The sequence below is a fragment of the Anolis sagrei genome, chromosome 1 (assembly GCF_037176765.1).
Source record: "Anolis sagrei isolate rAnoSag1 chromosome 1, rAnoSag1.mat, whole genome shotgun sequence".
NCBI classification, from domain to species: Eukaryota; Metazoa; Chordata; class Lepidosauria; order Squamata; family Dactyloidae; genus Anolis; species Anolis sagrei.
In genome coordinates this window covers 250,366,674-250,655,031 of record NC_090021.1, presented here as the reverse complement: position 1 = coordinate 250,655,031, position 288,358 = coordinate 250,366,674, and the positions used below count along the sequence as shown (strand labels likewise).

Sequence of the window (288,358 nt, the reverse complement as noted above, 5' to 3'; positions counted from 1 at the left end):
GGAATATATATCGCATATTTTCTTCTTTATAGCCTTCAGAAGCCATAATTCCTTGGTCGTCTCCTATCTGAGAACTAACTAGACCAGATATTGTTAAGCTTCTAATATTTGAAGGTATCTAGGCTTATCTTGGGAGCCCCCAGTGGCGCAGTGGGTTAAAGCACTGAGCTGCTGAGCTTGTTGATCGAAAGGTCGCATGTTCAATTCCGGGGAGCGGCGTGAGCTTCCGCTGTCAGCCCTAGCTTCTGCCAACCTAGCAGTTCGAAAACATGCAAATGTGAGTAGATCAATGGGTACCGCTCCGGCGGGAAGCTAACGGCGCTCCATGCAGTCATTCCGTGGGAAAACCTTTACCTGGGCTTATATGTCTTCGGCCCCATCTACACTGCCATATAGTGCAGATTGAACTGGATTGTATGGTCAGTGTAGAGTCACATAATGCAAATTGAACTCAATTATGTGAGTCTACACTGCCATAAAATCCAGTTCAATATGCATTATAATGGCAGTGTAGATGGGGCCTTCCTCTACCTCGGAATATAGACTTATATTATTGCAAATAAAATCCTGCATATCCTAAAATGAAAAGATGGAAGATATATCAATGTCTATTTAGTTAAGCATCTAGTTGCCAAAATAGGCAATCTCTGAACAGCTTGCAAGTGGGGCACAATAGCAAAATTGTGCACACATTTTATGGCAGTAGCCATTCTGGCTAGTGCAGTGGTTCTCAACCTGTGGGTCCCCAGGTGTTTTGGCCTACAACTCATGGGAAATCCCAGCCGGTTTACCAGCTGTTAGGATTTCTGGGAGTTGAAGGCCGAAACATATGGAGACCCACAGGTTGAGAACCACTGGGCTAGAGGATTCTCAAGGTCATAATCCACCCCCTCCCCAAATTGTCCTAGTCTCCCTTGAAGGCTCAAATTACAGTTGCCATACCCAACAACTGTAAACACAACATAGACATGAATTTATCTATTACTTTCAACCAAAGATTTCTAATCCTTTGATTGTTCTGGTGGCCATTTTAGCACAAGCAGATGCATGAAAGTGTGTGGTTCCTATAACTTTAATCATTTTATAAATCAAAAAATTCATCAAGAACAATCAGTGCTCCTTCCACCAAACAATAGAATCACACCTGGGGGAAATTACTATGCCTACAAAGTGAACGTATTTAATGTTAGCATGTACAGAAATTTACATTTGGTATTATCAACAATGCACAGTGAGATAAAAATGTTTATTAAAGAAGTCAATCTCAGGACAGAGAGTAAAATGGAGTCTTCTATTACTGACTACATGAGTATGATAGAAAGAAGTATGTGAGGGGAAGTCAAGCTTGAGAGTATTACTGTATAGATGAGGAAGCAACGAAGAAAGTAAGACAAGAGGAAACACACCAGGGATCCCAAACTACTTTTCTCTACTTCTGTAGGTATGCTCCACTTCCAATAATGAAAGCTTCTTTCACAAAAAATGTAAAAAATAAAGCTCAGAAAGCTCTTCCTCTATTTCATCTGATCATTCTGGACTGTAGAGATGAATCATTGGAATTACTGAAGAAATTCCAATTGCTGAGATGGCTCTAAGAACATAAAACATATATCAAGAACTTGTCCTGTTAGGAAAGATAATTTGTGGAATAGCCTGAGGGAGGGAGAGCAAGTGAAAAACAAGTATTGTTTTGTTCTATATCATGACTTTAGATATTCACCCCACTCTACCTAATGGTAGGGTCAGTCCTCCTTGGGAAGAAAGTCTTCTTAATTATTATTTTTCAATATTCAATAAAAACCCTGATATTTCTTCATCACTTGTTGAGTTCAGGTCTTATAGTAACCTGGATCCAACTGTTGAGTCCAAACTAGAGTAGATACACTGATTCAATTGTTGAAGAAGAAGCCAACCTGTAAGTCAAACACGTTTATTTAGTGAGTCTACTCAAGTTGACAGTAACCATAGAATTCAGGCTAATGTGTTATGTCAGTAGTTACTAACAGTTGATTGGCTGTACTTTTCAGATGTAATTCAGGTGTGGTCTCTATACCATATTTTCCCAAAGGAGAAAATCCAACCAAGTTCAACAGGATGAGCATTGCAAAACAGATGGGTATATGACTATCCACATTAGTCCCTTTGAGAAATACATGTTGAAAAGTACATATATCAATTGAAGATGGATTTAAAGATGGATTTTGCTGAATTGGCATACAGGCCATTCAAATAGTGGAGAATTCTGCCTTGCTGTTGTTTAAGGAAAGCATACAGCTGCCAAATTACACAATGGGCAAGATCTTATATTGGAATGCATGGAATATAACCTCCCACATATAGTTTCATGTAGCACAGCTCGCTCCCAAGGAAGCAATCACACCCTGGGTAGACCTACTGCACAATTCATGGGGGGGGGGGGGGGTTATATGTTTCCAAGCTATGCAAAAGTGGCAAGGTGATGAGTAATGAGATTGCTTTGTTGGGGAATGAGGAGAGAGATAACCTCATCACACAGGCTGGGGAGCGGGGGAGGGGGGTGACGTTGCCCTGCTCTTTAGCCATGGATCCAGACGTATCCCATCAGATGACAAAAGCCATGGTGCTGCCCCATCAGTGGGAGAAATGGCAAAGAAACATTGAAAGAAGCTTCTTCTCCACCATGGTGAGCCTCCCATCCTTTGGCTGTCTCCGATGGAGCTATGTACATTTATAAGCTTTCCGCTATTTGATGGGGAAAGCGTCAATGTGACAACGTGCCTTGACCTGATTCTGCCACCCTTCCCCCATGTGATAGGGGAAGGAGGGAGGGTGCATGGTTCACCATGTGTGCCTTTTGTTTTGCTAATGATTGTCACTGAAACAGGACAATCATTGGCAAAACAGAAGGCACACGTGGTGAACCATGCACCCTCCCTCCTTTCCCTATTACATGGACAGAAGGGGGTGGTCATCAGTGTGATGAGGTCCATCTCTGTTTCTTAGCTGTGACAGTAATGGGACAAGTGTTTCCTTATCATCTCTCCCCCTCCCTCCCTCTCTTCGCACCCAGTAAACAGACACAAAAGTATACTATCTCATGGGACTTCACAGCAGCATTGAAAGGAAAGTTTTGGATGTATTTTGCAAGGAACTAGTGAATATCTGCTGCCCTCCAGTCAAACATATCATGTATGCACATGTAATCCCAAGTTATGCACATCCCTGTCCCCAGCAGGATTTCAGCCACTGGAGGACTTCTTCAACTTCTGACTAGTTCTCATCCTGATCTAATGAATGTTGTTGTTCCAAAACACTGAGTGAGGTAATGGCCCCAGCAGAGGTAAGCTAAGCAGGAAATAAGATATAATTCCTCAAGTGAAAAGAACTATATTGCAATTTTACAGTTTCCTCTGGTGTACTTTATGAGAGTTCCCTAAAAGTAGCCTCATGCTACAATGTCTAGCAGAGCTCAAATCCTCTTTATGACCTGTATGCTAGTACCTGGCAGAAAGGTTTAATAAAATTATATCATTCAGAGGTAAATTGCAGTGTAATTAAAATGCATTTGACACCACAATAAAAACAGCTTCTGCTTCGAAATATGAGACTCTAACAAATGTTCTGCTAGCTCAGCCAAAAACACAACAATCCCATCTGACACAATCTAGATGCAGCTCTATATTTCAACTGAGGCACAATCTAAGAACACCCCTATATTTCAGTAGAGTCATACCAAAATTACTTGCACTGAAGACATGCCCCACGAAGCCAGAGCTCTATATTTAGGTGAAGTCTTGGGGGAGAAACCCCACTTTCTCAATTATAAATCCAGACAGCTTACATTTCTAAGGTATCATATTCTCCCCTCCTTGGCCAATATATTGTTTGTGACTGTTGACTGTTGTCAGCAGTAATTTCTTTACAATTTCTGCAATGACTCCCTTTCACTTCCATCTGCTTTCACTACAAAATGAGGGAGCCCGTTATTTAATCTCCCCAAAGTGCTTCAACTGAGCCAGTTCAAATCTGATGCATTTTTTTGAAAAAGTATTTTTCTCTTAAAATAAATAAATAAACCTTCCTGCTTGTCCTTAAATGAAATGTGCTGCATTTCACATCTCATTAATACTAATTACTTAACAATTCCTGTTTGAATCAGGGCTTGGTTTCTTATTTCCCCCTTCACCCATCCACTCAGTATTTGTGTCATTATGGTTTGATGCCATGGAAATTACACTAACATTACAGGCAGAGAATAATGAATATATTGCTTGAAAATGGTAAAGAGTGGAGATAGATTATGAAAAGGAAAGGTCTCGTTTGAATAATGATACAACTAGGCTGAAAAAGAGAAAGGAGGATCATGATGATACTCAAATTACAGGAAACTTGAATATAATTCTACATATAAATATTAGGTTGATATGTGCCTTTTAGGCAAGGAGGTTTTTTAAAAAATCTTCCTCAAATCTTACATGGAAGAACATTTTAGTAGACAGTGTTCATAGAAAAGCTTAATTCTCGTGGGCTTTAAACAGCAGTATCAATTTCTCAGAATAAAAGCAATTAGAATGGCGTGATTAATGCTAAAATATTAGAGATTACAATTAATAATATAATTAATAATTGTTGATATTAATTAATAGTATTAACATTAAGATAAGCTTTGATTCCAGTGTATCATCCACATATTACACATACATCCAGACCTCTGAAAAAGAAACAAAAAATACATGGCCACCACTGTCACTGCTACTTGGTCATTACTCAATTTTGAACTTCAGATGGATTTGGTTCCTTTTGGAAACAAATTCCACATATGGATCTGGTTCTGTGATTAACAGACTGAGTGGCAGCCAATTCTGCCCATGATGCAGCTTGTTGAAGAAAATGAACATTCAGATACACGGGTGCCAGGCAGTATAAGGTTTTAACAATAGGGACCACTGTCTCAAACGGAGTGTTTAAACCACTGCAGCTAGAAAGGGGCCTTACCACATTGTCACAGAATAGTTTTTTAAAAGGCCTTTCCACCCTCAACTTTATGTCAAGGGATGGTAGCCAGCAACGGTTCTGGCCCAGCTTACCTGTGTGAACACATCTCCCTTTATGAACCATTGAAGACTTTAAGGTTGTCTGGGGAGGCCCTGCTCTCGGTCCCGCCATTGTCACAAGCAAAGTTGGTGGGGACGAGAGACAGGGCCTTCTCAATGGTGGCCCCTTGGCTATAGGATGCCCTTCATAGGGAGATCAGATCAGCTTCTTTGCTCCTAATATTTCAGAAAAAACTCAAGACATGGCTATTTGAGCAAGCATTTGCAAATATTGAGTAACGGACATAAGAAACGGAACAACTACACGATGGGACTGGACAATGTTTTAATGAGAATTTATTGAATTATGTTTTATTGTTGCTGTTATGATTTTATTGATGTTAACATTTTGAGTCGCCAGAAGGCTGAGAGGGGCAGTATACAAATATAGTAAGTAAGTAAATAAATAAATAAATAAATAAATAAATAAACATCCTTAAAAGTGTATCATTTCTGGAAGGAGAGTCATACTCAGTTATGTTTGTCACTTATTAAAAGGAAAGAAGGCAGACAGGCAGGAAGGAAGGAAGGGAAGCAGGCTTTGAGAGGGAATAGGCTGAAAGCCTTCAATGCTAGTGGATCGAACATGTGCGAGAAATAGCACAGAGTGTGTTGAGGTTGGGGAAGAAGCTAAAAGGAACCATAGGAGCCTTCGTCATCTCCTCATGGTCTTTTCAATTTTAAGATTGTTTCTGGTTTTCTAGAATGTTATACTTCCCTAAAAATTAGAAGTTATTCCATGTTCAAGGTAGAATAAATAATGTCAATCAAAGTTATCTCTGCGTTGTTTCTCATATGCAAAAGACAGAAAGACAGATGGAAAAAATACTTAAAGCATTCATGTAAAAGAAGAAGGGAATACATTTTGAATGCACCAAAATATGTCTATAGCAAAGCAAGGAGGTGAATGGAAACTGCAGCTAAAATACCAATCATCAAGGCATGTCTTTGTTGTTACTGTTGTTCAGAAAATTGTATCCATTGGCTGTTTCCTATGAAAATTATCCCATTTATCACCGTTGTTTATTCCTTTGAATTAATTTTAGCTATACACTCTACTTAACCTCTTTTTGAAGGAAAATGATAATGCAATATTTCAATATTGTGGAGGTTTGAATACCATGGTGATGAGTACAATATAAATTCCTAATGAGATGGAATAGATTGACGATAAATAGATTATGCAAAATGGTTGCCTTTTCCAAAAACATTGGTCTGATTTATGGTTTCATCACCAACACTAGGAAATGTCACTTTTTCAAGGCATTATGAGCCCGCTGAACAAACTAAGAATATGCTCCAGTTAATCATGAAACTATTTTAATGCATTGGTCTTTGAGTCTTCTGGTATCTTCATTAACTTCAGATTTTTAAAACCAGGAATAAAGGAGATGCAATAAAAAAGATGTAATAAGAGTGTGACATATCTGAGGGCAAAGAGGAAGAAGCCCAGTTTGCTTTCAGACACCTTTGCTTCAAAGAATAGACTTCATTAAAAGAAAAGTCTGCACTTATTTCTTTGCCACAAAGCCTCAAGGGGTGACAGGCTACCATTAAGTCTTACGACCTCATCAAACAGCCACCGGTGTCTCTCTACTTTGTTGGGGTGCGTGATCACCTGGATCCAGGTGAGGGTGATCATATGGGGGAAGCATGAGTGTGTATGTGGCTTTTCCCCATGGACTCTACGGCAACAGGGAACCTTCCCGTGTTGCCTTGGTGGTGGCATGTGCCACCTTTGCCCTCCTTCACCCACGGAGCCACACCGGCATCATCTAATGGGAACTGACCAGCTCCATGGGTGACCTGGGCTAAAATCGCCGCATGCTGCCAATATTAGCCCTTTGTGTTAAGGTTATTAGTAGACTGATGTTGACCTCTAGGCTTGGTGCATTGCAGTTTGTAATGACTAGTATGGTTTTGTTATAACTTCTGTGGGAACTACAAGGGTCTGCACTACTTATTCATATCAACAATAATATTTCAGCAACCAGAGTGCCAAGATTATGTCTTTAGAAAACTTACTCAGAGAAGGTATGCTGATGGCATCCACCTATAAAGATAGCAATACGCTGATAATTGGGAAATGTGAGAGATAGTAGTAGTTCCCTCAAGCAGAGTGATCAAAGCAGTAAGGCAGAAATAGAATAACAAGCCCCACATCTAGCAGAGAAAAGAAACAAGCCTAGTCTTCTTTGTAACACATATAAAATTTCAATTACTTAAATGCTTATTCAAAATCAAATACTTTTACTTACTTAGGCGATCCCTTGCTTTCCGAGGATGATTGTCTTCCAATATTCTTGTGGGTCCGTATGTGGCTGTGGAGCCCTATTCTTGCTCTGCATCTTCTTCCGCAGTGAGGGCATTGGTTTCCAGGTGGAAGGCGGTCCCGGTCGGGGTTGGCTTGACGCGCCTTCCTCTTGGCGCGCTTCTCCCTTTCGCCCTCCATTCATGCCTCCTCAAATTCTGCAGCACTGCTGGTCACAGCTGACCTCCAGCTGGAGCGCTCAAGGGCCAGGGCTTCCCGGTTCTCAGTGTCTATGCCAGAGTTTTTGAAGTTGGCTTTGAGTCCATCTTTAAATCTCTTTTCCTGTCCACCAACATTCCGTTTTCCGTTCTTGAGTTCGGAGTAGAGCAACTGCTTTGGGAGATGGTGGTCGGGCATCCGGACAATGTGGCCGGTCCAGTGGAGTTGGTGGCGGAGGACCATCGCTTCAATGCTGGTGTCTTTGTTTCTTCCAGCACGCTGACGTTTGTCCGCTTGTCTTCCCAAGAGATTTGCAGGATTTTCTGGAGGCATCGCTGATGGAATCATTCCAGGAGTTGCATGTGACGTCTGTAGACAGTCCATGTCTCACAGGCATATAGCAGAGTTGGGAGGACAATAGCTCTATAAACAAGCACCTTGGTATCCCTACGGATGTCCCGGTCCTCAAACACTCTCTGCTTCATTCGGAAAAATGCTGCGCTCGCAGAGCTCAGGCGGTGTTGCATTTCGGTGTCGATGTTGACTTTGGTGGAGAGGTGGCTGCCAAGGTAGTGGAAATGATCAACATTTTCTAATGTTACACCATTAAGCTGTATCGCTGGCATTGGAGAGGGGTTGGCTGGTGTCTGCTGGAACAGCGCCTTGGTTTTTTCAATGTTCAATGACAGGCCGAGCTTCTTGTATGCTTCTGCAAAGGTGTTTAGAGTGGCTTGTAGATCTTCTTCTGAATGCGCACAGATGACGTTGTCATCAGCATACTGGAGTTCTATAACAGATGTTGTTGTAACCTTGGTTTTGGCTTTCAGTCTGCTGAGGTTGAATAGCTTGCCATCTGTCCGATAGATTATTTCCACTCCGGTGGGAAGCTTCCCATCAACAAGGTGAAGTATCATAGCGATGAAGATGGAGAATAGAGTTGGGGCAATAACGCATCCCTGTTTGACATCAGATTCTGCCTTAAATGGGTCACTTTGGGAGCCATTGCTGTCCAAAACTGTTGCCATCATGTCATCATCAAATCAAAATCATGTCAAAATCAAATAAATAGCTTAATGAATGAGGGAGAGAAGATAACACAAAATAACTGCATGTTAGTGTGGTCTACATGAATTTAAAAAAAATTTAATCCAGTGTTGGTAGTCTTTATTGTACATGGTGAATTCTGGTAAGTAGTAGGACATTTGAGCCCTTAATCTGACTATGCTCCACAAAATTGGGGAGGGGGTATTCAGACAGAGGCCCTTTTGGTCAGTCGCAAGGCCAAACAGGTTATAGGGTTACAGCCTGTGCTGGATAGGGTTACACTCCCCTTGAAGGCACAGGTTCGCAGCTTGGGAGTTCTCCTGAACTCATCGCTGAGCCTGGAGTCCCAGGTTATGGCAGTGGCCAGGGGAGCTTCCGTACATCTAAACTTTGTGCGCCAGCTGCGCCCGTACTTTGGGAAGTCAGACTTGGCCACGATGGTCCACTCTCTCATTACATCCAGGATAAACAACTGCAACATACTCTACATGGGGTTGCTTTTGAAGACTGCTCGGAAGCTTCAAATAGTCCAATGAGACTATTTGATAATAACTGGGGTGGCATACAGGGAGCACACAACTCCCATATTACGCCAGCTCCACTGACTGCCAGTTTGGTACCGGGCACAATTCAAAGTGCTGGTTTTGGCCTATAAAGCTCGATTTACCTGTCCAAACGCATCTCCCCCTATGAACCATTGCAGAGATTAAGATCCTCTGGGGAGGCCCTGCTCTCCGTCCTGGCATTGTCACAGGCACGATTGGTGGGGACGAGAGACAGGGCCTTCTCGGTGATTGCCCCCCGTCTATGGAATTCCCTTCCTGGTGAGATCAGATAGCTCACCTCCCTCCTGTCCTTCAGAGGATGGCAAAAACTTGGTTGTGGGACCAAGCTTTCGGGACAGGGCAATAAGGCAGCAATAGGAAACTTTACCAGGCCAATTTAGATTTAACACAGATAACCAAGATAGTTCTAAACAGTGCATTTTAAACAGTGTATATTAATATTTTGATAAATGTTTTTAATGTTTATGCATATTCATATGAATTCTTCTCCTGGCATTGAATGTTTGCCGTACATATGCTGTTCTCCATTCTGAGTCCCCTTTGGGATGAGAAGGGCAGAATATAAATGTTTTAAATAAATAAATAAACAAATATTCTAAGGTTTGCCAGAAATTTCAAGTATCCTAGGGCTTTACAGTTGGGTCCATTTTGGGGCAATTTGCTGTCCACACATAGCCACCATCACACTTTCCCTGAGTTGATCATTGCAGGAAAAGGATGGGTTGTCCCTGTGTTGTCATTCCTTGCAGGACACGGTACACCCTGTGAGCGCTTGGTCATTGCACTCAGATCTGCTGAGGTCAGAATGGGGCACCCACAGGTTCAGCAGAAGGAGGGGGGTCACTCAACTGCAGTATATGGCAGTGTAGATCCAGCCCTAGTTATCTCCAGAACCCACAACATTGTCCTATTTCAGCTTCACGCATATAAGCAGAACACAAATCTTTATGAACCACACAATCTCATTTTGTACAGAAATAGCAGCTGGATGCTGGTTTTGATTGAGCCCAGAGAAATGGCTCACAGTGAGGTTTAAATCAATTATTCTAACCATTGGATTTGTACTATGGACCTATAGCTGGATTTTTATTTTATTTTTAAAAATCCAAACAAGGCATCCAGGAAGCTGGTTTCATTTTTTGCTCCCAGGCCCCCATAGGGATACATTAGCTCAGAACAATATCAGACCTACTGCTACCTGTATTTGTATCATCTGTGTAAGTCTGTTCCTCCCCAGAATACCCACCCACTCATTCTCCCAATGAAGAAGGAGGGATGGATTTTGGTGTTGTTGGCCTGATCTACACTGACCCAGTTGTTCTGTGGTAAGATGCTCTGAAGCTGCCTCAGTGCAGCTTGGGAGCATCCCCAGAGTCTTCTGGTGTCCAGTAGGCCATCCAGGCCAAGGGTACACTGGGACCACTGCGTCACTGGCCAGAAGTAGTTCCCTTTCAGGGACTTGCTGACAATTTCTCTTCTCCTGGTTACATGGATAAGTATCGTCTTGTGACTTCACCAGAAATGACATCACCAGCAAGCCTCTGGGAGGGAGCTGCTTCTGGTCTGTTGGATATGTGGTGGGCACTGATTTGAGCTGAATCCAGCCCAACCCAGCTGTTGACAGCTCCAAGACCTTGGGATTACTTAGGAGCTTTGTGGAAGCTCCAAAGTAAATCCCGTTTCCTCTTGCACCAGATTAGTGGCTGGATCCAGTGCTTCAGCTGCAAATCCAGACATACATTTTGCTAAATCTCATTTGAATGGGATAGAACACAAATGTATGTGGCTGAGTGACTTCAGGCAAAATAAAAAGTATGAGTATAGGTTTTTGGTTTTTTGTTTTTTTAAAAAAAAACCAGAGCACCTTGGTTATTAATTTTAGCAGAAATGTTATTACAATCAGAATCATTATGATATGTGTATTAATCCTTTTCTAATTATGTGCCCCCTCTACTAACAGGATAGGGAAGCTAGCAAACTGGCAGAAGGAAGATATGAGTCCAAATCCATAAATACAAGTTTGGCTCATGTTTCCGTTAATGCACAATTTAACAGTTGTTTCCCTTTCCCCACTGACTCCACCTGTGAAAACCTGGATCAGATATTTTTCATACATTGATATCTACCTAGTGCATGCTGTTGCTGTAAAGTAGAAAGGGACAACTGTCTTGTGCTGGGGACCACATTGGTTTCAGTCAGGCCTTGGAGACTTATTCTCCACCATGGTGAATAGTTTAAATTGTACTTTTAAAATAGAGCAAAACTGGAATAGCCCTGTTCCTGATAGGGAGAAGGGGTCATTTTCAGATCTATTCTTTGTCCCCTTCTGGACAGTTGGATTGGCTGTTTTATACCACGGGAAGGCCTTTTATAAATCAGAACATAAACTTGAAGTCAAATTTCAGTGAAAGAGGGTCTAGCCTAGCAAACCTTTTGTATCATTACCCCAATACTCCCATGCATATGGGATATATTGAGTATGGTGATCAGATCATGATATGAATAAACATAACAGTTTAAATAATGCACCATTAAGGCCTTTTCGCGAATCACCATGAAAATTTCGGGGGGGGGGGGGGGCTGAAGCCCCTCAAGCCCCCCCCCCCCCCCCCCGCGGCTACATGCCTGTCTCTAACACTTGCTCAGAAGCTGTCCAAAGCCTTCAGATGTCCATTTATCAGGCTGATTTTTGCATGATTCTATTGCCCCAAACCCAGTCAAAAGCCCTACAAAACCCTCACAAATGCAGAGGTTCACTTTCTCCACCCCCTCAAACCTTCCCACCTTTAAAACAACCCAAATATCAGCCCAAATGGTGGTCAGAAGGATGTTTCACCACCCAAACTACATACCCAAACTGCATGGCCACTGGGAAAAGATAATTAATCCCACCTCTTCTGCAGTTGTCCATCCTGGCTCTAAGAGGTATGGGCATATTTTTAGTTTTCTAAGTAAAAGCCCCACCACCAAAAGTGCGGTCCCCACTGGGAGCTCAAAATGGCCTTGGAACTGCATCAACCCACAGACCTCACTTTCTTCAACCCTATGACAAAGGGATTGTATTTCTACATTGCTCTCCCCTCTTTCCTTATGCGGTTTTCCTTTCCATATTAAGAACCTTTGAGGAGAGACAAGTTTTATAGCAGAGGTATACAAGAAGCAAATTAAAATTCCATAAATATATTTTCTTGTGAAAATGCACACATTCCATATTCCTAGGGCATCTAATTAGAAGCAGAGAAGAGAGTCACCCTGGAAAGGATAGGCATTTTGTTCAAATAATTTTTAAAATTGAGCTAAATAATGGTCATTTTATACAGCATGTAATATAATTGTTCTTCTTGTACTGGGGAGTAGTTATAAATTATCTAGGATCCCAGTCGGCCTAGTTGCCATGCAGAGCTCCAAACAATTGTGCATGGAGTTCTTGGCTACGTAAATCCCAGGTTTTCTGACAGCACGACTGTTATTGTAGCTACTAACTAACCTTCTGCATTAAAAAGGAGAGAAGAAATGAAAATCCTGATGAAAGAGAGGGCATTTATCTAAGTGCCGACATTGAAACACTGTGAATAATTCTTAGAATCATTTGTATTATTATGAGGAGAAAATATAATTACTGAAATCAGCCTTGAGTCTGAGGCAGTGTGTGGTTTTTTTAAAAAATGGAGAGTGAGGGAGAATCCAGAACTGAGCACACGAAAATGAACCTTGATAATAGAACAACCTTGAATTCCACTTCATTTATCACACTAATGGATGTCAAGATGACCTCAATCAAACATTTTGTTTTCCTGTTTCCAGTCACAGAAAGGCTTCCCCTTTTTTTCCTGAGGGAAAGTTATTCAAATTGTTTCTTCATAAAATGATCATAGCCATTATATTACAGTAGAAGGTCAATTCTGTTATTGGATAATTTGATGAATGATAGGTGCTAATCAGAAGAGCAGGGGAATCTTGCTTGCCGCTTTTATATACTTTGCTACAAAAGGGATGAGTTTAAACTAGAAAGTGATGTTCACAAGTGACACAAAGTACTTGTATTCTCTATTTGGACACCCGCACCTTAAGGCAACAGCATTGTCAAGAAGCAGCACGTAAATGATCTCATTTCTTCAGCTACACAAATGTATTGACTTGGCATATTCCATAATGAAAGTGGTATTGTCTTTTCCAGAAAACAGAACCATTGCAATTAGTAGCCTCTTGGTATCTGCTGGGGTTTGGTTCCAGGACTCCTCATGGATCCCAAAGGCCTTAGATGTTCAAATCCAATTATATACAATAGCGTAGTATATAATTGTTGCGAAGCCACCCTGAGTCTCCCTCCAGGGGTGAGAAGGATGGGTTCCAAATATGCAAAATAAATAAATAAATAAATAAATAAATAGTAAGCTGGTGGTTCATATATAAAATGGCAAAATGAATGTTTGCTTTTTGGATCCCACCACCCATGGATGGTCGAATCTGTGATACGGAGGGCCAGCTGTACTGTCAGCCCTTCACATTCACTGAGGTTAGGACACAGAAACATAATGAAAGTGAAAAACCACAATTATATATATATATATATATATATATATATATATATATATACCCTTAGGAATCTCTTAAGTCCTCCAGCAAGACTCTGTGGTCATCTTCCTCCAGAAGCTGACCATAGTTTCTCCTTGGAGGACTTAGAAATGCCTGGGGAAACCATTTTAACAAAATCCATAAATAATCAGATCTTGCAAGAGTCAAACCCACAAATACAGAGGGCCAACTGTATTATACCAGGAGCAATGGTAAGAATAAGACTTTGGGATGTAAAATACCCCTCTTTTTCACCAATGAAATTCCTTGTAATTTATGGGCATTTTACTGCAAATAATATGGCAGGCTGGGGGTGGGGGAAGGATTGACTGTTTCAATTCCTACATTTTTTGCCATGTGATGGATGGCAACAAACAGTGGAAAGTACAATGGACAAAAAAGAGGTAAGGAAGATCAGGATTCAACACTATGCCAGTAGAAATGAAATTCTAGAATATGACAATAATGGTTGAATGGAGGAATGGAAATGTTAGATGGCTGGATGAAAAGAGACAAAGAAAGGAGGAAAAAAGAACAGAAGAATATAAAGACTCCAAAGACAGAAAATTTGGTTGAAATGCAGAGTCACTGAGTGGAAGACAGATGATGCAGAGGCCAATAGAGACTGATAGAAATGAACATATGAACATTGATGACAACATCTGGAAGAAGAAGGAGTTTAAATGACATGAGAGGACATCCACTTGCTCAAAACTGACTGCCAGAATATGATACCATCCATCCTTTTTCCTAGACTGAATTGGAAATGTGGTGATCGGAGGTTTTACGTACAAAACATGCTCTGTCTTCCACCTCCAATTATTATCAGTGATATAAGTATACTAACACTTCTGACCCATATTGCAGGATTGCTTTAACAATTACTGCAATGAAATGAAATGAAATGAAATGAAATGAAACTGTATTTATAGCCCATCCTATCTGCCCGAAGGTACTCAGGGCAGCTCTCAACAAAATATACATTGGCAAACGTTCAATGCCAACAGTAATATATAAGCAAATCAATAAACAAATCAAGAACTACTCAATAAATTATAAAACAACATAAATGAACAAGGCATAACGTAATCCACATAATTATGATCATATTAAATCCTTAAAATATCATTTGAAATCTCTACAATTAGCCTAAAATTGTTGGGGGAGAAATGGAAAACAGGTTACCAGGGTGGCTGTACACTCTCTCATTCCCTCTCTCTCATTCCCACCAACCACGCTTGAGATGGGGGTGGGACCGAGAGGAGGCCCCATCCGCCAACCGGAGTGCTCGTGTTGGTTTGTATACAGAGATGCGGACTTTCAAATAGTTTGGGCCCGAACCATTTAGGGCTTTATAGGAAATAACCAGCTCTTTGTATTTAGCCCAGAAGCAGATTAGCAGTCAGTGGAGCTGCTATAACATAGGAGTTGTTCGCTTCCTGTATGGTGCTCCAGTGAGTAACCTGGCTGCTAATCTCTCAACCAGTTGTAACTCCCAAACTATCTTCAAAGGCAGCCCCACATAGAGAGAATTGCAGTAGTCCAAATGGGATGTGACCAAGGCAGGGATTACTGTGGCCAATCTGGCATCTCAGGTTATGGGAGCAGATGGCACACAAGTTTTAACTGTGCAAAGGTGTTCCTGGCCACTGCCGACACCTGGGGTTCCAGGGTCAGCAATGAATCCAGGAACTAAAAAAGAAAATCATACTATCTGTGGCTGTTGCCAAACACTGTTTATCGAGCAGTAATTAATGCTAAGATATGAGGAGGCAGGTGCTAAAATAATATGAAATTATGGGAAAAGGAAGACTTCTGTCTTTGTTGAGATTAATAAATGCTCTCCCTAGGCACATCGTAAGTACTTCAGGTTGGATATGAAAAGACAGACACTGCAGTTAGTATAAAGTCAAGCATTTTTGAATTGAGAGTTCTGTATAAATTGATACTTCTTTGCTTTCTGTCAGTACCTTATTCTCAAACATTAGCAAAGGGGTTGGAAACATTTATGGTGTGTATATGTGTGTATGGTGTGTATGTGTGTGTATGGTGTGTATGGCACACACACACGCACGCACACACACACAATCCTTGTGTGCTTTCTCTCTCTCGCCTGCTCTCTTTCGGCCAAATCATGCAGAAGATGCTGGCAGCTGCAAAGATTCAATTATACACAATGCAAAAAATAATTTAAAAAAATAATGGTACTTGAAAAAAAATGCCTCTCCAGAAATTGCGTGGAACAATAAATCCGTTAATTAGCTAATTAATATTCAATTGGGGTCAGTGGGCTTAATAGAACATTTTTCTGAGACCCAAGAAATTTTCAAATCACAATGTTAAGTCTGCCCACTTCCATTATCATCTAAGCACAGGCAGTCCTTATCTGGCTGCCAGATGTCTTAGAACAATACAGAACCATTATCATCTCATTGCAGTGGGTGAGAATACTACATTTGGATATTGCAGGCTGTGAAGTAAAAATGCTTGAGCATTTAGCGTAATTGATATATGGTTTCTGCTATATTGTTTAGAGCTGTTTGTTTGCTCTACTGGTATTTAAAGCAGCTGAGCATCAGAAGATTGATTTTCATTGGCTCCTTTTTTTTCATCCGCAAAATCAGGGGCAACCTGTCAGTGCCAGATTCTGACCAATAGAATCAATCTAATATTCATGCAGCCTGCCATACCTGGCAAATCAGCCCAGAGAACTGAGAGGCACGAGCAAGAAACTTTTAAAAGAGAGATATAATCTGGCATGGGTGCAAATGTGTTTTGTTAACTGGTGCCAACTGTGCAGTGAAATAGTGAGCAGGGTGGACTTATTCAAAAGTTTAGAGCATGGTGATTGGAGATGGAGGATATTCTGCTGTCAAACTTTTTTTATGAGGAAATTTCCATGCAGATCTGGGCTTGACATAAAGCAACATCAATGACTCTCTTTGAGGGTAATTTTCAGTTACCTTCAGATGTATCATTATGCCCTTGCAAATCTTGAAAGTTGTTTTTAAAGTAATTGGTGCCATTATAATTAATTTTTTTATGTTTACCTTGGGAGAAGGGCTTACAGTAACATGTGAGTTGTCCCCCAAACGTTCACAGGGTTCAGATTAGCCTTTGCAATTGGTCTCCCAGGTTGTAGATGATGCTGGTGTAGAACTGCAACCCAGAATTGCAGTGTAGAACTGCAACCCAGAAAAAGAAGAATTGTATCACAAGACTTGGGACCCTTTGGAAGCAGTCTGCAATTATTCCACCTCATCCACTCTCACAAACTGGTGTCCTATCTTATGGGCTTAATTATATACTTAAAGTTGGATGGCCAAGACAGAAGTTAGGGATTGTTTTCATGTACTATCCTTGCCACTACTCAACAATCTCTCCGCTATCTGAGCTGGTCTCAGCACTAGAGCTGAAGTCCCCTCAGCTTGTGCTTGTGTTGAACCTGCATTGTTTGGAATAGATGAGAACTTTATGGCCACCATGAGCCTGATGTATCTGGTCCCAATCATCCTTCAAAGTAAGTTCTGTTGTATGTGTCAGGTAGAATGATAGTTTTGGTATGGATGAACTTTCTATAGTTCCATGTGTTGTCCATATGTTCCAGTCGTGAATCAACCCAGTGATTCATAGTTGGAATCACTGGGTTGCTGTGAGTTTTCTGAGCTGTATGGCCATGTTCCAGAAAGATTCTCTCCTGACATTTTACTCACATCTATGGCAAGCATGCCTTCCATAGATGTGGGTGAAAGGTCAGGAGAGAATGCTTCTGGAACATGGCTCTACAATTCACAGAAACCCAGTTTCTATAGTTCCATTTACATTGACAGATCATTATATCATTGGATTCTCTGCTTTAAGCCAGATTTAGAGAATTGTTCTATTCTCAGGAAGGCCTTGCCATAGCCCCAATTGTTACTTCTCAGTTTAGCCTCCAATTCAGGCCAATACTGGGCACTGTATCAAGTCCCCTTTCTGATAAGTGAATTTGGAGTCATACAGTCCAGTAAGCCTTTAAGTCAAGTCAGTGAATTCAGGATCACTTCCCCCTGCTGCTGCCCAGTGTACAGGTATACTCAGTGAATAAAAACAGTATACAAGCCTTTCAACCAAACAGATTAAACCCGTTCTAGGTGCAATGAAGGAATGCCCAGTCTAACTCTCTTGTCTTCCTCTTTGGTCATACCCAGGAGATGGGCTTAGAAAATAAAAGTTGATTCTCCTCATATAACTCAGCCCATCTGTATAGCCAACTAGGGGGCTGCCTTTTCCCACCTGTAAAAACAAACATTAGGTGCTTAGGTGCTTTTCTGTTTTTCTTTTATTAAACTTTCACATGACACAATAATGTCACTTTGATACCACTTTAATTGCCATGGGTACATTCTATGCATTCCTGGGATTTGTAGTTTCAGAGGTATTTAGAATACTCACTAAAGTACAGATTCCAGTACTCCATATTGTCATAACAGTTCAAGTGGTCTGAAAGTGTTGAACTTGTGTAATACAAAAGAGAGAAGATCTTAGCTTAGCCTTCATCATTTTCCATTAGTCATAATCTGTCAAAGCTGCAGCATTTAAGTTACCATCAGCTGATGGCCTCCTTAAGTGACAGCTGACAGCTTCCAAGTTTGTGAAACTTGAAATGAATGATCCAAAATGGAGAAAATATTTGGTGGATTATGTTCAGCACCTTGGAGAGCTCCCTCAAAGTCCAGTCTTAAAGCAGAAGACTGGAAATAATAACATACTGCTCTGAAACTAGTAACCACTAATGGTCCAAGCCTAACAGTTGCTAGCTGGGGAGGAGGTGTGGTGGTTCCTGGCAACCCACCATATTCCAACATACATAAATGTGTCATTTTTAATTGTGCCGCTTCAGCAGTTCAGTGTTTATTTTAAAATAACCAGCTGTTAATTTGCACAAAAACCTATTCGTTTAGCACAAAATGTTATTTTCATTATTAAAGGTAGGTAGGAAAGTATTTTAGTACAGATAAGAAGAACCGATTGTAAAATATACATAACTACAAGGACCAGAAAAGTAAAATAAGTACCTAGAGACCTCAAGACCTCAAGAAATATAACAAGTGACCTTTTAAAACATCCAGATTGTTACTGATTCTGTTGTCTTTTTCCTGAAAAATCAAACTCAGAAAGTTGGGAGGAAAAATATTTAATACAAATCTGAAGACTGTTATTACAAACTTTTGGAGTTCACTGAAGTGTACACTGTTGTTTATGGCATTCCACAAAATTTTATAAAATAGTTGTGATCAGAATTAGATTTTTTGTTTAGTTGGCAGTAAATCCTCCAGGTTAGTTTAGGAAGGCCATTTAGGCCCGAGCAGTTTGACGTGGTCTCCTTAAATCACTGTCACAACCCCTTGACATGTAATATACTCTTTTGATGATTAGATTGTAAATGAAAAATACAGTCAGTATTAACACTACCGAAAATGAACAGGATCTACAGTACTCGCCTACATGCCTCTATGGGTCCTTTGCGGGGCCTAATTTTAGCTCAGAATTCTAAATGACAGCCCATTCCTTCTCTCACACACATGTTTGTGTGCTCACGTACACACCCACACCCACCCTTCAGTAAAGCATATCATGCTTTATGATATGCTTTCCAAAACATCTTTCCCTCTGTCTGAAAAAAATAATTTCCAAGACAAACTTTGAAAGAATTGAGATTTTCTGATCCGTTGATTCCTAATGCATAATTTTAGAGTGTCCATATCAAATGTATTGGTTAAATTATTGGAATCTTAATTTGATAAACATATGTTAATATTATTTTATGGAAATTGTTACTATGAGAGGTGCAGATGGATTCTAGCCTTTTGTTGATGTAATCTTTTACATATCCTACAACTGTCCTGGTTTGGCAGGTCCCATTCTCTATTAATCCTCTACTGCCCCACTTTTTCATCCACTTTGTAAATGTCCCAATTCCTCCTGCCACCTCTTATTTTCTCCCTTTGTCCTCAACTTAATTCAATTGTTCCAAAGAAGCTTGCATACAATAAACTCAAAAGAAAGGACAAGATCAGTTTGAATCTTGCCCTTCCCAGTAGGCGTAGGCAAAAAAACAAAAACCAGCTTCAGTGTTTCCTAGCTTCCAAATTATTCATCATTAATTATTTTTGCTATCTTGACCAAACGCTGATGTTGCTTGGCTACATGTGCCAGTTTTCCTCTGTGAAATATTGGACAGTGTGGTTTTACCCAAAACCAGAACTCAAAGCTACTTAAGCTATATCTACACTGCAGGATTTGTGCAGTTTGACATCATTTTAACTATCATGGCTCAGTGCTATGGAATCATGGCAGGTGTAGTTTAACAAGGTCTTTTTAGCTTTCTTCTCTGCCCAAGAATCCTAGAGCCTCACCAAACTACATATTCCAGGATTCCATGGCATTGAGCCATGGCAGTTAAAGTGGGGTCAAATTGCATACATCCTACAGTGTGGATGCATCTTTGGAAGACTGTTAAACCAAACCAACATGTGCAGAAGCAAGAGAGGTTGAGGCCAAAGTACAAGGGATGGTTACATTTCAGAGAATCTTGATGCCATCTGTTTGGCTATTCAAACTGCAGGAAAAGCACATTCCACCTATTTATTTATTTATTTATGAAATTTATCCCCCATCTTTCCCCACTCAAGGGTCCAAGGTGGCTTACAGCCAGTAAAAACATATAATATAAAAATTTAAAAAAACAAGTTTAAACCACAAATATTAGTAAAAGCTATAAACCACTAGTTAAAATCCCCCTAAATTAGATTAAAACAAAAACAAAAAATAAACACGCTAATAAAACATGGTGAATTGAATGTCCTTCCTAATCTTTGGATATCATTCGTTCCCTTCAAAGGCTTCCTTGAAAAGGAAGGTTTTTAGGCTCTTTGTGAAAACCAACAGAGAGGGTGCAAATCTGATCTCCCTTGGGAGGGCATTCCACAAAGAGGAGGTCACTCCTGAGAAGGACCCCTCCCTTGCCATGGATGGAGAGGGTCACAGATTCTAGAGGACTCTAGCAATTCCCCACTTGATCTTAATGCTCTCCCTGGTGTATATCAGATTGAAAACAATTGTCAAACTCCAGATGCGACCCAGTGTCTCGAGTAATCTGGACTGATGCAGTGAAGGGCTTTTAAGGTCAAACCAGCACTTTGAATCAGGCCCGGAAACTAATTGTTAGCCAGTGTGGGCTGTTTCAGGAGTGGAATAGTATGTTCTCTTATATCCACGCCCGTTAAAAGCCTAGCTGCCGTTCTTTGAACAAATTGAAATTTCTGAACTGTTTTCAAAGGCAGCCCCATATAAAGCACATTACAGCAGCCCAGGAGGGATCTAATCAAAGCATGTACCACCTTGGCTAGGTCAGATTTTTCCAGGAACAGTTGCAGTTGGCGCACCAGTTTAAGTTGTGCTAAGGCAATCCTGGTAACCTCCATCACCTGAACTTCCAGGTTTAAAGATGAATCCAGAATCACCCCCAAACTGTGAACTTGAGCTTTCAGGGGGAGTGTAACCCCATCCAACTCCGGTTGTAACCCTATTCCTGGATCCATTCTACTGGAGACCAGTAGTACCTCCATTTTATCTGGATTCAATTTCAATTTGCTTACCCTTATCCAGTCAATGTGCCTCCAGGCATTGGTTCAGGTGCAGTATGGCTTCCTTGGTATTGTCTGGTGGAAAGTAGTAGTAGAGTTGGATGTACAGGTGATACCAGACTCCAAAACTCTGGATGATCTCTCCCTGCTGTTTCATGTAGATGTTAAATAACATCGGGAAAGAGATGAGTCCTGCAGGACCCCACAGTCTAATGGCCATGGGGTCAAGCAAACAACCCCAACACCACCTTCTGGCTGTGAATGAAGAGAAAGGACTGGAACCACTGTAGAACAGTGCCTCACAGCCCCATTCCCATTAGTCACTCCAGAAGGATATAATCGTCAATGTTATAGAATGCCGCTGAGAGATCAAAGAGAACCAAATAGGTCATACACTCCTTATCTAGTTCTCTGCGTAGATGATCCACCAAGGCAACCAAAGCCATCTCTGTTCCATGTCCCAGCCTGAAGCCAGATTGAAATGGGTCTCGAAAATCCACTTTTAAACATTAGATGAAACTTCCCAATGGTAAGAGCTGTTCGGCAGTAGAATATGCTGCCTTCAGAGCATGGAAGAGTCTCCTTCTCTGGAAGTTTTTAAGCAGAGGCTGGATGGCCATCTGTCTGGAGTCATGGCTGAAGTCTGGAGAATATCGAGGTCATGTATACATGGGCCAACTAAAATGAAGCCAGCTCGCAAATCCTGCAGGGAATCCACAGTTTCATACTGCTTCCAGGTATTCATCTAGCACAAGGGGAACCACAATTTACTTTGGTCCTTCCAAAAAAACTCTGGGGTGATCCAAGTGTTTTTGAAGTATGGACAGCTAAATCAGGACAAATCTGGCCTGATCTATTATCCACATACCAGACAGACCTATTGTAGTGTCACAGCTTTGTAGGTGACGTCGCTTTTGCAGAACACATGGCTGGGCACACTGTTTTGACCTCATCAAAAGCGGCATAACTAGCAATCCCCTGCAAGGGATATGTTTTTGGCCTACTCAACCATTTGGACACCAAAAGGGGATGCACCAGGGCAGTTCTGGAGCACAGCATTCCAGATTATTTTGGTAAATATTATTTTGGCAACCCAGGCTGACAAAAGGTAGAAGAGAAAATTTTCCAACAAGAAAAAAGAAGTGAGGGAGAAAGGGAAAAGCCATCTTTGTTCTAAAACAATTACAAGCAGATAGATACTTCTTGGACAAGTAAAAATATGAAAGTAGCTTTAAAAAATGAGAGTAAAATTTGCCGATAATTAGGAACCAAAAAGGATTCACGGAATGGAATAAGGATATTAAAAAATTTGTATGGCAAAAAAAGAAACCCAGGATAAATTTTAAGAATCTAACTGATGAGAAGGAAAGAGGGGGACTAACACTCCCAGATTTGAGAATATATGCAGAGGCATGTGCCCTAGCGTGGGCAGCAGATTGGATTCAATTGAGAAAAGAAAAATTATTAAACTTAGAAAGCCACGACCTGAGAAGGGGATGGCATGCGTACGTATGGTACGATAAGTTAAAAGTAGAAAAAAATTTTGGGAATCATTTTCTAAGGGCGGCAATTATAAGAACATGGAATAAATACAAGAAAAGGATACACGAGAAGACACCTGAATGGGTCTCCTCCCTAGAATCATGCCAAAGGAAGGAATTAGGCTGGACCAAGTGGCCGAAATATAAAGATATAATAAAGACAGACAAGGAAGGAAAGAACTTAAAATCAATGGAGGAAATTAAAGAAACATATAAAAATATAACATGGCTTCAATACTGGCAGATACAAGAATATTTTGGAATTGACAAGAAAACAGGATTTGAGACAAAAGATAACAAATGGAATAAAATATGGGACACAGAAAAGAAGAAAATATCAAAAATATATAGAGAATTATTAAAGTGGAGCACGGAAGAAGAAGAGGTGAAGGACTGTATGGTGAAGTGGGCACAAAATGTAGACAGAACAATAAGACTAGACGATTGGAAAAAAGTATGGAGGAAAAAAAATAAGTACTTAAAAGCGTACGATATGCAGGAAAATTGGGTAAAACTATTTTATAGGTGGTATATGACACCATACAAATTAAATAAGTATTACAAAAACGTTAACCCAAAATGTTGGAAATGCGGTATAGAAGAGGGGACCTTTTTCCACACATGGTGGAACTGCAAAAAGGCAAAAAAATACTGGAGAGAAATACACACCATACTACAAAAAATATTAAAAATCCAAATCCCTTTAAAACCGGAAATCTTCCTGCTAGGAATCATGGATGACAAGATTGAAAGAAATACGGAAAAACTGATATTCCTATCATCAACGGCTGCGCGAATATGCTATGCAAAGGTATGGAGAAATAAGGAGATACCAAAAATCGAGGAGTGGAAAAAGAAAATAATGGAAGTAAAGAACATGGATAGGCTGAGCTATCTTCTTCAAAGAAGTAAAGGAATAGAAGAGACAGAGACAGATTGGGAAAAATTTGAAGAATATCTAAAATAAATATAACGGAAGAACACTACCTAAGACAATTACAAATTAACAAAGAAATAGGAAGTATACAAAAAGAAGAAAAATGGAGAAAGGGAAAAAAGAAAAGGAAGAGACCATCCTCAATGAATCCTGGAAGTCTACTTAAGAAGAAACCATCATCTACATCTTCTCTTAACTTCTCTCAATTTTAATTACCCTTTCCCCCCCCCCTCCCTTCTTTAGATACCTACTACTACTCCACCTGTATATCTCTACTCTTTTCCCCCACTATCCCCTACACGGTCATTATTCTTATTCTTTTTCTTCACACCCCAGCCTTACCAAAATCCCCTTCCTTCTTTTTTTTTTTTTTTCTTGTTCTGCTTTTAACTATTCTGTACTAAGAAAACTAATAAAGATTATATTTAAAAAATGAGAGTAACCATTTATATAAAAAAAATCTGACAACTAGCAGTTTCTATGTATTTCATTTACTTTTTGCCATGAAAAGGAGGAGGGCTATACATATCCTTAGCAAAACTCTTACAGAAACCACCACCCTTAGTTCCCCCCACTGTTACTCCTTGCAAGTTACCAGGCGGCTGTGTTTAATTCAGACATAGCCTCTATGCAGTTGTTCAGATTAGATGCCAATTGCTGCCTCTCTGCTATAAAGCTCAAGCACCCAAAACCTTAACAAGAAAAATGAAAGCTTCGTTTTTTTTACTTCTTTTTTTTCATTTCTATAAACGAAAAAGATATTTTAAGTATTGGGAGACACACTGAAAGAAATTCTGCAGTTTGAAGATACTTCAACTTAACTGCTAATTGCAGGGGACCAGTGGGCGTAATTTTGGCACTATATTAGCTCTGCTACTCCATGAATAATTTGCATACAAAATGCTTTATTTTGGCAATCTGTTAAAGAGCTATACAGTATTTGTGGCTTATCACATTCACGCAGGAAGCGGGATCCCTGGCCGTCTCGTTAAATTCTGTTGATGCATAACAATTTAAAGCATGGCACAAGCTGGTATGACATTTAAAAGATGCCTTCACTTAATTATATTACACAAATATTGGGTTGTTTATCCTTGGGAATAAAGTCTTTTTGAAGTCAGAGTTGGCATGTGTATAAAGGAGTAAATTTTAACTGATCCCTCAAGTGGGCCTCCTAGCTGCAAATTGGGGTGCTTGCATTTTTTAAAATTATTTGTGATAAGAAGCATTACATTTTTTTGAATACAGTCGCTGGAGTTTGGGTGTTTATCCCCCCCCCCTTCTTCTACAGTGGTGAATGTGTTGCTTAACAATAAATCATGTCATGAAAACAGAAAGTGTGGAGTGCGGAGCAGTGGGGGAGAGATTGAAATTTTACAAACAATTCTTTCATGACAGTTGCTTGCTGCAAAAGCGATATAATTAAAATTGTGGAGGTGCATGCTTTTTTTAAAAAAAAACTTTTCTGGAAAAGTAAAATAGCCACTGAAACTTAATTTTAATGTATTTGAAAGGACCCCTCCCCCCTCCCCCCCCCCCCCATGGGAGTATATTTTCCTCTCTAGAGTAGTTTTTTTAAAGGATAGAATGACCCCATCAAGATAAAAATAGATTGCAAAAGTTATTTCTTGGAAATATTGTGTACATAATGCATTGCATCCTAACTTAATTATGATAAGAATATATGTGCTGAAATCAGTAGGACTTAACATCCAGAATGCAGCTGTTCTTCATAATTCCACCTACAACACAACTTAGAAATAGTCCACTTATAGAACGAAAGGAGAAAATCTGAAATTCTGAACACATTAAAACAGAGAAGAATGATGTATGCTTATGGAGCTAACAGATAGTTTGTATGGTCTCCTTCATTTGTGCAAAGGAACTGGTCCCACAATTAGGCAATGGCAGGATAAATGGCTGATTTTAGGAACTTTTAGAGCAAGGGTCCACAAACTTTTTAAACAGAGGGCCAGGTCACAGTCCCTCAAACTGTTGGAGGGCCAGATTATAATTTGAAAAAAAAATTGAATGAATTCCTATGCACACTGCACATATCTTATTTGTCGCACAAAAAACCACTTAAAACAATACAATAATTAAAATGAAGAACAATTTCAACAAACATAAAATTATTAGTATTTCAATGGGAAGTGTGGGCCTCCTTTTGGCTGATGAGATAGGACTGTTTTTATTGTTGTGTGCTTTCAAGTCATTTCAGACTTAGGTTGACCCTGAGCGAGGGCCGGGTAAATGACCTTAGGGGGCCGCATCAGGCCCCCGGGCCTTAGTTTGAGGACCCCTGTTTTAGAGGATACAGTTACATGTACCATACTATGCCTGCTGCCTCCCAGCTGCAGCAAAAAAATATCCCAGCAGCAGGATTGAAACAAGGGCTCCTCCATATGACGAATAGCCCTGATAAAAGTCAGGCTCCTCTGTGCCCCTGTTGTACATTTTGCCACATATCTTCCACCTCTGCATAAAAATAATAATAAAATAATATACTTTATTTATATTCTGCCCTATCTAAGGGCAGAATTACAGTACACATTAACAGGAAACAGTCATTGCTGATTATCCAATTACATAAACAGAGGTAAAGGCTTCCCATCTTTTTCCATCTCCGGCATCTGGAGGCTGTGCTCAACTCTGGCCACTAGGGCAGGGAGGTACTGTCACTTCATCTTCCATGCTGAGGAGCTTTGTTGTCTTTAGATGTTCTCCTGATTGAATTACTGATATGTCTGCATGGGCACCTTTTATTATCTCGCCACCAAAACAGTGCCTATTTATCTACTCACATTACTGTTTCCAAACTGCTAGATGAGCAAAAGCTGGGCTGATGGCTGAGAGCTCACTCCAACCCAGGCTTCAACTGTTGACCATTTGATCTGCAAGATTTTCTGCAGCTGGTGGTTTAACCCACTGTGCTAAAGCCCGGCCCTGCAACCAGTGATCTTGTAAGTACACCAGGTTGTGTTTCTCCTGCAGAACTTGGGGTTAACTGCAATGTCTGCAGGGTTTCTTCTCCTCAATGACTTTCCCCATGCAGCACATCATCAATTCCCTACATTAATTTCAAAATACTCCACAATTATATACATGGATGGCTGAGATAGTGACACCTTAGCTTTCTGATGGTTCAGCATACACAAACTTTATTTCATGCACAACATTATTATAAAATTGCTTTCAGATCATGTGAACAAGGTGTTTTTATGGATCTCACCTCCCAGATATATTTATGTACATAATAATGCAAATACAGATATTCTAAAATCTAAAAATAAAATCCAAAATCCAAAACACTTCTGGTCTCAAGCAGTTGGTATAAGAAGTACTCAAACTTGGGAAGAGGAGAATTCTTTATTACCTTACTGTTGATGAAGTGCACCATTTGAATGGGCTTTATTTTGAAGTTTAAATCACTGTAAGCTGGGTAGATGCGGGGAATGCCATAAGCTGGGTAGATGTGGGGAATGCCGTGGATGTAGCGTACCTGGATTTCAGTAAGGCCTTCGACAAGGTCCCCCATGACCTTCTGGCAAGGAAACTAGTCCAATGTGGGCTAGGCAAAACTACGGTGAGGTGGATCTGTAATTGGTTAAATGGACGAACCCAGAGGGTGCTCACCAATGTTTTCTCTTCATCCTGGAAAGAAGTGACGAGCGGAGTGCCGCAGGATTCCGTCCTGGGCCCGGTCCTGTTCAACATCTTTATTAATGACTTAGATGAAGGGCTAGAAGGCAGGATCATCAAGTTTGCAGACGACACCAAATTGGGAGGGATAGCCAATACTCCAGAGGACAGGAGCAGGATTCAAAATGATCTTGACAGATTAGAGAGATGAATGGCCAAAACTAACAAAATGAAGTTCAACGGGGACAAATGCAAGATACTCCACTTTGGCAGGAAAAACGAAATGCAAAGATCCAGAATGGGGGACGCCTGGCTTGAGAGCAGTACGTGTGAAAAAGATCTTGGAGTCCTCGTGGACAACAAGTTAAACATGAGCCAACAATGTGATGTGGCGGCAAAAAAAGCCAATGGGATTTTGGCCTGCATCAATAGGAGCATAGTGTCTAGATCTAGGGAAGTAATGCTACCCCTCTATTCCGCTTTGGTTAGACCACACCTGGAATATTGTGTCCAATTCTGGGCACCACAATTCAAGAGAGATATTGACAAGCTGGAATGTGTCCAGAGGAGGGCGACTAAAATGATAAAGGGTCTGGAGAGCAAGCCCTATGAGGAGCGGCTTAAGGAGCTGGGCATGTTTAGCCTGAAGAAGAGAAGTCTGAGAGGGGATATGATAGCCATGTATAAATATGTGAGAGGAAGCCAAAGGGAGGAGGAAGCAAGCTTGTTTTCTGCTTCCTTGGAGACTAGGACGCGGAACAATGGCTTCAAATTACAAGAAAGGAGATTCCATCTGAACATGAGGAAGAACTTCCTGACTGTGAGAGCCATTCAGCAGTGGAACTCTCTGCCCCGGAGTGTGGTGGAGGCTCCTTCTTTGGAAGCTTTTAAACTGAGGCTGGATGGCCATCTGTCAGGGGTGATTTGAATGCAATATTCCTGCTTCTTGGCAAGGGGTTGGACTGGATGGCCCATGAGGTCTCTTCCAACTCTTTGATTCTATGATTCTATAATTGTCCTAAACTCCAATTCTACCCCCCCCCAAAAGGGGGGGGGGGAGGATGATATTCCAGGACATTTGATGTGTAACCAAAATTTTACAGAGAAGTATAAACCATATTATACCCTGTTTTCAGACCTTTAACCATCTTGGTCAGCAAATGAAAAGGAACTGAAACTGGAAAGAAACCTGACCATACACTTATGTTACAATATTAGTATAAACCACCATGAATTCAATTTTAGAGAGAGTGATAGGATGCAGTGTGCTTATAATAACCAGGTTTAACTCATTAATCTATATATTGTTCCTCCACCACCACCCCCTTCCTCTCTCCCTCTCCCACACACATTTCCGCAGCCTTTTAGGCATCACCCCCAAAAGATCTACTTCAGAGGACCTTTAGGATTTTAAAATGAGTTGCAACTTTAAAAAAAGTAAGCTTCATCTCCTAATATGAGTTGCTATATAGAACTTAATGGGAAATTTTAGCACTCCATCAACAACATAGACAACATCCTCATGGGATAGTCAGGAAGGATAGGGTATAGCAATTGTTAGTTAAGTCTATGACAGGCTTAAATTTTATTTTCTTAAGGGGATCATTTCCAAACAAATCACATACATTTGCAATTTATACACTGCATTTACCAAATATTGCAGAAAACATAGCTATTACATCCGAAACCATAAAAATTACATATTGATGAAAAATGGGCACACAGACCACATATGTAATATTTCCTCATAACAATAAATGATGTAGCACGCACTGGGTTGTTTTGTTTTCCTTAGTTTTTCATTTATGCTTCTGAGCTTTTTAAAAGGTTTGCTCATTAGTACATCTTGATATTTCAAATGTTCATTGGTGAATTCATACAAACAACTCCCTTGTGATGTTCATAGCTTTCCAGAGCCTTTATGGGAACTGGACGTTTTCTATTTTGTTACCTAGTTTCTGCTGCAATGCCGTGTGTCTATGAGATTGGTTTTGGATTTATTCTAGCTCAAATACATACATAAAACTGTTACATTTAAATAATGTTACGCATCTAAATGTGTCAACCAGGAGGCTTATTTAAAGATGAGCTCATAAGCTGGATAAACAGGAAGCTAGGAAGCAATGGACAACACTGTGGACAGATCTGCTTTGAGGTTTTATCAGGGATACATGACATATGTGCAGACAGCATATCTTCAGCCATGGCAGTTTGCACATCTCCAGAGGTATGATTCAAAGGAATCAGGTGTACACTTCAAGCAGTGTTAAACTCTTCATTAAATCACAGTGATTTAAATGAATGGGAACTAGATGTTGCTCTATCTCTCTTTAAGGCAGGACTTTGGGACAGAGGTCCCAGTCAGCAGAATGATCACTGCACTCCCTGGACAGAACAAATCTGGTATGCCATATTCTGGAATGTAAAATAATACATGAGAGCCAGTGGTTTGAATGGTGGACTGGGACTCCAAAAAAGACCAGGGTTTGAATTTTCACTTGGCCATTGAAATCCATGGGTGACTGTAAGCAACTCACACTGTCAGCCTCTGAGGAAGGCAAAAGCAAATCCCCTCTGAATGAAACTTGTCCTTAAATCCCAAGATAGGTCACCTTAGGATTACGATAAGTGGAAAATGACTCGAAGGCACAGAACAATTACAAAAAAACAAAGTGATACATATTACTATCAGGAGAAGGATGAGCCTGTAAAAAGGGGTACAAATCATCCTGGCCTCTAGTTTTTTCTGAACTGCAACTCACAGCACTCCTTATCAGAGTCTAGATCTGATGGAAATAGAAGTCCAACAACTCTGGAGAGTTGAATAATTCCCACCTCTGTTATAAAACACTGAAGACAAACATTATTACTCCTTAAATGCAGCATTGCTACCTCTTGTAGGAACTGCTGCATCCCTGTAATATAAAGAAGACACTGAGCAAATACACTAGGTGAACAGGTGTGAACCTAAGCAAAGAGACTGTAAAAACATAAACTTGTGGTGGTGGTGCAGGGGTGATGGCAGTAGTCCACCTCCTCTTGTTTCAACTCTGGTCTTCCAGACTTTGGTTCCCAGAATCCTTGCTCATTGGCCAAGGCAGGTAAGGCTTCTGGGAGTTGAAATCCATTTCACTAACCTTGATGAACACTTCCTGATATCCTGTGCTCCCTGAGCTAGACTGCTCTTCTCAGGTGCAATGAAGAAGAGTTCAACTTCTTGTGTTAAATAAGATTGCACATACTCATCTCATGTGGGCTTTGGGCTGCTTGTTGACCTCAAATTTTAATTGTGTTTTTAAAAATTCTGCAGCGTTTAAGTGAAAAGGATTGATAATGTAATTCATTAGCTGTTTACGATAAAAAAAAATTAGTGCACAAAGTAAGATGTGCAATTCCACTGGTTTTGTAACACATGCAGCATGGAAGTCACATTCATATATTTTAAGATGCCTCTAAGTGCTATCCTTATATTCAAAATAAAGTTTGATGAACTCAACAGAATTTATTTGAAGATTAGTGAGTAGGCTAAGGCTGCTGTTCAGTTCTTACAATATGAGGAGCAGTATTTTGAACTGGAAACCCAAATTGTGTGTACAGGGAGGAGAGGGCTTGGAATGTTATTTCTAAAAGTAACTGCTTAAAGTTGGCATGCTGTATCTATGGATTCTGTATCCACATATTCAACCAATCATGGCTTGAAAATTTCCCTGTTCCAAAGAAATTCCACAAAGTATACCTTGATTTTGAAATTTTATATAAGAGGTGCCATGTTGTTACACCATTGTATATAACAAAAACATCCAAGGGGGTTCCTGGAACTAAACCTTACCCCCACAGATACCCATTAAAATGGACATTACTAATACATTTTTTACACAGAAGTAGAGAATGTTCTTTTAAAGTACATTTTAAATGCTCTTGTTGCCTCCCAAAAAGTATCCTTTACAGAACATTACTGATATCGAATGTGCAAAAGAAGAGTTATGATTTCAGTCCCAATGGACTAACAAGATCAGCATTTAGTAACTGGCACAACCATGGTGATAGTTCAAGATTTTTTTTTTTGTCATGTCAGGAGTGACTTGAGAAACTGCAAGTCTCTTCTGGTGTGAGAGAATTGGCCGTCTACAAGGATGTTGCCCAGGGGATGCCCGGATGAATTGATGTTTTTATCATCCTTGTGGGAAGCTTCTCTCATGTCCCCGCATGAGGAGCTGGAGCTGATAGAGGGAGCTCATCCGCCTCTCCCCGGATTTGAACCTGCAACCTGTCGGTCTTCAGTCCTGCCGTCACAGGTGTTTAACCCGCTGCACCACCGGGGGCTCTAGTTCAAGATGAGCCTTCTTTATCAAAAATGCTTGGAACAGAAGATTTTTAGATTTTGAATACCTGTATTTGCATATCCATGGTGAGTGAGCAATATGGAGGAAAAAGGGCTAGTCACACATCCAATGCTCATTGAGCTTTGATGGGTGAAATAGAAAAGGTGAAAGGAGGGAAGACTGTTTGCACAAGGCCCCTTACACAAAGCAAATGACCCAGAGGCTTTCCTAGCTGTCAGCATACTTTCCCTCTTAGCAAAATAGCAGGCGGGAGGGAATCCCTCCCATGAGTCTTTTTCATTCTTCCTCAGCTGCATCCAGGTAGTAATCAATGGAGTTGCTCTGCACATACTCTTGTAACTGTTTCAAGGACATCTGCTCCACTGAGTATCGCAACTGGTCAGGCAGAAGGCAAGTGCAGAAGCATCTGAGTCATCTGATTTTTACAGGAGACTTGTGCAATCCTCCCTTCCTCCATTTTTCTTTCTCAACATGGCTCCTTAAGTAAAAAAAATGTAAAGGGTACTGGACACGTGACCAGCCCTCTTTCCCCAAAGACTAAAGTGGTCTGCTGGTGTTAAAAAGTTCAATTTCTGGAGGTTTTTTTTAGATTTTCAGATAAAGAATACTCAACCTATACTTCAAAAGCTTCTTAGAAGGGTTTCTTCTTGGTGATGCACTTCTTTCTGAAGACTACCTTCTTGCTATCATCCCTCTTAGAAGTCATGTCTCAAATCAACCTCTGGGTAGTTATCTCTAATCATCCACCTGTAAGTTCTTAGAAGAAGTGCGATATCATATACTTACTCTGTAAGTCCACCTGTATTCAACAATTCTCATTTTTCCAGTGAGTAAATAAAGACTATAACGTTCAAATAAAGTTCTTGGGAGCCAAGGAACTGTCCTTTAAATTAATGTAAGCCTGCAGCTCATGGGAAGAGGATGGACAACGTTGTTGTCCAGCATTTTGGTTGAGGTTTTATCATATTGATTTTATCTAGTGTCTGAGCCTGGCTTGCAGCTTGGGGCTGGACCAATCTTGCTGTGGTGATTCTTAGCCCCTAGGGCAGTGGTTCCCAACTTTTGGTCCTACAAGTGTTTTTGGACTTCAATTTCTAACAGATGGTAAGATGGCTGGGATTTCTGGGAGTTGAAGTTCTAAACACCTGGACACTTTGGAAGTGGATTAAAACAAACTGGTTTTGCCCTACAGGGCCTACACATGCACCCCAGGAACTAGTTCAAGGCTGGGAAGCTTCTGACTGTTGTTTGGAACCAGATCTAGAAACCACAGTATCCACAGTTAGACATCACCCAAAAATGTGGGGGGAGGGTGCGAGGGGTGGGGGTCTTAAGCAGATCTTGGGATGTGCTGGTGCCCTCCAGACAATCAGAATATAGCTTAGTTTTAGGTCCTGCATAGGATATACTATGATTGGCTACAGCACATTGTCTGGCTTGTTCTGGATTTTCTGGTGAGTTTTTAAAATGTGCAATTTCTAGCTTGATCCACACTACAGTGTGCATTGGGGGTGTATGTTTGTGTACACCTCGAGCCGGCTTCAAACTGCCTTATAGTGCCTGTGTAGAACTGCCCTCAGAGAAGTATCTATCTAGTTATACTCCCTAGCCTGATGTAGAAATGATATCATCTGCTGAGACCTTTGTGGATGATAATAATTTTTGTTCCCTCTTCACCCCTTGTTTGTGATCCCAGTGAGAGAGGACAATAACAGACTCAGCCCTTTTTGTATGATACAAAGGAGGAGGTAGGGAAAGTATGGTCACATGTAGTCTACAGTATCCCAATTTGCAGTCTTTCAAGCCACCAGTGCCATCAGGCAAAGACAGTCTAATTCTGGGTTTATTTTTTAAAACTTACCCTCTGTTGCTAACCTTCCACTCCCCCATTTATCTTAAAAATGGGGAAAACCACTGAAAAATGGGAGGAAACTGCCCCAAACTGTAAGTGTCCACAAATGTATCTAACCAGCATAATATGTCTAGGTCTGCCCCCCACCCCCATCAACTTTGCTACTAGGACTGAGTATAGTTGACCTTCCACATTTGTGGGTTTGACTTTTGCAGGTTTGATTATTCACATATTTTATTTAAATGTTCTCTCTAGAAATCTCTGGGGGCCCTTCCACACAGCAGAATAAAATCACACATTTTCTGCTTTGAACTGGAATATATGGCAGTGTGGACTCAGATATCCCAGTTCAAAGCAGATATTGTGATATTTTCTGTCTTGATAGTCTGGGTTATATGGCTGTGTGGAGGAGCCCTATGTCCTCCAGTACAACTCTGTGGTCATCATCCAGCTGAAACTGATCTTAGAGTTGTGCTGTGGGGCCTAGAGATTCCTAGCAAATGTTATTTTGGGTAAAAAAAAGATTTTCTTATTTGTGGTTTTTTACTTTCATGGGAGTCCTGCTCCCCTAACCCCAGAAAATGTGGAGGGCTGGCTGTAAAATGTTAGCCCAGGGGGATCCTGGTTAGTCAGGATATTGGATTGTCATCTTATCAGGAACTGTTCACAGCATTCACACATTTTCCAACTCAGCTGTGGAAGTAGCATGATAAACAGGCAGTGGTGAAAACAGGTTGGTCTCTTTCCAACGTGTATCTCTTAACCCATTTCCCAATAACACCTCTCAACTGTACAAAGTGCATTTGTGACTTTCTCAGCCAGCATGCCAATGCCTTAAATCAAGAAATAGTTTTCTAAGATCTACAGAGACACTCACTGGAACACCTCAGAAAGAAAGCATCCAAAAGTGGCAGGCTAAAACCCAGAACCTCAATCCATAGCTGATACCAAATGAGAGACTCCCTCCTGGGCACACAGAAAACTGGGTGACTTGGAAGGCACTGAACAGACTGTGCTCTGGCACCACAAGGTGCAGAGCCAACCTTAAAAATTGGGGCTACAAAGTGGAGTCCATGAGATGCGAGTGTGGAGAAAAGCAAACCACAGACCACCTACTACAATGCAGTCTGCGCCCTGCCACATGCACAATGGAGGACCTTCTCACAGCGACACCAGAAGCACTCCAAGTGGCCAGCTACTGGTCAAAGGACATTTAATATAATGCCAAGTTTTCAAGCTTTGTGTTTTTGTTTGTTTGTTTGTCTTAAATACAATACAAATGTGCCTTTGATTCGCTCCTGATACAATAAATAAATAACCTGAGCATTTTTTCTGAGTCAATTGAGTAGTAAACATTTTCATGAATGTGTCCTTATAAAGGTTTTAATGAAACTGGAGAAAGTTCAGCACAGGTACTGGTGACCACAAAATTATTCTAGTAACCTTTTCTGTGTTTGTATTAACATGAATGGTGGCATCAAAGAAGGCAATAAAGTCTATGGAATAGGTTGGGCATTTTCTAACTGATCTGCTACTTATCCAAGACATTGCATATAAGTGTATGCAAAACCATGGGAAAGCTTTGTGAAATACTAATCAGGCTCAATTTAAACATTAGAAATCTAAGCTTGTACAGAATAGAAAGCAAACAGAATAATTCAGTCTGTCTCATCAACATGTTGCAATCTACTTAGCCATGTATTTTGCATATTTGATGCTTCTGGTGCAGTGCCACACTCCTTATTAGTTTTCAGTACATTTGGCTGACTTTCTAGAAGTTTCAAATGCAGTGCCAGAAGTGTTACGCTAATTCTTCCAGATGGGATTGAATGCTGATTCTTATTTAATTGTTACTGTAAACACTTCTATTGTGTGGTGAAGGACAAGAAAGCACGGGAGACATAGGAGGTGTGACTAAAGTTCCTGACTGGAAGGAATCTTTAGTTCATGTTACTAAGTGCAATTTTAAGGGTGACAGAAATGCCTTTATGGAATAAGTGCTAAAGAATGTACCCAACTTCCATTTGGATGAATTTACATACCCCATGAACCTGTAAGAAAGCAGGAATACTTCAGCATTGCAATGAGTGCTATCATTATTGCTTCTGACAATAATTGAAGAACCATTATCGGATCATCTATCTCTCTTTTAAAAAATCTAGGACCTCCAACACATCAGTGCTTTGCTGGCAAATGAGAGCAGAACACAAATCTTAGAATCAGGTTGTTACTGGTTGCTTTTCTAGATGGATGCTGCCATCTTCTGGAAGCCAGAGGTTTTACTTCCAAATATCTTCTCGTAGTTGCCCAAGGATAGACATTTCACTAAATGTTTCTGCCATTAAATAGACTAGAGAAATAATGGAACTGGTAGAGTTTAGTATCTGAATGTAGTTCATTATATCACCACACCAAATAACCTGATTACTTTGCACAATTTAATACCATGGGTTTGCATTTTCAGAAATAGGAGATGTGTTGTTTTAAATAGATTTTTCAAGCAGTGTCTCCATACCTTTCAACTGTTCCAGTTTTACAAGAACAGTCCCTGTTAAGCCTACATCACCCCACTTTTTCAGTTACTTTGAAAATATCCCAGTTTCTCTTGCCTCCCTCCCAAATGTTCTCCTCAGTTTACTCTGTTATTGTAATCTGAGCTCAGACAAAAGCAAACTGCTCACTTGTGTATTCCCAAATAAACTACTGCAATGCGCTCTACATGGGATTTCCTTTGAAGACTCTTCAGAAGCTTCAAGTGGTCCAATGGGCGGCAACCAGATTCCTCACTGGAGTGGCATCCAAGCAGCATACAACCTTCTTGTTACGTCAGTTCCACTGGCTGCCTGTCTGCTGCCTAGCACAATTCAAAGTGCTGGCTTTAGCCAATAAAGCCCTAAATGGTTCTGGCCCAGCTTTCCTGTCAGAACATATCTCCCTTATGAGGGAGATCTAATTCCCCAGAAGAATTGATCAACCCCCTTCCTCCTGATCTTTACAAAGAAATTTTAAAACATGCCTGTAGGACCAAGCCTTTGGACAATCATTCAGTGTAAGAAGTAGATACAGAATAAGTGCAATTATGACTGGAATGGCTCCTGGACTATGGTTTTGGATTCTGTGATTTTAATTATTGGCTTTAGTGCTTATATGTTTTTGTAATTTTTTGTTTTTATTTTTAATGTATATGTTTTATTTGTATTTCTTTTTATGTGGCCTCGAATTGTTGCCTACTTGCAAGGCCATGAGGTCTCCTCCAAATCTAGGATTCTTTGCTTCTCAGCTGCTTTAAATCCCCTTCAGGATGAGAAGGGCGGGGGATAAATATAGTAAATAAATAAATATTCTTCTTATTAAGAATTTTTGTCACCTTGACCATACTCTGAGGTTTTTTGACCAGGATTTCATTTCGGGGGGGGGGGGGGTGAGTTTTATTCAGGGGGGGTTTCGGGGGGGCTGAGTTTTGGGGGGGGGGCTGAGTCTGAGTGAAAGAGGGTCTACCCTAGCAAACCTTTTGTATCATTACCCCAATACCCTCATGCATATAAGATATACTGAGTATGGTGATCAGATCATGATATGAATAAACATAACAGTTTAAATAATGCACCAGTAAGGCCTTTTGGCGAACCACCATGAGAATTTGGGGGGGGGGGGGCTGAAGCCCCTCAACCCCCCCCCCCCCCCCCCCCCCCCCCCCCGGCTACATGCCTGATGCCCATGAAAAAAAAAACACCACTTTGTAGTCTTTGGAAATATATAGAGAGAAAAAAGTGCACCCAACCATTCCTATTTTGCTGAAATAATCCTATTGATACCAATAATGTAACTTGAGTTAATCAGATCAAGATATATATTGTGTACATTCTAAATAAGAGTGTGAAGACTCACATTTGAGAAATCATTTGAAATGCCATAATTCACCTGTCTGAGTTCTCCCAGGATAGACAGTAGAAGAGTAGAAGGAAATAAAATGTTGGACATTTGGATTTTACAAATGAATGTACAAAACCCATAAGTAATGCAATGCTGCACTTGAATAGAGTGAAAACTGTATGCTCGTCACGCAAATAAGTTTTTAGTTCATTCCTAGGCTGGTGTGCTGCAAGAGTAACAACATGATCCTACCTAAGCATGTTTAATCAGAAGTAAATCCCACTGGCTTCCTTTAGTAAGGATCGCAGTCCCATAACCCCACTGCTGGAGCAAGGGGATGCCCTAACAAAAGTTGATCAGTATGCTGTACTACACTCCGGATGCTTTCCAATAATGGAACAAAATTCTCATGAAACAAGACCAGAGTGACATATTAACACCTAAATATCAGGTGTGACCTCCAGCCTGTTTGAATTTTCTTTAATACATACCCTTGGAATTGTCAAGGGGCTGCAAAATTACAGAATGGTGTACACTCGTCCACTAACAAAAACACCAAGGGGCTCCAGGAAACTCTACAAAAGCAAGGGAGAACTTAACCTGGTTCCATCAGTTATCCAGAGAAGCAGAATCTCTTGCTTTGCCTTTTCCCACCAAAAAGCTTCACCAATTAGAACTTCATAGTAAGCAGCAGGTCCTTGGGCTCACCTCTTTCCACCCAATATTAATTCCTTTTTGTCACATCTTTTCCACTATAAGATTTGAGACTATATCCACATTATAGGATTATAGGGATTTGACTGCACTTTAACTGCCATGGCTCAATGCTATGATATTCTTGGGTTTGCAGTTTTGTGAGATATTACACTTCCCTGTCAAAGATCACTGGTGCCACAACAAAATACAAATCCCAGTATTCAATAGGTTGGAAACATGCCAGTTGAAGTGATGTCAAACTGCAGCTGGATCTATACTGCCCTATATCCCAGAATCTGATCCCAGATGTTCTGCATTGAACTGGATTATATGAATCCCGACTGTCAGATAATCTGGGATAAACAGATAATCTGGGATCAGATCCTGGGATATAGCGCAGTGTAGAAGGGGCTTGACATAACTGCAGTTTGGATGGTCTCTGAGGCTAGATCTACACTGCCATGTCATACAATTTGAACAGCATTGTATGGGCAGTATAAACCCATAAAATGAAGTTCAATGCATTTTATAATGCCATTCAAATGGCATTTGGCAGTGTAGATCCAGCATGAGAGGCAGGAAACATCTTGCCATTATACTTCAGAAGAATAGAAGTACTTCAGATAAATAACTAATATTAAGATTTGAATTGTCTCAATCCCTTCTAACTGATCTTCCCTTCCTTTTCGTGGACACACTTTGTTTTGATATTTGTGCCATGTCTATGGCTTGGAACAAAAAAAAATCCCCAGAGAAAATAAAACACCACTACCACTTCATAAAATTGTGAGAATAAAATGTTATGACAGTCATAATGGTGGCCATATAAATAAACACCTTAGATAAATTTCACCTGTTTGCTTAGGTGCATTTTCTGTTAAGCATAATGAAATGCCTCCAGTTGGTTCCTTTGCCTCATCGGTGTAAGCCATTTCAAGAGAGATTTTGTTGATGCTGCTCATATTCTGCTTCTATTCCTCAATTCTCATTGCTTCTTTCTACAAAGAGGCACCTTTGAGTTTTTGGAATTGTCAGGGCTGTTGTTAAACAAATTGCTGACTGGGGCTAAAAACATAAAGACATTTACTGGGGGATAAACCCGCTGGGCACAGTAAAGTAAACATGCCCTGCATGGCAATGAAACCATTCAAACTGGTGGCTGATTCTTCATCTGTAGAAGTTAATTACAAGAGGTGATCTTTGGCTAGTAGCTGAAAAGTGTTTAAAGAAATGCTTATTAGGATAGGAGTGGGCAGAGTGTAACCTACCCACTGCATGTGACTCTAGGTTTACCAAATAGGAAACCGAAGACAGCTCCTCTAAGGTTATGTGGCAGGGAAATTCAATACAATCATGGGTGTCATATAATTTCCTGTTGTAATCTTTTCCTTTTTCCCCCAGTTTTTTTTTTAAAAAACCCAACCAAAAAAAAAATCTGTGGCAGGTCCCAGGACAAAATTTCAATCCCCACCTCTACCAAAGCAACCTATTTTGAAGAAAGTGTCGTTGTTCCAGCTGAGAACCAGAAATAGTTTGCCATCAGTAGAGACCAAACTGTAAATGTTTAAGTCCTTGCTTTTCTTTCAATCACTAATTGACTTGAACAATTCATCTGAGCTATTAAAGCTGGCATAACTCAATGAACGAATCAACCTTGATTTGACTCAAACTAGCATAGCTAATCATGAGGAACCATGAGAGTTGTCGTCCAAGATATAAAGGGCTGCATCATTTCGATTCCTGGTTTAAAAGAATGAGTGTGAGTTTGTGGTTTAAGTCTTACCTCTTATAGGCATGAAGTTAAAATATTGATCAGCAATACTATCATATTGCAGATGTGATATAGACAAGAAACTCACATCTTTAATACTGTTGGAGTAGAATATACTCATGTCTACGTTCAGTAGTTGCATGGCTCTCCAGCAGTTAAGGTATAGCATGTACTCATTTCCTGTCTGTTGGACTTAGAAATATCCTCTCTCTTCCTGCATCTGTGGGTAGTCTGGAGCCCCATCTACATTGCCATATAATGCAGTGTCAGAATGCAGTTTAACTGCATTAAACTGGATTATATGAATCTATACTGCCATATAATGTGGTTTCATGCTGTTCAGCTACTTTCTGAAATTGCATTATATGGCAGTGTTGGTGGGCCCCGAGTTTGCTAGTCTGGTTTTATAGCTGTTTGAAGAGCTTTTCTCAATGTGATGTTATTAAATATTTAGTATTTGTAAACAAGTATGTTTTTACAAGGCCTTCTATATTTCTCTGTTAGACCCTGTACACAAGAGTGATTTGGGACCAGTTGTTGCTCACCTTCTGCTTATGAGTAACATTATTATTGCTCACAGTCCCCAATAAACATGTAGGTATTCATATAGGTTCTTATGCATGTAAAACACTTTTGGAACAAATAATATAGTTTAAGTGTGAGTTTCAATGGGTTCTCATAGAAAATTGTGACTTAATTGCTGCTGCTACTTGTGTCAACATTCTTCCCAACTTAAAAGCCATGCCTTCAGTTTAAATCAATAACCCATCTAATTATTCAGCTTATAGATGGCTCCCTAGCTACATCTGAAATGAGATTGTACTATATTGTAGAGAAAACCTGTGCATTATACCACACACTACCTTGGTCCCTTTACTAAATGCTTGTTGTGTCTCCATAAAATCAATAGCATCATAAAATTTAAGAACACTTCTATTTCATAATTAACATGGATGTTTTGCCTGCTATGTATAAAACCATAGTTCATCTGGTTCCAAAGGCAATTGGCAGATGGTACGAAGGCTATGTTCTTTAGTTTCTAGAATCCAAAATGCATCCTCCAGCAGAAAGAAAAACAGAGATTATCGAAAAGTCAATTGTCATTCTGTGTCTTTAGAAAAATTCCCATTAAAGATAAAGCCAATTTTAATTAGATTAAGTATCCAATTACTGTAATTACATTTTTTTAAAAATTCACATCATGAGGATGACCCTTTTAAAAAGGGTTACAAGAATAATTAGTGTATTCATATTAACCAAAATGTATTGGATAATATTTATACCCAGAAGGAAAAGTACATTACACATATTTCACCTTTGGGGAAACCTTGTAAATGTTTTGGCAGTAGTATGAATATTTATAGGCAGGAATGTGCTTTAGCAAGATTATGTGAGAAAGCATTTATATGCTCACCATTTTTACCCAAGGGTAAAGTATACATAAAATGTAGTGCAGAGATTATGGATATGCAAAGTACAATTTAAGCAGGAGCATTTTATATCAGTTTGTTTAATTAATTGGAGCAGGCTATTTTCTTTATTTTTTTTTAATCCAAGTGACCCAAGAATCCAAGCGTAACTCCTCTCTTTACTCCATAGTTACCAAGCAAACAAAACTAACTACAGAGCAAAAAAGATACGGCATACGGAACAGACATTAATTCGATGGGAATAGAAGTTATGTCAGCCAGAAAGCTTCCCACAAAAAGAGAACCTGATCTTGCTACAGCATTTACGGAAAAGATGTCAAGGGCCACAGCAGACTGTTATAACTCACTGGGCTACCATGGGCTCATAACTTGGGGCTACTGAGCAAGAAACCTGATTTTGTCCCCAGAGCATACATCACAGTGGTACTAGTAACTATGTTATTTTTAAAAATCAAGTTGTGTGCTATGATGCAAAAACTGTGACTCCCTTTTAACAATTAACATTGGAAAAGTAATCTTGAAAACATACATTTTTATTCAACAACTTAAAGTTCCCATACAGTGGTTACAACTTATTACACAAGACTGTATGTATAATGTTTATATACTTAGACTGAGTGAGCATACTTACATAGAGCAGCTCCCAAAATAGTTGTCTTCTGTCAGGAATCAAGCAGATGCCCTAACATCTAAGCAAAAAAGCAACTAATGGCATGTATGCTATTTGTTAGTCCCACCTAGACTATATCCATTAAATTTATTTATTATTTATTTAAAACATTTATACCCCATCCTTCTCGACCTCCACGGAGGGACTCAGAACGGCTGAGTCCATGTTGAATGGTGGATCATATCCCAGTAATTCAGTGGGTCCTCCCTGTTTGGAACTATCAATAGGATTCAGGCATTTATTTTGAATACAGCAGAACATGGTCTTCTAGATGTTGCTGAACTGCAACTTCCAGCACTCTCCATTGCTTAGTTCATCACCTATAAAGCCCTAAATGGTTCAGGACCTGCCTACCTTTGTGACCACATTTTCCCCTGAGAACTGGCATGATCACAAAGATCTTCTGGGGAGGTTCTTCTCTCACTTCCACCCCCATCGCAGGCTTGGTTGGTGGGGACGAGAGAGAGGGCCTTCTCGTTGGTGCCCCCCCCCCCGGGCCCTGGAATTTCCTCCCCAGGGAGATTAGACTAGCACTCACAATATTCATCTTCTGCAGAGGCCTAAAAGACATGGATATTCTGCTGTGCTTTAGGCTAGACAATTCCTCTGATAACTTGGCCTCAGCTAGGATCCTGCATGTTACTATTGCTCAGTATTTAAAGTTATAATGCTCTTACATTGCTCCCTGTCTTTGCTATCCTTACAATTGATTTGCACCACCTGCCCACCTGTGCCCAGAAACTGATCATTATTGCAGGTTTGTTGGTTGCTGGTTGTCTGCTTTATCGTTATAATGTTGCTTTATTTTGTTTATGTTGTTGATTATGTGTTTTAATGTGTTTTGTTTTAAAAATGTTGATCAAGCTTGTCCCCATGTAAGCCACCCCGAGTCCCCTTGGGGAGATGGAGTCAGGGTACAAAAATAAAGTTATTATATTATTATTAGTTCTTGTGAGTTTTGCAGTACAGCAATATCAGGAGGGCTTCATAGTTCCTACATTTGACCTAGAAGATAGATCAAGAGAATGAAAGAATGGGGAGACAGAACACATAAACATCTGGCTGGAACAAGAAATAGGCCTAGAAAAAGCCTTTCACACATGTTACTTGCATCTAGGGAACTTATACATAGAAGGAGGAATATTTCTGGGCCCACCTGCAGCATCTTCACACTACTCATGAACATCTAAAAATAATATCCTACTAATCAGCAACTGTTTTTGTACAGAATTTCCTCTTCAGATGCTCTCATTCAAGATGTGTGTGGACATCAAGAGGAGGACATAGTTTAGAATAACATTCTTAAATCTTGCTCCAAGGTTGTGCATCCAACCATAATACATGATTATTTGTGTTAAGCAAAAACCCTCTATATCTTCAATTCCAGGGGTAGAAACAGAGCACATATAATACATTTGTAACTTGCGTGCTTTCTCCTTGTTATTTCATCTCTCCCTCTCTCGTTCTCTCAACGTCTATAAAGGAGGTGTTTCTTTAATTTGCCTTTTGCTTTGCCACTTAAATTCCTGCCCCAAATTCATCCATTTGACATAATTTCCTGAGTGTATAAATATATCTCAGAAATAAATTCAGTTTATAAATACACATTTTCTTTGTACATAAAACATGAAAAGGTGGGTGCACTGATTGAATAGAAATTACAGACAGAGCCAGTGTAGTGCTGTGTCATGCAAAGCAATGCAAACTTAAACTGTACTTTGTCAAATTCACATCATTATTTCTTCCCCGTTTTTGTACAGTCAATGCCTGGAGCAGCTGTGTTGATAAGGAGAAATCAACAGAAACTGAATTCAGCCAGGATCAAGTCACAGTCCGTTACCTGGATGACACAGTACAAAATCCATTAATAGATGTGCATGTGCAGACAGGTCTTTCAGTTTTGCTCTGCATGTTTATTCCCAGGCAAGTTAAGAATTGTCAATGAAAATTTAAAATGCCTGAAGTAACACTTGGATGTTTCCACCAATCCTATCGCAAAACATGACTATGACCATTTTATTAGTAGTGTATACAGCAATGTGACCTCACAATGTGGTTGTCTTCAAGATCTCTAATTTTATAAAGGAAACTAAAACAACTGTAGCAAAGCAACAGGTGGAGAACATGCGTGGTGCATGTGCCCGCCAAGGCTTCCTCCCAAACCAAATCTGCTGTGAAATTTTCCTGCTCAAAATGGTTAAAACCATTAAAATAAGCAAGTGATGCTTAGGTTTTCTGCTCCAAATAGTCTTCAAAGGCAACCCCATGTAGAACGTGATGCAATAGTCTACCCTTGATGTAACAAGAGCATGGACAACCATGGCCAAGTCTGACTTCCCAAGGTACAGGTGCAACTGGCACACAAGTTTTAATTGTATGAAAGCTCCCGTGGCCACCGCCAAGACCTGGGGTTCCAGGCTTAACGATGAATCCATGATCACTTCCAAGCTGCGAACCTGCATCTTCAGAGGAAGCGTAACCCCATCCAACATAGGCTGTAACCTTATCAACTGAACAGGTTGGCCTTTCGACTGACCAGGAGGACCTCTGTCTTGTCTGGATTCAACCTATCTTGATCATAACTTGGGAACTGCCTAATACTGAGGCTGCCCTGACAGAGAGGATGTATGATCAGGGGCAGGGGGAAAAAGAACTTCAATAAACTGACTACTTGCCTTCCCTGAGGCCCTATTTGCACTATCCTCAAAAGGACTGTTTTTATATATATTGCCAGGGGAGGGTAAGTGGGCACATAAGCTGCAGCTTATTTGCCCACTTCTTTGAAGTGAAACAAAATGAATCAGGTGGTCTCATTATAAACTTCCTTTAACATGAATCAGTTTGTCTCATTATAAACTTCCACATAAGCATTCAGGTGTCTTTTATTATAAGGGGTGGCCTTTATTTGAGGCTTAGAAAGTATGGCATTTATATAGAACACATGGGGTGCCAAAAAGCCAATATATGGGAATGTAGGTATTTTGGGAAAAGTCCAGGTAAAGTTGCTGGAGCAAATGAGTACGTTTGAAGCTAATTGCTAATGTAGCTAATGATGGTATATTGAAATGGATTCAGGACTCTTGATGCATGCCCCCAAATAAATCACCTATGGATTTTTCATAAAGACAGAAAATTAACTGTTTCTGATTTCGACTGTTCCTTATTGATATTTTGGAAACTTGCAAAACTTATCTACATCCCGTGTTTTCACAAGATTTTGTGAGTTACAACCCAGTTTGTCCATAGAAGAGTTTATGTTAAAATAAACAGGTTCGCCCCAAAAGTACTTACAGCAGGCATGTAGCCGGGGGGGGGGGGGGGGAGGGCTTCAGGGGCTTCAGCCCCCCCCCCCGAAATTCTCATGGTGGTTCGCGAAAAGGCCTTACTGGTGCATTATTTAAACTGTTATGTTTATTCATATCATGATCTGATCTCCATACTCAATATATCCCATATGCATGGGGGTATTGGGGTCATGATACAAAAGGTTTGCTAGGGTAGACCCTCTTTCACTCAGACTCAGCCCCCCCAAAACTCAGCCCCCCCCCAAAAACCCCCCTGAAAAAAACTCAGACCCCCCCCCCCCAATCGAAATCCTGGCTACGGGCCTGACTTACAGGTACAAAGGTGGGGAGATATGCCTCCGAGTGCTTCAAGTATATTATTGTTGTTGTTATTGTTGTTCATTTGTTCAGTCGTTTCCAACTCTTCGTGACCTCATGGACCAGATCATGCCAGAGCTCCCTGTCGGCCATCACCACCCCCAGCTCCTTCAAGGTAAAGCCAGTCACTTCAAGGATGCCATCCATCCATCTTGCCCTTGGTCGGCCCCTCTTCCTTTTTCCTTCCATTTTCCCCAGCATAATTATCTTCTCTAAGTTTTCCTTTCTTCTCATGATGTGGCCAAAGTACTTCATCTTTGCCTCTACTATCCTTCCCTTCGATTACTATTATTATTGCTACTACTATTATTACTAGATACACAAGATTAGTACGCAGCAAACAAGATCACTATGCTGGCTTTTGTATTGGATCAGAGGTTGGACATTTCCCAAGTGTCAAGGACTGTGTGATGTATCAGCGAATAATGCATGCAGATCCAAGTAGGGTGGCCTTTTGCAGCTGACAGATGGTAACTTTGTCAGCGCTGATTGTTTTTAAGTGCAGGCCAAGGTCTTCAGGAACTGCACTCAGTGTGCTGATCACCACTGGGACCACCTTTACTGGCTTGTCTCAGTCTTTACGGTTTGATCTTTAAATCCTTGTATCATGTCAGCTTTTCCAGTTGTTTCTCTTCAATCCTGCTGTCACCTGGGATTGCAACATCGACGATCCCTACTTTGGTTTTTCCCCACAATTGGTGAGGTCAGGAGTATTGTGCTCCAAAACTCTGTCAGTCTGAATTTGGAAGTCCCAGAGTAGTTTGATGTGCTCATTTTCTATAACTTTTTCAAGCTTATTATTATGATTATTACTACTACTACTAGTGCATATACCCAGGTGTCATTGCGACCACTGCCCACCTTTCTTCCTTCTCCAGCTCCAAGAGGGCCTATCTCGCAATGCCTCCATGGTAACACTCTGGCAAAGGTAGGCTCTTTTTGGCTTTTTCCTTCCTTCCTTCATCTCATACACACGCCACCTTTATTTCCCAGTGACATCATAGAGACGCTTTACCTAGCAACAGCCAATCCAGTGATGACATGGATGGCCACTTCACCTTGAAATAGCTTTTGTGGTACAAACAGGCCACCAAACAAACAAACATTCACTTTTATATATACAGTATCTCGATTATAATCATTGCATGAGTTGTCATTTTTTTATGTAAACCTGTTTTTAATGTCGTCCCTGAAGCAGGAATATATAAAATAAAATAAAATGAAAATGAATACCATCTACTTCACTGGTTCTAGGGGCCCTTCCACAGAGCCCTATATCCCAGAATATAAAGGCAGTTCACACTCAGATAATGTGGGATTTCCTGCCTTGATATTCTGGGATATAGAGCTGTGTGGAAGGGCCCTCAACTTATGGGTCCCCATATGTTTTGGCATTCAAGACCCTGAAATCCTAACAGCTGGTAAATTGGCTGGGATTTCTGGGAGTTGTAGGCCAAAACACCTGGGGACCCCCAGGTTGAGAAGCACTGATCTACTTAGCATTGGGTAGCATTGACATATCTCCCCATCCCCACCCGCATCGATTTTGTTGGATGCTTTAGACCAGGGGTCCTCACACTTTTTAAACAGAGGGCCAGGTCGCAGTACCTCAAACTGTTGGAGAACCAGATTATAATTTGAAAAAAACACATGAATGAATTCCAATGCATACTGCACATATCTTATTTGTGCAAAAAAAAAAAACATTTAAAAACAATACAATAATTAAAATGAAGAACAATTTTAACAAATATAAATTTCAATGGGAAGTGTGGGCCTGCTTTTGGCTGATGAGATAGGATTGTTGTTGTTATTGTGTGCTTTCAAGTAGTTTCATACTGAGGTTGACCCTGAGCGAGGGCCGGGTAAATGACCTTGGAGGTTTGAAGACCCCTGCTTTAGACAATATGTGCTTTTTTCTCCCTAAAGCAATGGTTCTCAACCTGTGGCTCTCCCGATGTTTTGGTCTTTAACTCCCAGAAATCCTAACAGCTGGTAAACTGGCTGGGATTTCTGGCAATTGTAGGCCAAAACACTTGGGGACCCACAGGTTGAGAACCACTGCACTAAAGGTATCACACGACCGGGGATGCGCCTACACTAAGAATTAATGCGGTTCGACACCAATTTAGATGCCCAGGGTCAATGTTATGGAACCCTGGGGTGTGTAGTCTTACAAGGCCTTTAGCCTTCTCTAACAAAGAGGGCTGTTGCCTCCACAAAGTGTATTGGAGGAACTGCTGAGAACCCACTCCTCCCAGAAGGAAAGACCAGTCATTCAAACTTCTAGTCCCCGCCCTCGGAGCAAGATCGGCCCAATCACAGCCGACCTCGCATCTCTCGTCCTGCCTTTTAACCAGACAGTGCAAAGTACAGAAGCGGCTTCAGAAATGGTAGTGCGCGTGCGCAAGCCTCTCCCCGCCCAACACGCGAAAGAGGCCGGATGTGACGTAGCGGCGGGAGGAGGCGAAGCGTTGCCAGCCTCCCCGGCTTCCTCTCCGCAGCCATGGCGTACTCGACATTCCGTAAAGTAGCGCTGGCCTCCTGCTTGGTGCTGTGCGTCTCGCTGCTGCTCCCCAAGTTCTTCCTCCCGCGGGGATGGAGGCCGCAGGAGCCCCTCGCCGGGTCGTCCCCGCCTTCCACCGCCTCGCCCGAGGGTAAGAAGGGGCCGCCCGGGGCCTCCTCCCTTCCCTTCTCCTCCCCTTGGAGAGGGGCTCCTCAGGCCCCGAGGCCCTCGCCGCAGAGGGTTGCCATGGTGCAGAAGGAAAGGGGTGGTAAGGAAGGCAGGAAGTGCAACTAGACACAGGAGTCCTCGCCAGTTCCCACTCTGGGTGCATCAACACTTCTAGTCCCCGCTTAAGCGGCTGAGGGGGAAAAGGAGGGGGCCTGAGGCTGTGAGGAATGCTGGGAGTTGAAATCCAAAACACCTGGAAGGCCCAGGTTTGCCCATGCCTGATCTCTATTCTAGAATTAATGCACATTGACACCACTTGAACTGCCATTGCTCAATGCTATTGAGTGATAGTTTTACAAAGTCTTCCGCCTCTTCTGTAAAAAAATACACAAACCACAACTCCCCACTTTCCACAGCATCGAGACAGGGCAGTTAAACTGGGGTCAGACTGTTTAGATGCAGCATTGGCCACTCTGATGGAAGGATAGGTGAGTTCCTGCTGAAGCACCCCATATAGTTGTCCCTCTGTATCCATGGATTCAACCATTCACAGCATGGAAATAAGTAGATTGATTGACCCTACTAGATTTTGGATTTTTTTTTTATCTCCAGTTTTTGGAATACCCGTATTTGCATATCCAAACAAATGGAGATTGGACCCAAGTCTAAACATGGCACTCATTTATTTATTTATTTTATTTACTTTGCTTATATACCACTGTATCTCAAGCCCGAAGGCGACTCACGGCGGTTCACAAACAGTAAAAACAGTAGAAACAGCAGTGGTTCCATACAACATATAACAATTGACTTAACACATTATCCATAAATTACCAATAAGCAATTACAATGCACAATTATTACAAAAAACAACCGTACCCAATCTTCTCATCATCCAAGCGTAGTCCAGGTTCGTCGTCCATTGTTCCATTCCTATGTTCCATTACCAGATTGCACTAAATTACTCAAACGCCTGCACAAACATCCAGGTCTTCACCTTTTTGCGGAATACCATTAGAGATGGTGCTAGTCTAATGTCCGTAGGAAGGGCGTTCCACAGCCGAGGAGCCACCACCGAGAAGGCCCTATCTCTCGTCCCCGCCAGCCGAGCTTGAGAAGCAGGCGGGATCGAGAGCAGGGTCTCCCCAGAAGATCTCAAACTCCTGGTGGGTTCATAGGCAGAGATGCGGTCAGATCATTTAGGTTTCACATGCATCTTCTATCTGAGCTGGAGAGTAATTTTCCACATAGTGTTTTAAATTAAAGTTTGTGTATATCCAACTGTCAGAAAGCAAAGCTTTCACTCTCTTAGCCAGTGTTTCTCAACCTGGGGGTCGGGACCCCTGTGGGGGTCGCCAAAGACCATCAGAAAACACAGCATTTTCTGTTGGTCATGAGGGTTCTGTGTGGGAAGTTTGCCCCAATTCTTTCATTGGTGGGGTTCAGAATGCTCTTTGATTGTAGGTGAACTAAAAATCCCAGAAACTACAACTCCCAAATGTCAAGTCTATTTTCCCCAAATTCCACCAGTGTATACAATTGGGCATATTGAGTATTTGTTTGGTCCAGATCCATCATTGTTTGATTCCACAGTGCTCTCTGGAAATAGGTGAACTACAACTCCCAAGCTCAAGGCCAATGCTCACCTAACCCTTTCATTATTTTTTGCTGGTCACGGGCGTTCTGTGTGCCAAGTTTGGGTCAATTCCATCTCTGGTGGAGTTCAGAATGCTCTTTGATTGTAGGTGAACTATAAATCCTAGCAACCACAACTCCCAAGGTCCAGAGAATGAAAATACATCCTGCCTATCAGATATTTACATGACGATTCATAACAGTAGCAAAATTCCAGTTATGAAGTAGCAATGAAAATAATTTTAGGATTGGGGGTCACCACAACATAAGGAACTGTATTAAGGGGTCGAGACGTTAGAAAGGTTGAGAACCACTGCTCTTAGCCATCTGCATGGACATTTTGGGATTTCAAGATAAGAGATACTCAGTCTTTATGTCTTAAAAAATAATAATTTGGTTAAAGCCAAGACGTCTTAACCACACACATGTGTCCAAGCCTTTTCACAAAGCCACCAGTACCGTTCCCTTTGCTCTGTTTTCTATTTACCTCAATTTGCTTCTGACATGATAAATAAATATTTTTTGGTGGCTGGAGATGATGGGAGTACTAGTGGAAGCTTTTACCATGTGAAAGGTAAAAAGCTTTCACTAGTACTCCCATCATCTCCAGCCACCAAAAGTTATTTATTTATCATGTCAGAAGCGAATTGAGTTATAATGTATAGAAAAACCACAAACAAAGATTAAAATTTGGCATTGTACTAAATTTTCCTTGATCAGAAGCTGGCCACCAAAGGTTTACAGGGTTTTTATCCAGTACATAAGGAACCTATCAGGGAATGGCTGCTCTGGCCCTTGCTGTTCAGATATGCTAGTGATTTTGAAAGGGATGTTTGTTGGAAAGAGGCAGGAAGCTCAGGATTAACGAGGTGAGCTTTGCATAAAATATAACAAACTAATTGTAACAAAATATTGCAAATCCCATTTATCACATTTAGTTTTATAGCCTTTTTAAAAAGATCTATCTCTATCTCTTTTATTAAGTGGAAAGTAAAACTACTTATAATTGAGTCCAGGCAAGGTTTAAAAAAAAACAATCAGGGAGGAGAACTATGTTGAAGATTTAAAATAGTCGGGGGGGGGGGGCTTGGTGCATCTGCTGGGGTTTGGTCCCAGGACCCCACACAGATCCCAGAGCCAGTGTAAGTTCAAATCCCGTTGTATACAATAGCATAGGTTTTTTTTAAAAAAAATGTCGGGAGCAACTTGAAAAACTTCAAGTTGCTTCTGGTGTGAGGGAAATGACCATCTGCAATGACATTGCCCAGGGGATGCCCAGCTGGAGCTGACAGATGGGAGCTCACCCTGCTCCCCGGATTCGAACCAGCAACAGGGTTTAACCCATTGTGTAGTAAAATGGCAAGATCAAAGTTTGTTTTGTTTTGTTTTTTTGGGAAGGTGTGATATTTTCACATTGTGGACAGTTGAATCTGTGAATGCAAAATCCATGGATGTGGAGTACTTTTTAGTTGAACTCTAGCACTGTAAAATTGCAATTTAATGTTATGAATTGTCGCAGTTTACCCATGTCATCTGTGGTTGTATCAACTCAGTGACATTTTGTAAACCACTGAAATGATTGTTTACAATAGTATGTTAGGCTGAACTCTTAAACATACTTATCTAGTAGGCCTGGGTAACAACGCAAAAATTTGTTTCTAAAATCGATTTGTAATTGGGGTTTTTTTTTGTTTCGATATTTAAAATAATTACAAAATTTTCCAAAAAAAAGTTCGGTATTTACGAAATTTCGTAAATATTTACAAAACATTTTGTAAAGATGGCGCCCTTTTTTTTTTCAATATTTTTTCAATATTTTTTTTAAATTTAATTATTAATTTAGTAGAATAGGGAGGAGAAATTAAAATTATTATTAAGGAGGGAAGGCAGGCACTCACTCTGACGGGCCCTTTCGCTCGCCGCTCGCTCGCCCCTCTCGCTCGCCGCTCGCTCGCCCCTCTCGCTCGCCGCTCGCAGAAAACAAGCTTGCTCCCTCCTCCCTGTGGCTTCCTCTCACTAGCTACCATGATTTCCTGGCTTTTGGACATAAAGATTTGAAGGGAGATTTAACAAATCAGCTAAATGTATTAAGAACCCTCTTCACAATTGGAACACATTAGAACATTTACATAAAGCTGCATTACCCATATTCCCAATCATATCCCCAAGTTCGCCCCTCTCCCTTCCAAGGAAAAGTAAAAGCTCGCCCTCTCAGCAAGCATCGGCAGGCGGCCATCTTACGTATTTCCGAAATGGACGGAAATACAAAATTTTTTGGCGCCTGCCCTTTCGATATTTAAAAAAACTTCCAGGTTTAAAAAAAAGTTTTGTAATCGTTTCGTAATTCAAAAATTAACGAATTTTTTTAACGAATTACGAATTAACGAAACGAATTGCCCAGCCCTATTATCTAGGATTAAACACTATTAAATACTATTGCACCTGAGACTCACGGATCTATACACATTTGTAGTATTGCACTGTTAATGTCCTTTTTTTCTTCATGGTTTGTTATCTGATATTGTACGTTTTTCAATCTTAAAGCATCCATTTGCCAGCATCTTACATTCATTATAATCATATTGTGTTTTCTTTCTTTTCTTTTTCTCTTCAAATACATGTTTAAATCTCATGTCCATAATTGTTTTCCCTTGATACAATGTTTGGAAACTGTATAAAATAAAATATACTTTCAACTTTGTGCATTGTGTTCTGTTTATTGCAATTTCATTTTTTAAAATTCCCTTCTTGAGTAATCAACCTTTGTGTCAAACATCCAACAGCCCCGTTCATCCAAACACCATTCCCTTTTCATTCATTTCCAGTGGTGACACCATTCCCTCCTTACTTTCACATTGTACTGCAAAGATGCTGGCAACAGTTGAAAGGAGTAGTCCTTGAGATATACATTGACTCATTCGTGTACATTTGTGTAAACTATTCTTTGAAAAATATTATTTTTGTTTGAAATATATTTTTGTGACAAGATACCTCTTAAGAGTTTTTTAGTTAAAAACTGTAGGTTACAAATTTAGTACTTGGTAAATGTACCAAATAATTGCCTACCCATGCTGTAGTACTAGATATAATGTTTTATCCTTTGCTGCTTCTTAGACAATACTTGATGTGACCACTTTTGCAGAATCAGTAGACAATGAAAACAAAACCATAACTTTGATAGACACGCCAACGAAAAGGGCCCCTTTCACTCCACAAAGTTTATCTCCTGAAGCAAGGTTGCTTGGAGCAAGCCTAGAATGGGAAAGTTTTAAGCTATGTCAAGATGAAACGCTGTAGTTTTATTGCTGGATGTATTCGGGGGAATTAGAGATTAGTAGAAGAATAGGCATACCAGGTGTTGTAGGCTATATTTTCAAGAAAAGATTAGGTATAATCACCTCAGCATTTCCTGCTTTAAAAAATTGAAAACTTCAGGGAATCACCATGAATCAGCAAGCCGCTTGAAGTCACAAATATTCAACCATGGTTATCTGCCAAGAAGCATCTGCGGATCTGATGTAGAGGCTTTCAGAGGCTTCTAAGGCTGTTCAGGGTTGGACACCCCATTTCTGTGGGTTAGGGCATGTGCCAGGAGTGTTGGGGCCCTCCTTTTTGAACTGAAAGGTAAGTGCCAAACCACACTGAAAACAATCCCTTAGCTGCACATTGCATGGAAACCCCAGGAGTGATGAACAAGGTGACACTCAAGTTTTTCCTATATTGCTTTGGCTTGATGGGCTTTTCTAGAACTCCAGGATTTCTGTGAATACGGGTTGGACAATAGATGTGTAAGGAAATGACAGCAACCTAAATATAAATAGATGTTTTGCATTGTCCACATAGTCCTGGGTGATGATATCAACCATGTTTTGTATAAACATTAAATCCCACTGATTTGATTTATAGTGTTACTCTTTGGTGAGAAGGCGTTGTTGCCTGTATCAGAAACAGATTTCTTTATCCAGTTACAAGTAATTTTTAGAATGATATAATGAGTTAACAGTTGATAGACTTATACTTCTTCGGACATCTCATAAATTGTTCCTTGGGATTTTCTGGCATTGTCTTCCAGTGTCACTTTGTCTTCACAGTGTCAGAGATCTTTCAGGACCTTCAGAGTATTTAGGAACCCAGCGGGTTTTCCAAAGTTTCCATTACACTGGCCAACATACATTTTTGTTGCCTCACATGTCAGCTTTGTTTCTAGGCATATCTGACCTGCTGATTCCAAAAATGACACCAGTTTTCCCCTATTAGCTCTAGTTTTTGAGATAAATAACATGCCATCTAACAGTTGCCATCTGCTTGCCTATATAAAATCATGATAACCATTTCTAAGAAACTAGAACTGATGCGGTCTAGTCAATGCAATTTTCTGAATCAGTGCCTTAAATAACTCCAGGAACAGGCCTGAAAATCAAGACACCAAGAAAAAAAATTATAAAGTTTTGTTGGGCTGTGACTTCTTTCAGGTAAAAATGACTTTGTGCCAGAAGATAACCTGGAGATTTTTGTTTTTGTGTTGCCTGACATGTTTCATCCTCTCGTAGGCAAAAAATATTTTTTTAAAGGGTAAGATTAATGACTATGACTTGTGGCTGGATATTTGCGTATTTAAAGGCTAAACAAAAATCACTTGGATAATACAGCATTTTGCATGAAGATGAATTATTTTTGTGCTTGGCTCTCTATTGTAGGTCATTGAGTCAGATTTCAATAGCAAGACCAATTATGCAGTGAAGATTACAGAATTGTGAATAATTACTTCATGTTCATTTGGGTCAATTATGTTAATGGAACTGTAGCTTTAATTAGAAACCATCATTTTGAAGATCAGTACTGTTCTAACATCAGCCAAATAATCCAGATTCAGAGCTTTCAAAGAGAGCCACTGAGGTACTAAAGGGAACTAGGTTTGACCAAAGTAATGTATAACAGGTTTTTAGTCTCAAGAAAAGAAGGCACATTAAATTGCATTCTGCTGGTGACATGCACAGACATCTCTATTATCATAAAAATAAATAAAAACGTGAATACTAATTTGGAATTAAACTGCATTACTGATTTACTGTTGCACTAACCATTAAAAGAGAAAAGACAGTTAAAACAATTCAGCAGCTGATATTGTTTAGCTACCAAGATCAGACAGGATCAGTTGCCTTTAGGGTATTTAGAGCCTTGCAGTAGTCCAAACAGTAGTCCAAACAGGATATATACCACCATAGCCAGATCCAGTGGTGCACAATCAAGTGTACAAAAACATATCTTGCCACAAAGAAAACCTGGGCTTCAAGATTCAAAGCTTACTCCAATAGTACCCCCAAATGGAAACCTCTTTCTTCAGCGGGGGTGTAACTGCATCTAGCACAAAATGAATCCCTATTCCTTGATCTGCTTTTCAATTGACCTTGTCTAATCTGGATTCGGTTTCACTTTGCCCCCATCTAATTCATTACTGATGGCAGACACTTGTATATATTTAGGATAACCTCCTTAGATTGAGGATGAAAGGAATAATAGAACTGAGAAATCTACATATTACACCTCCAAAACTTAGTAGGACCTCTTCCAGTGGTTTCGTGTTTATATTAAATAGCATGAGGAACAAAACAGAACTCTGAAGGACCCCAACTGGCAAATGGGAGAGGAGTTGAGCAGGAGCACTTCCTGGGTTTAGTCCTCCAGTATGGAACAGAGATGCTCTAAAGCAATGCCGTCAAGTCTCATTCCAACAAGGAAGCCCGGAAGGATAGTATCAAAAGCTGCTGATCAGCAAAACAGATGCCTCACATTTAATAGTACATACTTTTCCACACCATTTCTCCTCCTTGGTGGCCACATTTTCCCTGATAAATTGGCTATATATTTTTTCCTAGGCTCATGCCAAATCTCTTTCCTCATGGCTTCAGTGTTCTCAAATACAATTTTCCTTCTTTCAATCTGATCTTCAGTCACTTTTTTGTTAAACATTTTGTCTGATGTCAAGATTATGCAGTCCCAGTTTAGGTAATCTTCATTTCCCTTCTCTTCTGGCAATATATCTTACTGTTCCAGTACATCCAAATCTACACTTTCTGATTCTCCACTACTACTACGTTTACTCCTACATTTACTTCTATATAATCCTGTTTATTCAAAACATATAATGTATTTTCGATCCTCAATCTTCTCTTTAAAAAGACTTCACTGAGGACTTCTTCAATATTCCTCTCAGTTCATAAAGCACTACTTGATAAAATGCTGCTTCTTGGAAGGGGTTGTAGTTTCTTGAGAAACAGACATTTCTCCATATTATCCATCACTGATACACCTGGCCTTATCCGCATTTTAAAATCCTGACCAATTCAATGCCAGTTTTCAATCAAACAAATGCATTTTTCCCTCAAAAACGCCATCTTATAACACAAAATGAATAAATCAAAATTAATTATATCCAAGGTGAAATAATCAATAAATATTTCAGATATTGTTGCTAGCCTTTATGTTCATTGCAACCTTTATTAGTTCAGGTGTAGTACTTTAGTACTTTCAGTTCTGGTTGAACTTTCTGTCCTTATTTCAACAAGAAGGCAGCTTACCAAGGCAGAAATACCACAGGTAGGTTCAAGAATCCTTTAATTCCAGATATTACAAAGCCAAGTCTAAACTGAAGTTGAATAAAGAAAGAGAAGCTTTTGTGTCCAATGCCCATTAGAGACCTGCTTTCCAGCTCTCCGGCTAAGTTGTTAGCTGGAGAGCGTGATGGATTCCCAGATCTCCCAGTTGGTTTCCTTCACCATCATTTCAGTTTTCACAGCTCCGATTGGCTTAAGGAGCCCTCTCAGGCAATTCCTTTAATTTGTCCTTGAAGATAAATTGCCAACCAGAGCTTTTCTCCACCTGATATAATTCTCTGTGGAAGTCCACTAGGGTGAAAGCTACAGCCCATCATCTTTTCCTAGAAGTCCAAGATGCAGACTAGGATGTGGACATAGTTTTGAAAAGAATTTTCTAAGATGAAATTGGAGAGAAATACTGGAGATTGAATACAAAGGAAATGTTAAAGCTATAACAGTGTTCTAAAGATAGACTGCATTTACAGTAATTATGTTAGCAAGCTGCTATTATTAAACATGAGAAAAATTGAACTACTTATCATGATGTAATATGATATATTGACATATATGCCTGACAGAAATATAGAAAGGTAATGATTGATATTTTATGGCTGGAAATTTTAAGTTTGGGGAAAAGGAAAATATTTTCTGCTGTTGAGAAATAATGTGATAGGGGATGGAAATGGTTCGGGTTTTTTATTCAGAGAGACATGAAATAATTTGAGTTGTATATACAGGGTTAGTCAAAATGCATAGGCCAATAAGCCATTCAATTGAATGGCTTATTGGCCTATGCATTTTGACTAACCCTGTACATTTTTAAAAAATATGTTTTATTGCATTTTCAGATAACATAAAAAGAGGGGGAACAAATGGTATAGGAAAGTAGGAAAGTATAGAGCAAAATTCATATATATATGTTTAAAAAAGGAGGGGAAGAGAGAGAAAAGGGGGGTTAGGGTTAAGATGGGGTGTTTGGTTGAGTTCCAATCTTCTTCACCTTGGATAGTTCTTTTCTTTAATCTTTTACTTCTCCTAAGAATTAGACAAGCTTCTTTCTGTAGACTCTCTTAAGAGCAATTCTTATTTAACTTTATCTTATATCTATTATCCATTTCAGGTTTTCTTGTATCATGAAGTTCTTTATAGGTGTCTAGTCTGTTTTGGGTATTTTGTTATTCTGCTTTATGGTCATCCGTTGGGTTAGTTTGTCCATATTCATGATATCTAGTATTTTCATTAACCAGTCTTCTTGATATGGTATTTCTTTCATTCTCCATAATCTAGCATAATTAATTCTGGCTGCCATCACTAGGTAATTAAAGGGTTTGTCCTTATTTAAATCCATTTCAAAATCTATTATTCCTAAAAGAAAATATTCTGGTTTTAATTCCATTTTTATGTCCAATATTTTTTCTATTTTTTCATGCATATTTTCCAATATGATTTGGCAATTTTACAGGTCCACCACATATGATAGGAGGAGCCCGGTTGTTCTTCACACTTCCAGCATTTATCATTAATGTTTGGATAACATTTAGCCAATTTCTAAGGAGTGATGTACCATCTGTACATCATTTTTAACCAGTTTTCTTTTAAGTCAAATGCATATGTGTATTTCATTTTTTATTCCACATTTTCTCCCAGTCTTCTAATTGTATTGCATGTCTGATATTTGCTGCCCATTTAACCATACAGTCTTTTATTAGCTCCGTTTCTGTAGCCAATTCTAATAACTTCTTATATATATTTTGTTATTGTTGTATATACAATTGAAAGGAAGAATTAAATTTACCTCTTTATTCTTTATCTTTTGTGCTTTATCTTTTTCTTTTTTTCTCATTTCTTTTTCCCTTTTTGTTTACTTGTAAAATTTTAGTGGATTTTGAAGTTTTTGATAAAGTATTATATAAAAAAGAGTAAGCAGATGTCCTTAGGACTCAGAAAGAAGTGGATAGAACATTTTTTTTCTTCATTTAGCCATTTTCACTCTAAAATTGTGCTTTTAAGTTTGAAAAAGTGAAGGCTAGATTGAAGAAGGTATGAATAAATAGCTTACTTTAAGCACTACTGCATATTTCATGTATTTGACCATTTTTAAATTTTGGATTGTATCATAAAAAATTTGGAATGTCTCATAAAAGGTTCTATTGTGTAATGCTATGATTCATCAGAAAAGACATGATGCTTGGTAAAGGTGAAGGCAGTAGGAAAAGAGGAGGGCTCCACTGCAGGTGAAGTCATTCAATCAAGGAAGCCATGACCATGAGTTTGCAAGACCTGAGCAAGACAATTGATGACCAGGGCTCTTGGAAGTCTCAGTTATAGAGTCACCACAATTTAAAGCCAACATGATGGCAAATAATAGTACATCTATTTTCAATCCTAAAAGTTGTTTTCATGAACATGCCATTAGTTTCAGAATTTGTTCCTTTTGTATAGAATAATTAAGTTGGATGATACCTTGTGGAACATCCAGTCCAACCCCCTGCCAAGAAGCAGAAAAATCACATTCAAAGCACCCCCGACTGATGGCCATCCAGCCTCTACTTAAAAGCCCCCAAAGAAGAAGCCTCCACCACACTCAAGGGCAGAGAGTTCCACTGCTGAACAGCTCTCACAGTTAGGAAGTTCTTCCTAATGTTCAGGTGGAATCTCCTCTCCTGTAGTTTGAAGCCATTATTCCGCATCCTAGTCTCCAGGGCAGCAGGAAGTCATATGGAGGAGACAGCTTGCTTGCTCCCTCCTCCTTATGACTTCCCCTCATATGATGTCGTTGATGTTCTATGACATCATCGGCACTTCTGTAGCCCACATTCAATACAAAATACCAAAATCAATGAGATTCAGACCTTGTTCATAAAGCATGCCTTGTATGTTGCATCCAACCCAGGCATGTAGCCGGGGGGGGGGGGGCTCGGGGGGCTTCAGCCCCCCCCCCCCCGGAAATTCTCATGGTGGTTCGCAAAAAGGCGTTACTGGTGCATTACTTAAACTGTTATGTTTATTCATATCATGATCTGATCACCATATTCAATATATCCCATATGCATGGGGGTATTGGGGTAATGATACAAAAGGTTTGCTAGGGTAGACCCTCTTTCACTCAGACTCAGCCCCCTCCCCGAAACTCAGCCCCCCCCCAAAAAACCCCCCTGAAAAAAATTCAGCCCCCCCCCCCAACGAAATCCTGGCTACGGGCCTGATCCAACCTGTATGCTATCACTGAATGCTGATCTTAGTTAAAAAGGTACAGTGTATGAGAAATAGTAGCAGTGGGTTCAAGCAAACACCAAGTTTGCAAAAATGAAATACAAATAGAAATAATTTGAGAGGAAACTGAGTTGACCCACAAGTGGCCAAATGACAAATGAGCATTCTTAATGGACACAGAATATTGAATACCTGGGGATGACTGAAAAAAGAGTGAATTCAACCGTAAAGAAGGCAGGTTCTATTTACTTTCCATAAAGAGGCAGGGGTGTTTAATAATTCCACAGAATATTAGCTATTGTGTAGTGTTTTAGCCAAGGAAAGTTCTGGTATCCAAAGTTTTGGATCTTATATTTTAAAGACAATAAAATATAAGGCATTCCAGTTTTAAAGTTATATTCTTTTAATTTATGAAGGTTCGAAACATGTAGGGTGTTGTGGAAAATGTAACTATAAGACTGCCTTATTTAGATTTGCACATTTGTTCCTGTCATGTCAGCTTCAAAGCAGGTCTTTTCTCCCTTAACTTCCAGGAAAGACCAGCTGGTTTCCTCCAACCATGAACCCACAGATATCTCCAGAGGTCAGACCAACTACCCATTTTCCAAGATCTCATCTTGCAGAAGCCATTGCCAAGGCGAAGGGTGGTGGTGGTGGTGGAGGAGGTGGCGGTGGAGGTGGTGGAGGAGGAGGAGGCGGTGGAGGAGGAGGGAGTGGAAGAGGTCTTGTGGGACAAGTCATCCCGATATACGGATTTGGGATCCTTTTGTACATTTTGTACATTCTTTTTAAGGTAAGAAAATGATACATTGCCTTTCAATTTATAACTGCATTGATTCATTCTCTTGGAAAAATTCAATCTGGAACTAGCTTTAATGGAGGTGTTATGACCAAGACTGTATTTATTTCTGCTCTGTTGAAACTTGCCAAGATAAGAGGGAAATGCCTGAGTAACAGATGGGTGCATTCCTCTTGACAGACTTTGCTACAGCATGCGCTGCAGTCACAGGTTGTGGAACCAAGCTGGGTTGTTGAAGCGCTGTTAAAGAGCCACCACTGAGCCTTTGTACAGTGGAAGGCACATGGCTTTATGGCAGATTTGGATGCTGCGAGGTCAGACTTTGAACAGCCAGAAAATCTTTTCTTTCTTCCTTTTTTCAAACACACAATGGAAAACAAATGAGCTAAAATTTTAAAAGAAGAATCAGTTCACAACTTATCTTCTCCTTATAGTGGGTATTCTTCTCAAATAGGACAGGGAGGAAACTTAAGAACAATCCCAGATTTATATATTTATCAGTTATATTAAATGTTTCTTGATAGATTTTACTTAACCTGAAGGTCACAGCTTTTTGACAGGCTGATCCAATTTTTCCCTACTTCAGTTACAATTCTCAAACTTCTAGTTTTTTTATTAGTTGATATCCAACATTGCATGAGCAGAAGGAAGCTTTCACAGTGGATCTCTCTCATTTCTCATATCGCTGAGAAGGTTCTCCACATGCAAGTTGACCTCATGTATAAACTGAGGGAAGGTTTAGGAGCCAACATTATGGATTTTGACATGATCCATGAATAACTCAAGGACAAAACTGGGGCTTTTTAGATCCATTCCATGGAGATGCAAAAGTACCAACAGCCTCAAGAGGGGCCAGTTGCCCCTGGCTGCTGCTACCATTATCCTATCTAGGCATTCAAAATGGCCTTTTATAATTCTGTCACTCTAAAAGAAGTACCAACATTTTGTACTTTTTCTGGCGCCTTTTGTGGTGGGAAAATGATGTTGGTGCCTGGTGCTTCTCCACTGCAACAGAAACCTCTGTCCATCGTGGCAGGAAGCCCCCAGAGTCACTGGTGAGAGCAGAGTGGGAATTGCTTCCTTTAGTCACCCAGCACGAACTAAACTCTTAGACGTTTGGAGTTAACTGCATGCCAAGAGAGCCTGAAAGAAACACCCACTCTCTCTGTACTCTCAGCTATGGCAGGAAAGCTCCAAAGCTGCCAGAGAAACAACAGAGGGATGGTTGCTTCCTTCAGACTTTTCCAGCACAGACCAAGCCCTTGGACACCTGGAGCTTACCCAATGCTGAGAGAACCTGAATGAAGCACTCAACCTCTCCACTGTCTCCGAAACAGTGAGGAAACCCCAAACATCCTCTCAAGAGAGAGCAGAGATTATCGTCTCCTTCACTAAGCTCTCAGACCTTTAGATCTTAGCCCATGCCAAGAAAACCTGGAAGAAGCACCCACCCCTCTGATTTCTCTGCTGCAGCAGGGAAACACCAAAAGAGCCACGGGAGAGAGCACAGAGGCAGCCATTGCTTCCTTCAGGCTCTATTAATATCAACTAAGGTCTCAGAGCTTGCTCTTGGACCTAGAGAGCCTGAAAGAAACACCCACACCTCTGCTCTATCACATTAGGGAAGCCCCCAAAGCCTTCTGCCACAATTTTCTGGAGCAGGCATAACAAAGGCACCACCATGGCAGACAAGTTACTGCATCACTTGACCCAGTTCTTTTGGGTCATTATTTTTTACTCACCTTATGAGTCACCTTATGACTCACACACCTTATGACTCGCACACATGTATGACATCAAATTTTATGTCCTATATCTTAAAAAGGTACAGTAGGAGGGGGAATTGCCAGAAATCAAGCAAAGGAAGCTTATTCCAAATTTCCCCATTGAGATAATGGTCTTCTCCCACTGTAGCCCATTAATACATGAGCTATTATGTTTAGTAGGTTCTCTTGATCATCTGAAGGAGAAAATTGGGAAGGAGGGTGGAAGGAAAGACTATTTATTATGAGTTTGTCTTTGACCATAGAGCATGAGCTATGGCCCATTGTTTACTGTGTTGTAAATCAAACAAAACAGGGAAACTAGTTGCGTATTAGAGGAGATATGGCAACTTTCACTTTCACTTTCCACTGTCCATATTTTCCAATTACTTGCATGTAGGATTTGTGGAAATAGTTTACCTTCAGAGGTGTGAGGTCAAATTTTCTGGTCTCTGGGCCTAACAAAATGCCCCCAGTTGAGAGAGAAAAAAATCAAACTCAACATTTGCAGAAATATACTTCTGATTTGAAGAGCCATTTTAGTAAACAGTGTATGAGGTAGAGCTGTTTAGAAGATGTCTATGAAATACAATTCAAACTTCATTGAAATGATGATGATGGTGATGATGTCTGGGAGTTTCAGGCTACTATAAAAATAAACAGAGGGGCTTTGCTCTGTTCTCTTCTGGTTAAAAATACACCAGGTTCAAACTGTCATTTCATCCTGATGAAGGTTTGTGAGTATAAGCAAATCTCATATCATGAGTTTGGACTGGATGAACAATGGTGATTATTTTATAATTGGAAGTGAGAGGTTTCTCCTCTCCTGTCATGTAAAGAGGTCCCTTGCATGTCAGGAAATGATGGTTTTCTGTAATGTCTGAATGGAGTTTCTCTCAATATGTCTTTGGGAATCGCTTTTGACACTGGTGCTACTACTATATAGTAACCATTTTCAATTCACAGCTTTCTTCTAAGGGGAAAACTGTGGTGGTTGAACGGAAGTGTCCACCTTCAGCATCGGGAAACATGAATAGGAAGATCAGTAAGTAGCATTTCCAAGGCTTGTGTTGAAATTATGATGAGAAAAACGGCATGCGGGTTGTTTTTACTGCATAGATAATGCTGCTCTCCATGTTTCTTCATATTTGTAGGCTTGCCTTCTTGTGTATTGTATTTTAAAAGTTACATTGTATTCATTGATAGATTAGGCTTTTCTTGGTCTCACAACCATCACAAGTACAATTGGTGAGGACCTGGGAGGTACTCCCAGGCTTTTACCTCCCTCTCTTTTCACTGGAAAGCAAAGGGTTTCTTATTTACCTAACCAAACTGGTAATTTTAGAACTGGTTATTTATATGATTATTATGTTTTAATTACCTTTTTAACAGCTTTAAATTGACAGTTAAATAAGCCTGTTTTTAACATCATAATGAAGACATCTTGAATTGTCTAATTTTAGGACCTTACTGAGGTTCCCTTGAAATGTGTTGTACAAAAATGTGAGGAGGAGAGCACACTGGTTTTGCTCATGTCGTCCTTGTCATTGCTGTAATCTAAAGAAGAGAATCTTTCGTAATGCCTGAGAGCAATCCATATCCACAAGAGTCTGGATTTTCCTGTCTTCCAAATTCAGAAGTGACTTTCCTCTTCAGACATAGGACCCTTTCACACTACACAATTATAGTACTCGGATCCAACTTTAACTTCCACGACTACTTCCTGTGGAATTCAGAGATTAGCAGTTTGGCCAGTTGTTCCAGACCAGTGCTTCTCAATATGTGGGTCTCCAGATGTTTTGGCCTTCAACTCCCAGAAATCCTAACAGCTGGTAAACTGTCTGGGATTTCTGGGAGTTGTAGGCCAAAACACCTGGGGACCCACAAGTTTAGAACCACTGTTCTAGTCCTCTTTGCCTGAGAAATCTAAATGCCCCTCCTGATACTGCAAATCCCAGGATTCCATAGCATGGAAGCAAGGCAATTAAACTGGAATCATAGTGCTGCGACTATAATGGGAAAGAGTCCGTCCTGTTTTGTATCAGCAAACTGGTGACAGAAAAAGGTGAGGATGTTCAAACACTACATTCACTTCCTACACCTATTTATAAGATATCTTTTTCATTATTACATTATTCTGCATATTCAGTTTCACAATTCTAGAACTAGAAGTTGAACTATATTCTCTGTTTTTTCCAATGTTATGCTCTCAGCCTTTCATTTTCTTCTGATATTTAAGAATAAGATTAAAGGATTTAATGTGTCATATTTTATTATATCTTTGGGTTTCATATTTAAAATGTAGTCCTACCCAGATGTGAGACCAACTGACAATAGCTGGACTTCTATTTCTTTCAAAATAGTTCTGTTCTACCATGATGTATTGAGAGGGGTTTGAAAAGTATTTGCATTAGGAGTGTATTTTTCTGATGTCAAAAGGAGTTTAGAAATTTCTTTATACATACTGCAGGTGAGGCTCTTTGGCCTGGAGGACATGCTCCACCTTCTGTACCCCTCGCCAGCATGTCTATTTGAATGCTTATAGTGAAAGTGAACCTACACTGCACAGCTGCAGTGCTTTAATGCCACTTTATCTACCATTTATATGTGCTATGAAATCCTAGAATCATGATGTTGTCAGTTTCTTAGAATTATCTGGGAGTTAACTGCAAATCCCACAGTGCTAGAAGTTAAAATCATGGCATTTATAGAGCTGTGAAACTGCTATAAGTATCTAATGTATATACATTCATGGATGCGAACAACAAAGGATTCTGATTTGATTGCTTCTGTTATTTGTAGTGCACTGAGTCTAATTCCCAAGGAAACAATGCATAGAACAGCAGCAGCCTTGGTTTCCTTCTACTTGACCAAAATAGTCCTTAGCTTTCCTGCTGAATATTATTGATGTCATTAGGCCAGGTGGCTTGCTGTGTCTCAGCCTTTCTTGTCTCTAGGCTTTCTCAGGCAGCCAGTTGCTCTGCAGGTTGCCGCTGATGAGCAATTGGGTGCATTATATATGCTTTCCTTAGCCTGAGGGACATCTTCCTTTTCATCTTCTGCCTGGGAAGAATAAAAGATAATTTCCATTAATTTCGTTGACTAGCAAAGCCTTCATAGTCATCGCTCCTGGTTTGCTCAGAGCAAGTCCTATTTTTGCAAGCTGGTTGCTGAAGGCAAGCCATACTCACTTAAAGAAGCGAATTGATGGATGTGAGGCTGCTGACAGATGCCTGTTTGTATTGCAGCTGACTATGAGCTTGCCCAACTTCAAGAGAAGCTGAGGGAGACTGAAGAAGCCATGGAAACATTAATCAACAGGGTGGGACCCAACTATGAAAGGTATGTGTGCATTATACGTTTAGTACAACACATGAATATCTGCTTTGCTCTTGCACTTAGAACATACAGCATGTTAATCTTTCTATAACGCTCAGTGGACATTCCTGGACTCCAGAAATCCCTCTCTTATTGATCCATCATCAGTGACATATTTTTTTTAATTTCCTAGTTTTTTTTAGTAAAGTGTTTTACTAAACTGCTTTAGTGCTATTGATAGTATAAATTATATTTTAGTTGTAATCTTTTGTATGCTTTTATCAATATTGTATCTGGTGTGATTATAGGCATCCTTGAGTCTTCATTCTACAAAATGCTAGGAAATAAAATAAGTAAAAATCTCCCAAATACAAATGATTTTTAAATCAAAACATAACCGTGTCAGAAGTTGCTTTATTATTGAGATGTTGTTTAATCACAAGTCATGTTTTCCTCTTCCAGTTTTTAGTTTTGTGTTTAAGTCAATATGTTGAATTTTATTTTGTATCGAAGAAATCCCTACAATTTTTAGTATGAAAAATTTCTATGAGTAAGTAGTTTGCTGGTCTGTTAATAAACACTGACCAGCAAACACAGAAAGTTTAGCATAGTTATCATCTTCATGAACAATCTTGCCTGCTTTCTAGCCTTGTAAAATATTCACCATTATTACAGAATTTCAGAAGAAATTCCTGTCCTGTAGATTCACATTAGATGGATTTATGGAATAGAGGAGAGCATCACCATGTGGACATCTAGGAGTAGGAAAAAAAGGAAAACACTTCTTTAGATAGATTCATTTGACAGAGAGTTTCTTCTGGACACTTACTGAGCTATGCACTTTATGTGCTTTTAATCGGTTTTTAATCTATTATTATTCTATGTGTTTATTTGCTTGACTGTTTTAATTGTTTTAGTTAACGAAATATGTTTTATGATTATGTTTCAAACAGTATTGAATCTTGCCAGAGTTGTAAGCCGGCTTGAGTCCTCATACAGGGGTGAGAAAGGCAGTGTATAAATGAAGCAAATAAGTATTTGTATTTGCCTGAATTTGTTTGAGTTTTCCTTACTATCCACCACAATGTGAATATTTAACCATCAAAATTAAGATGTGCCCTTCCCTTCCTGTTTTTTCCACAAATCAGAATTACCTATTTACTACCTTTCAAAACAGATTATATGAATAGATTCAGTTTTCAGCCAGTTCAGCAACAAAGCAAACAAAAAAAACCCAAAAATAAAACCTTTGATTTTTTTTCAGCCATACTATAAATTACTGTTAGCATCCTAACGAGATTGAGAAAACGAGATTGAGAAAGGAGGTCATGCAGAGGCCTGGGATGATAATCTGAGGTCTGAGACAAAGGGAAACAGATATACATAATCCGCAAGATCAGACTCAGACACACTTTCTTTGTTTCATGCCTGTTTCTGGTCTCCTTTTTAATTTGAGCTATTTTCAGCCATTCTATAAATTACCCTAAAGCTTGAGAGCTTTCAGGGAAATGATTGGCAGATAAATAAAGTTTGTGAAGTCTACTTTATTTTTACTAATACTTAATGATCCAAAGCTTTGTACAAAAAGCATTATCGTAAACCCAATTTAGGTATTTAATAATAATAATAATAATAATAATAATAATAATAATACACTTTATTTATAACCCGCTACCATCTCCCCAAAGGGGATTCAGTGCGGCTAACATGAGGCCAAGCCCAAAATAATACAACATAATAACACACAGTAACAAAATACATCATAACAAAATATAGAATAACAAAATCAACAATATAAAACAGCATATTAAAACCAGACACGGAGGGCGGGCCAAATGTGTGAGGTAAAATGTTAAAAAAGTTAAAACCCTGGGTGAGACACGGATAAAAGTGCATTTGTAGGAAAGGAGCCCAATAGGGAGGAACCATGGGATTTAGCCATTTGGGGGGGGGGGGGGGGATGTGTGTGTATGTGCCTTTAACTTGTCAATTTATGGCAACCCCATGAACTTCATAGTATTTTCGTAGGCAGGTTTCGTCCTCTTTAAATATAGCCTACACTATCTGGTATTCATTGGTGGTCTCCTATCCAAGTACTAACCAGGACTGACCTGCTTAGCTTCCAAGATCAGACAGGACCTGTTGCCATTAAAGTATTTAGCACCCAAGGGTAAAATTTAGGGCAAGATGCAGTTTAAAATTGCTAACACATTAGAAATTAGAATTTGTTCTGATCTGTTTCAGTTCACCCAGAGAGCTGTCAGCAGATCCCAACCTATTTTCTTCCCTTCCCTGCAATGGGGCTGTTAAGAAACAGAAGAATTCTTACAGGAGGTGGATGCTCTTCTGTTCCAATTGTTTTAAAGTATTATGTAATGGGGGGAAACGAGATTGAGAAAGGAGGTCATGCAGAGGCCTAGGATGATAATCTGAGGTCTGAGACAAAGGGAAACAGATATGCATAATCCGCAAGAGCAGACTCAGACACACTTTCTTTGTTTCATGCCTGTTTCTGGTCTCCTTTTTAATTTGAAAGGGAATTACGTACATAGCTTGAATATTTTTCTCTCTGTGTGATATTTAATTAGCATGGGAGAATACAATGATAAACATTATAAACCACTTGATCATTTTCAGGAGATGAAAATGTGGAAAAGGCCATTCTTTCCATTTATTTCTCAGCTACTAATACCTTTTGAGTTTGTTATATAATTGCTTGATGTCTGGAATTTCTTTAACTGTAGGCATTTCTAAGTAAAGAATTGCTAAAGAAACAGACTCAGCCAAAGGTTTGGGTAGTTGTCTCTTGTCAACCCCATTGAGACTTTGCTCCTGTTGTTCCTTTCCCTTTTGTTTCTAAGTCTACATTGCAGTATTCAGGGTTTGTATGAATGGTCTATGTAATCTAAAATAGCTCAAATAGGATGCCAACATACTCCTGTCCAAGTAGTCCAGTGCAAAAGGCTGCATAAAGCAAGAGGTTGTTACTGTCGTAAAGGAAAAGTTTCATTTTCACGCTTCCTAACTGTTGTTATAAGATGAAAGCTGACCTGAGAAATTCGTGTTTCTGAAATATGAATTGTAATTTAGAAAATTCGAATATCTACATGCATAAATCATATGTGTGAGTTAAAATGTGTACAGTTGAAAATGTTTATAAATATGTTTAAGTTAATGAAAAAAATGCTTACAAAATGCAGTTTTAGCACTGGGTAATGGGGGGGGGGGAGAGAGAGAGCCATAATATGAATAAAAGATGGGAGTGAATGCAGACATGATCTGAAAGAATGAGAAATGGAGAATTTTTCATAAGTCTGCTATAGGGGCATTTGAACCATGTTGCCATGCCAGGTAGCTCTGCACACCTTTTTTCTTTTTTTAATCTGTTTTCCCAGTCACCTACCTCCACACAACTTGTCAGCTCCTCCAAGGCTCCCCCCCCCCCCCCCCTTGATCAGACTTCCTATTTTGACATTATGAGAGGAACAGTTTTGCTCTTTTATTCCTTCCCCGCTTTTCCAGGGATAATCAATACGACCAATGTTTGAGAGCTGTTCTTCAAAATATTCAGCTAGTGTGAGTCCTAAGCAACAGTGGCTTCATGCTATGTACCTTTTTCCATTCCTGTCTTGTAGCAGGGCCCAAAATGGCAGTACTAACCAAGAGAAAAGGCTACTCCAGCAACTCCGTGAAATTACCAAGGTCATGAAAGAAGGCAAACTCATTGATGGAATCTCCCCAGAACAAGAAGCTGAAGAAGCACCATATATGCAAGACTGGGAAGGTAAGTAAGAGGGCTTTTGCGTATTATCTGAAGAGAACCTGAGATTAAGTCAGTTGTTTTTCATCCTCAGGAAGAGCTTCTCAGATAACGCCATTCATAGTTCCAAGAAAAATAAGCATCCTTTAAAGACTTGAACGGGAGAGTCACATTAGAGACTCAGATTATTCAAGTTTGCAAGTATGTTTTGTTACAGTATAGGAGTGGACAACTTCAGAAGGCCCATGGTCCAGTTCTCTTTGGAGAAGTTACACATTGCCCACTTTCACTACATCAGATGCTATAGCTGGCCCTTGGTATCCACTGGGGTTTGGCTTTGGGAGTCCTCTGGGGATACCAAAATCCATAGATGCTCAAGTCCATATATCCAATGGCATAATATAATAACAAATGTCTATTGTATAAAATGGTGACCCACTCAAATACATGCCAGGGAGATTTGTGTAATGATGTTAGGCATGCACATTAGTGTAGCGCTCAGTTCATGGCAAAATTAAGATTTGCTTTTTGGATTTCCTTTGAATATTTTCAAACTGTGGTTGGTTGAATTTGTAGATGCAGAACTCGTAGATATGGAGGGCCAACTGTATATAGATTTTTTTTTCAAAACTAAAAAGCAGGAGGGCCCTTTGATAACAACCTGGATTGGAAGGGCTGCCAAAAGAACAAGGAACAGCCCAAGAGGTTCTGCATTGGCTTTACAAAGAGACTTCCCAGGGTACAAATGTGTTAACTTAGTGCAAACAGTGCTGCTAGTGGTGATTTTCTGTCTAGTAATACTTGCTGGATTAAAAGTTATCCAGAACTAGGAATGGGGGTGAGGGGAGTGGCCAATATTTCAGCCAAAATTGGCAGCAGATTCCAGCCATGACAAAAAATGATTTGGGTCCCCTTGCACCAAAAGACACCCCCCCCCCCAAAAAAAGAGACCTGGCCCAGGTTTTGACTAAAAAATGGATGTCACTTCAGATTGTGCTGAGAGCAAAGCTAAATCTTGCCCCACTGCATTTTTCCACCATTGTAATATGTTGACCACATTTTACTAGGTAAAGAAGCTATTCTAGACTACTGTCCTAATCCCACTGATGAGAAAATACATGCAGTGGCAATTAATGGCATTTCCCTCAGGTATTCAAGTATTAGTCAAATTTTGGAAGCCCATCTTTGTGCAGATCCAGTGATAAAGTGTTGGATTGATTATTCCATTGATCGAGACATTTATTTTATATCCTAAGGTTATCCAGAAGAGACCTATCCTGTCTATGATAATTCTGATTATATGAAGCGCAGACAGGACACGATTCTTGTGGATTGCCCTGACCTGAGCCAGCCTTCTGCTGAAGAGATAGCGGAGCAAATGGAATTTGTGGACGATGAGGATTATTTGTGTAGTGAAACCCTTTTGTCTGCTCTCGATGTAGTGAATGATGGCCCTGAAACTGGACACGAGAAGGACCGGCACTCCACTTTCAGTGACCAGAATGGGACTGGCCGCAACTTTGAGAAGTGCTATTGTTGTCAGTATGAAGAGGATGACCCTGCTGTGATAGCTGAGAATGCAGGGTTCTTCTCTGATAGCTGTAGTGAAACCGAAGAGCCGACCAGAGGGGAGTCGTCGTTGGTGGATTCTGACCATGAAAACACAGTGCCCAAAGATCAAAGCGATGGAGATGCTGATGATGTTGTCATTCTGAGGAAGCGAAACACAAAAGGGATGGAACTGCTTGGACAATGAGGAACATGCCCTCTTGTACAATTCCTACAGACTGCGATCTTTGCTTCTAGGACACAGGTGTACCTCTCCTGCCATGTGTACCTCGCTGAAATCCCATAGCAATGGCTGCTTATTTCATTGGGGAGTTAGTAGTTCTCCCGATCAACTGAACCCAGCAACAGTAGTGCCAACTGCTTGCTTTAGCCAGCCAAAGAACCTGAAAACAAGCTAATTTCCCCATAGATTCCATGTGCATGTTCTCTCACAGCTTTGTGTCTCCTGGCCTGAAGCTTAGCTTCACCACAACCTGTAGAACTGTATGAAGTACAAAAAGGCATCCAGTAGAGCTTTCTCCCGCTGCATACGAAGTCTAATATCTTTTACTTGTGGCTTATTTGCCGTGGGCACCTCTGGATTTATCATCAGGTAGGCTGAGGCAGTTCATTTTGGATGCCATCGCAGAAAAGCCTTAAATACTCATTTTTCTTTTTGATCATCTTAGGAGATACCATTTGCCATTAGAGGATTATTTGTCTTTTGGCAAGAGATGTGAACCATTTTATTATGAGAAAGTGAAAGGGATGTTTTAATGCCATCCTTTTCAAGCAAATGCTAGCTGTATATCTTAGCTGGAAGGCAGGGAGCTCCTGTGTATTAGCTGAGTGACTCATTCTATTTCTCCTCCTCGTAATTAACAAAAAGCAAAGACTCGTTCTCTCCTCCGTCACTAATGATGTTAAAGGGGAATGAGTAATCAATTTCACCTCATCTGTGGCTCAGCATTTGGAGCCCTCCTCTCAGCTCACAGCTTCTTTCACACGATTACTTAATTTTCATGGCCAAGTTTCAATGTACAATTCTGTGAGTGTGCTTGGATTATAACTGAGGAGAAGAAGAAGAAATAATTTTGGTGGTGGGGACAAAAAAGTCAATAATGGCCAGTATGTTTGATTTGACAGAGACTAAAAGATACTGTAAGGAACCAGTGATCTGTGGAGAATATTTATTTATTATTTTACTTATTTATTTATTTGACATTGCATTGCAGTTCCCAGAACTTGCCAGCCAGCATAGCCTAGGGGATATTGAAAGTTGCAGTCCAATGAAATAACTTCCAAGCTCTTGGAAAACAAGGACACGGCCCTGTCTCAGTAATATAAGAAAACCTAAGATACAAAGAGACTTCCCAGGGTCAAGGGGCACAACAAAGTAAAATAATGTAATACTCCTTTGAGCCCCGAGCTCAATTTTTCTTATTTAATATTTATTTTCTATTGTTTTTCCAAAGGCAGCCACAGAAGCTGTTATCTTGAGAACACCAGTAGGGGGAATGATGAAACTATTTCTTTAAAATATTCCTTCTAAACTATGTTTATGACAGATCTAGCTATATTTTTCTAAGTTATATTAATTTATTAGAGCACATATTTGCATATGAGACTTGAATTTGAAAAGGAATGCAGAAGATCATTTCTCTTACGCCCGTTCATTACACCACAATCCTAGGCATTACTCAGAAGTAAACCTCAATGTGTAGAATGAGGCCCGTTCCCAGGGAAAAATGGATGTGATTGTAGCCAGTGCCAATGAATTGAGATTTCTTGCTGCATTTTTAAGGCATACTTCTGAGTAGACATGTATAGGATAGCACTGTTGTGGATATATCATCCTATGTCAGTGTTTCTCAACCTTTGGGTCCCCAGATGTTTTGGCCTTCAACTCCCAGAAAACCTAACTGCTGGTAAACTGGCTGGGATTTCTGGGAGTTGTAGACCAAAACACCCAGGGACCCACAGGTTGAGAAACACTGTTCTATGTAGCATTTGTCCAGTGGTTTGCTAGGAATCTTGGGTGTCAGGGGAGGGAGATTGTATGTATGTATGCATTCATTCATAATTTAGAAGTAGTTCTATCATATATAATGATGTATCAGTTGACCTTATGTATAAGATGGAGGCAACTTTTGGAGCCAAAATTATGGATTTTGATATGACACATGGATACGTTGATGGTCATTCTGTGGAGAGGGCTGCTTCTTTTAGGTTCTCCCAGGATGGATTCATCTCTTGCCTTTGACATTCTACTCATAGAAGAGGGTAGTTTCTTTTTAAATAAGTGTTAAGGTATAGGATAAAAACCCAAGTTTTTTTAAGGTTGATTTTTTGACTAAACTTTCTAGACTTATACATTGTAATTTTATCACAGCTTGAGCATCCCTTATCCAGAATTCCAGGATACAAAATACCCCAAAATTCACAATTACATGGATGTCTCAGGATACACAATCTTTGTTTCATGCACAAAATTATTTAAGATATATAATATTACCTTCAGGCTATGTGTATAAAGTGTTTATGAAAAATAAGTGAATTCCATGTTTAGACTAAGATCCCACCTGCAAAACATCTTATTACATGCATATATCCAAATAGAGATATTTCAAAATCTGGAGAGAAAAAAACATCCAAAACATTTCTGGTCCCAAGCATTTCTGATTAGGGATACTCGACCTGTGCTATTAATGCCTGAACTACAGGCCATTTGCATATGAACAAGTGAGTAATATTAAAAATTACAATATGGAACAACATATACATTTAGAATACTTTTTTTCAAAATCAATGGATATAAATAAAAAAAATATTATGATTACGTAAGAACATCCCTAAACAACCAACTACAATTTCACTCATAAATCTTGTCTGAATTTTCATTGCTGTCAGGGCAACAGGAGTTAGTATCAGACATAAGAAACAAAATCTTCTCTGGAACAATATTTTTAATTTATAATTCCACCTTTCTATGAACGTGGGACCATAACTAATTTACTTCATACATTTAAACAAAATACAACCAAAAATCCTAATGATAAAAAGTTTTAAAACCCCATGCTATCCTATTAAAAACAGTAGACATTTTGAGCCAACTCCAAAGAACCTTTTGCCCTGTTCTGTTGTGACATTTGCTTCAGTCTCAGAGCAGGTAAGCATCTAAACAATCACTGCTTTTCCTCACATGGAGGTCCATGTGGAGTATTTCCACTCCCCCCTTTTGGTGTGGAATAAAAGGTTACATTGAATCACTGAAGATATCTGCAGTGTATGTGTATTAATAGGACCTCATGGCTTTTGCTGCCATAAATTTCATTACCCAAAGAAGGGGCTGCAAAATCATATGTTTGGCCAGCAAATGCTTTGATCTGCTTTTGAACTGGAAATAAAGGACATCCATCATTCCAGATGCTCAAGAGTTTTAGGAAAACCTACCTTTGTGTAGTTGTTCATCACCATTTTGTGGTTTAGAGAAACCGACGTTGAAGAGCCCATGACACTAATGGGAAATGGTAGAAGAAATACTGTGAACATATTTCTCATTTTGACTAGATAGTTATGTTTACCTTATTTATCTGGGAAAAGGGCAGGGCAGCAATCTAGTACAGTGTGATGTTTACAACTTTGGGGGGGGGGGGGGAGCGAGAGATTCCCCTGACTTGTTTTTCAAATGGCTCAAGTAAAATATCAGCTGTACTTCTGTTGGTTCGAATTTAATTAATCAATAATTAAACTGCGGATCTGTACATCGGTAAATCCAATTCATGCAATAGTACTACTTCAGCTTTTTTTTCTTCCGTGTCAGGAGCAACTTGAAAAACTGCAAGTTGCTTCTGGTGTGAGAAAATTGGCCATCTGTAAGGACGTTGTCTAGGGGATGCCCGGATGTTTTACCATGCTGTGGGAGGTTTTTCTCATGTCTCCGTATTGGAAGCTGGAGCTGACAGACAGAAGCTCACCCTGCTCCCTGGATTTGAACCACCAACCTTTTGGTCAGTACTCCTGCTGGCACGAGGATTTAACCCATTGTGCCACAGGGGGTTCCATTACTTCAGTTGGGATGAACATTTAAGATTTTGATCACCATTTCTGTGTTTATGTAGGTATGTATGTATGTATTGCATTTGCACACTGCCTTTATCCCAAAGTGGCAGCTTCCAAAATAATTAAAATATTCACAGTAAACGGTTTCTTGTACTTTTAATGAATGACAGAGAAATTATGGAGAGGATTTTAAATAAGAAGTAGACAGAAGCTCAACTGGAGGAAATTATTCTGGAAACTGAGCAAGTTTAAAGTACATGATCAACAACTACTTGAAATGAATGTACACAAGGGGTACTTTGAGGGAAAATACACAATGGTTTGAAACAAATTCAAGTTTTAATTTTTTTTCTGCACAGGTTTTCTGTCATGACATATACAGTAATCTCTACAACATAACACAATGTAATTGTGTGAAAATACCAAATTAGTTATACACATACTGATAAATAAATACATTTGCTTCAGAATACCAAAGTGTTTCTTTAAAAATTGACTTCATAAAAGCACATTTTCTCAGGTTTATCTAAAACTCCATATAGTTTAAAACAAACAAATGCTTGACTGCTCAAACAGGACAAAACAGTCTTGTGCAAATCGACATAACATTCTAAGCATTATGCAAAAATATGACTGCTTAAATATTTGTTCTCAGTCCTAATTCTCAGTGCCCGCCCACCCCCACTTTTTAACTCAAACACAATTTAAAACAAATTGAGACAGGAACATTGTCAAATTCTACTAGAATGATCATTGGTTTACTTTTAAGAAAGGCACAGTGATAAATTAGAAAATGTTAGCCAGGGGTAAAGTACTGCGAGCAAACTTGGTTCACCTAGTTCCAGTTTCTGCTTCCTACAGTTGAAAAGCCAGCTGAATACAAAGACAAAACACATTTTTTTGAAGAGACAAGTTAAATATTAAATAGTCTGGGCTCAATCCTACAAATATGTATGCCTGGCTATATTATTTCACAATCCATTTCGTTTAAGATAGGGATGGGCCCCTCAGGATTACTGCACACAACAGAGATGTGTAGAAGCATAGTAGAAAGGGTTAACCACCGTTAGTGAGTTGTTAGCGAGACATATATTGGAACTCAACAGTAAAGCTGTTGACTTTTTCTCACAAGTTGAGTATCTCTTAATGGGAACCCCGACACTTAAAATACTCCAGAATTGTCCATATGGATGGATGAGATAGTGGCATCTTTGCTTTCTGAAACTGAAATCCCAAATGCTTCTGATCCCAAGTTTGGTAGTTTCGATAAGGGATACTCAAGTGGTACCTCTTCATAGTCAGGACCTAGCCAAAGAAGAGATCTGCCTCCGTATTCTGTCCAGTGTTCGACCCTTTTGAGCAATAGACCCTTTTAGCTGCTTCAAAACATAATTTCAAATGCAACACTTTCCTCAGTGCTCTTGTTTTGTTTTGACAATAATTGTTTCTTTTCTCCCAATATTTCCATAGTTGTGTTCATTAACCAGTACTGATTTGTAGGGTTGACCACAATCTCAGTGATACGCAAATGTGCCCTGAGTGTTTGGAGGTGGGATGTTAGCATGACATTAATTATTTGCAAGAAACATAAAAACAAACAATAATGTTTGTACAATAATGAAGGAGGCAATGCAGTAAAATATGGACATACCTCTGCCAGCTTCTTTATCGAGTGAAATCCTACTTTTAATTTATGCAGAGAAATCCAACTCTTGACACCTGAGACTTATATTTTGTTGTGTGCCTTACAAGTTATTTCTGACTTATGGCCACCCTAAGGGGGGGTTTCCTTGCAAGACTTATTCAGAGGGGAATTTGCCATTGCCTTGCTCTGAGGCTGAGAAAGTATGACTTGCCCAAGTCACCCAGTGGATTTCCAAGCCAAGCAGGGATTCAAACCCTGGTCTCAATGGTGTCTAACACACAAGCCACTACAGCATACCTTTTATTTCAGCAAGCTGCCACAGATAGGCAAACATGCCAGTCAGAAAAAAATAGACATATCCAATGAAAAGCAGCCCATACTGATCATTAGTGTTGAGAAAATAATGTTTCTGATTGAAACCTACATACTAGAAGAGAAAGAAAATATTACATAATTGATGCAATCATTTTGCAAGTATCTGAACACACCAAAAGCTAGTTATCAACTGAAAGGGCCGAGCCAAGACTTCTCGAATATTTTTAAATGGACAAAATATTCACACATAATTCTCTCCAACTGCACTTGATAGTGCAATTTTACTTAAGAAAAAGAGCTTACATGAGCAACAACTGTCTACCTCCTTGTCAATAACATCAGAATCAGTCCTTAGTGTAACAGGATTAGTAGTTTACATAGTATAGAAATGTATTTCATAATAATTGGATCTAGACCTCAGAACATTTGTATTTCCTTTTATAAGAATCTACCACCACCCAAGGCAGAATATTTTGCTGTGCAGCCTCACAGCAAAAGATTCTTTTTATTTTGAATGAAAACTCTCTGGAAGTTATTTTAGGTGAAATGCACTTTGCTGTGTAATGCAATGCATTTTTACACAGTATATTGGCACTGAGCATTGTAGTTTTTAAGAGATTTTGTTTTGCAGGATTATTTTACCTATCCTACCTATACAGTACGTGCTTGAAACACATTTATTTTACACAGTTGTCATTTCATCAAAGCTTCAAATGTTACTTGGAGAAAAAAGGAGGATTTACATTTCATGCCACCAACTTATGCTTTTAGCCAACAGGAAAATTACTTTTTAAAATGGTGTGTTTCTCAAATTACAAAAAAAAAAATGATTTAAAATAATTATTTGTTCTTGCAAGAGACACTTTAGAAGGTCTGGCAATTGTGCAGGTTTTAAAAGAGTCAGGATTCAAAATTAGAAATAGGTGATTTGCCTATTGATGTGTATGGCTGTGATAGCCTTTTTCCCCATACATGATACCACTGCCAATAAAAGCTAAATGGCTATTGATAATGTATTAAATAATGAAGTGTCTCATGAACAAGGCACGTTAAGTCAATGGCCAAATTATGTAGTGGGATTTGGTAAGGATGAGGGACTAGGATCTATATTAGTACAATGGAATCATATACCTGGAAGTATAAAATATGAGGAATGTGTACCCTATAAACTGAGATTGGTTTCCTACTACTCATGGCTTCATTCCATAGTAGCTTGCGAACCATTGTTCAGTAGGGATGCTGAAAGTCTACAGTAGTTGCATTTTCAAACTTTGTTATTTTCTGGACACCTTTTCTGCATAGGAAAACTCTAAACATTGGCCATAAATGTCATGTGTGTTGCAGAAGACTCTGGGACACATTTTTGGGAACACAGGATAGTCATGAAGTATTCTGCCCAAGCTTTTTAGAGCCTCAACATCACATCCAATGACAACCATAGCAACAAGAACAGTCCAAAATGAAAAATGATACTCCACTGCAGGCAACGTATGTTACTGGTGGCCAAGATTTCCGAACAGGAAGCTTGTCTGTCATTATTGACTTTCTCACAGATAAACTTTCAAACAACCTGAACTCCTGGCTCTTCTTACTGAAGAAAGGGGTGAGGAATTCTTAATCCAGTTTAAGTCCCTTACATAAGCTTTTTGTTTCTGGTACCTGGTTTCATTTTCAAGAATAGGTGTGAATACAATCAACATGTTTTGTCTTTCCTTTTTGAGGATCAGTAAAAAGCCAACCAATTATTAAAAAAAAGAAAAGAAAGACACAATATAGAACTTGGGGAGCCAATTCTGAAACATATCTGTCTAGGATTAACAAACCTATGGCACTCAAGACCTTCTTTGACGTTTTAATTCCCCTCAGTATATTTACATGTGGCTACAAATGATGTGAGCTATAGTGCAACAATCACTTTCCAATCCTCTCCTTGTCAAGCAGTAACTGCAAATGAGACTTTACATGATGCAACTGGTCTTCCTTTTTCCTTTCAACTTATGGAAGTGTAGAAAAGGATCACTTTTTACTCTGCAAATCAATGGCTTACACCAACCCAATTCATGAGTATTATAAAACATAACACAACCCTTGGATAACCACAAGCATTTTTTTAGGAGCTCTACTACAGTGTTTCCCAACCTGTGGGTCCCCAGATGTTTTGGTCTTCAACTCCCAGAAATGCTAACAGCTGGTAAACTGGCTGGGATTTCTGGGAGTTATAGGCCAAAACACCTGGGGACTCTCAGGTTGAGAACCACTGATCTGCTATGCTGAATGGGGTTGACTACCATTGTTGGTAGAGAATGACTGCCTTAAAGTATATTCTTTTGAATACTCTCCTGTGTATTCAAAACATTTGTGCATTCAAATCTGAGTTCGTAGTCACTTTGCAGTATGCCTTTTGTTTCTAACTATGCCAATTTCCTTTTACTAGTAGTCAGAAGCACCAGTGAACCTTTCAAGCAACAAACTTGCAAAACTGCCTATTAACTATTCTTGAATTCTGCAGTGTAACTCTACAACTAAAAAATCTTAGACAGTGTTAGCCTCAAATAAATGAAAATAGCTTTTAACTGCTTTTTACCAATACTGCACCACTCTTAGCTTTGTAGACTCTAACACCAATCCTGCTTACATGTTTCACATCTCTTGAAGGTCCCCAACCTACCCTGACATTTTATTTTACTCCAAATGAAAATGTGACATGGAGAAGAGGTGAAATGGGGAGCAAAGCACATGTTTGCAACCCTTGCTAGAGGTAGTGTCAAAGAGGTACAGGAATGAGGGAAGGGTGGTGCCCTGGGTGTTTTTCTTTCTTTTTAAATTAGGCAACTGAAGACCATCACATGATTTATACAATGGGAGGATGCAGGGTGTAGATTGGCACTGAGCTGGGGTTTGCTCTGCATTACAAATTGTACTGGGAGAGCTGCCATTCTACACCAGCTGCATTTGTCCATCAGCAACTTTTATAGAATTAGTGAGGATTTCTCTTGGTAGAGGGATGGTGTGTAAGAGAGACAGGGAGGATTTCAGAGCTTTAATCAACCAAGGGCCTATCTACATGGACCACAAAGTTGAAACTGATATGGATCAACACATATTTATCTGCATTGCATGGCAACGAACCACCCTGGCTGCTGAAGTCCGGATGGGCCAACAGCACTGAACCAGGTTTAACATCATTGCCACCCTTACCTTCACTTTCACTTGTCCTCGGCCTAGCATACCACGAAGTGTAAAACTGCTACTGATCATAACTCGTCACATCCATTAACATTGGCCAGAGTGACAAAGACACACACAAGAGAGGACTGGGAAAGAAGGAATTGCTCCCTTCTTTCCCTTCTCTCTTCTCTGATCATTCTGGCCAAAGTCAGATGATGTTTCATACCCGCTGGTTGCCACTAAGCTACGGACGAGAGGGGGAACTGCTGTGGCTATTTCCAAATAAGAAGTGGCCCAACTGTTCACATGTTCACAAAACAAGGGAAGCTCTGGAACACCCCACTACTTTTGTTATGTGGGACAGGTCTGCAATAACTGAACTTGACCTGTGCGTCTTGTGAATGTCAACTGCACCCCCACTTTTGTCTCAAAAAATCTCTATTTTAAAGATGACTTTGGAAAATCAAATCAAGAAGATATAGGGAAAAAAACCCATGGGGAAGAAACAGGCGAGCTTGCATTTCAAATCAGAGAAAAGCATTTTCAATTATCCCCCTAGAAAAAAAAGATAAGCGACAAAATCCATTGTCTTTTGATATTGATCAATTCCCTTCCCCCAGCCAACCAGCATTTGGGGGCAGAGTTGTGCCTGGTGCTATCCAGCTGCCATCGTGCAGATGGGGAACCTACTGGAGCCCAGAAAGGCTGAAAGCAGTTTCTTTTTCCTCAGCAGCTGATCTGTCCTCAGCCACTGCTTGGCCACAGGGGAGTGCACTGCTCATATTGGGCTGCCACTGTGCAACTGGTGAGAAGGCATTACAAAAAGAAGTACTGAATACCTCCTTCCACACCACAACACCTGAAAAGTAATTACACTGGTTTAAATCCTGATCACAATTCTGCAGTAGTTAATTTTAGGCTAAACTATTGCAGAAATGTCCTTAGGAAAAAGTCCTATTGAAGCAAATGGAAGTAAAGCGTATTATAGAAAAGTTCAAGCTGCATGACACCCTTCTAAGTAATGAATTGTCAAAGGCTTTCATGGCCGGAATCACTGGGTTGTTGTAGGTTTTTCCGGGCTATATGGCCATGTTCTGGAGGCAATTTTTCTCCAGGAGAAAAATTGCCTCCAGAACATGGGCATATAGCCCGGAAAAACCTTCTAAGTAATGTTTCAAATATTTTGAGTACTCTGTGGTTTTTACTCCATCAAGTAATACAGCAGTGCTTATCACACCTAACAACAGCGTAAGTACTGTTCAGATTGACAAGGAATTGTCTCTATGTAAATACACTTAGAATAATGCCATAGAGGTTGACTCTGCTAAGTACCACTTTGTGTGTTGCTTTTCTTCTTTTGGAAACGGCCAAAATCAGCCATACCTCATTAATCTTAAGGGCACTTCTGTATGCCAGCAATCCTACAAATGTGGCCTATTTAAATACAATTGTGCCCGATTGGGTTTGACCCCAAGCATGTATTTTGAGGCTGGAGCTTCAAGATTTCAGCAAAAGTATAAGCATAGAGTTTTAAGCTAAATTTTATTCACGGTGACCACTGGAATAATGCAGAAGGAATAAGAAGGGAATACAATTTCTGGAATGCTTTATAAGCTGGCTTTCATTTATTTGCTTTTCATTTTCATTTTCATTTAGCACAAGCGACAGGGCTATGCTCACTCTAATCTTTTGCTTCCCTGACATTTACCCAACAATCACCTTGATATTTCTGCTATTGGAGTAACGCCATGACAGCAAAGAAAGCTATGTAAAGATATATATTTTTAAAAGGGCACTGCCTAGAAAAAACAAAAAAAGAATTGATAGCCAACTTCTCAGCTCTCCGAGTCTACCTATATACAATTCATCTGCACATCGTTTCCCTGCATAATACAGAACATCTTGCTTTTTGCAGGGTTTAGATATAGAACTATGGGAAAGTCTGGACAGGGTATGGGGAGACAAGGAGGCCCTTTTCACATAATTACTTGTTATTTTACTGTCTAACAATCTCCTTTGTGGACGTGGTCTTGAAAGTCCTAGAGATAGTATCACTTTTGTTTCTCATTTGTTCTACACACACCATATTTGTTCAAGGGAAAAAAGGCCAATGACAGTGAGTTTGGAACAAAAATCAAATTGAAAATCATATGGCATCTTCTCAAATCCCTGAAATCACTGCTCAAGAGTTTCTGTTAGGAAAGCCAAAGGGACCACAAAACAACTTACTTACTTATAAATATGAACACACATTGTGTCTAGTCAAAGGAAACCATATACTCTTAAATCGTTGCTTCATTTGGCTAGCAAAATTAATGCCATTCAAAAATATTACCTATGCAGTGACATCACTATACATCTTTCAATATTATTTTGCCCCCACCTTCAGAACATCCTCCATTTATCAAGGTACAGCCAACACCCTAATTACTAAAACCACTGAAGTAAAAATAAAAAATAAATACTAACAAGATCCCTTCGTTAGTATACTGGAACTTAGCAAATGCTTGCCCAATCATCTGAATGAATGTTTTGGTTTCACATGGAATTACAGACAAGAGGTTTTGCACCACCAGGGCTTATTTGGTGACTTCTCTATGCATAGTGCCTACTCTTGTAATGGTGATGGGATAACCTGAGTCCTTTTTCACACACTGATCAATTTAGTGTGCAAGTAATGCACATTTATTTCTGGATTGTAGCGCATAGTTCTCACATATTTACATACAGCATACATAACATTTTCTTAGTGCTTGGATATAACTATAAAAAGAAAATAAAGTAAAGAAACAGCTATACTTTTAACAGATAGCACATTCATGCTCTTGTAATTGCTGAGTTTTATTGTGACGTTGCCTTAGGTGCCTTTACTAGGTAAGCAGTTAGTAACTATTAAAAATAAGTACTGTACATGTTTGTAAATCTTTACAAATTCTTGTTCATAAACATGATGGCCTTTATGCTATGGCAGATGGTATAGTGTTAACAGGGCTTATTTTGAACCAGATTTCAGTCTCACCACCAGATTCAAATGCCAGTGGCCTTAAAGCGCACTATGTAAAATAATATGAGTGTCCTTGAACACATGCAGAGTGTTTTTCCTCATCAGTGAAAAACTAGAACCATATCCCAAAGACATGGGGGCAGAGTAAGGCAGAGCAAAGCTTCTAGGGATGTTTGAATTCCTCTCCTTGAAAACTAAGTCCCAAGAAGCAAATATCTAACAGATAGGATTAGGTGGGGACAGAGGTGTGTTTGCTATTCTTAAAATTTACTACCACTTGTAAAATACCATCTAGTATTTGATAACTCAGGAGACAGAATGGAGGAAAGATCCATTTGGCACCCTGTCCTTCCTGCCACCGTGTCAATAAGCAGGGCATGGAGGCAAAAGCCCTCTCTTACAGATGCCCCACTTTACCAAGCAGTAATATACTACATTTCTGCCTGTGTAGTCCTATTAAGAACCTAATAGTTTCCAATAGGCATATCTTCCATGAGAATCCAGAATATGAAAAAGCTATGTATTTTTTCAAGCACAACTCTCAGAGCCCTTTAGCCAGCATGGGTTAAGTTGTACCTCCAGAAACGTAATATTTCCAAGGTGTGAAATGATTGTTAAAAATCCACATCATTGCTCCAACCTGTGATAATGAATCTCCTATATCAGTTGCTCATCATGTGAACGTTTGCCTGTTTTCTTTGTCTGCCCTAATTTACTACCAATTAATTCTATGGGATGACCTCGTTCTACTATTATAATGGAGAAATAACATTGCCATCAGTTTTCTTCACACTATCCATACTTTTACAATCTTCTATTATGCTCCCTTTTCATCCTTTTCTTTTATCTGACGCGTTTGCTTTTCCAAAGCCTCCTCAAGACCAGGACTGACTTAACACAGAAAGAGATTCTTACAAAGAATGAAAAAGCACTCTTCCTTCAAAGTACTGTCATGTTTTCACTTGAAACAACACATCTCTATAGGACACCCAGCTATTGAGCTTGAGCTTGTGAGATTCTGTTCCAATTATTTCAAGGGCCAAAGAGGTAAGTGGGGATGTAGGAGATGTACCCAGATTAGCTTTTGGGAATTCTTTTGGTGACAAAGATCAATTATACTCCTTCCCTTCACCCAAAAACACAATGTCATAGCCCTGACATTAAGTTCTAATCTAAAACCTGGAGTTCTTTGGTGCTAAAATATGGTCTTTCCTAACAGGAGTGGTGCAAGATGTCAAAGGCAGAAGGATACAGGGCACTCAATTTCTCCCTCTGATTCCTTCCTCAGATTGAGGCATTTTTGTCTGGGCAATAATAGAAAATGGACAGTTATTTATAAAATTGCTGAGTTATTTTTTTGCAAGCCACACTGATGCTGTAAAATAGGACAGTCCTACAAGTCAGTTTCCACACTTCCTTGCTTTGGAAAGTAACCAAGGGGCCTTCCAGAATGGTCTTTTACAGAGCTCATCCTGTGGCCAGAGAATAGCCACCAATGTTTTCCAGAGAAGAAATGCTCCCTTTGCCCCAGATAGGGTAGAGTGACTTCCCATCACTCATGCTTCATTCTCTCAGAACAGCACATCAACTCACCTCATTGGAAAGCCACGTCTGCTTCTATAGTGAAGATGAGGAGCTTGGTGCATCATTAGTCTTTCCAAAAAAAGAATTCACCTCTTCATCTTCTTCACTATACTAGAAGCTGTAGTGTCTCCCTGGAGAAACTAGAGCTTCCTAACATGTTTTCCCAGATTAAAAAAGAGCTTTTAAAAATTACAGTTTTATCACTTTTGCTGGGGTCCTGCAGCCCAAACACCCATGAAGATGGAGGGCCTACTGTGTATAGAAACCCTGCCTATAAGGAATGCACGTATGAAATTCTCTGGAACATTTTTAGTGGAATGGCTGTAGAGATGAACTATTTTCTATTGCCCATCTCAAAAAAACACTCTTCTTCTCAGTGGTGGTTCCACTGAGACTCTTTCACCTCTCCTATTACTCCATGAAAGACATTTAAGAAATCTACATCCCAAATGCAAACTTGTCCACAGAAATCTCCTTGTGTCCACATTTGTGAAACATTCAGAAAACAAACACACAGAATAAATTTATCCAACTCCATGAAATTACACAGCCCAGAGGATCACACACTGTCCTGTTGTCACAAGTCAATCCTTTTTTACTACAGGGGAAATTGTAAACTAGGAAGATTGGATCTCATTTTCTTATTGTATAAAAGCAGAGATAAACATAGTCGTAACATAAGAGTATATCCCACTGAAATCAATCGAACTTTAATTAGTCTCTACTAAATTAGGTCTCATTGATTTCAAAAAGTCTGCTCTATGCATCACTAAATCTGAATCTAACCAGATACATTTCTATCTGGTAATACAAACGTATTGTTAAAAGTTAGTCTACACATTCCTATTGCGATGAGTATTTTCTTTGACTGATGTTCACATTTTGAAGCAGAAATCCCAAAAACTCTTCATAGGAAGTACTTAATAAAAATCAGTCTAATTAAAACTGCAACTCTTATCCATGCCATTCAAACGTAAGCAGCATTGATATCTATATGGTTTCTTTTCAACTATGTATGTACAGAACTGCTGTCTAATTGTAGGTGTATGTCTAATGTTCCATAAGCTTCTTCAGAATTGTGTTAAAAGTTTCCCCCTGACATTAAGTCCAGTTGTGTCTGACTCTGGGGGTTGGTGCTCATCTTCATTTCTAAGCCGAAGAGCTGGCATTGTCCATAGACACCTCCAAGGTCATGTAGCTGGCATGACTGCATGGAACACCATTACGTTCCCACCGGAGCAGTACCTATTGAGCTACTCATATTGGCATGTTTTCAAACTGCTATGTTGGCAGAAGTTGGAGCTAACAGCGGAAATTCACCTTGCTCCCTGGATTCAATCCGCTGACCTTTCAGTCAGCAAGTTCAGCAGTTCAGCGGTTTAACCCGCTGGACCACTGGGGACTCTGGAATTGTGTTAAGTTTACCCCATTTTATACATTGTTAAGGAAAGGATGGTTTTCTGGAGTTAGACCTCAACTATCCCACAATGTGGTATCCCATAGTCCTCTGTCCCATCTTCCTTCCCATTGAGTGGACAAAGTGCAGCAGCCACTTTCTCCTGCCCTTTTATAGATATCATAAGATAGACTTTTTCTGCTGGGTGAACTATTCTTATGTAGATTTTTCCAAACTAATTATATGGTCACTGTTTCTTTTCATATGGTAACAACAGCACTTAGCTGGGAGCAAAAATTTGAAAGTTCAGGGTTTTGTTTTTTAAAAAAAATGATACAGTGGCGACCTCAAAGCATAGCAGGAATGCCAACTTGAGTATATAAAAGATTAGATCAAAAAATCTAATTTCAACACTGGCATAAGCCAAGTCAAATGCATAGAACTGACTGTATATCTGGAGAACTGGATACATGTATGCATTTACTACAGTCTCAAGCGCAAGAACCACTCAAAGCAATATTGATAACCCTTTTACAGCTAAGCCAGAGGTATTCACTCTCTTCCTGATGTGGCCAGAATGGTGCTTCCTCAAACTAGACCTTGTTGTATCCTGGTAACCTCTTTCCTGTAATATCTTATTGCATGCAACTAACTTGGAATCAGGGCTTTAAGCCATTCTTCTTTGAAAACAGTATTATGAATTATTTTTTAACTGAAACAATTTCCAAGTGGGTGATTTATGCAAGAGGCTGAATTCTGAAATATTTTGATCCATAAATGAAAAAGGTAACATTACAAATGTTACAAGAAAACAAGATAAACTTAAAGCCAGGGTGGAAATTTTGACATGCTCCCTCCCTCAGCCTCTGAGCTCAAAAAAGGAATTTTCCTAAGGCCCTTTCTACATTGCCATATAATCCAGATTATCAAAGCAGATAATTGGGATTTTATATGGCAGTGTAGAAAAGGCCATAGTCACTGGCACTTTCATACTCACATATGCAGCCAATAGATCTTTCTGATTAATTTAACAAACACCCAGGCTATATAGATTGAAAAAGACAAAACAAATTTGTAAAAACTGTTTATAATAGTTCCAGAAGCTTCTACACAACTGCCTTAAAGGGGCAGCTGCATAAAGATGTTTTCATTCAAATAGTGAAATGCTATTAATTTAAGATCATTTTTTTAAATAACCTATGAAGCTGCCTTGTACTATATAAGCCAGACCTGTCCTCTGGTCTGTTCTGATGGACAGGCATTCTCCAGGGTCATAGGTAGAAGTCTTTCCAGAGTCTTACCTGAACATGTCACAGATGGAGCATGAGACACCAGACAAATCACATGACAAAAATAATTACCCCAACCTTGAATTACTGTTGTAATACAATATATATTTCTAGTATCCATATGACGATGTTGCAGTATAATTCACCACCTCCCTTTATAAAATATCAACGAATTTGCACTTGAATGTGAGATTGAAATGAAAATGCAATTTATGACACCTTGGAATACAAGTGACTTGTGCAATATTTAATTTGTGCTTCCTACTTCTCTCCCACTCATCCTCTGCCAGAATCAAAGACTCATTGGGTCATACCCACATAAACATTGTCCCAAATGAAGCGCAGTCTTTAAATGCCACCTTCATCTGTATTTCTTTCTGTTTTTAAAAGTGCATCTTTCTTGTGATCTTGTTTCTAAGGTGGATGATGTGCCGTCCTCATGGTATTTAATGGCATTTTTGAGATACCCTTACTGCCTCTGAATACTTCTTAAATCCAAAACCAGATTTGTGTTGCTGTAGCTTTCATGGATTTAGGGAGAAAAAGACACATCACTCCCATTGGCATTTTTACTTCAGCCATGATACAGTACATGGCACATCTTCATAACATAACTGAGAACATTAGATAGGACTTCTATTTACACATTTCTGCAGCCACTTCCAGAAAAATAGAGAATAGGTCTGTGTGTGTGGAGGGTGTGTGTGACATATCTTGAAAGTCCTGTATTTTAAAATATTTTCTCTCCAGCAAAAGGGTTGGTCTTTTGCAAAAAAAAAAAAAAAAAAATTACCTGCCCCATGAGAGTATGAAACCACTGATAACACCAGAGGAAAATGTGGAATGTTTGTTTTCTTCTTCCAGTGGCACATGGTTTTGGTTGTAGAGATGTAGCTTCTTCATTCACAAGCCAGCTTGCTGTCAAAACTGGACAGGGCAATAGCAAAGGCTTGAAGTGCACACATTGGATAGTTGTAGTCCATGGTGAAAATATCCTCAGCCACACGACCAAACTGCATCACAATATAGTCAGCTGAAAGGAAGCACAAAGACACGCAGAAAGTATGTCAAAAGAATTTGCAGCCCACATGAGCTCTGCATATATTGCACTAATAAAGCCATTTTTTAAATAGATCAATAATAAAATCACTATTTTTAAAAAGAGGATGGGGGGCAACCATTCTCTTCTCTTCAATTGGATAAAATTTAAGTCAGGAAATGCTTTTTTTCCCTCTCTCTGAGGGCTGAAAAGGGTCTAATTGAGCTAATGCCCAGCTGTGAGTTATCTGGCACCTCTAGGCATAGCACAGATGTCCTCATAAAGGGCAGAGGCAGGAAACAGCAAAGATACAGGAAGGGAGAACAGAGCAGCGGAAGACAGCTGCAGGAATCAGGAAGAGTCGAGCCAAGTCACCCTTTTAATCCTGCCTCATCTCCACAACCTGCTGCCCTGGTAGAATCCCTTCCGCCACATTTTACTGGGACATCACTCAGCGTCACTCCAAGTTAACATCTTAAATTAGACTATGGAGCAAAGGGAGAGTGCAGTGCTGTTGCCAATGGGATGAGGGAGGATATTTCCCCAGTATATCCCTAAATAATATTTTGATATCCTTGGAGACTTATCAAGGGGTGCACAGTTTGTCTGTGTTGTGAATTCTGGAAAGTCTTCACAGGATGACTGTTCCATCTTTGGCCAGACAACAACTGGAGAAAAAGGATATTACAGGGAAATGTATTTTTCAGTAAATTTCTTGCACTCTCAAAAACTGTTGGGTGATAAGCCTAAGGCCCCTTCTACACTGTCCTTATAACCTAGGATCTGCTTATCCCTGATTATATGGCAGTGGAGACTCATATCATCCAGTTCACTGCAGATAAACTGGGATCAGATCCTAGGATATAAGGACAGTGTTAGAAGGGGCCTAAGGCTCATTGTTAAATCAGATTGCTTGCTGTTGACACACCACTTCAAAGGACTAATTATTAATATTCTACCTAATAATGACTCTTTGTAACTTTCAAATTAGATGTCCTCGAATGTTGCTAGACTACAACGTCCAGCAACCCCATAAAAAGACCAAGTGACTGGAATGATACTAGATGTACTTCAGTCTCGAGGAGCTTGAAGTTGGGAAAGACTTTATTCGCTCAATTCACTGGTGCAGTCGGTGTGTAAAGGCCAGTCTCCAGGAGGGTTAAGATTCAAATATATTTCCTCATAATATGTTAACTGCATATGGAAATTTGACAGAGGGATTTAATATTAAGAAATGAGCGAATTGTATCCAAAGCAGAGTTACAGTTCTATGTAGTTTTGTGTTCACTTGACTCTGGTGCATATGACTGTACTGGATGTGAACTGTTTTTCTACTCAACTTTCTTTGGCAGCTTCTTACAACAGTTATCAGGTTGCCATCTAATGAGCAATATTCCCATTCAATTTAGGTAGAAATGTCATACTTACGATCGTTATCATGAATGATTTGGAAATTCTTCACCGAGGCCTGTGTGACACGGCCATGGAAGTTCAAAACATAAGATTGGGTGTCATCATTCCAAACAGGTGTTTTGTTGTGCAGTTCAATGACACTTTCTGTGTTTTTATTCTGCCATCTTGAGAGAAGTGTTTCATGTTCCTGTACAAGTCAATGATACAACCTTTGCTTCAACAGATGATCATTCTTACATATTGTTTATGTAACATGAGAATTCACGTCTTCCTCATGTCTTTAGGATACCAAAAGCCCTCTTAAAATGTAACCCCTCAAGTTCACCACTATCTTCTAAAGCTTTCACTAAAAACCATTTTAAGGTGAGCTATGAGCCAAGAAGGACCTGGCACCAATCTTGTTATCTTTTAGAAAAATGGCTAGTACTCAAAAAAGTGCATCTAGGCATTTCAAATACTGTTGCTGGCTCTTTTGTGAGGTGATTTTTCTTTGATGCACTGTACTTTGCAAGGGATGAGCCGGCATACAAAAACACAATGCAAAACAAACAGACAGGGGGAAAATAGTGGGGGGAAAGCCAGCAATAGGTGGAAGAACCAGTATGGGGAGCCAGCATAGTTTAGTAATTTGAGCGTTGGACCACAACTCTGGATGGCAAGGTTTAAATTCCCACTCAGCCGCAAAAAACCCACTGAGTGGCTCTGGGCAAGGCACACACTCTTGACTTCAAAGGAAGGGAACAGTAAACCTCTGAATAGCTTGGTATTCCTTTTTAATGATAGTTGGCACTGAAAGATTTTGATAAACAAATAAACTGTATGCATTCATGGAAAATTAAAATGTACATCTCCTTTTCAAGAAACTCACAGGTGTGCTGACCCATTTCCAGAAACATGTCATAGGTGCATTTTCAATGCAGAGTTGTTTGCATTACACAGGTTTCCACCTGGATTTTTTCTGCTACAGCAGATGTGCAATAAGCAAGTCTGTAAGTGAATCTCATGGGAAATTAAAGCATTAACCCTGCAACACTGCTAGCATATGATTAAAGGCATCTAGTGACAAGGATGGAATAATGTGACTGTTTTATGATGTCACATTCCATATAATCAATGGCAGAATGTGTCAAATTATTAATACAGATGATAAAACATGTGTTTGCCCTTCCAATATCTCTATTTTATTCTTCTTCTTAGTGCAGGAAGTTTAACAGAACGATGCCACTGGGTTCATGAATTTTGAGAAGTTATATCTACAGTTAATGTGATGCAATATTACATAGGTTATCAGTTGCCCATGGTGGTCTGTCCCTTAAGGAGAGACAGAAGAAAGGAACAAAGTGGCTGAAAAAGATGGGAGGGTGAATGATAAGTGAGAGGAAGGTCAAAGATGGAACCAAGTAAGTAAACAATCTTTCAACATAAGACTTTCCCCTGATTCATGATTAATATATTTACATTTTAAACGGGAAGAATAGTATCTATGTGTGCTTTAAAAATATCTATTATTAAAACTGTCAATTGCAGCTATTATCAGGACCTCAAACAGCAATACAACTCCCATGACTGCATACTCATAGTCATTAGAACCTTGTGAACAGAAAGCCATGGGAAGCCCAGTATGCAATACTGAGCTCTGCACACTGATCAATGTGAGATAATGATCTGAAATATCCAGACATTCATCACACACAGTTTGCTTGGATTTACAGTCATTTTAAAGTTAATCCTTGGATCTACAAAATCCTGAAGGTCCTGGAAAATTCTCCCAGAATCCATAGGATTGCCCCTGTAAGCATCTGTTGTCACTATGGTGGACATGATTTGTTGACTCTAAGTGGAGAGAATGTCTTACATTGCGTGGCCTGATGGAAACTCTCTCATGGTCCATATTCATGCCTGGAATGATGACGCTCATTTTACGAGGACCTTTGAAGCCCAAGACGTTTGTCTCCTATTTTAAAACAAAAAAGAAAGGCTTTTTGAGCACCATGCATCTTTCACTTTGGGTGACAATCTTTCTGAACAAATATTCTTTGGTTATACAACAAAAAATAGCTTACAAAAATGATTTTTTTAACTTGCTACAAAGTCAATTCACTTTGGACAAATGCTGTCCAAAACATTTTATTTAATCTTGTAATTTTTCAGGGGGAAATAAAATTATATGGTTTCCTTAAAACATCATTAGCATGAAGACTGTAATCTGAAGAAAATTCCATCATATGTACAATTAAGATGAGTACTATGACTAATACCACTACCACAACTGCTGCTACTACTGGTAGTACAGATACACGGTTCTGGTCCAGTGTATCTGTCCGAACGTATCTCCCTTTACGTCCCACCTCGGAGTTTGAGATCATCTGGGGAGGCCCTGCTCTCGACCCCACCACTCTCACAAGTGAGGCTGGTGGGGACGAGAAGCAGGGCCTTCTCAGTGGTGGCCCCCCACCTGTGGAATTCACTCCCAGGGGAAATCAGAACAGCACCAACCCTCCTCTCCTTCAGGAGGAGGGTGAAGACATGGCTGTGAAACCAGGCCTTTGGGCAACCAGGCAATTAGATAAGACAACCAAACAAGACAATCAGATGTGTAAGATCAGCAGGATTGTCGAAATGGAACCAAAAACAGATCTTTGAGTTAATGTACACTGATGGGTAGGAGGAAGATCTAGGTTTGTATTGTTTTACTGATTTTACCATTTTATTGGTTTTATTGGATAATGCTGAATTGTGGGAATTTGTACTGTTATACTTTTGTGATGATTGTTTTGTGTGGCAGGCGTCTAAGTGCGCCTTGCAGTTGTAAGCCGCCCTGGGTCCCCTTCGGGGTGAGAAGGGCGGGGTACAAGAACCCCAAATAAATAAATAAATAAAATTCTTATTATTATTATTCTTTTTATGATGTTGATGGCATTGAATTGTTGCCTTGTGAACCGCCCCGAGTCACCTGTGGGCTGAGAGGGGCGGTATACAAACGTAGCAAATAAATAAACAAACATTAATACAGTACAACCCCTGTGTCTAAAGGGATGACATTCCAAGACACCAGTGCATGCACACATACATCCATATCCGAAACCATGGAAAAGAGCAAACCGTTTATTGTGTCTATATGTCGGTTGAATGCATACCATAGAATCGCCCAAGAGGACCTAGATGGGCCCACAAACACTTCCAGGTGAATATTTTTTTGGAGTTTTTGGAGCATGGGTATGTTAAACTATGGCTATCAGGTCCATGGATAAGGGAATAATAATATATAGCACAAAACAAAAAGATGGGAATTGTGAGTCTCTCCAGCTGTTGATGAATTGTAACTCCCATCAGCCCACAATCCCACCTCTGTTTTAGTGTTCAAAATGCTTGGCAAACATATCTCAGTAATCCTTCCCACAGTCCCTCAGGTAAATTAGTGTGTGTGTGTGTGTGTGTGTGTCCCTTTCAATAAGATAACAGCAGGTGACATAGGTCAGTGCTTCTTAAACTATCCAATGTGGTAGACTGGTAAATTGCATAACCCAATGTACCAGAGATTGACACCGTATCTGTGCTTACTGGCCACAACTTTCTTTCTTTCCTGCCACAAACTGGCAACCAGTGGTTTACAAGACAACACAAGTCTGTGGACCTCTAGTTTCTGAAGAATACCTATCAGGTTTATGGCAGGGAACAGATCTGAACCAGAGACATATTAATCCACATGGTCAACTTTTTAGTCATTGCCTTTCAGTACCTCCCTAATTTTAACTTTGTTGGATGTCCACTGAAGCTATGAGGACCAAGCGGAGAGGTTCACTGGGGGGGGGGGGGCTTGTGTGCCCCCTTTTGCTTAGAGGAAAGCAGACAAACCAGGGAGCCCCCCCCCCCACCTTGCATATTGTTGTCCATCCTCAATCGTAAGATCGCAATCAAAGTTCAGTAAGACTAATCCTAGATACTTCCACAGTTAAGGAATTATCTTTTAATTATTTCAAAATCTCTGTGTATATTTTATGTAGTCATGTGCATGCACTTCAACTAAAGCATTCTTAAGAAGGCTGAGATTTTTCAGCCCAGCCTGTTAATTCTGAACTGGGCCCCATAACACAATTTTACGTGAACAAAATTATATGGAAATAGTTAAAGGAATTAAAAGATAGTCCCCCCCCCCCGCCTTCTTAGAAGCTATCTGACAGCTATTTTTTGAATCAACAGAGTGGAATTTCTCTCCCTTGCTGCAATTCTGACTGTGACCATTAGGTGAAGCTGAAGCTTTATAAAATTCTCCAGCACCATCCCTGTGGGACAGCAACAGCTAAAAGGGACCTGGAACTTACTCTTAATTAAACAATTATTTTTTAAACATGCTATGAGAATGTAAACACAGGAGTTTATAATTATGATCTACATCCAATTTTCATCCAAATGAAAGGACACTTTCCGATCAATGGAAACTTGGCAGGTCAATACGCTGCTTTGATTTAAGGAGTCTGACTCTAGTTGAGACTCACAACTGGACTTAGGCTTATGTGTCCTTGGTTGGTTTTTAGAGTTAATGCATTTTGGAAAGTTTCCAACAAACACTTTTATGACAGAAATGTTTTATCAGAACAGATCCTCTGCCTGTTCAACCATTCTTAGGGCTGGTAAGTGGCCTCTCAATTTTGCTGTACAGAAAGCACTGCCAATCTCCCCCCCCCCCCCCACCACTTATTTCCCCACAAGAATATATTTTAAAGCTCATCCATTACATATAGAGCTACTATAAAGTGCTATGTGTTTTAAAAATACTTTTAAAACCTTTTAAAATAAATATTTTTGAAACAACTGTTTTTAAAATAAATCACATAAAAGTTTCACTGGCTTGCACTTCTTAAGAGAAATGAAGTATTTAAATCCTTTAAGCAAACAAAATTTGTGATTAAAGTTATATGGTTTCCTCTCACTTTCTGCTAATTATCTAAAGACAAGAACTGCCATTAAAATCTCCTTCTAAGTAAGATGGCTGAGCAGAAAGAAAAGTGTCTTCAATCATGTGTGGAGTAAATTCCTAGCACTTTTGAAGCACCTTGACCAGGTCCTATACATCTAAGATTAAGGATAATAGTTTCCAAAGCAGAGAAAATAATTCAGAGGCAGGCTGCCTAAAGTCTTTCATGCCAGGTATTTCTCATTTCAAAATTAAATGCTGAAGAGGGTTTCTCTCCATTCTTCTCATTCTTCTGCACATCTGGCAATCAGTTATGAAGTAACTGCCAACCTTTGACTGTGCTTGTTCAACTCAAACCCAGTGAAATGACTCAGAAACATGGTGGAATCAGCAGTTTGCTTGACCCAAATGCAGCCAAAGACACACGTGATCGGTATGAGCTAAAAGCATGCTGTGTGCAGAGCTGAGCATTTGCATCTTGTATATCAGATGCTCATCCTAGCGAGCTGCCTTTGCTCAAGGGAAACCCAGGACTTGAGCAAAAAAAGATCATTCGAGGGTAAAGAAATCCTGAGAACATCTGTGCTGTAAGTGGGTGATTCATCATAACAACCTTCACTATCATTGAAAAATTAATTTGCCCAGCGGAAAGAATTAATATATGGACGTGTTCACTAGCTAACCAGGTTTTGCATCACTAATCAGGTTTTACACCAAATTCAGGGAACCAGGATATGTTCCCTTAATTCAACTGACAATAAGGTGTGATCTGTTTATGGAAGACAGCCAGCTGGCCAAGTATTGCCTAAAGAAATAGATGGCCAAGCACACACAATCAAGTTACCTGTAGTTCAGAGAAATGTTCTAAGGAAAGGCATAAAGTCCAGCATATTTTCCACAAAGAGCTTACTTTAATTAGGCCTAATTTCAGATAAATGAGTATAAAATTGAAGCCTAAATATTGATTGATCTAATAAATAATAGGCATGTACATTTCAGATGTTCTGGTCTTATTTCTTTTCTTTATATATCCTAAACTATAGATTTCTTTATATTACTAAAGCTTTAAAGAACAAAACAATAAATATTTGAGTTTACATTAAAGCAAAAAACACCTGAAATAAAATAAAAGATGTTGAGATCCTAATTTAAGATAGAAAAACAAAGCATCGGTAAAAGCCTAAAAGTATGAGTCAAATTTTGCTGGATTTCTATAAGATAAGATGCCTGACAAATTCAGTTTGCAAGTGCAAGCCACAATTTAAGCAACACTTTAAAAAGAACAATACCAACAAGGTCCTGGATCATTTACTAGTGGATCACAAGTGGGTTTACACACTGATATATCTATATGCCCGATTAACAATTTTTTCTGAAATAAGCTTGCTCAGTTGGCCTACAAATAGTACTTACATAGCAAATAGCAGCCAGCTCCTGCCGCAGATTACTTGCCTCCAAACTCAGTGTTGTTTTCATTGGATTTACTCCATTATCATAAACTGTAAACTTTGTCCCCATAAGGTTTGATCTATCAGAGAAGAAAAACAGAGTGGCTGAGCTACTTGATTCATTATCATCCTCTAAGCCTCAAGCACTCAAAGATAATTAAAAACAATATAATATATAGCCATCTGATAAACCCAGACAGAAATGAACTTCTAGCGAGTGGAAGACCAGATTCAGTTGCTCTTTCTTACACAATTCTGATCAAATTTTCACATCTCAGAGAAATCTGATACATTTAAAGACTAGACAACCAATCTCATGAGAACACAATTATGAAATGCTACATATTATTCTGGTTTAAAAGATCCAGAATGAATGTATGCTCCCTTATTTAATTTGTGTACAACGTCTCTACCAAGGAATAGTACCTGGGTAGTAAATCTAAACTATTCCCCTTTACAATTATCTAGTGAAATATATGCCAAAAGGTTAACGAAGTGTGTGGACAGACTGCAGCATCTAGCAGCCTTGGCCAACACAGCCAATGGAGAGGAATGCTTGGAGAGCCACATCTGGAAGGCCACATTTTGCCCATCAGAAAGTTGGACTGCACTTTGGAGAGAACATTGTCCAAAGCATTCTTTCTCCATGCAGCTTTTGTAACGCAGGATGCATTAACAGCTTGCCTGACAGAGGGCCGTGTATGCTTTGCTTAAACACTTCTAATGGAAGATGCTCCATTGTTGAACATGTCTTCTCACTGGGACATTTCTTCAAAGATTTAGAGAAAACTAATAGCTAATTTGCACCCCTTGGCTGGAATAATAGTAAGCAAGTCTGTTACCTCATCAGCTGACAGCTGTTCAGATATTTAAAGACCATGGCCATGCCTTCTTATTCCTTTCTCTTCTGGATCAAATATGCCTAACTCTGGACATATTCCTTTGCTATCTATGCTCCATATATCAATATTGTTTTTAAAATGTGGGATCCAAATCCATTTGAAGTGTGGAACAAAACAAAATTATTACTTTTTATTATCCAAACACTTTTGACTTTTTGTTATGAAGTCTAATACTAGTTGATTGGCTGAGACAGAGTTTCTGACCCAAGCAAATGTCATGGCTGAGGAAGAGCTTTTACCCAAATCCACTGTTCTGTTCAGTAGATTAGATTAGATTTCATATTCTTCCTTATTATCATCTTTTCTATTCCTCTTTTGATGATTTTGTACCACTCTAATTATTCTGGAATAGGTAAACAAAAGGATAGTTAAAGAGGATTAAGGAAGTAATCAATTTGAATTAAGGAGAGTAATAGCAACCGCTCAATTCTTATGTGCCTTCCGGTAAATTTTAACTATGATTAAAAACATATTGACATCAGTCAGTAGTCTGCACAAACACCAAGCCTTTTGCGCCAATCTACCTCAATTTTCCAGTGAAACTTTCTCCACCTCGTGACAGGTCTGTTGGGTCAATAGAGATGAGGTAATTTGAGGTTTTGCTCTTCTTTCGCTTCCTTCCAGCTAACAAAAATACCTTTAAATATAAAACAGAATAATAAAGAAATATTTTATAGAAAATCTGACAGGACCTTAAGAAAAAGAAAATTGAATCAATTTTTCTTATGGGTATCATCATCAGCAAAAATGTGGAAGATCAAATGAGAGTCAGCAAAGGGGTGGGGTGTTAAAATCAGCACACGAAACTACTCATTTCAATTCATTATTTATGATTTAAATAATTAAACCTAGGAAACACTGTTAAATGTTTAATTTGAGCTTGAACAGTCTCCTTCATTTGAAAGGAAAACAGAGGCCAGTTTGGATCAGAAGAATGAAGAACCCAACTGCTAATCATCTTCAAGATTTGAAACATAATTACTGCTATGGATCAAGAAAAATGAACAAAAATAAAGATACCTGAATCTATGGGAGAATAAACAATATAGTGGCCCTCTTAAATGTCATTTACTTTTACATATTAGCTTTCATGATAAAAAAAACTGAGAGGTTTGTTTAAACAAAGAGAAAAACAAGAGATTGCAAGCCAAACTGGCAAGGTTGTGTGAAAGCAACTGTGGATTGCACATGCCACATTTGCACACCCCAATGTTTATTTCTCTATAACCTGCCATACAGTCTTAAACTGGCCCAGCAATGTGCACAACAATGGTAATAATTTGCAAAACTGCCTAAAATTAAATTTTATGCATTAATGTCTTTGGTGTATCATTAAAGTAACAACAGGAGAAAGGTTGTAGCTCATGGGTATGGAGCATGATTTGTATACAAAAGATCCTTATAATTCAAAACTACTGGTGAAAACAACTTTCTGAGAACCTTATAGCAGTGGTTCTCAACCTGTGAGTCCCCAGGTATTTTGGCCTACAACTCCCAGAAATCCCAGACAGTTTACCAGCTGAGAACCACTGCCTTAAAGCAACTGCATCTGTACAACCAAAAGAGAACCACTAGGATACAAGGAATTGACTTTCCCAAGATGGATGCCTAGAGGTGATGTTTGGACACAGTATTGCATAGACTATGCGAGAACTATTAGCATTCATTTTTTGAGTTCGAACAGCAGTTTGAAGAGACTCATTCCAGTTCCTGGTTCCCATGTCTTCCTTTTCCCAAACATATCCTCTTTTTCTGAGCTAAAATTTATCTCTGGGTGGATTTTAAAATGTTCCAGGATTTTTAAAATGTCCAGTCCTGCTTCACCTAATCACCAACTCTATTGAGAGTTACGTTAGGAGAAGGAATGTGGTATGACCTAGCAGAGTGATATATGAGAGAGAGAGAGAGAGAGAGAGAGAGAGACTAAGGGTGGGAGAGAGAAGGGAGATGAACCCGGAACGGGAAGGAGGGGTGCTCAGACAGATGGCTGAGGAAGCCTCCAGCCACATAGGAGTGGTGGAACAGGGAGGCTTAATGGAACGGATGAGGCCACTGCCAGAAGAGGTGGGGAGGGGAGAACGTAACGTCAACATTGGTGTTATTCTCCTACAATGAATATCAAGAATAGTGGCAGTTATCACACATAGTAGAGGTATTTAAAATAGGAAATGTTGAACTATCAGTGAACTGAAGTAGTCAGTTAGTAATTGTGTCAACTTTTCCAAATAGGTAACCTTAATTCCTGCCTATTTTAGCAATAGGGTTGAGCACCTTCTTAAAGGGTTGGCCCATGTCAGTGCAACTGTGCAGCTTCGTGACTCGACATAGAAGCCACCAGCTGCCATTATGATATTTCTGCACATGTGAAATAATTACTTTAGTGGAATAAACATGTGCAAACTCAGCATGAGAAATTTTAATATAAGATAATTTCATGACTGAATGGCCCACAGAGAATAATGATCCCTAATAGCATAATCATATAAGAAATGTTTGAGAAATAAGCTCCATACTTAGAGATACAGGTGTTTAGGCATTTAGCTGAAAGGAGGTTGATATTTATCTTTCTGGTTGATAACCATACCATAGTAACTACTATAAACTTTTATATGTCAAGCGTTTGAGAAATGGATGCCCAAAGTGTGAGGAGAAGGATTTCCCCCCACTTTTATCGTTCTGTTTCTGCTTATTTTGTTCAACTCTTTCATTTACAACCAGCAAAATGTGCATTATGACCTTTTTACCATCCTCCCTTTCCAAGTGGAGGTAGTAAGTAGGGTACATTCCACGGTCCATCCCCTTCTTGTCTCTTGTTATTCGGCATTTGACAGTAACGCCCTGAGGAGCAGGTCTCACACCAAACTCCTCCAGGTCATCAACATCTATTACAAGGTTGTTAGTTGAAGGGCTAGGTCCTGAGGCTGTTTCCTAGAAGAGGGAGAAAAGAGAGAATGTATTGGAAACCAAATTATTGGATCAAATGATTTTGAAAGTAAATGGTGCTATAGAGACTATTCGAAAATTAAAGTCATTCTCCATGCTTTGTGCTTCTCTCTCTATCCTGTACAGCACATCTTGAGATGAACAGCAATATACTGAACAACAGTATGGAGTGCAATTTGGAAAGGGGAATATACATTAAAGATTATGCCCCATATTGCTGATGTTGCAACAATTATATTTTCAGCGCAGTAAAAGAAAATCCATGTGCTGGCTTACTCTGATGATCAATGAAGGCAGGCAGCCAGCCAGCCAGTCAGAACAGTTCAATTGCTCTTTCTCATTGGCCCCTTTCTGCCCTAACACAGAAACCACACACAATCGTCTGAAACTGCTGAATGGAGATAGAAGGCTGTAGGGCCAGGGATGCTGGCCTACCTTTTCCCGAAAGCAATATATCTGGAAAGTAAACATCTGCGTTTCAGAAAGAGTTATCTGTTAAGTATTTGAAGTCTCATCAGGGACATAGTTACAGGGGGTACAAAATACCTGCGTGACCGCATTTCTGTGTACAAACCTACATGATCTCTCCGATCATCTGGAGAGGCCCTGCGTGACATGCCTACCTGCGTGACCGCATTTCTGTGTATGAACCCACACGATCTCTCCGATCACCTGGAGAAGCCCTGCTCACGTTCCCGCCTGCATCGCAAGTGCGACTGGCAGAGACAAGAGAGAGGGCCTTCTCTGGTGGCCCCTTGACTCTGGAACACATTTCCCAAGGACATCAGGCATGCCCCATCTCTGGCAGTCTTTAGGAGGAGCGTGAAAACATGGTTATTCCAGTGTGCCTTTCCAGAATAATGAACCCTTAGCACTATGTTCTCTAAAGCACCTTATACTGATTTAGGATTGTTTGTATGTTCCCACCAATGCCCCACCTCCCTATCTTGTTCATGCCCAGCATTATTTTAAATTTTAATTACATTCGGCCCAACCATAGATTTTAAATGTGTGTTGTGCTATTGTCAATGTTTATGCTATTTGTGTTTGAGATTTATTTTAATTGCTTTGTATTGTTGTTGTTATTGCTTGTATTGATGTATTTTGGGCTCGGCCTTATGTAAGCCGCACCGAGTCCCTTGGGGAGATGGTAGTGGGGTGCAAATAAAGTTTTATTATTATTATTTATTATAAGAACATTGTTTCCTGAATAAAAATTTTGCTCTTCAAAATGAAATTTTCCTTTAGTTCCCACATTTCTAGCATTACAGTGACTTCAAAACTTCAGTTGAGCATTTAGAAATACAGTTTATATGCATACACACAAATCCAAAAAAGTGGGTATAGATAAAGTTCCAAAGGGAACGTGAACACATCAAATACAAGAGTTCTAGATGTGAACAATGGCTGACAATGTTGTTGCTGTGTGCTTTCAGGTCATCTCTGACTTATGGTGACCTTAAGGCTAACCTATCACAAGCCAAGATTTGTTCAAAGGGAGTTTTGCCTTCCTATGAGGCAGCTGAGCATGGATTTAAACCTTGTTCTCCAGAATGAAAGTCCAATGCTCAAACCACAATATCACATTGGATCATACTAACAGGAAATGCTTCCAAACTGATTGGCCGTTACAACAAATAGCTGTAGGACCCCCCTTTTTAATTGCTAAGAAAAACTGGACTCTTTTAATTTTTAGATTTTTTTAAAGAAATAAATAATATTTTGATAATATATCTATATAAAGAATTCTGTTGTTTCTAACAGCTGACTTAGATGATCCTGTGACATGTTTTTTGGTTGCATCACACCTGACTTCTCACCTTGTTTGATTTCTTGCTTGTTGCAGAACCTGGTCGGGTATTACTATTCAGTTGTGAGGAACTTGAACTATCTTCATCATCTTCATCCTCCTCTTCATCAAAATTCATGCTACTTGAAATACCTGAGGGAGTTCAATCATATTTACAGAAATCAGACTGTTGCAAATTCAAATTGTTGTTGAAGTCTTTCAAGGCTGGAATCACTGGGTTGCTGTGAGTTTTTCAGGCTGTATGTTCATGTTCCAGCAGCATTCTCTCCTAACCTTTCTCCTGCATCTGTGGCTGGCATCTTCAGAACCTCTGAAGATGCCAGCCACAGATGCAGGTGAAATATTAGGAGAGAATGCTGCTGGAACATGGACACACAGCCTGAAAAACTCACAACAATCCAAAATTAAATTGTTTATTTCCATAGGATTTAACATTGAACAAAGATCTCATTTGCTGTAGTGTATCTTCTATCATTCTTTGTTTGGAAGAGACAGCATTATCAGAAAAAGGGAATTGCTTTAATATTATGCCAACATATGAAATAGTGAAGTAGGCAGCAATATGACCAAAATGTAAAGTACAATACTGAGCCATTCATTCAATCAACTTATTTATATCCCAAATTTCTCCTGGCACAAGCACCAAGGCTACTTACAATATAGATTTAATGCTTTAAAAATATCAATAAATTGGATTTTAAAATGCTAACTTGAAATAGTTAAAATATATTTTGACACCTTCTGAATTTCATACTTTAATAATATATGGGGGAATGATGTAGCACAGAGCTCCTTTTACTGCTGCACAAAATATATGCTCACTTGACATCTCTAAAATGCTGGAATATAGTTTCTGCCTATCAATACAGTGCCATTAAGACTGCTTAAGGACCATTAAAGAATGATTCCTTTCAATGACATTAATGGTAGTCAAAGTGCCTGAAAAATGGAAAAAACAGTTAAAATGAAGGGAATGATTGCACAGTCCTTTTGACTCAATTTGCTAAAAAAGAAAATTGAAATAAAAATTGCAGAACATTTCCTAGGGCATACTCTGATGTGGCAAACTGTGATAAAGGGTACAAAATGAATCAGTTGTCTTTTTTAAAAGTCTGATTTGTATTCCTTATACATTTCACATACCTATAGGAACCAGATAAGACTTTCCGGATGTTTCCTGAGGAACAAATTTCCAACACATCCCAGCCATCATTGAGTGATCTAAACAGGAATACGTGCCCAAGCTAAGCAATTCTAAGAAACATCAGAACATTCTTTTTCTGCCAGGCACTCTGGGAACAACTTTCTATTGCTTATAATAATGCAAAACTGGAGGTAAGGAAGAGGGGTTTCAGAAGAATTGCACACTTCCCAGGTATCAATGTGGCTAACTGTTGGTTACTAAAAGTCTTAGTTACACATCAGGCTAGAAAATGTGTTTGCTTTTGGAAATGTTCCCAAACCATCTACGGTCATCTGAGCCCTTCTGACTAATGTATTTTATCTTTCTAGGACATTATATAATCTACTAGCATTATGGGGAGGGGGTATCACATAGCTAAGCCCTAGCTCTACACAAGACCTGGTATAATCCATTGACATTAACAGAAGCTGTGCAGATAAGCTTCTCTGTTCGCATGTGACCCTTTCCTACAAAGGGCCACTATGGGTTCCAAGTGTGTCACTTTTAACAGGATTATGCCCTTCTCTTATGAAGAAAAAAATCTCATGTAAGAAACTACATAGTGAAATATCTCAAATCAAGTCAGGTTTTACACTAGAACAGGGCTATGAAGAGCTCCTTCTCTTCCATTCTATGATTTGGTATTTGATTTACAGCAGAGGTGACTCCTATAGAGAAGAACAAATAGCTATGGACATCAGGAGGCTCTGCTGAAAACCTACCTTTCTTCTGCATCGTTACTCTAAGATCATGCTTGCCTTGTTGTTGACAGGAAGCTATTATTTCACCATCATCTTCATCTTGACAAGCCTCTCCAACCGTAAGGATCTGAACACGGCTCCCTATTTCCTTTACATCATCTTGGAAAGCAGCTGGACCATCAATGCCTACCAAGCAGCAAAAAGCCAAAGAACTGTGTCATTATCAAAAAGAAGGCCACATGCTTCCATTTCTGCTAATCTCAGAAGTTCTCCCTGGCAGCCAATTTCAATGGAATTCTGGGTTGCTATGAGTTTTTTGGACTGCATGGCCATGTTCCAGTAGCATTATCTCCTGATGTTTCACCTGCATCTGTGGCAGGCATCCTCAAAGGTTTGTTCAGAGGTCTGTTAGAAATGAGGCAAGAGATCATTTCTAACAGACCTCTGAACAAATCTCGGAGGATGCTTGCCACAGATGCAGGAGAAACATCAGAAGGGAATGCTACTGGAACATGGCCATACAGCCCAAAAAACTGACAGCAACCCAGTGATTCCGGCCATGAAAACCTTCAGCAGCACATTATACTTGGAATGGTAATATTATTTTGGGTTGGAGAGACAGAGATACTCTCCTGAGTTGCTCCCAGAAGTCTTTATTCTTGATCTTTTAACAACACCAAAAAAATCAGAAAATTGCATTGTAATGACACAAGAAAACATTTTTCAAAGTGTTCATGTCTAAAGCTCTACAAGCAGGTAGAGGCAAGAAATTGCTGCCTGCATCTTTTTTCCACATGGGGAAGAGAGCAACATAGAAGCTGGACCCCCTGCTTGCCAGAGCTTTGAGGTTCAAGAAGAGGCTTTATGAAAAGCTGAGAATTTTACCCAAGCAGACCCATATATTTGTTTTAAGCATTTATATATTTTCTCTCCACTCAACAGTGCACAATTGATAAAGTATATAAAATAATGCAGAGATAAAAACTGAAATAAAACTTTCAAAGCAAACTAAATAATGAAAAATAATTTACAAACGAACTGCTACAGAGCTAGACAGTTCCAAGGACCAAAGGCTGAGTAACATCTGTCAGAAGCTCAAACAAGATGGAATCCACTTAGCTTTCCTTGGCATGGATGTTCCACAGTTGCTAAAGGGACACAACCATCTCCATCCATACTAAAACACACACCTCTACCTCAAGAAGAAAGTGTCTGGATATGATCCTGGACTCATCGCTGAGCTTGGAATCCCAGGTTTTGGCGGTGACCAGGGGAGAATTTGCACAGTTAAAGCTTGTGCGCCAGCTGCACCTGTACCTTGGGAAATCTGGCTTGGCCACAGTAGTCCATGCTCTGGTTACATCCCGTATAGACTACTGCAATGCTCCCTACGTGAGGTTAACTTTGAAGACTGTCCGGAAGCTTCAATTGGTCCAACGGACGGCAGCCAGATTGTTAACAGGAGCAGCACTCAAGGAGCATACAACTCCTCTGTTGCACCAGCTCCAGTAGCTGCCGGTCTGCTACCGAGCACAGTTCAAAGTGCTGGCATTTGCAAATACTGTGTAACAGACATAGGAAATGGAATGGTTTCATGATGTGATTGGATGATGTTTTTAACGAGGAGATCCTAATGATACATGGTTTTATTGATTTTATTGACTCTGTTATGGTTTTATTATTCGATTATTTTATTGTATTGAAATTGTATTTTATGGTCTTGGTACCAACTGTAAACCGTACCGAGTCGCCTGCGGGCTGAAAGGGACAGTATATAAATGCAGCAAATAAATAAATAAATAATTGGAGCAGGATTTCTTATCCACACAACAATTAAACATGGAACACAGCCCTATCTACACAGCAGCTTAAAACACCAAAATACGGACCTGAGACTGGGGGCCCTTCCACCCAGCCATATAACCCAGAATATCAAGGCAGAAAATTCCACAATATCTGCTTTGAATTGAGTTATCTGAGTCCACGCTGCCATATATTCAAGTTCAAAGCAGAAAATGTGGAATTTTATTCAGTAGTGTGGAAGGGGCCAGGGTTTCATTGAAATGATTCACCAAACCAAACTCAGAACAAAGCTCAAGAGATACTGTAATAGTTTGCTTCACTGTCTTTGAGGGAAAGGTCAATTTCATTTTATTATCATAGCAGATGATCTAAAAACTATAAATGCATTTCAGCCCCATATAAACATGCTATGCCAATGTATAATTCTGTATCAATAACATTTAAAAAATACTTTGTACTGATAGGAGGTGTAATGTTTTGAATTCTTTGAATTATGGCCTGCAAGCTTCCTGTTCTATCAGGCTCAAAACTCACTCATCAAGACAGAAATAGAAAGCTATTACTAACATGCAATTGGTTATTATTACAAAATGTCAACATCTTAATAACGTCTCTTGCAAAGGTGGATCACAAACAGAAAGAAAATTAAATAGGAAGTAGGCAAACATTACCTAATTTCCTCCTCAGCTGATAACTTTGAATTGTTTCATCCATTTCAGTTTTTTATTAGATTTAATTAATTCTTACACACATTCAAAAATGCATCGAAAAAGCAATGTGAATTCTGCTGATGCTTGCACTAAAGAGCTAAATTATATGATACATTAAATGCATAGTAGGCAGCTATGCCTTTTCATTTTGTTTAAATTACAGGTAAATAAATCCCCACACAGAAATATGGGGTATTTAAACATCCCTACCAGTCACCTACTTTCCCACATTTGCTAAATAATTAAAAATAATACATTTTGGACACTAGTGGTCCCAATCTATATTGGAGCTCCTCCAGCTTGCTTATAGGTAAACGAGGCTGCACTTACATACTGGTTATTTAATTTATTGTGTAATTTCTTGCTCAGAATTTGGAACTATGAATTAACTTGGCATGGAACTATGGCATGGCTGAATATACTTGAAAAAAATAGGAGTATTTTCTAGAGAGCGAGACAATTATGTGCACTATAGCCATAATCATTCCTCGAGTAATGAAAGAACCAGAAGTAGCCATGGAAACTAATTCATATTTCACAATGGAGATTTTCCCAGTAGTTCCATTACAACACTGGAGATTTGTCAGACACATATAATGGCCCACCAGTTGGACTCAAAGCAATAATTAATAAGGGTTGTTTAGCATTGTATGCATACTCATTAAGCCACAAGCCTTCAATAAACAGTGTAATAACAGATTTGCCTCTGAGCATCCATACAATGAAAGATATGATGCAAATGCATAGAGAATCAGAACTGCAGGAAGCTTTGTAGGGTAATCAATTCAAGAAATCCAGAGCTAAAGCAGCCTCAAGAAATATCTGTCCAGGCTCCACTTGAAGACCCACAGAAAGCGAATATATGCCAGACACCTCTGGATTATTGTTTTTATCTTTATTATCCCACTCTTAAAATGTTAACAATTGTCTGCCAAAGGCCAGTGCAAACCTTTCCACATCTGTAGCTTGGGTCTATTGCTTTTCTTTTTCTTTTTAGGGACCAAAAAAAATATCCCAGTCTTAGAAATCCCTACCTCAGTTTGTACAATTATTGGTAAAAATAAAGACTATTAAGCAAACTTGTCTTTAGCCAGTGAACTCAATATATTTTGTGCCTTTGGGCTGGATCATGACAATGTGTATTTGGATTCTGCTTCAGAGCCAACAGAGTCTATTCCTGTGTTTGAATGTATCTCTAGACCTTTTCACACACACTAATTATAGCAGTATTATTCCACTATATTGCCATGCCCGTGTCTTATAAAATAATGGAGAACTGCAATTTGGGACACTAAAGTTGCCATGGCATTTCAAGTAGAATCATACCGTTATAATTGTGTAGTCTGAAAGCCCTCCTCCCTTTTATGGATGCACACATACATATGCCCATATAAATAAATGTCAATTTAAATTTAATATGACACCTTAAAATAATAGTTTTAAAAAGCAAAAAAGAAAGTCAGTCTTTTTCAGTAGGTGATATGGCCAGTGAAAACAAAAATGAAACTGTGTGAGCTACTTCATTCAGCTCTGCCTTAGCGTATACAGGAGGACAAACAAACCAGTTTGTCTTCTAGGATGGAGCGTCCATGGCTCTTTTTCCTGGGGTATTTGTTGAATTCAAAAGCCCAGTGTATACAGAGGAGTGACATCTGCACATTAGAATTCTGAAGCACTGCTCACAAACGCACACATGACCATCCTGGATGAAAAGCTGGCAGGGCATTACTTCAAAGAAACACAGGACTGCTTTGAAATCAAGAGGAAGGATAGGAGGCTAGCAGTAAAAGAAAGCCTGATCTATGAAATGCTATTTATTTTTATGTACAGCTTACCAGAAAGACACTGTAAGGACTTTTATTTAACCCCAGCACGAATAGAGCAAGGAGACAGATACTGCTTTGAATTCCCTGCCTGTTAAGAAAATATTTCTATGCAAATAAGGTTGTTTTTAAAATATTGCTTTTGCAACTAATTCTGCAAGGAGGTGGCACAGTTAGCCCTGCATCCCTGCATCCCTGCATCCACTATGTATTGCCCCTTTTACCAGCAGGTAAGGTAGGTGTTTAGGCAATAAAAACCTGATCCATATAGAAGATATGGTAGCCACCTAAGATAGTTGCATCAAATATCCATACTCAGAGGCATTACACTTCCAGCTTTCAAAAGCTGAGGAGAAGCAATTGTCACTTTCATTCACACTGTTTCTGAGCTTCTACAGGCATTGTGTTAGACCACTTCAGTCATAATAGCTGGTGTGATCCAGTAAGCCAATGCTATATTGTTTCTGAAGCCATCTGAATAAAAATTTCATGGACCGACCACCAAGCTACTTCTGTAACCTGCATTACTTCCTGTAACCTGTATTACTAATGAGTTGTTGCTATCTGCACTTTTCACTTGGACATTTTGCCTGTTTTGTTATCTAATGTATTTTTAATAAAACTTTCTGTTAAGTAAAAACATAAGCGTTCAGAAACTAGGAAATAACAGCAATTCTGGAGTTGGGAGTTTTCACTGGGAAAAAATGAAGATCTAGCCTGCTTTACCACACCTCCATACTTGATCTTGTATGAAAACGAATATGTGAACACGTTCAGTTGGAAATAGTTACTTGATTCAATTAAACATCTTTCTCACCTTATCCAGTTTGGCTTTTATTGTTGGCAATATTTTTATTCATTTTGTCTTGATTCAGAATTTGTCTTGTTCTGATTCTTATTCTCTTGATGTTTCTTCCAAAATTTATTTAGAGACCCCTCCAAACTACACCGTTAAAACATGATGATTCCATTTTAACTTCCATACTTCCAACCAATGAAATCCTAGAATTGGGAATTGAGAAGGGAGCATTTTGCCTTCTAAGAGCTCCTTTCGTGCCTCTGATTAAACTACAAATCCCAGGATTCCATAAGATGGAGTCATGGAAACATAACACTAGACTTGTTTGCAGGCGACCCTGGTTCATGAGAAATCTATTCTGTCCTAAGCCATTTGTTGACTTATCCATTTCATTTGCCAAAGGATCATATTGCTATCCTTGGGATTAGAGAGCCGTTCGTCTTTATTACTAAAATCCTATCCTTAAAACAAGAAGCGAATGAATATGTTGGATGTGCTGTGGAATATTATAAGATTATACACTACTCTTTTTATTATTTGTCTTAAATATCACTACATGCAAATTTGTAATAACAGGAAGAGATTACAGTTTTCAAATTGTAATTTGCTCAGCTGCAATTATGGCAAATGGCTCATGGGATTTCATTTCTCCTGCAGACATACAGTTTAAATGATTAACCATTTCTCCTATTGCTAGAATTGTAAAGTTCTCCATTTTCTTCTAATTAGCATGTCAATGACTGATTGGGCTGGAAACGGAACTCATTTCAGAAATCATAATCACTGCAGTCAAATTGCTCTGAGGTCATAGGACAATTTGAAGTGTCATCTTACACCAATGAATAACTGGATTTACAGGAGACAAATGCATACAATTAATCAGTAGCAGAATTATCAGTGTAGTCATTCATCTGAGACATGACAATGTGTGTACTTACAAATTTTATAATTGTTATATCCCTGCCTACAAAATGGTTGGTTAAAATAAATAAGAGATTGAGGGTTTTATTAACATCCAGACGACCCAAAACTAATTCTACAGATGCCTGTTATACATTATGTGAATGCTATATATCTTTATTGATCTGTAAGAACATGGAAAAAGCAACTAGTTGGCACAAACAGCCATATCCAAAAACCACTATCTTCATTTTATGAAAAGTGCGTTTTCATTAAGCCTAATATTTTCCTGGTGCTCATCTTTATCACATTGTTCTGATCAGTCACAGAGTCACTCCGACAAGTATTTCACATCTGAAGTCCTCCACTAAGCTAATGCAAGGAAATTTTTAGTATTGCTCATGTATAATTCATCAGTTTTACACTCTGAATTAACTGATTATACATTAAAAAAACTAGGCTTATTTTAACAAAAAGAGATCAGCCATGCTATGAATGTGGCATTTCACAATAGCTTTAGTCCAGAAAATGGGAATAGTGCAAGCCACAGGGGTCTGGTGTGGCCCTTGGGGCCACTACTGACCCACCAATTCTGCAACACACACACACACACACACACACCCCAAAGGATTGACATAAAATAATCTGTCCTGACAGAAGAAAAACCCTCAATGTTTTTGAACACTGAACCCTGTTATTTTAGTGGTGCCCTCCACCCTGAAACAGCCCCAGAAGGTGCCTAGCTGTGACACAACATCCCTCTGGTCATTAACATGGGTGCCAACAGCATAGCAGCAGTACTCCAGAGCTCTAGAGAAGCCCAAACCAGCTGGTATAGGCCTCCTGGAGCTGCAGAATTCATAACAAACTCTGCTGGGTCCAACCTAATACAAACTATACCACAGACCACATCTACACAGGCATGTTATCCCAGGGCTGATCCAGTTTACTGCTGCTGGTTGACCACCATTACTATCTCCTTCCTACTGATTGCAGTGGCAACCACTAACTGCACAATTGTTGGTGGCTATCACTTGTTGCCTGGAGTGATGTTGACCAGAGTGCTAGAGCAATGCGGGGGAGTCATTTTGTGGCTGGTGGTCAAAATGGGGACAATAAATGCCATTTTGTGTCCCTGGGCTGCCTAAGCCCAGGGAATATGAAATGACCATGTAAACAATTGTGGCTGGTTTTGTATTGGAACCATTCCAAATAGTTTACATAGACAGGGTCTGGATTGCTCCAAATTTCTGGGAAATGGCAGAGCAACCAGCAACTTTTCTTAACACTGTTCAATGCTGTGTTAACCCAAATCAGCTCCGTGTGTCATGTAGATGCCATGGAGCTAATTTGCCCCTCCTTTCAGAGTTAAATGTCTTTGTAGATGGGCTACTGCGTGCGAAACAAATGCTGACATTTCATATGAAATTTTAGAAATCAGAGTTCAACTCATTATTTAACTGCCAGAAATATAGAGGCAAATAAAATATCAACAAGCAGTCTAAATATCATGCAAGTGGATGCCCACTATAAAAACATGAAAGGGTTTTTAATTCTTTTATGTCCAGTTTTGAGGAGTTTGTTAATTGTTAGGATTTTAACTTTGGTTATCAGTTTTTTTAAAAAAAAATCTGCAGTGGGCGCAGGGCCACTACTGTACCTTTTTCTATTGTACAGGAGATATATGCCAAGCAACAGTGCCAATCTCTGTGGTGACTACTGTTGGATGACTCTCCACAGTGAGATCAATTTGATTGGCATCTGTGAATTGTACTTCCTCTATAAACCTTTGACTGCAGTCTTCAATTTCTAATTCAGCATGACGCTGTAAAATACAGCCCTTTTCAAAAAGTTCAAAGTTCATCAGTTAGTTGTTCTCATAAAGGAATATGTAATGGGGTAGGAAACACATAACAGGTTGCATATGTTGACTCTTCAACAACTCAACAACAGATCAACATAATGTTAGAGGGGGGTTTTTAATAAAAGGATTTTCAGCTGCTAACCCACTATAGATTGTATAACCATTTGCACATACAAAGGTCATGCTTCAACTACAGGGAATAGAAAGCAATCTTGCTTCCACACAAATATAAGCCTTAGCCTTATCTGATTCAGGATGACAGCCCCCAACATCCTGATTTAGTAGATAAAAATAATGTTCTTTTCCTCACAAATATGCAAACAAAAGTTGTGAGAAAATCTGTAAAAAAAAAAAAAAAGAACAACAAAAGAACATATTCAACATATTTACATTTTATATTAAGGTTTGTTTCCCACAATTTCTTGAAATTATAGAGTAACATGAACCCCTCCCTCCCAAAAAGTTAAACATATGTTGTGAGTGTGAGCTACACACTAGTATAGAAGATATGACAGATTCTAGCTGAAATGTTTAAGCTTACTGCCATCAAATCTCACTGCCTAGAAGTATGAGACGCCTTTGAAATTCAAAGAACAAAGCTGGGTGAAAATACTTGATATTGATACCCAATATTTTCATACCCACAAAAGAAATCCCCCCTCCTTGCATTTCCTCTTCATCTCTCCAGATCTCAGAAAGAGTTCAAAGCAGATTTAGTAAAGCATGTGAGAAGAACAGAAAATAAATTCCGCTTAAAATGTTCAGTCTACTAACACAGAGACACAGCCAGATACAATACTTAGCTTAAAATGGCTTATATTAGCTATATGCATGCATTGTTATGTATGCATAATATAAGTAAATGTAGCGGAATAAGTAAATACCAGCAAAATTAGAAAAAAATAGTGAATATGAAATATTTTAACCATAAATTGCAGTTTGTCAAAAAGGAGGTTGTTTCTCATTGTTTTTTTAAAAAAACTGAACACTGTCGGTATCTTTTAGGAATACAAATTCAATAATCTCTGCATCAGGGTTTTTTTTAGTCCCCTGCATTAAAATTTAACATGTTTTAAGTTGTCAATACAGAGTTTACATTCAGCCCAAAATAGAGAAAAATATATATTTATATTTTATTTTTTTCTTTTAAAAGGGGTGAGAATTAATTAAGCCTGGCCTTGATTAATTGAATCTATAGCCGGTCTGGCCCTGACCTGCCACTGGAGAAAAAGAAAAAACCTTATTAGATACACCTGCAGGATTTGGCTCTGCCCCGACCAATTTGTAAAAGGGAGCTTTCATGACTGCGACACACAAAATCATTCAATGAGCACTTTGTACAGCCTGCTTGCATATGAAGTTAGAGAATACTTCACTGTGTCAATAAAAGTGAATAGCCCTTTCAGATTCATAAATCAAATGAGTTCTTTTCCTCAGCCATTTCTACATAAAAACAAGATGTCAAAATAATCAGTTGATTTTCCAGATAAATTGAAATTTTTGCCTTATGGCTTATCATAAAGGATGGCACTGTTTGAGTCTCCATTACAAAGGCCTCATTCTATCAAAGTGTGTTCTACAAAATCAGCACATGCTGGACACAAACTATTTTACTGTTTAACCTCCTGTATAACGTGACTTCACATATAAGTTCACAAAAGTTTTTTTGTGACAAAATTATAAACTTTGATATGAACCACAGATAAGTCATAGGGAAACACCTTAGGGGGGCAAATCCCCCTGGCTGCTTCCTTCACTATTTTCCCATCCAGGCATTCAAAAGGGCCCTTCACCACTCTGCTCAGAAAAAGAGATGGTTTCATTAAAGTACTATAATTGTGTAGTGTGAAAGGGGTATTAAATAACGGTGTCCACAAACCTCTACCTAAAGCTACCCATCAGAGCAATTGAAATATTAATATGTGGACAACACAGGTTCTCTCTCAATTAACCACACCAGTTCAGTCTTCCAAATGCTTTTGAAGAATACTTACTTTGAACAATGTAGCTTAAACAAGATCATTAGCATCAAATAATCCTTCTCAATAAATAAATCCCTTTACATTAATGTATCTCACTATTCATCCCATTCTTATTTAATAATTAGCAGCATGCAGCTAACCTTTGTGTTTCCCCTTTTTCTCCTGCCTGGTGTTGCCAGTTTGGCAACCTCCTGTGGCTGCCTTGGTTTTTTTAGTTGATTTTGGAGCTTGTGAGTCTGCTACCACCTTTACATCTTCTGGCTCAGCCTCCTGCACTGCTTGAGCGATTCAGGACACCCCAATCAAAGAAACATACAAACGAGAGAGAGAGAGAGAGAGAGAGAGAGAGAGAGAGAGACCAAGACAAAGAAAACAAGAGAGAAAATAAGGGAGAGAAAGAATAAGAAATACATGAAGCCACAGGGAGGTAAGCAAAGCAGATTATAAAAGTATGTTTCAGTTAGTCAAACAAAAAGAAAATGGCAAGACAAAGGGTTTCTACACATTGAACATTTCTTAGGTGGATTTCCAAAATCCAAAATACTCCAAAGTCCAAAAGTGTCCACATGGATGGCTAAAGTTGTGACCTTTGCTTTTTGATTGTTAAAATGTGCATAAACTTTGTTTCATGCATTAAAATGTTTACAATGATGTGTGTAAAGTGCATATGAAACATAAATGAATTTCTTGTGTAGTCTTGGGTCCCATCTCCAAGATATCCCATTATATCCATAGATAAGTTAAACTGCATTATTTGAGTCTACACTGACCTATAATGGCACTTCACACTGCATTATATGATAGTGTAGTGATAGGACCCTGGTGAGTTCTTCCCCAAAGTAAAATGGAGTATTAAAGTGTTTTGAGTATCAACTGATTTGCATGTGTAGCTACATTGCTCATTTTAAGAAAAACACACACTTTTTATGACAATCTATTACTTGCCTTCCTATTATACCAGTAATTTTTTCATTTAAGTAGCATTAGCCTGAAGCTAAAAGAATCTATTAATATGAGTTGTAGCTTGAAGATTTAGTTCTGACAGAAGAGAACACTCTGAGTAGTTGTCAAAGCCTGAATTTTAATAGATACATATGACCTTGTCAAGCAAGAGCTGAAACACTCTACATTACTTTATGTGATAAACGATCCATATCCTAGCTGTCTCATATCCTTGGTGATAAAATCAGCAAAATTAGGCTGCATTCCTATGCACACTTACCTAGGGACTCAAGAACTTGAAAGGGCTTACATCTGACTAAATGTGCTTGGATTGCATTGTAAATGCCTCATAATTATGACAGAATTGAAATCTATTATACCAAGAGTCCGCAAACTAAGGCCCGAGGGCCGGATACGGCCCTCCAAGGTCATTTACCTGGCCTTTGCTCTGGGTCAACCTAAGTCTGAAACAACTTGAAAGCACACAACAACAACAACAATCCTATCTCATCAGCCAACAACAGCCAACACTTCCCATTGAAATAGTAATAAGTTTATATTTGTTAAAATTGTTCTTCATTTTAATTATTGTATTGTTTTAAAGTGTTTTTTTGCACTATAAATAAGATATGTGCAGTGTGCATAGGAATTCACTCATGCTTTTTTCAAATTATGATCCGGCGTTCCAACACTTTGAGGGACTGTGACCTGGCCCACTGTTTAAAAAGTTTGAGGACCCTTGCATTATACAATAAGAAGCTATTTCATAAAGATTAATTCCATTGCATCACTAAAATAAAGCCATAACTAACAAAGTGCCATCTTTTAAAAGCACATATTAAATTTCTAGCTATTTCTTTCTGTTTCAGATGTAAGGACTATAAAATCAAGAAAAACAAAGACCACCTATCCATTTCCCTTACACATAAGCAACTACACATCCTCCCAAAAGATTTGCATCCTTGTTCATGTGTGAATATATCAGTATAATCTTAGCTACACATAGTGAACACTCACAAATCTTCCCGCAATCCATTAGGTGAAAAAAAATTAATGCTGCAGAAATGGCTTGCAGCTTTCTACACAAATGGATCTGCTGAAAACCTGATATGTAACTATTCCTTCTAACATGAGCTATGGGGCCACAGGTGCTCACATCCACTGCTCTCTAACTATCAACTAACCCCCGGTTAACGAGTTAAAATGTATTCAGGCATATTTTACTTCATTATAGTAAACTTGCTACCTCTGTTAAAAAGGCATGCACAATAAAAATACCATGAAGGTAGTATCCAAGTTGAAACACAAAATTCATTTATGTTTCATAAATGCCTTATACATATAACCTGAGGGTAATTTTACACACAATCTTTTAATATTTTTGTGCAAAGAGAAAGATTTTTTATATACTGAACTGTCAGAAAGCAAAGGTGTCACTATCTAAGGCACCCATCTGGACCATTTTGGGGTTTGCCATATTTCAAATTTTGGAATTCTGGATAAGGAACACTCAATCTGCATTCGCTGTGTAAGAAATGAAACTTGCACACTTCACGGATCTTTTGAAAGAAAGGAAGTTCCAGGCATCAATAGGGTGTGAGGTGGTTTTCTGTCATAAAGAATCACATGATAAGAGACAGAAGGACCCTTCAGTTGTATTCCTGCCATCCACATATTGGGAGTGGGATGCGGAAAATGTGTAGAGAAGAATCTGATACTATACTATATAAAGTCTCCTCCTGTGATTAGGAATCCTGAACAATCTGGGTTTCACATCACTGGTTAAGGCCCTGCCATAGACACCAAGCTTGCCTGTACATGTGTTCCACTCCCATATTTCAGGCACTGAGATTTGACAGTCCTTCTTTCTTTTTTGATACAATTGTTCTACTTTGCCGAATAGAAATATTGTCTTCTTACAACTCAAGAAAAGGCTACAGCAGGCAAAAATGTAAGTCAAATCAGAGCCTGGAAAAAATTGTATTGCCAAAGAATGTAAAGGCAAACTATCAGTCAAATGCACTTAACATTCAAACATCTGATCATTCATATGTAAACTGCAGCTAAGCTGTAATTAAAATGGCAAGTGTGATTCTGAAGTTTTTCAATGCTGTAATTATTTCTTTTTCCTATCATATGTGACAAGGAAAAGAGAGCACCAATTTAGACTTTAAGAAGCATATATTATTGCCAAAAATAAGGATATTTTTGCAAGGTAATAAACCATTTTATAGTATAATTAAATAGAAAGAAATTAGGCTTTTGATAATTATAAGCAGGTTGCTGGAAGGAGATGATCTCAAGTTTTTATTGGGCTGCAAGCAAATGATGGCATAACAAGAACTTAAAATATTATGAAGATAGATATAAATTCAAGAATAAGTGATTACTCACTAGCAGCTTTTGGGACAGCAATGACATTGCAGTGTACCACTAAATGCTCTTCAGTGCCTGAATTAAAATGGTTCATGTGTACACAATAGGGGGTGGAGGTGGGGTTCTAGAAAGATACTCAGTTACTGATGGTGCATTTAATAAAAGGATGAGTTTTAATGGAAAAAAGAGGATTATCATGAAAGACAAAAAACCTCCTGAAACTTTTATGAAGTCAACTTACTACAAAATCTAGAGAAGAAATGTTGATTCTGTTGACAATTTATCCTCTTTTATATTGTATAAAAGCCATGTTTTGAATGTCTGCCTAAAAACCACCATAAATTCATTACTAAAACATATCCCAAATGCATTCCTCACCCTTTTAGCAGAATCCTACCCCAACAAAGATAAAAGTTCAATACTTTCAGAATGAAGAACAATGGATGCATTTGCTGTTTCAAAAATACCTGTCACTTTCACAGTGAACCTTTCCCTTCCACACCCTATTTTACACAACAGAAAAAAGAATCACAATATTCTTTGATGAAATACTGAAATAGGTTTTAAAGGGGGATTAAACATATGCACAGATTATACAGCTGTGAGAAAATAATTGTCACGCATTTAGGTTAATTTCTGCATGCCTTCCAGTCATTTCTGATTTATGTCAATGCCAAAGCAATCCTATTTTGGGGTTTTCTTGGCAGATTTTGTTCAGAAGGAGTTTGTCCTTGCTTTCTCCTAGGCTGAAAGAAAGTATGACTTGCTGAGGTTTCCACAGATGATTGGGGATTTGAATCCTGGTCTCCCAGTGTCCTAGTTCAATACTGAAACCATTATATCACACTAGCTGTCTTTAAATGAATAGTTTACAAAATTAGCATTAGTGTTTGGGTTTAAGTCGATTCTTTTTTTTTCTTACTTTTCTCCATTAAATTATGGTTATTCCCACTGTATACATCAGTCTACTTCCATTTATTGCTAGGACATCAAACCCCCATCCAACATATTCATGTTGCAATAAACTGGTATATACCATGGTAAATGGTGCTGCTGTTGCTGTTGAGGTAAGATTCAACCAAAGGTGCTTGTTCTTCGGATTGTTTCATCCGGCGTGCCCTGGCACGACTGTCCACATTGGACTGAACCATGAGTGGTTCCTGACGTTTTTTCTTCTGTTTCTGCTCTAGTAAAGCTCTCTAGGAAGAAGACAAAGAGACACACACAGAAAAAGTCCATGTCATATTAGATGTTAACATTAATGTGGAAAACCGTGGGCAGAAAGGTTCCCAGAGTCTCTCACGGGTTGATGTACTGAATTAAGCGATATTAGGTTTGACACTAACACCCACCACAGCTCTGCAGCAATCCATTTATCTTGCTACTATTATGTAAACTAGGACACCAAGACAAGTCTTTTTAGGCATCATCTTTATAACCCAAAGTAGAGAACACACCCAGGGTTGCAAGCAAAGATGAACAGTTTCATTAATAGCAATCTGAGATACAGGAATGCTTGGACTAAATCAGGAGTCCTCAAACTAAGGCCTGGGGGCTGGATGCGGCCCTCCAAAGTCATTTACCCGGCACTCACTCAGAGTCAACCTAAGTCTGAAATGACTTGAAAGCACATAACAACAACAATCCTATCTCGTCAGCCAAAAGCAGTCCCACATTTCCCATTAAAATACCAACAAGTTTATATTTGTTAACACTGTTCCTCATTTTAATTATTGTATTGTTTTTAAGTGTTCTTTACACTACAAATAAGGTATGTGCAGCGTGCATAGGAATTCATGGTGGGGTTTTTTTTCTTCAAATTATAATCTGGCCCTCCAACAGTTTGAGGGACTGTGACCTGGCCCTCTGTTTAAAAAGTTTGTGGACCCCTGGACTAAATGGTACGAATAGAACAAAATTTAAATGAAAAGTGTTTGCCCATCTTTAGGCTATGCAAACCCATATAGTAGACCTAAGTCACCAATTTACATACTTTATAATGGAGTAAAATGAACACAGTAGCAAGGTTTTGGATCTGACTCATCAACTACTTTCTGTAGCTCTTGAACAAAAACATTGGACTTCTATATTTCTTATGCTCAACTAGATGTTTACAACCCAATTTTGAACGAATGAGATATTTATTCTGAGGTTGATAACTAGAGTTCCCAGAAATCAGGGCCTAGCTCTGAGTTTCAGTGCCTAGATCTTAGGTCTCAATGTGATAGGAGAAATCATAGTGTGAGAGTGCTGCCTTGTAAAGAAAAATAATCTTGTTGTGTGTTAATCATTGATCCTGCTGTTGAAGGCTGCTTCAGAATGGCAACTGAAGAATGAATGCAGTTTGACACCACTTTACTTACCATGACTCAATACTATGGAATCTGGGGGCTGTCATTTGGTGAGGCACCAATACTCCTTGGCAGAGAAGAGTAAATACCTTGTAAAACTACAACCCCCATGATTCCATAGTATTGACCCATGGCAATTAAAGCGATGACACCGTATTCATGCTACATTATAAAAACTGACTACAATGAACTAGAGAAAGTGCAGACTATGGAACATATATGGTCTCGTGCCCTTTTTTTTAAAAAAAAATGTTTTTCCTTACATGTCCTTAAAATTCCCATTTTATTTACACTTCTGAGCCCACAAGCTGTTTTAAGCCCAGGAATTTTTTCGTTTCCAATAGGAACTGTGGCACATGTTTCTCTTGGCCATATAATGTCACAGAAAGCCAAAAACTTGGAGACATTGGCATAATTATGGGACACAGAAAAAGTATTAACTGAGTCCAGAAATTTGAGAAACAAAAAATCTGATTTTTTTTAAAAAAAAATCAGATTCTAATAATCATATTAGATCAAAATCTAATTTAAAAACCAATATTAAAATCATGGCCCAGTGTAAAAATGATCTATGCAGAATAAATTATTCCAGTTTATTTCAGTACTCTATTTCAGTTCTCAGTCACTAAGTAGATTTTATAGCCAGGAAGGAAAGAACTTATTTCCCAGCTGGATGGTTCTCTCTTTCCAGATGTCCCCACATTTATGTTATGGCAGTATATACTACATATTTATGAGGTGTGTCTCAGCTTGAGCAACTCAAAATTTCCACATTCAAAGCATACATGCAATTTTAAACAGCCCAGTGACATATTCGCCTCCCACTATTTTGTGTTCATTCGGTTTCTTGGGAGTGTATAACTTCCCTTTGCTGTGCAGAATAAAAAGAGATAAGTCATGAAAGCAATGTATTTTTAACCCAGGATCCTCATGCTGGGATCCTACACCCACACAGTATTCAAATCAGTCAAAGTGACTTCCCTGTGATGAATAAGTTAAGTTCCAAAGGAACCTAATGCACTTATGTGGCTTGTTCGGTGTCAGTGGAACACAAACAAGATATATACGATTGCAGGAATGTGAGGAAGAATTCTGAAGTCACAAACCCTCAAACTGAGATCTACAATAGGATAGGAAAAAATAACACTTGTATTTAAAAGTAAAAAATATTGGCATTTTACAGCCTCTCTGACAATGTTACATTTAATTACATGTTAAATATAACTGATTTCTCACAGTCCCCAGGGTTACAAAGAAGATAGGTTCTGTAGGTTTGTTCTAAGCTGAATTTGTATGTAAGTCAGAACAGGTACATTTTTAAGTGTAATCTCAGCCCCAAATTATTATTATTATTTTTAATTTTGGATAGCAAAGGGAAGGATTATCTGTTTTGCTACCTGTGCCCCTGTCCAGAAGATTTAATCTCACTTTCTGTCTCTGTGATAATTGGATTTTGAAAATTTTGGATTGTTGTGGAAACAAGGATTGATGCCAAAGATTCAGTTGAGACATCTTTTCCCCATAACTCTTACAGGAGTGAATTTCCCTTACTAGGGTTAGATTTTACAAACTGACACGAGCTCTAAGATCTGCCACGTAGGTTCTCCTCTCAGTCCCGCCTCAGTCTCAAGTATGGTTGATGGGGACAAGGGAGAGGGCCTTCTCGGTGGTGGTCCATCCCAGGGAACTTAGACAAGCCCCCAAACTACAGCACTTTTGGAAAGAGCTAAAAATTTGGCTCTTTCAGCAGGCTTTTGAAAAACTGATTGTATGGGCCTTTGATCAATGGCTACTGCTATATTTTAATGATTCTATTGCTCTTGTTAATTTTATATGTCTTGTTTTAAACGTGTTATGGGTTTTAATGTTAATATATTGTATTTTACATGTTGTATGGCACCATTGTGTGCTATTTGTAAGCCTCCCCGAGTCCCTATGGGAGATGGTGGCGTTGTATACATAAAATTATTATTATTAGACTTTTCTCTCATTTCCTGTTGTCTCACCCTCATTTGTAACCAAGAGTCATATGTAAGTTGGATGTTTGTAACTGCCTCTATTTACCTCTTGTAATACCCTCCATTATTGTGATCACAGGAAGCTTTGTTTGGTGAAGCATTTAGGATATCTAAGTGTGCATCTCCATTGTAGAATGAATGCAGTTGGACACCACTTGAACTGCCACGATTCAACTGTATGGAATCGTAAGAGCTATAGTTTGGTGAGACATCAGTACTATTTGGCAGAGAAGGTTAAAGATCTTGTGACACCACAACTCCCATGATTTCATAGCAATGAGTCATGGCAGTTAAAGTGAAGGTAAACTGCATTAATTCATAGATATAGATAAACCCTAAATTAGATTAAATCTTTGAACAAACTCATTTGTAAAAGTTTTTCATTTGTCAGGCACAAACACATAGAATATAAAAGGATCTCACAATTCTGAAGTACTGATTTTTTCCTGAAAAAGAATATTTAACAATTCTCAACTATACACACACGTGTGTGCGCGCACACACACACATATACATAGCTTTGTTATTCCAAAGAAATGTTGCAATGTCTCACTATTGTTTGATGTTGTTGTTTAATATACTTTATTTGATTTATGATTGTTTTATTTCTGTTTGCTACTGTTGCTGTGAACCGCTGGAGTCCCCATGGGGAGATAGGGTGGGATATAAATAAAGTTATATTGTTGTTGTTGTTGTTATTGTTTTAAGAAATCCAATTACTCAAACACCATCTATCACAATGAAATGACTTTAAAAAAGCCACAAGGATGGCTTACCATACCCACCTGTCTGTCAAGCTTTTGTTGTCGCAGATTGCTGCTCTCATCATCTAAAACACTGTCAAGATAAAAACAAAATAATTTATTGGGCTAGTAATAGAGGAACATCTTGAAGCAGTTCATCAGGAAAGGCTGCATCCATGATTCTTTAGCACTGAGTCATAACAGTTAAAGTGGTGTCAAACTGCATTGGTTCTGCAGTGTAGATCCACTTTTGTCACTCCTGTCAAAGCAAGAGACATCCCTCCCTACCTTCCCCCAGCCACCATCTCTGCATTCCCAATGGTGCATAACCATTGGGAAGAAAGAGGAAAATCACATTTTCATGCTGTGAATAACAGAATCCATAAACATATTCCATGGATATGGAGAGCCAGCTGTACAGTATAATAATTTATTTTATGTATTTATTTACTATACTTTTACCCTGCTCTCTCACACCCCAAAGGGGACGCAGAGCGGCTTCCAAGTTGGCATTATTCAATGTCATACACACAACAAACAGATACAATATATACACACAATAAAATCATTAAAAATTTAAAAAACATAGCATATTAATACAAGCATGAGGCATGTCCTCTAAATGGAACAGCATTTTTGAAAACCATTGCATTTCAAAACAAATTAATGATAACATTTCCTCCTCAAGCAAAGAACCAACATAGAGCTAAAACTATGTATATTCTCATATATAAGTCAACCAATACACTTTGGCAGAGAAGGCTAAAGACCTTGTGAAACTACAAATCCTATTTGTTGTTGTTCATTCATTCAGTTGTTTCTGACTCTTCGTGATCTCATGAACCAGCCCACGCCAGAGCTCCCTGTCGGCCGTCACCACCCTCAGCTCCTTCAAGGTCAATCCAGTCACAAATCCTATTACTCTACAGCATTGAACCATGGCAGTTAAAGTGGTCTCAAACTGCACTGATGCTACAGTGTAATTGCAGGCTCAATGAAACTAACTTCTGAATAAAAATCTTGGGTAATGACTTGCAAACTAACTACAGTTAATTAATTATCCTTTGCAATATTATGTGTATAACTAACACTACATTACAGTTGTTGTGTAATAATCCACCCCTCCCCCACCCCACCCCCCAAAGTTTTAGGGTTTTGTTGTTGTTGTTGTTGTTTTGTTTTTTTGTTTTTTTGCAGTATACATTGAATGATTTGAAGCAATGTTTATAGTTACAGGAAGGCTGCAGCCTTATTGCGTTCAGTACAATAGGAAAGCTACATGTTTTGGTGCATAAAATCTGTATTTGGTTAATGGAAATTGTTTATAACTTCAATATCACAAGTTTGAAGTTCATAGAGAGAGTATATCATTGCCCGGTAATGAAATGAATAATCATAGAATTTCCTGCTACAAGGTTTTGATATGTTTACATAACCACGAATTCATAGTACTAATACCATCATTGTTACAAGAGCTTTTAAACAGTACCTTAGATAACCCTATTTAGTGTCAATTTACTGCATTTGTTAAAATGTTAAAATGCAAACCCAATATCTGAATAACTTTTGGCAAAAGTATATGGGATCATTTAATTTTTGTATCCTGTGGTAACAGCAATGGTGAAAATGAGGTAAGAATTTGGCCTTTAAGCACATTTCTGTTTTTTGAAGTAGGTCAGTCTCTGCAGGGATGCTAGTACCACATCATTATTATCATTGTTGATGGGACAGCCATTCCCCCTTGAGCTAGTGACTAATGACACTTTATTCCATTTTTTCCTGGACTCCCTAATGCAGAGGCTAGGGATTCAAAGACCGGTCAGATAAGTCACGGAAGGGATGTTTGTAATTTTAGAAATACAGGCTTCAAAGACTTGAAAAGGCTTATAGAACATCTGCAGAAAACATTCATAAGGATTGTTTTTGGGAAATATATTTTATAGCAACATTTGTAAGCATTTTACAGGTACAGAGGACAGAAAAATCGGCTGGCACAGAATCTACTGCAACCATATGACAACGTACATAGCCTCGCAGATGATACAGATTGTTAAGTCTGCTGAGGAGTCACCCTGTGGGATGCAGAAAGTGGAACATCAGTAGTTCCAGCTGTTGCTTAAGAATCCTTGCATTTTCATGACTGCAATGAGGGAAAACCTGATATCATGATACAATAGCGGGAGAGGGGCACTCTCCATCACCCATCTTCTCTTCTTTTGCTGGACGCAGGCCCGTAGCCAGGATTTCGTTTCGGGGGGGGGGGGGGCTGAATTTTTTCAGGGGGGGTTTCGGGGGGGGCTGAGTTTCGGGGGGGGGCTGAGTCTGAGTGAAAGAGGGTCTACCCTAGCAAACCTTTTGTATCATTACCCCAATGCCCCCATGCATATGGGATATATTGAGTATGGTGATCAGATCATGATATGAATAAACATAACAGTTTAAGTAATGTACCACTAAGGCCTTTTCGCAAACCACCATGAGAATTTCGGGGGGGGGGGGCTGAAGCCGGCTACATGCCTGGCTGGACGGTACATAGAAAATCGATTGGGCTGGCTCATGTTTTCGAACAATGTACCGTGAAGATTGTTAATACTTGGTTTAAAATGAAAACAGAAGTTTCACTCCTTTATTATGAATTAGCAAGCTTCACATTTGATACTGGGACAGAACTGTTGGGAATAGCGCCATTGTGTGAGAAAAATTGTTACATTTTCCTGCAAGGCTCCAAGGAGACGCTGAAAAAGAAAACACCTTTCTGACCATCATGGCAGTAAAGCCATGGGACTCTGACAGTACAAACAATGACTCTGTTCTTTTCCAAATCATCACAGATTTACACTTCCATTTCATTTTAAACATTAGATACATAAGTAGATAGAAAGGTGAAAGTATCCCTTGGAATTAGGTATTCATCCATGATTTGTAAGCACTGCCTCTATATACAATCAGCTTTGCCTTTTTCAGAAAATAACCAGAAATCATGAAGTAGCCAAGGTTTAATATTAAAATTGTGAATGGAAAGGCAGCCATTCACAACCTAACTACACTGTCACAAACACCTAGCCTTTCTAGTAGCTGCAGCAGGTTTTCAACCCAAGGATTGAATGCTGAAGACCACAGATTGTTATAAGCCAGTGGTTCTCAACCTGTGGGTCCCAGATGTTTTGGTCTTCAACTTGCAGAAATCCCAACAGCTGGTAAACTGGCTGGGATTTCTGGGAGTTGTAGTCCAATACCCTAACCCTAACCCAAAACACCCAGGACCCACACGTTGAGAACCACTGTTATGAACATTAAGCAATAAGCTTCCAAAGCAACTGAATGCTTCCCAATCTGATGAATCCACATAACTGAAGGAGCAAACAGGCATTTGACTGGCTTCCATAAATTATCTGCCCTAAGGCCCATCCAGACATGGCCTTTAGTGTGGGAACTCCCACAATAAAGGGGGGGGCTGTCAAGACAACATTCTGGACAGTCCCGCATTAATTTGCTACAAACCAGAAAAACCTTAGTTTGTATTGAATTAATTTGATAGTGCATTTATTCCGCACCTTCTTGGAAGGCATGGAATAAACGCACTATTTCTGGGTCTAGACTGCAGAATACTGCAGTCCAAAGAGTATTACCACATTTATTGGGCTAAATAAGCCCAGTAAACTGTGGGAATACCCACCCTCCTTCCCCCAAGCCCCTAGATCCCTTAGAAAACTAAGAAAAACTTAAGTGCCCTCCATTAGAAGCCCTGGCGAGTTCCCCCAGTGCATAGAAATGACGCACCAGGAGAAGGGGGGGGGGGGGAGGAAAATTGCACACACACACCCCCTGCTCTCCTGGCACATTATTAACGCCTTCTACTGTCTCCGCCATGGTGCCACTCTGAATGCTTGGATGGCAAAATGGCAGCAGGGTCTGTCGTCCCTTGAGGGAGCATTAGCACTTTCCACTCCCCAGAGAATGATGCTTGACTTATCAAAATCCATAGTTTTGCCTCCAAAATATGTCCTCAACTTATACATGAGTATATATGGTAGCTATATTACCAATGAAACTGGTTGAAGTCACATTGCATTGACCCCAGATCAAACTGACACATGTAGTATTTGTTTTTTCAGAAAAGTATTAACGTGCAGTGATGTACAAAAACAGATAGAGAAGCCTATTTTTTGTGCAGGATAAAGAACTGAGCCCTCCTCATTCTAAAAATCTTTTCTAACCCAATGCAAATTCCAGGTACATCAGGAAAGCTTGGTATATATGAGGATTTCATTCCATTCTAAGCAGGCTCATGACAGTTTAAACAAAAAGTCTATGTGAGGCTTGTCTACTCAGCCCTTATTCCAAAGCGACCCTGAAGTCACTTCTGGATATCCAAATAATGTCCAGGGACTTTCAGTCATTAACATATGGTAAACTGAGTTAACCATCTATATTTTAGCATGAGCTTTCATAATTGCAATCGTTTCTTCAGTTGCCTAGATCCAATACATTTGACAAGTCACAAGTGTTTAGACACAGTTGCATCGTTGTAAGGGTGAGATCGGAGTGTAAGGGAATACAGAAAGAAACATCCTTTATCCCATTTCACTCTTATCGCACTTTTACAACTATGTCGCTGTGTTTAAAATGTCTATGGCTTATATTCCAGTTATGCTTTTGAAGGTATGGACTGAATCAGTGAAGGTTTATGATTTTAAAAATAAGTTAGACTTAAAAGTGCCACTAATTCTCCATCCGCTTTTGTCTTTCTGAATTCCTCTTATTGTTTCTGTTATTTGTCCAAAGCCAAAGCCTGAAAAAAGCATCTTATTGCATCATTATTCCATTTCTATTGCAGAGGTTGGATTTTTTCTGCACGAGCTTTAAAAAAAGCAGTTAGATGGGAGGAGGACAATGAGAACAAAAGAGTACAAAAAGAGCCAGCTGTTTCAAGGCATAAGACAACAGTTTTTGAGATTTTTGCAAGCACTGATAGGCATTTACACCACCACCCAGAAAGGAAACCACTATCATCTTCTTTTAAAAAGTAGCAATTTTGCCAACTCCTGCAGAGCAGGCTGCTAAGAATATAAATCACATTTCTCATGTTTCAAGAGAATACTAGAATTTGTATTAGTCTGCAGCAACCAACCACCATCCAAAAAATAAGAAGATAACACAGCCTGCACCTACTTATTCACTATGATACTAACAGTAACAACCATCCTGATCACTAGTGAAGGAGATGGAGATAAAGAAAGACTCTTGTGCCTTTAATAATACAATAGAGTCCCGCTATCCAATCTTCGCTCATCCAACATTCTGTATTATCCAATGCAGTATGCCTCCCACTCAGATCCACAGCTGTTTCAATACATGTTTTGATGCTAAATTCTTAAATACAGTAATTACTACATAATGTTACTGTGTATTTAACGGCTTTTTCTGTCAATTTGTTGTAAAACATGATGTTTTGGTGCTTAATTTGTAAAATCATAATGTAATTTGACGTTTAATAGGTTTTTTCTTAATCCCTCCTTATTATCCAACATTTTTGCTTATCCAATGGTCTGCCGGCCTGTTTATGTTGGATAAGCAAGACTCTACTATACTTCAAAGCTGCTAAAGGTACAGGAACCCTGACTTCTTTTACATCATACTTGCTGAGCAAGTCAAAAAGCAAAGTAGGAAGACAGAAAGCCAGTGAATAGAATCATAGAATCAAAGAATCAAAGAGTTGGAAGAGACCTCATGGGCCATCCAGTCCAACCCCCTGCCAAGAAGCAGGAATATTGCATTCAAACCACCCCTGACAAATGGCCATCCAGCCTCTGCTTAAAAGCTTCCAAAGAAGGAGCCTCCACCACACTCCGGGGCAGAGAGTTATTTATTTATTTATTTGATGCACTTATTAACCGCCATTCTCAGCCCATACGGGCGACTCATGGCGGTGTACAGTACACATAAAAAGACAATTACAAAAGGCCAGTTTCGACAACATATAACTATACAACAATTACAGACTACACAAAAATCCGCTTCGTCTCTTAATGGAATCATAGCCAGTCTCATATTCCTTGTACCATTCCAGTTCTCAATTACCGTACTTGTTTGTTGCTTAGCACTTAATTAAATGCCCTCTCGAACAGCCAGGTCTTAAGGCTTTTTCGAAAGGACATGAGGGAGGGCGCCTGTCTAATGTGTGCAGGGAGAGTGTTCCACAGCCGGAGGGCCACCACCGAGAAGGCCCTCTCCCTCGTCCCCGCCAGCCGTGCCTGTGATGCAAGCGGGATCGAGAGAAGGGCCTCCCCAGACGATCTCAAGGTCCTCGTGGGCTCGTAGGCCAAGAGTTCCACTGCTGAACGGCTCTCACAGTCAGGAAGTTCTTCCTAATGTTCAGATGGAATCTCCTCTCTTGTAGTTTGAAGCCATTGTTCCGCGTCCTAGTCTCCAAGGAAGCAGAAAACAAGCTTGCTCCCTCCTCCCTGTGGCTTCCTCTCACATATTTATACATGGCTATCATATCTCCTTTCAGCCTTCTCTTCTTCAGGCTAAACATGCCCAGTTCCCTAAGCCGCTCCTCATAGGGCTTGTTCTCCAGACCCTTGATCATTTTAGTCGCCCTCCTCTGGACACATTCCAGCTTGTCAATATCTCTCTTGAATTGTGGTGCCCAGAATTGGACACAATATTCCAGATGTGGTCTAACCAAAGCAGAATAGAGGGGTAGCATTACTTCCTTAGATCTAGACACTATGCTCCTATTGATGCAGGCCAAAATCCCATTGGCTTTTTTTGCTGCCACATCACATTGTTGGCTCATGTTTAACTTGTTGTCCACGAGGACTCCAAGATCTTTTTCACACGTACTGCTCTCGAGCCAGGCGTCCCCCATTCTGTATCTTTGCATTTCATTTTTTCTGCCAAAGTGGAGTATCTTGCATTTGTCACTGTTGAACTTCATTTTGTTAGTTTTGGCCCATCTCTCTAATCTGTCAAGATCGTTTTGAATTCTGCTCCTGTCCTCTGGACTATTGGCTATCCCTCCCAATTTGGTGTCGTCTGCAAACTTGATGATCATGCCTTCTAGCCCTTCATCTAAGTCATTAATAAAGATGTTGAACAGGACCGGGCCCAGGACGGAACCCTGCGGCACTCCGCTCGTCACTTCTTTCCAAGATGAAGAGGAAGCATTAGTGAGCACTCTCTGTGTTCGTCCACTTAACCAATTACAGATCCACCTCACCGTAGTTTTGCCTAGCCCACATTGGACTAGTTTCCTTGCCAGAAGGTCATGGGGGACCTTGTCGAAGGCCTTACTGAAATCCAGGTACACTACATCCACGGCATTCCCCGCATCTACCCAGCTTGTAGCTCTATCGAAGAAAGAGATCAGATTAGTCTGGCATGACTTGTTTTTGATAAATCCATGTTGACTATTAGCGATGACTGCATTTGTTTCTAAGTGTTTGCAGACCACTTCCTTAACAATCTTTTCCAGAATCTTGCCTGGTATCGACGTGAGGCTGACCGGACGGTAGTTGTTTGGGTCATCCTTTTTTCCCTTCTTGAAGATTGGGACCACATTGGCCCTCCTCCAATCTGCTGGAACTTCTCCCGTTCTCCAAGAACTCTCAAAGATGGTTGCCAATGGTTCCGAAATGACTTCCGCTAGTTCCTTCAGTACTCTTGGGTGTAGTTGATCTGGCCCTGGGGACTTGAACTCATTAAGAGCGGCCAGGTATTCCTGGACGACTTCTTTCCCAATTTGGGGTTGGATGTCCTCCAATCCCTCATCCACTCCATCTTGCTGAGGTTGAAGACTCTCTTTTTGTGAGAAGACCGAGGCAAAGAAGGCATTAAGTAGTTCTGCCTTTTCCCTGTCCCCTGTCAGCATTGCCCCATCTTCTCCTCGAAGAGGTCCTATCGCCTCCTTGTTTTTCCTTTTTCTACTGACATAAGAATAGAAGCCCTTTTTATTGTTTTTAATGTCCCTGGCAAGTCTGAGCTCGTTTTTTGCTTTAGCTTTGCGGACCTTTTCCCTACAGGTGTTGGCTATTTGTTTGAATTCTTCTTTGGTGATTTCTCCCTTTTTCCACTTCTTGTGCATGTCTCTTTTGTGTCTTAGCACAGTTAGAAGTTCTTTGGACATCCATTCTGGCTTCTTTGCACTTGTCCTATTTTTTCTCTTTGTTGGCACGGTTTGCAATTGCGCCTTGAGTATTTCACTCTTGAGAAATTCCCATCCATCCGTAGCTCCCTTGTCTTTTAGTATCTGTGTCCACGGAATGCTGCTCAGTGTTTCCTTCATTTTTTGGAAATCAGCTCTCCTAAAGTCCAAAATGCGGGTTTGACTTGTCTTAGTTTCGGCCTTCCTTTGTACCTCAAATTGCAGGAGCACATGGTCACTTGCCACTAAGGATCCTACCACTTCGACCGCATCGATCAGGTCCTCCGCATTTGTTAGAATGAGATCGAGAGTAGCCAATCCCCTTGTTGCCTCTTCTACCTTCTGGACCATGAAATTGTCTGCAAGGCAAGCGAGGAATTTGTTGGACCTTGTACTCTTGGCCGAGTTTGTTTTCCAGCAAATATCGGGATAGTTGAAATCTCCCATGACTACTACATCTCTTTTCTGTGCCTGTTTGGTCAACTGTTGGCAGAAGACTTCATCAAGATCTTCCTCCTGGCTTGGGAGTCTGTAGTAGACGCCTACAACGACATCTTTTTGAGTCCCAGTTCCCTTGATTCTTATCCAGATGATTTCAAGCTGGTTTCCCAGATTGCTGTCTTGAATTTCTTCTGCAGCATAAGAGTTTTTGACATATAAGGCTACTCCGCCTCCTCTCCCCTTTGTTCGGTTTCTGTGAAAGAGGTTATACCCCTCGATATCTACATTCCAGTGATAGGAGTCATCCCACCAGGTTTCAGTGATAGCTATGATATCATATTTGTGGTGTAGTGCTAGAAGTTGGAGTTCGTCTTGTTTATTTCCCATGCTCTGTGCATTAGTGTAAAGACATGTGAGCCCCTGGGATCTTCCCTTGAGCTGTTTAATTGGGATTATTGTGCTTTTGGTACTTGGTCCTTGTTGTGTTTGTGCAGCCCTCCGTTTAGCCTTCTGGCGATTCCCAGACATTATGGGTAAAGTAGTGTTCGCAAGGCTGTTGTCCCCCTCCCCCGGTGGACTAGATTAGTTCTAGTTGCTTCAATGTATTTAAAGAGAAAGATGAGTTTGACAGATAGCAATCTCAGTTGCTAATTAACACTAGTTATGTCATTGAGAGGAGGGAACAGCAGTCAGATCCCTATAAGCTGCCAATGGCTGGATCATCAAATAAAAGGGATGCATCAGCCCTTTCCACTGTGCTTATACCTAGATCCATGTCACCAAGATTGTAGCATCTTTTACATTTTCATCCACACTCATCACAATCACTTAACTTTTGAACTAAGGCTGTTAAAGTGCCAGCCTCCAGCATTTTATTTCTGATCTTTATATTTTATTTTGGTAAAGTTTTTGGATGAAAAGGGGGGGGGGGGTACAAATGCTACAAATAACTACACAAACTCTGATTTAGATTTCAGATAATCAATTAGTCATAAACAATGATTACGAAGAGGTAATTAGTTTACACATAATAATGATGCCCTTGATTAAATATAATGCCAAAAATAAAAAATCTAGAGTTTTTAAATCTGTAAAGGCTACAATGTACAGAATTGATAGAACATGCTTTTAAAAATTAGTATATTAACAAAACTGGATTGCAATCTATTACAATGCATTGTTACAATGTTTTTAAACTAGCAAAGCACTCTCATTTATTCAAGCAAGGTTTACTCCTCCAAGAACCAAATACGCTGCATAACTTAAAAAAAATCAGAATGAGCAAATTGTCAAAGGTCTAATTAGTCTGCTTGAAACACTGACAGCAGGGCCTGTCCTTTGAAAAGTCATGATGAATTCTATAAATATGAAAAGCATGTTTTGTATCAATTCAGTATTCAAGTATTTGTCAGTTGGGATTAATATACAGAACCTCACACTTGTAAATCAGACACAAGACACAGCAGAGAAGGCAGCAACTGTCTCTCCTCCTTCACCATTCCCAGTACAAACATTTGGGCAAGCAACAACTTTGGCCTTTAGCAACATTTCATTCCAAACGCCTCACCTCAAATGGAGCTGAAATGTCAACAACCAGCTCATCTTCACAAATCACGCTGCCAATTTTCTTAAAAAACTAAGGATCTCATGTCAAAATTGTGCAACTTATTTTCTCCACTTACAAAACTATTATTATTAAACTTTATTTGTACCCCGCTAGCATCTCCCGAAGGACTCGATGCTAATTACAATCAAATTAACTAATTACAATCAAATCCCTAAGAGACCTATGATTATTCTAGTCACTCCCTCATACATTTGTTTTGATTTGTTTGTTTTGGTTTGTTTGTGACAAGCACTTTCCATCGGAGAGACATCATATGGCTGAGAAGGAAAGAAGTAGTGTAAATTGTAGTGTAGGACACATCCAAGTAAGAGAAAAGACAGGCCTTTTTTCTTCCCAAACTGAGGTCCCTTCTACACATGCCTTAAAATCTGCAAGAAACAGGGATAAGGGGAAGAGGGCTAGAAAACATGCACTGGATCGCGGGATCGGATGAAAAACATTTGATAAAAAGATTCTCTTTAAATTCGCGATTGGCTGAAAAATGTGCTGCTATGGAAGACAGTATAGTACTGCAGTCAAAAAAACCACAAGACTTGGTTGCAATATGCTGGTGTGGACTGCTCTAATCCTGATTTTATAATCTCGAAACAGCTGATGAAAAAGGTAAACAAATGGAACAAATGGACACATAACTGGCTAAATGGAAGCACAAGAAGACAGCAATCCCCATGAGAACTCTCTCCAAACATTCCTCTGTTCTCATATTTATGAAATTAAACAGAGCTTTAAATTATACAGTGAGCACCAGCATGGCATACAAGTCACCTCAAAGAGAAATGGGGTTCAAGAGGGCAAACATAAAGGCAGCAGGATGGTGAGGAGAAAACAACAAAAAATCTGCTTGTGTGCACTTTCTTATATCCGCATCACTGCTTATGAGGTCCAGTGCATCTTGGAGCATCAATTTTTTAAAAATTAAAAGAAAACTTCTGCCAGATGTCCCGTGTCCATTTTGAAAAAGCCCCTATAACCAATCCTTTCAGGATGCTAGGGGACTATTTACCAGGACTGAGAGCTCCAAGTCTGGTCTTTCCTTAAAGTACCACGATTTTTTTCTCCACTTCTTTGTCCTGGATTAGGAGGCTATCTAGAAGTTCCCTAAGAACCATGCAAAAACAATGTGGGTCCCACAACATTTTGGGGTTGAAAGTGTTTCTCAACACCTATGTGAGAATGGTTGTGGGGGAGGATCAGTTTGCAATCTGAGATGCAAGAATTACATATAGGAAAAGTAGTATAATCTCCATGCATAAGAGATAAGAAAAACATAACAAAACCCTTGACCTTCTGACAGAACTAAAGAGAATAATCCACTATATGTCCCAAGAGATGAGAGAATAATGTTAAAAGCTAGGAAAAGTGAACCTCTGTATAGAGTTGTTCAACAAAGCTGTTTGGGGTAGTGAAAGGTTTGTTGTGTCTTGATCAATGAGAAATGAATACAGACTACTCAAACACCCAGTGTGAATAACATGCATGATACTTTGTGGATGAAATGTCTTGCACACATTCTGACTTAGATGCTCCACTTGATACTGGTCAAGTGGATTTAACTTTGATCCTATTTGCACAGTAGTATCCAACCTGGGATTATGAACAGGATTTTTGGAGTAGTGAGAATTACCATATGCGTCCTAGACCCTTGTCTATTGTGGCTTTTAAAAATGGTCAAGGAAAGGAAACGGCCAAGAATAGTGAACAACCTTTTGAAATGGTTAAACCCCAACATGCTGAAAAGAGAAAATGCTGGCATCTTTGTTAAGAAAGCCCACCCATAATCTAACAACACTACAAATCCAGCCATTCTCCAATATTCCATTTTTGGAGAAGGTGCTTAAGTGTGCAATGGTGTCCATCTACACCAGGAACTGGGCAGGCAAAATGTGTTCCTGGGCTTGTTTACACCAACAAAAATAATCTTGGTAACAACCAGAATATTCGCTATGGAGCTATGGGAGTGCACTTTGCTAGAAAACAGAGCCCTCAAGGAAGTATCAATAATTTCTTTCACCTTTTCAGTGCCTAACACTATACACTCAAGACAGCGGCAATTTATGTTATCCACAAATCTGTTCCAATCAAGATGTCCACACATGAAAGACATCAGATTTTCCTGGGAAATCCAGTGCAACCTATATGTTTTTGTAATGCAGACTGAAGTCTGAAAGAAGCAGTACTCTATTCTATATATATTCTATATCCCTTCCTAAACCTAAACCTTCCTAAACCATATTCTAAATCAGTAGGACTAGAATGCACTGAGTGAGGGTAAAGAAACTGAAGCTTAATCAAGAGAAGACACAGATGCTGCTATTCGCATCAACAGAAGTCCTGGGAATAGGGTTCAGTCTGCACCAGATGGAGTTACACATTCCCTCAAGATTCACATTGGCACCACGTCCAGCGGTGACCAAAAGTGAATTTGCACAATTACAACTAGAGACTCAACTGCTACCATTTCTTCAGATGGTATATTTGGACTCTTTTAATGTACCCTATGGAAATTGTCTTCACAAAGTATCTGCACACCTAGATGATATGAAATAGTACCACCAAACTGTTGACAGTGTTGGAATAAAAGGATCACAAAATTCCCTTCTTATATAGCAGGTTCATTAGCTACCTGGCTATTTTTGGGAATAGTTCAAAATATAGTTATGACTCATACAGCCCTGTATGAGCCCTGCATGAAGCTATTTAAAAGACCTTACTCTCCCATATGAGATCTTTAAGGGAGGGCCTTACTGCAGACATATTACCATTAGAGACATTTTTGGAATGAAAGAGGGTCTTCTTGGTGAAAGAGGTGTTTTTGGTGACTACGGCCAAAAGGTGAAACTCCTTCCTAACATCAGCTAGGTCACGCTCTCCCTGTTGTCCTTTCAGTGGCAGACAAATAGATTTACAATTCAAGTAGGCCTTTGGCAGCAGACCAGTTACAGAGGGAGTAGCTAGTTACCAGTTGGATAGTGTATTCTCCATATATATATAGAGAGAGAGAGAGAGAGAGAGAGCCCCCGGTGGCGCAGTGGGTTAAAGCGCTGAGTTGCTGAGCTTGTTGACCGAAAGGTCGCAGGTTCGATTCCGGGGAGCGACGTGAGCTTCTGCTGTCAGCCCTAGTTTCTGCCAACCTAGCAGTTCGAAAACATGCAAATGTGAGTAGATCAATAGGTACTGCTCCGGCAGGAAGGTCTCAGCGCTCCATGCAGTCATGCCGGCCACATGACCTTGGAGGTGTCTATGGACAATATCAGCTCTTTGGCTTAGAAATGGAGATGAGCACCACACCCCAGAGTCAGACATGACTGGACTTAATGTCAGAGGACAACCTTTACCAGATAGATAGATAGATAGATAGATAGATAGATAGATACACACACACACACACACACACATTGTTTTTATATATAACTTTTACAAATGGTGCATTTAATTCTGCTTCAATCTTTCATCTTCCTTGTGTTGCCCTTTTTATTTAATATTACCTTGAGCTGGCTTGAATCCTGTTTGGAGAAGATAGAAATCAAATCAACTGATCAATACATATAATAAATAGGGTGGGTTGCCATAATTAGGCCTGCATTTTACATAGCATAAGGCCTGCACAGTCACCTGTAATGAGGATATGGGGAGATGAGAACATGTGGCATCACACAGCAACAATCTTTCTTGGATTATACCCTGCCTTTTAAAAAAGAATTTTGCAAAGGCTGTTAGAGACAATCATTTTCTTTCACCGCAGCAAACAAAAAGACAGAACAAATGTGCCAACTATATACTTAAGCCTATTCAAATGATCAAAGCTGAATGGAAGTACACTAAATAAAACTAGAATAATACGACAACACATTTGTAAAATGATACATTGCTGGATTTTGTTTAGGGTTTTTAAAAACTCTGCTTTCAGAACACAACTTCAAAAGATACATTTTTCCTACTTAGCATTAGTTTAAGATATTACATTTTGACAGCTACACATACCTTATCGTTATAAGATTTACCACAAGATGGAACCATTTTTTCCATTGTGAATTGATTAATATTAATCTCAGTAGGGTTTTTTTCCACACTGCTTCTCACAAACATGAGCAAATTTTACACAGGAGAAAATACTTTCCCTTGAATAACAGAAAAATGTTTGTGGGAAACAGCATTTTTTAAAGCTTGTATTATTATAAAGGGCTTAATCTGGAGTTGCCAGGGATCACTTCTCAATACCAGAGTCTGAAACTGGGAATATACAAAACAATAAGGAACCACTGTGCATGTTCAAGGCATTTCTTCTATTTCACTGGGAAACTACAACATGTTTGTTTGTTTGTTTACAGTATTTGTATACCGTCCCCTCAGCCTTCCGGCGACTCGAAGCAGTTTACAAGGCAAAATTCAATACCACCAAAAACACAGTTACAATATAAAAACTTTAACATCAATAAAATCATAACAGCTGTAATAAAACATAATTCAATAAATACTCATTAAAACAATGTCCAATCCATCTTGTAGTTGATTCCGTTCTTATGCCCGTTACTCAGTATTCGCAAATACCTGAGTGTCTTGAGTTTTTTCCGAAATGTTAAAAGCGAAGAAGCTGATCTAATCTCCATAGGAAGGGTGTTCCATAGCCGAGGGGCCACCACTGAGAAGGCCCTGTCTCTCGTCCCAGCCAGCCATGCTTGTGATGATGGCAGGACCGAGAGCAGGGCCTCTCCAGACGATCTTAAGGTCCTCGAAGGTTCATAAGGGGAGATGCGTTTGGACAGGTAAGTTGTGCCAGAACCGTTTAGGGCTTTATAGGCCAAGGCTGCATTTTAGAATTAAGGAGCTCATTTTCTGTAATGTATTGCAGATCTAAGTAATTCTGGGTTTTTAAAGGTAAGGGTTTCCCCTTGACATTAAGTCTAGTCGAGTCCGACTCTGGGGTGTGATACTCATCTCCTTTTCTAAGCCGAAGAGCCAGCATTGTCCGTAAATGCCTCCTAGGTCATGTGGCTGGCATGGCTGCATGGAACACCATTAACTTCCCAAGCAGTACCTAATGATCTACTCACATTTGCATGTTTTCAAACTGTTAGTTTTGCAGAAGCTGGGGCTAACAATTGGAGCTCACTCTGTCCTGCGGATTCAAACCACCAACATTTCAGTCAGAAAGTTCTACAGCTTAGCAGTTTAAATTTATATTCTGAGTTTTAAGGCATCTGTAAAATATCAATGTTTTAATACGATAATTTAATTTTAAAAACCTTTTTTATTATTAGGCTTTAATTTATATACTTTTTTAAAGTCATGTGGTTCCCATTCAGGAGAAAAGTAGGATTTAAATTAAATAAATAAACATGCACTGAACCTATAAAATTAAACAGGGCTTGCGTAGCATGCTCTTCTTTCTAAGATTAAGCCATCCAAACAATTCCTACCTGTTGGTTTATTCATTAGGCTTTCTACACACAATCCAGCTCAGGTTGCTTTCACATGTGAAGATTAAACCTGCATGCTCTTGAGTCTGACTACACAACTTGCATGCTATGCAGATTCTTACATGAAAAAAGCATTTCTATAATATGAACCAACTTAGTCCAGTTTGTGAGCCCTTATTATAGTAGGCAACTCCACCTCAGTCCTTGGAAATATGACTATATTGGATCACAACTCCCGTAATCCTATTATAGACATGCCTATGACATTTGGGAGTTGTAGTCCAAAAAGCAACATTCCAAGTTTCTCTGCAGCCCTGACTTCCTAGTCGTTTCTTATTCTGGGCAGAGACCATCACCTCAGTGATCCCAGTTTGCCCCAACAACAAAAGGAGGAAAAGCCAAAGAAGAATGAGCAGCAGGCAGAACCAGAAGTGTAGAACACATATGAATGCCAGATGCTGGGTGGGAAGAATTTGTGCTTACTATTCATCATTAATAAATCATTGTTTGGTTTCCTGCCTGCACACAGCTGACAAATTCAATTAATTGTTTGAGACTCAGTGGGCTGATTAAGATTTTTTTAAATCAATTGACAGCTGTCAAAAGTAAATGTTAACTTGATATTAGGTTGCCCAAAGAGCACTTCATGTAGTTTTATTTTACAATTTGGCTGAACCTGTTACAAAAACATATTTTGTTCTCAGCAGCCGTGTGTTCAGCAGGTGCATCGCGAATTGAAAATTATAGCACCTGAGCCTTGCAGACATGCTCCACTGAATAAGCACATAAGCTTTCCCTAGTGGCTTTCCTCGGGGATCTACAATCCACTGATATACTACCTTTCTCATTCTTGAAATGTTACATATTAAGTAAGAGTAAAGAAGGACATAGTGCAAAGATACAGTATGTGTTACATTAGAGGTACAACATTGGATCTAGATTTTGTCAAGCATAAAACAGATCCACTAAAATTAGTAAAACACTGTAGTCTTTACTCATTTAACCCCAGTGATTCCAATGGGTCTACTCTAAGCATAACTACGTCTAGATCAATAGTCTTATCATTTAACTGTTATTTTCTTTCCATTTTAGACAGGCCTGCAAATTGCCTTCCATGAGCTGAATGTGTTTTCATTTAGATAATCACTTATATCACTACATTTCTTTCATATATATATATATACGCGCATGAAAATAATAAATTAACCTAACAAAGATAATCTACAACGCCTGTTCAAGCAAATTTAAATTGTGAGTTTCTGCAGGCTCGATCGTTCAACTATGAAAAAAGAACATTTTGGATAGATATTTAAGACACATATCATTTCACAGGAAAAACGTATAATTACCTCAAGGCTATTGTGGCAATACAAAGAATACGGTCGTCTTGGATTTAAAGACTGTCAATTTCCCATTTATTATCCTGTAGGACGATTCATTATTGCATGCCGATTTGCTTTGCCAATTGAGATTTTTACATGAAAATTAAGAATACCTGTCTGTCAAGGATATTCAAAATTAAAACTACTACTTAATGCTTTTTCAAATGAATATGGTAGGAATCAACATGGATCATTTCAGGAAGCAATGTGGAAGATTCTGAGCACAGCCATCTCTCCACATTTGTGGTTTTGACTATTTTGGAATAAATTATTCACAGATTTGATTTAAAAATGTTCTCTCTAGGAATTCTATCTTTATAAAGTCCTCCAGTGTGGCTCTCTGGTCAACTTCCTTCAGTCATCCTGGAGAACCTGAAGGTGTTTTCTCAAGTAAAAGAAAAAGCAAATTTTGTATGAGTGGCATTTCATAGGGAGTTCTATGCCCTTAACCCCAAAAAGCTGACTGTATGTATATACAAAGACACATGTTATTGCGAAATGTGTTTAAAGTGTAACTTAAAGTGGAGTTCTCTGGACTGGTGGAAAGAAAGAAAGAAAGAAAGAAAGAAAGAAAGAAAGAAAGACAGACAGACAGAAAGGCGGAGGGAGGGAGGGAGGGAGGGAGGGAGGGAGGGAGGGAGGGAGGGAGGTGCACAAATATGAAACCAATCCCTGGCATGCTGAGGAAAAAATAATTGCTGGCTCCCCACATCTGATAGTCTGATTATGGCACTAGTTTAGGTACCTTTGATTTAAATGTTTCCTGGAATTATGCCAGCTAAAGATTTAAATGTAATATAAAATGATGATATATTTTTGAAGCAATGGCCATTCATTTGAATACATTATACCTGACACATTATGGAAGAGTGGCAAGACTCATTTATCTTTATACTGTTTTCCCGCTAGACTGCATTCAAAGCAATTTACAGTATATCTTATGAAGAATAATATATATGACAGGGGTGTCAATATAGCTAAAACAATTCATATGAAATAATTATACAAATAGACTAATAATCAAATTCAGCTGCTTAACATCAATAAAGGAATCATGAGTCAACAACATGTGACCCAATTCCAACTGCAGAAGCTATATTACAGCTAGTACTGAGTGCAATCATGCCAATTCTATGCAGAGTTCAATATTATGACATGAATTAAAATTAATTCATCACTACATCACCTCAGTTGGCCATCCTGTGTAGAAATTAAGTATCTCCATTTTGTGAAAGGAAGGAAGGAAGATGTTGTGCATATTTCTTAACTCAAAACTTTATAAAAAAAATAGGAACATTACTCTTAAGAAGCAAGGATGAACAATTGTATGAGGTGGATCAGAGTTATAAACTACACATGTTTCTTTTGAAATTAACCGTATTGATTTGAAAAGACATTGCTCTCATTCTCAGGCCCCCCAATGATGAAATAGGTTAAACTGCTGAGCTGCTGAACTTGCTGACCGAAAGGTTGGCAGTTCGAATCTGGGGAACAAGGTGAGCTCCCACTGTTAGGTCGTTTCTGTCAACCTAGCAGTTTGGAAACATGCAAATGTGAGTAGATCAATAGGTAGATAATAGCACTACATGCAGTCATGCTGGCCACATGACCTTGAAGGTGTATATGGACAACGCTGGCTCTTTGACTTAGAAATGGAGATGAACATCACCCCCCAGTCTCGGGCACAACTAGACTTAATGTCAGGGGAAACCTTGACCTTTACCTATTCTCATTCTAACTATCAGCACAATAAAAATTTAGCACTTCTACATTTATTCACAAAATCTTACAAGATGTCATGGAGGAACAAATCACAATTGTACTCATAATATCCACTATACAAGGCAGAAACAAAGAATCACCTCTTCCTTCTCAGCATGTAAACAAACTTCTGATGAATAGTGCCTATCAACTTTACAGTTTTTATTAAACATGCTTGTACTCTTAAGAAAAACAGTTTGAACAGGATGGATGTTTCAGCACTTTGTCTTACTGAAGACTCTCAATATCAGTTTTGCTAGAGAAGGAAGAGAAGAGGAGAACCCCACAGATTATTTATAATAGTACCAGTTATAATTATGCTGTTCTTGGCACTGTCGCATGCTGTTCCTAAATGTTATGTTTATTTTCCCAAATTGTACTGTTTGTGTAGCCAAAATAAGATTTCCTGCTATTTGTAACTGAAATCTGCAGCTTAATTGTTTGGCTTCATTTCGTAAATGATTATACAGAGCTGCACAATCCCAGGCACAAGTGAACACTCCTGCCGTGACATACATGGAATTATTACACAGCATAATCAAACTGTTTATATTAAATGAGGTTATTCTGCCTATTGAAGGTTCGGTCCCTAAGATGAGCAGTCTGAAATTTGAGGAGATTAATTTTCACCAAAGTAAGAAGACAGAAAATTGCTCAGAACACAACCATTCCAGTAGAATTTGGGCTTGTGACCAGGAAGCAAATGAAGCTTGACACAGATGCTGGCTTGGATCCAGATTTGTCCTTCCACAAATGATACTTCCATCTGCAGAGGGAAACAGAACCTAGCAGAGAGAATCATACAGAACACCAAAGGTTGTTGTGATTGCAACACACAACATTCCTCACCATTTCCTATGCCAGGGGTTTGTCAGGGGGTTCGACACAAAAACATTATCTGCAGAGGCACAAGATTCCCACCTCTGAAAGCGAAAGTAATGGTCCTCCAACTCCACGAAACTGTTTTTAGGGAGCACAGGGGATTACAGAAGCAAGGGAAGATCACTGAAAGTTGTGACCTCTATCCTTTTCCCACCAGCACCAGCAGAACTCTACTGATAAAATCCATCATTATCATTCTCCTGTTTGATATTTCTTATTGTTGTTGCTTCTGTCACACTATTAACAATAATCATTTGATGTAGATCAGATGAAGCTGTAATGTATTTTAGTTTCAAGATTATGTTAAGTCATCCGTGTTTTCTTTTCACTTTGGAAAGATGGGTAATAAAAGCTTGGTTTCCATTTGCTGGACAAGAAGATCAAGCAGATCAACAGTTTTTCAGACAGAGCCAATGGTCAAAAGCTGGAAGGTATCTAGAGGAGAGCAACTAAAACGATCAAAGGTCTGGAGACCATGCCCTATGAGTAACATCCTAAAGAACTGGGTGTTTAGCCTACAAAAGAGAAGGTTGAGAGGGGACATGATAGTCATTTATAAATATGTGAAAGCATGCTATAAGGAAGACGGAGCAGGCCTATTTTCTGCTGCCCTGGAAACGAAGACTTGGAACAATGGGTTCAAATTACAAGAAAGGAGATTCCACCTGAACATTAGGAAGAACTTTCTGACCATACAAGCTATTCAGCCGTGGAACTCTGTCTCAGAGTGTGGTGGAAGCTCTTTCCTTGGAAGTTTTTAAACAGAGGCTGGATGGCTATCTGTCAGAGGGATAGTTTGATTGTGCTTTTCCTGCATGGAAGAAGGGGGCTGGACTAAATGGCCCATGTGCTCTCTTCTAACTCTAGTATTCTATTATTCTAAAGCAGCAAAGCACATTCAACTACTGAGGGGTGAACAATATCTTCCACCAGAGTGTTTCCCTTATTTTTGCCAGAGTTTCTGCCACAATTAAATAGAAATCAGAATGAATATATCTGAACTAAATCTAAATTCAGCAGTAACATTCTTAAGGGCAGGCAAGCCATTTTAGATTCGTCGCTGAATCTACAAAACAGTGCCCACGAGGCAATAAGCCATCTGTAATTTCCTTTTATTCACTGAACTTCCTTACTTACTATATATAATCACAGGTACTGAAGGTTAGTTCTTTTGAACTTTAGAAGTGAGAGCACTGGAGAGAGCATCACAAGACTGGATTCCTGACTAGTGACAGAAATTCCTAATTTCCATACTACAGAACAGCTGGGAAATGTTGCAATGATATAACAATATGTATTTTCAGCAAATGTAAAAAATGATCCAACATACTACTCTCATTTTGATCTGATCTGTCCTTATAAAGAAAACACCAGGGTAAGTAACCTATTAGCTTGTATTGAAGCCTGGGTTTTCTTATGACTAAAAGGGGTGTTAGCTGCAAGGGAAGTGGAAGTAGGGCAACACCCTGAACAAAACTTGGCAGGACCAAAGCAAATGCCTACTCTTTCACTTTCTTGCATTCACAAACATGCATACACATATATGTTGGGCCCTTGGCATCTGCTGGGATTTGGTTCAAGGATTCCAGTGGATACAATATATGGATGTTCAAGTACCATTATCTACAATTGCTTAGTAAAAGTGTGTCCCTTATATAAAATGGCAAAATCAAGCTTTGCTTTTTGAATTGGAGGAGTGGGGAATATTTTCAAGCTATGGATGGTGGAATCAGTGGATACAGAATCCATGGATAGAGGGCCACCTGCACAGTTAAGAAATGCATACACATACATATTCCAACTCTTCCTCTCTCACTATTCCTCCCATCCTCCCTCAACCATTCCTTCCTCGTATGTGACTAGGCATGCAGATATACACATTTGACACAGAGACACATATATCTCCCCTCTGCAGTCATTCTTGTGGCCCTTCAACACTTACCTAAAACTCAGGAGGAAGCGACTTAAAATAACAGATTTCCATAATATATTTGGAGGTTTGTAACCTCATCACTAAAGTAAAGCAAACAAAAAGAAATAACTTCCAAGAACATTTGTAAACAAGTATAAGTATTGTTTAATGAACACCTAAGAAGTAAATGAGCAATGCTAGCAATTTCAGTCAACACCTCAATAAGTAAAGTGAAATATGGCTCCACTGGTGCAATTTACAGCCATATTTAACAAGTAAAGGTGGATTTGGGGCAAATTACACACTTTCAGCATGGTACGATACTTGAAGGATTTGTGTGCCTTTATGACAACAAGCATGTCATTGGTTTATTTATATTTTCTGGAAGACTGAGCAAATCCTTTCACCTCAATGAACAGAATCTGTTGAGACTGTTCATCATCAGTATCTCTGTAGCATAAAAAAAGGCAACTGTGATTATTCTTCCAAGAATCCCAAATGCTCACTCAGTGCAAGATCCTGAGTCAATCAAATGCAGATTATTATTATCATTTAGACAGAACCTCTCTAAATAAAAAGGTTTTAGCCTGCCACTGGAAGGACAGCAAGGAGGGGGCCATTCTGGCTTCCCTGGGCAGGGAGTTCCAGAGTTGTGGAGCAGCCACCAAGAAGGTCTACTCTCTCATTCCCACCAACCATGCTTGAGATGGATGTGGGGCCATAAGAAGGGCCTCCCCTGAAGATTTCAGGATTTGGGCAGATTTGTACAAGGGGATACAGTTGGCCAAATAACCATTTAGGGCTTTAAAGGTCAAAACCAGCACTTTGAATTGTGCTCGGTAACAGACTGGCAGCCAGTGAAGCTGATGCAACAGGGGGGTTGTCTGCTCCTTGTAGCCAGCCCCTGTGAGCAACCTGGCTGCAGCTCTTTGGAAAAGCTGAAGTTTCTGAGCACTCTTCAGAGGCAGCTCCATGTAGAGTGTGATACAGTAATCCAGATTGGAGATAGTTATATCTTAAGAGAACAACTGTTCTTTTGGTGACAACAACAAAAGACAGCTTTAAAAACCTATTCAGGCAGTAAACGGAAAGGCTTGTCATAATAAAATCATGTAGTTAATATAATAACTACAAGATTGGACAGTTTCAGGGGAAGATATTAGGATAAATGTATTAACTTTTAAAAAATGGCCAGGTGATATTTCCTTAAATAAGCACGGAGAGCATGTATGAACGCAAGAATTAAGCTGCTTATGGCAGATAACCATCCAGAATATATATAATGCCAAAAAATAACAGCTGCACTTGCTGCCTTTTGTTTGGGGATTCAATTTGAAGTGCTGGTACTGACCTTTAAAGCCTTAAATTGGGAGTGGGAATTGTACTGCCCACAAGTCTGAGAATGGGAGACTGCCAGCAGAAAACTGCCAGACCCAAACTGGGAATTGTATCTCCAGAAAACTTCCCTGGGTGTGATTTTCATACCAACCCCCCCCCCCACCTTTTGATTACACAAACATTGTTGCTAAACAATTTCTGATAATGAAAAGCAATCTTCTGGTAACTTCCAGTTTCAAGAAAGGGGGAGGAATACGGTCTAATGAGGTCCAAAAGTATAGTAAATGGGTTGAATGAGGTCCCCCATAGTTTCCCTAGATTGTTTGGTAGTTTGTTGCTTTAAATGCTGCCAAATATTGCTAATGAGACTGGATCTATACTGTCCTATAATTCAGTTTCAGAATGTGGATTATCTGTATAGAATTGGATTATATCCATCTACACTGCCCTATAATCCAGTTCAATGCAGTTAATCCACATTCTGAAACTGAATTATAGAACAGTGCAGATCCAGCCTGAGATTATACAGAATTTGGGGAGGCAATTATATCATTTTCTCCATGCTCACCAGACTGATTGATAGGATACAATTTTCTATTTCTGCAATGAGCTCTCCCACACTGGTCTTATATGTGTGTCTAATTTTCAGCTGTGTACTCTGCTAACAATTTTCCACAGATGTATAAATAAATTTCATCCAGTGCAATTGTAACGCTCTTGGGGAAATTATCTCTTGACTGTTCTTGTAGCAAGAATTCTGCATTCTCAGCACTACCGCTACAATACTTTGTTCATAGCTAATGTACAAAAGTCAGAAAATAAAAAGCTGTACCATAAACCCATGTGTATCAATATATATCATACAACCATCAAAAAGCAAACAAAAGACACTCTGAGGTACTGTTCAATACACTCATCCCTGCTGTGTGAACCACTTTTTAAAATGAGTGCTCAGCTACAGAGCACTCACTGGAGGTCATTATGTGCTCTCAGACCAAGAGTTCAATTCCACACAGTCCATATATATTGGCCCAAAGACATAAGCCAAACAGGTTAGCTGTCCATCCACATCACTGCTAAAAGTCAAAAAGAATTAATTCAGACTGCTCACTCTGCACTGCCCATTTTCTGCTTTTAGAAATGGAGCACATCAAGATACAGCACTCCTTGGCTCTTCAGGGATCCCATTCTGTGCACTGACATTAATGGTGTTATTTGACTTTGGCAGAATAAAAGAATTCCAAGAGACTTATTCATCAGCACGTCTGCTCAGGTCTTGCAAACTCATGACTGCTGTTGTTTTTACTTGAAAAGCATATTCATATCTTTTGGAAATTCCCCTGAAATTTAAAAAAAAATGTTTCTTGCAGGACACAGGGTAAGATAGTGTTGTTGGGAGAGATATACAGCTCCAATTTGTTCCTGAACCTGGCCTATGCAAACCTAATTGCATATTTTGAGATATTTCATTTTAAAACAAATTTTTAAAATCTATTACACATCGCATCCCTCTGAATCCGGTCTTTAATAAAAAAAGAATTAGAAATGTATCTGTATTTCAACAAAAAATGGAATCAGATTATAATGAGCATATTTCCTTAAACACTCACAGACGCTCATTGCTTTCTCTTTTTTTTATTCATTGTAGGTTAATATGCTGTAAGGCAAATACATTTTAAATGGGACAGACAATGACAGAGAGATCAAAGAGAGGCAAGTAATAAGAACCGCCATCCTTGCTTTGAAGTGCACAGCTCAGGGAAGACATAAAAGACTGCATTTCAGGGCAAATGAAGATGAAGCATTGCTTTTTTTGTACATCCTAGGAAGCCTCCTGAAAAATCCTGGCTGTCAGTGATGGCATAGCAGTCCCTCCCCCACAATAGTAATTTTTCAACAAACATTTAGTGTTAGCGAGAAAGAGACTGGAGCCCTAATCTCCATACCTGATTTGTACCCGCAAGGGAATGTTTTCCAGGAGAGTGACACTACTGGATTTCTAGACATTTGCTAATAATTTTTAAACTACAGGCTGAAATAAATATTTATTTATGGCCTGGCTTTCCTCTGGGGAACTCAGAGTGACATCCACAGGATTTCCTGTTAGTCTCCCATCCAAGCAATAACCAACACCACACTTTCTTAGTTATAGCAAGATTGTTCCATCCTGTGCCTTTTGACCATGTCCAGGGCCTTGTGCATTAGATGCAGAATCAACAACCATCTCCTTTTAAAAGAAACAGGATGTTACAACCTTTGCTTTCATCATCTGGTACTCTTCTTCTTTTTAACTGCATGCTGAGAACCAATTTGTCTGCCATGCATTTCAAGTTCATCCCCTCCCTGTGGGAGATAACCATTGAAATGGCTATAAAGTTACACATAAAATTGTGCTGTGATAGAGAAAAAAGACATTCTTGAAAATGATATCCACACAGATATGTGTTATTCAAATGCTCTTTGTGAAAAAAAATGTTTTAAAGATTATGACTGGTTCTCAAAACTCTTAAACATCAGGAAAAGTCAGGCATAAATATTTAAAATGTACTTTTAAAAATGAAGCTTGTCCAAAGTGTTTTCTACAGCACCGAGCCTAAACAGGAAAAAACAGCAATTGTAAAATAAAAAACACCCCACCCCGCAACCTATGTACTTTTAAGACAGCTTTAATTGAAAATGTTTTATTTAAGCTATACTTGTTTAGTCAGATGTGTCTCCTTTCCCTTTCTCTAATGAACTCTCACATCAAAGATTATTATTAAAATAAATTTGATGGGAAAATCACTTAAAATACCCCTCCATGCAAAAATACATAATAACTTAGCAGCATTGTCATAATAGCAGGGAGAAAAGTATTAAATCAAAGTCCAGTAACAATGGCGAAGCAAAGATTTCCTCACCCACTAGCTTTCTTAAAAAGCCTTTGAAAAAAAGGCTTTAAATCACAGCCATTAGTACATTCCATAGATAGAGAAAATTCAGTTGATTTTCTATGACTATCAAACTTAGAGGACTACATATAGCAAAGTCTGATTACTGGATCTGAGTGAACACAGAAAGTAACTCGTGGAAGTCCATAGGTCCTGCATTCTGGCAGTGTGATGTTGCAGATAAAAATCAATGACTTGGCATCAGTCTAAAATTAAAGTGAAAGTCCTGCAACATTGTTGTGAATGCTACTGAACCAACTGATATCTTCCAAAAAATCTTCCAGGAAAGTTCTGGATGGCAGAAATTGAACCAGATGGACCTTGTGATCTCTTCCAGCTCCATGTTTTTATTGTTCTATGATTCTATACTGCATCCACCAGCACATTTCAACATCTATCAGGGTAAAGAAAAGGTAAGGTTTCCCCTGACAATAAGCCTAGTCATGCCCGACTCTGGGGGTTGGTGCTCATCTCCATTTCTAAGCCAAAGAGCTGGCGTTGTCCATAGGCGCATCCAGGGTCATGTGGCCAGCATGACTGCATGGAGCACCGTTACCTTCCCGTCAGAGCGGTACCTATTAATCTACTGGCATTTGAATGTTTTTGAACTGCTAGGTTGGCAGAAGCTGGGCCAGAAAGCGGGAGCTCACCCCACTGCCTTTTGGTTGAACCACCACCCTTTTTGGTCAGGGAGTTCAGCAGCTCACCGGTTTCATCTGCCTTTTTAATATTACAATGAACAGTGCGTATAGTTCCATACATATAGAACAGCCTCTTTTTTGCAGAAGAAAATATCACATATCAAAACACTGTGATTTTAACAAATTAAGAAAAAAATATTTAAAAGTAGCTTTTCAGGGTGTCATGCAACTTTATTTGGAGACTCTTGGGATCTTTCAATATAATCTAATCCAAATTCAAACCACGTCTTGAACTGCCTTGGCTTCCTAGATACTCTTCAGAAAGGCACTTCTATTCTTGACATTACTGTTGTTGTTGTTGTTGTTATTGTTGTTACATATATTAATATCCCACTTTCCTATCTTAAATGAGGCCCAAAATAGCTATACAATTGGAAACTCTATCTATAATGAATTGCTGGTGAATTTAGTAGTGGAAGAATCTCAGTACAAACATTACATTCATTCTATTCTTTCCATGGACACGAAAAATCTTATATAAGAGGAAACCAAATATACAACTCTAATAAGGCTATAGCCAACAAAAAATATAAACATCCAACTTCATAAAGCTGAACAACTCTACTCAAAGATATGACCCATGAATCAGTGCCAGTATGTGAACTATCAACTACCAATTTGACAAGAAGTTTTCAGAAAACTACACAAGCATAGTAATACAGCACAGATATGGTTCTGGTACATGGCATGCTAAAGAAAAAACTGCAAGGCTGCCAAACTGCACTCCAGGTGGTTGCAAAGTTATCAGTATGATAATGTGGTTATCAAAACTGTACTTCTGAACTTTTAACAGTGTGAACCACCACTGGATTCTGGAAAGAGCAAGGATTTACTGGTTCTTTGCTACCTTTCTCCTCCTTCCCTAGAGCTACCATACAACCAGCTCCTCCTTATTCTCCCTACTTCCTAGCAAAACAAGATGAAAAGGGGAATTGAGCCTAGATTGACAAGCATTGCTCCCCACACATTTGACGCACACACTTCTCCAGAAAGAGAAGTTGCAGAGGCTTTGGTATCTTATAGCAACCAAGGAGCCAATGACAGACAACAGCAGCTGGCGCTGCCATGGCGATCCCTGCTCTTCTCCATGGCAGCAAGAGCGGTAGCAAGAAGATCTGGAAGAACAGTGACACGGACTGCCAAGCTTCTGCATGGCCCATGCTGCAAACGGGGTGATAGGGACACAGAGCAGAGCAAGGAGGAGAGGAGCAAAAAGTCTCTGAGGTCCCTGATTGCAAGAAACTACTGTGCTCTTCCTACCTCCAAGTCACCCCAAAGCAATTCATTCATCAAGATGTGGCTTACAAAATAAGACTTCAAAAATAAGCTGAGCATACAAAACGCCAGTGGCTTGTCCAATTTCTTTCTCTCTTCACAGGCTCACAGACTCCAACTCCCTTCATCCAGTAAATGCTAGACAAAAAAAATCACACAGCAAGGTGTTTTGTTTGATCTCCGTTATCTCCAGTGAAGACCAGGTGTCAAATCATGTCCTACATCTTGTGCTTGGTTCCACTCTGCAAGGACTATATTTAATGCAAGGCGAACTCACCCAGAGATTGCTTCTCTAGAGGGAATTGCATGAAGCCTCAGCAGTGTGCATTAGTTCCTTGCAATGAATGCACATGTGCCGAACCATCTGTGTAGTCATCTCCACTGAGAAATGGCACAGTGGTATCATGCAATTCCTTACATGGAAGTCACCTAAATGTAGAAATTAGTTTCAGGCAAAGTCTCCCTAAGAAGGTACTAGGCTGCTGGGCAAAATTTGGAACGTGATTTACGCTGGAGAAGATGTAAATCATCAAGCACAGCATAGAATCATACGAGTTGGAAAAAACCTCATGGGCCATTCAGTCCAACCCCTGCCAAAAAGCAGGAAAATCGCATTCAAAACACCCCTGACAGTTGGCAATCCAGCCTCTGCTTAAAAGCCTCCAAAGAAAGAGCCTCCACCACACTCCAGGGCAGAGAGTTCCACTGCTGAACAGCTGTGTTGGAAATGTACTCGTGGAAAAACTCCAGAATTTACAATTCAACAGAGACTAAAAAATGGTGTGATTTCGTTTTAGCACCAAGGTTGTTCCTTAAAGGGATCACTTTCTATGACAGAAAAGAATCCATGTGTATCAAGGAAAAAACACTTGCAAACAGGAGGATTTATTCCAAATGAATAGAAAGCAGCTATCAGAGATGTTGCCATCAAACACAAGATCATCCGGAGATCATAAAACACCCATAATAAAACTGTAGGCACCTATATGCACACACAAAATATTCTAAAATTGGCAGTGTCAAAGGATAATGGAAGGGACCAAAATATGACTCTATTCTAACATGTATTCACTCCTGTTCGTGACTAAAGAGAATGTGGGCCAATAAAGGGATGGCATGAGAGGGTGGCCACCGTAAGACCAGGCTTATTATCGTAAAAATGAGGCACTTCAAAACATTCACTGAAACAGCCATACACAGGCGGTATGACCATTAACTCTATATCACGGAGTTTCTCCTGACACTCTTCAAAAGCCAAGATTCAGATGTGCAACAGTCTTTTAACTACTTTTAGAGAGGCTGGATGTGATCTGTGTTATTATTGCTGTTATAAAGAGGAAAGGTTTGCACATGCAACCTTTTCCAAACTGTTTGGCTTAAAATGTCTTAACAACATCAATCTCTTCAAGGAATCTTTTCTTTTCCCCCCATCAGCTCCCAAAGCTGGATGATTATAGTTATTGTAGGCTGTATAAATCATTGTTTTTGTTGCTATTATACATTTTAAAGAACAATACTGTAAATAAGGAAAGGTTTGTGCATGCAATCTCTTCCAAATTATACAACTTAAATGGTCTTAATAACATCTGTCTCTTGGGGGAATCTTTTTCCCTTCCTCACCTCCAAAATTGTATGTTCATTATATGATTATTGTTGCTATTGCTAGGACACCTTTCAAATAACAATACTGCAAAGAGGAAAGGTCTGGGTTGCTGTGAATTTTCTGGGCCATATGGTCATGTTCCAGAAGCATTCTCTCCTGATGTTTCACCCACATCTATGGCAGGCATCCTCAGAGGTTGAGGGATGCATGCAACCCCTTCCAAACTGTATGAATTAAAGGGTCTTAACAACATCTGCCTCTTTGAGGAATCCTTTCTTTATTTCTCCCTTCCTTGCCTTCCAAAGCCGTAGGATTATTGTTGTTATTGCTATGCCACCTTTTAAAGAACAACATTGTAAAAGACAAAAGGTTCGTACAAGGAAGTAGGACAAGCTTTTCACAAATGAATTCAATTGCTAATGACATCAAGGTTGATTTGCACTGAACTTAGCAAAATATACTATTTAATTTATGAGTTTCCAAAATAATTGCAATTGGTTTTAAATGTTTTTAATGCTTAATATTTGTTTATATCTTGTTTCTGAATGTTTTTATGTGTTGTATGATTTTTGGATTTGGATTTTACATTGAACATGCTTTGATTTGTATTGTGTTGTGACCTGCTTTGGGTCCTGTTGGGAGAAAGTAAAGGTAAAGGTTTCCCCTTGACATTCAGTCTTGTCGAGTCCAACTCCGGGGGTTAGTGCTCACCTCGATTTCTAAGCCAAAGAGCCAGCGTTGTCTGTAGATGCCTCCAAGGCAATGTAGCCAGCATGACTGCATGGAGCGCCATTACCTTCCCGCCGGGACGGTAACTATTGATCTACTCACATTTGCATGTTTCCAAACTGCTAGATTGGCAGAAGCTGGGTCTGACAGCAGAAGCTCACCCCGCCTCCCAGATTCGAACCACCGACCTTTCGGTCAGCACGTTCAGCAGCTCAGTGATTTAACCCACTGCACCACTGGGAGTTTTAATTTTAAATTTTAATACTTAATTTTAATGCTTAATATTTGTTGATCTCTTGTTTCTGGACATTGTTATGCTTTGTGTGATTTTTGTCTTGTGTTTTATGCTGAATGTGCTTTGATTTCTATTGTTTTATGAGCCTCTTTGGGTCCTGTTGTGAGAAAAGTGGGATATAAAGAAGGAATTGTTGTTGTTGTTGTTGTTGTTGTTGTTGTTATTATTAAAGGGACTTAACCACATCCGTTTCTTGCAGGAGTCTTTTCTTTCTCCCCTCCTCAACCCCAAAGCTGCATGACTATTGTTATTGTTGGATGTAGGATTATTGCTATGATTGGCTGAATGATTATTGTTGGCTATATTGTCAGCTGTGATTATGGCTATTGTTGGCATCTTGTTTCAAAGAACACTGTAAAAAGGAAAGGTCAGCGCATGCATGCAACCCCTTCTAAATTGTACTAATTAAAGAGTCTTTGACCTGTTGGTCTCTTTCTTGGATGAATCTTTCCTCTCCTCACCTCCCAAAACTGCATGAGGATTGTTATCCAGGTATGGACAAACTTGGGCCTTCCAGGTGTTTTGGACTCCAACTCCCACCATTCCTCACAGCCTCAGGCCCCTTCCTTTTCCCCCTTAGCCGCTTAAGAATGTTAGAATGTTGAAGCTGGCCAATCAGAAACCATATGCAAATGTAGGTCGAGACAGCTCGTGCATGGGCGAACTTGCACCCTCAAGGAATGTGTCCAGAGGAGGGTGACTAAAATGATCAAGGGTCTGGAGAACAAGCCCTATGAGGAGTGGCTTAAAGAGCTGGGCATGTTTAGCCTGAAGAAGAGAAGGCTGAGAGGAGAATTGATGGCCAAGTATAAATAAATGTGGGGAAGTCATAGGGAGGAAGGAGAAAGCTTGTTTTCTGCTGCTGTGGAGACTAGGATGTGGAACAATGGCTTCAAACTACAAGAAAGGAGATTCCATCTGAATATTAGGAAGAACTTCCTGACTGTGAGAGCCATTCAGCAGTGGAACTCTCTGCCCTGGAGTGTGGTGGAGGCTCTTTCTTTGGAGGCTTTTAAACGGGCTGGATGGCTATCTGTCAGGGGTGCTTTGAATGAAATTTTCCTGCTTCTTGGCAGGGGGTTGGACTGGATGGCTCATGAGGTCTCTTACAACTCTATGATGCTATATAAACCCCACTTGCTTAGTTTCTAACAGACTTCACATTCTCTGAGGATGCCTGCCACCCATGCAAGCGAAACGTCAGGAGAGAATGCTTCTGGCACACAGCAACCCAGCGGGAGCTTGTCTTGCGCCTTGCCCCTTCTTCCAATTCGTAGGACTAGTTAAAAGAGTCCTGGTCCCCCCCCCCCTTTCCCCCTCACCTCCCAAAGCTGGGCTAGTTGGAAGCAGATGGTTGCGTAAATAAGGAAAGAGAGGGGGGAAGGAAGGCAAACTTCTCGCAAGAGGGGGCGAGGCCTATGTGAGGGAGGGATGGTGAGGGGTCCTACCTGTAGGGGATCCAGTCCGCCTGGTGCCTCGAAGTCATCGCTAGCAGCTGCGGCAGAGGGGCTTCCCCCGGCCGCAGCGGGAAGGAAGGAGACGGGCCGAGGAAGGCACCGGCCAGCGCAGCATCCTCTATCCGGCCCGAGGAGAAGCCGAGGAGGAGGAGGAGGCAGGGACATGGGCAGGGAGGGCTGCTATCCCAGCGCCGCCGCCGACCACAAGCGCCACACCATGGAGCCTTCCCCCGGGAGGGTCACCCAGTCGCCGCATGGAGGGGGGCTCGGCTTCAAAATGGGCGAGAGAGAGAGAGAGAGCGCGGGAGAGAGAGGGGCGCCCGCCTTTGCTGCTCCTGCCGCCCCTCGGCTCGCGCCTTCGCTGTTATCCTCTTTCGCTGCGCGCGCCTCAGCCAATCAGGGGCGGCGCGCGCCTTTGTATATATACATACACAGGCACACACATCCACAGATCGAGGTCTTGATACACAAAACAGGGATCCAACGCGGCGTTGGCAGCAGAAGCGGCAATAGCGCCCTTGCTCTAGTAGTGGCCAACGGCTGTCACTGCAGCAGCCCTCTCGCCACGCAGGGCGCATCTACATACACCAGTGGTTCCCAACCTTATTTTGACCAGGCATCACTTGACTAGGAACTACTTTGACCAGGGGACCACGTACCCAGGCCTGTAGCGAGGGGGGGGGGGGGGTTTAGGGGTTCAAACCCCACCCGAAATGTTTCAGATTTTTTTAAAAAAAACCTGGTTTAATCATGAATTTTAACTGGTTAACCAAATCCCCATGCTGCTAAGTCTATGAGATGCAAAAAAATTAAGAGTCCCTCCAGAACTGCAAGCACTATCTCAAGCAAATATTTATTTATTTATTTATTTATTATTTGAACTTATATGCCGCCACTCCCCTGGGGCTCGAAGCAGCTTACAAGAACAGGCTAAAATCAAACACAATTTAAAAACAATTTTAAACAATTTAAAAACAGCAATATCAGAGATCAAAGGCCTGTCGAAACACACTGGGAATTTCCAATAGATCTTGGTCCTCAGAACGGAGGGATCTCTGGGGTTGGGAGGAGGTGAGGCGGTCCCTCAGGTACATTGGCCCCAGACCATGCAAGGCCTTAAATATTGACAATTTATTCACACTGTCATTACTTGCAGCAATAGCCGATGCAGTGAAGCAACCAAGTTGGGAGAGGGGTGTTGAATGCTCTCATTAAGGAGGCCAGACTTGGTGGAGGTGGTTGACAGGGGCGGAGCTGCAGGCTATTGAAGGCTGCTCTGCCCCTGCTGTGCTCTTTGCTCCAGCGTGAGCTAGGAGGCAGGTTTCAAACCGCCCGCCCCCCGCAAAATTTTCAACTCCCCCCCCCCAAAAAATTTCAACCCCTCCCGAAATCTTTTTCTGGCTACGGCCCTGCACGTACCAAAAGGGTTACGAAACAGTTTTTGGTCAACTTTAGATTCGATTTGGTTATTTGGGGGTGCTAATTCAGAAAAATGCATTGGATAGACCACATCAGCTCTAGATTCTGATACAGAACATAAGTAGTCACCATCTGCTTGCCCATAGAAGACCATAATAATTATAATCATAATAATGTTGCTGTTGTTGGTGATAGTATGATAGCTGGGTCTGGAAGCTCCAAGTGTTACGGAGACAAAGAGTGAAGATTGGAAAAATACAATGCAGGGAAGAAGAGAAAGCTGGCAAAAGAAGGCTCTCCATGGACAGTTCCTGGGAAAATTTCGAACAAAATTGACAAGGAAAAAACATGGATGGAGCTCAAAAATGGAACTTTGAAAAAGAAGACGGAGGGCCTGATTCTGGCAGCCCAAGAACAAGCCTTTAGAACAAATGCCATCAAAGCCAGAATTGAAAAGTCGACGACAGATTCCATATGTAGGCTCCGCCAGGAAGGAGACAAAATTATGGATCACATCCTCAGCTGCTGCAAGAAGATTGCACAGACAGACTGCAAGCAGAGGCACAACACAGTTGCTCAGATGATCCATTGGAACTTGTACCACAAATACCATCTACCTATGACAAAGAAGTGGTGGGATCACAAGCCTGAAAAGGTTATGGAAAATGAACACATCAAACTACTCTGGGACTTCTGAATTCAGACTAACAGAATTTTGGAACACAATACTCTCGACCTCACAATTGTAGAAAAAAAACCCAAGTATGGGTCATCAATGTTGCAATCCCAGTTTTGACTAAAAGCAACTGGAAAAGCTTACACAATACGAGGATTTAAAGATAGAATTGCAGAGTCCGTCACAAGCCAGTAAATGTGGTCCCAGTGGTGATCAGCACACTGGGTTCAGTGCCTAAAGACCTTAGCCTGCACTTAAAAACAATTGGCGCTAACAAAATTACCATCTGTCAGCCTCAAAAGGTCTCAGATCTGCACACATTATTCACTGATACATCACACTAGGACACTTGGGAAGTGTCCAACGTGTGATCAAATACAAAAGCCAGCATAGTGATCTTGTTTGCTGTGCACTAATCTTGTTGTGTATCTAACAACAACAACAATACGTTATTTGGACCCCACTACAATCTCCCCGAAAGGACTTGGGGTGGCTAACAAAGCACTCAAGGTGCCACACATAAAATAGAATGACATATCATCAAAACAATATACAGTTTGACTGAATACGAACAATGGACAACATCAATCGATAAATAAAAAAAAATTAAATTCTAAAATGCAGTCATACCTGTGGGTCATTGGGTTTCTTCAAATATGAACTAAAGTGCTGAATAACAATGGTCAACATCATCACATGACCATAGTACATTACTCCAGGTCAAAGGTCTGTGTAAATAGCCATGTTTTAGGCTCGAATGGAAGGTTTGGAGATTTGTAGCTTTAATAAGCCTCAGCACTATAAGAGGGTTTTGCGACACTAGTTACTCTTGTTACAACAGTGTAGTAACAGTGAGGCTGCGGACCATATTTTAGTTCTTGCTGACCACTGGTGGTTCACAGACCACAGGTTGGGAAGCACTGATATACACAGTAGCTTTGAGGCAGTTTGAAACCAACTGTTACAGCTCAATGCTATTGGCGACAATGCCTAACAGCTGATAGGTTGTTTAGGATTGTGGAAGCTGAAGTCCAAAACACCTGGAAGGCCAAAGTTTGCCAATGCCTGCTATAGGACCACAGAGAATGCTAGCTTTATGAAAAGGTTTTAGCCTGCTCTGCCAAAGAGTGCAGGGGCCTCACTAAACTACATCTCCTAGCACCCCACAGCATAGAGCTATGGTGTCAAATGGCATTAATTCTATAGTATAGGCCAGGCATGGGCAAGCTTCAGCCACTCCTCGGGCACTACAATTCCCACAACTCCTAACAGCCTCAGGCCCCTTCCTTTTCTTTGGCACAGAATCCATGGCTACAAATTTCATTCAGTCACATATCACAACATAAAATATCTATGTGATGGAGCAAATCTGAGGTCATTTTTGGATCTGGAATGCCAAATTCCTTATAAAATTATCATACATTCTTAGGACGTTATCCCACGGAGGAGGGGAGTGTCACATATCTGTGGCCTTATGTCCTGTTACATTAGAAAACAAATAGTATCGTTTCTCAGATTCCATCGCATGTTGTTCTTGTCAGAATGTCAGAATGTGTAAACAGTGCTAACAGAAACAATATATCAGGATTACCCACAGGTTCACTGTAATTGGGGTGTTGTAGCTAAGTGCTGAGACTGTTGCCTATAAGTTTGCAGAAACCCTGTTTTGATGTTGATGAAGGTTGGATGAGGAGGAGTGAGTTTGGGGTTGAAGTGAATTTGAAGTGTGGTGGATGGTGGATTGGAGAAGACAAAGAGAGCTGTATGTTTAAAGTGTTGTAGATACTTTTGTACGGGCTGCAACTGAAGATAAAACCCTTCCTAAATAACTTTGAATGAACAATTTGTGTGTGGTGTCATGTGTTCCAACAGAGATCTTCCTAAATTACACAGAGGAGCTTGGATTTATCACTTGAGTGAGTGATAAATCCCATCCGCTTATTTAAAAAAAAACCTTGGGGGGAAAAACTTTGGGCAGACGAGACCAGTCATGGTTACACTTTGGCCCTCCAGGTGTTTTGAACTTCAACTTCCATAATTCCTAACAGCCAATAGGCTGTTAGGAATTGTGGGAGTTGAAGTCCAAAACACCTGGAGGGCTAAAGTTTTGCCCATGGCTGGACTAGGCTTTCCCTTCCAACCCTGCAACTCCCGAGGAGAGAGGAGGCATTGATCTGGAAAGAGAGACACCACTTTGAGGATGAAGATAGACACTTCAAAAACACTTCACTGACAGGACATGACAGACACAAGGAGGAAGCCCTCCTGAGTCATCTGATAGGCTCCACTATACATTGTTAAACCTTTCTGTTTTACAGGTGTTTAGAAATGTCAGGATGGGGGGGGGGGCTGTGTGGGATAACGTCCATAGAGTTGGAAAAGTGTCCAACACTTTTCTGCCATGCAGAGATACATCGAGTCCAACACTTTTCTGCCATTCAGAGATACATCGAGTCCAACACTTTTCTGCCATGCAGAGATACATCGAGTCCAACACTTTTCTGCCATGCAGACACAGATTTTTCTAAAAATTGTAATAACCCTCAGTTTCGCAGGCCTGTGTGGTGGCACAAGGTCTGGATTAGAGGCGAGCACTGTAAGAAAATGGGGCAAAAGTTATCATTGGGTAGTCTGTCAGCCTGTATCAACTGACAATAGTTATGTTTTCTTAATGAAGTCTTGTAGCATGGTAAAGATCAACCCTTTTTAGTGGGTATAAAGTTTGATAGACTGCAGCCTAGTTCATCAGATGCATCAAGGGTTAGTCTGAATTAGGCCCCCATCTACACTGCCTATTATCCAGTTTCTGAATCCATATTACCTGCTTTGAATTGCATTATGTGGCAGTGTAGACACATATAATCTACTCCAAAGCAGATAACTGGATTCAGAAATGAGATCATATGACAGTGTAGATCCAACCTTGGTGGATATTTATAAACATTTGGAAAGAAATTGAAAAATGAAATGAAAAGGGGATGATGGAAATACAAAACATAAGCTTGTGTCAAATAGCATTTATTATTTTAAGGTGTCCCAAGACAATTCTCCTTGCTATAGTGGACTAACAAAAAGGATGTAGAAAATCAATTTAGCATGAACTTTTGTAGACGTTAGCCCACTTCACCACTCAGGCACCCCAGGATTTTTAAGTGTTTGGTTTTGCTGCTCCAGATTAACAAGGTTCCTGCTCTGGAGACCAAATTCCTCAAGTTTTGCTTTTGTGTCTCCCAAAAGATCACTTCATTTTCCCTGTGGTACCAATTAAATTTCTAAAATAAAGGATAGAGAGGTCAGGATATCAGTTGAACCAGACGTCAGATCTGGGGCATGGACATGTTTTGTTTACTTTGGGACCTTTTAAGTAATCACAGGAAGAAGCAGACTCATGAAGATGTTCTACTGGTATATTTTTTTCTTCTCCATCCCAATATATTTGCCATTCAGATATTGCTTCAGGTTTCAGGATATAAAAACTGAGCTTCAGAATGCACCACTGCAGAAATTCTCAAAATCTTTCATTTTACAAATTTGCGTCATCAGACTCTAATGTGACTTAAAACCTGCATCAGAAGCAAAATCCAGTTGTTAATCCCAAACAGAGGAAGCTGAAATAAAGCTTTTTGTTAAAGTCATTAGGGCCTAATTCTTTTTCTTTTTAACGTACACAGTTTTAACTGTTTCAGATCTTTTCTTGCAAGTGTTCAATATGTTTTTATCCCATTTATTTATTTTGTTTGTTTGTTTTTATCTAGAACTATAGCATTTGAGTAGTGTTAATATAGTATGCCAGCATGGGATCTCACAATAGAGGGTGGGATAGATATATTACAATATAGTAACAAGGAATACATGGAAAGTAGAAATGTGGTTATATAGTATTGTTTACCAGCGTTTTTCAAACTGTGCTCCTCCAGCTGTTTTGGACTTCAGCGCCCACAATTCCTAACAGCTGGTAAACTGGCTGGGATTTCTGGAAGCTGAAGTCCAAAACACCTGGAGGAGCACAATTTGAGAAACACTGGTTTAAACTACCAGCTGTATAAAATCGAGATTATCTGCTTTGAACTGGATTATATGGCAGTGTAGACTCAGATACTCCAGTTCAAAGCAGGTAATGTGGATTATCTGACTTGATATTCTGGATTATATGGCAGCATAGAAAGGCCCAAAGAGAGCAGACTAATAGTTAGTGTAAGTTTCATAGAATTGTGTGTGTGTTTATAGGTGTGTTTTGTTGGTGTGTTTGTGTTTTGATGTAGTTTTGTAGTTTGTTGTAGTAGTTAGAATATAGCTGTGTCATATTAGCATTAAATATTATAACATCATGCCTTTGTATTATTGCTGGTTTTCTACTATTTTTTTCATTTTGAATAAAAATACTTATATAAAAGTATTCAATGTAATCATATCTGCTACCTGGTTACTATACCAGTATTATAGCAGTGTTGACACACAAAAATCAGTGCTTTTACAAAAAGCAGTCTTATTACCGATTGAATATCCCTTATCCAGAAATCTGAAATACTCCAAAAGCCTAAACATTTTGCCTCCAGTTGCTCACTTCTTATTCATTCAGTGGGGGGGGGGGTGTCTTAAGGAGCCCTGATAGAGGAAAGAGAACAGTGGAAGGTGGGAGGATTCAATTTACACAAGGGTGCATCTCCACTGTAGAATTAATGCAGTTTGATACCAACTGCCATAGCTCAGTGCTATTTTTTTCTCATGTCAGGAGCGACTTGAGAAACTGCAAGTCACTTCTGGTGTGAGAGAATTGGCTGTCTGCAAGGATGTTGCCCAGGAGACAGCTGGATGTTTTGTTGTTTTACCACCCTTGTAGGAGGCTCAGTGCTATGGAATCATGAGAACTGTAGTTTTAGAAGATGTTTAGCCTGCTCTGCTAAAATGTTTCACCAAACTACAAATCCCATGATTCTATATCATTGAGCCATGGTGTCAAACTGTGTTAATTCTACAGTAGAGATGCACACAAGGCCCCTACAAAAATAGATATCCAGGGCCTTTCCACACATCCATATAACCCAGAATATCAAGCCAGAAAATTCCAGAATATCTGCTTTGAACTAGGTTATCTGAGTCCACACCGCCATATATTCCAGTTCAAAAGAAAAAAATGTGGAATTTTATTCAGCTATATGGAAGGAGCCCCAAACTTTTTCTGCACTCATTGCTCTCCTGGCTACTTTGCTAAAGGAGCAGAAAGTGTGTTGACAACCAAGGAAAAACTCAGCTGGCACTGGACATGAAAATGGCCCTCTTCTGTTTCATCCCTCATGCAACACATACATGGAAATACATATATTTCAAAATCTTAATTCCTTTTTTTATCGCAAGCCTTTTGGATAAGGGGAACTCAACCTGTGCAGTTCTCACACCAGAAGCGACTTGCAGTTTCTCAAGTTGCTCCTGACACGACAAAAAAAACCCCTGTGCAGTGTTTAGAAGAAAATATTCTAATGAGATCTTGGTAGCACTAATATCCTAGGAAGACTCTGAGGAATTAAAATGAAATCAGCTCAAATTGTGGCTAACAGTGTGATGGTCACGGTGTGGCAATCAAAGTGCTTTCTTTGTGAAATAAATCATTTGGACCTTAAAGTATAGAAGGATCTCTGCTTACATCCACATTGTCAAATTAATTCAGATTAAGGGGAGTGCAACAGCATCCAGAATAGGGTTGAACTCCTTTCTCCACCAGAAACACAATAGATCAATACGTACTTAAACCACATCTAGCTCATGACTATTTCTAGACACTGGATCAAATTTTCAACTATCCAGAGATGTCAATCTTTATAAATTCCATTCTTGTAGCCAAGAATTGATAATTTTACAATATTTTTCCATGCTCAAAACTGAATAAGGAGGTGCTAAGAATCATACCTACTTAAAAGTCATTAACAATGCATACTCATGGTGACTCTTCTTTGACTTAGATTTGATTAGAGGTTGACTAGCTATTGGGATACTTTAGCTCAGGCTTTCATACACTGGCAAAGAGTTGATCTAGACATCGCCTTAGTATTCTCAGCCAGCAAGCTATTCACGTTTTGGTGGACTGGAAGAGATGTAACATAATTTCAAGCCACGTTTTGACTGATTTGTGACCAGTTTTCTTTTATTTGGCAGTGGGAGGTAAACCAACTCATTGATGGCCATTTTTGGAATGTTATGTAACAGTAGGGGGGGAAGTACTTAGGGAGCAGATAGCCTTGGAGTGCACTTTTCACATCCATAACCTATATTACCCTTGGTATACTTTCTAACCTTCCAGTTTTCATAAATGGTCTTCATTTCCTCCACACTCACACACTGCATCATGATGTTTTTGCACATATTGGTATTACTATAGACCAGACATGGGCTAGATGTGGCCCTCTGGGTGCTTGTGTCAGGCCTTCCTCATTTTCCCTGTCCTCTGGGCATAAGGATGTGTCAGCTTATTGTGTCCTTATGCCGAAAGGACAGGGGAAGAAGGTTTAGGACAGCTGGGAGCCCTCCGGAGCACTCTCAGCTGCTGTGTGCCTTCCTCAGGTCCTCCTCCTGGCATAAGGATGGGGCAAGCGGCCCCATCCTTATGCCGAAAGGATGGCCCCAGGAAGGCAGGTGGTGGCTGAATGAGCTCCAGATCATTCTCAACCACTGCCTGCTGGGGGAAGGACAGGCTGCTGCAAAGAGCTCTCCGAAGAGTTCTCAGCAGCAGTCTGTCTCCTCCTCCTCTCAGCCTGGGAATATGACAGGCGGCCACATCCTCAGGCTGAGAAAAAGACCTCCCCTTCACTCCCCATGCCCTATGTCAATTTCCCTCAGCTTTGCCCCTGCCCCCCCAAACCCAGCTCAACCTGCAATGTGGCTCCCACCCCAAAAAGTTTGCTCATGCATGCTGTAGACAGAAGCATGTTCCTGAGATGGAACATATGAAAAGCCTATTAAAACTAGGACTAGAATAGTGTGGGATGGTTATGAAACACAGGCCCCATCTATACAACCATATAAAACCAATATTATCAGCTTTGAACTGGATTATATGGCAGTGTAGACACGTGTAATCCAGTTCAAAGCAGATAATGTGGATTATTTTGCTTTGATAATCTGAGTTATGTGTCAGTGTAGAAGGTGACACAGAAGCAGCCATGCTTGATATTGTTTTAGCACTTTAAGGTCTTCTGAAGTGGAGGCTATAAAGCCTGCCTTCTTTCTAAACTCTACAGCCACAGCACCCCCAGGATGCTAGACCACAGGAGATAAAATACAGACTCCTGTGTTTCACTGACAGTTTTAGCCTTGCCTTTTTCTAAGAATTACTTGAAGGATTATGATTTTATCTGACAAATTTGAAGTGTCTAAAGTACAACTTTAGTCCTTGATTAATTCATTTTCCAACTTTAAAAAAAAGATTCTCTTTGAACCTATGCACTATTTAAACAGGCAGAAGTGTTTGCATTATTTCAATGGAAGGAGATGGGGTTTTATGAACAAAAATAAAAGTAGTCTATTGAATGAGAGCTTTTTTTTCAATTTTATTCAAGGGCTGGTAGCATACTGTATGGAAAAGGGCAAGGATCAGAAGTGTTTATAGAACAAAAGACTATAAGTGGTGTAAGAGAGAGGGAGAGAGAAAAAAAATGCTGGCAGCTCTTTTCTATTATGGACATTTTTGGATTTATGTTGCTTCTGTTCCTCCCATTCTACTTTGTTATATTGTCTTCCCACTCTTGCTCTCTAATTCAATATGTGTGCACATGTCCTTTCAAGCTGCCTGTCAACTTGTGGTGACCCCATTAATTTCATAGGGTTTTCTTAGACAAGGAATACTCAGAGGTGGTTTTATCAGTTCCTTCCTCTGACATATAGCTTCCTTCACCTTCTCCTAAATTGGATTCGGAAATGCCCTAGAAGACAGCAAATAAAAAGAAACTCATCCAAACAAGACAGAAGGTTTTACCTGTTCGTTAGTTAGTCAACCAGTTTGGCATAGATGCTCAAGCTGTTTTGAATGGAATAATGCTCTCTATGTATATATTTACAGCTTGTGCATTCTCGGGCAGGTAACTGGAGAAGGGGGGAGGGTTGAGGAAAATTGCATTTTTCATTCACTTCACATATTTTTAGCATTGTAGAAGATGAGACATTAAAAACTGCTCACATCTAAAACTTTTATGTCTATGGTGTTTGCAGGCCCTTGGTTATTTTTCTTGCCCATTTCTTGCCTATTTCTAAATGCTGACCTGAAGCTATTGTGTAAATTATTGTGATGCTGAAAATTTGAAGACTGAAATTTGATTGAAAATTTATTTACATGGGCAGAATTCGTAGTTTCCCCTCCAATCGCTATTATTATATTTACCGTATATTCTGGTGTATAAGACTACTTTTTAACTCAAGAAAATCTTCTCAAAAGTCAGGGGTCATCTTATATGCAGGGTCGTCTTATATGCGGGAGTAGTCTTGTACACGGGAGTAGTCTTATACACTGGAGTAGTCTTATACGCGGGAGTAGTCTTATACATGTGAATCGTCTTCTAAAGCGGGTGCTGAAACTTCCAATTGGATTGGAGAATCTGTGGTTGCTGCATATGGTGGGGGAAGCTCAAAAATGACAATGGTTGTGTCCCTGCCATATGCAGCGACTTTATGAAAGCATTAAGGGCAACACTGTACAAGTACGGTAGAAGAAAATCCATTCATCAGGATTTGTGGACTTAATGCTGTCCCAATGGTGAGGTGAAGGGTTGCCTCACCGAGAGGGTGTAAGTGAAGGGCGGAGCAAGCTGCAGGCTTCCGGGGTGCCCGGGGTATGGAAAAAAGAGGTAGAGTGGCTCTGGGCCCAGACAAACACACCTCTTTTACCTGTCTGGCCCGCCCTTGTATCCTATTACCTTACCTCCTCCTCTGCCTCTCAGATCTCGCTCCTGAAGACTGCAGTGAAGCAGTGCGAGATCTGAGAGGCAGAGAAGGAGGTACAGTAATAGGAAAATTAGCATATTGAAATCAAATCTGATGCTTTTTAAATTTTTATTTGGTGTGTGTTGGAAGAGGGGTAGTCCTATACGGCAAATATATCCCAAACTCTATATTTTAACTGGAAAAGTTGGGGTCGTCTTATATGCCCAGTCATCTTATATGCCGGAATATATGGTACATTCCATTTTTTATGGAGCTCAATACAATATACATGGTGATGCCCACCTCGTTTTATCTTCAAAATATTCATATGAGGTACATTAGATTGAAAGAAAAAGTCTAACCCAATATCGCTCAATCAGCTTGATGCCAAAGTGAGAATTTAGATTATAAGTTCCTCTCCATTCCTGAGACTGAGACTATGCAATCAGTACAGCACTGGGATGAGAGCTAAATCTTTTCCAAGATGGATAAGAAATCCTAGCCTCTCTGATTCACATATTGTCAATGTTCATATCACACCGCTTTAATACACTGTGTATCATTCTGCCTCTGAAGACCAGCCTTAAATGTATTAGGCAGAAAACCAAATGAATACCATATGTAATGCTTAGATACAATGAAATATGCATTAGGAATGTGCTTGATGTCTAAATCAAGGACTGCTACATTTAAACAAACTGGATTATGATAGTATGTCTGGGTGACTTGGGTCTGGATAGAATGGCATTGAGCTTCTTTGGTTAAGGTTAAGCAAAGGCTTCTGGAAATAAATAGAGAAGAGAATAAGGAGCATCATTCAACAGGAAAGAAAAGCGCTCTACCGTGGTGTGCCTCTAGATATATATGGCTATCTGGTGCATATATCTGGTGCAGTGAGTCAAAATTGCCAAAGTGTTTGGGAATGGCCAGTATGAGTGTTGGTATGTTATGAACTCATAGTAACTAGTTCAGCTAATTAGTGCCCACTCTCACTTTTTATTGCTTTAATTTGGGGATTGAGAATGTGTAGAATGGTGGTTTAGTCATTCCTTCTCCAACCCTACTTTGAAGTTGCTACATTACCGTAACGTGTTGTTTGGCCCTAAATTGCAATCTGATGTATTTACTTATTGTGTCAGAAGTGCATTGAGAATACAATAATAATGTATTTAAAAAACCACAAAGCTGACATTGTACTAAATGTCCTTTGACTAGTATTTGGCCACTTGGAGTGCTTCTGGTGTTGCTGTGAGAAGGTCCTCCATTGTGCATGTGGTAGGGTTCAGGCTGCATTGTAGTAGGTGGTCTGTGGTTTTCTCTTCTCCACTCTTGCATGTCGTGGACTCCACTTTGTGGCCCCATTTCTTAAGGTTAGCTCTGCATCTCGTGGTGCCAGATCACAGTCTGTTCAGCACCTTCCAAGTCGCCCAGTCTTCTGTGTACCCAGGAAGTAGTTTCTCATCCGGTCTCAGCCACTGATTGAGGTTCCAGGTTTTAACCAGTCAATTTTGGACTCTCACTTGCTCAGGTGTTCCTGCGAGAATCTTTGTATCTTTATTTTCAATTTTAATTTTACATTTGGCCTTCCCACAGTTTTAATTGTGTGTTGTCTTATTGTTAATGTTGCATATCTTATTGTCCATGTTTTTTATTTTAATTGCTTGTATTGTTGTTTTATTGCTTGTATTGTTGTATTTGGGCTCGGCCTCATGTAAGCCGCACCGAGTCCCTTTGGGAGATGGTAGCAGGGTACAAATAAAGTATTATTATTATTATTATTATTATTATTATTATAAGCTATTTCTTGATTTAAGGTTGATATCCGAAAAGAGAATGGGCTGGAGATGTCAATGCCTTGGCCCTTTCATTACTGGCTGCCACTTCCTGGTGGATGTCAGGTAATGCAATACTGGCTAAATAGTATAATTTCTCCAGTGGTTTAGGACGTAGAAATCCTGGCAGCCTCATTACGAGCTGCATCCACTGTTTAAGCATGGTGAGATGTATTCCACACTGGGCGTGTGTATTCAGCAGCAAAGTACAAGGGCAGATGTCTTCACTGTATCTGGTTGTGATCCCCAGGTTGTTCCAGTCTGCTTTTCTATGATATTATTTCTAGTATTGCACTCTGATATGTACTTGAGATGGGGTGTAAGTCCAATTGACATGATAGCTTACACTGTTATCAGGCAGCAGAAAACTAGCAGAGAGGAATCATGGTGAACAATCTCAGGTTTGGAGTTCACTCATCACCTCTTAGCCATGGATGAGGCAAAACAAAACTTTCCCTACAGATCCCAAGGATGAGATCAGAATTATATCAATATTCAGATATTTAGTAGCCTGTGTATCATCAGGACAAGCTACGAGAGCTAATAAATGTAAGAGCCTGGGGCCATTTGGCCTGGTAATTTATAATCCTGTACTAATTAATTGTCTTAAGAGGTGCTCATCTTGCTGCTTCTAGAGAAATAAACATGCAGCTGAAATACATGAAAAATATGCAGCATTTATTTGACTCAAAGAAATTAATTTTTTTAACAGACATTTCAGTCTGCTAAGTTGAAAAACATTTCAATGGATTGTTTACTGTTGTTGTTTTTGCCAGACCAATGATAATCACAGGAATGACTACAGGTTGGGGGTAGGGGTGGGGTGAGGAAATTAGTAATAATAGCTGTTTGTGCAAAAGGATATTCAGTGCAGATTCGTGAATAATTACAATTTAATAAGCCCACTTTGATAAGTTAAGTGGACATTCAGTAAGAAGTCTGTGATTCTGCCTGAGATGTCTAGTCATGATATCATGGCAATGATTTGTCTTCTGTTCTGACCCTGGAAAAACACCTTAAATTCCTGGCAGTTTCACTGAGACCCAGAGTTTTGTGACATTTGCAAGCAAGGCACTGAAGGATGACAGATCTTGCTGCCTCCTGCCAGTGACTGGCAATGTATAAAGTTGTGACAGAAACATATGGGCCCAGCTTCTGTTCAGTCCACTGCTGATTCCTACAAGGAGGGGTAAGATGGACCATCCTTATGACATACACACACACACACACACACACACATACACAAGTACTGCAGAACACAATTCCTTACTGTAACTGCTGATTGAATTTTAAGGTGACTTTCAGGTCATATTACAGATTGTGCTATTTATTTACCATGATCATAGGTGTAGATACGTATAAAACAATGAATTGGGTTGTAGACCTAGTTTCTCTTGAAGAAACTGGCAAAATCATTTCTGAGTATTCCTAAGAAAATCTTATAAACACATAGGATCACCATAAGTCAACAGTTGACTTAAAGACACTTGGACTCACACACCACTATCTTATGGCATTGTAACTGACTAACAGGATGCTAGTCAATGCCTTTTTAAATGCCTGGAATTTCCTATCACCTACACTCCACCTGAGATTACTGTCTCACCAGGTTTCCTGATAACACTACGTTGTTCTGTTGATGATAGGAAAGCCACTGAGAGATCCAGAAGAACAGAAACTAACACTCCCTCTGTATATAGAGATCCTCCAGGTTTGTTTTTTTTTCTTCATATCAGGAGCAACTTGAGAAACTGCAAGTCACTTCTGGTGTGAGAGAATTGGCCATCTGCAAGGACATTGCCCAGGGTATGCCCTGATGTTTTTCCATCCTGTGGAAGGCTTCTGTCATATCCTTGCATGGGAAGCTGGAGCTAACAGACAAGAGCTCAGCCAATTCCCAGATTCAAATTGCTGACCTTTTGGTCAGCAGTCCTGCCGGCACAAGGGTTTAATCAAGTGCATCTATAAGCAGACCTGCAGCCAGTTTGATATCGATCCAGACAATCTCTTTCGTCCCGATTACTCCAGTTCCACCATATGCTCAAGGACCCTGCCCAAAACTGGAATGCTTGAGACAAACCCACAACCATCCAGTACTGTGAGAAAGGTTTCTTCATTTAGGGTTTAGCAACAGCCCATTTCAATTGTCACTCTTGCTGGAGTTATAATGTATTCTGAGAAGGCAATAATGACTCCCACAACCTGCTTATCCAGATCACCAAGGCAAGCTGTCAGGATCTCTAGTTCATGCCATACACAAAACACATGGCCATGGGTCACTGGGCATAAAAGGGAATGCAGGACAAATGGACTAGTCATAAAACCCAATTGCCCAAAGATGGAGGGAGAACTGGGTTCTGGAATGGGAAAAGGGCAACCTCCAGACACCAGGATTCCTGATTTATGATATTATAGTTAGGACTATATAGGAGGCCAGTAGTTGAGGCTCTTGTATTCCAAACAATAAACACTGTTGATATCTACTCTATTTGTGATTCTCTGCATGATCCTTCATAGAAGATTTGTCCAGAGCTACACAGCTTGGAACTGAGATATCTGACATTTTGTTCAGAATCACTCACTCTCTCTAGCTTCTGCCTACCATAAACATGGAGAAGAGAGAGGGCACGACACTGCTGGAAACCAACTAGCAGATGGAGGAGAGATGGCAGGATCTCCCACCTCTCTGCAAGCAGCATCTCCTCAAACTATGAGCAGCCGCTGGCAAGTTACACCGACTCAGCCAGAGATCCTTCACAGAGCCTGGCCAATGACAGGCTGGGAGTATGGCCCTCCCCATTTGATGGGGAGCCTAGAAATGTAGGAGATGAGGCAAGAATTAGTGCAAGTGAAGGATCTGCTCCATTCCTTGCTCCTGAAACAACACGGCAGCCTTTGCGGGGGGGGGGGGGGGGGGCAGGATGCAATCCTTCCAGTGGCTGCTCCTTCCATTCCGCAGGTAACTTCCCCCCGGCCTCTGGGCAGCAGCCCCTACCCCCCATCGGCAGAGGAGTGAGGGAGAGGGGGGCAGGGCCCAGCCACAGCACACAGTGGAGATGAAGCTCTGAGCCACCTTTGATGGGGACCTAGAGAAATTGCCCTTCTTTTTGCAGAGAGTGGCTGCCTTCATGACCAAGTGGGCAGGCCCCTTCGCTACTCAACATTTGCAGAGAGAGAGAGAGAGAGGTAGAAACACGCGCATATCAGTATAAAAAGCAATATTATAATTGGAACTTCCAACATCCAATGATTCCTAGAAAGTTGTTTTTTTAAAAAAAACAACAAAAAACCCTAGGATTGTATTATAAAGATGCCATCAAGTTTCCTAATACATTCTTTCTGAAATCAAAAGTGAGCGGTCCATCTTTTGTGAATGATACGGTGAATAATGAGCATCTTTTTCTAGTTTTTCAAAAACACCTGTGCATGTTAAAAACAAAGCCCTTTTCAGAAGCTGGCATACTAACATGAAAGCATCAGAAGACTGTCTCTGTTTTCAAAATAATTTAAACAGGATTTAATATAAGAAATTGATATAGATTTGCTTTTAATTAAAAATTAAATACCCTAGCCCTGTAAGGCAGCATTGCTAAGGGATAATGCAATCTTCTTGACAGACAATTAATATCTGTTCATACTTGGACATCAAAGCCGTTGTTTAAACAGGATCTTTTTGTAGCTCATTCATATTCTTATTGTTATTCTTCCCTCTTTTTTTTTTTTTTGTGTTTTTCTGAAGCTGCCATGAATGTCATTGTACACAACTACTTTGCCAAGGCTTGGGATAGTCTCTAATCGCTATGGCTTTGAGCATTTTCTGTACACCTTACCTGCCCTTTTCTAATTAGGACTGGATGAGTACCTAATTAAAATCCTCATTTCTTGTGTACTGATTATTTCCTCATTCCTATTTTAGATTCTGCATTTAGGAAAGTGAAACAAGTCCAAAATTCTCTGAAGTGCATATAACAGAGGTACTGAGTCTTCTTTTGTGTAGGCTAAATTAAATGTCTTGCTCTCCTTCTCTTCCTCCCTCTCTCTGTATATATGCATACACACACACACCTGTTGATCTGTAGACAAACAGATAGATTAGATAGATAAATAATAGATATTTTAAAAATATATCACTGTTTTTGTACTACCTCCATAATCTGGGCAGGTATTATTCTAGATACAATGTATGATCTGCCCAAAACTGAAGGCACTGGGGTTGTTAAGACAGTGGATATTGCCTCCATTTTCAGTCAATCTGATTTTTAAATGTTCTGCTTTGCTAGATCACGGCAGTAGCTTTTGTATTCTTTACCACCACTATATCCTATTCAATGAATGTTAGGAGCAAACTTCAGGCAAAATACAAGTTATTTCTGTGGCTTTCTGGTAGTCTGATCAGAAGCAAGCCTAACTGGATTAAAATGAGGTTGCACATGATCATGGTGATGCTGATCTTCCTGCCTTAGGAATTACAGATCTTTCTGACATGGCTTAAAATAATGTCGGACTAATAAAACAACAGTTAATTATTAATATCTGAAAAGGCATCAGGATCATTCCTTTAGGGCAGTTAGTGGGAGACCACAGATCACTTATTACAATGCGGTCTGAGTCCTGCCACATGCACAATAGAGGACCTTCTTATAGCAACACCAGAGGCACTCCAAGTGGCCAGCTACTGGTCAAAGGACATTTAGTAGAATGACAAGTTTTTAAACTATGTGTTTTTAAATACATTACAAGTGTACCCTCAGTTCGTTTCTGACATGAGAAATAAATAAGTGGGAGATGGCCTCATGTAGGGAAATTGTCCAGAATGAACTGGAGCAGTGACCCTGATGATGTACTCCTCCGCCCCCGCCCCCCAGCTAGAGATCCTTCCCACTAGGCAATAGGTCTTTTCAACTAAAAGTGAAGGTAAAAATTGGGTGGGTTTTTTTTTTGTCACTATTGCCATGGCACCATATAGCCACATTGACCTAATGAACTCTTGCAGGTTCCAGGAGTCTGGAATAAATGGCAACTGCAGGTAGCAGATTTTCTCCTAGGAAGTACAATTGGTCCAAAATCCTAAACCACACATTTGTTGTTGTTGCAGTGCGCTTTCAAGTCACTTCTGGCTTATGGAGACTCTAAGGCATATGTTTTTTGACAAGTCTCTCCGGATACTGGACTACAACTCCTGCATTCCTCATTGTTAAAAATCATGACCAGAGCTGATGGGAGTTGTGACACAGTAATATCTGGAAGGCTACAGAAATGGAGTTTGTGCCATTTAGTCATAGTGGGGTTTGAATTTAGATTGTGGATATGATGCATGACTTTAAAAATGCCCATTAACCTTTCTCCAACCTGAGAGTCACAAGTATTGTTGAATTGCATTTTCCATTATCCCCAGTACACATGGTGGATAATCAAAAGTGATGGGAGTTGTAATTCAATAATATCTGTGAATCCAAACTGGGTAAAAACTAAAGAGTACTGATCCCCGTAGTGATTCTCCGTCTATGGCCCTTTGAAGACAACCATAAAGCTGATGTGGCCCCCGATGAAAATGACTTCTAAGGTGAGTGCACAGGGTTTACTTGGCAGAAATTGTTCCAATGGGGTTTACTGTTGCCTTCTTCTGAGACTGAGAGAGTGGGATTAGCCAAAGGTCACCCAGTGGGTATCCATTTGAACCTTGCTCTCTCAGGCCTCATCTATACTGCCAGATTATCTCCTTTGAACTGGATTATATTAGTCTACACTGCCATATAATCCAGTTCAAAGAAGATAATCTGGATTTTATCTGGCAGTGTAAATGGGACCTTAGGGTCTAACACTCAAACCTTAACGCTACTCTGGCTCTGCAACTACTCACACAAAGGAATACATCCCATTAATCTCAGTGCATCTTCTGACAAAATGTGGACAGGGCAGAGCTGTTTGTGTACAAATGATTTGGATGCTTTCCTAGCTTCAAAGATATTAACATTAAGGGGCATATTTTGAACATTTTGTTTCTATTGGTCTTAAACATGAACTAACCATTCTGTTCCTGTGTTCAAACTGATCAAATTATGTATTCAGTAAGCAATCTTAAATCTCCACTGGGAAATTTTTAATTTAGCAGAATCTGTAGTACTTCGGCCTTATAAAATAATGGATACAATTATGGGCCTTTCATTAAATATGTTCTTGAACCGGTGAAAATAAATGCAGTCTGTTTTATTACTACATCAACTGTGTAGAAGATTTGACTCATTACACTTGAAGTATTATATGGAGCAGTACTAACAACAACCTGTTTATAAAAATAATTATGTACAACTTTAAACAACCTTTTAAAGTTATTTAACTGAAACAAAGTCATCAAGTGCAAAAGGAAACGTAGGCCGCATTTATCTTCCAAAGCCTTCCTACTTCCAAACGCAATTACTACAAAAAGTGGGTTTAATGAAAGCACTGAACTGACATCAGAATGAATATTTATGAAAAAGTCGCTTGGGCACTTTCACCTTAAGACACTGAATGACTAAACACTGTTGCTAAATTTTGTTGTTGTTATCTTCATATTTGTATCTCACAGTTTGTACCATCTTTTAATAAAAAATGAAAGAACTACCATTGATTGCAGGAATGCACAATGAGACAAAATACTGACTCGTTTGCTGCCTGCAGTGGAAGATTTACAACAGATAGTTCCCTGCCCTCCTCCCCAGTCCAGAATGCAAGTGATAGCTGGTCTCACCAGGCTGATGTAGTTGGCCTTGATGTTACTATTGTTATGCCACCAATAAAGCTGGCCACTAATAATGTCCTGTGTCTCTCTCTTTGGGTTTAAAAAATAATAATTTAGCAACTTAGCAAAGGACAATCATGATTAGCTTCATCTACTCAAGTAGTCTCTATGGCACACAATATTTTTTATCAGCTTTCAGACTTTAATCAGCTTCACAATCTCCTAGACTTGTATAGACCAGCCTCTGCTAGGTAACCTCCCAATTAGATGATAACTTTTGTATCTCTGCCTTTGAAAATAGTCTAGAAACTTTAATTGGTAAGGAATATAGCTGCTAAGATTTTCACTGACTCCGTTTATCCACTTCCACTAGCTGGCTGGTTGACTAGTTGCACAATTTAGTGTGAGAGCCTTTGGGATGTGTAGGTCCCTGAAGAGCACAATTCAAAGTGCTGGTCTTGACCTATAAAGCCCTATACAGTTCCGGCCCAGCTTACTTGTCCTCTACAATCCACCTTGGAGTTTACGATCATCAGGGGAGGCTCTGTTCTCGATCCCATCACCTTCACAAGCGTAGTTGCCAGGGACGAGGGACAGGGCCTTCTCGGTGGTGGCCTATGGAACACACTCCCCAGTGAAATTAGGGCAACTCCCTCTCTCCTCTCCTTTAGAAAAAAGGTCAAATCATGGCTCTGGGACCAAGCATTTGGGTCTCTGACCGATCAGTAACTGCAACTGACCTATGAGAACTAACTATGAATAGACCTCGGACTGGAACTCTGGACTCTGACTTGGATTTGTGATTTGGGCCCGGCTCTGTTTTAATTTTAATTTTAACATTTTAATGTTTAATATTTTAATATATATATTTGTAACTTTTGCTGTTTACCTAGTGTTAAGTTAATTTGTAATGTAATTGATTTGTTGTTGCTGGCATCTAATGGCTGCTATTTGTAAGCTGCCCTGAGTTCCCCCTCGGGGGTTGAGAAGGACGGGATAGAAATGTTTGAAATAAATAATAAATAAATTCTCTTATTGCATCCTCCCAAGAGCCTTTCTTCCTGTTTTTGTTAGAGATGTAGCCAAAGCTGCTGTATTTACAAATTAAGCTGTTTCCCATACTCCTAGCAGTGTAACCATATAAAAATCTGTTCTGAGCACCAAATGTTTGGGACATTAAAAGAAGCATCTCCAGAGAACAACCCTTGTGATAGTGAGGGACTTGGGAGTTAAGTCCTATGGGAAATGGCTGGAAAGCTGTTATATGTTTGCCATGGAGAAGAAAAGATTATGGGGAGACTGACTAGATTACATTGTAATCATTTCAGTTGGAAGCTGCTGTGTTCTCTCAATCTTGAAAAAGAACATAAAAGTATAAATGAGGAGGAAGAGAAGACAGTGGTGGTGACAGTAGCACTGGTATTGTGTTAATTGCACTGCACATGTGGACGAGATTATTCAACATACAACAAAAAAAATGGCCTGGATATCCTAAGTAAATGGATCCCACATGTTGTTGGAAATTAGCATGGTCAGCCCCAATTAGTACTTGGATAGGAGACCACAACAAATACCAGGTCAGATTTCAGAAGAAATAACTGGCAAAACCACCTCTGTGTATTGTTTGGTTATGAAAACCCTATGAAATTCATGTTCTCACCATAAGTCAACAGACAACTAGAAGGCACACACATAGAGGAACAGAATTATTCTGCTGAAAGCAGTAGAAACAGAGTTGCACATACAACCACATTGTGCATTGCCCAACAGTACCCAGTCATTGACATGAGTTGCATGATGTTGCTGTCCTCCATGGAGATTGTGTAGCGCTGAGAAAGCATATCTTCACAAACAGATATTTATACTATATTTCTAAGGTCACATAGAAAATGAAGCAGAGGTGTTATTCTAGAGAGTAGAATTAGAACTTAGAAGTAGAAATTGCTGGGGGGATATTGGGGGTGGGGGAGGACTCCTAAGTGCAAAATGGAAAGCTTCTGGTTTTCTAGGTACTACACTACAACTCCAGTGTTCTCTGGTCATTGACCAGACTGGGCATATGAGTCACAGTAGTGGCTGGTGGCTCCCATTTCAGTGGGCCAGTGAATCCTTTAAAGTATGTATTTCTTCAAATTTCCTAAATAATTTCAGCACTATGGATAGCTCCTTGAAAGCCTGCCAAAGCCAAAAATGGATCCACCATGCCACAAACATTGAAATCAGCAGTCACCACTAATGGGAGGTGGAATGAAATCAAATATTTGGAATGACACACATTCTCTGTTCCTTTGCCAATGGCAGGAATTGTTCAATATTAAAATTCTCTGGTTCGGGCAGCCACAAGTTCTATTCTGATGCAGGTAATTTTAAACAAAGATTGTATAGCCATTTTTTGAGGATGCTCTAGCTCTGAGCAAGGGATTGGATTTGGTTACCTCCAAGGTCTTCTCATTTTTATAAAAACAGTCAAGAAGAGTCCCAAATACTAAAAATCACAATAACAAGAATCCTCAATAACAGAAAGGGCAGCAAGTAAATATAAAACAATAAAATAGGTCATGTATAGATTTATGTTTAATCAGTGCTATCATGGCAATATTAAAATAACAGAGAATCAGAGTGGTATAACGGCTTGACTCCTCTTTGGATGGAAACACGCACACAATAAACATGGGCATGAGTCACACTCTCTCCATTTCAAAGGAAGGAAATTGTAAACCATCTCTGAACCAATCTTGGACAAGAAAACCCTATGATAAGTTCACCTTGAGGTCACCACATGTCAGAAGCAACTTGAAAGCACACAACACAAACAACAACATAACAATTAGTTACACAAAACATGGCAATGACCAATAGCAGCAAGACAAATTCTCTGTGTAAAAGAAGAAGGAAGATAATGAAACATAAAACATGGAGAAAAAACCATAAGCAGGAAACCAAAATCAAGAACTATAAATCATAATAGTGACAAGTACACAATTGAACACAGACCATAGGGAAAAAAATCTCTGAGCTCCAATCCAAAAGAATGCACTCTGAGGAATGAAGACTGTGAAAGTATAAACACAAGGTAAACACAACTATAACAACCACACATTTAAAAACAATCCATGGAAACCAATTGTTGACTCAAATCCACAATAACGTAGTATATGGAAACCAATAGTTGGCTCTGTTCCATAACAGTGCAGTTTCTGGCTCCAAATCCCTCTCCCTCCCAAAGATCTGATTCCAGTCCATAAAGATAGACAAGCAATTCTGAAAAATTTGAAGTCATTTCAATATTCTTAGATGGAAATTCTTGTGAAGGCAGTAGAAAGTTCTTAAAACAGAATAGAATTGGCAGTTTAACTCTGAAATATTTTCCCCTCAAAAATCTTAAATCTACTTATGCTTTGAAAAGAGATAACTGAAAAGTTTGTGCCCGCTGGATTGTGTCAAAATGATAAATTTAATTCAGGAATAAGTGTTGACTCAAAATACACAGCAACCCCTCTTGAAAACAAAAACCACAACAATGTTTTGTTTAAACTTTCTTAATCCCTTTGGGTATGATCACCAGAAGGATTATCATGAATCATCAGCAATTCAGTCTATTATCACCAGTTGTTTACACAGATTTTTCGAACGAAAGCATATCATTTGTGACTTTTCCATTCTAAAGGTGTCAAGACATTATTTGCAAAAGAATAAGGATACTCAATATACAAGCAAGCAGTTGTCATTTTGTTTTGAAATCCCTTGGTGAAATTAGTTAAGCAATCTATTAGTGTGAATTCAGATGTCAAAAATGTGACATGTCTTTGACAGGCGACACATCATTAAGGGGAATATGCAAAGTCTTATACTTCCTTTCAATTATTTTTTTAAAGAATTTTCTCTTTATTCCTTTCTTTTTTCCCTTTCCTTTTCTTAACTATGTTTTTCCAGGCAAGGTATAGGAGAAAAATTTTCTTAAAGCAAATTTAAAAGATAAAAGAAACAAAGTAATCAGTCAAATACTCCAGTGTGCCATTTCAATAGACATAATACTATAGACAGATATGAAATTGTGAGTTCTTGGATCATGGACTAGTCACAGTTACCAGTCATGGCTGGTATCTCATGTTGCAGTTATGGTTTGGTAACCTGGAGTCATGGATCCACAGCTGATCATGAGACTATTAGTGTGATTGTAAATGCCTTCACATTAAAAGCCAGCAGCCAAATGGAGCAAATAAGGGCTGCTCAGCTATTATTTGTGGTGCAAGGAGAGAGAATATGTGATCTGTCCCAAAAGTAATGAGAATGATTTTTTGTACAGCATGGAAGGGCCAAGAAAGGAAAGTGGGTGTTGAGGCAGGTGGAGGAGGAATACAGACACAGAGTTTGACCTTCCTCAGTTGAGTCCATGCTTTTACAGCAGTTGGTATGCAAGCAAAGTTCATAGGAGTTTGCAAAGGAGTCTGGAGCAGCATCCTTCAGCTTCAAGAACCGAGAACAATGCAATGCATGTGAAGGCTGTTCTGAATGCTTTCTCACCACTGAACAGCCCTGACCTGACTCCGTGTGATTTCTTTCCCTAAACTCAAAACCCACCTCAAAGAACATCATTTTGGGACAGTTGAAGTACCTACGCAGCTCCAGTGAAGACTTCGAGCAACATCAATAAATCAAACCTTATTTATCACCCCATGGGGACTTAGGGCAGCTTACAACATAAAATAACAAACAATAAATTAAGCAAAGCAAATAAAAATATAAACTTTCAATCATAAACATAAATCATAATGAGAGAAAAGAAAACACATTATGCAACAGCAATAAAACAGGGTTAAAAACGTTATCTATAGTTAACATCTCAAGTGAAGACTTTCTCCACTGCTATGAAGAGTGACAGCAATGCTGGAATGACTGTATTCATAGAATCGTACTACCTCATCAAATGGGCCAATTTGCCCCTCATATGCTGCTTCCCAGCTATTTTCAGCACAGAGCCCTTCGCACAACGCACAGGCCGGGCTCTATGCCAAAAAGGGAGAGGAAGCAGTGGCAAATTAGGAACCTTTCCATGTTGCCTTCTCAGCAATGGGGGGAAGCCAGGTGGCAACACTTCCCCCCATGGGATGAAGGACACAGTAAAGTGGGCAATGTGGAGCATGAAACAACAGGTTCTCCTCACCCCCTTCTGGGAGCCTATGGATTACCTCAATGTGGGGCGAATCCATGGGCCTTTATAACAGAGTAGAAAGAGACCAATTGTGCTCACAGTTTATCAAGTGGCCTAAGCTTGATAAACTGTTAGCGCAGGGAACAAATGTAACATCAACATTTTACATGGAAGCCTTCATAGTGCCCATGATTTTTTAAAATGTAGTATCCCACAAGAGTTTGACAAACTACAAAAGAGATCCCAAGCGCACTAAGGGACTTGAACCAGTTGATAGTCCAAACTAGAGTAGAACTTGATGTCACTTGGAACCCAGGGCCCTTCCACATTATTTGTGTTGGCCCTTCTGCACAGCCCAATACCCCAGAATATCAAGGCAGAAAATCCCACTGAACTGGGTTATCTGAGTCCACACTCAAATAATGTGGGATTTTCTGCCTTGACATTCTGGGATATAGGGCTGTGCAGAAGGGCCCTCAGAAACTCAACAAGTAATGTATATTCCATTGATTCAATGGATCTGCTTTAGCTAGATTTCATTAGAAGACTTAGGCTAATTTGTAAGAGATATTATCTCAGCTCCCTTTCAGTGAGGTCCATGATCACTTATTTCAGTATCTGAGAAACTAGGATACCCTGACTACTTAGAGAAACATGATTGTTAGAAGACTGAACTGCTTCCTGTTTACATTCCTTTCACCAACACTTAGACCATAGTTTATGCCACTTATTGTTCCTGTCAAATAGCTATTCCTTTTCCCAGATCTCTAGCCACTGTAGTATCTGGGAAATAATATCTCGTGCTTATGTGCTATGCACAATTGGCCCCATTTATATCTCAGATACATCCTGATTTTAAAGGAAACAGATGAGGGCCCATATGGTTTCCCTTTGCCTTGCAGATATTGTTTTATCAACTTCCTCTGTTCAGTGCTTGGTCTCACTGGCAGACTCTGCCATTGTCAGAAATGCTGCATCCTCTGAAATGTAGTAATTGTTTGAACACAGAGTTAGAAAAGGAAGCTGAGCAAGAAACAATTCTTAAGGCACAGAGAGATTCACAAGAACCAGGGAAAACAAACAGGTCTGTGCTCTTTACATAAGACTCATAAAAGCCTCCAAAAAAGAATCTTAAAAAATTAGAATAATTAGATCTAAAAAAGAATAAAGCCCAAAGAAAAGGCTTCCAAGGGTTTCAATAAAAACACCATGAGCTAAATTCCTAATGAAAGCAAGAGAGAGAGAGAGAGAGAGAGAGAGAGAGAAATAATAGAGCAGAGAAGACTTCATGAACCTGGCACCCTTCAGATGTGTTAGACTAAAACTCCCACATTTCTAGAGAGCATTGTTATTGGCCTTTGGTGAAGGCTGGAAGAAAGGAAGGGATGGCAGAAGTTTTAATCAGAGTTAGAGAGATGGAATTACGTGCACACTGACATTCTGATATCAACTTGAAGGAAGCATTAGAGTAACAAAGCTTACTCCAAAACACAAAATGAGCCTCCAGTGTAATGCACTGTGTGTATTAGCCTGGACCATCATGTCCCTGCAGATAAGAAGGGGCATATTGATCACTGTAATAGTTCAGCAGTAGTTACTCTACAACCATATGCTAGTATGCCAGAGTGAGTTAGGCATAACTTCCCTGGCAGCATACATCATGAATGATCCAATTTATATTGTCATCGTCCTGATGCATTCCTCTTTACCAGGTAGATTGTAACATCAGAGCTTCATGTGAACATTTTCTCTATTTTTGGATCAAATTCTTTCCCTCAAAATCTTTGAAGATTCCTAAAACAATTCTACACAAAATGCCTACACGTGAGCAGAAAGAACCCTGTCAAGAAAAATGACATGAACATATTTTGCTCATATAATTTAAAAACCTTGCTAGTCTGGGATCTCAGTATGCAGAGATCTTGTAGCACCTTAGATCTTAACTTCATTCTGTTACTAAGGCACAACAGACCCCTAATATAGCAACAGTTCTTCATAAGACTACAAACTGTTTGCTGAAAGATGTTGGAAAAACTGAAAAACTATCCAGCAAAACTGAAAAACTCTAGCAGACTCTGTGCAGGCAAAGACAATGCAGGATAAATTACTGGTGGTCATTTGATGAACTTTACACTTCCACAGTGTAATTAGAATTAGAAACAATGGAGGTAAATTTCAGGCAAAAATTGGTATGATAAGAAACAAAGATGGCAGGGACCTAACAGAAGCTGAAGAGATCAAGAGAAGGTGGCGAGGCTATACAGAAGATCTGTATAGGAAGGATAACAATATTGAGGATAGCTTTGACGGTGTGGTGAATGAATTAGAACCAGACATCCTGAGGAGTGAGGTTGAATGGGCCTTAAGAAGCATTGCTAACAACAAGGCAGCAGGAGATGACGGGATCCCAGCTGAACTGTTTAAAATCTTAAAAGATGATGCTGTCAAGGTGATGCATGCCATTTGCCAGCAAATATGGAAAACACAAGAATGGCCATCAGACTGGAAAAAATCAACTTATATCCCCATACCAAAAAAGGGAAATGCGAAAGACTGCTCAAACTTCCGTACAGTGGCCCTTATTTCTCATGCCAGTAAGGTAATGCTCAAGATCCTGCAAGGAAGACTCCAGCAATACATGGAGCGAGAGTTGCCAGATGTTCAAGCTGGGTTTAGAAAAGGCAGAGGAACGAGAGACCAGATTGCCAATATCCGCTGGATAATGGAGAAAGGCAGGGAGTTTCAGAAAAAGATCTACTTCTGCTTCATTGACTATTCTAAAGCCTTTGACTGTGTGGATCATAATAAATTGTGGCAAGTTCTTGGTGGGATGGGCATACCAAGCCACCTTGTCTCTCTCCTGAGGAATCTGTACAAGGACCAAGTAGCAACAGTCAGAACTGACCACGGAACAACAGACTGGTTCAAGATTGGGAAAGGCGTACGGCAAGGCTGCATACTCTCACCCAACCTTTTTAACTTGTATGCAGAACACATCATGCGATGTGCGGGGCTGGATGAATGCAAAGCTGGGGTGAAAATTGCTGGAAGAAACATTAACAACCTCAGATATGCAGATGACACCACTCTGATGGCCGAAAGCGAGGAGGAGCTGAGGAGCCTTCTAATCAAGGTGAAAGAAGAAAGCGCAAAAGCTGGGTTGCAGCTAAACATCAAAAAAACCAAGATTATGGCAATAAGAATGATTGACAACTGGAAAATAGAGGGAGAAACCGTGGAGGCCGTGACAGACTTTGTATTTCTAGGTGCAAAGATTACTGCAGATGCAGACTGTAGCCAGGAAATCAGAAGACGCTTACTTCTTGGGAGGAGAGCAATGTCCAGTCTCGATAAAATAGTGAAGAGTAGAGACATCAGACTGGCAACAAAGATCCGCCTAGTCAAAGCCATGGTATTCCCTGTAGTAACCTACGGATGTGAGAGCTGGACCTTAGGGAAGGCTGAGCGAAGGAAGATCGATGCTTTTGAGCTGTGGTGTTGGAGGAAAGTGCTGAGAGTGCCTTGGACTGCGAGAAGATCCAACCAGTCCATCCTCCAGGAAATAAAGCCCAACTGCTCACTGGAGGGAAAGATACTAGAGACAAAGTTGAAGTACTTTGGCCACATCATGAGGAGACAGGAAAGCCTAGAGAAGACAATTATGCTGGGGAAAGTGGAAGGCAAAAGGAAGAGGGGCCGACCAAGGGCAAGATGGATGGATGGCATCCTTGAAGTGACTGGACTGACCTTGAGGGAGCTGGGGGTGGTAACGGCCGACAGGGAGCTCTGGCGTAGGCTGGTCCATGAGGTCACGAAGAGTCGGAGACGACTGAATGAATGAACAACAACAACACACTTCCACAAGTAGAAGGTTTCTCAGTCTTAATGCGAAACCTCTTCTCAAACCTGACACGGGCATCCTTGGTCTTACCTCTTGTTCAATGCCCATTGCCAGGGACACTCACACATTATACTTTTGTAGCACTATGATCTCACATTAACTGCCATGGCTGAATATTATGAAATCCCGGAGTTATATAATCTGGTGATGCACTAAATAAGCTCTCTAGCCAAGAATTGTAAATGCCTCTGTTTACACATCCTGGGATTTCATCAGATGTTGCCAAGGTGGTGCTATAATAATCTCCTCTACATATTTTGAAAAATTATATTGTGGATTTTGTGCAATTGCACTTTAATTTTTTGACCCAACATATCATAAATATCTGCTCTCTGATCTACTATCCAAAGCTGATTCCAATGTCATTGTGACCTGGGACTTCACGCCTGGAGAGTATTTTTAACAAAAAAAAAACTTGTTTATCTTCCTGACCCTTTTTTAAAGCTACAGTTTAGAATGGATGTTTCTTCCTTGGATTTCATCTTTAGCAATCATAGATCATCCTAATAGCTTTCAGGATTTTAGACATTTGCAGCACTTAGCCGTGAAGGTCTGATGCTTTGGGGAAAGAACATTTATGGATTGCTTGCTATTCAGAAGGTGCTATTAGGAAGTAAATGAGATCAGATATGTGCTTTGAGTCTGCATTATGTTTCTAGTTGTAGAAATGAATGTTGAGTTCTAGCACTGTGACAAAGCAGCTACAAACTATTCAGGCTTACATTAGCAATCCTATATTATATGCCTGGTTTCTTCTGAGACTGGCCAGGGTTAAGATGGGTTGTAATGTATATTAATTGATTCAATAGGAAGAATGAAAGAAATTATGATCAGTGACCCTGGTGTCAATGGGCTGTATATACATTCTGAATTTTAGTCCAGACGTCAATAAAGCTTACTAACCCTATCACTAAAATACTGTAGATTTAGCATATTGAATGCTTCCTTTAAGATTCAGACAAAATTCCAGAGAGGATTCATCATGCCATGGACAAGGGAGTCACCAGTCACCACAAATCACAGATACTCTGGTTTCTCTTCAGATCGTATAAATCTTTCGCCTTTTACCACAAATCAATGTTGACAATGTTCCCAGAATGCATAGGAACAAAAGAGATTCCACTTTCATTAAATTTCATGCTCTGTATACCTGAGAGTATTCACTGACTTTCCCTAACCTGATACCATACAAATGTGTTGCATCACAATCTTCATTATCACTAGACAGCAAGGGTTACCAGAGAGCACCAAGCTGAAGGATGCTTTTCTACATGTATACATAAATCTATAGACTGAGTCAAAGAGTTAACAAGAAAATCCAAATAAAATTGATCAGTGAAAACTGGCTATTCATCATAGTGCCTTGAATATCTTATCTTACTTCTGAAGTTAAGCAAGTTTAGGCCTGGTGGTTAGTACTTTGATAGGAGACCACAAACGGATACCACAATTCTCCAACCTGAGTTAGGAAAAAAACATGTTTCATACTTTGTTTTCTGGTCAGAATTGACAATATTTAGTTTTTTGGAAGAAACATCTGACTGAATATAAAACAGAATCTTATGTTTTTACATTCATGAGAAGAAGCCGGTATATTTTAGAAGGCAGGAGTTCAGTTTGAAGTAGGGAGATCTGATCTCACACATGAAACACTCAGAGTATTTCATGTGTAAGGCCTTGGGCAAGCCACTCTAAATCCCAGTTCTTTAGCTTCATGTCAAATGCATATCTTTATTTATCATAAGTGCTGTTATACTGGCCTGAAGACAGATTTCCTAAACAAATTAAAGAAATAATAATAATAATAATAATAATATAAATTAAAAATATATAAATTACAGAACTGCTGTATAAATGGCTAAAGTGAGTTGCAATAAAGCCTTTCAATTCTGCCCCAAAACAGTGACATCTACAACATAATATTAAAATCATGAAAATGCTTTACAAAGCTCCAAAAGGAACTGGAGCTTTCTGAAAGTAAAGTATCAGGAAAAACGGCGTGCAATTTTTGCCAGTATCAGGAAAACTGAGTGCAATTCAGTTCAGATGATCCCATCAAAGATCCAAGATGGACAGTGTGTCAACCAGGAGAGGTAAGAGGTAGTGAACCAATTCTCTGGAGCATTCAGCCATGTTAATCCACTGCCACAGTTCCTTTGTCAGATTCTTTTTAAAGAGCCACAGAGCTGATATAGGAGATACATGGCTGGATGACTTAACTTTAAAAAACAACAACCTCAAAGCGGGGCTCCTATTGTGATCAAAATAGGTGCTGTTTTTTGTGGTAAAGGGGGGTTGGAAGGGTTGGAAGAAGGAGCACCCCAGTCCTCAGGATGACAGGAAATTCATCTCTTATTGCATGCTGGCAGGTTTTGTGGCAGCACTACAAGACAGTTGAGACCACATTGTTCAAAGCAGCATTTGTCATTGACTTTTGGGGGGCTTTCACGATAGGAAAACTAGTCATCGGTTCCACAAAAACAATCATGGGCCAGGAATTGAGGGTGCCAGATATCTCCTTCAGCAGATCAAAAATGGATTGATATGGCCAGGGGGCCACCCTCAGGCTGAGCACAGTATCGGGGGGGGGGGGCATGTCCGGTGGCATTACTCAGGGAATACAACACTGTCCAGCTAGCCCAGGGTGGGGGAGGATTTTTCATTCTTTTTTTTTTTTTAGCTTTCTTCCAAAAACTTGTTTTTATTTTTAGTACTAATATTTTTTCTAAGAATTTTCTGCTTTCAAAGTCATTTTTTCCATAGTCCCTTCTTTTAAGTTTGGGATTTTTCATCCAGATCATAGCAGTGCTTCACAAGTCTGTGGCTGCCTTGGGTCTCTCACCAGCTAAATACAGAGAGCACTTTTTCAGGATTAGAATAGCAACTCCATGCAGCGGAGAAATGGCCTCCCACCAATAGTCATTAAGGGCAGTCTTTCTCAAACTCTGCTCCTCCTCCAGGTGTTTTGGACTTCGGCTCCTACAATTCCCAACAACTGGTAAGCTGGCTAGGATTTCTGGCAGCTGAAGTCCAAAACACCTGGAAGAGTAGAGTTTGAGAAACACTCATCAAGGGCATTGGGAGATGGAGATCATCAGCGTTCTGGTCCTACTCTCAGCATTATCTTAGGATACAGCTTTAGTCTAATTTAGGGACTAACAGGCCATGGACCTGGGGATGGGTGGGCCCATGGGCCTGCTAGTAGTGAATTTTTCAGTACAAACAGGCATTGGCAGAATCATAATTTATAGAGACTGTACACATGATATTAGTTGCAGCTGAAAGGTTTGGTAATAGTCAACCACAAGTGGCTGACTTTGTGATGGGTAACATGGGTCTAGAATTCTAACACATGTGCCAGAACAGGTGGGTTTGGGCAAACATATTGATATCCAGGTCAAGGAACCCCTAAGCAGCAGGCAGTGGCTCAAAGCCTGCCCAGGTGTGAGCAGGCACCCACCACCAATAACTGGATTTAAGTGACAGATCCAGCTGTCACCAGGTCATGACAACAGCACAATCTAATAGACCCCTAGACCCATGTAGTGTGCCAACCAATTGAGCTGTAACCAATAAAGTTGTGGCCTTTTTTTACTCAACACATAATACTTTGTCATAATTATGTGTAGAAGTCTACCTCTGGGAAAAGGTGAAATCTATGAAAAATCCTCAACTAATACTGACACATGAACACAGCAGATCTCCCTGCACCTGGGATCGCCACTTTCCCCCATGCCTTTTTACAGAGATGTGGGAACTTACCAGCATGAATCATCCTAAATTAAAATGTCTAGTCCCAACTAGAAGAGATGGATTGAATTGCTTTATGAATAAGTAAACATATACCTCCTCTAGCTGAGATTAGTGTTAGACTATAATATACAAAATTCTTTTTGTGTTTGAAATACTCTTCATTTCACAAAATCCTGTGATACGTTCACCCTAGTGTTGCCATAAGTCAGAAAGAACTTGAAGGACCACAAGAAAAATAGCAAGAGTGGGAGCCATAAGGCCAAACCAGATGTTGTTGAACTAAAACTCCCAACATTGTTCACTATAAGTTGTTCTAATGATAGAAGATGGGAACTGCAGTCTAACAAGATCTAAAGTGCTACAAGTTTCTCACTTGTGGTGTGTAAAGAACCTCCGCCAATGGTAATGAAGCTGCCACCCAATTGTAGAGAGACGCTACCAACTAGTGAGGAAGCGCCTAGGTTTAGGAGAGAGGAGCCACTGATTTGTAAAAGGCTCTGGTATTAAAGGCTCTGTTTGTGTTGTGAGGTAATTTTGGTAGAGTGGGTGCACAGAATGTAAAATTAATGGAGATGAGGCAGTTTTAAAAACCAAAGAGAACAAGTTGCTTTTTAAAACAAAGCGTATGGTTGCAGTATGAAGATGTTAAGCTTGGCAAATACTTGATGGTTACATGTAACTTGGTTGCGATACAATTCAGACTTTCGATGTTACAACTTATGAACTCTTGCTGTGGTGAAGCGCTTTATTAACCAGTGTTCCCTGCAATGAATAGTCTCTCTGTTTGATCTATACTTGATCAAATCACAAATCTCCAGTCTTCCCCCGACTAGCGATCCTAACAAGCCTCTGTTAGTTCTTTCTAACTAAAGCAACTAACAAGGTTTTCCCCTTCAGCTTCCTAGCTGAAGAAATCTCTACTATTCACGAACACTAAAACCTGACTCTTCACTTCTTCACTCCTCAGAGTCTAAAACTGACTCTGCTGCTCTCTCAGAGTCTCCCCCCTGACTGACTCTAACTGTCACTTTTTTTTAAACCTTTTCTCTCTAAGCTCCTCCCACCTCCTCTTCTGCCTCGTTTCCATGGTAACACATTTCTCACAGCTAGGCCGCTCCAGCCTTAGGGCAACCAATGCAAACATAAATACAGTTATAAGCATATTATTATAAACACTTCTGTACACCTTCCCCCCCAGAAAAATTATTTTTGGACCATTCTCAATCCCGGAATGGCAAAAATAATTCCACATATTATCCAACAATATATACATACACACCATTTCTGAAAGGCAAACATATTATGGTTAAACACATTACAATTTATACATACATACAAACCTTTAACCTTACGAAATTCTAGATAAGGCGTCTGCAACTATGTTCCGTTTACCTGAAACATGTTTAATTTCAAATGTAAAATCCTGTAAACATAAACTCCATCTCAACAATTTGTTATTCGTACCTTTCACATTATCTAGCCATCTTAATGGAGCATGGTCCGTTTGTAAGGTAAACTTTCTCCCCTACAAATATGGTTTTAGTTTTTTAACTGACCAGATGATGGCATAGCATTCTTTTTCAATTGTTGACATACTATATTCATTAGAATGCCATTTTTTACTTAAAAACAAAATAGGTCTGTCCTCACCCTCTACATCTAACTGGCTTAGGACAGCTCCTAGCCCAGTATCTGATGCATCACATGTTAGAATAAAAGGTTTATCAAAATCTGGCGCCATTAGGACAGAATCCGATGTAATGGATTTCTTCAATTGATCCATGGCAGTTTGACAATTTGGAGTCCAAATTACCTGGTTCGGGTTCTTCTTTTTGGTAAGATCCGAAAGAGGCGCTGCCAAATTACTAAAAGATGGAATAAATTTGCGATAGTATCCAGCCAATCCAAGGAATGTCCTGACCTGTTTTTTTGTTTTGGGCACTGGCCCCTGGTGAATAACTGCCACTTTAGTAGGGTCAGGTCGAATATGACCTCCTCCCACTAAATGTCCTAAATACTTGGTAATATTGTATCCTATCTTACACTTAGAAGCTTTAATAGTTAACCCTGCTTCTCTCAACCTGCTTAACACCAGATCCAAATGTTCAAGGTGAGCTTCCCATGAATCGCTGAAAATCCCTATATCATCGATATAAGCCACGCAAAATCTAATTGTCTTGTCTGGCTTCTGTACTAACACTATGGGTGAAGCCCAAGAGCTAATTGATGGAACAATGATACCTAGGTCCAACATTTCTTTAATCTCCTTTTCAATACACTCATTAATTCTCCCCGTGACCCTGTAGGGTGGAGATACTATAGGAGTTGCATCACCGGTGTTTATTTGATGCTGGACTCCCTGGACCTTTCCTGGCAAATCTGAAAATATGTCTTTATATTTACTCAAAACTTCCACAACCTCTCTTCGCTGTGGTTGGGACAATTCTATGTTCATTTCTACTCGATCCAAATTTTTGTACTGTTCACGATCACCCTCCCAAAAAGAGAAGGGACCGGATTCTTCTTCCGAAACAACAAAACATACATTAGCAGACCTTCCAACATAAGGCTTTAACATGTTTACATGAACTCTTCTTTCTACATTGGAATGTTCATCATAAATATCATAGTTTATTTGGTTGTGCTTCCTGGTGATCTTCCAGGGTCCCGACCAATCCAATTGAAGTTTGTTGGTTTTGTTGGGAGATAAAAATAAAACTTCATCTCCGATGTTGAAGATCTTTGGTTTAGCAGTAGAATCATAATAGTCTTTTTGTCTCTGCTGAGCCGCAAGCAAATGTTCTTGTGCAGTGTCCCTAGCCAGTTGCATTGTTGATTGAAGATCCTTTAAATACTCCGACACTGGAACTGGATCTGTTGCCGGACTTTCCTCCCAATATTCCTTTATCAGGTCTAATGGACCACGAGCTTTCCTTCCATATAGCAATTCAAATGGACTGTAGCCAGTACTGTCATGAGGGACGGTCCTGTAGGCGAATAACAGTTGTTGCAATTTGACGTCCCAGTCGTATGGCTTCTTTTGACTGTAAGACTTTATCATTTTGACTAAAGTCTTGTTCAGATTTTCAACTAGTCCATTTGTCTGTGGGTGAAAAGCTGTTGAAGTCAGGTGTCTGATTCCACATAACTCAAGCAATTTCGACATAAGTCTGGAAGTAAATTGAGTTCCCAAATCCGAAACCAATTCTCGAGGATAACCAGTTCTTCCCCAAATAGATAACAGTGCATTTGCAATCGTTGTTGTCTCGATGTTAGTTAGAGCTACAGCCTCTGGATATCTTGTGGCGTAGTCAATCATGGTTAAAATGTATCTGTAACCACGTCTGCTTGGCTTACAAAGAGGACCCACTATGTCAATGCCCACTCTGTAAAATGGTTCTCCAATTATCGGCATAGGGATCATAGGAGCTTTAATTTTATCCCTTCCAATACTCAATCTTTGGCAGATATCACAAGACTGGCAAAACTCTTTGATCTTCTGGAACATGCCAGGCCAATAAAAGTTCTTAGTGATTCTCTTTGTGGTTTTCCTCACACCCAAATGTCCACCTTGAGGGTTTTCGTGTGCCACCCTCAGCTGTTCTCTAAAACTTTGAGGCACTACAATTTGATTACATGTCACTGATCCTTCTGTTGACTTCACATTTCTGGTTTCTCTATATAAGACACCATTCTTTAACACAAACTTGGAGGGCTGTCCTTTTGCCGATACTGTGGGGTTTTGAGCCAAAGCGAACAGAGGTTTTAGAGATTCATCGGCTCCTTGTTCCTGCCGAATTTCTCCAACTCCTCCCGTCTTCTTAACAAGCTCAGCAACCATAGCGCTGGATTCCGGACTCTCATCCCCATCCTGTTGTATGGCAAAACACATGGCTTTTTGATCAGGGCTTTTATTATATTCTTCCTCCTCACACGTCATCCTCCAGTTTTCAATCTTCTTAGCCAGATCATTTCCAATTAAACATCTGTATGGTATGTCAGGACTGACTGCAAAATCCCACATACCCTTCCATCCTCCATATTCTATTGGCAAAGTCACCACTGCTGTTGGTATCGCAGGTCCCAAACCTTTTAATCTTATTTCAGAGGTAGCCCGCTGAAATTTCTGAGGTATTATTTCTGGATGTACTATACATACTTCGGAGCCTGTATCTCGAAGTCCTTTTACGTCTTTGTTGTCAATGGAAATGGATTCTAAATAATCTTTAGATGGGTTGTTTGACAAGATGAACAAACATTGTTTCTCTTGAGGCTCTGATTCTGAACTCTCCTTTGACAAAGTATCTGGTTCTGCTTTTTGTGTTTCTTTTACTTTATTCACAAAGAGGGTTGTTTTCTCTTTTCTTAACAGGGGACATTGATACTTTATATGGTCCCACTTTCCACACTGGAAGCACCTTCTTTTTCCCTCAGGAGCAGTTTGTCTTGTTACACCCTGCCTCCTCCAGGTGGTGTTTTCTATGTCAGAACCTTTTTCTTGCTGTGGGCGCATTTGTTGTTGGTAAAATGGCTGCCTGTTTGTTCTTTTATCACTTGGCAGATCTTCCCTTTTGAATCCTTCTTTTAGGGTTATTATTTGATCTACCATAACCGCTGCCTCTACTATAGTGGATGGTTTGCGATCCTGAATCACCCAGCGAATATCATAAGGCACTAATTGAAAAAATTGTTCCAACTTTAAAAGTTCTCTCAGCTGTTGGTAATCTTCCACCTCAGACGTCCTTAGCCAACTATCAAACACTTGAGACAATTTAGAGGCCACCTGAGCAAAACTTTGGGTTTTATCTCTCTTTAGGGTCCTGAACTTAAATCTGTAGAATTCAGGAGTTAATCGAAACTCTTGTAGAATTTGTTTCTTAAATAAATCATAATCTCCATAAGACCCCTCAGGCAAATCTCCATAAATCTGTAAAAGTCTTCCAGTTATCTGTGGCCTTAGATATATCATCCATTTTTCCTTAGCAACCCCAAAATCTTTACAACATCTCTCGAAAGAGATCAAAAATTTCTCTACATCGTCATCCTTGGTAAATTTAGGGAATCTCTTTATCAAATCTGGGGTATCCACTCCAGATCTCCCTTCCTGGATGTCACTGGATGTTTGAGACAAAGCCAATCTTTGCTTCTGCAGCTCAAATTCCATTCTCTTCCATTCTATCTCCTGTTCTCTCTCTTTCTGTCTTTCTTCAAATTCTCTTTGTTTCGCCTCTCTCTCCATCTCCAATCGTTTCATCTCTAGTTTGTACTTATAAGCCATTTCTGACACAGGCCCTGGCTCCGTTTCCGCCTCAGAGCCCGAACTTCCTTCTTGGTCTCCCTCTATTTCCTCAGCAAGCTTTCTCTGTCGCCTGGTAGCCATATTCCAATAACTTTTACCTCACAACTTATTCTTAAAATAGTCTTAAGGCACTTGATCAGTTGTTAAACGTATCCCGTCGTCTGCCACCAAAATTGTAAAGAACCTCCGCCAATGGTAATGAAGCTGCCACCCAATTGTAGAGAGACGCTACCAACTAGTGAGGAAGCGCCTAGGTTTAGGAGAGAGGAGCCACTGATTTGTAAAAGGCTCTGGTATTAAAGGCTCTGTTTGTGTTGTGAGGTAATTTTGGTAGAGTGGGTGCACAGAATGTAAAATTAATGGAGATGAGGCAGTTTTAAAAACCAAAGAGAACAAGTTGCTTTTTAAAACAAAGCGTATGGTTGCAGTATGAAGATGTTAAGCTTGGCAAATACTTGATGGTTACATGTAACTTGGTTGCGATACAATTCAGACTTTCGATGTTACAACTTATGAACTCTTGCTGTGGTGAAGCGCTTTATTAACCAGTGTTCCCTGCAATGAATAGTCTCTCTGTTTGATCTATACTTGATCAAATCACAGATCTCCAGTCTTCCCCCGACTAGCGATCCTAACAAGCCTCTGTTAGTTCTTTCTAACTAAAGCAACTAACAAGGTTTTCCCCTTCAGCTTCCTAGCTGAAGAAATCTCTACTATTCACGAACACTAAAACCTGACTCTTCACTTCTTCACTCCTCAGAGTCTAAAACTGACTCTGCTGCTCTCTCAGAGTCTCCCCCCTGACTGACTCTAACGGTCACTTTTTTTAAAACCTTTTCTCTCTAAGCTCCTCCCACCTCCTCTTCTGCCTCGTTTCCATGGTAACACATTTCTCACAGCTAGGCCGCTCCAGCCTTAGGGCAACCAATGCAAACATAAATACAGTTATAAGCATATTATTATAAACACTTCTGTACATGGTGTAATTTTAAAAACCATGAAAATTCAGTAAATAAAAAAAATGCTAAATTGGAGAAAGAGGCATAAAATGCATGACTTATTGAGTTTACACTCAGTTAAAGAATCACCAATAATTATTTGCCTTTATAAAGACAAAGTTTTGGATAATATTTATTATTTTGAATATTATTTCATATTTTTGGCTTTGTCTACAGTGCAGATAAAGTTAATAACAACCAATTGCATCAATATAGCAGCTTCCTAAGAAACATTACAAAAAGGGCATCTCTACTTGATTATTAGATGGCAGAGATCAATGGCTTTTTCCTTGAGTAATGAAGCACTGTCAGACAATCAAATGACATTTATCACAGTTTTCATCAGTACTTTTTTATCCAAATGAACTATCAGAGATGAATTAAAGTGGCCTCCACTTAACTGCAGTCTCAATCACTTTCATAAGGAAGAGTGTGCATTCTCAGCCAGCAAAGCTCTTCATGTTAATGAGATTTTGTATACAAGAAAAAGCTGAACTCAAGCTCTCTTTCCCTGCAAGCCACTTGCCTTGAAGAATGTTTTGCATTCCTAATAGGCAATGAACCAGTGCAACCATTTCAATAAGTGCATCATGAGAATGCTGGAGTCTTTATATGAGAGTCTGAGCCATAAAATGAGAGTAGTGTATCATAAGTGATGAATGCTTGTGAAATGTATGAAAAATATAAAAATATGTGAGAGTGGGGTTTGTAATCAAAACATCAGAATTGGAAAGAATATGGGAAAAGGAAAACAAGGGTTAATCTCCAGATTATACAAATACATATTAAGCTACAACAAGGATAACAAAGTCAAGAAGTTATGATATCCTGGGCCACGGACCTAGGTAGACCAATAGAATTGGATGACTAGGAATATTGATGGCATAAAGAATTCAAATTTATACTATCTGGATCAATTAGAGAGAATCTATATAAAATGTTTTATAGATACTATATCACCCTACCAACATTGGCAAAAATAGATAAATCACAACAAGGTATTTGCTGGAGATGTAGGAAACAGAAAGGGAAGTTCTTCCATATATAGTGGACCTGTGAGACCATATAGGCATTTTGGGATAAGGTAACCAGGGAGACAAATAAAATGCTAGATGATAAGATTTAAAAAAGCACAGGGTTGTGTCTGTTAGATTTACACAGAGAAAACAATAATCAAAAGGACAAATAAATATACCAATATAGCTTTGGTGCTGCAAGATTAACCATAGCCAAAGACTGGAAAGGTGGAAAAGTTTAACTAAAAAGGATTGGAGGGAAAGAATGTGGGAATATATGCTAATGGCTAAATTAACTAATATGAAGAGAAACAAAAGTAATGAGGACTTTTTGGAAAGTGGAAGTTGACATGGCATATCTGAGTGGAGAATCAGTGACATAGAGGAGTACCATTAGAAATTGAGGATTACTATGAATAAGGATAGATAAATTGACTTAAAGGCTTCATAGTGTTTCAGTGTCAGAAGTCATGGTGAAGAGTGCACGGGTGTGGGGAAGAGGTTTTATTTTGTGTGGGATAGGGGTGATGGGTGTGTGTGTGGTCTATAATAGGTCATGTTGTTGTTTGAGTGTTATGGTGAAATCTTATATTAATAAGAAATAAATCACAAAAAAGAATGCTTGTGAAATGGAGATTAGAAATAACCAAGGTGACTGTTCTGTCCCTTAGTAAAACAAATGTGAGTTAAAAGACATTGAGAGAGCATACCTTCCAACATTTCACAGATGGAAATTGGGACAAGTGTTCAAGACATATTGAAGAAAAACATACATGTTAAAGGAGCTGCAGCAGTATCCATATATTCTTGAGAGTGGACCTTGCAACCCTCCCTGCCCAGTTCTACAAAGAGGACTTATTTATTTAGCCATTACTTTCACATCCAACATTTCCTCCAGTGCATTCAAAGTAGCATGCATGGCTTTACTCCTCTTTACTTGTGTTTACAATCACCACAACCTTGTGAGTAGGTCGGACCTGGGTTTAGTGGTACAATAATGACCAGAACTTTGATCTTCCAAGTCCCAGTCCAACACTGTAACCATGACACCACCCCATCTATGCAGAAGGGGTGGTTCCAATGACTACTTCATCACACTAGAGAATGAATCCACTTTAAATCCAGTTTCTGCATCCAGCAGAATTCTGAGGTTTGTAGTTTAATGAGGCTGTTAAAGGCTCCTCCCTAAACTACAAACCTCAGAATTCTGCAGGAGGCAGCAATCGGATTAAAAGTGTAATGAGGCCCATACTGTGGCAAAACGAGACTGAACACTCGAAATTGGAAGCACTGTCTGCATAAACATTTTCAGGAGGCCATATTGGCAAACATTGGAATGAGAAAGGTAACATTCATTGTAGGCTACTGGACTAACATGTGTCTGCATTTGTTCTCAATCTGCCACCGATGCCATTTTAAAGAAAAGGTATGTAGACAATATAGGAACACACTGAACTTGGCCATGATGTTGAATTTATTCTGTATTTACCATTATATAAGAACATGGAAAGAGAAATCTAAAATCACACATGAATTAGTGTATCTAGAAGTCTTATTTTGGTAGGAAAATTTGAAAGCTTCCCCTCATCCCTCCCTGCAAAAATATGCCAGCTCAACCAACCTAAATGTGTGGATTGGGGAGGAGATGCCCTTTTATCTCAGGTAACAAAATATCTTCCCATTTTAAAGCTTCTTAGCATACCACCTTTTAGCATACTTAGAAGGAGTGCACATGACTGATTCTTCAAGCTAGGACATCCCTGGCTTTTAAAATGATTTCCCTAGTGCTTTCCATCCTACTTTCTAGTGTCTCATAGAATAACCCTATGCTGCTTTGACTTCCTGGATGAATCACCAAGTGGGGGAAAAACTTACATGATTCTAACTAGAGATGTCAAATGATTAATGACTTCTAAATTAGTAATAATAATAATACAGCAAGTGGCTTTAAAAAGAAAAATCATTTGTCGTTTGAATAATTGCAATAAATGTCCATCACCTTTTCAAGACTTTTGAATAAGGAAGGTGGTCTTTAGAAAGGAACCCCTAGCATCAAACCCAGACTCTGAAACATTTGAAATTGTGCCCACTATACGTTAGGTCCATATAAATGTAAATGAAACAATTAGAGCTCTAAATGTTTAGTGCACACTCAAATCATTAACTTGTTATGTGTCTTCAAGTCATTCTTTCCTTATGGAATGATATATTAACTTAAATACAACCCCCTATCACGGGGGGTCTGGGGGGGGGGGGTCAACCACTAGGTTTGCATGGCTAAGCAGGGAATCAAAACCTAGTCTCCAGATTCATATTTCAACACAGATGACTACATCACATTTGGGCTATCATTAACTAGTGATTAGTAAAATATATAGCCATTAGTGAGTAAAACTAACGACCTCATCAAATGGGTCACCGGAATTGCCATGCATCATGGTGAATCCGGCAGTGCCCATCTGAGGGTGTGAGGAACCCATTGCCCCACAATACCTGACTCACCCGAGTCCCCACCCCATGGGGTGAAGCATCAGGCACCTGGCTCCTCCCTACCCCACACTGGTTCCACAATAGTTTACCCACAAAGCCCCAGCAGAAGTTCTTCTATGTCATGGGATGGGAGCCAGCAGTTTCCGTGGGTTAACTATTCCTGAACTGATGTAGGCTGCCGATGTCAGCCCCATCTGGGAAACTCACATTCATGTTCCTTTTCAGTCTTGGAACCCCAGCTGATAACTTAAGCAAGTCACATTCCGTCAACCTATGAGAATGGCAATGGCAAACTCCCTCTGAACAAATGTCATGAAAACTCTAGATAGCATTACTTTTGAAATTAACTTGGTTTATCATTTGTGTGCCTTCAAGTAATTTATGATTGATGGGGTTTTATTGGCAAGATTTGTTTAGAGTGGGTTTGGCTTTGTGTTTCTCTGAGGGTGAGAGAATATGATGTGCCCAAGGTCACTCAGTGGCTTCCATAACCAAGCAAGGATTTGAATACTGGTCTCCTGGGTCAAAATCCAGGGTTCAGACAATAGCATCATATTGACTTTCTGACCTGAAGGTATCTAAATCCAAAAAGAAAAAGGCATTTAAACTTTTCATAAAGACAGACATACATTTTTGAAAACTAACAACTGCTAGTCCCACTTTTCCATTAATGCTGATAGGAATCTGCCATTTTTACTGAAACATCACCATGGAATACTACTAAATAAACTCAACCTTTCAGAGACAAGGTTATCAAATAGTTGCTCAATATATTCCAGACTGATGTGAAAATGGTTTATCTTGTTTTTTAAAAAATGGAATGTCTATATCTGAGCTATTAATGCATTGTGAACAGTACATATTATGTCTAATAGTGACCAAAGGAATCCTTCTAGTGTAATGATGCAATTCTCTTTTATCTTTCCTGAAATGTACTTTTAGAATAACAGGATTATCTATAGTTAATGTTATTAGATGAATAGAACAATTACAATGGTGGTAAGAAAATATCAGTAATAGATTGCTGTACTCTTATACCCCAATAACCTCTCTGTTGTTGAAATTTCCACTAATCAGAGGAGGGAACCTTTTGTAGCCATGACTAGTGTGGTTCTTGGTTCCTTGTGGCCTGCCATGGAAGGTGGTACAGATACAGTGAGCTCAAAGCAAGTTAAAGTCTTATCCAGGTAACAAAGTCAAGTCACAGCAGGCAGTATCAGATACAGTCTGGTCAATGGCAATATCATATCAAAAGGAAATGGGACCTTGCTACAACTGGATCTTGCTTGTTGGCATTATCTCCTGCCAGGATAAATTTCAGGAAGTTGTTTCAGTAGGAAACTAAAACTAAGTGAAGCTTTCTGTATGCTGAGAAGATTTGTAGCTTGGTTACCTCTGTAACCAAACCCCCTCGATGGACTGTCATCTTGTCGTGGTGAGGGGGCTTGTGTGTTCCAATGAATCTGCAGGCACAACGACTGGAGTCATGCACTCCCAGGAGTGGCCACAGGGGATGTTCCAGACCAAGCACAGTCCGAAGACCCAAAGACCACAACGGTGGAGCAGGCGGAGGATAACCAATGCCCTCACTGTGGGAGAAGATGCAGGTCAAGAATAGGGCTCCACCTATGGATCCACAAGAATACTGATCATGGAAGACTATCCTACTCGTCCAATGAAGGGATCGCCTAAGTGACCCCTGAAAGAACTACCATAACCGTTTTTTAAAAAATTAACTTAATTTAATTTGTAGCTTGGATCTTTGGCAAGGCTATAGAGATGGAATTCTGAAAGAGATTATTTACAGATTGTGTATCTCTTATCTGAAATGTTTTGGACCAGAATTGCTTTGGGATTCAAATATTTCTTTGGATTTGGAATCCTTGTTACTTGCATAGATGTACATAATGAGATATCTTGGAGATGGGACTCAAGTCTAAACACAACATTTGTTTGTGTTTTATATATGGCCTGTACACATAGCTTGGAGGTAATTTATATATTTATATTTAATAGTTTTGTGCATGAAACAACATTTGTGTATATAGAACTATCAAAAGCAAAGGGATCACTATCTTAACTACCTATGACATAGGTTCTATGTGAACAATTTTGGATTTCAGATTTCACAATTCCTGATAAGAGACACTCAGTCTCTGAAAGGCTATGTCATCTGGCTGGCCATGAGGGAACAAAATAAGTCATTAATAAGGCTTTATGGATGCAACATTTCATCTGAATGCCATTCTCATCTGGTTCCTCAGTTGCAGAATGGAAGATCCAAGGTCCAAGTAGTCATGGCAGTTGTTAATCTCTTTACATATCTCACATGTAATGTGCCTTATACATTCTGGCAGCATGAACAGCCTTGATTTGTGCTGTCACATGTTAGCATGAGTACTTTTAAACTGGTTTCATAACAAATTATATCAGTAAATAGCTAATATAGTATCCAGTCCCTAAATTTAAGAATTTACCCAACTGCTGTTGTAGGCATACCTTACTAGATAAAACAAGGGCATTAATTGTTTGGCAAAAAACTTAATATGAATTACTGTGGGATTCCTAAAGAAAGAAGGTAGAAAATCTTTTTAAACATTGTTTTATTTCTGTTGACTACTGCCTTTCTGTTGACTACTATTTTCCTGGCAGCATTCTGATAACCTAAAAGGTAGAACTACACATTGCTGTGGCAAATTGAACCATACCTCTGAATCACCCAAACCATGTTTAATTCTACCTGCCACTTACTTTCTTTTTTATTGTACCCATTTATAGCATGACTCACTCATGAAAACATGATATCTGTGGCATACCTAGGAGGAATCTCCGTATGCTTTTTGTACTAAAGGTCACACTATGTCCCACACAGTAATTACCATTCATTGAGAATACATTGTATTAGCATCTCAAAGTGTGTGTTTCATTTGCAACATATGTTCAGTATGTCTTGGATCAAAAGAGTCTGCATGGGCAGCTGTTTCTGAATGCCATTGTCTTGGTTTGGTTCCAGTGACTTTTAATATTTATATATTTAAGGAAATCAATTTAATAGTGGTGGCATTTTGAGGGCTCACACTAATAGCAAACTGAGAAATGCTTGTGTATCATTCAAAGGAAACATGATTTCATGCTGTGCCCAACAGCCATAATTGCACTGTTATTCAAGCTGCTCAATGTGTTCACGTAATCAGACGGGATCTTCATTCACTGTTCTAACAAGCTGGCTTGTTGCAGCAAAGAAAATCCATAAGCAGCAGGATATGAAAACAAGCCCTGTCCACTAAATGATCCTGAATACACAGCATCAAATTTAAAAACAAAAAGGCAAGATTTTGCAGTGGAAGGGGGAAGTAGGTACAGAATTCTGAAAGCTTCTTTGTTGCACTGCATATTTTTCCTTTCCCTTCCTATAACTACTGCTAGGACAAAATGATTTTCTAATGTGATGGAAGAAAACCTACTGTGGAGAGTACCTATTGGCTAGTGCTTCTACAGTTAGTAAAACCTTTTCTAGATAAAGTTTGTGGTTGTTTTGAAGATGTTCACATTTTGTAAGGTGAAAATATCTGCACAAAAACACGTGTGTGTGTGACTAAAATCACAAAAGGGCTGCCCGAAGCACAAAGAAAAAGGCAAGATTTGGAGTTAATCCAGCATTGAACTTGCTTGGGTAACAATCAAATCTGTGTATGTCTACTCAGAAGTAAGCCATTCTGCGTCGAAGACTAGTTCATCCCCAAAACATGCATATAAGAATGCAGATGTTGTTGTTGTTGTTCATTCGTTCAGTCGTCTCCGACTCTTCGTGACCTCATGGACCAGCCTACGCTCCCTGTCGGCTGTTACCACCCCCAGCTCCCTCAAGGTCAGTCCAGTCACTTCAAGGATGCCATCCATCCATCTTGCCCTTGGTCGACCCCTCTTCCTTTTGCCTTCTACTTTCCCCAGCATAATTGTCTTCTCCAGGCTTTCCTGTCTCCTCATGATGTGGCCAAAATACTTCAACTTTGTCTCTAGTATCCTTCCCTCCAGTGAGCAGTCGGGCTTTATTTCCTGGAGGATGGACTGGTTGGATCTTCTTGCAGTCCAAGGCACTCTCAGAACTTTCCTCCAGCACCACAGCTCAAAAGCATCGATCTTCCTTCGCTCAGCCTTCCCTAAGGTCAAGCTCTCACATCCGTAGGTTACTACAGGGAATACCATGGCTTTGACTAGGCGGATCTTTGTTGCCAGTCTGATGTCTCTACTCTTTACTATTTTATCGAGATTGGACATTGCTCTCCTCCCAAGAAGTAAGCGTCTTCTGATTTCCTGGCCACAGTCTGCATCTGCAGTAATCTTTGCACCTAGAAATACAAAGTCTGTCACGGCCTCCACGGTTTCTCCCTCTATTTTCCAGTTGTCAATCATTCTTGTTGCCATAATCTTGGTTTTTTTGACGTTTAGCTGCAACCCAGCTTTTGCGCTTTCTTCTTTCACCTTGATTAGAAGGCTCCTCAGCTCCTCCTCGCTTTCGGCCATCAGAGTGGTGTCATCTGCATATCTGAGGTTGTTAATGTTTCTTCCAGCAATTCTCACCCCAGCTTTGCATTCATCAAGCCCCGCACATCGCATGATGTGTTCTGCATACAAGTTAAAAAGGTTGGGTGAGAGGATGCAGCCTTGCCGTACGCCTTTCCCAATCTTGAACCAGTCTGTTGTTCCGTGGTCAGTTCTGACTGTTGCTACTTGGTCCTTGTACAGATTCCTCAGGAGAGAGACAAGGTGGCTTGGGATTCCCATCCCACTAAGAACTTGCCACAATTTATTATGATACACACAGTCAAAGGCTTTAGAATAGTCAATGAAGCAGAAGTAGATGTTTTTCTGAAACTCCCTGCTTTTCTCCATTATCCAGCGGATATTGGCAATTTGGTCTCTCGTTCCTCTACCTTTTCTAAACCCAGCCTGAACATCTGGCAACTCTCGCTCCATGTATTGCTGGAGTCTTCCTTGCAGGATCTTGAGCATTACCTTACTGGCATGAGAAATAAGGGCCACTGTACGGAAGTTTGAGCAGTCTTTCGCATTTCCCTTTTTTGGTATGGGGATATAAGTTGATTTTTTCCAGTCTGATGGCCATTCTTGTGTTTTCCATATTTGCTGGCAAATGGCATGCATCACCTTGACAGCATCATCTTTTAAGATTTTAAACAGTTCAGCTGGGATCCCGTCGTCTCCTGCTGCCTTGTTGTTAGCAATGCTTCTTAAGGCCCATTCAACCTCACTCCTCAGGATGTCTGGTTCTAATTCATTCACCACACCGTCAAAACTATCCTCAATATTATTATCCTTCCTATACAGATCTTCTGTATAGTCTCGCCACCTTCTCTTGATCTCTTCAGCTTCTGTTAGGTCCCTGCCATCTTTGTTTCTTATCATACCAATTTTTGCCTGAAATTTACCTCCAATGTTTCTAATTTTCTGGAAGAGGTCTCTTGTCCTTCCTATTCTGTTGTCTTCTTCCACTTCCATGCATTGCTTATTTAAAAATAGTTCCTTATCTCTTCTGGCTAACCTCTGGAATTGCGCATTTAACTGGGTATATCTCCCCTTATCCCTGTTTCCTTTTGCTTTCCTCCTTTCTTGGGCTACTTCCAGTGTCTCAGCAGACAACCATTTTGCCTTCTTGGTTTTCTTTTTCTTTGGGACGTACTTTGTTGCCGCCTCCTGAACAATGTCTCGGACTTCTGTCCATAGTTCTTCTGGGACTCTGTTTACTAAATCTAGTCCTTCAAATCTGTTCTTCATTTCCACTGTATATTCGCTAGGAATGTTAGTGAGATCATATCTAACTGGTCTGTGTATTTTCCCTGATCTCTTTAGTTTTATTCTAAATTGGGCAATAAGAAGTTCGTGATCTGAGCTACAGTCAGCCCCGGGTCTTGTTTTCACTGACTGGATGGATGTCCGCCACCTTTGGCTGCAAAGGATGTAGTCAATCTGATTTCAGTGTTGACCGTATGGTGAGGTCCATGTGTAAAGCTGTCTTTTAGGTTGTTGGAAGAGAGTATTCGTTATACACAGCGAGTTTTCCTGGCAAAATTCTATCAGCCTGCGTCCCGCTTCATTTTGTTCTCCCAGACCATGCTTGCCTGTGATCCCTGTTGTCATTTGACTTCCCACCTTGGCATTCCAGTCTCCTGTAATGAAAATAATGTCTCTTTTTGGTGTATTATTCAGTAGTTCCTGCAGATCCTCATAGAACTGATCTACTTCTGCTTCTTCAGCAGCTGTGGTTGGGGCGTATATTTGGATCACTGTAATGTTGAAAGGCTTTCCTTGCACTCGAATTGAGATCATTCTGTCATTTTTTGGGTTGTATCCAAGCACCGCTTTAGCGAATTTCTTATTAATTATGAAGGCTACTCCATTTCTTCGATGTTCCTCTTGTCCGCAGTAGTAGATCTGGTCGTCATCTGATGTGAAGTGGCCCATTCCAGTCCATTTCAGTTCGCTGACCCCCAGAATGTCTATCTTTAGTCTTGACATCTCACCAATAACAACATCCAATTTGCCCTGGCTCATAGATCTTACATTCCAGGTTCCTACGGTGTGTTGATCTTTAGAGCATCGGATTCGTCGTTCACCTCCAGTACCGTCGGCCGCTAGCCTTTCTTTCGGCTTTGAGCTAGCTGCGTCATCACATCTGGGGCTAGTTGAACTTATCCTCTGCTCCTCCCCAGTAGCATTTTGGCCATCTTCCGACCTGGGAGTCCCATCTTCCAATGGCATACCGACATATCTCTGGTTGTACTGGTCCATTTAGTTTTCTTGGCAAGGATACTGGAGTGGTTTGCCATTGCCTTCCCCAGGGATCACGCTTGGTCTGACCTCTCTGCCACAACCGTCCCGTCTTGGGTGTCCCTTCACGGTTTCGCTCATGACATCATTGAGGTGCTCAAGCTCCAGCGCCCCGACAAGGCGGTGATCCTTTGCTGGAGAAGAATGCAGATATAGTTGCAAAATCTTATTCAGATTAAGGATGAAGAACATGCTTTGACTTACAAATTTGATACAAGTCTTAGTATCTGTTATCTGGAATTCAAAAATCCAAAACACTCCAAAATCCAAAATTGTCCACTTGGGTGGCTGAGATAGTAACACCTTTTCTTTCTGATGTTTCAATGTACAGAAATGTCTTTTCATGCAATATAATTAAAAATATTGTTAAAATTACCTTCAGGAAATGTGTATAAAGTGTATTATGAATAAACAATTGTATTTTGTGTTTAGGCTTGAATCCCATCTCCAAGATATCTTATTGTAAATAGACAGTATTCCAATATCTGACAAAATCTGAAATCTAAAGCCGTTCTGGTCTCATGCATTTTGTATAAGGGATACTGTCAATATAATGATTTATCCATGTATTTGATCTGAAATTAAGAATGGAAATATGATCATGTTGAGAAAGGTTCTGGAGACCAACATGAGAAAAACAGAATTTGCAGGCAGGTTATTTGTGGGAGGGGCTAATCTTGTATAATCTGCTGAGGGATTTCTCCTGTTACAGCAGCAAGTTATGCCATGATACAAGAGAGAAAGCTCAGAAGTGGTATTCTTTTTATGGAGTTCCTCACTGACCCTGGGTTCATTTTTGCACTATGTTATATGATTTCTCTTTACCTCAGTTTTTAGTTCTTAATAACTGTAGCTATTGCTGATTTCATCCTATATTGGAAGTGGATGGAGAGATATGGTATGGGCTTTATGATTTTGCATCATACTGTTTTTCTTGATCAATGGCATTAGAAATATCCAAATAAATAAACAAACAGCAGCAAAATGCCATTCAGATGTCAATCAGTTTGGTTGTTGTGAATCCCCTGTTGAATATCATACACAGTGCCCCCTCCCCATTATTGACTGAGTCTTGGGTTGGGTGGCATTGGAGAACATTTTAACTACTCCATTTTTCTACATTAACATAAATCTCACATATAGGGAATATCATTCTTGTTGCAATAACATCTATGCAGGAGGTACTGGAAATAGTGACTTCCAAACACCAGGAATCAATAGGTTTTTCCCTATTTGCAAATCCTAACATTGAAAAGATCATGTGCGAATAATTGTGATGTAAAGGCTCAGGAAGTTTAAGAGAGAACTGAATGTGATACCAAATAGTACCGCTTGTTCTACTAGTACAGAGACAATTTCTACTACATTAAGCTCATGAGCTAATATTTCAAACTGCAGGTAAGTTTACACAATTTATAATTTTTCAAGGAATTTATGTATTTATTATTTAAAACATTTATATTCCACCCTTCACACCATGAAGGGGACTCAGGGCGGAGTACAGCATATATAGGGCAAACATTCAATGCCAGGACAAGTATTCATTATATGCATACATAAACATTAAAAACATTTGTCTCAATATTAAAATACACTGTTTAAAACCACCTTGATCTTCTGAGTCTAATCTAATTGGCCTGGTAAGGTTTCCTATAGCTGTTTTATTGCCCTGTCCAGAAAGCTTGGTCCCATAGCCAAGTTTTTACCATCCTTCTGAAGGACAGGAGAGAGGGGTCCGATCTGATCTCACCAGGAAGGAAGTTCCATAGCTGGGGGCAATCACCGAGAAGGCCCTCTCTCTCTCGTCCCCACCAATTGCACCTGTGACAATGGAGAGTAGGGCCTCCTCAGAGGATCTTAATCTCCGCGATGCTGACAGAAGTAGTAAAGTCCCCAACTTAAATGGTTTTAAAAGGAGGCTGTAATAAATTCTTGGCAAATATGGTTGTCAATGGAAATTAGTCAGAGCATATTTGTGTATCAACAGGTTGCAGTCCAAACAGGAGGAATACTGCATCTCCTCATTGTGAGAACAGATGGCATGTTACCTGTTCAGACTTTAGATTGCCAGTAGCTGTATGGTCTCTTCAGCACAATTCTGAACACCAAAATTGCAAAGAAGCAACTAGAAAATGCTATTGTCCTCATGTCCTCCTTGCAGACTTTCCAAAAGCATCTAGTTGGCCACAATGGGGAATATGATACAGGACTATAGGTCTCATCCAACAACACTCTTTACAATGTTCATAAAATATTTACATCTTTGGAACCTGAAAAATACAAAACTTGAAACAGCCTAAGTTATTCTTTACTTGCAGTACAGACTGTGAATGTCAGGGGAGAAAAAGTCAATCACAGTGATGTTTCAAAGGAAGGTTTTTTATTTACTTCTGTGGACATGGCTGGCTGCCTTCATTAAACAGGGGCATGAAAAGAGAAGTGACTCTAAGCCTTGAGGTGATGTGGTATGTGAGCCAAAACTTGAACATTACAAGAGGAAAGGAGAGTGATATATAATAGCAGCCTCAAAGGAAGATCTCAGTAGGTAAATAGCATAATGAGATTTGTGTAAAAAGCAGAAAAAACACCAGAACTTGCTAAACATGCAAACAAATTCCATCCACATTCTTTACTCTAAATCCATTTGTTAATCTCAGCAGATCAGAACCATTGTATTGATGGCAGCTTGACAAGTCAATATATATGTACATTATTTGGGCTCAAGGTCTACTTTAGTTGGGGCTAAAATTAGATGCAGGCCTTTGACTTTAATTCTTATGCAGGGACTAAAACTAACATTAGCTTCTGAGCACAATTCAAAGTACTGGTTTTGACCTATAAAGCCCAAAATGGCTCTTACCCAGCTTACCTGTCCAAATGTGTGAACCATCAAGGACCTTAAGATCATCGGGGGGGGGGGGGGCTGGTTTCGGTCCCACCACCATCGCAGTCACATTTGGTGGGGATGAGAGACAGGGCCTTCTCTGTGGTGCCCCCCCCAGCTGTGGAATTCCTCCCTAAGGAGGCTAGATCTGCCCCCTCCCTCCTGACTTTTCACAAGGAGCTTAAATCCTGGATGTGGGAGCAAGCGTTCGTAGAAAAGATGGATTTTATTGGTGAAGTTGAGATTTTATGGACCATAATTTGGACTGATTTAGAGGATGTTTTAAACCTAGTGAACTGTTTTTAATGTATTTTATGTATTTTATGTAATTGTGTATTTTATTGCTGTTTTTATATTGTATTGGCATTGAATTGGTAGCCACCCTGACTCCCTCTTCAGAGGTCGAGAACAGGATGGGATACAAATTATTTATTTACCGTATTTACATACGACCTTTCTTAGCCTGAAGGCGACTCAAGGCTGTTTACAATTGGCACAATGCGATGCCCCCAACAATATGAAATACAATTTAAAACAATAAATGTTCTAAATAACTAAATAAAGTTATAAATAACTGAAACACATAAGGGCTATTCAATTACACAATTTAGAAAGTCATCGGGTAACTTCATTCACTCTCTCCCACAGTGCATTGCATTGTCTGGCATTCTGTTCAGAAATGCAAGATTGTAAGAGGGACCTTTGATCTCATAACAGCATGATCGCATCTCTTTATACGAACCCACACGATCCCTTTGATATTCCAGAGAGGCCCTGCTCTTGATCCCACCAGCATCGCAGGCATGTTTGGTGGGGACGAGGGAGAGGGCCTTTTCGGTGGTGGCCCCTCGACTCTGGAACTCACTCCTTAAAGACATCAGACAGGCCCCAACCCTGGCAGTCTTCAGGAAGAGCTTGAAGATGTGGCTGTTCCAGTGTGCCTTCCCGGAATAATAAATCCCATAGCACTTTGTCCTCCAAAGCACTTTACATTTCCCTGAGTCTGCTTGTTTGCCCCCCACAAACACTAGTAGCACCTGTCGTTGATGGCCCAGCATTATTTCCAATTTTAACTCTACATTTGGCCTTCCCACTGTTTTAATTATGTGTTGCTTTTTTTTTGACAATGTTGTGTACTTTATTGTCTATGCTTTTTAACTGCTTGTATTGATGTTTTATTGCTTTTGTTGTTGTGTTTGGGCTCGGCCTCATGTAAGCCACACCGAGTCCCTTGGGGAGATAGTAGCGGGGTACAAATAAAGTTAATAATAATAATAATAATAATAATAATAATAATAATTCACATGTATGGTTGCAAAAGATCAAATTTGACCACCACCACTTTTGCAGCACCCCAATTGAAGCATTTTCAAGGTTCTGGAGCCATGAAGAGCACCAAGACAAGCATTTGCGGCAGTACACCAAAGGGACTCTTCACCTGCCTGTTCTGGAGGCACTCCATGACTGGATGAGAATTAGGAATATATCCCAGCCTTCAAATCTGCAATGCCTTGGAAATGCCTCAGTCAGGTTGAAAAGGTAGGTTTTAAGGGGTTGGCATCATCAACATTACTATGACAATGGAGATCCATTGCTATAGTTATGTCAGTAATGCATGATCTCAGTCATTATTTTCTGCCTGCAAAGAAAAACCTGACGTAGAGCTTACTATTATATTGACAGAAGAAAAAACACAGCATTTGGCCTTGACAGACAGGAAGCAGACACTTCACATAAATTGGGACAATTGGTTCATTTTTATGCATTGGTCAAATTATGGCTTTCCCCCTACTAAGCCCAATGAGTGAAGCTTCCTCTCCACTCTATTCTACTTTTGTGCACCCATCACTTTCAGAAGAGAAAACCCTCTGTGTTCTGCTCATTTGTAGCTAAACAATCAATCATATCAGAATTTTTGAATAGCTGTTTAATGAAATCAGTATGATAATTTAGTGTTTCTGTTCAAACAAGAAAAGAAATATCATTACATCTTAAGCCAGCCTTACTGGGCATTTTATGCCCTTTCTCACAGTAGTGTTGGAAAAAATATATAAGGAATGGGGAGTTGCAGAAAGAAAAGCAAAAATCATTGTCTCTCCTCCAATAGCATCTAATGATGCTGTTTTTATTGCTCTTGTGGTGTTTTATACTGTTAAATGTCTTAATTTTATATTATGTTTTATGTGCACTGATTTATTGGAAACCACCTTGAGTCACCGATCGGCTGAGAAAGGCAGTATACAAATACAGTAAATAAATAATAAATAAATCTACTTCATAGAGTCAGCAGCTCTAGCTCTAGTTCCAACTCCATGTTGAATCCAAAAGGGGAAGGTTGCAAACTCACAGTTCATTCAACTCTTTTTAAGGAGACTATATCATTCAGATATGCAGATGACACCACTCTGATGGCCGAAAGCGAGGAGGAGCTGAGGAGCCTTCTAAACAAGGTGAAAGAAGAAAGCACAAAAGCTGGGTTGCAGCTAAACATCAAAAAAACCAAGATTATGGCAACAAGAATGATTGACAAGTGGGAAATAGAGGGAGAAAATGTGGAGGCCGTGACAGACTTTGTATTTCTAGGTGCAAAGATTAGTGCAGATGCAGACTGTGGCCAGGAAATCAGAAGACGCTTACTTCTTGGGAGGAGAGCAATGTCCAGTCTCGACAAAATAGTAAAGAGTAGAGACATCAGACTGGCAACAAAGATCCGCCTAGTCAAAGACATGGTATTCCCTGTAGTAACCTACGGATGTGAGAGCTGGACCTTAGGGAAGGCTGAGCGAAGGAAGATCGATGCTTTTGAGCTGTGGTGTTGGAGGAAAGTGCTGAGAGTGCCTTGGACTGCGAGAAGATCCAACCAGTCCATCCTCCAGGAAATAAAGCCCGGCTGCTCATTGGAGGGAAGGATACTAGAGACAAAGTTGAAGTACTTTGGCCACATCATGAGGAGACACCAAATCCTGAAGACAATTATGCTGGGGAAAGTGGAAGGCAAAAGGAAGAGGGGCCGACCAAGGGCAAGATGGATGGATGGCATCCTTGAAGTGACTGGACTGACCTTGAAGGAGCTGGGGATGGTGACGGCTGACAGGGAGCTCTGGCGTGGGCTGGTCCATGAGGTCACGAAGAGTCGGAGACGACTGAACGAATGAACAACAACAACAACATATCATTCAGCTATATCCTACATTGGCTACTTAGGATGGATCTACACTGCCATATAATCCAGACTATCTGTTCTGAACTTGATTATATGAGTCTGCAGTGTAGACTCACATAATCCAGTTCAAAGCAGATTATCTGGATTCAGAAACAAGATTATATGGCAGTGTAGATCCGGTGTAGATTGCCAGCCCACCTTTATAGGCAGCAGCCAGGTCTAAGTGTTGCAGTCTCACTGGTGGGAATGATCAGAAATGTCATCCTTTCTGCACTCTAGTTGGAAACTGAATAAAAGTCCTTCTCTCAGTTCAACTGTTGGCAGTTTAAATGGGCTGTGATAGCATTTACCTAGTTTTACAGTAAGACTATGTAGACTTTCCAAATACAAAGTAGTTAGAAATCTAACTATAACTATAGGTTATGAGTCTGTAACAGCAATACTGAATGCCAGCCAAGCCATTGTCCTTGAGACCAATGCAATTTAAGCACTGGAGTTATGCAAATAATACATTGTCATGAGAATTATAAACAGGATTGGTAACCTATAAAATTGGCCCTCCATATTCACAGATTCTGCAACCTTTGATTCCACCATCCATAATTTGGAAATATAGATACAGTATATAAAAAAACACCAGGCACCACCAAGGAGCACCCATTTAATTTTTAATTATATCCCCAAATATGCAATCAAGATTCTACATTGCTCCGGGAGTATATATAAGCAGAGAAGTCTCCTTACTGCAGAAGAGTATTATTTATTTGTGTATCAAAGTATTTCTTATCCATTTTAGATAAGAAGATCTCAAAGCAGGATTCAGCCAGTAAAACCACCTCCAAGTTTTTTTAAAACAATTTACTTTAAACACATTGAAACAATTTAACCCTAAAGCAAAACAAATTCTAATAGAAAACCAAGTCATGATCTCACTAGGCTCCAAATGTTCAGACGAACAACCAGGTAGTAATTGGGTATTGAAAAACTGATAATGTCAAAGCCAGCTAGGTTTTTTTTTCATACCTCTCACTTTGGGAAGGTGACTAGGAGGATAGTGCTGGCTGAAATCCTGTTGGCAGTTACACATGCATAAACTAGAGTTGCACACTTGTGACTTTCAAGTTTATGATCTCTATAAAGTCTCAAGTTTAGGTGACAATGTCTTTTCTCCATTCATCAAAGACCTTCACTCCCTTGATTATTTGTAAATTTTGAAATAAGAATAGCACTATTGGTAAAATCATCATTTTTAGCACTGGTATTCTTCCCAACCAGGATAATTGGCTCCTTTGCCATCTTTCCAAATCTTTTTTACCTCCTTCCATGCCTTCCCATAGTCATTTTCAAACAGATTATTGGTTTCATTAGTTATCCATATTCCTAGATACTTAACTTTCCTTGTGACCTTACATGCTAATAAACTCTCCAGTTTATTGATACTGGATTTTTTTAGAGGTTTTCAGTTAAAAACATCAATTTCTCTTTATTGATCTTACAATCTGCCACATTTCCATTGTTACTGATTATTTCCATCAAATTTGGTTTGCTCCTTATAGGATCTTCTGTAATTACCACCATGTCATCCCCATATGCCTTGACTTTGAATTCTTGCCTTTTTACTTTAACTCCTTTGATATGTCTGTCATCCCTAATCTTAGTATTTAGTACTTCTAACATCCATATGAAGAGGGGAGACATTGGGCATCCTTGTCTTGTTCCTTGTTGTCTTTTTCTCTTTTTGACTAATAATTCTCTAATTCTTTTTCCTTATCTCTAATTTATTTATTTATTTATTTATTTATTTGGGGTTCTTGTACCCCGCCCTTCTCACCCGAAGGGGACCCAGGGCGGCTTACAGCTGCAAGGCGCACTTAGACGCCTGCTACACAAACAATCATCACAAAAAATATAACAGTACAAATTCCCACAAATCAACATTATCCAATAAAATCAGTAAAATGATAAAATCAGTAAAAACAATACAAACCTGGATCTTCCTCCTACCCATCAGTGTACAATTAACTCAAAGATCTGTTTTGGTTCCATTTCGACAATCCTGCCGATCTTACACATCTGATTGTCTTATTTGGTTGTCATTGTCTAATTGCCTGGTTGCCCAAAGGCCTGGTTCCACAGCCATGTCTTCACCCTCCTCCTGAAGGAGAGGAGGGTTGGTGCTGTTCTGATTTCCCCCGGGAGTGAATTCCACAGGTGGGGGGCCACCACTGAGAAGGCTCTGCTTCTCGTCCCCACCAGCCTCACTTGTGAGAGTGGTGGGGTCGAGAGCAGGGCCTCCCCAGATGATCTCAAACTCCGAGGTGGGACGTAGAGGGAGATACGTTCGGACAGATACACTGGACCAGAACCGTATAGGGTTTTGTAGGTTAAGACCAGCACCTTGAATTGTGCTCGGAATTGAACCGGCAGCCAGTGGAGCTGGCACAACAGGGGGGTGGTATGCTCCCTGTATGTCGCTCCGGTGAGCAATCTGGCTGCCGCACGCTGGACTAGTTGGAGTTTCCGAACAGTCTTCAAGGGCAACCCCACATAGAGCGCGTTGCAGTAGTCTATCCGGGATGTAACAAGAGCGTGGACCACCGTGGCCAGATCAGACTTCCCAAGGTACTTGGGAAGTCTTACCTAATCTTACCTAAGATCTCCAGTTGTATCTTATTTTTCAATTTGTAACCACCTTGTATTTTATTGGATTAATAATCCTCTAATCACCGCTTTCCCTGCACCTCAAACAATATTTTCATCCATATCACCCTTTAAATTCTCTGTTAGATAATTTTTTAAACCTGTCCTAATCCTTTCTTTAATTTTGGGGTCTTTCAAAATAAAATCATTCATTTTCCAAGCTTTTCTTTCCCATCATGCCCCTATTAGATTTAACAACACCAGATTATGATCAGAGATCACTCTTGGTAATTTAACCACCACTTCAGTAGCCAGCCCTTTTGTTACAAAGATATAATCAATTCTGGATGAGGTGCCATATCTGTGTGATTAAAATGTGTACTCTCTTCTACCAAAATTGTGTAGCCTCCAAACAGTATAGAGCTCCCATTGTTGTAACTCTCCTATCAGTGACGCTGAAAGTCTCTCTTCTTTTGTATCTTTCTTCCTTTTAGAATTCCTATCCAGTGTAGGGTCTCTTACCTGATTAAAGTCTCCCAATCAGATCATTTCATTACCTCCATATTTCTGCCAAGACTATAGAAACCAAAAGAATTTTGGTTTCACACTTGGAGCACATATTCCAATATAAAACTTGCTTATATTGGAATTTCACTCTATCAGTATTCTATCCTCTTAGTCTTGAAAGTTTTTTTTTCCAGTTCCAGGATTTTGCTTATATAGAAGAATACCTCATTAGTTTTCTTGCAGTTACAAGCCATAAATTGTTGACCTAATGTTCCTTGCTTCAAGAGATATTCATCTTTAGCCAGCAGGTGTGATTCCTACAAACTATATCCAACTTCATTTTGTACAAATAATGAAAAATCTTTTTTCACTTAAGCCCATTATTTATCCCATTAACATTAAAAGACATAATTTTTAATCCGCGTGACATGTTTCAATTAATCTCTTCCCTCTCACCTCTACATTCCCACAGTCTCACAAAGTCAAGAGAGCCTTTACATACTATGAGAAGAACAAGCTGAGCTTCCTTCTTTAATGTGGCCACAAGAGGGAGTTCTAATGTGTTCCTTTCCAATATTGATTGGCCACAGTTTGCCATGTTGTACAAATCTGGTGTAGCCAATTCATCTTAAGGCTAGTGGAAGTTGGCCAATTGGAAATCATCATTATGAAATCAACTTGTTTTCAGTTCAGATGAACTAAAACTTTGGGTGCAAACAACACACTGGTGGTAAACCTACACCACAGAATGAATGCAGATTAATGTCACTTTAACTGTCATGGTTTAATTTTATGGAATCCAGGGAACTGTAGTTTGGTAGAAAACCATCATTCTTTGGCAGAGATGGTGAAAGACCTTGTAAAAAAATAGCAATGTGCCATGGCAGTTACAGTGGTGTTAAACTGTATTAATTCTACAGTGTAGATGTACCCTAAAATAAAGTTGGTCTGACATGAAAACAGAAGATTTTGTCTCCTTGCAGCTATAATGTAGGAAGGGAGGGGGGATACAAACTTCAGGAAATAATGTGCAACCATTATCTCTGGTTAAAGCAATACAGTATTTCAACTTGAAACATATTTTAAAAATCTATTTGTAACTCCAGGGGTATAGTAAATACACAATTTGGAGAGATTTCACTGACCTCTTAAAACATTAAGGATGCATAGTGAAGCATTTCCTTAATTAAGCTGTAATGAACTATGCCCAAGTCCTGAAGATTAATGACTGTGGAGATGGGCTGTATACTGGCTGAAGACAGTCCATTATCACACTGATGCTCTTTGTGATAAATTGAAATTTCAAGTAATTCACCTCATTAAAATTTCTGTCGGGTTTTTTTAGTGAGCGACACAGAGAGAGTAGATGGATAACATGTAGCTGCACTGATATCTGTCAAACTGTGTCTAAACACTGATTTCTTTGAAATTATATTTGAAACTATATTTGTTTTTGCCCAAAGATAATTCAATCACAGTAGATCAGATAGCTCCTGTGATTCGTTTCTACAAAGGTAGCAAAACATCACAATGGTTACAAGTCCCGGACCACCCACCTCCACCCCCCAAAAAATCCCAGCCAGCATGTCCACTGATTTAGCAATTGGGAGTATTCTTGGAATTAAAGCTGAAAAAACAACTTATCTTAGTCTTATCAATTTAGTTACTTTGATTTTATGTTTGTCTGATTGCCTTGCTCATCCTCATATAAAGCCACTGAGGCCTAACTCCAAGTGGCAAGTTCAGAAAAAAAATAGACAGTGGGAAGCAAGGTCTTCACATGGAAATTGTTGAGTGAATGAGTATTTATATGCTTTCCCTCTGCTCAGATTTTTTTTCATGGCAAATAGCATTTGGGTGTCTGGTTCCTTTTGGGGAATGGGGAAGGCAACACAAAGAAGTAAGTGACCAATCACCCATGGCTCTATCAACCATGCCTGCAACTAGTTTGGCATGTGAGATTATGGACTTAGGTCAAGTTGACTGCTAGGAGGTATCTGGTACAACACTGCATCTGTCATGCCTTGAACTCACTGTCAAACATCAGACAAAATGTTTCTGTAATGTTTTGCTGCCATTTTGAATATCCTTGTATGGGTTGCTTGGACAAAAGATTCTGTTTTACCAAAGATATTCAAGAAGGCCTGGAGGATATCTGATTAAATAATAGAATGCCAATGTCTAAACATCCACTATATCTAATATAATCCATAAAACATAGTTCTCAGGCTGCACATTACATCTCGGTACAACTCTAGATACTCTTCTTTGTTTAATCAATAACTTCACTGTCATTCACCCTTCCATTATAAACCCATTCTTTTGTTTACCCCTCTCCCAATTACAACTAACATAGAACCCCAGGATTCCTCTCCATCTCCAGAATTATTTCTTCCTCCTTGCTTCCCTTATAATTCTTCAAATAGATTCTTCATTAATAACACTGGCAGAACTTCACCAACAGGCAACAGTCTAGTCTAGCAAAATAATACACAGTCACAGCCAGAAGTGGTTACTCTCACATTTTAAGCTAAATATCATACAATCACACATACAGAAATGGCCACATATTCTGGAGCGGCATGTTTCTTTGAACATTGAGAAGCTATCTGAACATGTCAGGAAACATGTTCATATATTTTTGTTGTGAGCCAATGTGATAAAAGATTTGGATTGAGAGAATTCAGATACAGAAGAGATTCCTAGACCTATGGCTAGTTCACTAGAAGCACGGCTAAACCTAACTTCGTTTTGTCTAGTCATGGCTGCCCACTGTGATGACTTTAAAATGAGCCTGAGCAATCTGATGGAGCATGAGACCATCAGCTGCTACAACTCATGTTGGCTATACACTACCTCCAGTACCCCAGGCAAGGATTCTCTACATATTAGTTGCTGGAGAACTTGCCATGGGAGGCGCACTAATATTTATGTTTTGGTGGAAAACACTCCGTAAGTCAGTGGTTCCCAGTCTGTGGTCCGTGGACCACCAGGGGTCTGCAAGAATGAAAATATGGTTCATGGCATCACCATTACTACATTGTTGCCTCGAAACCATGTGGCAATGAGAGCGGTCTCAAAACCCACTTATAGTGCTGAGGCAACGGGGACATCAGGAGGGGAGAGGCTGAATATGCATGAAAGATTACTACTGCTCTAGATTATTAAATATGGTTTTCTGTGGGCAAGGAGATGGCAACTACTAGATGGCATATGTTCTGTATCAGAAACTAGAGATCATGTGGTCCATCCAATGCAGTTTTCTGAATCAGCACCCCAAGTAACCAAACCAAATCTAAAATTAACTAAAAACTGGTTCATAATCCTTTTGGTATTAATGTTGGAGAGTGGTTCCTGGTCAAAATGGTCCCTAGTCAAAGTGGTCCCTGGTCAAAAAAAAGGCTGGGAACCACTGACGTAGGTGAATTAGTTGGCCACTATGTGAATACAATTTTGGATAGATAAGCCTTTGTTATAAGTCAACATGGCTCTTATTATCTTTTGAACTGCTTTATGATGCCCAGAACTCAATTTAAGAAAAACTCTTGTGAGGTGCTCAAAACCATGGCCACAGAGGCTCAAGTTCCCCGCATATAGTAAAATACATTGTGGCATAAACAATCAAACCCAAAAAGCAATGAATCACTCAGGAAAGACATTTCCATTGAAAACTGCCAAAGTAGAATCAGTGATCATTGATTTTAGCTATTTTTGTTTGCCTGTTTGTCCATATGTATCCTCTACAAAATAATCTAGTTCCTCAAAGGATGTAGATCTGTGCTACCAGGCTGGCTTGGCTACAAATCTGGCACCAGAAGTAGTATATGTGTCCCTCATCTAACCAATAATCTAACTAAGGCTTGTCTTCAGTGGGATGTCTACCGGGTGACAAATTGTTCTTAGCAACCATGCATGGCATGATTGCTACCTGCATCATTTGAGAAATTATCACAGCTCCTCAAAGCATTTAAAATGTATTTTTCACTGTACTTGAGAGCTAATGCACAAGTTATTAAAATCACTGAAAATAAGATTTTAAAAAAACACTTATTGGAAATGAAGAGTATAAGGTTGACACAGTCTTCTCTTTAAAAGTGAGTGTTCATGGGAAGCGAGCACAAGCTTTGAGCTTTCCATGACAACCTCCCGCTAAATAAAATCAAGATGTATACAATCATAGAATCATGCAATTGGAAGGGACCTCATAGGCCATCCAGTCCAACCCCCTGCCAAGAATCAGGAAAATCGCATTCAAAGTGTTGCACACCAAGGCTGAAAAGCACACCTTTGAACCCACAAACACTCCCAAGTTCTTTAGCAATTAAACAGTTTATTGAATAAATGTAAGCAGTATCGAAAAAGGTGAAAAGGGCAAGTAAAAGATTATATAAGAAAGTCTAAAAACAATCCAAACCAGCAGGTCGGCAAATATAATCCATGAAAGAGAACAGAGTTTATTCTTAATTCCGCAGCAAGATCCACGAATGCATAGTCCTTAAAAACCCACAGAGGAAAATGTCCAAAGTCTCTTGAATAGCCAGGGAACAAGGTTGCACAGATCCAAAATCCACAGAAGAAATACACAGGGAAACATTCACCAACAGCTACTTGAACATGAGTTCCATGAATCTTGACATGACATACATACAAGATTTGACCAGTAATCGGTGTTGCGCTCACTGAAGGCAATGCTGTGAGAGCCCTATATTTATTCAAAAAAACCTACACAAAATGCATTCTGATTCCCTTGAGAACTCTCCTGCAAATTCCTCTTTTCCCTTATCCTGACAGACCTTCTGACTCCCCCTTGCAGGTGGGCAATCTTGACAGATTCTTCTACCCTTCTATCAAAGGTTGATTCCTCCCGGTTGCTTGTTAACACATTTCCTTCACTTTCCTTATCTATCAACACAAGCTGGTTCCTATCAGACTGTCTGGAAACCATTCTATCTTGAGAACTAACAATCCCAGAGGCTTCTAACTCCCCTTGCACTGCAGTTTGTTCTGTGCCCTCTTCTTCACTCACAATCCCCTGAGAATCTACATTAAAATCCAACATGGAAATCTCTGAAGGGTCCTGCTCTGAAGGAGATTGAACATAACCATCATCCCCTTCTTGAGACAGTGTGACAACCCCTGTCGGCTGAGCTCCTACAAAATCACCTCTGACAGATGGCCATCCAGCCTCTGCTTAAAAGCCTACAAACAATGTTCTTCTGCTAATAGGTACCTCATTTGGCATTTCTCCCTAAGCCGAAAAGACTTGAAGAAGGTGTGTAAGGACATGTTACTAAAGCATAAAGCACACATAGATCCAAGGATATTCTACTTCACCATTTATTTTTGTGGATATACTTTAATGGTTTGGGGGGTGGTTATATCAGTTTCAGTTTTAGATCATAGTTAAACCTATTATTGATCCCAGTTGTATGTGTACTATCTTCTGTTCTTACACCCAACCAAAATCCTAAAATAGTGAAGCTAAAATTTGCATGTTAGTTCCTTGATTCCTGACAATAATGTTTAATCTTGAATGTTGCCCCCATGGTTGCTGTGCAGTAGTAGCTACACTAGTTCCTCCTATGTCTCCACTTGAGGTTTTAAGCTAGGCTTCTCAGGAGTTATCCAAAGTGCTGAGCCCTATTCACAAATACTTTCAGCACCTTACAATTACAATATGATTTCTATATATGTAGGACTGGTATCTGCCTGTTCATTTTTTCACATCTGACAAAATATGTAATCTCTAGGCATCTTCTAGGTCCTGCAGTGTGGGTCTATGGTGTTGTTGGGCCAGAAGTCCTTCCTTTCAATAGAATTCATTACTACCCACAGGTTTTTTTTATATTCATATGAAGTTCAGGAACATATTCCCCATAGATATGGAGATTGTATTGTACTTTAATATTATCCACATCCCACTGTAGATTCATTGCCTCACTGACATGATCATCTGCCATTGTTCCTGGAGATGATGACCTTCAGATTCATAATGCAAAATTTAGAACCTCTCACATCAGATGGATAAAGAGGTTTACTTTCTGGTCTCTAAAAATGCTTGTTCTGATGGGAATGGAGTAGTACTCATAGTCCATCTTTGGGCCCAAAATTCCCTGACGGAGCTGGATAACCTTGTAGAGAAAAAAGATGAGCTCTGATTTCATATTGTTTGGTAAAAAGGATCCATGAAGAACGATTTATGATCTGACTGAGTCACTCCTTTAAAGGATACTCCCTCACCCCCTTTTCTGGTTCTAAAATTGTATTGGAGTTTCAAAACTGATTTTGTAGTTTTGTCACATCCACCTAGAGTGCTATAAACCTAACCCAAAATTAATTCTCGGAGCTGTCCGATAAGACAAACCCAATCTCATTTCCATCTTATCTTTTCAACAACAATAACAGGCAAAATTTTGAGAATGACAAATGCTACTCAACTTTCAAAAGTCGAATTCCAAGGTGACAGAGTGATGTTTAAAGAGACCGCTATAAAAAGGTCTAGTTTTAAAATTGATCCAAAGTAACAAAGCGGCAAGTGATTTTTCACTGCATGAGAAAAAAAACCATGTTATTTTTACATGCTTTCAAGCAGCGGGAAGCTATGATCTATCTTATAAAGCTATAACAACCCAGATTCATGGATTTTTATTTCAGACTTTTGAGATTTGCCCTTGAAAAGAAATAGCTATTTCCTGACTATAACAGTCTTAAAACCAATGCTTCTTCCTATTGTACTGCTCTATCTCTTACTCCAAATTGTATAATAAGATGATAAAATTATTCTATTTCCAGGCAGTTATTCCAGGTCTATATTGAAACTGGTGCCTCATTGTCCAGCAAAGCAGCTACCCAATGCAATTGAATCCCAGCCTAAGAACTTTGGGTTTTTTTCAGATTGGTTATCCACATAAAGAAGGCTTTAATGGACGGAATCACTGGGTTGTTGTAGATTTTTCGGGCTGTATGGCCATGTTCTAGAAGCATTCTCTCCTGACATTTTGCCTGCATCTGTGGTTGTGAGGATACTTGCCACAGATGCAGGTGAAATGTTAGGAGATAATGCTTCTAGAACATGGCAATACAGCCTGAAAAACCTACAACCCCCCAAATTATTATTTTTTATAACGCACCTTTGTCCCCGTGGGGACTCAAAGTGGCTATTTCCCCCAGCACCCATGATGTCCATTGAAGTTAATGAACACTGAGCCTGTCAGTTATCTATCTCACTGATATATGATTACCACAACCTATGCTTTTTTCTCAAATGGTTTTCTGTTTTCACAAAGGAGAAATAGAGCTGCCCCCCCCCCCCCGCTGTAAAGTGTAATTATCTGCTTCCCACTTTCTACCTTCCCAACACTGTGCATAAATGCTAAGCTGCAAACAAGAGATGCTGTCATACAGATGAGCCCCATCAATATTCACTGTAAACTTGGTAGCTGAGGAGGTGGCAAATCAGTCATAACTGAAGATCAACCATTCATCTTCCTAGGATCATTGGCACAGTATAAAACCAGGTCAAAATTAATTTTTTGTAAGTTTTCCCTTAGGTTTCTATCTTATTTCTCAAATATTTACCTTTCTGCTTCCAGTTAAAGCAGTTAAAAGGTGAATTAACAGGCAGTCCGTTTCTGGGAGCAATTTGGAGTGCTGGAACCTCACCTAGTGTAGTGGATGTATTCCTCAGCATCATTACTGTAGTTGAAAATTTGGTACTAGAGACAAAAATAACACTGCATACAATAAAGAGCAATTCAGCAAAGATGTTTCAGCAAAGTTTTTATCTGAACTAACGATTTGGACAGGTGAAACATGGTAATCCTTTCAGAAGTAATATTTTGAACATTTTGAAAACTTCTTCCATGTTTTCCCATATTTAAATATTTGAAAGTCTGCCATAAGGAAGCTAAAGCAGACTTGTTTTCTGAGGCCTTGGAGACTGGGACTCAGAGCAATGGATTCAAATTGCAGGAAATGAGATTTGGAAGAACTTTCTGACTGTGAGAGCTGTTCAGCAGTGAAACTCTCTGCCCCAGAGTGTGGTGGAGGCTCCTTCTTTGGAAGCTATTAAACAAAGACTGGATGGCCATCTGTCAGGAGTGCTTTGATTGTGCTTTCCTTGCATGGCAGGTGGTTCGACTAATGGCCCATGTGATCCCTTCCAACTCTATTATTCTATGATTCTATGATTTTTCTAAAGCATCTAAGGATGATGTCTAAAATTTCATCAGCCTTCACTTTTCTTATAATATCTGTTTTGATGGCCACATTTATAGATGTTTCTTTAATACGACGGGGACAACTGATGAGGCAGTTTATCTGTTTTCACCTTTCCTCTTTGTTTTACTGTTCGCAATGCTCAGTAAAGGATTATGGGGGCACCTGCTGGAATGTGGCCTCCCTATTTCCCTACTGCTGGTGGTCATTGGCTACAAGAACAGCCATCGAACTTCATTGTTCATTTAAGAAGCATCTTCTAGTTACTATAGCCCAATGAGCAGCCTTTTTCTAATTTTAGCACCACTGGCTGAACTTAATAACTAATCCAGATGAAACAATCTAATTTGAAAGATATATAAGAGGATTCATCAAAAAGTTACCACACTTTTATATTTTTGTTGGAAACGGTGAGGGTGTGAGGATTCGTAATTGGTCATGTCTAAGCGTGTCATGCAACCAGTCTGTCTGGCAAGCCAGCCGATCTTGCAGTTTAGGATAAGAGGGCTGTGGTGAAGATGGCTGTGAAACATATAAATTGCACCAAAGGGGGAAAGCATTTTGTCATACACTTTTTGTGGGCAGAAGGTGTTCCCGGAGCCCAAATTAATCTCCACATGTACACTCAGTATGGGGATAATGTTCTCTCTTTTAGAGTCATCTGTCAGTGGATTGTGACATATTGTGACATGTTTTAGAGAACTGAAACCCACAATCCACTCTATAATAAAAGGAAATTTGTCCAAGGGAAATTTATTGTTGCATGACGAAGTAGCCCCCACACTGACAATTTAAGTGGGAAGTTATGGAATAGCCAGCTTATAGTTTGGCTTTGGCACTATCTGATTTCTATCTTTTTGGACTGCTCAAAGAAGATTTAAGGGGAAGATTATTTTCATGTGATAATGCTGGGAAAGAAGTGGTGCATCAGTGGCACAGCTCAACCAAAGACATTTTTTTGCTGATGGCAATAAAAAGTTGCTATGATGCTGGGGAAAATGCATCAGAAAGGAAAGTGACTATGTAGAAAAAGTTATAATTAGTTGTTAAATTGTTAATAAATAGATATTTTAAGAGTGCAGAAACATTTTGAAGAACCCTAGTTTTTCCTGGATACCACACAATAATTTTCATGTTATTTCAATATCTTTATCCCAGCTGATTTAGAGGAAATGGTAAGGTTAAGGAGAGAAGACAGACAAAGCTGGACCTTTTGTTATTAACTGCCATCAAGTCAACTTCAACTTAGGACAAGCCCATGAATAAGAGACCTCCAGGTCACCCTGTCATCAACAGCCTTGTCAGGTCTTTCAGGCTCAGAGCTGTGGTTTTGTTGAGTCTATCCATCTGGAATGTGGCTTTTCTATTGTCTTTTCTAGTGAGTCATGTTTTCTCATAATATGGTCAAAGTACAACATTCTTGGTTTAGTCATCTTGGCTTCTAAGAAATGTTCAAACATATTGATTTGCATGAGTATGGTTCCTTGCTTTTGTTTATTACATTTTCCCTCCAATGATGAGTTACTTGGAGGAAGGGCATAAGCAGAAGGAGTGGGGGAAACTTTGACACTCCTAAAAGTGCCAGTCAATGGCAAAGGATTGTCATAGTTGTAGAGCTAAACAATTGGAGGGCCAAAACGTCTTCTGATTCATTCATTTTAACCCCATACTAAGAGAAAGCAAGGGGGGGGGGGAGAAACTGGCGCCAGTTTGCTCAGTGTACTTCTTGGATTATGTTCATTAGGTGACTGGATGAATTTGAGTCCTCCTACTGATTATGCTCCAACTCAGCAGCCTCAAATGTGATTTATCTTCAGTTCGCAGACTGCAAAAGAAGGCAGCAGTCAGCCTGTGACCGATGTGCAATTTTCTTAGAGACTTGAAACTGTTTCAAAGCAATTACAATTTCCTGAAAATGTTCAATCAAATATTCTCTTTACTTTTCTCTAGCATACCAAGACATTATATCTAATTGCTGATAGAATGGTTGTCCTTGAGAATAATGAATGGTATCTAGGTCAGCAGTAAAAGCAGCAATATTATACAATTTAGTGACTGTGCAAGGTCAAACTCACTTTGGATGATGATGCCTGTCAGATAGAGAAATTTTCTTGTTTAAGTACTTGGGACACCATAAATTGGAGTTGACTGGAAAGAACATTATAACAGCAGCAGCAACAACAACAGCGACAACTGTTTGAAAAATAGAGCCAGTGAGGTGCAGTGTTTTGAGTGTTGGACTTTGCATGGAGTCCTGCTGCCTGCACACAACTCTTGTTTGAGTTGTGACTCTTCTGAGGGACATTAAATTTGAATCTGGTTTTTGCCAACTTGAATCAGGAACAACTGGATCAAGGGCAAAATGCATGCAATCTGAATGATAACAGGCTTTTACAATCTGACTTCAGCTTATATTGCAGAACCCTGGATGTCCACGTGTTCCTCCTTCCAAGGCAGTGTTTCCCAACCTGTGGTCCGCATGAACTATAATATAGTTCACAGCCTCACTGTTACTACACTGTTGCAACAAGAGCAACTGGTCTCGCGAAAGTTTTTTATAGTGCAGGGGCTTATTAAATATGGTATTCTATGGGCGAGCAGATGGTGACTACTGAATGGCATATGTTCTGTATCAGAAACAATAGCTGATGTGGTCTACCCAATGCTATTTTCTGAATCAGCACCCCAAATAACCAAATCAAACCAAACTAAAGTTGACCAAAAACAGATTTGTAACCCTTTTGGTACTAATGTTGGAGAGTGGTACCTGGTCAAAGTGGCCCCTGGCCAGGTGGTCTCTGATCAAAAAAAGGTTGGGAATCACTGTTCTAAGGACTGTATCACTAAACATAATAGAGGCCCATTCAGCATATCTACTGTTGTTCTTACACTTCACATTAATAATTCAGCAATGCTTTCACAGTGTTAGGAACAGGGCATCTTCCGCCCATATAAACTAATAGTTCAAACCTGCTACACGTCGGAAGGGATGACCAAGATCTCCTTTTTTCCAGTACTCACAATTACTTACACTATATGAGGCTGATTCAAACAGATGCTTATAGTAAGCAGAAATAACCATCCACTTTGCAACCAACTACTAATATTAATTTTGGCACCTTCAAATGGTATGGGGCACATTTTTATCCCAGTACAATACTTTGATTAGGATAAAAAAGGACCTGAATGGCAGCAATCAATAAATGCATTTGGACTTATATTTATCCCAGCTATTTTTGCTTGTTACAAAAGTTCATAGCAAATTACTGAAAATGCAGAGAAATAGTCTACACTGAACAATGTGACAGAATATCAACAAGCTGCAGGTTTAGTTCTGTATTACATCTGCCTCAAAACATGACTTTGAGAAATGAAAATTTCAGGACTAAAATGGCAAATGTATTCAAACAAATTTGGACTGGTGTGTTTTTCCTATTGCTGCAAATAGCAATTTGAGTGAGGAGAAGGATTTTTCATCAGGGAAGTGATAGAAAAACCTGCTCCATGCTATAATCATGGCTTGGATTGAATACACTGCTACGAATGCTATTTATAAAAGTCTAAGAAGAACAGGAGATGTGCTCCAACATGTTAGACGTTTTAAGCCTTTGGACATTTGGGTTTCTTGTACCTCTGTTGTCCACCTTCTCAGGTCCTTTGAAAATGGCCCGGTTTCTCCCTCCTTCTCCCACTTTTCCGTTTCACTCTGGGCTGATTTCAACTTCTGCAAATCAAAATGCAAGCAGCTCACAAACTGCAAGCAGTAGGAGAGGAGAAGAGAAGGGACAGAATCTTGCTTTCCTTGATCTTTCAGCACCAGATCATGATCTTTTAATTTCTCCAGGTTTTTTGAGGGGGGTTGTTTGTTTTTGATCTCTTAAATTCTCTGTACAATGCTTGGTTTTAGTCTGCAGGTCTCATATTGTTATCAAAGTCCTTCTGCTCGAATCTGCTTGGTTGTGATTCTTAACACCTTGGAAATCTATTGATGCAAAAATCAAATTAAAATAAAATACAAATTCTAATTAGCTTAGAAATTCAGGTAGAGAGAATTTCATTAACAATTCCTAGAACATACAGTTTGTTTTGATACTGTCTTGAATGCACTGTCAGCAACCTTTTAATATATGATTTGGTGATACTCTTTGACAAGAGGAAGAGAATAATACTGATCTGTGGAAGAAAATCTTCCTTCACTCCATCCTATGAAAACATCAGTGAATTTATAGATGTGTTTGTATGTATGTATCGTTAATTGTATGTCACCTGTCAAGTTATGGTAGCTCCATTAATTTTATTGAGTTTTCTCAGGCAATGACTACTCAGGGGTAGTTTTGCTGATTTCTTCTTCTAAAATATAGCCTATAGCATATGTTTTTTGTGGGTGGTCTCTTATCCAGATAGTAACCAGGGCTAACCTGCTTAGCTTCCAAGATCAGATGGGATTTTATACCTCTAGGATATTTGGGCAGTGAAAGAACTATAACTTAATAAAACGTTAGTGGACAGGAAAAGAGATTTAAAGATGGGCTTAAAGCCAACCCCAAAAACTATGGCATACTAAGAACTGCAAAGCCCTAGTCCTCGAGCATTCTAACTGGAGGTCAGCTGTGACCAACAGTGCTGTGGAATTCGAAGAGGCACAAATGGAGTGCGAAAGGGAGAAACACATCAAAAGGAAGACGCGTCAAGTCAACCTTGACCGGGACTGCCTTCCATCTGGAAACCGATGTGCTCACTGTGGAAGAACATGTAGTTCAAGAATTCATCTCCATAGACACCTACAAACCCACCACTGAGACTCTGCATTTGGAAGGCCATCCTACTCGGACACGAGTGATCGCCAATGATGACTCAGGGGTAGTTTTGCAGATTTCTTCCTCTAAAATAGTCTCTAGCATGTGGTTTTTGTGAGTGGTTTCTTATCTAAGGACTAACCAGGACTAACCTGCTTACCTTCCAAGAACAGATGGGATTTTATGCCTCTAGGATATTTGTGCCCGTAAAAGAACAATAACTTAATAAAATTTCCATTGATCAAAATAAAAAGTATTAACCAGGCCTGACTCTGCTTAGCTACCAAGATCTGATGGATCCTAACGCCTCTGGGGCTATTTAGAGGTCCAGAAATAGAAATCTCTTCCCTACACAGAAGTCTTAGAAATAATTAGGGACAGCAGGGGAGGGAGAGGGACAGCTTTTGACAGCCGCCTTCATGGAAATGATGCTGTTTTAATTACCTTGGCCCACCAGGCCTCCACGCTGCCCAGAAGTGCAAACGATAATTGCACCTTCTTGCAAAGACCCAGCAGTTCCACTCGGTGGCACCACGGTCCCGGTTTCCATGGAAATGCAAAAAGCCTGCATGACTGAAGCAGAGTGTTCCCATGGCAACAGTTTAGGGAAAATATGGGTGGAAGAATGCCCTACTTTTGTGGCGCTCACATGCGTTCGCAAATAGAAATATTGCCTAAGATTTCATTAAGAGTCTATAGCACTTTTTATGAAAAGTATCAATAACCAAGATAAGATAAATTCAAGATATGGGGGGAGACTTTTAGAGGTATTCTCTCAGATAGATACGGTGCATCTACACTGGAGAATTATTGCAATGTGACATCACTGCCATGGCTCAGTTTTACAAGGTCTTTTTAGCCTTCTCTGGCAAATAATGATGGTACCTCACCAAATGACAACTCCAGGGATCCCATAGCATTGAGCCATGACTGTTAAAGTGGCGTCAAACTGCATTAAATCTAGATGCACTCATAGATAGATAGAGGGTTAGAAAGACTATCTCCTAGTCACCGAGCCATAATCCTGGCTGGAGAATATCTGACCTTTCAAATGTGGATGAGCAAGTACATACGTTCCACCATCCATCACCATAGGCTGGAACTGATGGGAATTTGAGTCATTAGTTGAATGTTAAACCATAACATTAGCTGCATCTTGAAATTTATTGTCTTCATACCTTGCAAAATGCAGCCTCCGTCAGAGAGACCTACTGACTCATCAAACTACAAATCCCAGGATTCCCTGGGAGCCGTACATGACAGCTAACATGGGCATATCTAGTAAAGATAAAGGTTTTCCCCTGACATTAAGTCTAGTCATGACCAACTCTGGGAGTAGTGCTCATCTCAATTTCTCCACTGAAGAGCTGGCGTGGTCCATAGACGTCTCCAAGGTCACGTGGCTGGCATGACTGCATGGAGTGCCGTTACCTTCCCGCCAGAGCAGTACCTATTGATCTACTCAGATTTGCATGTTTTCAAACTGTTAGGTTGGCAGAAGCTGGTGCTAACAGCAAGAGCACACCCCGCTCCCCGGAATCACACCACCAGCCTTGATATCAGCAAGTTCAGCAGCTCAGTGGTTTAACTCACTGCGTCACCGGCATATCTACTATATGATACCTTTTAACATTCTTCCTCTTTACAATAGGAGGAGACATTTCTTACCAAGCACCCTACCTGCTAAATTCTCCAGCTATGAAGCCATGTATTTTCTAAATATCTACAAAAAATATCTGGCAATTTTTTTTTTACTTTCACTACTAGCATCTGACATAAAAATTGTGCAGTAGAAGTTAACACATGACAGCAAATAATTGGCGTTACAGTGAGTTCACCTTGTATTAACACAGTGGATTCATTTAGCCAATTAAGGCAGCTGAACTGACTGTCCAGTTTCAGTTTTCACATTTGAGAGTACACATTAAAGTTGCAACAAGGCAGAAACATCTATATGTCAATATCCATGGATAATAGCTCTTCTGTTTTACTATTCAATAATATTAAATTGTAGGAGTTGCAGTTTGCTGAGGCGCTAACGCCCTTTGTTAGAGAAAGCTAAAGTTCTTGCAAAACTACAACTCCCATGCTTTCACAGCATTGAGCCATGATACCTAAAGTGGTGCCAAACTGAATTCTACATTCTTCCTTGATTGTGCAAATGATAAGATAGATAGTGATTTGTTTTTTTTTTCCTGAAAAGCTATTATTATTCATTTTTATGAATGATAGTGAACCCTTAAAAATAAAGAACTTATCAATATACTGTTGATAGCAGCAAGGCAAGAAATTACATATTGTAAAGTTGCAAAAGCTTTATGTATTAGTGAATGCTTATATAGAGTTTGGCAAGTTGCCTTAATGGAAAAGTTAATATGTACTATTATATCAACAAGAAAAAATAGGATGGACAACACACTTTGGTCAAAGGTTTAATCTTTCATTTTATTGCAGTGAGGTCAATAAAAAATCTACAATTAAGTGAGGTGTGTGTTCCAAATGACTGGCATTCTGATAGTGACCTACCTGTGCATTAAAGCAGCTTATGTGTCTGTTCTTGGTAGAGCAGGCATGGGCAAACTTCGGTTCCAGGTGTTTTGGACTTCAATTCCCACAATTCCTAACAGACTAGCAGATGGTAGGAATTGTGAGAGTTGAAGTCCAAAAACACCTGGAGAACGAACCAAAGTTTGCCCATGCCTGTGGAAGAGGCTCAGGGGGCTATTTGCCCACTCTTCTTCTTTCTCTAACCCCCACCTGCAAATGTCCAGAAGTTGTCAAGAGAAGCTGGTGGTGGTCCTTGCTACAAAAAGGAAAGGAAGAGAATTCAGACCATGAAGGTCCAGAGGCTCTGAGCTTCAGGAGGGAGGAAGAAGTAAGTTCACTCCATTTGAGAGTGTGCTCTTGTTTCTTCTCTCTGCTTCCACTAAGCTGCTTCTCTCTAGAATTGCCTCATTCCTCCCTACTTTCCCCGCCAGTATCAGGAGTATCACAGCTGCCATGTGGTGGAAGGATGTGAAAATGAACATTCAGAATCACATGGATTTCTTTCTGAGTTCTATAAGACCAACTATAATTAAATATCGCAAAGTCACTTGCACTTTAAATCTCAATACAAACTCTATACTAGATTTGACACATAGGTAGCACTATCCCTAAAGTTCCATATATTCAATGAGGTGCCAGTGGAGGACTCATCTGCCTCAGCTGATTAGTATTGTTGCAACATTTGACTGTGACCATGCAGTTCCTGTTTTAGGAGAAAAGATCGGACCTGCTTCTCAGTCTTGGTAAGTGTAGCCCCTCAACACCTCCATTTCCTCCCTTTTTCAGAACTCAACCAATAAGTAGAATCCTGCACTTCGACCTACTGGGCCAATCCAATAACTCATGAGGATTTAAGCCACAAGACCACACACAAATTGTTTCCAACTGGCTGTTCCATTAATGCTCTCATCTACACTACCATATCATGCAGTTTGGAACTGCATGTTATGGTCAGTGTAGATCCAGCCCTAGTTCCAGTATTCAGGTGAACTGGAAAAAATGGAGTTTCTTATTTGTTCCTGTCCTTTCTGATTATGAGTTGGTTTATTTAGATTTACATGACTTTCCCCATTCTGAAATAATCCCAGAGAACTCTCAGCACTTACACAGATTTTTTATTTCCACCCTCAAGGTCAACTTAGATTGAACCTGTTTCCCAAAAATGAAATGCATCTCCCAATGGCAGTGCTTTTCTCTTATCCCAAAGCTAGCTAGGGGCCCTTCCGCACAAACATATGACCTAGAATATCAAGACAGAAAATCCTCCAATATCTGCTTTGAACTGAGTTATCTGTGCCTACATTGTCATATCCCAGTTCAAAATAGAAAATGCGGGATTTTATTCAGTTGTGTGGAAGGGGCCTAAGTTGGCTACCACTAAGAAACATGCAACTGTTTGCAGGACACAGATTTAACAGAGATAAAGTGAGGGAGAGAATAATGTTAACAATTAAAGAAAACATTAGTGCTGTGTGCCTTCAAATCATTTCCAACCGATAGAGATCGTAATGTTAACCTATCACAGGATTTTCTTGGCAAGATTTGTTCATGAGAGTTTTGCTGTTGGCTTCCTCTGCAGCTGACAGAATGTGTCTTTGTCACCCAGCAGGTTTCAGGGCTGAGTGGGGATTCAAACCCTGGTCTCCAGAGTTATAGTTCAACACTCAAACCACTACACCACCACCCCCCTCCCCCAGTGTAATATTGCTAAACTATTTTCAAGCACTTTAACTCCTGAATAATAATAGGATATTTCAAGAAAGAGTTTGGATGCAAACCTCACAAAAAGTTTCCATGCTTCTAGGAACTTTGTCCTTGTCTGGATAAGATCAATTCACTGGCTTTTTAACGTTACCTTTATTTCTCCAGATGTTCCAGTTTGATGTGCCTCCTGTTCCTTGAGCAGTGTTCTTTCAATTAAGCTAATTGAAGAAGAAGTGACTCACTCACTGTCAACCAAGAACTAAATCATACAAACCTGATTAAAGATTGTTCCAAATAGGTCCCTATATAATGCCATGAAAACTTGAAAGACAAAACCTTTTCCCAAAGGACTTCATACCATGGATGCATAATCACAAATACCCTTCTCCATATCACAGCTCTGGAGCAAAGGTATTTCTGTGATTTTTCCATGGAGAAGGCAGACAATGGACCTCATCACATTGAGCTCCCTAATGCAGATGACAGTGGGGAAATTTGCCAGATGGTGTGGCAAATCCATGGGGGAGACAGGGAAACTATCATCCTGCTCCCCACATTGTCCCCATCACCACCTTCCTCATCACATGGTGGAAAGCATCGCTTCCCAGCTTCCCCCTGCAATGGTTCCATTGTAGGCTATGAGCCACCAGTGTTTGCAGGGCTCTAGCCTAGGATGCTTCCAGGATAGAGCCCCACTGGAAGTAGCCTTGTGTCATGTGAAGGACTCTGGTGAACTCCGTCCTGGAAGCATCCTAGGATGGAGTCAGAAGTCCATGTGAAGAGGTCATATGAGTTGGTCATTTTTATTCAAGGAGTTCTAAGGGAGGGAACAGGAAGATCTGCCATTTCCTAGTTTTATCAGTTGCTTGTTCCCACAGGTTTGGGAAGTAGAAATGGATTTCAAAATCTAATGAAGTAGGCTTAAAGCTACATAAATTTATCAACTGCTTTCTCTCAGTATCAAAAGTACAACAAAATCCCTTTGCATACTGATCCAGGCTAACATAGCCATGACTTTGAATTCAGCCATTTGAATAAGTCTCCCATGTTTCTCAGATGAAACACATATGAATAACCAGTCAGGAGCAGACCACAGTTTTAAGGCAAGAACTCTGTTGTGAGAGAAGCAATGGGGTAATCTTTTGTCCTCCAAAAATGAAATTCTAACCATGCAATTTAAAGTCAACATTGTGATTCGTGTTTTTAATTAAAACGGGGGAATTGCTCTCCGTTGACATTTGTGCTGAACGCATCTAGTACATGGAAGTAAGAAACAACATATAGCTTCCTGTAACAAGAGCATTACATTCTAAAGCAACATAACAAATGGCAAATTATATTATTTGAAAGTGGGTGTAATAAGCAATAGTTTCTCCTACATTTAAAAGAGCATTTTAAGCATTTTGAGAAACATCATGTATGCCATTCTTATATCAATCATGGGTTACCATCCTATTGATTAGAACTAACTAAAATATACCCATTCAGTCAATTGTTGAATGATGATTCAACATACAGATAAATGTAATGGATTCAGTGGGTTTACTCTCATCAGGACTAAAATGAAATGTGGCTTATAATCTTTTAAGGTAATGCAAAAAAACAACAACCCAACAATCAATATAGAGAGCATTTCAACCAGTCATAAAAATATAATTTCTTTTGTGGTCTTTGAAATGAATTGCATAATTAATCACTCTTTAATAGTAACTTTCTACACTCTGAACACAGGACATAGGCTTCCAAAGTGGCATTTGTCATAGATATATAGAGAGGCACAACAATTATAGGCAGCAAAATAAAAATAAAAAACACTTCATTGCAGATATAAAAAAGGAGCAGCCTTAGTACAGACTTTACTTTTTCTATAAGGATAAAACATCATATTCATGTAGTGCCACTAGAGGGCAATAAAACTAGCAATTTGTACAGAGGAAAGAGTAAGGTTCATATCCGGAATTTACTATTTCATTATTTTTAATGATTTTTACAACTCCCCTAATAAAACACTGTTGTTATTAAAACTGTGCAGCTACATTGCTCCATACAAATTGTTATTGTTTTAAGAGACACCTTGAAAGAACAAAGCGCATCAATCAATTTCCCTAAAGACAATTGTTATCATTTAGATCAGTGTTTCTCAAACTGTGCTCCTCCAGGTGTTTTGGACTCCAGCTCCCAGAAATCCCAACCAGTTTATCAGCTGTAAAGAATTGTGGGAGGTGAAGTCCAAAGCATGTGGAGGAGCACAGACTGAGAAATTCTAGTTTAGATGAAGTCTGCTCAGACTTTAAAACAACTGAATACAAGACTCAAGTATTTTATACTATATTGGATGCAAAGCCAGTATACCTTTATATTTTGAAATCCTCAGACATATAATGCCTTATAGTATAATTTTATGATAAAGTACATTGTATCCCAAATATTTTAGTCTAACATTTCATGGTATACAATACAAACACCAGACAGAATTTGTTGGGCATTTACATATGTGTAACTACCACCTCATCAAAATTGCCTGTCTTATACCAATTTCACCCCTCTTCAGGCACTGAGCCCACCAGGTCCCATCCCATGGCATTGATCTACTTCCGACGGGGTTCTGTGCCTGAAGAGTGGTGAAATCGGCACAGGTGGCTGTGGCGGCAACATGGCAGGCTTCCTATGTTGCACTGAAAACAAGAGAGTGACACCAGGCGGCAACCTTTCCCCCTATGGGAAATCTTGTTTTAACGTTTCTGTGAAAGGAATTACCATATTTATTGTTATTTTGCTATAGTCTACTCTAAACATAGAGACAGTTAGAAGTAAGTGGCCAATTGATTGAAACAAAACTATTATTTAGAAGATATTGGAAGAGTAATAAACTCTACAGTGGCCCCATGATAATAAGTCATTTCTCCCTAATCTTAAAAGTAGGTGAAGGACATGAAGTCAGCCTAGGACTATATTTACCTAACAGTGTTTGCTTGACAGATAAGCCAGGCAAGAGAATAGTACCTTTGTCAGAATTGCCAGGGAAATCATTACACAAAAATGAATGGGTCATGAACAATTTTCCAGTCTGTTAGAGTCAAACACCACTTCTGCAGCATTAACCAGGCATGGTTTTCCCCAACATGAGTTACCTCTTTGGTAAACTCTGGACTAAGTAGTAATTGTGCTCACTTAGGCATTATCACACTGCTATTTTACTGTCACAGTGATACATTAGTCTCACTTTTGCTTTAGCCTTATCACTGGGCATGGCTGATCTCCTGGCCTTGTTGTGTTCCAAGGTCATTGAAATTGTGTGTTTTTTCCACATGGAAAAAAAATCTGTTAATGACCCATTTTCCTCACCACAGTTCAGCAATCAGTTCAAGTGAGGATGTCTCATAGGACTTTCTTTTGTAAATGATCCATTTGTGGGCACAGGGTGGATGGGGGCAGTTTATACCTCAAGGTATTCAAAGGAAATCTCCAACAAGGAAGCCCCAGAAGCAGGTTTAAAACTTTCTTTATGATCTCTTCTTATTTTTGTTTTTTTTTTCTTTCCTATTATATCATCTTAACATTATAACATGTCCTACCATCATACTGTCATGCCATCGTAGGACTATTACTGCTGCATTTTTTTAAAAATAGACAAAATGATTACAAAACAAAGGGCAAGGTACAAGATACCGGAATCAGTACTGATACTGTTAATATCAATAAAAAACTACGCAAGAGACGTTCTTAAAGTTCAAATGTGACAAGGGTGGGAAAGAGAGCATTAAAAATCAACTAACCCCACAAAATGGGCTGGAGCAGATTTCAAACAAAATAATGGAGTGGTGTGACAAGGCCCTTATATGATTTGCATAAAGTTTTCAAAGTTTTTGATTCATCACATTTCAAGAAAAAAAATCTTGCATTCCCAAGATTTCTTAAAAAGAAAAAAGAAAAACCTTTTTTAAAATCTTGTGGGTTTTTTAAATAGGGTTCTTCCAGAAAGGCATTTATCCTGGGAACATTTGTGTTTTAAAAATGTGAATGTTCCTGGGGGCCCATACACACACCCCAATGTTCTCCCAGAACTTTCCAGAAGAACATGCGGACACTCTGACCCCCTTCCCAAAGGCCTTACCTGGCCTCCATTAGAGGGCTGCTGGAGTTCTCCTGGCATGTAGAAATGACACACCAGCAGCGGTTTTCCCCCTTCTCCCCCCCCCCTCCTCCTTTCTCCTGGCATGTCATTTCTACACTTCAGGAGAAGCCGGATAAGTTCTGTTTTTACAGGGCTTTTGGGGAGGGGGTTGGTGTTCTCATGGTTTTCTGGGCTAATTTAGCCTGGAAAACTATGGGACTACTGTCTGGACTGCAGTCCAGACATGGGAAGCAGTGGGTTTATCCCGCGCCTTTCAAGAAGACATGGAATAAACCCATTAACAAATTAATTTGCCACAAAGCAGGGTTTTCCTGGTTTGTGGTGAATTACTTCGGGTTTGTCCAGGATGCCATCTGGTCAGCCCTCTTTTTAATTCCCACATTAAAAGGGCTGTCTGGATGAGCCCATAGAAAGACTGCAATGCCACAAAGGGCTAAATGGTGTGCACTGGTTTCGGGAGACAGTCCCCAAGTTACAAACATCTGGCTTACAACAAACTACAGTTAAGAATTGGGTGAGAAAACAGGAAGTGGGAGAAATCTACCCCTCAGAAGGGAAATCCACTCCTAAAGAGTTATCATGAGGAAAAGGTGTCTCCACTGAAGATTTATCACCAATACTTGTTTCCACAATGAGCCAAATTGTTCAAAACCCAAATATCACAGGCAGGGCCATAGCCAGAATTTTTTTTGGGGAGGGGTTGACATTTTCAGAGGGGGGTTTGAAAATTTCATGGGGGGGGGGGGTTGAAACCTGCCTCCTAGCTCACGCTGAAGCAAAGAGCACAGCAGGGGGCAATGCAGCCTGTCAACCACCTCCACCAATGAGAGCATTCAACACCCCCCCCCCCAACTTGGTTGCTTCACTACATCGGCTATTGCTGCAAGTAATGACAATGTGAATAAATTGTCAATATTTGCCTGAGATAGTGCTTGCAGTTCTGGAGGGACTCTTAATTGTTTGCATCTCATAGACTTAGCATGGGGATTTGGTTAACCAGTTAAAATTCATGAGTAAACCAGGTTTTTTAAAAAAAATTGAAACATTTCGGGGGGGGTTGAACACCTAACCCCCCCCCCCCTCGCTACAGGCCCGATCACAGGGACAAGTGAAGTCTTCTGCACCGGGCCAGAGATAGCAAAACAAACACCACGGAGGTGCTAACTCTTCCCTATGCTATTCAGATAGAGAGAGAGAAAGAGAGAGAGGGAGGGAGAGGGAGGGAGAGGGAGAGAGAGAGAGAGAGAGGACAGACAGGGCTGGAATTACACTTTAAAATGTGCCTGTTCTGTCTTACATACAAATTCAACTTAAGAACAAACTTACAGAACCTATCTTGTTTGTAATTTGGGGACTGCCTGTAATGCCAAATGGGAACAGAACGAGTGTGTGAACGAACACATTCAAAACCAACTTACCACCACATCGCATTGGGGCAAATTACACTCAGCAGGCCCTGCCTCACTGATCCTCAAAGTGCCGAGGATCAAGCAGCCACCATGTTTGGGTAAGTGTTTTTCGGATAGATCCAATGGAGCTACCCCCAGTTTTTATCTATTTTCCCCATCTGATGGGGGAAAGGGCAATGCAGAAATGTGCATTATCGCCCTTTCCCCCATCTGATGGGAACAGGGACAGGAAATTGTGTAACAACTCCCAACTTCTCAACATCCCCGACCATTGGCCATGCTGAACATGTTGATGAGTCTAACAACTCATGTAGAGCTAGACATTTCCCATCCTACATATGAATGATTTCCACTTAATATCATTGCAAGAGAAGAATTCTTCAATTTCCTCTCCCTGTTAGGAATAAAAATATACGTTCCTATTTGGTCTCCTATTTGATGTCTCTACATTGTTTTAGTATAGGTTGCTAAACTGCTACATTTTCCTTCCATGGTCTCCAATAGAGAGACTTCTGAATGTACAAGAGGTTTTTCTCTTGATCATAGCTACGTATATGCAAAATACATATCTACACAAGGGCATCAAGGAGTACAAAATTGCTATCTCACACACTGTAGTTAGGTGGCTCATTTTGAGCTTAATAGAACAATTATGCTTTCTTTCTGTATTTCTAATGAGTATGGAGGAGCACCCTATTATAATTTTGTTAGAATTATGTCATTGTTTTCATCTACAAAGGGTTGGAGTGCAATTACTAAACAGAAAAAATAATCTAATTTTCATCTGACAGAAAAGTCTTTCTTGCTGGTGGCACCGCGAAATCATTTTCTGCTCTTTCCCCTTCCAAACCTTATTTTTTTAGGCAGTAATTCACTATTAAACCTGGTGTGCAAATGTTCTGCTTTTCTTGCATATACTGTGTGAAATTGTTTTTAGTGTTTTATCGTGCTTTTTGCATTTTGGAAACCATTCTGATTGAAGAACTGAGTATTACATTATACTGATGTATCAATCAAAGTCTGGGAAACTGGTACTAGGGGATTTTGTGAATTCCAGTTCAGATATGGTTCTATTCCAAGCACAGTATCAAACATGCAAGTGAGATCAGATGTCTTTTTCATACTACACATTTGGGCCATGATGGCCAGAATGTACCCACAATCTTAAGGTACATATACACTGTAGAATTAATGCAGTTTTGACACCACTTTAACTGTCATGCCTCTATAATATGGAATCACAAGAGTAATCGTTTTATAAGATCTTTCACCTTTCCTGACAAAAAATGCTGGTACCTCACCAAACTGCTACTCCCAGGATTCCATAGCATTAAGCCATGTCAGTTTAAATGGTATCAAACTACATCTATTCTATAGTGTAGATGCACTCTTAATTACATAGCCATGTACTGCTTTCCGTCCTGATCTCCCCCTGCCCCTTCAGTGATACTTGTTTGCTGCAATTCTCCATAACACCAGTCATCTGCTTACCAGCAAAAAGTGGAAACCCTCATTGGTCACAAGAGCTGCTGCCAAGTGAGTGAGGGTTGGCACTATCATGGTCTCTACATATTCCAAAAGTGGATGAATGTAAGAATCAGGAATACGGACCAATCACAAATGCAGAATTGTAGGGTATGCATTCCTAACTGCCTTAGTAATTACCAGACTATGATTCTACTTTAACTGTTGTGGTTCCTTATGAGATCCTGGGATTTGCTGTCAAGAGCAGGGGAACCTGGGATGTCTCATCAAAGTGCAAATGTCAGGATTCAGTGGGATGTACCTATGTCAGTTAAAGTGGAATCAAAGTGCAATAACTGTATATTGTTAAAGGGCCCCATAGCATGACAATCTGAAATGAGTAGTGTCTGGAATATTTAAAGTATTTTTTAAATAACTTCAGATAATCAGATAACATTCCGTATAACTATGAAAAGAAAGAAAAAATATCGCAATGGGCAAGTTGGAAGATGAAAGCAAAGTGTTCCCAATACATTAAGCTCTTCCAAAGGCTAATTAACAAAGATTTAACATAACCATGGAATGTATGCCAGGAAAACAACCTGCTAGAACAGAAGCAAGAGAAACATGTTAGCATGTTTAAAAAGCGATATGGTGTTTTTACTTGTAATCTGCTTTTAGGGCCATAATTTTGAGGAAGGAGGAATCCAAATTATCAGCCTAATTAAATAGACTTAATTTCACTATTTGGCTGAAATATTGTGATAAGCAGAAGCAAAGAAAAAGTTATCTTTTCCTGATTTTTTTCAGATGATTCCACACATGCATCTGGTTTGGGTTTAGCTTGGATTTTCATTGTCAGTGCAGGTATCAACAAGATTTAGCTAAAAGAGCAAAACACAGAGAACAGTTAATGAAAACCACAGAAGAAAAAGGAGACAGCTGTCTTACTTTTCTCTTATGGATTCCAGTACTAACACACCCACACAGAGAGACTAATGTTTGCCCTAATTTCTGTTTCCAACCATTGCTGAGAACACGGGGCACCTGATTTTGCTAGTTCCTTTCCCTGAAACACACCCTACAGCACCTGGGTGTAACCTACCAAGTACTAACCAGGGCTGACCATGCCTAGTTTCCAAGAACAAAGGGGATCTGGTTCCTCCAGAGCAGGGGTTCCCAAACTAAGGGGTATAGGGTCGATACAGTCATTTTCCCGGTCTCAAATTTTAGACTTAGAGTCACCAGTTACCTACCACCTCATCTCACTGGGGGGTTGGCCCTTTCTTCCTCTTTGGGATGGGGCCTGCTAAGCGCAATCAGATGATGCAGGCTTGGCCCCTCCCCCATTCCTCCCAAATTGGCTAGGAAGCATGGCAAGATGCTTTCTTGACCATGATGGAGAGATAAGTGGCTTTTAGGTAGCTGCAATGGAGCTGCCCGCATTTTTTGGTGTCTTTTCCCCATCTGATGGAGGAAAAGCCAACACAGCAATGTGTCATGCTACACTTTCTCCCATCTGATGGGGATAGAGACAAGACACCAATGCGCCTTGTCCCATTGTCCCTGTCTAATGGGGGGGAAATTGAGGGCATGTGGAGTGCCATGAGCCGCCTTGCATGCCTGCTGTTTCGCTGGCAATTGCTGGTGAAATGGAGCAGTGTATGAAGAGGTCAATATACATGGTTCAAATTTACATAGCAGAAAGTTGTGAGCTTGAGTTGTAACAATAAATAAATAAATAAAACTTTATTTATACCCCACCACCATATCCCATAGGGACTCGGAGCAGCTTACAAAATAGCACACAAAGATACCATACATGAAATACATAATGCATAAAATAAAATACATCAACATGAAAACAATAATAACATTACATAAATCTTCCTTGGTCTCACACTAGTAAATCTATTCAAGTTGATAATGATGAAGACTTACCTTACCCCATAATAATCTTTCTAACAAATACACCAAAATTTTATCACCAAACCCTTCCTCCCCAGATTTCTCAAGATACTTCTGTCTGCCATTCAACCCTGAGTCATGAGGCTTTCCAAAGGCAGTTCAATGGTCATTATTCAATCAAGCTGAGGTCAGTTTTGACCATTTTCATCAACAAAGCAGATAGAGATGAACTCTAAGGGCGAAAGTCCAATCTCTACCCCTTACAAAAATGCATGGCTATATGTTCATTATACTATTTTAATTATAATATCTTTCTACAATGAAATTGTACTTAACTCCAACTAAATATGCATGAACTAAATATGCATGCTCAGAGAGCAAAATAAACTTCATTTAATCCTTTTCGGAGGCATAGCCATGCTAATCTGTATCAGTTTACAAAGGAATGTTATAGCACCTTCGAAACTGAGGACTTCACCACACAAAGCTACTATCCTATAGTATTCCCACAACCTCGAATAGCAGCTGTTTACCAGGATTGTCACCCTCCTTTTTGCACCACTACTGCCATTGTCCAACTGCAATGCTTTGGCAGACAAAGCCACACTTTCAGGTGGGTGACGTAACTCCACCATCCCACTCTGCTTTTTCCCCTTTTTAGTTTCACAATACACTTCACAGTTATACAGAGTGTGGGGTAAAAAACAAGCATGACAGACCTCAATTTACTTGGTAAATCAGCCAATATATTTGAATAGATGTAACCCAAGCCCGTAGCCAAGGGATGGGGAAATCAGAAGAAAACAGAAAGAAACTTCTGCCAATTGTGGAAACTATTGTCCTTTGTGGCTGACAAGAACTGGCTTTAAGAGGAAGAAATGATTCAGGACCTGATACCTGTACCTTTGCACAATGATGGTAATCTGAGGGCCTTTTTGAGATCTCGTGCCAGATCAGGAGACATGATCTAAAAAGTCATCTCGAAACTGCAGCAATGAATTCTAAGTATCCTAGTCCTCAAATACAGAATGATCCAATAGACATTTATGGTGACAAGATAGTAAGAAAATGTTGAAAGTTGCAATGCATCACAGTGCTTCTCTGTTTTGGCAGATGAAACTCTGAATGTGATTACCTCACTCTTGGTAAGGTACATTGATGTTGAAACTGCAGAAATAAGAGAAGCCTTTGTGAAGATGTGATTGACAGGTGGAGGACTTGCAAGCATTATTTTGAAAACACTGGAAAATTTGGCTGAACTTGCAATACTTGTGTGGACAGGATTGTGATGGAGCTGCTAATATGAGTGGTCATATTAGTGGTGCACAAGCAATTACATTGCAGAATAATCCAATGGCTGTCTGTCAACATGCACTGCAGTGCTCACTCACTAAATCTAGCCTTAGCAAAGAGTTACACCTGTCAGAAACTGCCAAGGAACAATAGAATATGTGTGTAATTTCTTCAGAGCATCATCCATCCATTTGTTGAAGACAAATACAGAATACTGTTTCCCTGAGTCAAGAGCAAACAACCTGTTACCACTTTGTTAAACATATTGGATTGAGCAACATGATGTAGTTTTACATTTTGTTGAACTGTACAGTGTGGTGGTGAGAACACTTGAAAAACTAAAAGAGATTCCTCTATACAACAGTGAGATTTTGCAAGCTGGACACCTTCTTTTAGCTGTTCTTTTTTTATATATATATATATATAATTTTATTTCACAACATTAAAAAGACACACACAATAATCACACATACAGACAGCTAATTACAAATATAACAAATATAACAAGATACAAATATACAAATACATTAAAAACTTGGCCAACCTCAGTTGGCCGGACCTCCTCTCTCCCACTCTAGTGGTTTTTCTCTTAAGCTTTGTTTACAGTCTTCATTTGTACATAGAGATGTATATATTTTTTCCGGTACTTAGTTCTTGTACAAATCTATTCAATATTGTTCTTTTTATTTCAAAGTCTTTCATGCCAGTATCTTTTGTTGTCCTATCTTTAAGGATTTTCATGTTTTCTGGCTCGTGACTTTCTTTTATTTCTCACTGGTTTGTTTTGTTTCCTAGATTCTCTTTTGCTCATTAACTTTGACCTTGCTCCTTATCCTGGTCTGTGTTGATTTGCGTTTTAGAGTGTTATTTGATGTAAAGATGAAAGTTTTAATTGAGGTATTTGCGCCAATTATCTTAGTTTGCGGGGTGAAATGCTCAGAATTATAGGGGGGGGGGTATTATCCCGTTTATAGTTTTAACTTTTTCTCCTTCAGCCAATCCTCCACCGGTGACCAGTTTGTCGCTGCAATCGGTATATTTCGTGTGTTTGAAAGGATGTATGATAAATAATCCATATTCTTTATGTCCACTATTTTATTGATCCATTCTGACTCCGATGGCATTTCCTTTTTTCTCCAAACTTTGGCAAGGAGTATGCGAGCCGCTGTAACCAGATAGATAAATAGCTTATCAGTCTCTTTGTCCCATATTTTTCCTGTTAAGCCCAATAGGAATGTCTCTGGATTCAAGGGAATGTTTTTTCTTAATATTTTCTGGCAATTTTCTTGGATTATTTTCCAATATGCTTTTACTTTAACACAGGTCCACCACATGTGTTTATAAGTTCCCTCCTCTAGTCCGCATTTCCAACATTTATTGCACATGTTCTTCGAAAATTTGGCAATCTTGGAGGGCGTTAGGTACCACTGGTGTACCATTTTAATCCAGTGTTCTTTTATATCATATGCGTATGAGTAGTTTGTCTTTATGTTCCAGATGATGTTCCATTCTTCTAAGAGTATTGTTCTTCCTATCAGTCTTGCCCATTTGACCATGTATTCTTTAATTCTCTCCTCCTCCGTAGACCATTCAAGCAGCAGCTTGTATGCTTTAGTGATGAATTTTTTTGGTTTTTCTATCAGTCTATCCCAGGCAGATGGGTTTTCCGTGAAGCCTATTTGTCTGTCTTTTACGAAGTACTCTTTTAGTTGCCAATATTGAAGCCATGTAAGATTGTTGTATTTTTCTTTTAGATCTTCCAGTGTCTTTAGTTTTACTTCCTTTCCTGTCTTCGTGAGGAGGTCTTTGTAAGTGGGCCATGTTCTCCAGCCTATTTCTCTCCTTTGTTGGGCTTCCAAGGTGGAGAGCCATAACGGCGTTTTCAAGTATATTCTCCCCTTGTATTGATCCCAAACTTTCAGGAGGGCCGCACGGATAAAATGATTTCGGAAGTTTTTTTCCGCCTTTGCTTTGTCGTTCCATATATAGGCATGCCATCCAGATCTTAGGTCGTGGCCTTCTAACGTTAACAATTTTTTATTCTGTAGTCGGATCCAATCTGTGATCCACTCCATACAGCTAGCCTCAAAATATAGCCTGAGGTCTGGTAAGCCTAGACCACCTCTTGTTCTTTCGTCTGTTAGGTTGATAAAGTTAATTCTAGGTTTTTTGTTATTCCAAATGAATTTTGAGATGTCTTTGTTCCAGTCTACAAATAGTTGTTTCTTTCTTATTATTGGAATGTTTTGAAATAAATGTAACATTTTAGGGAGTATGTTAGACTTTACTACTGCTATCCTGCCCATGAGTGAGAGTTTCATATATTGCCAGTTTTTTAGGTCTTTTTTGATCTGTCTCCATTTTACCTCATAGTTATTTTTTAATAACTGAGAGTTCTTTGCCGTAATATATATGCCAAGGTACTTAATTTTCGTTGTTGTTTGTAATCCTGTGAGGGTTGTCAATCTTTCTTTTCTTTCCCTTGAGATGTTCTTGGTGAGTATCATTGACTTTGTTTTGTTAATTTTGAGGCCTGAGATCTTGCCAAATTTTTCTTTTAGCTGTTCTGAATGGTTAATTTGTAGTAACCATACACATTGTAAGAAAGCTTCTGTCATCATCCCTTCAGCTTAGCAAAACATTAAAAAAAAGTAGAGATGGATATGTTCTGTAGTCTGCAACATGTTGACAGTTTCTTAGAAAAAGCCAGGGAGATGTGAACAGAATCTGTGAAAGAATTTCAGGAAATCTTTGACACAGCAAGATCAGTGGTGAAGTCTATAGGTGGAGAAGTTAGGATTCCTCCCACACATTCAAGGCAAACTTGTAAAAGCAATATCCAGGCAACTTCACCAACACCAATGGATTATTGTAGACAAAATGTGTACATCCCATTTCTGGACTTTTTCTGCAGTCAGCTTCAAGAAAGGTTTACAAGGCACATGAAAGTAGTTCAGGAACTGCAAGTATTCCTCCCTATTAGTTGTGGCCATTTCAAATCCAACTTGAACAAGCGCACAGAACTTTACAATGAATGCCTTCAAGATACTGACACACTGATGGAAGAATCTGACCTGTGGTGTGGAAAATGGGAAAAGATTGCGCCTGCAGAAAAATCATCAAATGCACTGGAAGCATACCTTGTCTGTGTTGGACAGTTTTTTACAAATGTGAAGAAACTTCTCCAAATTTTTGCAACATTGCTAGAGTCAACAGCTACAAGTGAAAGGTTGTTTTTAACTCTTAAACATTTGAAAATATGCTTAAGAAGCACAATTGGGCAAGAAAGACTGACTGGACTTGAACTCTTTTTTTTTTTAAATGATTTTTATTAAGTTTTTCACAATCCACACAAGGAAAGAGGGGGAACAAAAAACAAGAAGATAGGTCAGTAGGAAAGGGAGAGGTACACACAAAAAAAAACAAAAAACCCACCATATCTAGCTAACATCTAATACATACAGTACAACTACTCAAACTATTCTAAAATGACTTCCACTCCAACCTCAGGATCTTTACAGAATATTTCTTCACCTTAATATCTTTTCTTATCCCATTGTTTTTTCAACTTTCTTTTCATAAACATATATCAGGGACCAGTCTGTCCTCCTCAAAACTCTTCCTTCATTTCTTCTCAACAAAAAAGTTAATTCGTCCATGTCTCTTATTTCTTTAATTTTCTTCCACCAGTCTTCAATACTCGGAACCTCACAATTCTTCCAGTATTTGGCAAAAACCATCCTAGCCGCCGTTGTGCAGTAGGTAAATAATTTATCTTCATTCTCATCCAATTTACAATCATCGTCTGTAAAACCCAGAAGATAATATTCAGGTTTCTTCTTAAAACTTTTCTTTAATATTTTTTGTAATTCCTCATGAATAATAGACCAGAACTTTGTTGTTTCTCTACATGTCCACCACATGTGGTAAAAAGTGCCTACTTGCTCACTGCATTTCCAGCACTTATCTGATACATTTTGATACATATGGCTCAGTCTGCTCGGAGTCAAATACCACCTGTAAAACATTTTATACCAATTTTCTTTTAAATCCATAGCATATGTATATTTCAATTTTTTATTCCATATTCTTTCCCATTCCCCAAAGTGGATGGGCCTTCTTATATTTTCTGCCCATTTAATCATAGAGGTTTTCACCTGTTCTGTTTCTGTCATCCACTGGAGCAATTTATTATATAATATTGTAACCGTTTTCCTTTGTGTTTTTAATATTCTATCCCATATATTCTCATTCCAATCGAAACCTATTTTTTGGTCTTGTTTAAAATAATCTTTAATTTGTAGGTAGTTTAACCAAGTTATATTGCTAAATAAAGTCTTTAATTGTTCAAATGATTTCATCTCTGTTGTTCCCTTCACCAATACATCCTTATATCTTGGCCATGTCCTCCATCCTAGTAGTCTTCTTTGATGCGCCTCCATTGCTGAAATCCATAATGGTGTTGTGTTATAAAAAAGAGCTTTATATCTCATCCATGTCCGTAATAGGGAGGCTCGCACGAAATGATTGCCAAAATTTTTTTCCTTCATCTCTCTATTATACCATATATACGCGTGCCATCCCACTCTTAAATCATGACCTTCTAAGTTTAGGCACTTCTCTTTATCTAAAGTCATCCAATCCCTGATCCAGGACAGTGCACAGGCCTCATGATAAGTCTTCAGATCGGGGAATCCCAGTCCTCCTCTTGTTTTCTTATCTATTAAATTCACATAATTAATTCTTGGTCTTTTTCCTTTCCAAACAAATTTCATTAAGTCTTTCTTCCACTGTTTAAACAGCGTTTGACTTCTTATTATCGGTATATTCTGGAACAAAAACATAAGTTTTGGTAGTACATTCATTTTTATCAAAGATATTCTACCCAGAAGAGATAGTTTCAGTCGGTCCCAGTTCTGCAAATCCTTTTGGACCTTCTTCCAAACTAATTCATAATTATTCTTTAAAAGTTGTCCATTTCTGGCTGTGATCCAGACTCCTAGATATCTAATTTTCTTAACGCCTTCTATTCCAACCTGTTGTTGGATCTTTAGTTGTTTCTCCTTATTCACATTCTTAAATAAAAGTTTAGTTTTCTTCATATTCATCTTAAAACCTGCCACCTTTCCAAAATCTTCTATTTTGTTTATCCAGCTTTGTAAATTTTTCTCCGGGTTTTCAATTGTACCTATTAAATCATCAGCGAACGCTCGTATTTTGTATTCAAATTTACCAATTTTTGCTCCTTTAATCTTTCCATCTTCTCTAATTTTCTTCATCAGGATCTCCACTGCCATAACAAAAATTAATGGGGAGAGTGGACAACCCTGTCTCGTACCTTTCGTGATTTCAAATTCTTGAGTCACTTGTCCATTCACTTTTACCTTGGCTTTTTGAAATTCATAGATAGCATTAATTGCATTATTAAATTTCTCTCCCATATCCAACTCTTGTATCAAAATCTTGAAGAAGTCCCAATTCAAATTATCAAATGCTTTCTCAGCATCTATTGACAAAAGGGCAAATTCTTTTTGATGATTAGTCTCATAATATTCCAAAAGATCTAGAACGTTGCGTATATTTTCTTTCATATGTCTATTTGGAAGAAAACCTGTTTGTTCTTCGCCGACCCACTTACTTAAAAAAGATTTTAGTCTTGTGGCCATAATATTTGCAAACAATTTATAATCCGTATTTAACAAGGAGATCGGCCTATAATTTTTGATATCATTTTCCAATGATCCTTCTTTATGTATCACAGTTATTTCTGCCTCCTTCCAGGAGTCTGGAACCTTTCGATATTTTAAAGCTTCATTCGCTATAACTTTAAAAATAGGTATCAACTGCTCTTTAAACGTTTTATAAAATCCTGCCGTAAACCCATCCGGTCCCGGGGCTTTATCTGCATTCATCTTACTTATAGCTTTCTCAATTTCCTCTTCTGTTATTTCTTTGTTCAATTCTTCTCTGTCTTCATCTGTTATTTTATCCAGTTTCATTTGTCCAATATATTCCATAATATCCTCTTTCTTTATGTCCTCCTTTGTATATAGTTGTGTATAGAAAGTCCGAAACTCCTCCAAAATTTCTTTGTCCGTTTTCAAATCCTTGTCCTTGGTACTTATTTTAGCAATATGATTGATTTGTCTCTTTTTTCTAACCTGGTTTGCCAACCATTTACCCGGTTTGTTAGCATTTTCAAAAGCCTGTTGCTTTAGAAATTTCATCTGTCTTGATTGGAATTCCAACTCCACATGATTTTTTTCCTGTTTAAGAATCACCAATTGTTTCTCTATTCGTTTAGATGGATTTTTCTTTAACTCCATTTCTTTTGCTGCTATTTCTGCCCTCAGCTCATTTATTCTTTTATTTCTCTCTCTATTCCTTCTTGCTCCTTGTTGAATAAAGTGCCCTCTCATGACTGCCTTAAAGGCATCCCAAACCACTCGTGGCTCCATTGAGTCCAATCTATTTGTTTGTAAATAGTCCTGGATTGACTTCTTGAAATATTCTTTGTCATCTTCCGTTTTTATTAAATTCTCATTTAATCTCCATTTTCTATGATAATTTTTTTGATTTACGACCATTTCCAGAGGGCAGTGATCTGATAAGTCTCGTGGCAGAATATTAATCTCTTCCACTTTAGTAGAGAGGTTCTTAGTAATCCAAACCATATCAATTCTAGACCAGGATTGATGTCTATTCGAGAAGAAGGTAAAGTCTCTTTTATCTTTATTTCTAATTCTCCATGCATCTTCAAGATCAAAGTCTTTTTGTAAGTCCATGAATTTCTGGGGGAGTTTCCCTCCCTTAAACTTCTTTTTCTTCAGACTTTTATCTATCTGACAATCGACGACCCCATTAAAATCTCCTGCCAAAATTAGTTCATCAAATTCTATTTCTTTTAACTTAGTATTTAAGAATTCAGCAAATTTTCTCTTCGGTCCATTGGGAGCATATATATTACAAACCAATATTTTGGAATCTCCGATTATTATTTTCACTGCCACACATCTTCCTTCTGCATCTCTAAATGCCAATTCTGAGTCTATCGAGTCCTTTACATATGTAACCACTCCTCTTTTCTTTTTTTCATAGGCCGAATAGTATTCCTTTCCTAATTTTTTATTCGGAAGGTGTGCCACATGTTTATCACAGATGTGCGTTTCCTGCAACATTATTACATCAAAATTCTGTTTCTTCAGGCTCCTCCATACTCTCTTCCGTTTTTGGGGGGAGTTCATACCATTAATATTGTTCGAAAAACATTTTATTTGTCTCTCCATCATTTTATTTATCCTTGTCTGAACCCAATCCTGTGTCGCCAAAACCCAATTCCATTGTTTCAATTGCCGATTGTTCCGATCTCTGACCTCCTTTTTCTTCCTTTTTCCGTGGTGTCATTCTCTGTGGTTTTGGTTCTTTTCCTAAAAAGCCATAGTCCTTTGGTGATTTATATCTTGCCTTTTTTGCCTTTACTCCTTTCCTTGGTGTTGATAATCTTCTTTCTTCACCTTCCTCCACCTCTGCTTCCTCTTCCTCTTCTTCTTCTCCTGATTCTTCTTCTTCTTCCTCTTCTCCTTGCTCTTCTTCTCCTTCCTTCTCTTTCATAAGTTTTTCATAAAAGATCTTGGCCTTGTGTTCTGTTGTCAACCAATATCTTTCTTCCTTGTATGTCACCATTATCCCTTCTTTTCTTTCCCACCTGAACCTTATCATTCTTTTCTTCAATTCTTCTGTTAAGAAAAAATATTTTCTTCTTCTTGCTAAGGTTGCCTGTGGGAATTCCTTCAGAACCGCAATTTTCTTTCCTTTGTAAAAGATTGGTTTTTTATTATTATTGTAGAGCACATCATCTCGTACCTTCTTTCTTGTAAATTTCACTATCACGTCTCTGTCCGTCTTGTTTCTTCTAGAGTAAAATGATGATATCCTATAAACTTGGTCCACTTCCTGTTCTAATTCATCTCCCTCACATTCCAAACAATCTGCCAGAATTTTGATTATCAATAATCTTATATCTTCTTTATCATCTTCCATTATATTTCTGAGTCTCAGTTGAAAATCCATTTGCATTTGCAGTAGTCTTTCTTGTTCTACTTCTATTTTTTCCCTTTGTCTGTCTAATCCTTTTATTTTTTGTGTCATCTCCTTTTGCGTTCCTTCTATTTTCTCTTTAGAGGCTTTCAATTCCTTTACTTCTCCATCCAGCTGTGTTATATCTTTCCTTATCTGTCCAAATTCCTCTTTTATTTCTGTTTTCATTACTTTGAATTCTTCTGTCATTTTGGTAATTATTCCTTCTTGTCTCTTATAGTACTCCTCATGTTTAGTCTTCATTTCTTCCTTCAGTTCTATTTTCAACGCATCTTGTTTCTCTGATATCTTTTTAATCTCTTTTAAAAGGTTATCCATTTTAGGATTTATATCCAATGATCCTCTTCTTGACTCTGCTTTACCTGGAGTTGTCATTTCCCAATTGCCTCTTATCTCCCAAAGATCTTTGTTTTAATTACCACTACTATCAATTATAATATTAATTTTCAAAGCAAAAGTCCATCAATTTAATTTAATTTCGTAACCGATTGTAATATAAACCAATTTCTTACTTCTTACTTCTTACTTCTTAAAGGTCTTCAAATATTCAATTGTTGACAGATTATAGAGTTAATTCATTCGCTCATAGTATATCTACCCCCTAAAGTTTAAAATCTATTACTTTCACTAATTTTAATTGATTTTATTTATTATATTCTAATTTCCCCCCTTTTAAAAAGGATATGACAGTATGTTGTCTAAAATCAATTTCATGTAATAATATAATAACTACAATGGGTTATCCATTTATCAATTCATCACAAATATAAAATTTCTGAAATATCAAATTTCTGATAAGAAGCACAAACTCTTTTCCTCCACTTGGGGGCACCAAAGTTTTAGATTAGTCCTTTACTTATCTGTTCCTCTTTATTTTATTCCTTCGATGGTTGTTTATTATCCAGTTCTCCTCCCTATTATAGTAACTTTCATCTACTTCTCTTCCTGGTCCGATGTCGTCTTCTTCTCTTCCTGGTCCGTCGTCGTCTTCTTCTCTTCCTGGTCCGTCGCCGTCTTCTTCTCTTCCTTGTCCGTCGTCGTCTTCTTCTCGTCCTCGTATCTCCTCTCCGCGCTTGTATTTATAACTCTTATGCTTGCTCCGCCACTTCTTTGCTCCTCCAATTCTCCCTATCTTCCAGATGCACAAATTCCTCCTCTGCCAGTCTATAACGTTTTTTCTCTATGATCCAAAATGGCGCCAGCTCTCCTTCCGCCCCGTCACTTCCTCCTTCACTCCTTTCCGACCCCTCTTGGTTCCTCTCCTTTCTTAGTCCTCCAGAGTCTCCTGCCTTCCTGTTCCTGTTCCGTCACTTCCTTTACTTCTTGCAGCCAAATTGTTTATAGAGAAGGCCAGGGTAGACTCAACAATAATGGCGTCAAGGTCGGTATTGTTTATCTTTCTTTCTTCCGTCTCTAGTTCCAAAAGGAGCCTCCGCTGAAATTGCGTGGAGAGCTCTTTATCTTCCTTACTTCTTTTGTAGTAAATTATAATGTATATATAATGTTTAGAGATTCATTTCCATAGATCAACTTATTTTCCATTAATTTAATCTAATTTCGCCAAATTTCCACTTATCCAATTTAATCCAATTTGCCCAAGTTATCGAATCACCTAAATATAATTTATATAATTTATGTTCCTTGATTATCCTTATTCTCTGATTCTATATTCTTTATTCTTATTATTTGTTCCTTCTTCAGCCTTCCTTGTCTTTCTCTTCCCTCCGTTCCTCCCTTCCTTCCGATATTATTAATTTGGGAACACCTTCCCGTTACCTGGGGTTGGGGTCTTTCTTTTTTCCTTTCCCCAGCCGGGGTTTCTTCTATCTTCCTCTTCTTCTATTTTAAGTGGTTTTGGCGGCGGTTAGACAAGCCTCGCGGCTTGATCCTTGCGGGGTGGCTCGCTTCCCCTTCCCGCTCGGACCCTCTCGACCTCTCCTCCTTGAGGGGGGAGAGATCTTTGGGGCCACAAGCGTCCTTGGGGTTCACGACACCTTTGCACTCAATCCGGCAAAGGGGGGAGCTTTTTAAGCTCTACCTAACCACCACAACACTAGTCCTCGTCGGGAGCTCCCTCTCGACGAGGCTATCCCGTCGCCATGTCCACCGGAAGTCCCCTGGACTTGAACTCTTGAGTGTCCTCCAAAGTTTATTGATAGAGCCTGACACTGTGTACTGACACAGTTTTCAAGTGTTTCCAACAGGCTTTGTGGTATTCTTTCGTAATGACTAAATTACCAATTGAGTCATTTTCAATTTTTTAGACTTGAGACTTTGTAGCTAAAATATAATTTTGTTTTAAGTTTATATAAAAATATAGAATGAGTCATAGAATTTTAATTATTTTGTGTTATGAGCCTACTCTTCAATGATTCGCTAATAATAATAATAATAATAATAATAATAATAATAATTGTTTCAACCCTACCCCTGCCCCATTTTTTTTTCTGGCTATGTGCCTTATGTAACCATATGTGTAAAGAACATGCAGAAAGAAATTGTTGCTACTTCTTCTATTCCTTGTTACTGTTATAATTATTGATCATCAAGCTCCCACTTGTGACAACCTTGTGAATGAGAGACCCCCAAGTGTCCCAGTTATCAACATCCATGCTCAGGTTTTGCAAGTTTCCTTAATTCAATCACTTCTCTTGTAAATTTTGTCTTTCTCTTTTTCTACTGCTTTCCACTTTATTGAGCAAGATTAGTTGTTTCATGATACTTTCAAAATGAGATAGCATCAGCTTAGTCATTTTGGCTGATTTGAGTTTACACTCATTGATTTTTTTTATTTTTTGCCAGTGTATCGTATCCTCCAGGACACCTTTCAAATGAGTCGATTATTTTCCAATGAACTTGACTGTTCCGCCATCACAACTATGTATAGAAAAAAATAGTATGGAATGGATGATTCTGACTTTCATATTTGATTATAGCTCCTCAGACTTGAGAATAATTTCTAGTTCCTTTATACCTGTTCTTCCAAGTACGGATCTTCTGATGTCTTGTGATTTAGGACTTAGATAAAATAGATAAAATCTCTATTTCAATGTTTTTATAATATGCTTCTCATTTATGTAAATCATCTGCGGTTATTATTTTTTATTTTTAACATACTTATTTTCTTGATATTTTTATTTACTTAATATATCATTAATGCTTTCATCCTATTTGTACAAGACTGTCAGCATATTTAAATTGCATAAGCATGTGTATAATAATTCATATATATATATATATACACACACACACACACACACACACACACACACACATACACATTTGGATGGTGGCTTAAATACCCCAAAGGTACCATATCTTATTTGATCTTGGAAGTTAAGCAAGGTCAGCCTTCATTAGTACTTAGATGAGAGACTACCAATGAATACCAGATGCTGTGGGCTATATTTCAGAGGAAGGATCTCACAAAACTACCTCTGATATTCCCTGTCTAAGAAAACTTTATCAAATTAATGGGATTGCCATATATTGTCAGGCAACATGGAAGTATATATATGTTTGTATACATGGTTTTATAGTGACAGATTCTGAACTTTACCTTAATTATCTAGCCCAGTGAGATGGGAAGGCCTGGAAAATTTGGGGGGGGGGGGGGAATTATTCATTTTTTTCCAAAGTCATATTTTTTCAGAAAAATTGGGGAGGGGAGTGTGATGGAGCAAAAGAATCTCAGAAATCTTTCATTCAGGTCTTTATGTTATACTACCCATCCCCTGCCATGTGTTACTGAGGCCCAGTCTGTGTATATGTGTTTTCTGTGTATATATGTGTGTGTGTGTATTTGTGTATATGTGCGTTTGTGTGCATATATATATATGTGTGCGTGTGTCTGTGTGTGGTTTTGTGCATGTGTTAGAATTTTTTGTTTTTTGGTTTTTAAGTCATTTCTACTGTGTTTTTCAGTGTTTTTATGAGTGATGGTCACTTGTTGGCCTAATACGTGTATTGTGTCCAAATTTGGTGTCCATTTGTCCAGTGGTTTTTGAATTACATTTTTATTTATATAGATACTGTAGTTTGAATACCATGTCATATATATTATTTATCATTGGAAAAGAACATATTCCATGCATATTTTCAATTTTTCTGGGGGAAAGGCTTTGGAAAAAAACTGGGATTTTTTTTTTCAGGCCTTTCCATCTATGTTCTTCATTTTTGGTCCTCTGGGTGCTTTGGACTTCAACTCCCAGAAATCCCAAAACACGTGGGGAACCAAAGGTTGAGAACCACTGATCTAGACTAATAGATCCAAGAGTGGGAAAGTTAAGATTTTTACCTAGTTCTATGCAATGGTGTAATCAAATGGTATTCCATATATGAACAACCCAAATGAGTGTTGGAGAGAGCCTAAGAATCTATGAAATGGCAGGAGCTACAGCAGTGTGTGGTTACACATCAGCATAGTGCTTGATATGTAGCAAGTTTTGCTTTTTGGACTTTAAAAACAAATTTTCAAGCCATGAATACAGAACCTGCAAATGCAGAGGGTCAATTGTTGTGTGTGTGTGTGTTGAACAACATCACCGTGAAATAAGCATGAAAGCGCCCATGATGAGTATTTACATAGCTTGAACGTTTGGCTAAGACCCCCAAAAAGACAACCTTCTGAAGAAATCCTGCCAAGAAACCTATAAGAAAGACTCACAATAAGTCAGAGTTGGCTATAAGGGGTTTATCACACATTGCCATTACAGCAGGCAAATGAAGCATGAGCTTCCTGCCAAAGGACACCAGAGGGCATTCCATCTAGCAGTTGGTCGAGGCTTTGTGAACTTTGTTTGCATGTTATAAGCTGGGTGATCTAAATATTCCTTCTCTTTCCCATTATCATCTTGGTTCTTTCATTATGATAGCCTGGCAACTGGAACAACAATTATAGTTTCAGAAGGGGGATCTGGAACCCTTTCAATCCATTTTTGAAGGCTTTGGCGTAGGATCAAAATTTTCTAGTCAGAGCCAAAAGCTGTTGCCTTGGCAACCAATCTATGATTCATAAATAGCTAATCATCCAGCCTATAGTTCTTGCTCATATCTGAGGTTTGCCAAATACATTGTCAAAGGGCACTCTCCAGTCAAAAAGGCATCATTTGGAGACTGTCCAGGAAGTTAGTACCAGTTTGGGAAAGGAGGTCCTCACCCCTCTTGCAGCAAGCAATGCTGTTTATGTATTAAACTCATAGATGAAATTTAAGACATGGAAAGGAGGGATGTAGAAGGTTGCAAAGGAATTGCTTTAGTCAGCACATCACAAAACAGTAGATTAGAATAGTGGTATCCCAAGAACTGTAAATCTTTTTTGCTCAGATTGACTCTACTAGTTCCTTAGAACTGGAACACCAAACATGAGGAACCTTCTAGTGCAGCGGTTCTCAACCCATGAGTCCTCAGATGTTTTGGACTTCAACTCCCAGTAATCCTAACAGCTGGTAGACTGGCTGGGATTTCTGGGAGATGTAGGCCAAAACACCTGGGGACCCACAGGCTGAGAACCACTGCTCTAGTATTTACTTACTTAGGTGATCCCTCGTTGTCCGAATAGGATTGTCTTCCAAGATTGGTGTACTGACGGTGGGTACGTAGGTGACTGTGGAGTCCTATTCTTGATCTGCATGTTCTCCCGCAGTGAGGACATTGGTTTTTAGGTGGAAGACGGTCCCGGTAGAGGTTGGCTTGATGTGCCTTCCTTTTGGCACATTTCTCTCTTTCGCCCTCCATTTGTGCCTCTTCAAATTCTAGCACTGCTGGTCACAGCTGACCTCCAGCTGGGGCACTCAAGGGCCAGGGCTACCCAGTTCTCAGTGTCTATGCCAGAATTGGCTTTGAAGCCCATCTTTTAAATCTCTTTTCCTGCCCACCAACAGTTGTGTTTTTATTTTTCTTGGAAGACGCCTGTGTGTGAGTTCTTTTAATGTGTGGAGGTCAGTGCACAGCTGATCAATACACAATCTTCACAGAGTGAGGTTTCACTGGTGGCATAGATAACACAACGGTCGTGGCTTCTCAATCTGTTGCAGCCTTCTTCTGCCTCCACAGCCGTTGTAACATGTACCATGTTAACATGTACCATGTTAACATGTACTGTTCTAGTGAAAGTCACAAAAACAGCCTCCTTGGAGATCACAATTTAGCATACATTTTTGTTTTTAATTGTTTTCAGTTCATAGATGGGCTAGCATTCCCAAAAGATGAATTGTTCAAAAATGAGTTCAGCCTCATTGGAGATTCCAGAGAGCAGTACACAGGTATTACCTGGTTGCCATCTTCTGTGTCTCATGGCAACAGTCCCAGGACTTGATAAACACCCGAGAATGATTTTGGATGTTGTTTGAGTGAATAGCTCCAGGATCTAAACCTAAGTTACAAATAGATGTGTAACGACATATTAATTATATTTGAGCATGAGGGGGAATGGTTTTGCTGGAAGAAACAAGTATTTCACTTTAAGAAGATTAAAATAAGTCTGAAGTTCAACACGTTTTTTTCTAACATCCTCAAGTGATCCAGTAGCTGACCTAGCAGCCTCCAACCCTTGTTGGATACAATTAAAAAGGAAAGTATCTGTATTGTGTTGTAAACAGAAATTATTCTCAATATCAGCAATGTAACATGATGCACAAAATGGGTCAACTGCCATTCGCTAGTTGGTTATTTGAAATGTTATTTTTTCATACCCTGGCACAATTAGCACATATTCCCCTCACCCTACTGCTCTATAGCATGCCGGGTTATTGGCCAATCTTGCTTCATGCTATTAAAAATACTAATTGTGTATATTCATGTATATAATATGGATCAGCATTGTCGTATCCCCTTGAATCATGGATCCAGGCAAAAGTCCTGCTCAGCCCAACCTGCTAGAAAATATTTCTTATTTGCAGATATATTTTGTCACATCAAAGGCCCTGTTGGTTGTAAAAACCTCAATTTTTCCTGCTTTTCCTTTCCCAGTCTTCCAATAGGTGAGTTGTAGTTTCAAAAAAGGGTAAGCAAATGACATGGTGCAAGCACAAGGCTTGTATAGCTGGAGCCAGAGAAACAAGTTGTTGTTGTTGTTGGTGGTGGTGGTGTTATCATTATCAGCAGCAGCAATATCAATATCTGTTTATCTTGCCTTTTCCCCCAAACTAGATCTCAAGACATATTACCAAAATTAAAATATATGTGCATGATTGCATATGTCTTAGTATATTTTAGTTTGCATTGAGATTTCATTTTGGGAAAAATATTTAATTGTGTTTGTTAAAATGCAATTAAACTGTCACAGAATTAAAACATTTTAAACAAATCAATTAGCAAGAAAAAGATAAACATTACTAAAGCAGGCATTAGTCTGGCTGATACTCCTTTGGGAGAGAGTTTCAAACATTAGGTGCTGCCACTATCAAAGTCTTATCTTGCAGTACTCATGGGGAAAAGGGAGACTGCTGAGGTGATCATGTGAAAGAGCTGACACCCCATTTTATTATCTTGACCATGTTAGTTAAGTTGTGAGCACCACAGTCATGTGAGTAAAGAAATATGACTGAACAATGAGTTGGGTTTTCCCTATGCCTTACTGCAAAGAGAACAGTCCTTTCTTTACATTAGTTCTCTATTTGAAAAGATTGCATGGCCAAAGCCTAGTTTAGAGATTAAGAATCTGAAAAGGGAAGATCTGTGACCTTGAACTTGCTCATCTACAGTCATCACATGGACTGCAGACTAGACAGTTACGACCTCACCACACAATGCATTTTTAGTGTCTTTAGACTCTGCCATCCATTACACAACACAACCTCACTTCTGATGGGGCTCCATTGCTCAACTGGAGTGGCAGCGTGGTAGGACACTGAGCTGCCAACACGGAAGCCTCCCCATGTTCCATTTGGAACAACAGTGCTACCACGGGGACAAGCCACGGCACGCAGCAACGCTTCCCCACATTTGATGGAGAAGCGTAGCTGCCAGCTGGGCAGGGAGCTGGAATTGCCCTGCTGTCCTGCCAATGCACCACAGAGGCTGGCGAATTGGCAGAGGGACCTCCTTAAATAGGTCACTTGGTCATAGAAGTCTCAATTTTGCTTAGAATTATTGTACAGGCATAGCTTAGACGCCATCTACACTGCCATATAACACAGTTTGAAACTAATATAAATCAGTTCAATGCAGTTAAATTGCATTTAAATGAGTCTACACCATTCATATAATGCATTTAATGGGACCTTTGTTAACAAAACCTCTGACAAAGAAACTCCATTTTGCAAACTCTTTTTCAACATTGGTATTATGCAGATAGTGAAGGAGGACTGGAGAAACATAGACTTTCAGTATTGAGTTGCAGCAGTAAAGAATGCAATACAGATTGATCTAGGACAAGTATAGTAATTTCCGAGTTAAGACAATCCTACAGTGAACTCAGCATGGAGTTACTGTATCTTGGCAAGAGTTGTTTAGAGGAGGTTTGCCACTGCCAAAATGAATTCTATAGTAAACAAGATGAGCTTACCATCTAAAAGACCAACACATACAAGAAATATGGAATAAGAAAGAAAGGGAGTGAAGAAAAAAAATCAGGAACAAATCATATGAGACCATGCATTTAGAACTTAAGCTGTTCATCCCTGGATGAGGAACAGCATAAGATAATGCTATCACTAGCATTTCTCACCTCACATTTTGCAAATTGGATTTCTTTGTTTGGTATATGGTTATCAAGGGGTAAACTGGTCTGTTTACAAGTCTATTTGTTCATATATGAAGATCTGAAGGAAAGATACTATCACCTTCTAAAGAGGAGCTCATAGAGGCTCCCATTCTTATGAGTAGTTTACATTTGTTGCTGTTGTATGAACTTACCACATGGGTTTTTGGGGGGTCAGAATTTGTTTTCAGAGGTGGGTGGGTTTGCTTTTGCCTCTCTCTGAGGCTGAGAAAGTGTGATTTTCCCAAGGATACCTGGTGGGTTTCCATAGCTAAACAAAGATTTGAGCTGATCTTTAGAGCTCCAGTCCAACTTCCAAATCATTATGCTACAGTGGCTTTCTATATTTCTACATTAGCATAATACAAACTTTATGCAGAATCTCTTGCCCCTTCTCATTTTTACTTATTTTTTATTATTTTCATGCAAACTATACATCACAACTGAATTACAGTACAACCCCTCACACTCTACGTCATATATGTGTGTACATTACCTACATGTATACAAGACAGTATTCTCACAAGCTCTTAGTGGCTTATACAGTATTCTTTCCTAATTATACTTACCCTTTTATCCACCCACATCTATATATTTAACTTCACACTCCCTGGGTTGGAGATAATTTTACAAAATTATACCTTTCCTTCCTAAATAACCATTGTTTCAATTCAGTGGTTAATAGTTTGAAAAAACAAAATAATTAAAATAGTTTTCTAAGAGCTACAGAGATACTGGCAGAAATACCTCAGCAAGCGAGAGTCCAAAAGTGGTAGGCAAAAACCCAGAACCTCAATCCATGGCTGATACCAAATGAGAGACTCCTTCCTGGGCATACAGAAGACTGGGCAACTTGGAAGGTGCTGAACATACTGCACTCTGGCACCATGAGATGCAGAGCCAACCTTAATAAATGGGGCTACAAAGTGGAATCTACGACATGCGAGTGTAGAGAAGAGCAAACCACAGACCACCTACTGCAATGCAACCTGAGCCCTGCCACATGCACAATGGAGGATCTTCTTGCAGCAACACCAGAGGCACTCCAAGTGACCAGCTACTGGTCAAAAGACATTTAATAGAATACCAAGTCTGCAAACTTTGTGTTTCGTTTGTTTGATTGTTTGTTTTCAATGCAATACAACTGTTTTGGTTCACTCCTGACACGATAAATAAACCTACTACAGTGCAGCCTGAGCCTTGCCACATGAACAATGGAGGACCTTCTTATAGCAACAACAGAGGCACTCCAAGTCAAAGAACATTAAATATGCCAAGTTTTAAACTTTGTTTTCTCAAACACATCACAACTGTACCCTTGGTTTGCTCCTGATACAATAAATAAATTACTTTGTTTTTTTATTTGGTGTTCCCAATTAAAATATTCAGATTCTAATTGTATGTTTGTTTTTTAAATGTCTTGCATTCATTTTTTTGCATCTGGTCCCAAATTTTTCTTGCTTTTTTATATGACCACCAGCCTCTGCTCCTCTTCTTGGCCATGCATTTACTTATTAGGGGTGACACATAAACTGCTAATCTCACACAAATTCTCTGTCAACCTGAAAGCATCCTATCTTCCAGTGAATTTATTCTCTTTGCAGATGACATTATCTTTTTAATTTGATGCTATATATGTTTCTACACACACACACACACATTAGACAAAACAAACGCAAGGCCTTCAGGGATGCAGAGGTAGGCTTCCAGGAAAACAAATCTCATAGAAGGCATGTAATCAGTCTGCAGGGAGAGTTGAACAACTATGCAATGTAGATTTTGTAATATAAATATATGTACATGCAGGGCGGGGGGAGCAGGAAGTGGGAAGGAGGAGAGAGAGAGATTAAGGAAACAGTTCAATCCCTTTATAATGGCTGGGACTCAATTTGCCTCATTTAGTCTCTCTCCTTCTTTCCCTTTCAACACCTCAAAGCCTTGTTCATGAACATTTGTCAGAGTGGAACAGATAAATGGTTTCATTAGATAAGAATCAGAATGAGGCAGCTGCTTAAGGCAACAGATTCAGCATGTCACAAAAGGGAAGCCAATGGTTAATTATTGGATTGTACTTTTATGTCCAGAGGTGGGAAGAGATACTTGTGGGATTTTTTTGTTTGAAGTGTCAAATTAATGTGCCTGACTTAGGGTACAACTGCATATCTTTGAGGCAGATGTAGGGAGGAAGTATTTGGTCTCAACCTCATGCAGCAAAATGTCTTGGGACAGTATCCTGCTTTTCCCCCCAGTCTAGGACGCAAGGTTTTTTATGTGGTTTAATAAAAACCATGGACTGAAAGTAGAAGACACTTTCTTGGGACTTTGTGCAATATAGCTAAAGCGCAGACAAGATATGGCTCTTTGATAATTGGACTCAAGGGACCAATGAGGCAAGTTTCTCATTAAAGACCTTCTAGTGGGAACAGATTGTAAGAAAGGAATCACATCTCCAGACTACTAAATTGTTTCCTTTGCCAGAGATATCTATGTTGGTTGCACTGAAAACCCTCATTACAGTAGCTGTAGTATTTATAGTGGTCTACATCCCACTGGTTCAGAAAGAAATTAAGCAAAAGCAGTATTGTTTAATAACTGGCATCTGTGGTTGTTCATTTGTTCAGTCGTTTCCAACTCTTCGTGACCTCATGGACCAGCCCACGCCAGAGCTCCCTGTTGGCCATCACCACCCCCAGCTCCTTCAAGGTCAAGCCAGTCATTTCAAGGATACCATACATCCATCTTGCTCTTGGTCGCCCCCTCTTCCCTTTTTCTTCCATTTTCCCCAGCATAATTGTCTTCACTAAGGCATCTGTAGTAATGCTTAATTTCACAACCCATTTGCGGCATATTTATTTACGTAGCTCTTGGAGCCTCTTCATAGGCTTCTACTTCCAGGCTTGAAATACATGAAACCTGGGAAATTACTTTCTAGAGATTGTGGTTCCCAGAATCCCCCGGTCAGCATAGCTTTCTATGGAAATATGGAAGGCCCCATATTATGTGAAAGATCCATTCCAGGACTTTTTGTGTAATATGATTTCCATGGATAATCTAGAAACTTATTTTTCTTACCTTTCTTATCATTTACACTGCTTTTTGATACCACTTTAACTGGCATGGTTCGAGGGCATGAGAGTATGGGAGTTGTAGTCCCCAGCAGGGGAGATAAAGTGGGTATCATCATCTGTAGCCTTCTCTGTCAAATACTCTGGCACAGGCCAGTAAAGGTGGTCCCAGTGGTGATCAGCACACTGGGAGCAGTGCCTAAAGACCTTGGCCTGCACTTAAACACAGTCGGCGCTGATGAAATTACCATCCTACTGGGATCTGTATGCATTATTCACTGATACATCACACAGTCCTAGATACTTGGGAAGTGCCTGACGTGTGATCCAATACAACAGCCAGCATAGTGATCTTGTTTGCTGTGTACTTATCTTGTTGTGTTTCAAATAATAATAATCTGTAGCCTTCTCTGTCAAAGTGTGCTGGTGCCTCACCAAACTACAAACCTAGAAATCCAGAGCATTGAGCTGTAATAGATAGAGTAGTGTCAAACTGCATATATTTCACAGTGTAGATGTACTGTTAACCTTGCTGCCAAAGCATATCATAGAATTGTACTGAAGTATCTAGCAATGCCTAGGGAAGTATTCTTTCTCGGCCTCCTCTGTGATTCTATGCCCAGTTTTATTCAAAGTTCTGGCTCCGTTCCTGCTTATCATGGACTATGGACTTTATTAGTCATCACTGAACAGCTGAATCAAACAGTGCAAACAGTTTATTTTAGAAGACTGGTAACCCTGACCTGCAAAGCCAGGACTGGTTTACTGTGTTTATTCATTGGGAATTTAAAACACAGCTGTCCTTCTTTGGATTCTATGCATGACCAAAACCATCCATGCAAATGTACGTGAAAGGGATTCATCCTGAAATATAGATCAGGCATTAAGCTCATGAAAGGGACTACAACCTGGGGGAAGTTTACTCTTTGTTTAGAAAACCATTTGCTCTGAGGCCAGCTCTGAAATTACCTGCCCATAAATTCCTGTATTAGTCATTTGTGGCAAGTCTGTGTGGGATGATGGAGACAATTCTTACCTGCCACTATCTACCACATAAGCCATTATTTACAGTCCTGGTTTTTAGTGCCGTGTGGTTGCACAAATTCCCCCTCGATGGACTGTCACCTTGTCGTGGTGAGGGGGCTTGCGTGTTCCGATGAACCTGTAGGCACAACAACTGGAGTCGTGCACTCCCAGGAGTGGCTGCGGGGGAGGTCCCAGACCAAGCACAGTCCGAAGACCCAAAGACCTCAACGGAGGAGCAGGCGGAGGATAACATGGCACATGTTACAACGGCTGCGAAGGCGGAAGAAGGCTGCAACAGACTGAGAAGCCACGGTCATTGTGTTAAACTACATCACCAGTGGAACCTCACTCTGTGAAGTCTGTGTGTTGATCAGTTGTGCACTGACCTCCACACATTAAAAAAATCCACGCACAGGCGTCTTCCACAGAAAATAAAAACCAACCAACCAAAGTCCCATGGCGATCAGCGAGTGGCGACGGGGGCAGGACTGTGAAATCTGGAAGCCCCTAGTCACAGACTGGCACATGGGCGGTGGGTACGGACTCAGTCGTTCTACCTCAAGGTCCGAGGCAGTTGAGTAGTTCGGCAGCTGTATCCACGACTGAGCAGCCCTATTGAGGACCCACTCTGCTCACCCCACATGGGGAGGGGGCTAGAAAAGGTGCCCCAAACATAGTCTGCCTCACTCATCCCTGACTGGACTGCCGCGTCCAGTGGGGTCACCACCCTGCGGCCAAAAAAGAAAAATGAACTTCGGTACGTGGAACGTACGGACTCTGATGGACAACAGTGGCAGTGAACGCCCCGAACGCAGAACTGCCATCATCGCAAGGGAGCTGGGACGCTTCAACATCGACATAGCAGCCCTTCAGGAGACCCGGAGAGCAGGAGAGGGACAGCTGAAAGAAGAAAAAGGAGGCTACACCTTCTTCTGGAAGGGACTGCCCAAAGAAGACCAAAGAATGCACGGAGTTGGCTTCGCTATAAGAAATGATCTGATGAAACATCTGTCCGAAGCACCCACTGGTATCAACGAACGTCTCTCCACCCTCCGAGTTGATCTTGCCAAAAACCAACGGGCAACCATCATAAGTGCCTATGCACCAACACTAGACGCTGATGAAGACATCAAGGAGAAATTCTACTGTCAGCTGGACACCGTCCTATCGGGGATACCTAAGGAGGACAAAATCATTCTCCTGGGGGACTTCAATGCAAGAGTCGGGCGAGACTTCGACCTGTGGCCAGGCACCATAGGAAAAGACGGGGTTGGAAACAGCAACTCAAATGGCATCCTGCTTCTCACCAAATGTGCGGAGCACAACCTTGTCATCACCAACACGCTCTTCCGCCAGAAAAACAAGTTCAAGACATCATGGAAGCACCCCCGGTCAAAGCATTGGCACCTCTTAGACTATGTAATCACACGCGCCAGAGACCGCCGTGACGTGCTCCTCACAAGAGCCATGATAGGTGCTGACGACTGCTGGACTGACCACAGGCTAATTCGATCCTCGATGGCTATCAAGATCGCCCCCAAGCGCAGACTCCAAGGAAGGAAGACAAGGCGCAAAATGAACACCCAAGCCCTTCAGGAGCCCTCCAGGCGAGCCCATCTCCAAACAGCACTCAAGGACCATCTACCCACAGAACACCCCGAAAATGTTGAGGAACATTGGAACAAACTGAAGACCTCCATCATCCAAGCCTGCGAAGAAACTATTGGATACCAAGCCAAGAAACATCAAGACTGGTTTGATGAAAATGACATCGAGATCCAACAGCTAATTGACAAGAAAAGGAAAGCCTTCCAAGCATGGCAGAGAGACATCAACTGTGCTGCTAAGAAAAAGATCTATGCTAGTGCAAAAGCTGAGGTCCAAAGAAGGACAAGAGAACTCAAGAACATCTGGTGGACAAAGAAGGCCGAAGAAATCCAACACCTGGCAGATACCCATAATGCTCAGGGATTCTTCAAAGCCACAAAGGTCATCTATGGACCAAGAAACCATGGCATACAGCCTCTACGCTCATCAGATGGAACCAAACTCCTGAAGGACCAAAACTCAATTGCACTACGTTGGAAAGAACACTACCAAAGCCTCCTGAACCGCAGCTCCAATGTGGCCGACGAGGTCCTCTCACAAATCCCACAACAACAAACCAGGGATGAGCTTGCAGCACTGCCTAGTTTGGAAGAAGTCAGCAATGCCATCAGCCAACAGAAGAATAACAAAGCCAGTGGACCAGATGGGATCCCTGCTGAAATCTTTAAAGAGGGAGGACCTGAGCTAACACACCAACTCCACCAGCTCATAGAAAAAGTGTGGGTGACCGAGAAAATCCCAGCAGATTTCAAGGACGCCACCATCATCACCCTCTTCAAAAAAGGGGAAAGAACAGACTGCGGAAACTATCGAGGTATCTCCCTTCTAACCTCCGCTGGGAAAATCCTCGCAAGAATCCTTGCAAACCGCCTTCTGCCCCTCTCAGAAGACACCCTCCCAGAATCCCAGAACGGCTTCCGCCCCTCCAGAGGAACCGTGGACATGATCTTCACTGCACGACAACTCCAAGAAAAATGCAGGGAACAAAACCAACCCCTGTACATGGCATTCATCGACCTTGCAAAGGCATTTGACACAGTGAATCGCAGCGCTCTCTGGACCATCCTCCACAAAATCGGGTGCCCTAACAAATTTGTGAACATCCTGCGGCTCCTCGATGACGACATGATGGCAACAGTCTTGGACAGCAGTGGCTCCCAAAGTGACCCATTTAAAGTGGAATCCGGTGTCAAACAGGGATGTGTTATCGCCCCAACTCTATTCTCCATCTTCATCGCTATGATACTTCACCTTGTTGATGGGATGCTTCCCACCGGAGTGGAAATAATCTATCGGACAGATGGCAAGCTATTCAACCTCAGCAGACTGAAAGCCAAAACCAAGGTTACAACAACATCTGTTATAGAACTCCAGTATGCTGATGACAATGTCGTCTGTGCGCATTCAGAAGAAGATCTACAAGCCACTCTAAACACCTTCGCAGAAGCATACGAGAAGCTCGGCCTGTCACTGAACATTGAGAAAACCAAGGTGCTGTTCCAGCAGTCGCCAGTCAATCCCTCTCCAATGCCAGTAATACAGCTTAATGGTGTCACATTAGAAAATGTGGACCATTTCCGCTACCTTGGCAGCCACCTCTCCACCAAAGTCAACATCGACGCCGAAATACAACACCGCCTGAGCTCTGCAAGTGCAGCATTTTCCAGAATGAAGCAAAGAGTGTTTGAGGACCGGGACATCCGTAGGGAGACCAAGGTGCTTGTCTATAAAGCCATTGTCCTCCCAACCCTGCTATATGCCTGTGAGACGTGGACAGTCTACAGACGTCATATGCAACTCCTGGAACGATTCCATCAGCGCTGCCTCCGGAAAATCCTGCAAATCTCCTGGGAAGACAAGCGGACAAACGTCAGTGTGCTGGAAGAAGCAAAGACCACCAGCATTGAAGCGATGGTCCTCCAACATCAACTCCGCTGGGCCGGCCACGTTGTCCGGATGCCTGACCACCGTCTCCCAAAGCAGTTGCTCTACTCCGAACTTAAGAACGGAAAACGGAACGTTGGTGGACAGGAAAAGAGATTTAAAGATGGGCTGAAAGCCAACCTTAAAAACTCTGGCATAGACACCGAGAACTGGGAAGCCCTGGCCCTTGAGCGCTCCAGCTGGAGGACAGCTGTGACCAGCAGTGCTGCAGAATTCGAGGAGGCACGAGTGGAGGGTGAAAGAGAGAAACGTGCCAGGAGGAAGGCGCGTCAAGCCAACCCCGACCGGGAACGCCTTCCACCTGGAAACCAATGCCCTCACTGCGGAAGAAGATGCAGAGCAAGAATAGGGCTCCACAGCCACCTACGGACCCACAAGGAAATCCATAATGGAAGACCATCTTACTCGTCCAACGAGGGATCGCCTAAGTAAGTAAGGTTGCACAAAGTATGAATTGAAAACTATTTTGAAACTCTATAGTGATTGTGTTCAATAACTCTCTAGAGTTTACAATAGTCTTGAGTCAGAGTTGGTCACAAAGATGTAGGTATGGGAATTATATAGGTATTCCTCCCCAATAAGATTTATTTCCCCTCCATTAAATTTTCTTCCTATCTCCAGATTTTAGATAATTCACACACTGTCAGCTTCAGAGGAAAGCAATGGCAAACCTCTAGTGACCAAATATTGCCAGGAAGACTCTGTGATAGATTCACCTTAGAACCTCCATATGTCAAAATGATGAGTCAGAACAAGAGGAGAAGGCATTAACAACTCTCCACACCTTTTATTTGCTGTGCATGCATTCCCTTAGTAGCTTTGCTTTGGAGGCCTAAATTCTATTACCAAATGCTCCACTAAAGGTTTGCATCACTATAATGATAGAAATTTGGGGAGTAAATCAAAATGTTCATCTGAGCGAACTGAATTCTTATTTGGGTCTCCTATAGCTACATCTTGTACTTGGTGTATACGAGGGGATGCTGATAAGTCTTTGGCTTTACCCAGAAAGAAATGAGATAGGAAGATGAAATGTTACATTTATTCCACATACTCTCCACTGATATCAACACACTTCTTACATCGGTATTCCACATTCTGTAAACCTTGCAAAAAGAAGGATTTCGGTTGTGCCTCAAACCAGTCATCTGTAGCAGCCATGGCATCAGAAATGGTGTGAAATTTGGTACCCTTAAGGTGTTTCTTCAGGTTTGGAAACAGATGATAGTCAGATGGAGCTAGACCTGGTGAATACAGTGGATGGTCAACCAGGTGGAAGCCTAGCTCCACCAGTTTTGCCATGGCTTGGGACTTTGCAGCAGGGTGGCTTCCTGTTATAGTTTGCAATCATAGGGCAAGCCACCTGTCAATTATTGTTAGGTTCCCTGGTCCCGCCCCTTGTTGAGTTTTGGAGGGAATAGGAGCCTTTTTGAGTCAGTCCACACAGAGAAGTCTTTCGCACAGGACATAAAACGAAGAGGTCCTGTAGGAAGCTTCGTCTTCTATGGCTTGGCCGGGGAGATATACAGCTTGGCCAGGGAGAAAAGGCTCTACAGCCCACAGCTTGGCCGAGGATCATACAGCCTTACAGCTCCTTTGCTGAGGGACTTCAGCCAGCCATCACCGAAACCTGAACTCCTTTCCCCTGGAAGTCTACAAATTTCTGCTTGGTAAGGGTCGCTCGCGGAAGCCAGACGCAGTTGGTACCAGGTGCAGGGGATCCATGCCAACAGAGGCAAGTACAGACTGCCCAGATTAGAAATTAAGGATTTCCTCGTTAGTTAATTACAGTTAAGAAGATAGTGCTTGTTCCTAGTGAACAAGATTGCAAGAGCCAATAGACTGTTAAGAAAGTTTTAAAGTACCTGTTTGTTTTCATTAATAAAGAACTTTGTTGGATTTACTTTAAGCAATCTAAAGACTCTGTTTGGGGGAATCTAAGGGCCTTTGATCTGAGGCAGCCCCAGCGTCCCATTGGGCACACAGAATTTATGTCCTGTCTACAGTCTAATGCACAGGCTGCAGGAACAAAATTTCTCTGGACAGCTTGCCGCACCTTTTGGCCTTCAAAGCTGCCTTCATTTTTTTAATGATTTTTATTAGAATATTATAAAGTTACATTGAAAGAGGGGGAATATTTGTGAGAAGATAGAAAAGTAGGAAAATAGAAAATACAAAAATAAAAAGGAAAAAATAAAACATTTCCCCCCACTTCCCACCAACAGTTCCAGGAGGGGAAAAAGGGGGGGGGGGGAGAGAGAAAAAGAAAAAGAAGGAAAAAGAAAACTCACAGGAAAAAGTAAAAATTAAAAACTGACTTCTATCTCATCCACAGGTTTTTAGTCTCATTAAGTTCTCCAATTACTTCAAACCTCCCCCCCCCATTTCCTCTTATTTATTCTCTTCTTTCTTTCTCATATTCACCAAAGAGGTTCCAATCCATCCTCTTTATCGGCTTCCCGGAGTTGGTCCAAAAGTACCTTGGAGCAACAACCACTCTCGGTCGTCCAGGAGATTCCTCATCATTGGTGCTAAAGTGGCCCGCATTAAATTTGGCAACAGATCCAAGTAAGGTGGCCTTTTGCAGTTGACAGATCATGATTTTGTCAATGTTTATTGTTTCTAAATGCCAGCTGAGATCTTTTGGCATGGCATCCAGTGCGCCAATGACCACTGGGACCACCTGTACTGGTTTATGCCAGAGCCTTTGCAGTTATTATTATTATTATTATTATTATTATTATTATCATCTAAGGATCATTGACAAAAACTTGAAGGAAAGACATGCAAATTCATTACTAGTTCTGAAGAGTTTTCTTTCCAGCTGGCCATTAAAAGAACGGCTATGGGACCTGTGAGAACCAGCATGAAATTGCAGTTTGGGCACTGACTCTGGAGACCAGGGTTCAATTGCCTGCTCAGCCACGAATTGGTCTTAAGCAAATAGCATTTTCTCAGCATCAGAGGGAGTCAAAACCAAGACATACATACCCAGCAAATCTTGCCAAGAACACCCTATGATTTGTTCATCTTAGGGTTGCCGTAAGTCAGAAGCCACAAACAATAATAAATGTAAGTCTTAAGAACGTGAGCCTGTGGGACAAACTGCCTGTGTTCAGAAGGTGATAACACATTTTTCCTCTAAGCAGTGCATTTTCTTTGAAGCTTCATGTCTGAAGCAATGGGCTTGCAAGAAGGCATGCTTCCACCAGATGACCAAACATTAAAGAAAGCTAATTGCAAAAGGTGAGAAAACCTTGTGCTGAAGCAATCAAATGCTTTTATCACTACAGGGAGTATGGTTCTAAATGCAGGGCCCATACAGTTTGATTCTGATTTTGCTTGGTTTCTCTTCTTCCTCCTTATTTTTTTCCCCTTTTGTAACAGTCTTACAGATGGCCAGCCCATCTTGTTTGCTATAGAACACATTCAAGAAGTCTTTTCAGATGAACAGTGGTGTAAAATATTTTAAATATAACCATTCTTCCATCAATATAGTCTTTTGATTAAAATTTTCATGATCTACTAAAATAGCACTATTTTTCTTTTCATCACTGCCATGAGAGAAACAGCATTGTGTGGTGGTTTGAGCATTTGACTACCACTCAGGGGACTTTGATTCCCCACTCAGTCATGAAACTCTCAGTGTGGCCATGGGCAGTCAAATCTCACACTCTCCAGCCCAAAAAACTCTGCAATAGGGTTGACATAGACCAGTAACACCTTGAAAGCATAACACAACAACAACCTACTACCTCCTCATGTAACACCAAAAAATACTCACTTGTTATAGGTAGGAAAGGGGAGGAAGGAAATCATAGACTAAATTGTTTTAGGGGTCTTATTTTTTATATACCACTACAATGATTTGTGAAATTTTGGAGGATATAATATATGCTTCAAAGTTGACTTCGGTAGAATATAGCTCCAGGAAGAAGTCTTTCAGAGCTATGGTTTTGATATTTAACAGATATATCCAAGCACTATAACACAGAAATAAAACACAAAAATCCCTTTAAAAATTTCCTGACACCTTAAAAAAGACACAGGTTTATAAAAATATTTCTACAAGTACTGGTTCAGTTCATGTATAGGGTTTATGGTCCAGGGCTTCATTATTGTTAGTGACATGATAGAATTGAATCAATTTCCATACACACAGCTCATTGTATTTATATTTGTCCTTTTGCATAATCAATTCATTGTGGCCCCATGAATTTCATAAGAGTTCTTCTCTCTAAAATGTAGCCTACAGCAAGTGCCAATCATCAGAAGCACCAGACTCGCAAAACTCAATCTGTGTCTATATATTTTTCTTTCTCAAGAGTTCCTGGTCTGAAAATCAATTCCCTGTTTAAAAATACCAAACAAAAACATGATGAGCAAGACAAATTGTCTACCATTTTACCCAAAGCCATGTTGGAATAAAACAACAACTTAGAAGTTGGCTGTTTGCTGTGAGAGGAGAAGAAAAGCATATCTTCAAAGGAAGAGGACTCTGCAGGCATCAGAAAAGCCACTCAACAGCTTACCTACAGGCAGTCTCCAAGATCAGACGAAGCATTCAGAGTCTGCCACTAATCTTCTAAGCGTAGCTTGGAAAAGGTGCTATTTTGGACTACCATTTCTAATTCTCAGAGTCATAGTCCAAAAAGACATTTTTACTGCCATTATACAAATCCTTGTTGCCACTTTCAGAGTTTAGATTCATCTGCCAGTTTATTCAGCTTCAGATTGTGGAATCAGAAAGGGGACAAAATCTTGCCCTTCACATCAACAGCAAAAGGAAATGGACCACCCTATGTCCTGTTACCAGCAGTGATGTCCAAACAGGAAGTTTACTTCCGTTCCCAAACTAAAAGGTAACCAGATTGAAATAGCCAACATTCATGTTTAAGCACAGATGTGCTGCAAACATAGGCCAACTTTTAATTAGCTGTCCAGAGTCCTGAACCTATTTTGGTGTTCAGCACTTGGGTTAGCTTTTGAAAAGTGCAGACTAAACCTCAACCCTGCTTCACTAATGTAGCTGCCATCAAATCTATCTTTTCCAGGAAATATTGGTAATGGGTTCAAGTTACTTTTTGGGCTCATTTAAGATATTTTTTTCCAACTGTGCTTCAAATTAAGACCAGCAGGTACTACCTCCATGAAACTTACTCCATTTATTTCTGCTAGTGGCAATGGAGGAATGTTAAACAAGTCATAACTGCAATGGCATTTCCTATTTTCTGGCTGAGCTTATTTATTTATTTATTTATTTATTGTGTCAGAAACAAGTTGAGGGTACAATTATAATGTATTTAAAAACACAAAGTTAAAAACTTGACATTATACTAAATGTCTTTTGACCAGAAGCTGGACACTTGGAGTGCCTCTGGTGTCGCTGTACCTGACAACTAAATGAAGACTGGGGTACAGGAGGACCCTGGATAAGTATTTCAAGCAAGGGTTCATGTGACTCTGAGGTAGGAAAAACAGTACTGGTGCCTTAAAGACTACCATATTTTCTCAGGATTAAGCTTTCATAGAGAACCATATGGTGATTTGACTGTTGGAGTTGAATTCCTGGAGAATGGATTCAATTCCTTCTCAGCAATGGAAATGCAGCAATGGACCTTGAGAAAGTGGCACACTCTCAGTCTCAGAGTAAGATCGTGGTAACCTCCTCAGAAAAAAAATCTTGTCAATAAAATCCTAGGATAAAATTGCCGTCAATTAACGTTGACCTGAAGGCACTTGAAAATAACCTTTCATAGATTCAGTTCATTTTTCTGAAGAAATGTGCTGAAGCTTACAGAAGCTTATGCCAAATAAAGTTTCTTAGCCTTTAAGGTGATACAGTAATGCTTGTTGCTGCTGTATGAGTTGTTCTCCTTAATTTATTCTGAGATTGGTGTCCTTTTACTTTCAGGTAAATGATAGCACCAGGCTAGCATGCGTTACCAAAAATATATCCAAGCTGGTAGAGGTTTCCATTTCCAGCAGTCAATGTGGTTATCCCATTTATTCAGGGGAAGGCATGATATATTATAATCATACAGGCTTGCACAACTTGGGGAACCTCCAAACCAAAGGCAGTCCACAAGGATGAGATCAATACATCTCCTGTCTTCAACTTGCCTGCTCTATCTGAGTTCTCAACCTCCCTGCAGAGTCCAGTCATCTTCAAGGGAACACGAGAAGAACCCCTTTCCAGATGTGAGCTGGATATATGGGGACAGTGAATGCTTGGACATAGGGGTCAGGGCTGGCATGCATTGCCTAATGCTTGAACAGGACTTTTGCTTGACATTTCTCTTGATAAAATGCCCAAGGCAGTTGGATAAAATCAGAAGATCTGAAAGAACAAACTAATCCTAATTGTAGGACAAGTAAAATGTTTGGAAAAACAGTGTAACAAAACAGCATTGTTAGAACCACATGATAAACGGGTAGGTGGCAGCAAGAAAATAAATAGCAATGACAATGATAGGCAATTAGATTACTATGGCAATTTATTTCAAACACTTTGAAGGAAGGCAGATTTGTACCTTTCATTAGAAAAGCCAAAGAGGAAGAAGACAGATCAACCTCGGGAGAGAAGGGGGGAATTTCTAAAAAAGAAATGTGGCAGCACCTTTAAAACTAACTCTTTTTATTTTAGCTTGAGCTTTCATGAATATAAGCCAGTTTCTATAAATACAGTATGGAAAGATATTAAAGCCTCAAATATGAAGCATATTTATATAGTTGTGGAAGTGAGATAGAATATAATAGGATCTAGAAAGATGTAAATCATGTTCCTTGCCCTACATTTTCAAAGGTTTTCTTTTTTTCAAAGGGAGAAAGTGTTTCAAAGTTCAGGGACAGCCACTGAAAAGACCTTCATATATGTAGTTATCTTTATCACTTTAAAGGGTGGGGAAAGTTATATTGGTTGTATTGATCATTGCTTTTAGTGAACTTCACCTACAAATGAGTTATTGTATATGCGCAAGTAGAAGCCTAGTTTTTCAGCCCTTTTTAGGCTAAAAAAGTCCCCTTCTTCTTATACTTGGGTGAGGGTCCTGGCGGGAAGGCGTGGGGCTGAAAGAAGGACTTCTTTCAGCCCCACACCTTTCTGCCAAGACCTTTGCCTCTCCACACAGCAACCCAGCTTTCTTCCTTCCTCTCCTCTCTCAGTGCAGCACACACCTTCCTCTCTCAGTGCCAGTATTTCCCACTTTTCCTTATTCATATACACACAGCATTTCCCCCAAAATGTATAGTTAAAATAATCTATGGTGATTATTGAAAGGATACGTAAGCACATTTACATTGAAGAAGCTTAAAATAATGGTTTAATCAAAGTTGGACAGTCTTATCTTAAATTAGAATTTTATGTAAATATTTAAAACCATATAACCTACTGATGCCTCAATTAATGCAATTTCATTGTATCTATTTTATTTTAAAATTTACCAGTAGCTGCTGCATTTCCCACCCTCTGCTTATAATCGAGTCAATACGTTTTCACAGTTTTTTGTGGTAAAATTAGGTGCCTCAGCTTATATTTGGGTTGGCTTATACTCAAATATATATGGTAGTTCTTATTTCAGTTGTCACATTCAAATTATAAGATGTTTACCTCACCCTAAACCAAGTCACATATCCCTAAACCAATTCTTCTCAAAATGCTTTCTGGCATTTCTTACTTGGCTTGTTCATTTAAGAATATGCATCGTTTTAAGAGGAAATGAAGAGCAATTTAAACAAAGCAGGTACTTTCAGTGCCTGGTCATGACGGCATCTCTACCTTGCCAGAAGGAAACAGGGTTTCAGGAAATGATTGTGTGTTCACAGAATGGTTTGTATTTGTTTGGCCTTCTTCCAGTTAATATATTTTGGAGAATAGCTCAACATTTTAATTCAAGAGACAGAATGGGTCTCTACACAAACAAAACAAACTTACCTATAGCTGGACACACACATTGTACATTCTAATACCTATCTTCTAATGTACACATAATTGGTACTGAAATGCTGTGGGCAATTGCACTTAATTCTCATTAGGCATCACTCTCCCAATCAAGTGCTTTTGTATGGAAAATAGGAATGAGAGGAGAAAGAAAAACAATGAGGAAGCAATTTTAGGGAAATTATGAAATGACTAACATAGTCGTAATATGAAGTCTCCACTAATAAAGCTACGACCAGGGGCGGCTCAACCCATTACGCAAAGTAAGCATTTGCAGTATAGATGATTTTGCCCAGGGGCGCTCTTGAGGTGCTCTTGGGGGAAAATAGACCTTGATATATGCAAGTTGTAGTTACTGGGATGTATAGTTCACCTACAATCAAAGAGCATTCTGAACTCCACCAATGATGGAATTGAACCAAATATGGCACACAGAACTCCCACAATGAACAGAAAATATATATCAGTGATTGGGGGGGGGGGGGGGGCAAAATACTGCTTGCTTACCATTGAAAATTACCTAGGGCCGCCTCTGGCAATGACTTACCAGTCTTACCTTTCATCATTCCAATCTATGATGAAACTTCACTAACAATGCAATAGGGTAAAATCAGGAGAACTCCAGCAACAAACTACTCTGGTTCCAGGCACATAGGCCCAGTTTTCTATAGCACTGACATAGTTTTGAAAAACAGCAACATTGGGATACATTCTGAACTGAAGCTGTAGATTCTGGAGCACCACAACTGGTAGAAGCTCATCAGCGCTTGCCTCATGACTTGCACCATGTGCTAGATTTGCCCCTCCATGCTACAATCCCACAGCATTCAGTATTGCCAGAGGCTTCCATTTCAGGGGTGAGTTGAATAATCTCTTTAGGGAGCTATCTAAGAGACTGGCCCTGTTTTGGTGACTGGGTTCAGCACCTCGGTTAAAGTATAGAACGAGACCTCCAGAGCAGGTGAACTATGCCTCTATCTTGGAAACTGCCAACTGGCTTCAATGAAGGCCAGTGCCACTCTGTGCAGATTTCATTGACTAGTTAAAGGTTTGTCCCATGGTGTTATAGGAGCAGATCTGGCAAATATGACTGAATGAATGGGATCTTTTGAACACAGACAAGTCCCACATATTCTTTGGCTTAATCTTGTTCCAAATACAGTAGAATCTCACTTATCCAACATAAATGGGCTGGTAGAATGATGGATAAGTGAAAATGGTGGATAATAAGGAGGGATTAAGGAAAAGCCTATTAAACGTCAAATTATGATTTTACAATTTAAGCACCAAAACATCATGTTTTATAACAAATTGACACATAACGCACTTCAATACATGGTAACATTAGGTAGTAATTACTGTATTTACGAATTTAGCACCAAAACATTGCAATGTATTGAAACAGCTGTGGATTCAGGTGAGAGGCAGACTGCGTTGGATAATACAAAACATTGGATGAGAAAAGGTTGGATAAGTGAGACTTTACCTTTCCTTCTTCTACTGTAATTTCTGCCTCTCATTGCTACTACTGCAGGAGGTTTTTAGGTGAAGGAAGACAGAGCAGAGTTGGAGTGACTTTCTGTGTTACATTCTTCTTTGCATTGAATATCTTTTGATGTATATTTCAAGGTTGTTGAATAGCAACTTCCAGAATCCCTCAGTACTACCTGTGCTGGCAAGGCAAGGACTTTTATGAGTTGCAGTCTTTTGGTAAGGCCACACCTCTTCTTTAAAGCCTACGATTTACACTTTTCATAGACATGTATGTCTATGATGACTAACGAGACTGCCAGAGATAGATGAAAACAATCCCCTGTAGATATCAAAGACGTGGAAGGAGGAACAAACCTGACATGCTGCTGTGACATCTTTCAAGTATACTGTTTCAGAGACAGTCCCAGTTACTCCTGTCGCCCCACTTTTTCAACTCCTTTTAAAATGTCTCAGTTTCCCCCTCCTTCTCCCACATTGTCTTCAGCTTAATTCAGTTGGTGCAATCTGACTTCAAAGTGCAAAAGCAGTTTGCACTCAATTAACTCAGCAGGCTGGAGAGGAGAAGAGAAACCAAACCTTGTCTTTCCCAGTGGCAAAATCAGACTGCTGCAGCCTCTCCTAGCTTGTGTGTTCCTAATGTTCACCCTCTGATGTTGCTTGCCCAGATGTGGCTTGATTTTCATCTGTTAAATTATGGAAGGTATGTGATATGTTTCTGTTTTTCATTTCCTGGCACAAACAGGAATAGCCTTGCAAGACTATTTGACATTCCCATCCTGTTATTTACTATGATACCAGAAAGCAGTGAGTGGTAAACACAATTTATGACGCTTGATTCAATTTTCACATTACTAAGAATTAATTATTTTTCTTTTTTGAACTGTCTTTTCATAGAGACATTCTGTTTCTGTCTTTCATAGATAGAAAGTTGTGTTATTTTGACTCAGGCCATTAGTTCAACTAGCTCTGACTGGCAGTGGTTTCCAGGCCAGATTCTTTCCAGATCTATTTGGAAATGCCAAGAACTGAACTTGGGGACTTCTACAGGCAAAACATATGTCCTGCCAGAGAGCAACTGTACCCTCCAACTGTCCTGTTTCAGCAGACAGTTGTGATTAATCCTGAGTTGTTCTACTTCTTCAGAAGCTTTTAAATGCTTTTAGATCATCCCAGTTTCTCTCTCTTTTTGTCTGCAGCTCATTTCAAATTGAATTCAGAATGCAGAGGACTCAATTAACTCAGCAGTGTTTGGACTCATTTAACTCAGCAATGGAAGAGAAGAAGAAATCTGCCCTTCCCATTAGTCTCAGGCAAAAGCAACTGCTGCAACCTCTTCTGATTTGTTTGTCCTCCCTCATTTGTAATTGTGTCATCTTGATCACAATGTGATGTTGCACAGCCAAGTATATCCCGGTATACCCGTGAAAGTATATCCCAGTTTTCATCTGTGAAATTTGGAGGACATAAGCAGAATGCATGCAAGAAGCAACAAAGAGACTCAAATGAGGTAAGTATGAAACCAGCCTGAGTCAATAGCCAATACCAATAGTACCAATGCTGCTTGAGTAGTACAGTAATGCAGTGCAATGTTCAAAAGCAGTAATTACTTTGGTCCTTCATAGATTTTGAATTTCCGCTTTCAGAAACCAATGCTTGATAGGTCTGGGAGATGATGCCCAAAAGTTCTGGAAGATCAAATATCGGGACTTATGGCTCAACAGTTTACTAGCTTGCATCCTGAATCCAACTGAATGGCAAAGAGATAATAATAATAATAATAATAATAATAATAATAATAATCTTTATTTCTACCCCACCACCACCTCCCTGATGGGGACTCGGAGCGGCTTACATGGGGCCAAGCCCGGACAACATAATACAGCAATAAAATCAAAACATATACAGCAAACATCAACAACATCATCAAAATAACATTGAGAGAAAAAATCATAAGATAAACATTCCAATAAACACAATCACAGTAAGAATGACAATGGGTGGGCCACATATTCAGGATAAAACAGTTAACAAACTATAATGAGATAAAATAGGAGCAGAGCATTTATATGGAACTCATAAAACACACAGAGTTATGAGGCTAAACATAGTATTTGAAGGGCACGAACTCCATTAGCAGATTCCTTCTCCTTTCCCTTGGCAATAAAAGCTATTGTTAGAAATTGCCAGCTATTATATTTCTGCACTATATTCCTCATATAAAAAACTGTGATTTGAACTCTATGGACCATGTTTTGATTGAGTCAACAAACATCCAACCGATCAAATATTCTTTGTCTTTATAGAAGGCTTACACTCCAGACCAATTTTACTTTATACATAGGCTATTCAAGTTTTGCTTTTCTCATGAATAATCACAAACTAGGCCAATAGATTTCCATGATATGGCTCTCTGGTGCAAACAATGTGAAAACTATGGCCAGCATAATAGTAAAGAAACATAAAGCTACAATGGCCAAATTATAGTTAAAAATAATAATTATGTTAGATATTTATATGTATTAGTATAAATATATTAAAGGTATTTTCTTGCAATATGATGAAACCTTATATATATTAATGTGAGATATAAAAGAGGGCTTGAAAGCAAAAGCTCTGTATATTTATACACATGAAAACAATGTTTAATAAAGAGTTGTACTTCTACAGCTTCATCTATCTGATACTACTTATTTCATGTCAAAAGCATTGCATAAAATAGTTTATCTAAAAGTTTTAATTCTAGGTTTACTGTTTTAACCATTTGTAGTAGCAAACATTCTAATTTTTGTTGCCGTCATAGCAACTTGTGAAGAGCACAGAATGCCATTTGACATAACAAAATATCATAGTGCACCAGAATTACCAGTTCATATCAAGAGCATTGTCAGCCAAAACCTCTGAAGCACATCCTCTAGAGTCTAAAAACTAAAAGTGACTGAGTCACAAAAAGCGAAGTTTTACAATGCAATATTTTTTTTAGTTTTATTTTTAATCAAGTGCCTTTTTCTAGTGTTAGAATTTTGTAAACTAAATATTAACTATCCAAAATAAAATAAAAGTTCTTCCAGGCAGAACATTCACCATTAAAACATAATTTCTTTACATTTCCAAGCTGAGATGGAGCCTGGCCTTCACCATGCAATCTTAAGCATGTCTACTCAGAGGTAAGTTTCTTTGGGTTCAAGTAAGCACACATATGGAGTAGTAGAAGAAAAGTGTGAAGACATGCAAACAGAAGTTGAAAATAACAAGTTAGAGTTACAAGCAGGACAGTTGCCTGCAACCAGTAGCAATATGTAGTTTCCATAACAGTGAAGAATGGAATGTATTCTGGGCTTTATTCTAAACATAAAATAATAATAATAATAATAATAATAATAATAATGATTAAAAAAAAACTTTATTTGTACCCCGCTACCATCTCCCCAAGGGACTCGGTGCGGCTTACATGAGGCTGAACCCACAATACAACAATAAACAATAACAGCAATGATACAAAAACAATACATAAACTCATAAGCAAAATAAACAAAAAACATTAACAATAACACAACGCATTTAAAAACCTATAGCTGAGCCAAATGTAATAATTATTTTTTTTAAAAAAACAAATAATAAAAGGAGCTATCCAATGTGTTGGCCCTATTTTGGAACAAGTTAGCACTGGGGAAAAATCCTTTAAGATTCAGGCTAACACCATGAGTGGATTCACTACCCACAAAACATGGAAGCCAACAGCCACCAGGACCTGGAATACACATCTCCCACTATTTTTTATTTTCTTTTTTTTTGGGGGGGGGGGGGGTAAAGAGATTGTAATGAAGATACATTTTAACACACAATGCCTTGGAATGAAATTATATTAATAGTGCAATAGTCAACATTTTCTAGTTGCTATTAGAAGCAGTAACTTGAAATGATATCTCACTGAGGGCCCTTCCACACAGAATATCAAGGCAGAAAATCCCATAATATCTATTTGAACTGGGTTATCTGAGTCCATGCTGCCATACATTCCAGTTCAAGGTAGATAAAGTGGGATTTTATTCAGCTGTGTGGCAGGTAAAGCACAAACAAGTTGTTTTATCTGTTTTGTGAATAAAACCACAGAATTGCACTAAAACAGTTATTGGAATCATGCTGCCTTTCAGAAAAGGAATTTTTTGATATTAGATGTGTTGGCTGCTGAAAGTAGCAGTCCAGCAACCTCTGGAGGACTGCATGATTTCTTCTTCTGTGTGGAAAGCTCTTCCAGAACCTCTAGGCCAACAGTTCTCAACTTGGGGGTCATGACCCCTAGAGGGGTCGATTGGCCATCTGAGAGGGGTCATGGCACTGCCTCCTTCAGCCAGCCTCCTCTGCCTCTCAGAATTGATGTCAGCCCCCTCTGCCAGCCAAATAGCCAGCCAGCACCCACACTGCTTTGCCTCCTTCCTTTCCTTCTCTCTCTTTCCCTTTTTCTTTCTCTTGCTTCCCCCTTTTTCCTTCCTTCTTCCTTCTCCTTTCTATCCCTTTCCTTTATTTCTGTCTTCCTCCCCCTACTTTCTCTTCCCTTTTTTCTACCCCTTCTCTCCTTCCCTTCTTATCTCTTCTTTTCACTCTGGTGGTGGGGGCCTGTGTGTGGGAAGGGGTTTCAGAGGGTGCCATGGAGGGTGGTGGTGGCTTTGGGCAGGTAGGGTGCCAAGGCCTGCCCCTTGCAGGCACCTAGGAGGGCAACCAGGAGTCAGAGGAGGCCAAGATGGAGCTCCTCACAGGCCTTGCCCTGGCCTGCCTTACCCAGGCACAGTTGCTAGAACAGCACCGGCACAATTCCAGAAATTGGAAAACCCAGCTAGAATCTAGAGGCACAAATAAAACCCAAGGGGTAGCTATAGTAATAAAGGATGATTTGGACTTTCAACTAGAAAAGGTAATAAAAGACTCTGAAGGGAAATTTATTATGATAAGTGGGAAAAATAAAGGGATTTAAAGTCTCAATAATAAGCATTTATATCCCAAATCAGAAGCAAATAAGTTATATCAATAAAACGTTTTTTGAAGATATAATTATTGGAAGAGACCTGAATATAGAACTTTTAAAAAAACAAAAGAGGAGGGGAATTGGAAACCTAAGAATAGAAAGTAGAATAGATCTTTAAAAATGGAACATAAGAAAAGTTAATAAAAGAATAGGAGAAAGAGGGGATGCTTCCACATATTCCTCTCACAGATATCATAAATTTACCAAATTAGATTATTTTTTTGGTATGGAACAACAACTTACTGCCAATAAAGGATTTAATAATGCAGGGGGGGGGGGGTAGTGGCCAGGAGACCATGCTCTTGTGTTTCTAAAATCGGGCTATAATATCCAGAAAACCAAAGAAAAGTGGAGATTTAACCCATTAGTTATTCTTCAGGAAGAAAACAAACAAGAGTTAATGGAGGAAATTAATAATGATTTTAGACTAAACAGGATGCACGAGCTAAAGGAAGCCATTATATGGGGCAGAGAAAATTGAAGTGACAAAAATATATGTTTGTTAAGTATGATTTCCAGATTAATTCAATACATAATACAAGAGACTGGCAAGTTATCTAGAAACTAAGAGAGGGGCTAATAGGATTACAAAAATGTGGAAATGGACAAGTTAAAACAAAGAATGAGGATTTAAAGGAAATTATGGGAAGTTACTATGAAAAACCTCATCCAAATAAGGAAATTGGGAGATTGGAGGATTTAGTAACAAAAAATTGGACCTCCAGACACAATTATCACTGGATAACAATGTAACAATAAATAAGATAGAAGAGGCAATCAAAAATATCAAGTCAAACTCATTTTCTGGGTCAGACGGGTTCGCTACAAATGTTTTTAAAACATTTCAAGCAGAAATCCCTCCCAACCGGTAAATACTATTTAATTAAATAATGACAAATGAAAGAATTCCAGAAACATGAAAAACTTCCAAAATAATAATAGTAAAACCTAATAAGGAGGAGGATAGTCCCAATCTTTTACAAAGATTTTAGCCATTAGATTGAAAGAAATTATTATAAATTTAATAGAGGAGGACCAATATGGATTCATAAAAAAGGAACTTAGGAGACCCAATTAGGAACATATTAAATGTAATCAACCATGCAACAAGAGAAAAAGATAAATTATTGATAATAAAATTGGATGTATATAAAGCTTTTGATTCAGTAAACCACCAAGAATGGTTTCTACCAAGAATGCAAAGACTTTAAATTGGGGAAAATATTTGTGAAGTAATTAAGGAACTATATAAAGATAACCTGGCAGAAAGAGTAATTAATGGCTCCAAATCAAGAAACATCAAAACTGGAAGGGGCACAAGACAAGGGTGCCCTCTCTCACCAATCCTATTTGCTATGGCAATAGAACCATTAGCCAACTTAATCAGGAAGGATAAGAAATTAAAGGATATGTAATTGGGTACGAACAAATCAAAATAAATTTATTTACAGACAATGCTATGGTATTACTAAGTTCTCCAGTGGAATAGGTAAAGGAAGTAACAAAAATAATTTTAGAAAGTTCAAAAAGATTTCAGGTATAGCCATAAATATTGAAAAATCAGAGATTCTACACAAAAACCTACCCTGGAAAGACTTAAAAAGAAGCTCCAGGCTTTACCATATAGTATTCCAAGCAAAATGAAAATCAAGAGTGGGAGTACCTAGCCTCCAGAATTATTTTAAAGTCTGCCCAAAAAGGAAGGTACTGGAGCTAGATCGTGATGAGACAAAAATTGAGAAATCAGTAAATGGGTGGAATCACTGTGTTTAAAGGAAATGGTGGACAATGAAGTAATAAAGGAAATAAAAGGAGGCCCACTGATTTCAACACTTGAGTGTTGGAAAAAAAATGCAAAGTACATTTCCAATAAACAAAAGATACATGGTCCCAATAGGATTTTTAGATAACAAAGCAGAGCAGATTTATGGTAAAGTAATACAAAATATGAAACACAGTGAAATAATAAAGATTAGCAATCTCTTAAAATCTGATCGAACAATAAGAGATTAGAAGGAGATAAAAGAAAATTGTGTACAAAGCAACTGGTTATTATGGCATGGAATGACACAGAGGATAACAGAATGGAAGAGAAAAAAAAGCCCAGAAGCAGATTTAGATCAAATTTTAAAATGGAAAATAGAGAAGGAGAAAGGGATTGTGGGATATATATATATGAAATTAGTAGAAAAACAATATTATTTGAAACATAAATTGATTTATGGAAAGAAAAATCAAATAGCAATGAGAAGGATATTGAAAATTGGATAAGCACAATTTAAAAAATCAAACACCTTAGGATTAAAGAAACACAACCGAAAATGTTAACAAAATGGCATTGAACCTCACAACAACTAGCCCATATTACAAAAAGTACATTAAAGCTATGCTGGCATAAATGGGGGAAATAGGAACCTTTACATATATGTGGCGGGACTGTGATAAAGTACAAAACTTTTATGAAAAAATAAAAAGCAAGACGGGGGAAATATTAGGAATAGAAATTAGAGATAAATAAAAAACTGTTTTTACCAGAAAATAGAAGAAAAAAGGCAGGAATAAAGAATGGGCCCATATTACAAAATATATGATAGAAGCTGCACAAGCAATGGTTGCCTGGGGGTGGAAAGACCACAGAAAATGGGAAAACCAAAAGCGGTATGAGTACTTAGCAGACTATATGCTCCAGGATTATATCATGGAAAGGAGAATGAAATATACGATCATATATCTTAAGGGGATTTGGGGCTCTAAATGGGAAAAGCTGATATCCAGAGTAAAGAGGAAAGCAAAATTTAAGCAACTAAATCAGACCATTTTCATGATCAAACAAATAAAATAATATTATTTAAAAAGAAGGGTACAACTGTTCTCAGAGGAAGCAGAGTGAGAGGGGGAGGGGGGGAAACAGATAGATATAAGTTATAGACAATTATAGTAATGGAAAGGCTAAGGTTACAGGACAGACTAGAATAGTATGACTAAATATGTGAAATAACTTTGTTGTTGTTTTTTCTCCTTTTCTCCCTGTAATGTGAAGATGTAATGCTATGCTCTACGTATATATTCTAATTAAAAAATCAAAATAAACAAATAAACAAGAAGCTGTCAAAAAAATAACTAACTCCACAAAGCTCTCCCCCCCCCCCTAAAAATTCTTTAAAATTCTCTTTTAGAAGCCTTGTTTCAGTGCTGTTCTCCTTGGTGCCACTTTCCTTCTAATCTTAGTTAATACAGCTTCTTTCTGGAGTCATTTATCCATGAAGAATGATATTACTAGCAGACAAACATGAGTTGGAAAGGGTGAAAAAGTTTGAGATACTTTGTCATAATTTGCATTGGGCCTTCCTGCTTGATTTGTGGCTTGACAATGCAGGTGGCTACTACAAACACTGAAAACTAAACCCAAAGGTTAATGGAGGAAAAATGAAGGGACATAGCACCGAGAAACAGCAACTGCTGCCACAAAGAAGCATTGGAATAACACTGAAACAATGCAAATGTTTGGCAACGTGAGTATTCCCTTTTCCCAGGAATTGGCATGACTGTGTTGAACATGGTACTTATCAGCAGACTGCCAAAAGCAGATAATTACTGATCTGTTTAACACAGATATCAGCAGTGCCCCACTTAGATGCTACTCTTTTTCCAACTGTGCTTTGGAGGCCTGGAATGGACAGCTCCATCATCCTAACCCTCACCCAGCAGGAAGGGTTTCACAGTTATGGAGCACTCAGGAAGCAAGTTCTTGCATGCCAAATTGATATAATATTAAACTGCAGTATCTGTATGACTTACAAATTCAAAACTTTTCTGCTAGAGCCTAGAGACCACCTAAGTGTGTTTCGGCTGACCCTTCCCATCTGGAGAAAAGCACACTTACAGAAGTAGAGAACCTGCAATGTACAGATAATACATATGATTATATATGGCAGGAATCATATTCAGGGATAACTGTGTTGGTTGTAAAGCAAAATCCCCAAAGGGGCAACTAAAATGCACAAAACATTTCATGCAAGCTTTCAAAGCTCCATTGGCTTCTTGATCAAGCAACGGAGGGTTTTAAAATCATATAAGAGGGGCAAAAGAATCACAGGCCTATCATACATGGTTTCTGTTGTTGTTCATCTGGAGGGAACTTGATGAAGGCACAGCTCACTTCACTTATTTGGTAATTTTTTTAGATATATGGTAAATATATTTCAGTGCTCTCTTCACACAGATTATATGTACTCAATAGTGTAGCAATGTGCGGTCCTGTAGATAACAGCTTTCTCAAACTGGAAAATGGGCAGATATATGGGACAAGCACCCCTAACATCTAAGTCAGCAGTTTATTGCCTGTGGATGGTGGAGGTTGTAGTTATACACACCCAGGAGACATCCTATTTTGTAGGCTGGCATATTGAGGGGGGTTGCATCCTGATATATTGTGGTATATAGTGGAATTGTTTGGTGACCCTCTGAGTGAAGAAATGGAAGAAATTAAACTTGAGAAACAGCATATATGTTTCCCTGAGGCCCAAAGCATTGCCAAACTGAGCAAGGTTTTAACAAACAGAGGTACTGCTTGTTCTTGTATGGACTCTTCTTCTGTTAACACACTCAGAGATGAGGCACAATACAATGGGAGAAAAACTGCCACCAGTTGGAAAGGATTGCAGTTATCAACAAAGTCCACCTATTCAGTACTTGATCTGGTCAAGTAGCATATATATAAGAGTCGGAACAAGATAAAAAACACACTGAATCACAGGAAAAAATATTTGGAGCTTGTTTCCATCCATCTAAACAAATGTTACATGAATAATAAACTGTTGGGAATATGCATTCTTTTGCTGTAAAAATGCTATTTTCCAAGCCCTGTACTGAAGTGATTTGATGCAGTGTGATAGTTTAATTTGTACATCATATTCTACTCCTAGCCAACAATGTGCCACCCCCTATAACTAGTTTTTTCCATTTGAGGGTGGGGGAGGATTTTGTACCTTTTAGAAACAAACTCCACATACATGAACTAGTGTAATGTTTGCTAACCCTCACTCTCTATGATGAATTTGAAAAGCAGAAGTTAAAGACTGAACAAAAAGTGGTGGTGATGGGAGAGAAAAGTGTGGTCCATATAGCATCCTTTGGTAATTATGAATTTTCATCCTGTACCACTGTGATAGCAAATTATTATTATGAGATTCAATAATATTGCTAGGCAAAAGCTATTGTCATAATTTGAGTTATCTTTACCATAACATTCTTGTACTGCAGCTGTTATAAATTTGTTATCTATTAGAGTGAATCACGTTGATCTCAAGACAGACGTGATGAGACAAGATTACAGCCAGACGTGCGACGGCTGCTGTCCACTTCCATGTACCTTTTCTAAATGGTACAAAGTATTAGCTCTGTGCTTTCCTTCAGTCTCTGGGTACCTGTCATTCACTTCACCATACTGAAATCCCAACATGCAAGATGATACTGGTAGATAGTTCTTAATGTTTCTGTTTTCAGTCACTATGTTCAGTGATCCATTTGTCAATATTTACTTAGAAATACCAGATGTCAACAAAAGCATGCCATTTTATATTTTTATGAAGAGGATGACATTCTGAGACAGTTTGTATATTCCCATACACCTCTCCCAGATAACATTAAGTATTTCATTCATTTCATTGTTTTAATATTTTAACTTGCACCAACATTACTAGCTGTAATAAAATAAGTTATCAGGGTATGGAGGGAAATATTGCAATCTGTTGCTAGATGTAGTACAATTTTGTTCAAGTGGCTTCAAAGGAGTGGCACAGTTATCTTTTTTATTGATTTATTTAAACCCTTCATGGACATTTTGCAGACTTCTCACCAGAGCCTCTCATTACAATATTCTCCTTTCCCCAATCATATCTCACCCTAAATTTACCCTTGATTCTTGTAGAGTTCTCATTGAACCCCATCATGCTACTTCTAAATAAGCATGCCAGGTTTCCTTATGCTTAATCCAGGGGGAAACTACTTCATTGGGGAAATAAGCACATTTCTAGGAACTTTTACGCCTCTTACATTACCAATGACTAGTGGGAAAAGCTGACATTTGGAACTAAGAGGTGAGCAAACAGGTAATCTAACACTGTCAGCTCAAACTAACACCAAAGGTTAATGGGCAGGTATTGAAGGAAATGCACATCTTACATTTCAAAAGTCAGGAAGGATTGTATAAGACACCTCCAAGACTCTGAAAGCTTTTTTAAATAGGCAACAGTCAGTTTAGAAACTACTTTACATAATTTTCCAACCAAATAAGACATAGAAGTGACAGGAGGAAAGAGACAACATTAACAGTTGCGATGCACAATACCTGTCATAACTCCATCGACTGTAAGACATTGTTCTGTTGCTACTCACACCATCCATCCTCTGCAGCTCAGTTCTTGCTTATACTCTTCTGCAGTCTCCCCAGTTTTCTAATGAGAATAATGGCATAAAGAGTTGCTTTAAAAAAAAAATGAAGGCACCTGCCTCTGAAACACAAATCACTTGGATGGGTGCTGTATGAGACCTCTAAGCTGTGAAAGATGGAAAGGGAATTAAATGCACAGCAACCAATTTAGTGGAGAATCACAATCGAAGGAATGTACCACTGTCTTATCAAGAGCAGGGGATTCTTCCTGAGCTGTGATTCAAACATTCACAGCCAATATCTCGAATATACATTTCAGCTGGTCATTTAGCAAAGCTTTAGGTAGGTGGCAGACAATAGGATTGAGGTGCTCTGCTTGTAAGCTGTTGAATAAATGTTGCTGCAATTGATTCGAGTGATGCCTCTCCTGCTCCAGTGTCCCTTTGTTATTTATCCTTGTTTCCACAGATACAGCTCCATTCCCTTTGCATCACTTTTCTCTGGCCAATAGCATAATCTCTAGATCTTTCAAACCCTATCTTCAGATGGGCGAGCAATAATGAAGTCTAGTGTACACAGCTGAAATTAACCACAAACTCCAAGGCAACTTGTTTACCTTTATGAATGTCTCTCCGTGGTTTATTTTGTTTTTGACAAACATCTAATTCTGTTCTCAAAAAAAGAAAAAGAAACAACAGCTGGGCTACTGAGCAAGCACCCAAAGGCACTCTGAACTCAGTCGAATGAGATCCAGAACCAATTTTTTTTCATTCCTACAATGAACCAGAGTTGTCACTTATACATTGTCAAATTAAATGCACACAATGTGCACGTGCTAATTCATGTTGATGCATGGGTGCAAACTGGGAAATAACTGCCTTAATGTAAATAGAAATAGGAAATCTCTCACCAAAGTGAGAAAGACTGTAAGAGGGCAGTTTCTGCATTTCTTTAAGCTACTTACCATTTGCAGGCATACTGAGATCCCCTTCTCACTTCTCACTTCAGTCCTGTGCTGGCAGGTTCGAATCTGGGGAGAGTGCGGATGAGCTCCCTCTATCAGCTCCAGCTCCTCATGCAGAGACATGAGAGAAGCCTCCCACAAGGATGGTAAAAACATCAAACATCCAGGCATCCCCTGGGCAACATCCTTGCAGGTGGCCAATTTTCTCACACCAGAAGCAACTTGCAGTTTCTCAAGTCGTTCCTGACATGACTTCTCAAAGGATTTCTCAAAGGATTTCAGTTTTAAATGCAGCCATCTCGAGATGGTTTCATAAATGTGACAGAAGAGTGAATGGTATTCCTTTACCGAGTCAAAGTACATAGACTAGTCCCAACTTGAGTAGACCCACTGAACATATAAGGTTTATATACTAGTAAGTATAGATTTACATTCAGCCATTGATTCCATGTTTGCTTCCTGGGGCAGAAAATTCACAAGTACTGATCCCTCTCACTGAGAAGAAAAGTTTATACACATACATACATGTATGTGTTTGTTATTTCTTTTTTATTTTAGTAATATCCTTCCTTTCCCCCAATATTTGAGTCAAAGCATAGAACAATTGAAGCAAATATGACAAAAGATGGGGTAAAAATTAAATGAAAATTGCATTCAAAAAACTTAATTTAAAACAGCTTGTCCATTGAAGAGACTTTCTGCACCCGATTGTCACAAACAAAAGGCCTGGGTAAATTGAATGGCCTTCACCTCCCAGGGAAAAGACAACAGGGAGGGAAGCCATCATGGACTACTATTGGATGCTTCCATGTATAATTAGATAAATACCCAATATTTTGTTTCCCTTTCATGAGGTTGAAGGTAACCTTCTCTAATGGTAGGCCCAAGCCTGTCTTTCAGTCATATTTGGGCAACATGGCCCTTAAAGGGGCAACATCTTCCAACCAAAAATTTCTTCTTACAGTTCTTCACACAAAGGATTGCCAGTTGCAAAAGAGGAAATAGGGCCATCCTCCTGAGAACATAGAATACTTAATAAATGCCACTCCTTCATCACAGAATCTTTTTTTTTGGGGGGGGGGGGGGCAAAGAACAGAATTACAACTTCCAAATGTTGAAAATTTCACATGGTTAACAGGCCACAACTCTGTGTTGGCAATTGTGTTGTGTATCTTCAAATCATTTCCAGCTTATGGTGACTCTAAGGATAGCATGTCATGGTGTTTCATTGGCAATATTTCTTTTGGACTTCCTCTGAGACTGTGAGGGTATGGCAAGTTCACCCAGTGGATTTCCATGGCTGTGTAAGGACTCCAATTCCGGTCTCTGGAGTCAGGATTCAGTGCTCAAACCACTTTACGAATAGAATAAATCTGCTACATTCAGAACAAATTAACCCTGTGGTTTTGGCATCAACATTCTGGCACATGAAGTGCAGCCTACTTCTCCTGAGGATAATACTTGACTACCTTAACCCACTAATCGCTTTGGCAATTCTCAATTTAACTATCATACTAGGAATTATCACATTTTAGGACCTTATCACATGGCTGCCAGTGGCCGGTGGTGGTGCATAGAGCCCTCGCCTCACCTTGTTGTGAGCCCTCATCCCTCGCTGACAGGCAGGCCAATCACATGGAGGGATATGAGGAGCATGCGTAGTGGGCGCAGCTTCCTCCCATGGAGCTGGCAACATGGGAAACCTCCCGTGTTCCTAGCCCCATAGGGGGAAACTGTGTACTCTATGCAAACTTCTCATTTCCCTCCACGTGATTGCCCTGCTGGCCGACAAAGCAAGGCGAGGCAAGATGAGGGCTCCATGCATTATGGATAGTAGTATGCCTACAGCTAGAAAAGTGATGTCCTATTAATTCCAGATTCTGAAGCCTAGAGGGTGGACAATCTTGAGACACATGTGGGACCAACTGGGACAATTGTGACAATTACTGATCATTTTAAAAACAAAATCGGACATAGCAGCCTTAGATAGGTTATTATGTGTTGTTGTTTTTGTTGTTGTTTTTGTGTGCCTTTACGTTGCCTCTGACTTATGGATTCTTGAGGATTTCTGGGGCTGAGCGTGTGCATTTTACCCAGGATCACCCAGGGCATTTCCATAGACACGCAGGGATTCAAATCCTGGTCTCCAGAGTCATAGTTCAAAGTCCAAACCACTACTTCATTTTGCCTCATGTTATTATATCTCAACTCATTTAAATACTTTTGTCTGCCTTTAAAGATTTCAGTGAGATTTCAATTTCCAGCAATCCTGTGAAATGGGCTAAATATAATCAATTTCACAGCATTGATGGAAATATTGCAGAGAG

At 39.6% G+C, this 288,358-nt stretch overlaps 2 protein-coding genes across 6 annotated transcripts; one reads left to right on the top strand and one right to left on the bottom strand.

The window, feature by feature from the left end:
• The first annotated feature begins 48,208 nt into the window (after positions 1-48,208).
• RIC3 (RIC3 acetylcholine receptor chaperone) lies at positions 48,209-75,281 on the top strand. The gene is made up of 6 exons (XM_060767409.2): positions 48,209-48,429; positions 60,424-60,683; positions 63,419-63,497; positions 65,701-65,794; positions 69,406-69,554; positions 70,787-75,281. The coding sequence occupies exons 1-6, from the start codon at positions 48,279-48,281 to the stop codon at positions 71,284-71,286; spliced, it is 1,233 nt and encodes a 410-aa protein (XP_060623392.2). The 5' UTR covers positions 48,209-48,278; the 3' UTR covers positions 71,287-75,281.
• A 179-nt stretch (positions 75,282-75,460) lies between these two features.
• Positions 75,461-285,294, bottom strand: TUB (TUB bipartite transcription factor). Of its 5 annotated transcripts, none has more exons than XM_060767386.2 (12): positions 285,026-285,294; positions 122,249-122,300; positions 118,131-118,293; positions 113,917-114,054; positions 103,953-104,081; positions 102,022-102,143; positions 99,995-100,186; positions 97,783-97,895; positions 96,322-96,436; positions 91,849-91,947; positions 90,009-90,180; positions 75,461-88,574 (listed from the first exon to the last, which is right to left on the bottom strand). In XM_060767386.2, the coding sequence occupies exons 1-12, from the start codon at positions 285,079-285,081 to the stop codon at positions 88,441-88,443; spliced, it is 1,485 nt and encodes a 494-aa protein (XP_060623369.2). In that variant the 5' UTR covers positions 285,082-285,294; the 3' UTR covers positions 75,461-88,440. The 5 variants fall into 5 exon arrangements, with proteins under 5 accessions (XP_060623369.2, XP_060623349.2, XP_060623356.2 ...); XM_060767366.2 differs by having other exon boundaries at positions 103,917-104,081; positions 285,026-285,291; XM_060767373.2 differs by having other exon boundaries at positions 103,917-104,081; positions 113,917-114,051; positions 285,026-285,289.
• Between the last annotated feature and the right edge of the window lie 3,064 nt (positions 285,295-288,358).

Coding starts and splice junctions, on each gene's coding strand:
- RIC3 (XM_060767409.2), top strand. CDS start 48,279: ATGGCGTACTCGACATTCCGTAAAGTAGCGCTGGCCTCCTGCTTGGTG. Junction 60,684..63,418: donor TTTTGTACATTCTTTTTAAG/GTAAGAAAATGA, acceptor TTCAATTCACAG/CTTTCTTCTAAGGGGAAAAC. Junction 63,498..65,700: donor AAACATGAATAGGAAGATCA/GTAAGTAGCATT, acceptor TTTGTATTGCAG/CTGACTATGAGCTTGCCCAA.
- TUB (XM_060767366.2), bottom strand. CDS start 285,081: ATGGATGGTGTGAGTAGCAACAGAACAATGTCTTACAGTCGATGGAGT. Junction 114,055..118,130: donor CAGCAGCACCATTTACCATG/GTATATACCAGT, acceptor GAATCGCTCAAG/CAGTGCAGGAGGCTGAGCCA. Junction 104,082..113,916: donor GAAAAAGGGGAAACACAAAG/GTTAGCTGCATG, acceptor GCTGCTTGGTAG/GCATTGATGGTCCAGCTGCT.